Consider the following 274,299-nt stretch of genomic DNA (forward strand, 5'->3'; position numbering starts at 1 on the left):
TCAGTGTTGGGTCAAATGTAGACAAATCCAGCACTGGGTTAATGTTTTAAACGAGATTGTAGTGTTTGTGGGTCTGCCCACATTTGACCCAGCATTGTGTTACAACAACCCAACATGTTTAAGAGTGCACTCTGGGTTTCAGGAGCGCTGCATGATTTACACTGACAGTGATTGTAATTATCACAGACCCAGAGCTCCATGGCGAACCTGACATGTTTAATGTGAACTTCATTCAGTAACACTGAAACATCAGAAACACTGATGATTAATCTGCTCAATAACCCTGTAAATACTGAACACATCTATATCCAACACATTGAATTGAATTTATTGAATGGGATAGCCCCTTGAAATGAATCATCTCATTTTCGAGGGGGTCCCTAAAAAGTTCATAAATCAAACAGAGTACAACATAACGTTTTCAAAATGTTACGGGAACCAACTTAGAATGTTATTTTTTGTTCTAAATGTTAGAGACAGAGAGAGCTTAATCAATAAAATGTTATTAAAATTGGCTTTATTGGCAGAAAACAAAGCATTTGTCAAACAATTTAATTTTTATATGCTGTTTCTGTTTGTGTGCATCTCTTAGTCACTTTCTCTATCGTCCAGTTGTCTTTCTGCTTCCTGAAACAAAGCACAAATAACAATATTTTACAAATAAGTTCACTTTGTATTTAAGTTTTTTTGATTTGCTATTTAAACAAAGTGATGCAAAACGGGAAAATTATGGTTGCACTGGTCTGGAAATAGCAACACATTGCGGCTAACACGTCTTGCGCCTTATTGCGCCAGGTGTATGTTAGGGCCCTCAGTGTCACTTGATCGAGACCTGCTTGAAGAGGTGGTCTCAGTACGGTTTCAAACAAACCCTGGAGGTTAGTGGTGAGAATATGATTCGTACTAAAACAGGCCCAACCGCAAAAAGGATTGCGTCTTTTGGACTAATCCAGCTGCCGTAGGCCGATGCGCTGTGCATTATTTGATATGGAGGAAAAATATTTGTTGACAGCGCTTTACCAACAGAGAGAGAAGGAGAGAGAGAGACAGAGAGGGGAAAACCCTAAAAAACATGTATAATTTGTCTAAAGCAGGCATATAATCAGCCAGTGCAGTCGTCCCTTCATAGTAAAAAGTGGCATTTTGTGTCTGCCGGTTTGTTTACTTGCGGGAGTTCATTGGCATTTTTCCACATGTGAATTCTGACCAATCAAAAAGCAGTTTAGGAAATATGTTCAACAACATCTGGCCAATGAGAGATGTGGATTTTGTCAGATGATTGCATTTCGGTTCTTTTTAACTGGTTCGGACTAAAGCCAACAATGTGGTAAGAAAACGACCCAAAGATGGAATTAAATGCAACAATGTATCATTTATTGCCCTTGGTCCAGACCAAATGAAGCAAACTACAGATAAAGCACCCTAAATCTCTTCTATTCTGTTGTGGGGGTAATTGTGTCAGTCCTGAAATCACAAAGCACTTTTTAAAATCAATATTTAACTTTACTGTGAAAGTATGTTCTAACGTTCCTGCTGGAAAAACAGCTTAAAACAGTCAAAGTTTTGTTAACTGGTTTAAGCTGTTTTTTCACAAGGGGTTTTAATTTATTTTTGACAGTACAGTGGATATTTTAGGCTAAATATACTAGACTACCTCCAATTAAACATTGACGAAAAACTTTCATCTACACATAAAGATGCAATTAAAAGCCAAAACTTTTATAAACACGAGCTCACTACGTTAGCCTAACGCTAGCGTTACCTATGCTAAGGTGCTAACCATCTGTATAAAATAAATATTTGACAGAAATATGTAAATTACCAGTAAGAAAAGAGTCAGGAACATTTGTATGTAATATTTCAGTGCTTTTAGGGACTAAACTTACCTGAAATTGGTGAAAACAGCCACATGACCAGTTCTGTTGACAGCCAGAATGAGTGCCGTTTCTTAGGGTTCTTCAAATGAGTTCGCGAATCAGATTAGAATGTCTGGATGAGCTGATCTGAGATCTGTGTGTGTTGTGAAGGACAGATCTATCCATCCTCGAAATCATGATCAGCAATGCAGCGATTGGCTGACGGCACAGCAGCATGATGACATCATCTGATTAATATTCAATTATCCATGTGAGTAAAATTACATCAAACTAGCAGTAAACCGTTTGTTAAATATGACACACGATAACCTTCCACATTTGTTGTGAGCTGCAGGCTTTACACTTTCATGTGTCGAGAGTATTCATCATGTATTTCAATGCATATCAGTGTATTTAGTTCTACATATAGAAAAGATTTTCTTTATTATAGTAGCCGGTTTTTAATCGGTGTAAAGAATAACTGGTTGTTAAAAAAAAAGCGTTTTCATATTGGTAAAGGCGTCTGCAACTTTTGTGAAGCATCAAATCACCGTCATATTAACTGTCAAAACATGTTTATGACTGCATAAATGCATTATTGCTTTAAAAAAGTCACATATTCTGCATTTCTATTATACACAATTTGCACTAAAGCTATCTAAAAAGTTCATTTCAATAAGTTTTCTCTTTGCACCACCAGGTGGCAGTCTTTGTACTTTCATTTCGAGGGTGCAGATTGCATACGTTTTATTAATATATATATTACTTTATTAATTTTATTAATAACTATAACTTTATATATATAGTTAAAAAATATTTACTATTTTCCCAAGTGTATATAACTACTACTGTAGGAAAATATCAGAATTCAGCACATACTTTCAGTATTTTCTTTGCTTGAACTGAGCTGATCTAATCCTGTTTATATGAATTGAACCTGCTCCCGACCAGGTTTGACCTAGCAGAACTGTTGCTATGACAACAACTCTCGGATCAGCTTTGAAGAACGAAACGATCCTGGATCGTGTCAAATCGTCAACATCCAAATCCAGCTAACTGAGTAATCCACGTACGAAGAACAGACCCCAGATCAATGCTTTGAATCACTTTAATCACGTGACCAGGTGTTTTGAAACACTTTGGTCACGTGACCTGGGTGTTTCGGGTCATGCTTCGGTGCAGTTTAGAAACACTTGCGCTTCGAGATCTCGACACTGTGTCGAAACGTCAGTTTCACGTTAGCCATCCCTAGCTATTAGAATACGCTTATTTCACGCGGCCGCCATTTTAAAAAAGCCAAAGCTAGGCTGCGGTGGGAAGAAACCCGGAAGTATAGGACCAGCACTGTAAACACTGCAGTAACATGCTGTACACTACAAACCTCCGGCTGTTGCCGAGATTTCAAAATGCAGAAATGGTGTAAACATCACTTTAATATTATTCAGTAAGGTTATTATAAACAATTAAAAACTATTTAGCATTAAACAACATCACAATCTCTGTAAGAGTAATACGATTAAGTTTCCTCCTAGATTTTAGTTCATGGCACCAGTTAAACACCGTGGGGATGCTTTTGACGGTTTTTCTTTAAATTCAGTATCGTGACAAGTCTAATATAGTGAAAGAATCAGTTCATTAACTCGAGTTTGATAAATGGCATCTAAAACGTGTGTTTGGGAAAGAAAACGTTAGCTAACTAATGCCATTTCCCTTAACTTAGCTGAAAATGAGCTCTGATATCCCTTTTTATTTTTACCATTCATTCAGAACGGACCTTCGGGTAACTCGGAAGGCGATGAAATGATAAATTTGTGTCATTTTCTCTTCGCTGATAAGATATACAGCCAGGTACACAATGTTGCTATGTAACTCCCAACGATACTTCCGGGTTTCTTCCCACTGCAACCTCGATTTTGCTTTTAATAATGGCGGCCGCGTGAAATCAGTCTATTAGTGCTGCGGTACGAAGTTTGCTTTCACTTTCAAATGGCCATAAAAACACACCTTTTTTGCATTTTAGTCTGCGATGTCAGAAAGGTTCTCTTTGTACCGTTATTATGTTTCCATAGAATGACCAAAACAGAACATCCTCTTAAAGTCATATTCAAAACGTTATTATATGACTAAAGGAGAACCATGTGAAAACGTTCTGTTAATGTTAGAAAAGTTCTCTTTGTAATGTTATTATGCGACCATAGAATGACCAAAACAGAACATCCTCTTAAAGTCATATTCAAAACGTTGTTTTATGATTAAAAGAGAACGTTTTAAGAACATCCCTAATGTTTTGTAAAGGTTCTGGACTTTTGTTACCTTTAGGGAACTTTTAGGGAACGTTGCGCAAAGTCGCGACTACGCCTACTACCTGGGATATTCTCTAAATATTCTACATGTTTGTTAATAACATTGTTTGTTTTCTTTTTTGTTTCCAAAAATAAAACACTCTCTATAACCATTTAACATATTCAATTTTACAGTAGCAATGTGGAAAAAAGTTTAAAGCATTGCATTTTCTTATATTCTAGTGCTCATTGTATAACGTGTAACAAATTAAACAAAAAAAAAAGAAAACAATTTTAAAAATCTGGTATATTAAACAGGAATAATATTGCTGACACATAATACTTATTTTTATAATTGTATGAAATGCTAATTAATTGTCACTTTAAATCTGTGCTTTTCCACTATTTTTTAAACCATTAGGTTTTACTTATTTGCCTGCAATAAGTATTTGAACATGGCATTTTGTATATTTTAATAAGTACAGGTTAAAATTAGTATGTTAATTGTCTTTCTGTCTTGATATTGAAAGAAATCATGTTCTTATAACATTTCTGTAATGTGACTGTGAGAATGTTCTTACTTTGGTTTTATGAAACATTGTGAAAATGTTTTCTAAGAGAACATTGTTTCATCTGATGCCATTGCAATACTCTTTAAATGTTTTAAAAATGTTGCAGATAAAATGTGCTAGCTTTGTTCAGATGTTTTATTGCTAGAATATTCTTCAAAGCACATTCCACATCTCACATCTCAATGATGTTCTTAAGACATTTCTCTAATGTGACTGTGAGAATGTTCTTTCTTGGTTTTATAAAACATTGTGAAAACGTTTTCTAAGAGAACGTTGTTTAATCTGTTCCCTTACAAATATTTTTAAAACATTGCTAGAATGCTCTTTTTCATTGTTTTGGGAAAAACATTTTTTGAATATTCATTGGATATTACATTGAAATGTTTTTTTTAAACATTAACACAACCTGTAGGGAATGTTAGCCAAAGTTGAGAGAACGTTCCCTTCTAGCTGGGTATATGATCTTATTATCTGAGCTTTAATCTTGTTAAAGCCCTCATGAACAGATATGTGTCTAAACAAAGTGCTGCGGCTCATAGAAAGAGGATCTGAGACAGAGCGATTCCATCATCAGCTAAACTGGTCTACAGTCGATGGACCACTCCTGAATGTGTTAAACCAGTGTGGTCAAACTAGCTGAGTTCCCAGCAGAACAACAGATCCAAACCACAAGAGCGAGATCACAGCTCTGAAAACAGCAGATCAGCAGGATCAGCTACACTGTAGGATCTGTGTGTGTGTGTGCGTGATTCACTTTGCCAAACGGCCCCCCAAGTTCACGGGTGTGTATTACACCAGGGTCAGCCCTGTGTCCGTGCCTGTCTTGCTTGAGGAGATTGCTGTACTCCTGGCAAAGGATGTCATGAAGGATCATGGAGACGTCTTTCAGGAATCAGTCTTGTGTTCTTGAGTCATTAATGTCCTCTCTGACCGTGTTGATCTGTGCTGAGTTCATCCTTACCGCTCCACAACCCTCTGCTCATACAGTCCAGATCTAAGATTATGTGATCCTCTGGATAAGGAGAAGCAGACAGACATGAGTGTAGACATGTGGGGCAGTTGTGGTTTGATGATTGGGGAGTTGGACATGTAATCGTAAGAGTGCAGGTTCAATTCCTGGTCCCAGCTGGAATTAAAGATGGTGGGAGTGAATGAACCACACTCTCTCCATCTTGGAGATGCAGCTGAGTAAAGCACTGAACCCCTGATTGCTCCTGGGCCAAACAAGTTTCTTTTAGATGCTATTTAACAGGTTTTTTTTTTTTTTTGAAGTGTTTCCAGCTTCCTGATTAATGCAGTTGTGTTTTAGTGTGGTTTATTTATAAACTAATTTCGAGAGGATCGTGTGCTTATGATCAACAGGGCTGGCTCCTCATTAGCTCTGTAATCTGCTCTATTAGATGATTATGGAAGCATTATAAATGACCAGAGTTTTCACTGCAGTTATCTTCATCTTGAAGCTTCCCCCCTTCCACCCCTACTTCACCCCTTTTTTCCGATAGGGCACACGGTGGCCCAGTGGCTACCCCTGCTGTCTCACAGCAAGAACACCGCTGGTCCAACCTCCTATCAGGCCGGTTGGTGTTTCTGTGTGGAGTTTACATGTTCTCCCCGTGTTCGCGCGGGATTCCCCCGGAGTTTTCGAGACCTACCTGAGCTCGAACTCCCCTCTCACCCCTCTAAGGGAGGGAGCCCCGGGCTCGAGGATATTACGAGATTAGGGCTCTCTCCCAGGACAGCATGCCCATTATGCTTTATTGATTATCAGCTAAGTGTGAACTCTTGGTTGTGTATGCTAATGCAGAGAGATGTGTGTTTAGGCTAGTTTTACACTGACAGAAGCCGCTTTTCCACTGTGGTGCTGAAGCGTTCCACTCCGTGCCAAACCGGGCCAGACAGCACGGATACGGTTTCATTTTCCCCATTCGTTCTGCAACAAAACTCTTTGAATCATTACACAAAACGCACCAGTAGTTGCCTTGATAACGCAATGTAAACAGCTCCCTTTGTTCAATTAAACTGAAATAAAAGCCGAAACGAGTTTCTCCATGTTCATACCTGCATGACTAAACACTGTTATGCTGCTCTCTCACATAGGGTTGCTAAATATAGGTACAAGTCACAGCACCCATATTTATTTAGAGGTCATATGTTGAGCAGCTCTGGGCAAATTTTATTAGGAGGGAAAATGACTGAAATGTAACGTGATGATTGGAAATTACTGGAGGGGAAATAAATAATTTATTTAAAATCTCTGAACATAACAGAAAAATAAACAACGAAAAGGCAACAATAATAGTGTATTTGTATTATAGTGGCAGAAATATATTTTTGGACAGGCCTTGTGAAAAGTGAGCGGGCACATTTTATATCACTAATATAAAATACAGCACTTCAATTATTTCATAACAATCTATTAAATTGCACAGCGCTTTTACATCAAAAGTTGATAATGATATTAAATACACTACATTTGATGGTAAAATATATTCCTTTAAGCGATGGCTGTTATTTGTTTTAGCATTCAAACATTAAATAACAAATGCAGCAAGTGAAATAAAAACTGAATATGAAACAACACATAGGCCTAGCATATCCTGATATAACGCATATAAAGGACTATTTAGCTAAATGCTGCTCTTTTATCTTTGTATTTTTATCATTTTATATGTCATTCATTCATTTTCTTTTCGGCTTAGTCTCTTTATTAATCCAGGGTCGCCACAGCGGAATGAACCAACTTATCCCTCAACTCTCCCTCAGGAGGCCAATACGGAAGTAACTGAAACTGAAATTTCACTAGTCCTGGCTCCATTTTAGAGCAAATGTCAATTGAGCCCACTGTTAGAATGGCCAACTTTACAGCAGAAAAAAGGTGTTTACAGCCTGCTACAAAGAACCATTTTGGTTCATACAGCTAACATTACCCTTCGTGACAATATATTTAGTTTGCATAATTAAAGGCGTGGCCACTTGATTGACAGCTAGGTCTCGCTGGTCGCTGTCACTTCACCTTAGCTGACTCTGGCAGATTAGCCACTGAACTCGGCATATTCATTCTATTTTTGTGATGTTTTATGTGGCTTTCCCATGTGAGTAAAGTTACAGTATATACTTGCAACCATCTCTATTAATGCATTTGTTTTGTTTAAGATCATTTATCATTTATAATGTTCTTTAGAGCTGTAAAGCACTCCAGAATCTGACAGATTGATTAGCTGTAGGCTCTTGATCAGTCGTCTGAAGTGTTTTCACACGGTGTTGCTAGATTTCATCAATAGTCCTGCATTTACTACATTTTATATTTGTTACTTAATTAACTAACGAGCTATAGACAAATTCCTACTTGACGTTCTAGAAAATATTCTGTGCAGCTCCCCATTACATATTAAAGATCACCGAGAACAAACAGAAACATGCTACATGCCCACATACATGTTCAACTTATATTTAACTGAATCATATGCTCAACAGCCAAATGTGGAAAACTGCTCATTTTATTTTTATAAAACATTTGTCAACAAGTATATTTGTATGAGTAAAAGCTAATTTATTTATTTATAAATGTGTTTATTTATTTATTCATTCACTTGACTTGTTTATTGGTGCATATATAGGCTATAATTTAACTCATACAACAGTGCCTTGGACCGCTACAGTGCCTCTCCGTAAAGCTTTCAAACTAAAGTACAAAGAATTAAAGAAAGATTGGACTTTCTCCGGTGACGCCCGACATCACAGCACGACATTACCGTGCTTCAGATGGTATAGCTGGCATTAAATTACAAAAACAAGCCGTCTGGGCTTTGAATTAAAAAGTGCATTGATTTCCTCGTTGTTCAAAGAGTCTGCAAGTTCGTGTTCCATGGATATATCAATGTTGTCGTGGATTGTGGACATCAATGATGTTAAGCGCGTCTTTATTCGATAAGCAGCAGAAATTTCAGTCTTTCAGCAGCGCATGTAGTTGCTGGTAAAGTTCTCTCCTGGATCAGAGCCACTTTTTGTACAGTGCTGCATGCAAAAAACTCACGCTCAGTCAGGTGAAATAAAGGTCTCATTGCCTAGGATGTCAATCAGAATAATCGAGCTTCAGTGACAAATAAAACAATAGGCTATTGTATTATTGTAAGATTTTAGATGATGGGTTGTAATCATATTATACACAGTTAAATATATTCAAATCAATGAAATAATAACTTTAGTAAAATATGTTGGTCTGAATGTGATGAGCCAGTGATTGCCTTCTCTGCCAGACACTGCTCTGTGGTTTTAAAACCCTTTTCAAAATGGTATGGTTTAGATCAGTATCTTTTTTCTATTAAATGTAGTGGTGTTTACTTGTGGATGTTTTACTAGCGATGTTCCACTGAGCCAGCTGTGGTAGCTTGGCAACAAAGCCGCGACGTCAACACACAGAATCTGTCAGCACAGTTTAGCACAGTTGTCTAACCATTCCAGGCTGAGATCATTTTGTAATCATGTCGCACCGTTCCAGACTCAATGGAGAAACAAGCAAAACCATAACAAAGTGTTTTTAGAACGGTTCTCCACAATAGTGGAAAAGTGTCTAGAGTGTGTCTGCTTCCAGAACTGAGCTAGGGTCACCGGGTCACTCGGATCCAGAGTTTAGTTGCTGATATAAGAAAGATCTACCGCCTACAGTCGATGTTGATATTCCAGCTATCAGAAGCAGTGTTGGGTCTAAATTACAGTAACAGGGTCAGACAGGAGCTCTAGACAGAATGAAGGCTGATTTATACTTCTGCGTCAAACACCGGCGTATGCTAAGGTGCTGACACATAGCCCTTCGCCGTGGCCGTCGGCGTGGCTGACATGCACCTCTCAAAAATTGTAACTACACGTCGCAACGACACGTAGCGCAAGCTCTGTGATTGGTCGGCTTGGTAGCGCTGATAATCTGGGCGGGACCGAGAGCCGCGCGAATGGCGCGAGCCTGATGGAGCGATTGTTTACAAGTGTGGAGTCCCGTGAAGGAGCTCCGGATGGAAAGTTTTGTTCTGTGTTTACCTCATAGTTAAAGTTGTTGCACGTCTGCCAGTTCCTGCCTCAAAATGAGCGAGTTTGAGCCACAAGTTTGAGCCACATCCCGGAAGTGTTCAGGAAAAGCAAAACAGCAGAGAAAAAACTTGACACAGAGGAACATTTACACCTCACTGCCAACTAGCGTTTTGGAAGTGTTAATGCAGACCAACATTGACAGCGCGCACAAGTATAAATGCACAGCTACGTGTGTTGCATGCGCCGTGGGTCACGCCAGTCACTTGACGCAGAAGTATAAACCAGGCTTAAGGTTCCACTGTGCCTCCGTGACGCCCTTCCTTCAGTTAATATTCTATGAAAAACTAATGCATCAAACTAGTGTTAAGCTGTGGTTTACTGTAAAGACGGCCCGCAGACGTGAAACAGAAACCCAGAGGGGCTGTGACAGAAACATTCACACCAGCAGCTAAACTGGTTGACGGACCAATCCTGAATGTGTTAAACCAGTGTGGTCAAACTAACTGAGTTCCCAGCAGAACAACAGATCCAAACCACAAGAGCGAGATCACAGCTCTGAGAACAGCAGAACTGATGCAGGGTCAGCTACACTGTAGGATCTGTGTGTGTGTGTGTGTGTGTGTGTGTGTGTGTGTGTGTGTGTGTGTGTGTGTGTGTGTGTGTGTGTGTGTGTGTGTGTTTGTGTGTGTGTATGTGTGTGTGTGTGTGTGTGTGTTTGTGTGTGTGTGTGCGTGTGTGTGTGCGTGTGTGTGTGTGTGTGTGTGTGTGTGTGTGTGTGTGTGTGTCAGTATATCATGAGTCTGGAATAACTGCAAGAATATTTCACTGTTAAACTTGATAAAAACAGAGTGCTGCAGCTTAAAGACGCCTCTCATATGGAGACTGATCCCTCATGCAGTGTTCAGGTGTGAGTTTCTCAGACTTCAACAGAGCGTCCAAATCTTGATGCTTCTGTGGGTCTCGTCTATCAAATCAGAGATTTGTTCTGTATTCTCTATTGGATTCGGATCAGGGGATTGGCTGGGCCATTCTACAGCTTGATTTTCTTTCTCTGAAAGCATCTGAGAGTCTTCTTGGCTGTGATTTGAATCATTATTTTGCTGAAATAGGTTCATCTTCATCCTCCTGCTGATGCAGAGGCTTGCTGAAGAACTACTGAAAGATTTCAGCTGCTGTCTGGGCTTTCACTGCTCAACTACACCTCCCTTTCTTCATGTGTTCAACACTTTTTCATTTCATTTTATTACACAGAACTTTATTTGTAAACTAGTTGGATTTATTGTATTTGCATATATGGATTTCTTTAGTTGCTATCAATATTCGGTGAAAGTTTCAAGTCAGCAGCACCTTTAGAAATGTTTTCTGAGAGAAATGGTGACGTGAATGGATACTTATATTCCCCACTGTAAGTGTAGCACGATGAACTTGACATGTTAAAACCACACACTCTCCAACCTAGAAGAACTGTGTCATGATTATCTAAATGCTACTGTTATATAAACATAAAGCTGAACAAACAAGAGGAATCCATCCAGATATCAGAAATATTACACTTTTATATGACTGTGTATTAGCACTGATAATCACAGCAGTGTCGTCTTTATTGTGTATTTCTGACACACTGAATGGAGATGAAACATCGGCGGTCATGGCTGTGTTTAATCATCTGTTTCTGTTTTCCTAAAGAGAGCAGCGGACTAGAGACAAACATCGAACATTCTGTGAAACATCACCCTGAAGATGAATCCTAATGTTTATTGGGCACCTCTGTCTGACAGCTTCATTTATAACTATAAATGTACCACAGCAGTATCTTTACTGTTATGAACACACAGCATTATCAACACTGTCCTACAGGAGGTGCTGTGATCAAGATTAACAGAGTTTGGCTTTTTTACATGAGATTTCATTAGTGCTGGGCATGCGGCACGGTGGCTCAGTGGTTAGCACTGTGGCCTCACAGCAAGAAGATCACTGGTTTGAGTCTCGGCTGGGTCAATTGATGTTTCTGTGTGGAGTTTGCATGTTCTCCCTGTGTTGGTGTGGGTTTTCTTCAGGGGTCTGTTCTTCGTACGTGGATTACTCAGTTAGCTGGATTTGGATATTGACGATTTTACATGATCCAGGATCGTTTCGTTCTTCAAAACTGATCTGAGAGTTGTTGTCATAGCAACAGTTCTGCTGGCTTAAACCTGATCGGGAGCAGGTTCAATTCATATAAACAGGATTAGATCAGCTCAGTTCAAGCAAAGAAAATACAGAAAGTATGTGCTGAATTCTGATATTTTCCTACAGTAGTAGTTATATACACTTGGGAAAAGAGTAAATATTTTTAAACTATGTATATAAAGTTATAGTCATTAATAAAATAAATAAAGTTATACATATTAATAAAACTTATCCAATCTGCACTCTCGAAATGAGAGTACAAAGACTGCCACCTGGTGGTGCAAAGAGAAAACTTATTAATATGAACTTTTTAGATCACTTTAGTACAATTTGTTAATAATAGAAATGCACAATATGTGACTTTTTTTTAAAGCAATAATACATTTATGCAGTCATAAACATGTTTTGATAGTTAATATGACGGTGATTTGATGCTTCACAATAGTTGCAGACGCCTTTACCAATATCAAAATGCTTTTGTAAACAACCAGTTATTCTTTACACCGATTAAAAAACGGCTACTATAATAAAGAAAATCTTCTCTAAATGTAGAACTAAATACACTGATATGCATTGAAAATAGGGTTGGGCATCTAAGCTATAATGCCGATCTGATACGCATCTCGATACAAAGAATACGATCCGATATATTAGCGATACATTTGTGATATTGCGATGCAACACGATACGATTCACACCCATATCACGATACGATGCAATATTTCAGCACTAACTAATTAGATCAAGTTTATGAGATGATGTGAAAGAGGATGCTGTGCCATTGAATGAGTTTGATTATTTATTAACCAAGTAAAACCAAGACTTTTTTTACAAACTGGCTCTTCTCTCAGAGCCAGAGTGTCAGTTTACAGTAGAGGGCCATTTTAGAACATATAGCACATATTATTTAAGTATTTTCAAGATAAACAGAATGTATAAGTGCAATATATATTATAAATGTATATATTTGCACTCTTTCAACATAAATAAATTTAGCATTGCACAACAAGAATTGTGATTTAACTTTTCAACTATGAAAACAAGTTTTACAAAGATATATTTTGCCACTGATTATTCAAAACTTAAGGTGGTGAACTAGCAGTGTTATGCTGCTTTGAAACATCACTGTCACTGTAAACAACAGGCTAATATAAATATAACAAACCAGCAATCTTCTTGCTGTGAGGTGGTCAAACTACCCACTGTGCCACCGTGACACCCAATTATTTTTATCATTATTATTATTAATATTATTATTATTATAATTAAATAAAAATTAACAGGAGGAGGTGTTTAAAACATTCGTTCTCCGTGACACTAGGCTGAATATCTTTGCAGATGAACAATGCAGTAGCATTCGTTATTGGCGTAGAGCGCACAAAACTGTTGCGCATGGAAAAAAAAACTTTCAATGCTTTTCTCACCACTTTTGGAGCTGGTAGCTTCAGTTGAAGCAGAGCAGGAAGCCGGGGATGCAGGAACACTGGAAGATGCTTTCACAACAACACCGTGGCGCCGCTTCAAGTGAGATATCAGATTAGTCGTACTGCCCGCGTATTTTACAGATGCGCGACACATTTTGCAAATTGCATCTGTCCTGTCATGTCGTCCATCCTTAAATCCATAATGTTGCCATACTTTAGATTTAAAACTCAGTGGGGAATAAAATGTTTGTTTTGCTTCTCGCGCTTTCTGAGGGCGCTCCACTAGCTTCATCCGCACACCTGATACACTGAGTTGTAGTGTGTGCACATCCGCAAATCCGTTGCTAAGGCTTACTTTATGTAGGTCGATTAAATTATGCGCCAAAAACAGGTTGACAACACTTGCTAATAAATAAAAAATACATTCTATATTAAAAATATAAGCTGTATCTCGGAAAAATCGATGCATCTCGAAAAAACCGATGCATCTCGATTTGCTTCCAAAATTTCATTCATCCTCTGCTGCTCAACCGATGCACTCGCATCGTGCACGCGCATGACCGCGTATCGATACATATCGGTTAATCTTCCCATCCCTAATTGAAAAACATGATGAATAATCGACACATGAAAGTGTAAAGCCTGCAGTTCACAACAAATGTGGAAAGTTATTGCATTTACTGCTAATTTGATGTAATTTTGCTCACATGGATAATTGAACATTAATCAGATGATGTCATTACGCTGCTGTGCCGTCAGCCAATCGTTGCATTGCTGATCATGATTTCGAGGATGGATAGATCTGTCCTTCACAACACACACAGCGATCTCAGATCAGTTCATCCAGACATTCTAATCTGATTAACGAACTTGTTTAGAGAACCAAATTAGCGAGAGATCAGTTATCAAGATTAAAAGATCCAGGATCTGCCAAATCATCTTAGATCATTTAAGCGAGGTACGAAGAACGGACCCCAGGTGCTCCGGTTTCCTTATAATGGATTTCAATGGGGAGGAAACACTAAGCATGCTGATTGCACTCACTGAGCTCACAAGAGCTCACTCTGAAACTATTATGAGTAAATCCTGATAGAAATTTGGTTTTCCCTGGTTATTGTTTAGGTGCATTAAACCATGTTAAGCGTTTTCCTTATAGACTTCAGTGGGGGAGAAACAGCTTAATAATGCTCGCTCTTTACAGTGTTTACTGTTAATTACAGGTAAAGTGTGACAGAAATGTGGGTTTCTCTGCTTGTTTAGGGACATTAAGACACATGAAGTGTTTTATAATGTCTCCTTTAAATGAGTTAAATGATTGAGCTTGGGTTTGTGTCTTGATTTCAGTTGTGTTTATTGGTTTATAGTAATATGTTGTGTGATTTGTGTTTGTGTATTGGTTATTAAGCTGGACTTCTGATATAAACACTGATGTGAAGCAAATAAATCCTCAATAAAGTGCTTCAGTGACCCTACATTACATCTCTAGATTGTCTTTCATTTCATTTCAGCGCTTTGTGTTTTTCTTTCTGATCATTATGCTGTGACTATTTGAGGGACTTTTATTTTGACACTTCCTGTAGGCCCCATATAAAGAGGAAGGCCTGTGTGATTGTGGAGGGAAACACTGTTTGGACTGGAGCACTAGCTGTGTTTGTGAGCTGTTTCTGGACTTCTTTGACTCTTTCTCTTAGACTCTATTGATGGACAATAGACCTTTTACGCAAAAACTGGAAGTACGTCAACAACGTGTAAACCCAGTTCCGGTATGAGTTTTTTTGGCGGAGAAATGGCAGCTAGAGTGTTTTCGGCGAGCCTGAGTTGTCTTCCGAAGTTAATTAAATAAGTAATTAAATACATACAATTAACATAGGGGAGAGCAGGGCAGAACCTAACACAGGGCCAGTTGTAACACACTTGTTTTAAATACTTCCACACATGCATGATAAAGCTTAGTGTATTTACTACATGTCACAGCAATAATTTGTTTCATTGTTAAAAAAATTAATTTTATTTTTTTAGTTGAGTTTCGTGAACAGCTTATATTATTAACATTAATTTGTTCAGGTAGAAATGCATAACGGTACACATTGACTAGCATTAACTAAATACACTATGAACAATCTTACCTGCAGGTGGGATAGAGGTAAAGCTGGTTTTATATTTGCACATTCAGACTTTCCCCTTAACAAAATAATTTCTTTAAAGTATTATTTGCAAACTCTAACGAGCGAAATCATATTAGCAGCCAATGACTATCAAAGTACAGCATTATTCACAGTCAAATAACCAGCGTTAATGTTGTTTTCAAGTCATATTTGCATGCTAATTTCGATCGAATATTCAAAGTAACATGGTAAATAATAAAGAGACTTCTAAATGAACGAATGTGTGAATATAAAACCAACTTTACCTCAATGCAGGTGGGTGTGTCACGTAGTCGTGATCCATCCTTACTGCACCATGTCGCTATCTTCACACTGTTTAGACTGACGTTCTGTCATATACTGACTCCCTTCTCAAAGGAGCTGTAAAGTTGTTCCAAGGGAATAGGCTCGGGACAACACCACTCTTCAGGAGACGAATGATGCAGCCACCACTGTAATCATCCGGAGCGAAGTGCCGTGTGAAGTGTGTGTGTGTGTGTGTGTGTGTGTGTGTGTGTGTGTGTGTGTGTGTGTGTGTGTGTGTGTGTGTGTGTGTGTGTGTGTGTGTGTGTGTGTGTGTGTGTGTGTGTTTCTCAGTCTGACCGCTAGATGTCAGTGAAGCCGCGCTGAAGTCTCGATGAGGACTGAGATTAAACAGCAAACTCAGCATTTCCTCCCTCATTTAGACAATCCTGCAGAAATAAACACATTTCAGCCTTTACTCTTGCTTTATTGTTGGACTGGTGAATTTACAGCACTTTTATACTGGTTTCACGGCTCAATTTCTGCAATATCAGAGAGTTTTTAAAGCTATCGGCCTATTGGAGACAGTGAAAGTCAGGGAATTTCAGTCATGGAGAATAGTTTATTGTTTATTTGTCAGTTTCAGTTTGCATTTAAAAGACATTTATAGCTTTATTGTTGAGCAAATCTGCTGTGTCGAGGGTATTTTCAGCTCCATTATTGATTTGATGCTCATCAACTGGCAGTCACTGGAGTCAAATGCAGACACTGAACCTGTTAACTAAGGCTAAATATTCACTAAACCAGAGTTAATGTGTGTTTACCATGCTCAGCTGTGCTAACCCCTGATTAACTGTGCTTTTACAACACCAAACATAGTTTTACCATGGTATTTGTAGTAAAACTGTGCTGATAAAATGAGTCAATGTGGCAGAAAAACCTGCTTAGTGAAATGGACTATTAATAAAAGCTGGTGAATTGTTGTTATCAGTGAGTCTCAAACACACTCAGAAGAGCTGAAGAGTCTTAATGGAGCCTTTGTTATTATCGAGTGTCTCATCGTCATGTCTGCTCTTGAATCAGTGTTTTCAGCCTCTCATATCTTGGAGGAAATTTGCAGATAGAACCACGCCCCCTTTGATACGCTAGAGTCACTAGACACGCCCCTCTCTGCTGATTGGCTGAAGTGTGTTTTGGGACACTGTGGTCAAAAGTGTTTGGTGAAAGTCGCTCAGAGCATCTTTAAAGATCAACAGAAACACACAGTTGTCCACTATAAACTGGTGTAGTGTCAGGAAGACAAAGAGTGAGGCTGATCTGAGAGGAAGCTGCAGAAGCACAGGAAGAGCTGCTGCTGTTTAAACAAGAGCTCAACATATATATATATATATATATATATATATATATATAAAGCAGAAGACGAGTGTCAGACACACAGAATGGCTGATAGGAGTCCTCTGTTTCTGCTGCTCATCTTCTGGACACTCAGCACAGGTAAACACTGCTGCATTTACTCTGATGGACATTTACATTCACTCTTAGTCTGGACACTGCACACTGCCTTTCTTTAGTACAGACTTTAATCTGCTTTATTGATTAAGAGCAAGTGTTTGATCTGTATTGATCAAGTCCTTTATTATTGATAGTGTACAGCACATCCTTTATTATTCCTGACTGCACTCAAACTAAACAGTGTGCCTCAATATAATGCAGAACAGGTTCATGTCGTGTGTGTGTGTGTGTGTGTGTGTGTGTGTGTGTGTGTGTGTGTGTGTGTGTGTGTGTGTGTGTGTGTGTGTGTGTGTGTGTGTGTGTGAACAGATCTCTGATGGAGAAGCTTCATTCTGCTGCATTAGTACAAGAGAAACTTTGGATTCAGTCTGATGCTTTCTGCTCTCCAATGCTTGATCATTTCAGTTATTACAGGCTTCATATGTGCTGGAAATTTTTGAAAAGGCAGGAATTTATTTAGATAAAGTGCTTGAAAATGTAATTGATGTGTTTTCATAATGTTTCTTTCTAAATGTTTATTAGTTAACTAAAATAAAATAAATATTTTTGCTTTGTATAAAGTGTAAACTCTGGAGTCTTCATGTGTCTGTAGTGTGATCTGTCTGTCTGTTTTACTTGCATCCTTTAAATGAAAATAAAGATAAATGTAAGATGAGGGATTCATGAACTCTTGTGTGCTGTTGGGTCATTTTCATCCACTCTGGGCTGATTTTGAGTCTTAACTTGGCCACATAATTCTCTCTGTTTCAGCAAATTTGATGATTTTTTAGTGACATCTTATTTTAATACATATTTTGGGAAAATGCTTTAACAATCTTCAACAATACACTCTTGGTGCTGTTTTCTCCCCATTGACTTCCATTCTAATCACATGTGTTGATTGTAAAGCTTTGACAGCTATACTCCACTGTTTTACTTCACTGAACTCCATATAAAAGCCTGAAACTCTTCAGCACAGACATGTCTAAAGGGTTAATGCTGATAAACTGATGATCAACAATATAAATAAGTAATCTTCCTCTTCCCAATCAAGTGTGCCGCAAGCCTGCGTTTGAGTGAAGGTTTCGGTCGTTAGATCGCCCCCTGGGGGTTGGCTGCAGTACAAGTCATAAAGCCCGCCTCCTCCGTGTTAATGAAGGAGACTTGAGCCCAAATAAAAAATGATTACACTTGCAATAAAATGTCCTGAAAGATGGTTCTGGTGGATTAAGGCACTGGTTATTGTGCTGAAATAGGTGCAGATCTTCATTTTTGTAAACAGTTTGTTTTTAGCAGTAATTTAATGCTGGGCGTGTCATCGTGATTGACAGCTGTGATTGACAGTTTCTCAAAGCAGCGCCTCTGAGCTTCGGCAGGAGACTGAAGTGTTATTATTGGATTTCTGTGTTATTTTACCATGACAAAATGAGTTCAGCAGTAAACTACAGTTTCTGACATACATGATCTGGTGGAACACTGTTTATTCGCTAAGGTCAGGGCTTTTTTCGGGCTTTATTAGTTTGCTGATACACGCCTAACCACCCAGATAGCAAAACACACTCGGGCCAGTTCGGCTAGATTCTCGCCTGCCGGAGACTTACCCCTCAGAGCTCAGACTGACTACCTCTGCTGGACCTACTCCAGATGCCTGGACTCACTGCCCGATTCCAGCCCGAGTCAATCGAGCCAGATGCGGCGGCCGAGCGAGCCGGCGCTGCCGCATGCGAGCCAGAATCAGCCCGCGACGCCGCGAGTAGGTTATGCGCTGCGGCACGGAGCTGGCGCGATTGAATATATAAAACCCTCATATTTGTTAACGTTATTACATCCATTTGTGTTGATATGACAGCAAACGCATGCTGAGCAGTTCGGGGGGCGTGGTTGATTTTACATAAAGCGTTTGGTTGGAAGCTCGACTCCGCTAATTTTCGCGGCTCCTCCTCTGGATCCATCAGACAGTACTTCTGCGCATGTCTGGCTCCAATTTCAGCAGTCTTTTGCGACAGTTTGTGCCCGTCAAGCAGGCGTTTTGCCCTCAAGGCGTTCAATGGGAAAAGGGGCTGTCGCGTCGTCCATATTTTTTACAGTCATTGTTCCCAACAGGGAAAACCAGCAACAGTCACGAATGGATGGTTTTCTGCTGTCATGGACTTACAATCAACAAATGACATTATAATGGAAGATAAGGGGGAGAACAGCACCAACATAAGTGGGAGTAATTCTGAACAATACACAAGGGTCAAAGACACATTTAAGATGAGTAAATTACATCTAACAAAAGCAAATGACAGTAATTCAGTGTTGGGCTCGAGGCCAACATGACATCAAATGTTTCCTTAAAATACTATAATAAATAGCATCTGCTATAATGTGATGAAGTATAGACATGTAAATGTGTCATTTAGCACATTTGAAGTGCTGGAAAAGGGACCTGGAAAGTGCTTAAATTTGACTTTGTAAAAGGTGTATAGATTTGTTGATAAAATTAAGTTATTAATTAATCAGTTAATAATATATAGAACAGTGATCTCTCAGGTGTTGTGTGTTTCAGGTGTGTTTGGAGCAGGAGAGACTCATGTGTTCAGCAGATCTGGAGAAACTGTTCATCTGCCCTGTAGAAACACTGATCAACACTGCAGCACATCAGGAACTACATGGCTCTACAACAGTGGCAGACAGACCGTTGTGCTGATTATTTTAGGAGTAAAACAGACAAACTCAGAGAGACTGAATCTGGGCTCTGACTGCTCTCTGACCATCAGTAGAGTCACAACAGGAGATGCTGGACTTTACATCTGCACACAGCGTAGAGGAGACCAGAAACAAGGACCTGATTCAGTTGTGTTTCTGCATGTTGTTGCTGGTAATTTCCTCCTCATGTGTTCAGTTTAATCAGGGCTGAATTCTGTGTTTCAGCTCATGATTAGTGATTTGTGTCTTCTGTTCAGTTTCAGTCTCTCCATCATCATCATCATCATCATCATCTTCATCTGATATTGGTCCGGGTCTCTCTCTGACTCTCTCCTGTCGGCTGTTCATATATTCTGGATTCTCCTGTGGTGATTTGTTCAGATTAGTGGATCTTCATCTGTCCTGGGTGAATGAGGCTGGTGTTGATCTGAACACAGACTCCAGATATCAGATCTCTTCTACAGGCTGTATCATCAGTCTGTCTACAACACTCATCAGTGAAGATGAAGATAAACAGTGGAGATGTGGAGTCTATCAGAGAAATCAACTGAAGACCTCAGACACGTTTACTGTCCACTATTCAGGTCAGAGAATCATCCTTTATTCCTCATATCTTTTGCCAAAATGGTCAGAGTGTGAGTTTAGTGGAGTGTGATTGAGCTGAATGATCATCTCCATCATCTCTTACAGCTCCAGATCTCACAGCTAAAGCAGAGCCGACACCACAGACTGAAACAGCAGCAGACACAACTGAAGGTGGAGCAGTGTTCATCTCACATCACTGATTTACAGAGTTCAATACTGGAGATAACTAGTTCAGCTGTGATGTTCTGCAGTGTTTAATCTGATCTTCATCTTTTACAGCTGGAGCTCAAACAGCAGCAGCAGAGACTCCAGACCACAGCACAAACTCCACTTCTATAACAGGTACATGATGATGATGATGATGATGATGATGATGATGATGAGTGTGTGTGCTGTTCATGCTTGTCTTTTATTTTCTATTTGCATTTCTAAGGGTTTGACCACATGGTTGTTGGTGACTAGCAGGAATGCTACATTTCTGTTAACAATTATATCTCATTCTAGATCAGGGGTGCCCAAACTCAGTACTGGAGGGCCGGTGTCCAGCAAAGTTTAGCTTCATTTTAGGAACTATAATATGCAGGACACCGACCCTCCAGGACCGAGTTTGGACACTCCTGGTCTAGATAGTGTTGGGCAGAGCGAGGCGTTGTGAAACCCCGAGGTGTTTGGAGACCTGTCTCTACAGGGACATTCAGTGCTCATTTTCAGGGATTACTCTAAAACACTTGAAGAAGCAGTGAAGTGAGCGATCATGACCCATGTTGACTGAGGATATCAAGAGATTGATTGCAGTGGTTAATGCTCCTGACTGACATGCAGACACATCTGAGTCAAATCCACGGTGGAGCAACTATAGTCTATATTGAAGATCTATAATGTCTGTAATCTGACATGTGAATGAACTCTTAGTGACTAAATATGTGTTATATTGATCATCAAAGCATAAAGACATTAAGTCAACATTTCTGAATATCTGCACAAGCCTGCATTCACACTCGGGACACTGGACATACAAATGTCTTATTAAAAATCCACTAAATGAGTAAATCTGAGATCAGAAACACAAACTGTGAAGATCCACAAAGTCCAAACCCAGCAGGATCTTCTACAGCAGGTCTGATCTGTGTGTTGATCACTTCTGTGCTTTATAGTGGGCAATACTGGAGTTGTCTTGTGTGTTGACTAGTTCTACTGTGATTGTCATGTTGTCCAGTGTGATTTATCAGAGCTAATGTTGATGTTTTACAGCTAAAGCTGAAGCAGAGACATTCTGTGTGATTAAACAGCAGTGACTCCAGCGCTCTTCACAACACCAGCAGCAGCTTCAGCTCAGTCTACACACTCCTCTGCTCTTCTCTCCTGCACTGTACACAGATATCACACACATGGGGAATGTAGCCCTTTATTTGTTTTAAATATTTTCTTTGTTTTAGCTTAGATCCCTGTCAATTTTACACTGTTGTTTTATTTTGCACTGTCTGGAGTCAGCACCTGCGCTTTTCACTCATCATATACACGTGCTGCTGATGATGTGACAATACAAGTGATTTGATTTGTAGAGTTGGAGAATCATTGATCCATTAAAGATCATTAAAGATCATCACTGATTTTAGACCCTTTTTAAGTCCACCAGAGAAGAAGAATACTTGTGTTGCTGATCGCTTCAGCTCAGTGTAGTTTGATGAATCTGCTGTAAAATGGCAGATGAAGAGCTTTGTGGTGATTATTAAAGCACTGACAGTGGTCCACACTCAGTGCTCTACTTAGGGCCCCTAGAAGTCTAGCATCAGCTCTGAGACACAGTGTTAGTTTAATGCTGTTTGTTCTTCCTCTTTCTGTGTTTCTGCTTTGTTCTCAGAAAACCCCACGCCAGGAGTTTATATTGAGACACATATGTAGTCTGGTTTGCTGGAGCGTGTGAGTAAGTGTGTGGGTGAAACCAGTGTGGTAATAACTGATTTCAACACCCAAGAACAACAGGAGTAAACCACAAGAGTGAGATCACAGCTCTGAAAATCTAATGCAAATTTAATGCACAATATCAGGATAATGTGCTTAATAATCACAAAATATGTATAAAACTATAAAACAGCAAAGAATAAACATGTTTAAATCAGATTAAGTGCATGAAAAGAGTTTTAAAAGACTGTAAAAGCACATATAAACAGTGTCAGTCAGCTCACTCGTCATCATTTACTCTAAACACAGAGCTGAAACTACCATAGAGAAGGAGCACACTGTGCTTTAATGAGCTTTATGGGTTCATTCTTCAGATAATATTAGTGAAGGTTACAGAAGAACAAGCACTGAAAACCCTCATGTGTTAAACAATTAGGTAAAGTTGACTGAACATTACTTACAATTTAGCAGTTTGGTCCAATCAACTTAAAAAATGAGTTAATTTAATTTATGTACCATGAAAATGTATAAACTTAAGATTTCAAGTGTAGTGAACTCAAAATCATGATTAATCAGTGATCTTTTTTGATGTTTATCTTAAGGAAAAGCGCGTCATCCAACAGCTCAGACATTTTGTGTTTTGTTTTGAGAAAAGTTTTAAAGACATTGGGGGTTTCTTAACTTTATTTTGGGACATTATTCTCTAATTCAACATATTTTCCATCAAAGAAATAAACTGTATATATGCATAATCAACTAAAATAATAAACTGTCAGTGATTTGGAGTAAAATAAACATTGAGTGTGTTGAAATGTGTTGATCTGCTTTTGTGCTGATTTAAGGACTTGCAGATAATGGAGGAATGAATCTTCATAATGATGGTGTCCAAAACATCCACTCTTATTCAGACAGCACCAATACACTTTCCAACACTCAGTTATCTGGACAATAAGGAAGTGCTCAGCCTGAGCTTAAACCACAAGATTTCCCAACCAGGACTTCACAATACAAACAGTGTGAAGTAGCTCCAAGAAACCAAGCTCTCAACCACAACTGAGTCTATTCTTCATTCACCCATATATAGACACACACACACACACACACACACACACACACACACACTGAAAACCCCAATGAGTTGACTGAACTAAATTAACTGAGTAAACTCATTGCCTCAATTTAATTGAGTAATGGAGTCTCCCAAAACTTGCATATTAAAGTTTATTTAACTTGCCGGTTGTGTCGACTATACCTAAACTGTTCAGTTCACCAAACTTGTCCACTATAAACTGGTGTAGTGTCAGGAAGACAAAGAGTGAGGCTGATCTGAGAGGAAGCTGCAGAAGCACAGGAAGAGCTGCTGCTGTTTAAACAAGAGCTCAACATATATATATATATATATATAAAGCAGAAGACGAGTGTCAGACACACAGAATGGCTGATAGGAGTCCTCTGTTTCTGCTGCTCATCTTCTGGACACTCAGCACAGGTAAACACTGCTGTTCATCATCTACAAGATTATAAACTCAGCACTTCAGCTCATTATTCTGGCTGTTTTAGGAGGCTGTGATGTTTGCAGTAATGGATTGTGAGTCAGTGTGTGACTCTGGACCTCAGTGTTTTATAATGTAGCGGCAGGTTTTGGGCAACATTTAGAGAGTCATTGATTGGGTCAAAATGATTGAGTTTATGTCATGAAGATATTTAAAATCTAGTTCTAATCTTATATTTTTGTGAGTAATTTGCATTTCTACACATTTTATTTTGACACTGTAAAGGTGATTTCCTCAATATTTAGATGTTTGGATCTCTCAGACTCCAGATTTTGAATCAGTTGTTTCTTGGGCAAATGTCCTATTATAACTAAGAACACATCAATGTAAAGTTGAATGAAGAAATGATTCAGCTTTCAGATGACGTATAAATCTCATTTTAATCAATTAGACTGATATGACTGGTGTTGTGGTCCAGCAGCACAAATGTCTTTAAACTCTGCTGCAGTGTTCTGTATATTTTAAAAGATTTAGAAAGTGAACAAAACCCCTGTATTTAACATTTACAGTGTTCATATTTACAATATTTACAATAGTTTATATGATGGTGTATTTCTAAAAGTATTTTCATTTTGGAGAAAAATGATAAGCACTAAAATGTCTACTGAATGTAATTAAAGGTTAAATAACATCTTTATTTGCTGTTTTTATTTGTTATCATGCAGTGAATTATGACATTTAATATTATGTGTTTCAGGTGTGTTTATAGCAGGAGAGACTCGTGTGTTCAGCAGATCTGGAGAAACTGTTCATCTGCCCTGTAGAAACACTGATCAACACTGCAACACATCAGAAACTACATGGCTCAACAGCAGTTACAGACAGACAGCAGCAGTGGCAATGTTTACTTTAGGGGTGAAGCAGACAAACTCAGAGAGACTGAATCTGGGCTCTGACTGCTCTCTGATCATCAGTAGAGTCACAACAGAAGATGCTGGACTTTACACCTGTCAACAGTGGAGTGGAAACCAACAACAAGGACCTGATTCACGTGTGTTTCTGCATGTTGTTGCTGGTAATTTCCTGCTCATGTGTTCAGTTTAATCAGGGCTGAATTCTGTGTTTCAGCTCATGATTAGTGATTTGTGTCTTCTGTTCACTTTCAGTCTCTTCATCATCTTCATCATCATCTTCATCTGATATTGGTCCGGGTCTCTCTCTGACTCTCTCCTGTCGGCTGTATTCAGATGCTGGACTCTCCTGTGATGATTTGTTCAGATCTCAGCATTTTCGTCTGTCCTGGGTGAATGAGGCTGGTGTTGATCTGAACACAGACTCCAGATATCAGATCTCTTCTACAGGCTGTATCATCAGTCTGTCTACAACACTCATCAGTGAAGATGAAGATAAACAGTGGAGATGTGGAGTCTATCAGAGAAATCAACTGAAGACCTCAGACACGTTTACTGTCCACTATTCAGGTCAGAACATCAGACACTTTAACACTCACATTAACATCACTGAACCACAGTAAACCTGACAGAAGAGTCACTCTACCCTAGTAGCAAAGAATTCTGGTCCAGATTTTGCAAGAAGCTGGCACAGTAGGCATTCATCCGGCACTGGTATACAGCATGTGGGCCAAACATGGCCCGGGTTTGGCAGAGGCGGCACCGTCTTTAAGGCGGCACACAAGATCTGGGTCAGATGAAAAACGTAGTATTTGGCCCAGAATTAAAAATTTGAAAGTGGGCCATGTGAGTTTGGCCAGTCTTGACCCACATTTAAAAAACACTAAACTCATTTTTGAGTAAAAAATAATTCTATCAATCAGGTCACTTTGAGAAAAAGCGTGCCCATAGTGTGCCTAAAGCGCATCACTCCATGGGTTTATCAATTTCATTGCAATCGTGACACACCAACCTATCTGGCCCAGTTCAGACCCAGTTATGAGTTATTAACTTGGCTGAGACTTGGCCCAGATATGGTCCGTGTTTGGCCCTTGTCTGGAAGCCAGATTTGGTCCAGTCATGTACCGTAATTCACTGCGGCATGTGGGCCAAGCAAAACCTGATTGTGTGGGCCAGAGCTGGGCCAGAGAAATTTTGCTATGTGGGTAAGTGTTAATGAAAATACCTTATTTAAGTAATTTTTTTTAGTTAAAATCTAAAGTAATAGTTTAGTTTAAATGTATTAGTTATGGGGTGGGATGGGGGGGGGGGGGGGTAATAATAGAGAAGGGTCTGTCTCTGGCACATGCACTCTCAGATAAGCACACATTTAATACATTCTGTCCCGAGCATCTGTCACTCTGACCCGTGTCATTGATACATATTTCCAGCCCTGAGTCTGTTTATAACAGCTGATATTCTATCTTTAATTTAATGATAAAATCTGAATACTCTATATTAGCCTTCATATTGATCTTGATATTCAGTAAAAGTGTTTTTATGTATTCAGATTAAACTCTGTACATTACAGTTGTAAACTGAAGCTGCTGTTGTTGTGAATATATATACGCTCTGTTTATATCAGCTTACATTTACACATTTACTCTAACTAAAGAACACTGGCAGCATGTGTTTCTCATTACCCATACTGTAAAACCTGGTCAAAAGACTGAAGGCCACAACACATCTCTGCTGGTCTCTTTTGTTGAGTTTAATTATAGTTTAGCCTAGATTATATACAGTATAGGTTACTCTGGTCACTTTTTTTAACGAGACATTTACTCAGTTTGTTTTGTTTTACAGCCGCAGATCTGCCAAATACAGCAGAGCCAAAACACGAGAATCCACAAGCAGAAACAGCAGCAGCAGACACAACTGAAGGTGGAGCAGTGTTTCTCTCACATCACTGCACAATACTAGAGTTATAGTGTGTGTTGATGAGTTATTAAACTGATGTTCTGCTGCTGTATGATTCATATTCACCTTCATCTTCTACATCTGAAGCTAAAACAACACCAGCAGTGACTCCTGACCACAACACAAACACAACAATGAAAAAACCCATGAACAGTGTCTCACATCAGAGCTGTATTTATGAGTTTATTATGCATTATAATGAGTTATTATGAATGTTTATGAGTTATCTCAATTGTTTTTGACTAAATAAACTATGACTGACCTATATTCATTAGCCTTATTTGGTAACGTTCATCTTTTACAGCTAAAAGAACAGCAGCAGCAGCAGCAGCAGTGACTCCACTTCACAACACAAACCCTAAAACAAACAAACCCAGAGCTGCTTCACCTGGGCTCCGTTCTTCGTACCTCGCTTAAATGATCTAAGATGATTTGGCAGATCTTGATAACTGATCTCTCGCTAATTTGGTTCTTCAAGCAAGTTCGTGAATCAGATTAGAATGTCTGGATGAACTGATCTGAGATCTGTGTGTGTTGTGAAGGACAGATCTATCCATCCTCGAAATCATGATCAGCAATGCAGCGATTGGCTGACGGCACAGCAGCGTAATGACATCATCTAATTAATATTCAATTATCCATGTCAGCAAAATTACATCAAATAAGCAGTAAACGGTTTGTTAAATATGAGATGCAATAACTTTACACCTTGTTGTGGGCTGCATGCTTGGCTCTTTCATGTGTCGAGAGCAATTTAGTTTTACAGTTAGAGCGGATTTTCCTTACTAAAGTAGTATTATAGTAGCCGTTTTTTTAATCGGTGTAAATAATAACTGGATACAAAAGCATTTTGATGTTGGTAAAGGTGTCTGCAACCTTTGTGAAGCATCAAATCACCGACATATTAACTGTCAAAACATGTTCATGACTGCATAAATGTATTATTGCTTTTAAAGTCACATATTGTGCATTTCTATTATACACAAATTGTACTAAAGCGATCTAAAAAGTTCATATTAATAAGTTTTCTCTAAGTCTTTGTCCTTTCATTTCGAGGGTGGAGATTGCATAAGTTTATTAATATATAAGTTAAAAGTTAATGCATAAGTAATAATATATATATATATATATATATATATATATATATATATATATATATATATATATATATATATATAACTTTATTTATTTTATTAATAACTATAACTTTATATATATAGTTAAAAATATTTACCATTTTCCCAACTGTATATAACTAGTAATGTAGAAAATATCAGAATTCAGCACATACTTTCTGTGTTATCTGTGCTGGAACTGACCCGATCTAATCCTGTTTATGTGAATTGAGCCTGCTCCCGACCAGGAATGAGCAAGAAGAACTGTTGCTATGACAACAACTCTAGGATCAGCTTTGAAGAACGAAACGATCCTGGATCTTGTCAAATCGTCAATATCCAAATCCAGCTAACTGAGTAATCCACGTACGAAGAACAGACCCCAGGTCTGAACACTGTCTGACAGACATCAGTGCTTTATTATGAGTTTATTATAAGTATTTATGAGTTATCTGGAGTGTTTTTGATTAATTAAAGTATGAAAGACTAATCTGAATCAATAATGTTCATCTTTTACAGCTGCAGCTAAAACAGCAGCCCTGACTCCAACAAACACAACTATACAACCAGCAGGAGCCTCAATAACAACAGTTCCCCTTCGGGGGGAACTCCAGCACTATAAGTGGATTTGATGTTAAAAGGTGTGCGGCATATGCAATCAACTGAGTATATAAGCACGCCTGGCGCCAGCAGACGCTATCCTTTTCGCTTCAGAGCCTTTTCTGATCGAGCTTATGAGGGTTCCTCCTGCTGATCTACAGCCATTTCGAGAGAACGATTTCATCCCGGTCCAGAGCGAGTCCACGCAGCGGCAGACGGTCGAGCTGGGTATCTCCCTTGCCTGGCGTCCCTTTGGGTCCGGTCCTCCAAGAGCGGTGCGTATTGTTGCAAATCCTAAAAGAGCAACACAGTCGTGCAGCACGTCCTTTTCAGGATGGCGCTCCGACTGTGCGTTTCTGGTTGCGGGGGTTTCCTGGCTCCGGATGATGGACACGATCACTTCATTACATGTTTGGGGGTCCAGCATGTTAATGTGGTGCTCGGGGGCGGTTCATGTCGTCACTGCGATGCCATGACCGTTGCGCAGTTGAGATCGCGGTTAGCTTTCGTAAGAGAGCGAGCCACCCCAGTTGCCTCCTGCTCTGCAGCGGGCGCTCGGGCAGATCTGAGGGCTTCAGCGAGAGACAATCCGCCGCCCAAGGGCTCGCGGACCTCTCGCTCCTCCAAGCGCTCCATCCAAGCTTCAGGTACTGGGAGTGATCCGTCTAATCAGATGGTAGCTCTCACGCTCGCTGACACCGGAGATCAGATGTCCTTCGCGGCATCGGAGGGTGGGCTTTCATTGTCCGACGATGATCCGGACCCGCTCGCCCCCTCTGGGCAAGCGAGCGCCGTCAAAATGGATCCTGAAGCGGACATGTTGGCTGTGCTTTCTTGGGCTGCTTCGGCCGTCGGGTTGGAGATGGTTCATCCCCCAGCCCCGCGGCCGGACCGACTAGATGGGTGTTACGTAGAGGATCAGAAGGCGAAGCCTTCGAAGCCTCTCGTCCCCTTCTTCCCGGAAGTGCACAGTAGGCTCACGCAGTCCTGGAGGGCACCTTTCTCTGCCCGCGCTGCATCCGCCTCCGCCCTCACCACCCTGGATGGTGGAGCTGCCAGGGGGTATGAGGCGATCCCGCAGGTGGACCGCGCCATTGCGGTCAATCTTTGTCCGCGTGGTGCCCCCGCTTTGCGTGGTCCGCCCCGTCTCCCGTCCAAAGCCTGTAAGTTTTCTGCCTCCCTCGGAGCTAGAGCTTACAAGGCTGCGGGCCAGGCAGCTTCCGCCTTGCATGCGATGGCCACCTACCAGCGCTACCAAGCGCAGGCGCTGGCCGAGCTGCACGAGGGTGGGTCTAACCCAGGCTTGTTACACGAGCTGCGTACGGCGACCGACTATGCTCTCCGGACCACTAAGTCCGCCGCCTGCGCACTGGGGAGGACGATGTCCACACTTGTGGTACAGGAACGCCACCTCTGGCTAAACCTGGCAGACATGCGCGATGTCGACAAAGTTCGCTTTCTTGACGCGCCCATATTCCAGGCTGGCCTGTTCAGCGACACCGTCGGTGAATTCACCCAGGAGTTCAAGGCGGTGAAGAAGCAGTCGGATGCGATGGACAAAGTCATCTATCGGCGGGGCGGTAAGCCCGCTCCATCCCCGGCCGAGCCATCCACCTCCGCTGCTCCTCGCCGAGGGTGCCCGCCAACGGCCGATGCCCCGCCCCCACCTCCGCCTCCGGCGAAGCGGGCGCGTCGAGCATGCCGGAAGCCGGTAGCCCCTCCTGCCCAGGGCGCCGCTAAGTCCGGTAAACGGACCGCGAAGGGTCCCTGAGACAGGCCATGCGGAGAAGAGGAGTCTTGCTCTTTCCCCGCTGGAGGACGGGGCCCAAATTCCAACGGTACTTTTCAGTTCCACCAAAGTTTCGATCAAAGAGCATTTTCTCCCTTCCCCGGATGTGACAGCTCAAGCCCCGCCAGTCTGGGACGCGCTGCCTCTTAGCTCGCAGGGCTTGCATGCTCCGCCAGCAGCTCTCGGGCGCTGGGGGGATGGTCTCCCTTCTCTCAGCCCCCAAGCCCCCTCTCAGGAGTCAGGGTGCGGAGCCAGAGTGAAACGCTCTCCTCCAGCTCCTCTATGGGACCCTCGCGCTCCCCGGATCAGCACACCCGCTCCTCGCTGCCCCTCCGCGGGTACGTCAACGATTGCTGCGATGACGTCATTAGCGAGGGCTCTGCCTGCCTGGTTAGCGTGGGCCAGCCCCTCGCGATGGCTCATACGCACGAGCAGACTCGGCTACGAACTACAGTTCTCCAAACGGCCTCCCAGGTTCACGGGCGTGTATTTCAGCAGGGTCAATCCCCTGTCCGCCCCTGTCTTGCGAGAGGAGATTGCTGCCCTCCTGGCGAAGGGTGCAATCGAGCCGGTACCTCAAGCCGAGATGGAGAGCGGGTTTTACAGCCCGTACTTCATCGTACCCAAAAAGAGCGGTGGGTCACGGCCAATCCTAGATCTGCGCGTTTTGAATCGCTGCCTTCACAAGCTGTCGTTCAGAATGCTTACGCAGAGGCGCATCCTCCGATGCGTTCGTCCTCAGCATTGGTTTGCAGCCATAGACCTGAAGGACGCGTATTTTCATGTATCCATTCTTCCACGCCACCGTCAGTTTCTGCGGTTTGCGTTCGAAGGTCGAGCATGGCAGTACAAGGTCCTCCCCTTCGGGCTCTCTCTGTCTCCGTGTGTCTTCACCAAACTCTGCGGCTTGCGGGCATCCACGTACTCAATTATCTCGACGACTGGCTGATTTTAGCCCACTCTCGGGAGCAATTGACTGCGCACAGAGATGAGGTGCTCCAGCATCTCCGCCTACTGGGGTTGCAGGTCAACTGGGAAAAGAGCAAACTCGCCCCGGTGCAGAGGATCTCTTTTCTTGGGATGGAGCTGGACTCGGTCACCATGGTAGCGCGCCTCTCCGGAGAGCGCGCTCGCCTGCTGCTGAACTGTCTGAGGGAGCTCGACAGCAAGTTGGTGGTCCCACTGAAATATTTTCAGAGGTTCCTGGGGCATATGGCTTCCGCTGCGGCTGTCACGCCGCTCGGATTGCTCCATATGAGACCACTTCAGCACTGGCTTCAAGATCGAGTTCCGAGACGCGCATGGCATGCGGGTACACACCGAGTCTCTGTTACTGCGCTGTGTCGCCGCACCCTCAGCCCCTGGAACGACCCCTCGTTCCTGCAGGCCGGTGTGCCTCTGGGACAGGCGTCCAGTCATGTTGTTGTTTCGACAGATGCTTCCAGCACAGGCTGGGGAGCCGTGTGTCGCGAGCATGCAGCTGCGGGCCTGTGGGTAGGTGCCCAGCTGCATTGGCACATCAATCGCCTAGAGCTGTTGGCAGTGTTCCTTGCTCTCCGCTGTTTTTTTCCGGCGCTGGAGCAGCAACACGTGCTGGTCAGGATGGACAGTACGGCGGCGGCGGCGTATATCAACCGCATGGGGGGTATGCGCTCTCGCCGCATGTCTCAGCTCGCCCGCCGTCTGCTCCTCTGGAGTCATCCGCGGCTGAAGTCGCTGCGCGCCATTCACATCCCAGGTATGCTCAACCGTGCAGCCGATGTGCTCTCACGGCAGCAGATTCACTCTGGAGAATGGAGACTCCACCCCGAGTCTGTCCAGCTGATATGGGCGCGATTCGGGAAGGCCCAGATCGATCTGTTTGCTTCCCCCGAGAACGCTCATTGCCACTTGTTTTATTCCCTGACCGAGGGCTCTCTCGGCACGTATGCACTGGCCCACAGCTGGCCTCGGGGCATACGCAAGTATGCGTTTCCCCCAGTGAGCCTGATCGCGCAGTTAATGTGCAAGGTCAGGGAGGACGAGGAGCAGGTTTTGTTAGTTGCGCCCCTCTGGCCCTACCGGACCTGGATATCAGAGCTCTCCCTCCTCGCGACGGCCCTCCCTTGGCAGATCCCTTTGAGAGAGGACCTACTTTCTCAGGGACAAGGCACCGTCTGGCACCCTCGTCCCGATCTCTGGAACCTCCACGTGTGGTTCATAGACGCGAGGAAGACTTAGGTAACCTGCCGCCCGCGGTGGTTGATACCATCACTCAGGCTAGAGCCCCCTCTACGAGGCGCGCCTAAGCCCTGAAGTGGAGTCTATTCACTGAGTGGTGTGTCTCTCGCAGAGAAGACCCCCGATCTTGCCAGATCAGTGTTGTGCTCTCTTTCCTTCAAGAGAAGCTGGACAGTAGGCTGTCACCCTACACTCTCAGGGTTTACGTTGCTGCTATCTCCGCTCACCATGACGCGGTGGCTGGCGGCACCGTAAGAAAGCATAACCTCATCATCCGGTTCCTCAGAGGCGCTAGGCGAATTAATCCAACTCGCCCCTCTCTCACGCCCTCTTGGGATCTCGCCCTCGTTCTCACAAGCCTGCGATTTGATCCCTTCGAGCCACTCGATACAGTATCTTTAAGATTTCTGTCCCTGAAGACAGCTCTGCTGGTCGCGTTGGCCTCCATTAAGAGGGTCCGGGACCTGGAGGCATTTTCGGTCAGTGACTCGTGCCTGGAATTCGGGCCTGGATTTTCTCACGTTATCCTGAGACCCCGCCCGGGTTATGTGCCCAAAGTTCCTACCACTCCCTTTAGAGATCAGGTAGTAACTCTGCAAGCGCTGCCCCCGGAGGAGGCAGACCCAGCCCTGTCCTTACTTTGTCCAGTTCGCGCTCTGCGCATTTATGTGGACCGTACTCAGAACTTTAGATCTTCTGAGCAGCTCTTTGTCTGTTATGGCGGACGGCAGCAGGGAAGTGCCGTGTCTAAACAACGTTTATCCCACTGGATTGTGGAGGCCATTACATGTGCTTATTTGAGCAGAGGTCAGCCGCGCCCCCCGGGAGTGCATGCGCACTCCACTCGGAGCGTTGCATCCTCTTGGGCGTGTGTGCGTGGCGCTTCTTTAACAGACATTGTAGAGCTGCGGGCTGGGCGACACCCAACACATTTGCAAGATTTTATAATCTGCGAGTGGAGCCGGTTTCCTCAAGGGTGTTAGGTACCTTTGGTGATTGAGGAAACAACTCGGTAGGTGTTGTACACGCTTGCAGTGCCTTTTTTCCCTAACACGGAGACATGTGCACCCTCCTGTCTGTCAGTAAGTTCCCCATACGGTGAGCCCTGCAGATTCCTCCGAGGCCCCCAGCACTGACTCAGCGGAGGAGTCACTTGCTGGCCCATTACGTAGTAGGTCTGCCCGCTGGTCAGCCCGAGTTTTGGGTATAGGTGCCTGCTATGGCCGATCCCCGCTGGTGATCCCCATATGCTTTTCCGCCACGGTTAAGTTCCCCCCCTGGGCGGACCCGTGCTTTCCCTATCCGCTAACCACCTTCTTATGCGCACTCCCCCTTCTCAGGGTTAGTCCATATGTAATTCCATATGTTCCCTCTATTGGGTGCGGATGGTCTCCGCAGCGTCCTCCCTACTGGGATGGCACGCTTCCCAACGTACTGACGTATTTCCTAGAATTATCTAGACGCTAGCGACTCCCAAAAAAGATACCTATTCCGTAAAACTTCTTTTGAAGTGGGATAAGTAAGGGCCAAGGGCATGTTGGAGGACCTCGCCTCTCATGATCTGGGTGTGTCACGCTTGCCTGACCGCTCTCTCATGGTGGGTGTTGGTAAGGTGCAGTCATTATGGCGCTTTTTAATGGGCTCCCATACGTGGATTTAGAACATCAAATCCACTTATAGTGCTGGAGTTCCCCCCGAAGGGGAACGTTCGAGGTTACTAAAGTAACCCTTCGTTCCCCGAGGAGGGGAACGGAAGCACTATACTCCGTCGCCATAATGACTGTCCCTTAGCTGTTAAAAGTCTCTTCAGCTTAAAAAGGATAGCGTCTGCTGGCGCCAGGTGTGCTTATATACTCAGTTGATTGCATATGCCGCACACCTGCGCAGGCTTGCGCTGCCAATTCATTCTTAATTGTTCAATACTCTTACAGATGAGTAGCTTCTGAACCGAACCTCCCATACGTGGATTTAGAACATCAAATCCACTTATAGTGCTTCCGTTCCCCTCCTCGGGGAACGAAGGGTTACTTTAGTAACCTCGAACGGTACATGATGATGATGATGATGATGATGATGATGATGATGTAATTGAGGATGTTACTCCCATAATTAAACAAAATCTGCATTAGGAGTCATTTACCTCAAGGATATTAACAATATAGATGAAGATGCTGATAATGTTTACATTCAGAACGAGATTAACAGAGAGAGAGAGAGAGAGAGAGAGAGAGAGAGAGTGTGTGTTGCCTATATATGCATGACTGAGGACATCTGCTGGCCATGCGGGAGACTCAGTCTTCAGTGTTGAGTTAGTGTGTTGTAGTCCTGAATGGTCTTTATCTGACTGAGTGCTTCTGTTGTTCAGTGCTTTCAGTTCTGCTTTCTGCTGCTGCTTTGGCTGTTTTCATCGCTGCTGTTCTGTGTTTGATCCAGCGCAGAAGAAGAGCTGGTGAGTCTCACATTTACTCCAATAGGCCTTTTTCACACTTCCTGGTTCCGGTAAGCGAAGCAGTGTACCACAACATCCGGTTTCAATGCGACGGACCAAGAAAGAATGGCAGGTTCATCTCATCGCTGTGATTGCTGCGTTCCCAGCTGATCCAACTCAAAAACGACACTCTTACTTTAATGACCACGATCTCCCGAAAGACGAAGGACAGGGAAAATCATGGATGACAATATTAAAAGGGGTTGAATGCCGTTTCAAGTTATATGTGTATGGGAGTACACTCGTATGCTGTATGCACTTCAAAGCGGAGATTATTATGTTTCAATAAAGATTGGTGGTCTGTGGTTTATTTTGATGAGTAACTATAATATAGACAAAACTCCAGTTAAGCTATCTGCCTTCCACAAACAACTGCTCATCATGGTCATTAATCTATAAGCATGATTTATCCCTACATTGTTGTTATTTTGGAATAGACAGTTCATACAAATGCAAATCTCTTTTTTTTAATTGGTTTGACAGCAAAATTATTTGTTTAGTCAGTTATATAATAAAGATAGTATACTTTTCTTACAATGAAGTCCTTTATTACAAAATCTCAATAACCCAGCAAGTTTTCAACAGTTATTGGTTCAATTCCTTCATAGACATGTTATTCATATATGTTATTTAGAGGTATTAATAAGACCATCCTTCTGATGCATCGTCTTTTGATATTACTAAATCTTATGTCGGCAAATTTTGTTTTACTAAATACCAAGAGTAATGATAGAGCTATTCATACTCTTTTCCAAAAAGAAATCATTACTGTACCTTATATTCAATTTTATTATATGTCTTTATTAAAGGGTGAATTGAAGAAAAGTGTGGCTGTTACCACAGAAATATCATGTTAGAAATAGAATTAAAGAAATATCCTATAAACTCATCCACAGGTTTTATCCAGCAAACGTTTGCAAAAATTTAAAAGTGGGATTGATGTAAATTGTATTTTTGTAACGAATATAAGGAGACAGTTTTACACTTATTTTGGCATTGTACATAGTCAGCTTATGGGGTGAGTTGCAAAATGTATTAATAACGATTCTTTTGTGTTCAAAACCTCTTTCATTATGGATAAATGTACATTTGGGCTTTACTTGATTATCCTAATCTAGAGGAAAATAGTTTTATTTATTTTATTTGCTTATGTTGTTAACAAAATTGTACATTCATAAATGTAAATTTACTAATATGAAACCAGATTTTAAGGTATTGATGACTGAAATATGCTTGTATAATGCTAGTATCAACTCTCTAAACAAGAAAGCCCGACCCACTTTAAAATGTGTGAACTCTACAATGTATTTCATTATTACATATGTTATATTACATTTTGTATATTTGTATTTTATTTATTATTACCCCCTGGTATGTACATTTTTGTATTGTAAAATGTTATTTTCTGTTCTTTAAATAAATAATAAAAATGAATATTATCCACGAGTAGGAGCTAACGTGTTTCCAGACTTGAGAAAACCTTACGAGGATTAAACAACCTGTAATGTATTAACCGATAGCAACTCGCCTGTACAGCTAACTTACCTCGCCATTCACTATATCTGACTCTGATTAAAAGGAAGGAAGGGGTTAGCACAGTTTACAGACGGGACTACTGACAAAACTCATCCTGCTGGATGTTAAATAGCCAGGTTAATCTAGTTTTGAATGGCTTGAATGAGCAGAATTTATGCTGTTGGCTGTGCACCTTACTGGAACCTGACGTGGCAAACGCTGTGTAAGACACATTTTCTGCACAAACTCTGCAAATCGGTATCATCTTTTAAATGCTGTTTTATTAAGGCAGTTTTACACATTCACCGAACAACATCTTCCTGTCCAAATTATGGCAAAGTTGACCGTGAGAAAGTCATCCGCTGTCCCGAGGCTGTCATGTCTCTGCGACTCCTAGCGAACCCGGAAATATCGATACACTGCTTCGAAGGGCGCTTCCGGTGTTCAATTCCGCTGTGAAAAAGGTCTATTACAAACACTTGACTTTAATGAGCAGAAAACAAGAGCAACATTCCTGATCCCTGAGCAAACAACAAAACACCACTGAAGAAGAGCTCATGGCAAACTACTGCTCACAATGCGCACAATGGAGATTCCATTGCTTTTAATGGAGACTCTATTGCTCATGTGCCTCATTTTCTGCCTTCTATTGGTGGCCTGTTAAAAGCAGTCGATCCTAATGGAGAATGTGGCCAAACACAGCACAAACCAGGACAATGTGCTGCTTTTAATGCCTCAAATCTGATGCTCTGGGATCTTTTAATGCTGTCTGTAATGGAAACCAGTAGACTTTCTGTTGTGTTTTCTCCTCAATCCTCAGCAGCTCATCAAAGAGCGAGCGGTGAATCAGCGGTGAGTTCAGTAACGCCAGTCATTTAGATGGACTGATTGATTTAGTGTGTTTAAAGCTCAGTAAAGTGTCCCTCATGCAGTGTTTGTTGTGTAAAGGTCAAAGATGAGAATCAAGTCCACTATCAAACAATCCACATGTCCATTAATCCTGCTGCCAGAGCCCATGTGAGTGGCCCAAATCAGTGATTTCTCCACATCTTCAGGCGGATTGAGTGGATTCAGCTTGATTCTGCTCTTCTGCATTGTGTTTAGGAGCAGACGGAGGATTCAGTCACTTATTCTGAGGTCACTTGTGCTGGGAAAAAGCCGGAGAAATCAGCCAGTGTGAGTAGATTCAGCACAATCAGTGTGTGTGGTGTGTGTGTGTGTGTGTGTGTGTGTGATGATGATGATGATGAGCTGAATCTGTTTCTCAGGATGATGATGGTAATGACTCAGTGACTTACGCCGCCGTCAGCAGAAGAGCTTAATGTGTGCAGAAGAAGAAAAAGAGCCTTCAGGAATAAAGATCAACACAAACAGGCAGAAATCACAGCAGCATCACTGCAGCATTTCAGGAGCACAAGTTTCCCTCAAATGCGCAGATTCAGGACTTTAGTGTGGAGAATTGGAGAGATTTAGAGCAGAACAAACACAGCTGGAATATTACTGCACTGGAAAGAGGACAAAGCAGCTGTTCTGAAGGAGAGAGAGAAAGAAAGAAAGAAAGAAAGAAAGAAAGAAAGAAAGAAAGAAAGAAAGAAAGAAAGAGAGAAAGAAAGAAAGAAAGAAAGAGAGAAAGAAAGAAAGAAAGACAGAAAGAAAGAAAGAAAGAAAGAAAGAAAGAAAGAAAGAAAGAAAGAAAGAGAGAAAGAAAGAAAGAAAGAAAGAGAGAAAGAAAGAAAGAAAGACAGAAAGAAAGAAAGAAAGAAAGAAAGAAAGAAAGAAAGAAAGAAAGAAAGAGAGAAAGAAAGAAAGAAAGACAGAAAGAAAGAAAGAAAGAAAGAAAGAAAGAAAGAAAGAAAGAAAGAAAGAAAGAAAGAGAGAAAGAAAGAAAGAAAGAAAGAGAGAAAGAAAGAAAGAAAGAAAGAAAGAAAGAAAGAAAGAAAGAAAGAAAGAAAGAAAGAAAGAAAGAAAGAGAGAGAGAAAGAAAGAAAGAGAGCAGGAAAATAGGCTGTGTTTGTGGAGGAAAGAGAAGACTGCAGTGGGAGAATTACAGCACTGTCTGTTTGTGTTACAACTTACAATCATCATCTTCATTTGTCTCTTCAACTCATTTGAGGCCCAGTTTTGTCATGTCTTGCTTTATAGAAATGTCTTTTTCATTTGGCACATGATCTCCAACATCATCTCCATGTTTCTAGACTGTATTTGAGCTCCATTCCTTCATGTTGAATCTGCTTTATTTGTGTGCAGGCAGAGATATAAAGCCCTACTTTGCTTTCTACATCACATTAAAAGTACTAAAGTGATCTGATGCTTCTGGAGCAATATTTGACTTCATGTTTGGGGGAATCAAATGTCAAACTAAGAGTCCAATAATGCTTAATTAAAGCTTAATGTGGTGTTGTTCACTTCATCTGTGGATTGAGGCTCGCTCTTTACAGTGTTTACTGTTAATTACAGGTAAAGTGTGACAGAAATGTGGGTTTCTCTGCTTGTTTAGGGACATTAAGACACATGAAGTGTTTTATAATGTCTCCTTTAAATGAGTTAAATGATTGAGCTTGGGTTTGTGTCTTGATTTCAGTTGTGTTTATTGGTTTATAGTAATATGTTGTGTGATTTGTGTTTGTGTATTGGTTATTAAGCTGGACTTCTGATATAAACACTGATGTGAAGCAAATAAATCCTCAATAAAGTGCTTCAGTGACCCTACATTACATCTCTAGATTGTCTTTCATTTCATTTCAGCGCTTTGTGCTTTTCTTTCTGATCATTATGTTGTGACTATTTGAGGGACTTTTATTTTGACACTTCCTGTAGGCCCCATATAAAGAGGAAGGCCTGTGTGATTGTGGAGGGAAACACTGTTTGGACTGGAGCACTAGCTGTGTTTGTGAGCTGTTTCTGGACATCTTTGACTCTTTCTCTTAGACTCTATTGATGGACGATTCTGTCATGGATTTGAATGGGAATATTGGGGCTTTTGATCATGTTTGGGAGGATTTTTGGACACATTCTTCATTGGTGTTTGAGTAAACTAATCTCCTCAGGCTCTTCACTGGACGTCTTGATGAAGGATTATTGATCAACTCAACTGGACAATCAGGGGCCTGTTTCAGTAAGGAGGTTGAAACAACTCAGAGTTTAAACTTGAACTCTGAGTTGATTTACTGAGAGATTAAAAACTCTGAGTTTTCGGTTTCAGAACAGCTGATCTGAGTTGGGTCAATCAACTTCAAGTAGACCAACTCAGAGTTAAGCGCACACACCGTGACTTTAAAAAGGCATTATCAATAGAGCGCAGACATTACGAGTGACTATGGCAACATCTTATAAAAGAGATCAGCATTTCTTTCTCCAGCTGAACTTGATCTGCTCATGCAAAGTTACAGCAAATATGAGTGTATATATTTGAAAAGAAGCAACCATCAGTGAAGAAGAGACAGTTAGCGTGGGAAAACAGCTGCTCAAGTTAATGCCTAATTTCACTTTTTAAGTATTTAAATATTTAAGTATAATAAAATAAGTAATGTAATTTGTGACGTTTATATATTTTTCTAAACTTTTTCACACATTTATTAGTTTTAAATGATTTAACAGTGCACTTGTGTGTCTGCCTTTTTTATTGATCAAGTGATAGAAGTTAATATAACATTTAGAAGGTAAGCAGTACTAAAAATAATTTTTAGAAAGAATAATAATCCCATTAATCTAGTTACAGTGCATGTCGAAGGTTAATTTAATTTAATTATTTATTAAAAAAGGATAAGCCATTCTAGTACAGTTCTTCTGTGTGTGACTAAAATGTAGGCAATATCTATGTTTCCATCCAAATATATTACATAAATTTATGTGCAAAACTGGAATAACGCATAAAAGATGCGAATAAAATTCCATCCAACGAGTCAAAGAGAAAAAAATCGTCACTTCCTGATTAAACTGGCACCAAATATCAACAGTAAAAGCAGAATTTACTGTGGTAGAAGAAGCTGCATCAATTAATTCTTTATTTAGCCTAATTAATGTACTTGTGCCTCGATGTCAGAAGACAATGCTGAAACACAATGAACACGTGGGGGCGTCTGAAGCCATGAGACGTGGAGACTCTTGACTCGCACCAGACGCTCGGAGGTAATTAATAATATACACTAATACTGAAACAGTTCAGGCATTTTAGAATGACTAAAACAATATTTAAGACGTGTTACGCCCTATTCACACGGGGCTTCAGCGTCAACGCTTGACAGAGGGCGTGTCTGAAGTTGGAGCTGAAACGATCGTCATAGAAGCGTCAGCCAATGAAATTCAGTCAGCAATAGGCTACTGTCTGAGCTGGTGTATTTGCATACAGCGATCTGATTGGCTGACGCTTCCGTCGGCGCTTGAAAAGTTGAGCTGGTCCCAACTTCTGCAGCGAGGAACGCTTCTGAAGCGGCGCCGACGGATCCACAATGCAGTTCGGCAACGCCTGACGTCACCCATTCAAAGTGAATGGGAAGCGTTGACGCTGACGCCCCGTGTGAATAGGGCGTTACAGTGTGCTCAGCCTGCTGGTTTGTTCATTTACACACATTTTTATTATCATATGATCATGATCTTTTTTTTAATGTACATACTGTAATTTGTTCAGTAAAAGTCTTTCCATCATAGTTTATGCGCACATTTTCTATCGAATAAAAGTTTATCCTACTCAGTTATGCGCGTTTTTTTATGCATATTTTCAAAAGTTATGTGCATCATGACGTTTCTATCAATCGTTTTTATGCACGTATCCAAAATAAGCATTAAAATAGGTGTGTGGAGACGCAAGGCTATGGTGAGAAATACCGCTTCATCTTTAAAAAAGGGGAGGAGACAGACAGAAACTCTGAGTTTAGAGAATAAAACCTGCTCCTGACCAGGTTAGATTCACAGAGTAAGTTACCACAGTAACTAGCCCCTTTCACACAGTGATACCGGTAAATATCTGGAAAATTTCCGGAACGACTTTACCGGTATATTGAAAAAAGCGCTGTTCACACAGGCGAGGACGTTACGGAAATTTTCCGGAAAAGAGCATTCACACATCCATTCCAAAATACCGGTAAATTCTGACATCATTCACCACAAATGAGCTTTAAACGGCTGCGCTTGTATTTGTAAACATTTGACTAAAATACAAACTCTGTGGATGATCAATATTGTGAACAACTTTCGCAGGATCACTTTCGCATGTCGAGATGTTCATAATATGTGCGTGCAGGCGCTCACAGGCTGTTTCACAGGCACACGCAAAGCTTGAAGGTAAACAAACAACGGCTTATCATAAGCATCTTATCGATAATTATTTACACAGTTGGCATTAAGAAGAACATATAAACATGATCTGACTAACTTCTAGCAGCTAAATGTGTCTGGAAAAATATTCAAAGGCTTTTATTCTCATAAACCGCGCGGACGTAAATGCGTCTGACTGTTGTGATTGGCTAAAGCAGACGTCTCACGTCAGCACGTTCTAGACGTGCACGCGCTTATTACGGGAATCTTCCTTCTGCATTCACACAGCGCAGCATTCCGGCAAATTGCCGGTAATGTTACAACTTCTCTTTCCGGAAAATAGCCAGAACGAATTTACCGGTATTTTCAAAAAGGACCTGTTCACACATACAACCCTTCCGGAAAATTGCCGGCAATTTTCCGGAAAGGTCTGTATGTGTGAAAGGGGCTAATGACTCTGAGTTAAAGTTACCTTTCTTTCAGAAACAGGCTTGACTTACCCTGCTTTCTCGAGTTTAACAAACCTGCCATTCTGAAACTGAAAACCCAGAGTTTCTCTCATTTCAGGTTAAAATACTCTGAGTTTTCACTTAACCTCCTTTCTGAAACAGGCCCCAGGTCAGTTCTGTTGCTTTAGTTAATGACTGTAATATATTGATGTGTGTGTGTGTGTGTGTGTGTGTGTGTGTGTGTGTGTGTGTGTGTGTGTGTTTCTCAGTCTGACCGCTAGATGTCAGTGAAGCCGCGCTGAAGTCTCGATGAGGACTGAGATTAAACAGCAAACTCAGCATTTCCTCCCTCATTTAGACAATCCTGCAGAAATAAACACATTTCAGCCTTTACTCTTGCTTTATTGTTGGACTGGTGAATTTACAGCACTTTTATACTGGTTTCACGGCTCAATTTCTGCAATATCAGAGAGTTTTTAAAGCTATCGGCCTATTGGAGACAGTGAAAGTCAGGGAATTTCAGTCATGGAGAATAGTTTATTGTTTATTTGTCAGTTTCAGTTTGCATTTAAAAGACATTTATAGCTTTATTGTTGAGCAAATCTGCTGTGTCGAGGGTATTTTCAGCTCCATTATTGATTTGATGCTCATCAACTGGCAGTCACTGGAGTCAAATGCAGACACTGAACCTGTTAACTAAGGCTAAATATTCACTAAACCAGAGTTAATGTGTGTTTACCATGCTCAGCTGTGCTAACCCCTGATTAACTGTGCTTTTACAACACCAAACATAGTTTTACCATGGTATTTGTAGTAAAACTGTGCTGATAAAATGAGTCAATGTGGCAGAAAAACCTGCTTAGTGAAATGGACTATTAATAAAAGCTGGTGAATTGTTGTTATCAGTGAGTCTCAAACACACTCAGAAGAGCTGAAGAGTCTTAATGGAGCCTTTGTTATTATCGAGTGTCTCATCGTCATGTCTGCTCTTGAATCAGTGTTTTCAGCCTCTCATATCTTGGAGGAAATTTGCAGATAGAACCACGCCCCCTTTGATACGCTAGAGTCACTAGACACGCCCCTCTCTGCTGATTGGCTGAAGTGTGTTTTGGGACACTGTGGTCAAAAGTGTTTGGTGAAAGTCGCTCAGAGCATCTTTAATGATCAACAGAAACACACAGTTGTCCACTATAAACTGGTGTAGTGTCAGGAAGACAAAGAGTGAGGCTGATCTGAGAGGAAGCTGCAGAAGCACAGGAAGAGCTGCTGCTGTTTAAACAAGAGCTCAACATATATATATATATATATAAAGCAGAAGACGAGTGTCAGACACACAGAATGGCTGATAGGAGTCCTCTGTTTCTGCTGCTCATCTTCTTTTTTTTTTTTATTAGAATATGCAAAAATCATACAAATACAAGAAAATGTCAACATATAACAAATACAAAGCAACGAAACAAAAACAAAACAAAGACAACAACAATATAGTCAGGTACTGGTATGTGCGTGAGTGTGTGTGTGTGAGTGTGTGTATGCATGTAAAGGTAACTTGGTGGACAGGTCAGAGTACATACATAAGGAACAATAACAGTCAATAAATGAAGCAAGTGTCACAGATATAGATAAAACATATAGAAAGAAACCAGTCAGAGGTAGGGAGTAACAACAATGCTAATTAATGTATGATAGTAAAAATTAGAGTAAAAAGAAAGAAAGGACAACAGTAATAACTAACAACAATAATAATAAATCACAAGTGCTACACAAACTACTACTACAAAAAAATTACTTATATTACAACTACTACTGCTTCTACTACAGCCACAACCACGACTACTACTACTAGTACTACAATGTCTACTAATACTGATACTACTACAACGACTAATACTACTGATACTACTATAGCGTTTGCTACAACTAATACAACAACGTCTACTGCTGCTACTACTACTACTACTACTACTACTATTACCACTACTACTACTACTACAATCACTTCTACTACATCTACATCAACAACATCTACTACTGATATTACTACACCAACAACAACTACTACTACTACTACTGTAACTACCACACCATTACTACTTCTGCTACTACTTACATGAACTACTACTTCAAAAATCTCCGTAACAATTACTCAATAACAATCTATACTATTACACTGTCTACTACTTCAACTACAACTACTACTACAACTACTACCGCTACAACTACAACAACTGCAACCTTAATAATGATAATGGTATAAATACTTGTAATAATGATAATGGAAAGATAACAGGACAAGTCAGAACAGTAATAATAATAATAATAATAATGATTTCAAAAAATAAAAGTAATACCATTTATGACAAAGGTGTCGAGGAGAGGGGAGGATGGGAAAATCAGGGAGAGGACAAGTAATAATAATAATAATAATAATAATAATAATAACAAATAATAATAGTAGTAAGTAGTAAGTTTGAAGGGGAGATAGAGGAAAAGAGAAAATAAACTAATGATAATAAACAAAAATTAATAAAATACTACTAATGAAAATAAATAAATAAAATAAAATAAAAAATAAAACAGAAAAGGAAGGGGAGGAGTAGAAGAAAAAGAAAAGAAACAATAAGAGAGAAGAAAAATAAAGTTCAGCAAACAAAGCAACGAGAATAAGCCAAAAAAATAATAAAAAAATAAAAATAAAAATAAAAATAATAATAATAATAATAAAAACTGAATAAATAAAAAAGAAAACACTATATCAATGCTAATTATGAATTATACAATTCCTCATGGAAGAATAATATTAAAATATATGTATGATAGATTATTACTGTAATTTGATAACTATAATATACTCATGCTGGTAATAATACTAATAATAATGATAATAATAAAAATAACAACCGCTGTAACAATAAATTGAGGAGGTTGTAGTTGTGTGATGGGCATTGAGGTATATAGTGTTTGTCAGTTGCTTTGTGATGCATTAAAAAAAGTGTAACGTGTGGCATGGATCAGTCCAGTGCAGTGCCCAGGCTGCCATGCCTACGTTACACTTTACCCTGTGAATTTAGTACATGTAAGTAGATTTTTTTTCTTTCCTTTTTTTTTATTTTATCTGTTGTTGGTCAGGAGAGGCACTGGTATATAAATAATAATAATAATAATAATAATAATTTATGTAATGTAATAATAATAATAAATGGAAAACAAATATTATATATAATAATAATAAAATGAATAAATAACATTGATAGGGACAGGAAAGGGGAACAAATAGAACAAAAGGGAAAGTAAAAAAGTATATAAAGACCGAATTATGATTCTTTTATTTTATTTGTTTACATTATACTTTTTTTCCAATTGATTTATTTATTTTAAATTAGATTAAATATTAGATTTTTTTTTTTTTTTTTTTTCCTCATCTCTACCTGACCCCCTCTCTCCCCTCCCCTCTTGTTTATGTACTGATGAAGGTGTTGTTAGGGAATGGCTTCAGGCAAAGAGGATCTTCAATGGAGATGTATTCTGTTAATAAGTTTTTCCAGTATGATATGTGAATGGTATTTCTTGATTTCCAGTTCATGAGGATAGTTTTCTTTGCGATAGTTAGAGCCACCAGCAGAAACTGACCATTTGTATTATTTATATTGATTGTGGATATGTCACCTAATATGCAGAGGGAGGGACACAGTGGGATGTGACAACCCATTAAGTTGGTGAGTGAGTCAGTAACCTTTTCCCAAAATGATTTAATTGAAGTGCAATGCCATAAGGCATGAAGATATGTGTCTGGAGTGTTTTGTGTGCAATGTGAACATATTTCTGACGTGAAACCCATTTTAAATAATTTCTGCCCAGTTAAATGTGATCTGTGAAGTACTTTGTACTGTATAAGTTGTAAGTTAGCATTTTTAGTCATGGAAAATGTGTTTTTGCAAATTTGAGTCCAGAATGCAGCATTGGGATTAATAGATAAGTCTGTTTGCCATTTAGTGGTTGGTAGAACTAATGCAATGTCTGATTTTGATATCATTTTGTATATTTGGGAGAGCAATTTTTTGGAGGGCGATATATTAATAAACTCTGAGATTTGAGGTGGAAGGTCTAGATTGATTGATTGGTTAGGTAATTTTGACTTAATTGATGATTTGATTTGTAAATATTCCAAAAAGCAATTACTCCCAATGCTGTATGTCTGGGCTATATGGGGAAATGGTGCCAGATTATCATTAATAAAGATATGTTGAAGTTGTGTGATTCCTTTGGCTGCCCATGTGTGAAAGTTAAGTGGCTTCTTGTTGGCTAGGAAATCAAGGTTATTCCAAATTGGGGTGTATTTAGATGGTGTGAGTGGGGAATTTGTGACCTGATGGAATTTCCACCAGGCTGTCAGAGTTGCTTCTATTGTCGGCATTTTAAAACAGTGATGTCTCTTGATTGATTGACTGTGAAAGGGTAATTCTGAAATGTTAATGTCTTTGCATATTGACTGTTCAATGTCTTGCCATGTGTATTCTGATGAGTTAGGTTTAATCCAATTGTGTATGTTTTGAAGCTGATTTGCCAAAAAATAGTTGTAAAAATGTGGTGCTTCTAATCCTCCTTGTGATTTTGGTCTCTGTAGGGTTGTCAATTTTATTCTTGGGGTTTTATTTTTCCAGTAGAATTTTGTTATAATTGAGTCTAGGGATTTGAACCAGGTATGTGTGGGTTGTGTTGGAATCATTGAAAATAAATAGTTTATTTTTGGGAGAATGGACATTTTGGTAACTGATATTCTGCCCATGATGGATAATGGTAAGTTCATCCAGCGTTGCAGATCGTCATCTATTTTTTTAAGTATCGGAGTATAGTTAAGTGCAAACAACTCTGACAGCCTGGCGGAAACATTGATACCCAAATATGTGATATAGTTAGTGCACAGAGGGATTTGTGATGTTTGGGATGTCACATCCACACTGGTGGAATTTAATGGGAGTATAGCAGATTTATTCCAATTGATTGAATATTCCGAAATATTTGAAAAGGTATCAATAAGTTTTATTGTTTCCTGTAATGATGTTTGGGGATTTTGTAAGTATAATAATATGTCATCGGCATAAAGACTTATTTTATGGTGTATGTTTAATGTTTGAATTCCTTTAATATAAATGTTTTGACGGATTGCTGCTGCAAGTGGTTCAATGAATATGGTGAATAAAGAGGGAGAGAGTGGACATCCTTGTCTAGTTCCCCGGTGTAGAGTGAAGCTGCGTGATGTTAGTCCGTTAGTAATGACAGTAGCTGAGGGTGATGTGTAGAGAATTTTGATCCAATTAATAAATGACTCCCCAAAACCAAACCTCTCTAATGTGGAAAACAGGAATTTCCAGTTTACTTTATCGAAAGCCTTTTCAGCGTCGAGGGTGACTATGATAGATTTGTTTTTGTTTATTGATGAGTGGTGTATTAGGTTTATGAGTCTGCGTGTATTGTTTGATGATTGTCTACCTTTAATAAAACCGGTTTGATCTGGATGGATTATGGATGGCATGATTTTTTCTATTCTATGTGAAAGTGCTTTAGCAATTATTTTAGTGTCTACGTTAATTAGTGAGATTGGACGATAGCTTGACGGTAATGTTGGGTCTTTATTGGGTTTGAGGAGAAGTGTAATTGTGGCTGTGTTCATGGTATCTGGAAGCTTTGAATTTTGTTTTGATTCGTTAATCAACCGGATGAAAAGTGGTGATAAAATTGACCAAAAGTGTTTGTAGAACTCAGCAGGGAACCCATCAGGTCCTGGTGATTTATTATTAGGCATGAGTTTAAGAGCATTAGAAATTTCTAGGTGTGATAAGGGGGATTCAAGATTATTTATTTGCTGTTCATTTAGTTGAGGTAAGTTGATATTGCTGAGAAATGAGTGAATGTCATCCTGGGATGGGTTTTTTTCAGGGGAATATAAATTACTGTAAAATTTTTGAAAGATCTGATTTATTTCTTCTGGTGAGTTGGTGGGTTTCCCTGCTGAGTCCTTAATGACTGATATTGTTGTTTTTTCTTTATTGTGTTTGATTTGATTAGCCAGATATTTACCAGATTTGTTACTATGATGGAAGTGTTCTTGTCGTAATCTGTGAATAAGGAATTGAGTGTGTGTATTAATTAATTTATTTAGTTGTGATTTATATTTTCTTAGCAAATCTTGTGTTTCTTCTGTTGGCTTATTTATGTTAATGTCTTCTAGATCTTTAATTTTCTGTTCCAGTTCAGCTTGATGTTCTTTCTCTTTCTTTTTTTTGTAAACGGAATATGAAATTATTTTTCCTCTTAATACTGCCTTTCCTGTTTCCCACAGAAGAGATGGGGATGTTTCAGGGGAGTCATTTATCTCTAGAAAGCATGCCCACTCTCTTTTAAAATTACTGTCAAAATCCTGATCTTGAAGAAGAGAGGTGTTGAATCGCCATCTAGGAATGGGCTTATGTCTGGTGATTATATTCAGTTTTATTGTTACAGGAGCGTGATCACTAATGATTATTGGGTGGATCTTTGATTCAGAAATATTGGATATAATAGAATTACTAGTGAGAAAATAGTCAATGCGGGAGTATGAATGATGAACAGGTGAATAAAATGAGAATGCTTTAATGTCCGGATGTTGGAGGCGCCAACTATCGCCAAGACCCATGTCACTCATGAACTGTTTTATAGAGTCTGTAGATTTCCAGATGTGTTTTTTGCCGATATTATTACATCTGTCTGTAGTTGGGTCTAAAACTGTGTTGAAATCACCTGCTATTATGATGGGGCAATTAGAAAGATTTGAAATGGAGGAAAAAAAAATCTGAAAAAAAGATGGGTCATCTGTATTTGGGCCATATAAGTTTCCTATTGTAAGTGAGTAATTGTTAATTGTAATGTTAATTATGACAAAACGTCCCTCTGGGTCTGTAATGGTGGTGTTATGAACATATGATATTTTTTTATTTATTAGGATACACACTCCTCTCTGTTTTGTGTTGTAGTGGGCAGAATATGAATGATATTGTGATGATTTGATTTTGTTTTGATCAAGTTCTGATAAGTGAGTTTCTTGTAAAAGGCATATGTCTGCTTGTAGTTTACTTAAATGATTTAAAACTTTGATCCTCTTTGCCTGGGAGCCGAGTCCACGGACGTTCCAGGATAGAAATTTGATTGATGACATAATTTTAAAGGATTACAAAATAAGTAGGTAAATAATAGCAACTTATATTGATAAACAAGTCTGTTTTTACTGCAAATACATAAATGTTACTGTATGTATTTGAAAAAGTGTGAAATTGTACCTGTGTCTGTGTGTATGACATGACAAAATGTACACAATACAATAATGACCAAACAAAAATGACTTTAAATACCAACAAAGTTAAAGGTGGGAGGGGGGATGAGACCTAGGTGCGATAACAAAACTATAATCTAGTGATATGAGGGAGATGAATAGAGAGATGAGGTAACATTACGGGAGTGATGCGTTCAAAAAAGCCAGGGGGTAATGTCCTTGTCACGATATAACTGTCCATCTATGTATAATTTGTCCACTGTAATGATTGCTCGTTTTCCTTCGTTCATTTTTTGTTTTCTGATTGGAAAGAGTTTTTTTCGACGTTCGAGAATGACCTTTGGGTATTGTTCGTTGAGTCCGTAAGTTGTACCTTTAAGTTGTCTCCCTTGTTTTTGTACCAGTTCTTTGTGTTTGTAGTGTTCGAATTTTGCAACGATAGGACGCGGTCGGCTGTTGTTATGTTGGGAACGGATGCGGTGGACACGATGAAAGGTGATGTTCTGTACAGTTTCAGCTGGCAGTTTGAGTTGTTTTGTCATGAAATCCTTGGTTAATTTTTCGGGGTCGTCTGGAGTTTGGTCCGGGATGCCTGTGAAAACTAGATTGTCTCTCATGCTGCGTGCTTGTAAGTCCAATACATTTTCCTTTATTGATTTGTTTTCTGTGACAACGGAGGTGAGTTGAGCGGTAAGTGCGTGAACTGAGTCCTTTAAAAAATTGTTTTCTTTAGTGAGTGTGTCAATCTGTTCTTGGCTGAATTCTAAACTGTGACGGAGTTCTTGGAATTCTTTGTGAATGACTTCTATTAGTGCGATTCTTGTGTCGAGTCCGGAGAGTTTATTTTCAATTGAGCGTAATATTTCGCTTACCTCGGTACAGCAAGATGGTGAGGAGGGTGGTAAATTCATGCTTGAAGGAGAGTCGGGACGGGGTCTCTTGAAGTTTGGAGCGGGATTACCTTTTTTGTTGTGGTCTGTTGTGTCCATGTTGCAGCAGTATGTGTTGTAATGTACGTCGATGTATTCTTTAAGTTGATCCAGGATGAAAAAAAAGAAAAATTGTAGTCCAGTTGCAATGATGTAGTCAAATTTTTGATGGGCGAAACACACGGAGAAAAGTGAAAATACGGAGGAAAAAAGTTTTCGGAGTTGTTTGCTGTCTAGCAGACAGGCGCCGCCATTTTGGATCTCGCACTCAGGTCTCGCAGGCTCTCGCGTTACTCAGCCATCAGTCGAATCAGGTCCTTGTTGTCCTTGTTGTTGTTCTCCTCTCCACTGTTGGCAGAAATAAAGTCCAGCATCTTCTGTTGTGACTCTACTGATGGTCAGACAACAGTCAGAGCCCAGATTCAGTCTCTCTGAGTTAGTCTGCTTTACTCCTAAAATAATTAGTTCAACGGTCTGTCTGGGACTGCTGTAGGTCCATGTAGTTCCTGATGTTCTGCAGTGTTGATCAGTGTTTCTACAGGGCAGATGAACAGTTTCTCCAGATCTGCTGAACACATGAGTGTCTCTTGCTCCAAACACACCTGAAACACACAACACCTGAGAGATCACTGTTCTATATATTATTAACTGAATAATTAATAACTTAATTTTATCAACAAATCTATACACCTTTTACAAAGTCAAATTTAAGCACTTTCCAGGTCCCTTTTCCAGCACTTCAAATGTGCTAAATGACACATTTACATGTCTATACTTCATCACATTATAGCAGATGCTATTTATTATAGTATTTTAAGGAAACATTTGATGTCATGTTGGCCTCGAGCCCAACACTGAATTACTGTCATTTGCTTTTGTTAGATGTAATTTACTCATCTTAAATGTGTCTTTGACCCTTGTGTATTGTTCAGAATTACTCCCACTTATGTTGGTGCTGTTCCCCCCCTTATCTTCCATTATAATGTCATTTATTGATTGTAAGTCCATGACAGCAGATAATCATCCATTCGTGACTGTTGCTGGTTTTCCCTGTTGGGAACAATGACTGTAAAAAATATGGACGACGCGACAGCCCCATTTCCCATTGAACGCCTTGAGGGCAAAACGCCTGCTTGACGGGCACAAACTGTCGCAAAAGACTGCTGAAATTGGAGCCTTGACATGCGCAGAAGGACTGTCTGATGGAGCCAGAGGAGGAGCCGCGAAAATGAGCTTCCAACCAAACGCTTTATGTAAAATCAACCACGCCCCCCGAACTTCTCAGCATGCGTTTGCTGTCATATCAACACAAATGGATGTAATAACGTTAACAAATATGAGGGTTTTATATATTCAATCGCGCCAGCTCCGGGCCGCAGTGCATAACCTACTCGCGGCGTCGCGGGCTACTTCCGGCTCGCATGCGGCAGCGCCGGCTCGCTCGGCCGCCGCATCTGGCTCGATTGACTCGGGCTGGAATCGGGCAGTGAGTCCAGGCATCCGGAGTAGGTCCAGCAGAGGTAGTCAGTCTGAGGGGAAAGTCTCCGGCAGGCGAGAATCTAGCCGAAACTGGTCCGAGTGTATTTTGCTATCTGGGTGGTTAGGCGTGTATCAGCAAACTAATAAAGCCCGAAAAAAGCCCTGACCTTAGCGAATAAACAGTGTTCCACCAGATCATGTATGTCAGAAACTGTAGTTTACTGCTGAACTCATTTTGTCATGGTAAAATAACACAGAAATCCAATAATAACACTTCAGTCTCCTGCAGAAGCTCAGACGTGCTGCTTTGAGAAACTGTCAATCACAGCTGTCAATCACGATGACACGCCCAGCATTAAATTACTGCTAAAAACAAACTGTTTACAAAAATGAAGATCTGCACCTATTTCAGCACAATAACCAGTGCCTTAATCCACCAGAACCATCTTTCGGGACATTTTATTGCAAGTGTAATCATTTTTTTATTTGGGCTCAAGTCTCCTTCATTAACACGGAGGAGGCGGGCTTTATGACTTGTACTGCAGCCAGCCCCCAGGGGGCGATCTAACGGCCGAGACCTTCACTCAAACGCAGGCTTGCGGCACAATTGGTTGGGAAGAGGAAGATTACTCATTTATATTGTTGATCATCAGTTTATCAGCATTAACCCTTTAGACATGTCTCTGCTGAAGAGTTTCAGGCTTTTATATGGAGTTCAGTGAAGTAAAACAGTGGAGTATAGCTGTCAAAGCTTTACAATCAACACATGTGATTAGAATGGAAGTCAATGGGGAGAAAACAGCACCAAGATGTCACTAAAAATCATCAAATTTGCTGAAACAGAGAGAATTATGTGGCCAAGTTAAGACTCAAAATCAGCCCAGAGTGGATGAAAATGACCCAACAGCACACAAGAGTTCATGAAGCCCTCATCTTACATTTATCTTTATTTTCCATTTAAAGGATGCAAGTAAAACAGACAGACAGACAGATCACACTACAGACACATGAAGACTCCAGAGTTTACACTTTATACAAAAGCAAAAATATTTATTTTATTTTAGTTAACTAATAAATATTTAGAAAGAAACATTCTGAAAACACATCAATTAAATTTTCAAGCACTTTATCTAAATAAATTCCTGCCTTTTCAAAAATTTCCAGCACATATGAAGCCTGTAATAACTGAAATGATCAAGCATTGGAGAACAGAAAGCATCAGACTGAATCCAAAGTTTCTCTTGTACTAATTCAGCAGAATGAAGCTTCTCCATCAGAGATATGTTCACACACACACACACACACACACACACACACACACACACACACACACACACACACACACACTTGACACCTGTTCTGCATTATATTGAGCCACACTGTTTAGTTTTAGTGCAGTCAGGAATAATAAAGCCTGTGTTGTACACTATCAATAATAAAGGACTTGATCAATACAGATCAAACACTTGCTCTTAATCAATAAAGCAGATTAAAGTCTGTACTAAAGAAAGGCAGTGTGCAGTGTCCAGACTAAGAGTGAATGTAAATGTCCATCAGAGTAAATGCAGCAGTGTTTACCTGTGCTGAGTGTCCAGAAGATGAGCAGCAGAAACAGAGGACTCCTATCAGCCATTCTGTGTGTCTGACACTCGTCTTCTGCTTTATATATATATATATATGTTGAGCTCTTGTTTAAACAGCAGCAGCTCTTCCTGTGCTTCTGCAGCTTCCTCTCAGATCAGCCTCACTCTTTGTCTTCCTGACACTACACCAGTTTATAGTGGACAACTGTGTGTTTCTGTTGATCATTAAAGATGCTCTGAGCGACTTTCACCAAACACTTTTGACCACAGTGTCCCAAAACACACTTCAGCCAATCAGCAGAGAGGGGCGTGTCTAGTGACTCTGGCGTATCAAAGGGGGCGTGGTCTTGTCTGTCTTGGCTTTGTCCAATAGTCAGCATTGTTTGCTGAATAAACTAATCTGCTTGTGTTTCCTTCAGTCGCTCACTTCATCACTGATGTTGATCAGATATTGCTGATTCTGCTCAGGAGACCGATCACTCTGAGTCTGGCTGAAAATGAACATTGGAGAATCTGCAGAAGCTTTGAGCAGATATAAGATGAGCTTTCTGTCATCTTCTCTTGCTCAGGCACATGCAGATGATTATATTTGTGTTGAGTTACATTCAATAATGTGATGCTGTTTCTGTTGCTGACAAGCTCAAAACACAGCTAAAGGAACAAAAGTGTGTATAAGCATGGAGAAAACATCAGCAAAGTGGTTTTTCCCCTTTAGACATGAGCAATAAGGTATATGTGATCAAGCTGAATGGATATGGCTGTTCATAAGCACTAAACGGGAGAGATTTCTGATGTGAAAAGGAAATAATGGTGGAGAATCAGCTGATAAGAAATGAAAATGGCATCAATAATGTAGTTTGAGAGCAGAAAGCAGACTCCAGATAAAGCTGATGTCTCCTCTACTGATCCAGCAATCAAGTCTTTTGCTCCGGGACTCGTTGATTTGGCGTATTTGTGAAAACTGAAGAGATCATTTGTTCAATTTGATGACACACACACACAAATACAGTCGTATATTTCAGTCACTTTCACTTTCAGTTTGATCTTTTGTCTCAGAAATGAAGAAACACCAAGAGCTGATCAAAGCAAACGCTCAAAAATCCTTCTGTGAAGCGTTTCTCCTCATTCTGATGCTGATTTATGCTGGATTTTGTTCATCAGGAGACAGAAAAAGAGACAATCTTCCTGCTTAGCTTTGGAGGAGGGCAGAGCTGCTTCTTCTTCTTCAGGGTTTTACGGCAGATTTACGGCATTGTGTCTCATTACTGCCCCCTTCTGGACTATCTCTCCTTCATTATCTCGTCCAGTCCGGTTTCCTTCAACAATTCTAACAAACATTTCCTTCAGTTTAGTGTTTCTGCACTGTCTAATATACTTCTGCCTCTTCTTTCTGCTCTTCAGAAACTCATCAGCTCAACAACATTTCTCCTCTTTCTTCTGCAAATTTCCTCCAAGATATGAGAGGCTGAAAACACTGATTCAAGAGCAGACATGACGATGAGACACTCGATAATAACAAAGGCTCCATTAAGACTCTTCAGCTCTTCTGAGTGTGTTTGAGACTCACTGATAACAACAATTCACCAGCTTTTATTAATAGTCCATTTCACTAAGCAGGTTTTTCTGCCACATTGACTCATTTTATCAGCACAGTTTTACTACAAATACCATGGTAAAACTATGTTTGGTGTTGTAAAAGCACAGTTAATCAGGGGTTAGCACAGCTGAGCATGGTAAACACACATTAACTCTGGTTTAGTGAATATTTAGCCTTAGTTAACAGGTTCAGTGTCTGCATTTGACTCCAGTGACTGCCAGTTGATGAGCATCAAATCAATAATGGAGCTGAAAATACCCTCGACACAGCAGATTTGCTCAAAAATAAAGCTATAAATGTCTTTTAAATGCAAACTGAAACTGACAAATAAACAATAAACTATTCTCCATGACTGAAATTCCCTGACTTTCACTGTCTCCAATAGGCCGATAGCTTTAAAAACTCTCTGATATTGCAGAAATTGAGCCGTGAAACCAGTATAAAAGTGCTGTAAATTCACCAGTCCAACAATAAAGCAAGAGTAAAGGCTGAAATGTGTTTATTTCTGCAGGATTGTCTAAATGAGGGAGGAAATGCTGAGTTTGCTGTTTAATCTCAGTCCTCATCGAGACTTCAGCGCGGCTTCACTGACATCTAGCGGTCAGACTGAGAAACACACACACACACACACACACACACACACACACACACACACACATCAATATATTACAGTCATCAACTAAAGCAACAGAACTGACCTGATTGTCCAGTTGAGTTGATCAATAATCCTTCATCAAGACGTCCAGTGAAGAGCCTGAGGAGATTAGTTTACTCAAACACCAATGAAGAATGTGTCCAAAAATCCTCCCAAACATGATCAAAAGCCCCAATATTCCCATTCAAATCCATGACAGAATCGTCCATCAATAGAGTCTAAGAGAAAGAGTCAAAGATGTCCAGAAACAGCTCACAAACACAGCTAGTGCTCCAGTCCAAACAGTGTTTCCCTCCACAATCACACAGGCCTTCCTCTTTATATGGGGCCTACAGGAAGTGTCAAAATAAAAGTCCCTCAAATAGTCACAACATAATGATCAGAAAGAAAAACACAAAGCGCTGAAATGAAATGAAAGACAATCTAGAGATGTAATGTAGGGTCACTGAAGCACTTTATTGAGGATTTATTTGCTTCACATCAGTGTTTATATCAGAAGTCCAGCTTAATAACCAATACACAAACACAAATCACACAACATATTACTATAAACCAATAAACACAACTGAAATCAAGACACAAACCCAAGCTCAATCATTTAACTCATTTAAAGGAGACATTATAAAACACTTCATGTGTCTTAATGTCCCTAAACAAGCAGAGAAACCCACATTTCTGTCACACTTTACCTGTAATTAACAGTAAACACAGTAAAGAGCGAGCCTCAATCCACAGATGAAGTGAACAACACCACATTAAGCTTTAATTAAGCATTATTGGACTCTTAGTTTGACATTTGATTCCCCCAAACATGAAGTCAAATATTGCTCCAGAAGCATCAGATCACTTTAGTACTTTTAATGTGATGTAGAAAGCAAAGTAGGGCTTTATATCTCTGCCTGCACACAAATAAAGCAGATTCAACATGAAGGAATGGAGCTCAAATACAGTCTAGAAACATGGAGATGATGTTGGAGATCATGTGCCAAATGAAAAAGACATTTCTATAAAGCAAGACATGACAAAACTGGGCCTCAAATGAGTTGAAGAGACAAATGAAGATGATGATTGTAAGTTGTAACACAAACAGACAGTGCTGTAATTCTCCCACTGCAGTCTTCTCTTTCCTCCACAAACACAGCCTATTTTCCTGCTCTCTTTCTTTCTTTCTTTCTTTCTCTCTTTCTCTCTTTCTTTCTCTCTTTCTTTCTTTCTTTCTCTCTTTCTTTCTTTATTTCTCTCTTTCTTTCTTTCTTTCTTTCTTTCTTTCTTTCTTTCTTTCTTTCTTTCTTTCTTTCTTTCTTTCTCTCTTTCTTTCTTCCTTCCTTTCTTTCTTTCTTTCTTTCTCTCTTTCTTTCTTTCTTTCTTTCTCTCTTTCTTTCTCTCTTTCTTTCTTTCTTTCTTTCTTTCTTTCTTTCTTTCTTTCTGTCTTTCTCTCTTTCTTTCTTTCTTTCTTTCTTTCTCTCTTTCTTTCTTTCTTTCTTTCTTTCTTTCTTTCTTTCTTTCTTTCTTTCTTTCTTTCTTTCTTTCTTTCTCTCCTTCAGAACAGCTGCTTTGTCCTCTTTCCAGTGCAGTAATATTCCAGCTGTGTTTGTTCTGCTCTAAATCTCTCCAATTCTCCACACTAAAGTCCTGAATCTGCGCATTTGAGGGAAACTTGTGCTCCTGAAATGCTGCAGTGATGCTGCTGTGATTTCTGCCTGTTTGTGTTGATCTTTATTCCTGAAGGCTCTTTTTCTTCTTCTGCACACATTAAGCTCTTCTGCTGACGGCGGCGTAAGTCACTGAGTCATTACCATCATCATCCTGAGAAACAGATTCAGCTCATCATCATCATCATCATCATCATCATCACCATCACACACACACACACACACACACTGATTGTGCTGAATCTACTCACACTGGCTGATTTCTCCAGCTTTTTCCCAGCACAAGTGACCTCAGAATAAGTGACTGAATCCTCCGTCTGCTCCTAAACACAATGCAGAAGAGCAGAATCAAGCTGAATCCACTCAATCCGCCTGAAGATGTGGAGAAATCACTGATTTGGGCCACTCACATGGGCTCTGGCAGCAGGATTAATGGACATGTGGATTGTTTGATAGTGGACTTGATTCTCATCTTTGACCTTTACACAACAAACACTGCATGAGGGACACTTTACTGAGCTTTAAACACACTAAATCAATCAGTCCATCTAAATGACTGGCGTTACTGAACTCACCGCTGATTCACCGCTCGCTCTTTGATGAGCTGCTGAGGATTGAGGAGAAAACACAACAGAAAGTCTACTGGTTTCCATTACAGACAGCATTAAAAGATCCCAGAGCATCAGATTTGAGGCATTAAAAGCAGCACATTGTCCTGGTTTGTGCTGTGTTTGGCCACATTCTCCATTAGGATTGACTGCTTTTAACAGGCCACCAATAGAAGGCAGAAAATGAGGCACATGAGCAATAGAGTCTCCATTAAAAGCAATGGAATCTCCATTGTGCGCATTGTGAGCAGTAGTTTGCCATGAGCTCTTCTTCAGTGGTGTTTTGTTGTTTGCTCAGGGATCAGGAATGTTGCTCTTGTTTTCTGCTCATTAAAGTCAAGTGTTTGTAATTGGAGTAAATGTGAGACTCACCAGCTCTTCTTCTGCGCTGGATCAAACACAGAACAGCAGCGATGAAAACAGCCAAAGCAGCAGCAGAAAGCAGAACTGAAAGCACTGAACAACAGAAGCACTCAGTCAGATAAAGAGCATTCAGGACTACAACACACTAACTCAACACTGAACACTGAAGATGATGATGATGATGATGAAGATGATGTTGAAGATGATGATGGGGATTTGGACTAGACCTGCCTCTGACTCTAAACTTAGTTATTCTTCACACTGGGAGGAGGAGAAGGATGATGATGATGATAAAGAACGCTGCATTCTGATTGGCTGATCAGTAGCAGCAAAGATTCTTATCGATAGATTATGCCACTTGTGGCCAGCAGATGTCCTCAGTTATGCATTTATAGTAAACACACACACACACACACACACACACACACACACACACACACACACACACACACACACACACACACACACACACACACTCTCTCTCTCTCTCTCTCTCACTCTCTCTCTCTCTGTGTTAATCTTGTTCTGAATGTAAACAGTATCAGTATCTTCATCTATATTGTTAATATCCTGTCTGTGAAAGACTCTTAATGCACACATTTTGTTAAAAAGAAGACAAAACTGTAAAGAGAGTGACGTCATCAATTTTATCATCGATGACACGATCATCATCATCATGTACCTGTTATATGACCTGGTTGTATAGTTGTGTTTGTGTTGTTTGTTGGAGTCAGGGCTGGTGTTTTAGCTCCAGCTGTAAAAGATGAACATTATTGATTCAGATTATGACCGTCATTGAAAGTTTAATTAGTCAAAAACACTCCAGATAACTCATAAATACTCATAAAAACAAAAAGCAGTGATGTCTGTCAGACAGTGTTCAGACCTGGTGAAGCAGCTCTGGGGTTTTCTGTTTTCGGGTTTTTGTTGTGGTCTTGAGTCACTGCTGCTGCTGCTGCTGTGAAAGATGAAGGTGAATATGAATCATACAGCAGCCGAACATCAGTTTAATAACTCATCAACACTATAACTCTAGTATTGTGCAGTGATGTGAGATGAACACTGCTCTACCTTTAGTTGATTCTGCTGCTGCTGTTTCTGCTTGTGGATTCAGCTCTGCTTTACCTGTAAGAGATGATGGAGATGTTCATTCAGCTCAATCACACTCCACTAAATCACAATCATCTTTCAACTTTCACAAATTTTCTGACTTTAATCAGCTTTTCTGATTGTTTCAAATAGAACTATCGATAAATTAAATAAAAAAAAATGTACCTGGACAAATATCAGATGATGAAGATGATGATGATGATGATGATGATGATGGAGAGACTGAAAGTGAACAGAAGACACAAATCACTAATCATGAGCTGAAACACAGAATTCAGCCCTGATTAAACTGAACATGAGCAGGAAATTACCAGCAACAACATGCAGAAACACAGCTGAATCATTGCTTTGTTTCTGATTTCCTCCTCTCCACTGTTGGCAGATGTAATATCCAGCATCTTCTGTTGTGACTCTACTGATGATCAGAGAGCAGTCAGAGCCCAGATTCAGTCTCTCTGAGTTTCTCCCATTTACTCCTAAATTAAACAGTGTGTCTGTCTGGCTGCCTTTGCTGTAGAGCCATGTAGTTTCTGATGTGCTGCAGTGCTGAACAGTATTATTACAGGGCAGATGAACAGTTTGTCCAGAACTGCAGGACACCTGACGCCATTCTGCTCCAAACACACCTGAAACATTTAGTGTCATATTTTACTGCACTCTCATGTTTTCTTGCAGGCAGAATACATACAATATAAATTAATATTTTTCCTAAATTTTTGTTTCAAAGTATTCCAATCTGTGTTTTACAGTATATTGAAGCCAGTCACACTACAGACTCTGCCACTGGGTTCCAGTATGGGTTGAAATGAAATGTACTTTTTGTACCCAAGTATTTTTGCATTACTATTCTCTTTATTACTATTAAAGACATCAAACTACTCTAACCCTATAATACTTAATAGTCTTAACATTTGGTTACAATTCAGAAAATATTTTGGTTTTCAGACAATGTCAAGCCTGTCTCCTATATATAAAAAACTGTCTTTCCTGCCCTCTACCTCAGACCAATACTTTAGTACTTTAGTAAAATATATTTAGTAAAAAAGTTTAACTTTTCCTTTTTTTCTTAACATCTACAGAATTTTGAATTTAGAAGAAATATTTTTTTTTTCTTCCCTCATGTGCCTCCTAAACAAAAAATTGCTAATTTTACAAGTCTCCTGGAGCTAAGCAGTTGACTTGAATTATTTCTGAAACCTTTCAGTTCATTTCTTGTTCTGGTGTGGTCACTATTTGCATAGCTACAATGATTATTAGCATTTCACTCCAAAATTAAAAAAGGTGCTTTTTGATAATTTTCCTATTTAAATTGTGAGCCATTTGTAGTTACATTGTGCTATAAGACCAAGGAAAAATAACAATTTTCTAGGCCATTATTTATAGGACTTATTGTCTTATTCTGCTGCCCGTAAAATGTCTGCAGCAGGCAGAGTGATTATACACAGTGCAGGAGAATGGGCTTTTCAGAGGACACCCTACAAACCACCAAGACACCATAGAAGTACTGTTGAACTCCATCAGAAAACACAAGATTTACAAACCAACCTTTTCTGCTTGGATATGCTAAACTAAGTTAGTGACCCCACCAGGACAATACACTGAATTGTTTAATAGGAAGCTTATAAATAAAATAATTAAATCATTTTCAAAAAACATTGGAATGTTTCTTCATAATGGCTTTTGGGTCTAACCATCTATACGATGCATGAAAATCTCTTTTTTAGAAATGTTTTCTATTTCCACGACCTCGCAGCAGAACAACAGTATAAACTACTATGACGATTATCTCCTCAGGTACAGAATACCTGTCACTCTGCTAATGTGAGTTTAAATACTAATTTTAGTGACTATTATTGCCATACTGACAGCAGCAGCAATTTAATAAAAATTAAATAACCAGCAGACAGTTTGGAAATGAAAGTCAGAACTGTGACCAGGAACATCAGTCACTCAGTAGACTATTAGCAATGTTTAAGAGCTTATGTATTAATTAGAATAAAAGCCTTTACCATTTCATTGGGAGTGCAGTGCAGACAGACAAACTGCTTGTTGCTGGAATCTTGTCACATCGTGTGTTGTTAGGACACGGTGTAAAGTCTAATATAATTACACACACTGCTAGAAAGACGCAGCTTTAAGTTTTGAGTTTTAAAAGTCAATACAGCACACATTAAACAAATATCAGAGCGTTCAGGAATAAAACAGCCGGTCATGACTCTGACTGATTCTCCAGTTTAGTCAAACTCTGGTCCAGAATAAGGAGCTGAAGTGCTGAGTTTATAATCTTGTAGATGATGAACAGCAGTGTTTACCTGTGCTGAGTGTCCAGAAGATGAGCAGCAGAAACAGAGGACTCCTATCAGCCATTCTGTGTGTCTGACACTCGTCTTCTGCTTTATATATATATATATATATATATGTTGAGCTCTTGTTTAAACAGCAGCAGCTCTTCCTGTGCTTCTGCAGCTTCCTCACAGTGATACGTCTCAGTTTTAACTCTATAATGGACACTGAACACTGTGATAGCGCTGTATTTTAATGAGGAAATGACAGAATAATTGTCAGTAATACTCGAGCTTGTTTTTCTCTAACAATATCAGGAACTACATTAGGACCATCTGATGTGAATATTTAATCTTTATGCAGAATCGTCTTCTTTCATGTCGTCCTCATTCATAGTCTAAATTTGAATGATTTTAATGTGATTCATTTTTATTTAATCAAGCACACTCTTAAACTCAAGCTTTACAGTGGAGTGTAGTTTCAGTTACTGCAGACTCAAGACTTTCCTGCAATACTGTGATGTCTGATATACTGACACACACACACACAGATCCTACAGTGGAGCTGATCCTGTATCAGTTCTGCTGTTTTCAGAGCTGTGGTCTCGCTCTTCTGGTTTGGATCTGTTGTTCTATTGACTCTCTGGAACTCTACACAAGTTAACCCACATTCAGCAGTGTCTGATCTACCAGTTTAGCTGATGGTGTGAATCTTTCTCTCACAGCTCCTCTGGGTTCCTCTTTCTGTGTGCTTCTACAGGCTGCCTTTGCTGTTAACCACAGCTCAACACTTGTTTGATGGATCAGTTTTCCACACAATATTATCTGAAGGCCTGATAACTCAGTGCTCACGCTATCTGACCAGTGTTAGTTCTGGAGTGTCCTGTCAACCCTGTTACTGCAGTCTAGACCAAACACTGCTTCTGAAACCTAAAATATCAACATACACTGTAGGCGGTAGATTCCTCTCACATCTTCTAATAACTCCTGCTGGGACCAGGAATTGAAGTTCAAATGCCAAAACATTACACCACAACTGCCCCACATGTCTGCACTCATGTCAGGAGAGATGGGATGAGATCGGGAAAGGTCCATGAGCTGTGACTCAGTCTCAGGACTCAGCTGAAGTGCAGGGATGTGTTTTGTGTTCTCTGGTCAATTTGAGTTTGATTTTGGAGTTAAGAAACAGTCTGTGACAGCGGTCTCCAAAGTTTGTCATAGCATGGACTTTGTCGTAATGTTTTGATGTTGATTATATCCTTGTGAACAGAGATGTGGTCAATAGAGAACATTATTTTAGAAAATAATCAACATGCTGTATTTTCAGTTTAAGAAGACTCAGAGAGGAATACCTAAAGTGGAAAAATCCCTGAGATTAGAGACTTCATTTAGAGCACTGCAACAAAATCCCCTAACTTACTGTTTTCATTATCAGACATTTCACTGTATTTTCTGGCAACACAAGGGCATGAGGCACAACTCATTTATTATAGAAGGGAAAAGGCCAACAGTGTCTCTACCACCATAGCCAACTACATTTCCCTGTCTGATATTTGGTTCCAGTTTATCAAGATGTGAGGATTTTGTTCTCTTTGACTGGATGGAAACATTGCTTTCCTGTTTGTGTTTGCAAATATTTTGTGCCACATTCAGTTCTGCAAGTTCCTCAACCTTTGGTAAATCTAAAGTTTTAATGATGTATTTTACTACAAACATCACAGAAATCAAAAACACACACCAACGTGGACAGAGTCGACAGAGACGAGGCTTTCAAAGAATACAGGAACTGTTGAGTTTAGACCTGTTGTTGGCGTTATTTTGACCACACTGGTTTAACACATAGTCAGCAGTGGGCTTTAACTATAGACCAGTTTAGACTGATGGTGTGAATCTTTAGGGCCGGTTCCTTTTTCTATGAGCTGCAACACTTTGTTTGGCACAACACCTCATGTCAGAGTCACTTGAAGCACAGTCATCTGGCCATATAGAGTCATGATCCTGCACTCGACAGCTCACACACACACACACACTGCATTTTCACCTTCTGATCACGAGGACACTTACATCACTCATTTCTATTTCTATAGCACTTTTTTGTAGACTGTGTCAAAGCAGCTCAACACAGATGAAGATCCAGTAAACTGAACTGAACATCATTGATGACTGAAGCATTCAAAGGAAGAGAAGCGCTCTCTCTCAGTATAATATATATATAGCTTTAGTTATAATGTTGTGTATTATTCTGAGTTGTTTGAGACACAGTAACACACGGCCGGATATTTTCCTGAACAGATTCACCACTATTGATGCTCATATTCTTCATCAAGCTGAAGCTGTAGTGAGGGGTTTGTGTCTTTGCTAAACTATGACAGGTCACGTTCATTAACAAGTAAGAATGGGATTTTGTGTCTTCAGTTTCATGCTGGTTCAATCAAAACACACCCAGACACAGACAGCCCAGTGAGGACACACTAAAGGTCAGACATGATCATATGGTCAGGGGTTTGGTTAGGGAAAAGAGCAAGGACTGAAGTGCATGACAAAATCATGTGTTTATTAATAATGAATAAAACAAAAATCACACAGTGGAGAAACCATGATTACAAGACAAACTAGACTGAGCTGGGCTGGCAAGACTAGACAGGATCAGGACATGACTCTCAGGAATAATGATGACAAACTGGTTCAGGACAGCAGACAAGAGGAAGCGATAAGGAGAACAAATGAACAAACAAACAGGTGAACAGAAAAGACTAATAATGGGATAACAAGATATGCAGGACTAGACAATAGACAGGAGAGCACATGACAACACAAGCCATGTGATCATGTCAAACAGGATTGAACACGCAGCCAATGAGAACAGTCATTAACCACGTCTTCACATGAAACAACTAAAGCATGTGGGCCAGATGACATCCTGAAGCCATGAGCTTCACACAACACCAACACAAAACCAAATGCAGGACACAAGTACACAAGTATCCCAGTGCCAACCGAAACAGAAACCAACTTAACTGAGCCCGTCTGGACCATAAGCGCAGCCAAGACTGGCTTACACAAAGAGGAAGACACAGACAAAGACAGGAGATACGAGCGCATGACCTGAGAAAACTCAGAGCACAACATACAAAAAAGAATAGGACTAGCGTCCAGAACAAGAATGAACAAGAAATGAACGAGACAGGATCAGCAGAGTGCTGGCTGTCAGACAGTGCAGTAGGAACTGAAAATAATGAGTGAGTTTCACAGTTTCACACTGTTATTAGCGGTGCAGCTTCTCATATACAGATGCAGGTGCCAGATCTCAATGCGCTTTCTTTCTTGCTATATGTTGTGTGTTCATGCACCAAATGTGAGTAATAATGTGACAATCACTGAGTGAACATTTACACCATCATTATATAAAACAGACAGTCTCTTATATGAAAGATCGAGGAAGAATATTCATTGTGCTAGCCATGAGAGAATACAGTGTGCAATATATGCTGCGTCATTCTGCCTATTGCTCTTTACTGCTAGTTTAACTCATTAGTTTGTTTATTATAACATTTATATTTGTTTGTTTTTTGTAATCACTGTTCAATCATTGTTTATATGGTGTGATTCTCATTGATGTAAATATGCAAAATCATCTTATATTTATACTGTATTCCTGATCTGGGGTGTGTTTCCCAAACAACAACGTTACTCGTGGCTGAACTATCATAGTGTGATGCATCATTTAGGAAAAGAACAATGGAGTGACGATGTAGTTGACAGAGGGTCAGTTTATCCTTATACGATGATGGTACAAGTCATTCTTTGGCTATAGATCCATACTGACTGTTATATACTCTGTGCTGTGATTCAGCAGATCAGCATCTTAGCATGCATGACTTCATTAAATGAGGAGCATATCAACATGTTAATATTAGTATTATTTATTCAACAGTCAGTTCAGTTGATATTACATTTACATTGAGGCTTTAGTCCAAACTTACAATTCAGGAGGCATTCAGAGATTCAACAAGAAGAGGCAATACACACATTCATTCTTACTTTCATTCTCTTTTTGGCTTAGGGGAAACCAGAGTACCTGGAGGAAACCCACGCCAGCACGGGGAGAACATGCAAACTCCACACAGAAACGTCAACTGACCCAGCCGGGACTCAAACCAGTGACCTTCTTGCTGTGAGGCGATCATGCTACCCACTGCATCACTGTGAAGCTCACAATACACACACATGAAAGTAAACATGATCAAACAAAAGAAATAGATCAGGACAGCAGACACTGGGATTCTGCCAAACTATCAAACTAACTCAGCGTATTCTCTGATCACACAATGACAATATGAATGATGTAAAGAACAGTGAACAAACCTAAAGACACAATTAAACATGAATAAAACCTCTGAAAGCTGCAAACATCTCCACTTCAGCTGCTGAGTTTGTCCATGATCTCTGAACTCTAGACTGAATATCTGCAAATGAAGATATGAACAGTTACTGTCCTGTATTTCTGTGCTGCTGTGATGATGACACTCATATATACAGTATACACACATGCAGCTGAAGCCTGAATTATTCACCCTCCTGTGACGATTTCTCTTTTTCACATATTTCCCAAATGATGTTGAACAGATTCAGGAATTGTTCACAGTATCTCATCTAATATGTTTTCTACTGGTGAAAGTCTTGTTTGTTTTATTAGGCGAGAATAAAAGCAGTTTTTAATAATAATAAAAAAAAAATTATATTATATTGAGATTTTAAGGTCAATATTAGTGTTGGATTGTCTCCAGAACAAACCACTGTTACACAATGACTTTCCTAATTACCCTAACTTTACCCTAATTACCCTAGTGAAGCCTTTACATGTCACTTTAAGCTGAACACTAGTGTCTTGAAGAATATCTAGTCTAATATGTGCTTTCATCATGGAGAAGAGGAAATAAATCAGTTATTAGAGATGAGTTATTAACACTATTAGGGGTGTAACGGTACATGTATTCATCCCAAACCATCACAGTATGAGGATCACGCTTTGATTCACGCTCTCTCATGATGAGTTCAGTCAGTCCAGAGACAGTTAGACAAACACAGCAGTGCAACACAGCAGCGCTCAGGACTAGAACAGAATTCGGCCTGAGCCTAACAGTACATTTTAACTGAATGCTTTTTAAAAGCCTGAACCGGTTTACAGCCTGACATTATTTAAATGTGCAGATGCACACAGCTCTCTTGCTTTTTTTTTAATGAATGAGTCATTTATATGCGTTTTAACATTATTCATTAATTTATCGTAACATCTCAGCACTCTAAACAGGCCTGGGTACATACACTTAGCCTTTAAATTAGCCAACACAACAAGTTAAATTAAGGGTGTTTGGCAATAATGAAATTAAGATAAAGGCTCTGTGGGATGTGTTTCACCACTTCTCTTCACAACCCGACCTTAAGGCGACAGTAAAGCTGAATAATAAAACAATAATATTAGCCTGTATACTCGGTCTACATTATGCGTTATAATTTAATTATTATTTTGTTAATAGCTTGTTCATTTTCCATTACAGCAGTGTCAGTGTAGTGAGTGACCTCGTCATCTTCTCTGTCAGCTCGCTGGACATTTTCCCTCTCCCAACATTCGCTCTTTTTGAGTTCTCCGTTACGTTTCACATATGTTTTGTGGTATTCTGTGTTTGTTTTGCGTTCTGCTCTCTCTTCCGTTGTGTATTTGGTCCTGTTTTAAGTGTGCAACCATTGGTCGAGAAGGCTGTCAATCACTATTATGATGCACTCAGAGCACCAATTAGGAGCTGGTCCACCACGTATAAAAGACGTTCACTTGTGCTGTTCAGCAGGAGCGCTTGGCTCACCGCCAAACTCCTCACTTCAGTCGGCCAGCCTGTTCATTTGTGTTTGTACAGTTTTGTTGTTGTTGTTGTTGTTGTTTACTCGCTCTCGTTTAAGTGATCTATTTATTAGATAAGCTTGTTCAGCTCAATTTAGTATTTATTGAAAAGTCGAACAATCTGTAAGACATTTGGATTATCAGATAAGCTCTTGTTTTAAAGGTTAACAGTGTGTACTTGATGAGAACTCTAGTCATTTAGAGCAGCATGCTTTATTTGTGTGTGTTAGTTTATGGAGGAGTTTCCTCATTTGTAATTATGTTTTGGAACAGTTATGAAGTTTAGCTAAGCGTCGCGCTGAAGATTACGGTTTCGTTCTGCTCTGTTGCTGTTGTCATGCCAACTTAATACTCGATAAAAAGAAGTGTGCATCAATAACCCCGCCTCTAAGTTCTTCTGATTGGTCCACTGCTCTAGAACTGACAGTAATGAGCGCTGCTGTGGGTGAATGTTAAATTAATTTTATTTTCACACAGCGACTGAAGAGATGCTGCAGAAATGTGAATAACAGTCACACACATCCATCAAACAATGGAAATAGAGGAAAACTACAGGGGAAACACTTTTACTGAATAACTACAGAATAAAATCCAGTATGCGCATGTAAAAATATGTGTGATAGTATGCAATAATGGACAAACCAGCGGCTGAGCACACTGTAAAACATCTGAAATGTTGTTTTGGTCATATTGAAACGCCTTAACCATTTCAGTATTATTATTATATTATTATTAAATATAATATAATCTTGAGTATCTGCGTTCTGTGTCTCATGTTCACACGCCATACACATTCACTGTGTGTCAGCATTTTCTTTTCTGGCTTTTTGACTCATTAGATGGAAACGCTGCTTTTATTAAATTCTAGAAAAAATCTCAAATTTACAGAATTATAATACAGAGTTATTGTATTTCTGTTGTTTGAGGACAGCGCTGAGCTTCATTTTTTTTAATACTCAGTTTCCTAATTATGACGTTTATTTTTCATTATTGTGTTGATTTTGTATGTTTGCATCATGAGAAGCTCTTCAGTTCTGCAGCTGATTGTGATGAAGCACTTCTGTCTGTTCAGAATACACAGAAATAAAGCCAGCACTGGAGACTTGTTATTATTCCTGTTGGACTGTATACCCATACCAATATACACCATGAAAAAAAAATATGGAGGACGTGACATCGCCTTTTCACACTAAATGCAAAAGGCCTCAAGACAGGCACAAAGTATTGCAAAAAACTGCTGAAAAAGACGTGAGCATGTGCAGAAGGACTGACTGATGGAGCCGGAGGCGGAGCATCAAACTTCCAACCAAATGCTTGTACATCAAATCAACCACGCCCCCCAAACTTCACATTTTAAATGGTGTATACAAATATTAAATAACATTTGAAGCTTTATTTGATATATAAGATTCAGCTTCTAGAACATTCATATTTTATAACAGCAAATTCAGTAGATGAACTTAATAACATGCCGAAACTCAAAATGCAGAGACGTCTTTAAACCAAGTTCAAATAACCTTACAGGAGACTGATCTGGACATTAGCTTTGTCTTCCTAATTATTATTTCAGACCCATAAAGAGAATTACTGGATAAAGATCAGCTGTATTTTCCCTGTCATGGCTATATGTATATGTATGGCTATGTATCAGCAAACTAATAAAGCCCAAGAAAGCTCAAACTTTACTGAATAAACAGTGATCCACCAGATCCTGTAGGTCAGACAGTAGAGTTTATCATGGTAAAATAACCCAGAAATCAAACATTGACACTTCACCTCCCGAAGCTCAGACGGTCCACTCAGAAAAGCTGTCAATCACAACTGTCAATCATGATGACACGCCCTGTTTATATAGCATTAAATAACTGGCTAAAAACACTGTTTACAGAAATGAAGATCTGAACCTAGATCAAAACCATCTTTGGGACATTATATTGATAGTGTAAGTTATTATTTTTTTATTTCTGGTCAAGTCTCTTTCGTTAACATGGAGTAGGTGGGTTTTATGACTTGTACTGCAGCCAGCCCCCAGGGGGCGATCTAACAGCCGGGAGCGACACTCAAAAGCAGGCGTGAGGCACACTTGGTACTGAAGTGTGAGCCCAATACTGAGATACAGACTGAACGGTGACTCCAGTGTACCGTTACACCCCTAATATTTTTCTGTAGATGTAAAAATGAGCTTAATTCACACTCTTGATCTGCATCTAAAATCACCTACTACTGGAGTATGTACTTACTACATTTCAATAAGAGTTTACTACATGACTGTTAGAAAAGTGTGCTCTATATATATTGTGAATATGAATATAATGTTCTTTATGCCATTAGTCATGATCACATGACCTGACCGCGTCAGTTACGTCGCTTCACTCACATTCATGAACTCTCTGGAATTCTCTTGCATTATGGGATATCGGAGTGTTCATCAGATGTGCACTTCAGAATGTTGTTGTAAATAGTAGATCATCTGAGAGCTTCTCGCATACTGCTTTTACAATACTGTCAATTCAGACACACTAACTCACGTACTGCTTTTAGCATAGGCACACTACTGTATATAGCAGGACTATTCATTTAGTTTGTCATGGGGGCCGGTTCATGAAAAGCATCTCAAACGAAGGGCTGGAGAGATGTGACTTGCTATATGAGTGATGACACAACAGCATATAAGAGCCCATACGCTGTATTTGTGCTCATAAAGACACCCACGTTGGCTTCTTCTACATTAAAATGTTCATATATTGTATTTTAAAGCTACATATCATTGCTGCGTTGCACAATTTACTTTTTTTACAAACATTCATAATGTTGTATTTTAGAGCACAACAAAAGCAGTGCATTGCTGAGTAGGGATGTAATGGTATTGTAAATACCGTCATACCGCAATATAAATTTTTTTTGATATTAGCGTAGTCGCATGACTCGGTAAAACTATAGGTCTTCTGAGAAAATTTGCTCAGGCGAATGAAGCGAACGGGAGATAGCAAAAACTACAATTCCCATCAGCCCAGTGGTGGCCATCATCCCTTGCGGTCTGTTGTTGCTCCAGATACAGTAATGCGGAAATGGAGTGTGCTGCTAGAAGCGGGCATCAAAAAGAGCTGGAAATGATCGAACCTGAAGCGGGTGTTGTCGCTGCACGCGTTCTGATCAGCTGTGTTGTCGCGCGCGCGTTCTGAATAGCGGTGTTGTTGCGCGCGTTCTGATCAGCTGTGTTGTCGCGCGCACACTGTAAAGCGGGGAGGGGGGGGTTGAGCGCACATACTCAAGAGCGGTGTTGTCGCGCGCCTACTGAAGGGCAGGACGGAGGGTGTGACACAGCACACTGTTCAGATTGATGCAGACATGAGACCTCTATCTCACTCTTGGTTTGTCCTCTCAAGTGGGGGAAAGACAATGCACAACGTTACCCACTGCTGTCAACCTGGGCCAAGTCATATATCTCTTGTCCCAGAAACCTCAGTCCCAAATGAGAGGGTTTTTTTCTGTTGCAGGGGACATTGTAAATGCCCAGAGATACCAGCTTTGACCAGATTATATTTATATGATAATTTTCCTTTAAACCCATCTCTATCTAAGTGAGTGAGTGATTAAATGTTGAATGTGATGAGTTTTCAACAATACTAAATTGAAACTTTATTTTTTTTACAAGGTTTAATATTTTTTTGTTATAAAAATTGAAGTTCCTGTTTCAAAGCTTACAGATAGATGACTAATTTGTATGTCATTGGCACTTTTGGCACTTTTTTGGAGAATTTTCATAAGTTTTGTTTCTTCCTGTAAATGATTCAATAAATACCGTACCGTGACATTCATACAGAGGTATTACCGTACCGTGACATTCTGATACCGTTACATCCCTATTGCTGAGGCTTCTTCTACATTCAGACACATTCAGATGTTGTTTTCAACTGCATAACAGTTAGTGATGCAACATTACAGATTTTGGTAGTTTGGTTATAGTCTGAAGAATAATCATGGGTTCACAGTTTTCACGTCTAATGTAAATTCAAGCTTTATATTAGGTCAGTAGCTATTTAGATTAACTGCTGTTATCACCTGTGTTCATGCATACATAATCATTTTAATAATAACTCGTCTAACATATCTTTTGTTGACACTGAACTGAAAGGCACGCACAACTTTCACCGTGAGTTATTTTCTACTGTGTGCGCCCGGAAAGATGCAAAGATGCTCAGCTTGCATGCTCAAAAGGTCATATATATTCTTACATTAGAAATAACAAACTTGCAAGCGGAAAATACGTGATATGGGAACGGGCGCTGCTGTAGTTAATCCGGTGTGTGTGCGAATTAGCCTTGGTGTACTTACTTGGAACTTTAAATTATCGCACAGGTGGTCATAACTTTTCCGTGCAACTGAAATGCGGATTAGAGAAGCCTTTACAATTCATTAACTGTGATGATTAAAAGCGCAGTTAATAGGGAAATCGGCTAATTGTTGCATCACGATTAACGATATCAGTGCATTGTACAAAAGATCTTTTCTACAAAACATGTCCAAATGTTTTCAGCTATCCGCACCACTCGCTAATGGTGACTCGCGCTCTGTGCAGCAGCTCGCCCTGTAATGAACAGAAGCGTGTCACTTCATAACTATAGCGGCCGTTTTTCGACTGAACAAAATTTATTTTTGATGTCTTGGTCACACTATTTGGAGGACCGGAACAAACTGCCTCTGGGGCCGGGTTTGGCCCACGGGCCGCCAATTGAATAACCCTGCCATACAGTAAGGAAGTGTGTGGATCTAGACGCAGTGTTGGTGAAGTGTGTGATTCTGGATGCAGTGTTGGTGGAGTGTGTGATTCTGACGCAGTGTTGGTGAAGTGTGTGATTCTGGACGCAGTGTTGGTGGAGTGTGTGATTCTGACGCAGTGTTGGTGGAGTGTGTGATTCTGGACGCAGTGTTGGTGGAGTGTGTGATTCTGGACGCAGTGTTGGTGGAGTGTGTGATTCTGGACGCAGTGTTGGTGGAGTGTGTGGTTCTGGACGCAGTGTTGGTGAAGTGTGTGATTCTGGACGCAGTGTTGGTGGAGTGTGTGATTCTGGACGCAGTGTTGGTGAAGTGTGTGATTTGAGGGTAAAGATGTCTAAATCTCCTTCAGTCGGTGGACACTGATGAACAGACAGTGAAGGAGATCAGATCTACTCACTTCATTCTCTTCCACATGTGTTCTGCTGGAGTCTCTGAAAACACCACAGACGTCAGCAGCTAAACAGAGGAACAACACACGAGACACGATATGAGACCTGATCAACAACTGTGAACAACTTGAGAAACATAACAAAACTGCACAAACATAAACTAAAACATTCTAGCAATGGGCCAACAAATAGATGTCATGTCGACCACATGCTGAAACACTGGAAACATGTTAAATAGTGTTGACAATAAGCTAAAATATCACATAAAACACAGAAGAAACACACTACTAACATAGATCATACTAACAATATTAATCATGCTAGTAATGTGCTTAAAATATCTCTCTGTTCATCACAGAGTATTGAAGACTATTTAATAATCCTCAATCTGATATGATCATACTCACAGAAGAGTCACAGTCCTCTTCTTCATCATCTGAAAAACAGACATTGATGAGGAAACATTAATAACACACTGACATAAACACAATACACTTCACTATAACACAGTTCTAAATCATTATAACATATTAAACTCTATACAGAACACTATAGTAAACAGCACAATTACTATAATGCAGCTCTAGAAAACAGATTTTTATCTTTCAGAAATAAGTGAAGTGTCTGGAGAGCATTTCTGCTGAATATGAGGATCATCTCAAACTGTAGTCTTTAGTTTCAGGCCTTTGTTGACGTCACATTTCTCTGCTATAAGGAGAGTTTGTGTAGTTTAATATTATTAATGCTGAAACTCACCAGCTAATCTGTTGTGAATCAGCCAGACAATAAGAGCAGAAAACAGAAGAGCAAACACAGCGACGACAGCAACAATCACACTCACTGCTGAGAGAAAGAGGAGTTAAACACACACACACACACACACACACACACACACACACTTATACTGTAACTGACTATACAGCACACACACACACGTTCATATTTTGATGACAAAACAACCGACACACATGATCATGAACAACTGACACACATATGATGAGAGCTCTGAGGATTTACATTCACAAATCTTCCATATTTGTATCATCATCAGATCTGCTGTGTCATTATTAAAGAAAGCTGTATTAGAAAGACACAAAAAACACTGATGATGAACCTGCTGATGAAGATTGTGGACTGGTTGTGTTGTAAACTAGAGTCACTGCTGCTGGTATTTGAGCTCCAGCTGTAACAGATGAAGGATAGTTCAGATGAATAACACTGCAGAACATCACAGCTGAACTAGTTATGTCCAGTATTGAACACTGTAATGCAGTGAAGCGAGATGAACACTGCTCAGGGTTCAGACCTGGTGAAGCAGCTCTGGGTTTTTCTGTTTTGGGGTTTTTGTTGTGAACTGGAGTCACTGCTGCTGCTGTTGTTGTTTTAGCTTCAGCTGTGAAAGATGAAGATGAATATGAATCATACTGCAGCAGAACAGTTTAATAACTCGGTTCTGCTTTAGCTGTGAGATCTGGAGCTGTAAGAGATGATGGAGATGTTCATTCAGCTCAGTCACACTCCACTAAATCACCATCATCTTTCAACTTTTTTTAATTTTCTGACTTTAATCAGCTTTTCTTGTTTCAAATAGAACTATCGATAAATTAAATAAATAAAAAATGTACCTGGACAAATATCAGATGATGATGATGATGATGATGATGATGGAGAGACTGAAAGTGAACAGAAGACACAAATCACTAATCATGATCTGAAACACAGAATTCAGCCCTGATTAAACTGAACACATGAGAAGGAAATTACCAGCAACAACATGCAGCAACACACGTGCATAAGTTCCATACTGGTGTCCTCCTTCTCCACTCCACTGTTGACAGGTGTAATATCCAGCATCTTCTGTTGTGACTCTACTGATGTTCAGAGAGCAGTCAGAGCCCAGATTCAGTCTCTCTGAGTTTCTTTTCTTTAACCCAAAATTAATCAGCTCAACTGCCTGGTTGTCTTTGCTGTAGAGCCATGTAGTTTCTGATGGTCTGCAGTGCTGAACAGTATTAATACAGGGCAGATGAACAGTTTGTCCAGAACTGCAGGACAGGGGACGCCATTCTGCTCCAAACACACCTGAAACATTTAGTGTCATATTTTACTGCACTCTCATGTTTTCGTGCAGGCAGAATACATACAATATAAATGAATATTTTTCCTAAATTTGTTTCAAAGTATTCCAATCTTTATACAAAATATATGTTAAGTCCTTTGATCAGGTAATTCCTGATTTTATTTGAAGCAGTGGCTCAATAAGAGTACAGAAATCATTTATGTTTTGCACTTATTTCTGAGTCTACAATTGGGGGATGAACATTCCCAGTGTTTTACAGTACCGGACATCAAACTACTCTAACCCTATAATACTTAATAGTCTTAACATTTGGTTACAATTCAGAAAATATTTTGCATAACTCCAGGAGACTTGTAAAATTAACCATTTCTTGTTTAGGAGGCACATGAGGGAAGAGAAAAACATGTATTTCTTTCTAAATTCACAATTCTGTAGATGTTAAGAAAAAAGGAAAAGTTAAACTTTTCTGATAAATAAGAAAATGTAGAAAATGTCTTATCACAAGAAAACCATTAATACTTACAAAGCCCCTTCTAAATTATAATACAAGTATTGGTCTGAGGTAGAGGGCAGGAAAGACAGTTTTTTATATATAGGAGACAGGCTTGACATTGTCTGAAAACCAAAATATTTTCTGAATTGTAACCAAATGTTTATTCTCCAGTTTAGTCAAACTCTGGTCCAGAATAATGAGCTGAAGTGCTGAGTTTATAATCTTGTAGATGATGAACAGCAGTGTTTACCTGTGCTGAGTGTCCAGAAGATGAGCAGCAGAAACAGAGGACTCCTATCAGCCATTCTGTGTGTCTGACACTCGTCTTCTGCTTTATATATATATATATATATATATGTTGAGCTCTTGTTTAAACAGCAGCAGCTCTTCCTGTGCTTCTGCAGCTTCCTCTCAGTGATACGTCACTGTTTAACTCTATAATGGACACTGAACACTGTGATAGCGCTGTATTTTAATGAAGAAATGACAGAATAATTGTCAGTAATACTCGAGCTTGTTTTTCTCTAACAATATCAGGAACTACATTAGGACCAGCTGATGTGAATATTTCATCTTTATGCAGAATCGTCTTCTTTCATGTCGTCCTCATTCATAGTCTAAATTTAAATGATTTTAATGTGGTTAATTCCTGTTTAATCAAGCACACTCTTAAACTCAAGCTTTACAGTGGAGTGTAATTGCAGTTACTGCAGAATCAAGACTTTCCTGCAATACTGTGATGTCTGATATACTAAAACACACACAGATCCTACAGTGAGCTGATCCTGCATCAGTTCTGCTGTGTTCAGAGCTGTGGTCTCGCTCTTCTGGTTTGGATCTGTTGTTCTGCTGACTCTGTGGAACTCAGTTAGTTTGACCACACTGGTTTAACCCACATTCAGCAGTGTCTGGTCAACCAGTTTAGCTGATGGTGTGAATCTTTCTCTCACAGCTCCTCTGGGTTCCTCTTTCCGTGTGCTTCTACAGGCTGCCTTTGCTGTTAACCACAGCTCAACACTTGTTTAATGGATCAGTTTTTCACACAATATTATCTGAAGGCCTGATAACTCAGTGCTCACGCTATCTGACCAGTGTTAGTTCTGGAGTGTCCTGTCAACCCTGTTACTGCAGTCTAGACCAAACACTGCTTCTGAAACCTAAAATATCAACATCAACTGTAGGTGGTAGATTCCTCTCACATCTTCTAATAACTTCTGCTGGGACCAGGAATTGAAGTTCAAATGCCAAAACATTACACCACAACTGCCCCACATGTCTGCACTCATGTCAGGAGAGATGGGATGGGATCGGGAAAGGTCCATGAGCTGCGACTCAGTCTCAGGACTCAGCTGAAGTGCAGGGATGTGTTTTGTGTTCTCTGGTCATTTTGAGTTTGATTTTGGAGTTAAGAAACAGTCTGTGACAGCGGTCTCCAAAGTTTGTCATAGCATGGACTTTGTCGTAATGTTTTGATGTTGATTATATCCTTGTGAACAGAGATGTGGTCAATAGAGAACATTATTTTAGAAAATAATCAACATGCTGTATTTTCAGTTTAAGAAGACTCAGAGAGGAATACCTAATGTGGAAAAATCCCTGAGATTAGAGACTTCATTTAGAGCACTGCAACAAAATCCCCTAATTTACTGTTTTTATTATCAGACATTTTACTGTATTTTCTGGCAACACAAGGGCATGAGGCACAACTCACTTATTATAGAAGGAAAAAGGCCAACAGTGTCTCTACCACCACAGCCAACTACATTTCCCTGTCTGATATTTGGTACCAGTTTATCAAGATGTGAGGATTTTGTTCTCTTTGACTGGATGGAAACATTGCTTTTCTGTTCGTGTTTGCAAATATTTTGTGCCACATTCAGTTCTGCAAGTTCCTCAACCTTTGGTAAATCTAAAGTTTTAATGATGTATTTTACTACAAACATCACAGAAATCAAAAACACACACCAACGTGGACAGAGTCGACAGAGACGAGGCTTTCAAAGAATACAGGAACTGTTGAGTTTAGACCTGTTGTTGGCGTTATTTTGACCACACTGGTTTAACACATAGTCAGCAGTGGGCTTCAACTATAGACCAGTTTAGACTGATGGTGTGAATCTTTAGGGCTGGTTCCTTTTTCTATGAGCTGCAACACTTTGTTTGGCACGACACCTCATGTCAGAGTCACTTGAAGCACAGTCATCTGGCCATATAGAGTCATGATCCTGCACTCGACAGCTCACACACACACACACACACTGCATTTTCACCTTCTGATCACGAGGACACTTACATCATTCATCTCTATATGTACAGCACTTTTATAATGTAGACTGTGTCAAAGCAGCTCAACACAGATGAAGATCCAGTAAACTGAAGGCTTCAGTCATCAATGATGTTCAGTTTAGAGGAAGAGAAGAGCTCTCACTCTGTACAATACAGATCACTTTATTATAATGTTGTGTTTTATTCTGAGTTGTTTGAGACACAGTAACACACGGCCGGATATTTTCCTGAACAGATTCACCACTATTGATGCTCATATTCTTCATCAAGCTGAAGCTGTAGTGAGGGGTTTGTGTCTTTGCTAAACTATGACAGGTCACGTTCATTAACAAGTAAGAATGGGATTTTGTGTCTTCAGTTTCATGCTGGTTCAATCAAAACACACCCAGACACAGACAGCCCAGTGAGGACACACTAAACGTCAGACATGATCATATGGTCAGGGGTTTGGATAGGGAAAAAGAGCAAGGACTGAAGTGCATGACAAAATCATGTGTTTATTAATAATGAACAAAACAAAAATCACCCAGAGGAGAAAACATGATTACAAGACAAACTAGACTAAGCTGGGCTGGCAAGACTAGACAGGATCAGGACATGACTCTCAGGAATAATGATGACAAACTGGCTCAGGGCAGCAGACAAGAGGAAGCGATAAGGAGAACAAATGAACAAACAAACAGGTGAACAGAAAAGACTAATAATGGGATAACAAGATATGCAGGACTAGACAATAGACAGAAGAGCACATGACAACACAAGCCATGTGATCATGTCAAACAGGATTGAACACGCAGCCAATGAGAACAGTCATTAACCACGTCTTCACATGAAACAACTAAAGCATGTGGGCCAGATGACATCCTGAAGCCATGAGCTTCACACAACACCAACACAAAACCAAATGCAGGACACAAGTACACAAGTATCCCAGTGCCAACCGAAACAGAAACCAACTTAACTGAGCCCGTCTGGACCATAAGCGCAGCCAAGACTGGCTTACACAAAGAGGAAGACACAGACAAAGACAGGAGATACGAGCGCATGACCTGAGAAAACTCAGAGCACAACATACAAAAAAGAATAGGACTAGCGTCCAGACTGTTATTAGCGGTGCAGCTTCTCATATACAGATGCAGGTGCCAGATCTCAATGCGCTTTCTTTCTTGCTATATGTTGTGTGTTCATGCACCAAATGTGAGTAATAATGTGACAATCACTGAGTGAACATTTACACCGTCATTATATAAAACAGACAGTCTCTTATATGAAAGATCGAGGAAGAATATTCATTGTGCTAGCCATGAGAGAATACAGTGTGCAATATATGCTGCGTCATTCTGCCTATTGCTCTTTACTGCTAGTTTAACTCATTAGTTTGTTTATTATAACATTTATATTTGTTTGTTTTTTGTAATCACTGTTCAATCATTGTTTATATGGTGTGATTCTCATTGATGTGAATGTGCAAATACATCTTATATTTATACTGTATTCCTGATCTGGCGTGTTTTTCCCAAACAACAACGTTACTCGTGGCTGAACTATCATAGTGTGATGCATCATTTAGGAAAAGAACAATGGAGTGACGATGTAGTTGACAGAGGGTCAGTTTATCCTTATACGATGATGGTACAAGTCATTCTTTGGCTATAGATCCATACTGACTGTTATATACTCTGTGCTGTGATTCAGCAGATCAGCATCTTAGCATGCATGACATCATTAAATGAGGAGCATATCAACATGTTAATATTAGTATTATTTATTCAACAGTCAGTTCAGTTGATATTACATTTACATTGAGGCTTTAGTCCAAACTTACAATTCAGGAGGCATTCAGAGATTCAACAAGAAGAGGCAATACACACATTCATTCTTACTTTCATTCTCTTTTTGGCTTAGGGGAAACCAGAGTACCTGGAGGAAACCCACGCCAGCACGGGGAGAACATGCAAACTCCACACAGAAACGTCAACTGACCCAGCCGGGACTCAAACCAGTGACCTTCTTGCTGTGAGGCGATCATGCTACCCACTGCATCACTGTGAAGCTCACAATACACACACATGAAAGTAAACATGATCAAACAAAAGAAATAGATCAGGACAGCAGACACTGGGATTCTGCCAAACTATCAAACTAACTCAGCGTATTCTCTGATCACACAATGACAATATGAATGATGTAAAGAACAGTGAACAAACCTAAAGACACAATTAAACATGAATAAAACCTCTGAAAGCTGCAAACATCTCCACTTCAGCTGCTGAGTTTGTCCATGAGCTCTGAACTCTAGACTGAATATCTGCAAATGAAGATATGAACAGTTACTGTCCTGTATTTCTGTGCTGCTGTGATGATGACACTCATATATACAGTATACACACATGCAGCTGAAGCCTGAATTATTCACCCTCCTGTGACTGTTTCTCTTTTTCACATATTTCCCAAATGATGTTGAACAGATTCAGGGATTGTTCACAGTATCTCATCTAATATTTTTTTCTTCTGGAGAAAGTCTTGTTTGTTTTATTTGGCTAGAATAAAAGCAGTTTTTAATATAAAAAAATTATATTATATTGAGATTTTAAGGTCAATATTAGTGTTGGATTGTCTCCAGAACAAACCACTGTTACACAATGACTTTCCTAATTACCCTAACTTTACCCTAATTACCCTAGTGAAGCCTTTACATGTCACTGTAAGCTGAATAGAAGTGTCTTGAAGAATATCTAGTCTAATATTATTTACTGTCATCATGATGAAGAGGAAATAAATCAGTGAGAGATGAGTTATTAACACTATTAGGGGTGTAACGGTACATGTACTCATCCCAAACCATCACAGTATGAGGATCACGGTTGGATTCACGCTCTCCCATGATGAATACAGTCAGTCCAGATGTGCAGAGACTGTTAGACAGAAACAACACAGCAGCGCTCAGGACTACAGCTGTAATCGGGCCTTAAAAGTTAGGCCCGACAGAATTCGGCCCGAGCCTGACAGAACATTTTGATTGACAGCTTTTTAAAAGCCCGAACCCGTGTACAGCCCGACATTATTTAAATGTGCAGATGCACACAGCTCTCTTGCCTTTTTTATAAATGAGTTGTTTACACGTGTTTTAACATTATTCATTCATTTATCGTAACATTTCAGCACTCTAAGTAGGCCTGGGTACATACACTTAGCTTTTAAATTGGAAAACACATCAATAAAAATAAGTCTTTCTTAAGAAGTTAAATTAAGGGTGTTTGGCAATAGCGAAATTAAGATAAAGGCTCTGCAGGATTTGTTTCACTACTTCTTCTCACAATCCGGCCTTAAGGCGGCGGTGAAGCTGAATATTCATTCATTCATTTTCTTGTTGGCTTAGTTCCTTTATTGATCCGGGGTCACTCAGTGGAATGAACCGCCAACTTATCCAGCAGGTTTTTACGCAGCGGATGCCCTTCCAGCTGCAACCCATGTCTGGAAAACATACACACACACACACACACACGGACATTTAGCTTACCCAATTCACCTGTACCACATATATTTGGACTGTGGGGGAAACCAGAGCACCCGGAGGAAACCAACACGAACGCAGGGAGAACATGCAAACTCCACACAGAAACACCAACTGAGCCGAGGCTTGAACTAGCGACCTTCTTGCTGTGAGGCGACAGCACTACCTACTGCGCCATGAAGCTGAATAATAAAACAATAACATTAGCCTGTATACTCGGTCTACATTATGCGTTTATGATTTAATTAATATTTTGTTAATAGCTTGTTCATTTTTCATGACAGCAGTTTCAGTGTAGTGAGTGACCTCGTCATCTTCTCTGTCAGCTCGCTGGACATTTTCCCACACCCAACATTCACTCTTTTTGAGTTCTCTGTTACGGTTCACGTATGTTTTGTGGTATTCTGTGTTTGTTTTGAGTTCTGCTCTCTCTTCCATTGTGTATTTGGTCCTGTTTTAGGTGTGCAACCATTGGTCGAGAAGGCTGTCAATCACTATTATGACGCACTAGGCACACCAATCAGGAGCTGGTCCACCACGTATAAAAGGCGTTAGCTTGCGTCATTCAGCAGGAGCACTTAGCTCTCCGCCAAACTCCTCACTTGTGTCGGCCTGTTCATTTGTGTTTGTACAGTTTTGTTGCTGTTGTTGTTGTTGTTTACTCGCTCTCGTTTAAGTGATCTATTTATTAGATAAGCTTGTGCAGCTCAATTTAGTATTTATTGAGAAGTTGAACGATCTTTATGAGAATTGGATTATGAGAGCTCTTGTTTTGCTAATGGCTAACAGTGTGTACTTGATGAGAACTCTAGTCATTTTGAGCAGCATGCTTTATTTGTGTGTTAGTTTATGGAGGAGTTTCCTCATTTGTAATTATGTTTTGGAATAGTTATGAAGTTTAGCTAAAAGTCGCGCTGAAGATAACTGTTTTGTTCTGCTCTGTTGCGGCTGTCATGCCAACTTATTACCCCATAAACAGAAGTGTGCAACACTAGTCCCGCCTCTAAGTTCTTCTGATTGGTCCACTGCTCTGGTGCTGCTGTGGGTGAACATCGATTCATTTTATCTTCACACAGCGACAGAAGAACTGCTGCAGAAATGTAAGTGTGCAATGGTCACACACATCCATCAAACAATGGAAATATAAGATAGTGGCTGTGATTCCATCCACCTATTTTCATGTGCATTTTGGATTATCACATAAAACTGCTTGATGGAAATGTCAGGATATACAGAGATTTAGAAAATGTGCATAAAACCGTATGTGCATAACTGAGTAGCAGAAACCTTTTATTTGATAAGTAAAAGTGTGCATAAACTACAGGGGAAACACGTTTACTGAATAACTACAGAATAAAATCTAGTATGCGCATGTAAAAATATGTGTGATAGTATGCAATAATGGACAAACCAGCAGCTGAGCACACTGTAAAACATCTGAAATGTTGTTTTGGTCATATTGAAACGCCTTAACCATTTCAGTATTATTATTATTATTATTATTAAATATAATATAATCTTGAGTATCTGCGTTCTGTGTCTCATGTTCACACGCCAGTACACATTCACTGTGTGTCAGCATTTTCTTTTCTGGCTTTTTGACTCATTAGATGGAAGCATTGCTTTTATTAAATCTTAGATTAAATCTCAAATTTACAGAATTATAATACAGAATTATTGTTTTTCTGTTGTTTGAGGACAGCGCTGAGCTTCATCTTTTTTTAATCAGTTTCCTAATTATGACGTTTATTTTTCATTATTGTGTTGATTTTGTATGTTTGCATCATGAGAATCTCTTCAGTTCTGCAGCTGATTGATGAAGCACTTCTGCCTGTTCAGAATACACAGAAATAAAGCCAGCACTGAGACTTGTTGTTATTCCTGTTGGACTGTATACCCATACCAACATACACCATGAAAAAAAAATATGGAAGACGTGACAGCGCCTTTTCACACTAAATGCAAAATGTCTCAAGACAGACACAATGTATTGCAAAAAACTGCTGAAAAAGACCTGAGCATGTGCAGAAGGACTGACTGATGGAGGCGGAGCCACGGCATCAAACATCCAACTTCTAAATGCTTGTACATCAAATCAACCACGCCCCCCAAACTTCACATTTTAAATGGTGTATACAAATAATAAATAACATTTACAGCTTTTTTTGATATATAAGATTCAGCTTCTAGAACATTCATATTTTATAACAGCAAATTCAGTAGATGAACTCAATAACATGCTGAAACTCAAAATGCAGAGACGTCTTTAAACCAAGTTCAAATACCTTACAGGAGATTGATCTGGACATTAGCTTTGTCTTCCTAATTATTATTTCAGACCCATAAAGAGAATTACTGGATAAAGATCAGCTGTGTTTTCCCTGTCATGGCTAGGCGTGTATCAGCAAACTAATAAAGCCCAAGAAAGCTCAAACTTTACTGAATAAACAGTGATCCACCAGATCCTGTAGGTCAGACAGTAGAGTTTATCATGGTAAAATAACCCAGAAATCAAACATTGACACTTCACCTCCCGAAGCTCAGACTATACCCTCAGAGAAGCTGTCAATCACAACTGTCAATCATGATGACACGCCCTGTTTATATAGCATTAAATCACTGGCTAAAAACACTGTTTACAGAAATGAAGATCTGAACCTAGATCAAAGCCTTTTTTGGGACATTTTATTGAATGTGTAGGTAATTAATTATTATTTGGGCTCAAGTCTCTTTCGTTAACATGGAGGAGGCGGGGTACTTGGTACTGAACCGTGACCCCAATACTGAGATACAGACTGAACGGTGACTCCAGTGTACCGTTACACCCATAATATTTATCTGTGGATGTGAAAATGAGCTTAATTCACACTCTTGATCTGAGTCTAAAATCACCTACTACTGGAGTATGTACTTACTACATTTGAATAAGAGTTTACTACATGACTGTTGGAAAAGTGTGCTCTATATATAGTGTGTATACGAGTATAATGTTCTTTATCCGCCATTAGTCATGATCACATGACCTGACCGCGTCAGTTACGTCGCTTCACTCACATTCATGAACTCTCTGGAATTCTCTTGCATTATGGGATATCGGAGTGTTCATCAGATGTGCACTTCAGAATGTTGTTGTAAATAGTAGATCATCTGAGAGCTTCTCGCATACTGCTTTTACAATACTGTCAATTCAGACACACTAACTCACGTACTGTTTTTAGCATAGGCACACTACTGTATATAGCAGGGCTATTCAATTAGTTTGTCATGGGGGCCGGTTCATGAAAAGCATCCCAAACGAAGGGCCAGAGAGATGTGACTTGCTATATGAGTGACACAACAGCATATAAGAGCCCATACGCTGTATTTGTGATCATAAAGACACCCACGTTGGCTTCTTCTACATTAAAATGTTCATATATTGTAATTTAAAGCTACATATCATCACTGCATTGTACAATTTACTTTTTTTTTTTTTACAAACATTTATAATGTCGTATTTTAGAGCACAACAAAAGCAGTGCATTGCTGAAATAGACTTCTTCTACATTCAGACACATTCAGATGTTATGTTTTAAACTGCATAACAGTTAGTGATGCAACATTACAGATTTTGTTAGTTTGGTTATAGTCTGAAGAATAATCATGGGTTCACAGTTTTCACGTTTAATGTAAATTCAAGCTTTATATTAGGTCAGTAGCTATTTAGATTAACTGCTGTTGTCATCTGCGTTCATGCATACATAATCATTTTAATAATAACTCGTCTAACATATCTTTTGTTGACACTGAACTGAAAGGCACGCACAACTTTCACCGTGAGTTATTTTCTACTGTGTGCGCCCGGAAAGATGCAAAGATGCTCCGCTTGCATGCTCAAAAGGTCATATATATTCTTACATTAGAAATAACAAACTTGCAAGCGGAAAAGGCGTGATATGGGAACGGGCGCTGCTGTAGTTAATCCGGTGTGTGTGCGTATTAGCCTCGGTGTACTTACTTGGAACTTTAAATTAGCGCACAGGTGGGAACTTATCATAACTTTTCCGTGCAACTGAAATGCGGATTAGAGAAGCCTTTACAATTCATTAACTGTGATGATTTAAAGCGCAGTTAATAGTGAAATCGGCTAATTGTTGCATCTCGATAAACGATATCAGTGCATTGTACAAAAGGTCTTTTCTACAAAACATGTCCAAATGTTTTCAGCTGTCCGCACCACTCGCTAATGGTGACTCACGCTCTGTGCAGCAGCTCGCCCTGTAATGAACAGAAGCGTGTCACTTCATAACTATAGCGGCCGTTTTTCGACTGAACTAAATTAATTTTTGATGTCTTGGTCACACTATTTGGAGGACCGGAACAAACTGCCTCTGGGGCCGGGTTTGGCCCACGGGCCGCCAATTGAATAACCCTGCCATACAGTAAGGAAGTGTGTGGATCTAGACACAGTGTTGGTGAAGTGTGTGATTCTGGATGCAGTGTTGGTGGAGTGTGTGATTCTGACGCAGTGTTGGTGAAGTGTGTGATTATGGACGCAGTGTTGGTGAAGTGTGTGATTCTGGATGCAGTGTTGGTGAAGTGTGTGATTCTGACGCAGTGTTGGTGAAGTGTGTGATTCTGGACGCAGTGTTGGTGGAGTGTGTGATTCTGGACGCAGTGTTGGTGAAGTGTGTGATTCTGGATGCAGTGTTGGTGGAGTGTGTGATTCTGGACGCAGTGTTGGTGGAGTGTGTGATTCTGGACGCAGTGTTGGTGAAGTGTGTGATTCTGGACGCAGTGTTGGTGGAGTGTGTGATTCTGGACGCAGTGTTGGTGAAGTGTGTGATTCTGACGCAGTGTTGGTGGAGTGTGTGATTCTGGACGCAGTGTTGGTGGAGTGTGTGATTCTGGATGCAGTGTTGGTGGAGTGTGTGATTCTGGACGCAGTGTTGGTGAAGTGTGTGATTCTGGACGCAGTGTTGGTGAAGTGTGTGATTCTGGACGCAGTGTTGGTGGAGTGTGTGATTCTGGATGCAGTGTTGGTGGAGTGTGTGATTCTGGACGCAGTGTTGGTGAAGTGTGTGATTCTGGACGCAGTGTTGGTGAAGTGTGTGATTCTGGACGCAGTGTTGGTGGAGTGTGTGATTCTGGACGCAGTGTTGGTGGAGTGTGTGATTCTGGACGCAGTGTTGGTGAAGTGTGTGATTCTGACGCAGTGTTGGTGGAGTGTGTGATTCTGGACGCAGTGTTGGTGAAGTGTGTGATTCTGGACGCAGTGTTGGTGGAGTGTGTGATTCTGACGCAGTGTTGGTGAAGTGTGTGATTATGGACGCAGTGTTGGTGAAGTGTGTGATTCTGGACGCAGTGTTGGTGAAGTGTGTGATTCTGACGCAGTGTTGGTGGAGTGTGTGATTCTGGACGCAGTGTTGGTGAAGTGTGTGATTCTGGACGCAGTGTTGGTGGAGTGTGTGATTCTGGACGCAGTGTCAGTGAAGTGTGTGATTCTGGACGCAGTGTTGGTGAAGTGTGTGATTCTGACGCAGTGTTGGTGGAGTGTGTGATTCTGGACGCAGTGTTGGTGAAGTGTGTGATTCTGACGCAGTGTTGGTGGAGTGTGTGATTCTGGACGCAGTGTTGGTGAAGTGTGTGATTCTGACGCAGTGTTGGTGAAGTGTGTGATTCTGACGCAGTGTTGGTGAAGTGTGTGATTCTGGACGCAGTGTTGGTGGAGTGTGTGATTCTGGACGCAGTGTTGGTGGAGTGTGTGATTCTGGATGCAGTGTTGGTGAAGTGTGTGATTCTGGACGCAGTGTTGGTGGAGTGTGTGATTCTGACGCAGTGTTGGTGAAGTGTGTGATTCTGGACGCAGTGTTGGTGAAGTGTGTGATTCTGACGCAGTGTTGGTGGAGTGTGTGATTCTGGATGCAGTGTTGGTGAAGTGTGTGATTCTGACGCAGTGTTGGTGAAGTGTGTGATTCTGACGCAGTGTTGGTGGAGTGTGTGATTCTGGACGCAGTGTTGGTGGAGTGTGTGATTCTGGATGCAGTGTTGGTGGAGTGTGTGATTCTGGACGCAGTGTTGGTGAAGTGTGTGATTCTGGACGCAGTGTTGGTGGAGTGTGTGATTCTGGACGCAGTGTTGGTGGAGTGTGTGATTCTGGACGCAGTGTTGGTGGAGTGTGTGATTCTGACGCAGTGTTGGTGAAGTGTGTGATTCTGGACGCAGTGTTGGTGAAGTGTGTGATTCTGGACGCAGTGTTGGTGAAGTGTGTGATTCTGGACGCAGTGTTGGTGGAGTGTGTGGATCTAGACACAGTGTTGGTGGAGTGTGTGATTATGGACGAAGTGTTGGTGGAGTGTGTGATTCTGGACGCAGTGTTGGTGAAGTGTGTGATTCTGGACGCAGTGTTGGTGGAGTGTGTGATTCTGGACGCAGTGTTGGTGGAGTGTGTGATTCTGGACGCAGTGTTGGTGGAGTGTGTGGTTCTGGACGCAGTGTTGGTGAAGTGTGTGATTCTGGACGCAGTGTTGGTGGAGTGTGTGATTCTGGACGCAGTGTTGGTGAAGTGTGTGATTCTGGACGCAGTGTTGGTGGAGTGTGTGATTCTGGACGCAGTGTTGGTGAAGTGTGTGATTTGAGGGTAAAGATGTCTAAATCTCCTTCAGTCGGTGGACACTGATGAACAGACAGTGAAGGAGATCAGATCTACTCACTTCATTCTCTTCCACATGTGTTCTGCTGGAGTCTCTGAAAACACCACAGACGTCAGCAGCTAAACAGAGGAACAACACACGAGACACGATATGAGACCTGATCAACAACTGTGAACAACTTGAGAAACATAACAAAACTGCACAAACATAAACTAAAACATTCTAGCAATGGGCCAACAAATAGATGTCATGTCGACCACATGCTGAAACACTGGAAACATGTTAAATAGTGTTGACAATAAGCTAAAATATCACATAAAACACAGAAGAAACACACTACTAACATAGATCATACTAACAATATTAATCATGCTAGTAATGTGCTTAAAATATCTCTCTGTTCATCACAGAGTATTGAAGACTATTTAATAATCCTCAATCTGATATGATCATACTCACAGAAGAGTCACAGTCCTCTTCTTCATCATCTGAAAAAACAGACATTGATGAGGAAACATTAATAACACACTGACATAAACACAATACACTTCACTATAACACAGTTCTAAATCATTATAACATATTAAACTCTATACAGAACACTATAGTAAACCGCACAATTATTATAATGCAGCTCTAGAAAACAGATGTTTAGCTTTCAGAAATAAGTGAAGTGTCTGGAGAGCATTTCTGCTGAATATGAGGATCATCTCAAACTGTAGTCTTTAGTTTCAGGGCTTTGTTGACGTCACATTTCTCTGCTATAAGGAGAGTTTGTGTTGTGTAATATTAATAATGCTGAAACTCACCAGCTAATCTGTTGTGAATCAGCCAGACAATAAGAGCAGAAAACAGAAGAGCAAACACAGCGACGACAGCAACAATCACACTCACTGCTGAGAGAAAGAGGAGTTAAACACACACACACACACACACACACACACACACACACACACACACACACACACACTTATACTGTAACTGACTATACAGCACACACACACACGTTCATATTTTGACGACAAAACAACCGACACACATGATCATGAACAACTGACACACATATGATGAGAGCTCTGAGGATTTACATTCACAAATCTTCCATATTTGTATCATCATCAGATCTGCTGTGTCATTATTAAAGAAAGCTGTATTAGAAAGACACAAAATACACTGATGATGAACCTGCTGATGAAGATTGTGGACTGGTTGTGTTGTAAACTAGAGTCACTGCTGCTGGTATTTGAGCTTCAGCTGTAACAGATGAAGGATAGTTCAGATGAATAACACTGCAGAACATCACAGCTGAACTAGTTATGTCCAGTATTGAACACTGTAATGCAGTGATGCGAGATGAACATTGCTCAGGGTTCAGACCTGGTGAAGCCGCTCTGGGTTTTTCTGTTTTGGGGTTTTTGTTGTGAACTGGAGTCACTGCTGCTGCTGTTGTTGTTTTAGCTTCAGCTGTGAAAGATGAAGATGAATATGAATCATACTGCAGCAGAACAGTTTAATAACTCGGCTCTGCTTTAGCTGTGAGATCTGGAGCTGTAAGAGATGATGGAGATGTTCATTCAGCTCAATCACACTCCACTAAATCACCATCATCTTTCAACTTTTTTTAATTTTCTGACTTTAATCAGCTTTTCTTGTTTCAAATAGAACTATCGATAAATTAAATAAATAAAAAATGTACCTGGACAAATATCAGATGATGATGATGATGATGATGATGATGGAGAGACTGAAAGTGAACAGAAGACACAAATCACTAATCATGATCTGAAACACAGAATTCAGCCCTGATTAAACTGAACACATGAGAAGGAAATTACCAGCAACAACATGCAGCAACACACGTGCATAAGTTCCATACTGGTGTCCTCCTTCTCCACTCCACTGTTGACAGGTGTAATATCCAGCATCTTCTGTTGTGACTCTACTGATGTTCAGAGAGCAGTCAGAGCCCAGATTCAGTCTCTCTGAGTTTCTCTTCTTTACCCCAAAACTAATCAGCTCAACTGCCTGGTTGTCTTTGCTGTAGAGCCATGTAGTTTCTGATGGTCTGCAGTGCTGAACAGTATTAATACAGGGCAGATGAACAGTTTGTCCAGAACTGCAGGACACCTGACGCCATTCTGCTCCAAACACACCTGAAACATTTAGTGTCATATTTTACTGCACTCTCATGTTTTCTTGCAGGCAGAATACATACAATATAAATGAATATTTTTCCTAAATTTTAGTTTTAAAGTATTCCAATCTTTATACAAAATATATGTTAAGTCCTTTGATCAGGTAATTCCTGATTTTATTTGAAGCAGTGGCTCAATAAGAGTACAGAAATCATTTTTGTTTTGCACCTATTTCTTAGTCTACAATTGGGGGATGAACATTCCCAGTGTTTTACAGTACCGGACATCAAACTACTCTAACCCTATAACACTTAATAGTCTTAACATTTGGTTACAATTCAGAAAATATTTTGCATAACTCCAGGAGACTTGTAAAATTAACCATTTCTTGTTTAGGAGGCACATGAGGGAAGAGAAAAACATGTATTTCTTTCTAAATTCACAATTCTGTAGATGTTAAGAAAAAAGGAAAAGTTAAACTTTTCTGATAAATAAGAAAATGTAGAAAATGTCTTATCACAAGAAAACCATTAATACTTACAAAGCCCCTTCTAAATTATAATACAAGTATTGGTCTGAGGTAGAGGGCAGGAAAGACAGTTTTTTATATATAGGAGACAGGCTTGACATTGTCTGAAAACCAAAATAGTTTTCTGAATTGTAACCAAATGTTTATTCTCCAGTTAAGTCAAACTCTGGTCCAGAATAATGAGCTGAAGTGCTGAGTTTATAATCTTGTAGATGATGAACAGCAGTGTTTACCTGTGCTGAGTGTCCAGAAGATGAGCAGCAGAAACAGAGGACTCCTATCAGCCATTCTGTGTGTCTGACACTCGTCTTCTGCTTTATATATATATATATATATATATGTTGAGCTCTTGTTTAAACAGCAGCAGCTCTTCCTGTGCTTCTGCAGCTTCCTCACAGTGATACGTCTCAGTTTTAACTCTATAATGGACACTGAACACTGTGATAGCGCTGTATTTTAATGAGGAAATGACAGAATAATTGTCAGTAATACTCGAGCTTGTTTTTCTCTAACAATATCAGGAACTACATTAGGACCAGCTGATGTGAATATTTCATCTTTATGCAGAATCGTCTTCTTTCATGTCGTCTTCATTCATAGTCTAAATTTGAATGATTTTAATGTGGTTAATTCCTGTTTAATCAAGCACACTCTTAAACTCAAGCTTTACAGTGGAGGGTAGTTTCAGTTACTGCAGACTCAAGACTTTCCTGCAATACTGTGATGTCTGATATACTGAAACACACACAGATCCTACAGTGAGCTGATCCTGCATCAGTTCTGCTGTGTTCAGAGCTGTGGTCTCGCTCTTCTGGTTTGGATCTGTTGTTCTGCTGACTCTGTGGAACTCAGTTAGTTTGACCACACTGGTTTAACCCACATTCAGCAGTGCCTGGTCAACCAGTTTAGCTGATGGTGTGAATCTTTCTCTCACAGCTCCTCTGGGTTCCTCTTTCCGTGTGCTTCTACAGGCTGCCTTTGCTGTTAACCACAGCTCAACACTTGTTTGATGGATCAGTTTTTCACACAATATTATCTGAAGGCCTGATAACTCAGTGCTCACGCTATCTGACCAGTGTTAGTTCTGGAGTGTCCTGTCAACCCTGTTACTGCAGTCTAGACCAAACACTGCTTCTGAAACCTAAAATATCAACATCAACTGTAGGCGGTAGATTCCTCTCACATCTTCTAATAACTCCTGCTGGGACCAGGAATTGAAGTTCAAATGCCAAAACATTAGACCACAACTGCCCCATATGTCTGCACTCATGTCAGGAGAGATGGGATGAGATCGGGAAAGGTCCATGAGCTGCGACTCAGTCTCAGGACTCAGCTGAAGTGCAGGGATGTGTTTTGTGTTCTCTGGTCATTTTGAGTTTGATTTTGGAGTTAAGAAACAGTCTGTGACAGCGGTCTCCAATGTTTGTCATAGCATGGACTTTGTCTTAATGTTTTGATGTTGATTATATCCTTGTGAACAGAAATGTGGTCAATAGAGAACTTTTTTTTAGAAAATAATCAACATGCTGTATTTTCTGTTTAAGAAGACTCTGTCAGGGTAGAAAGGGAACAGATTCAATAGCAGGTGAAACAAATTTATTCTTCTCAAAAAAAAAAAACACAAAATATCCTCAAAAGGCAGTTCAAAACTCAAAAAACTGGACTCAGAAATCGGCGCAGTTCCGGGCGCTACCACCAGATGGCAGGAGAGCGCTCCCAAGGCTTCACTGGGCAACAGAAGGAGAGATGAAAGGAATCAGGTGAGTTCCGGATAATACCGCCAGGGGGCGATAGAGCGATACCAGACGCTCGGCCAGCACCGGAGAAGAAGAGCGTTATGGGGTACTGCTGGGCGTTCTCCCTTGGTGGAGATTCAGTAGCGAGAATGGGACAGCCAGACAGGCCCGGCGCTACGGGGGGGCAAAGGTGGGCATTGCCCCCTCAGAAAGATTTTGTGCCCCCCCAGTTTTCATAAGGGATTGTTCACTCAAACTGAAAATTCTTTCTGTCATTAATTATTAACACTCCCGTCATTCCAACCTTCAGAACACGCATTTAAATATCTTAAAATATATGACATATCAATTGAATTATGAAAATGGTGAGATTAAAGCTAGTCTTATAGTCCAGAGATCCGGTCCCCGCGTCAGGTCTGGTGCGCCCGTAAATAGCCTTTAAAACGCGCACACGGCGATGGAGGCGCACTCAACTCACAAGGGAGAAAAGTGGATGACATGATAGGAGCAGCTTAATTCATTACATGCTTTGGTTAACTAATTATTTAAACACAACTCTCTTGAGTGCTAAAAGGAAAAAACACATAAGAAATTTGCTGTTAAATTATTTTAGCAGAGACGCAACTGCCAGTCATTTATTAGTTTGGGAAGATGTAGCCTAATAAAAATGTTTTAATAAAAACAAATAGTTTACTGCACAGTCCCATAGTAGGCTACACTATAAATAATATTTTAATTTATTTATTAATATTATTTTTAATATTATTACAATTAAACTAAAATTGACAATGCAGAACTCTCTGAATGTTTGCTTTCATTTTGCTGAAAAGCGCACTTTTACAGTTGTGTAGAGAAACATCCCATTATGCAGCTGCAGTCAAGATATAACACTTAATAAATGCCTTTTGCGTTTATTAAGTCAAGTTTGCAGTGCTATAAATGGAATATAGTGCTTAAGTGGATTTACCGCGGATCAACCGAGAAACCTCACGTGCTGCAGGTAGGCAGAATGATAATCTTTTAAAAATGTAATTTAGGCTATACTGCTTTTTGCTCATGCAAAATTAAACAACATAAAATATATTGTAGATCTATTTTAAGAGCAAGAATACAACATATCGAGTTTGTTTTGACTTGTAACTCATGGCACTAAAATGAAAATAACCTGAAAACAAGCTATTAAAAAAGGCCTAATAAAATAATTAATAAATAAAATTACGGGTAGGCTTAGTAACCTAATGGTTTATGATGGTTTACAATATCAGGAAAAAAAACACACTTACTATAGCCTAAGATAAATCTTTGTTTTTACATTTAAAATGATGAAAAAAAGTTATATAGCATGTTGAGTTGCGTGTTATCCGTGCCAAAATTTACCCAGTTTTCACGGTAATAACATGTGAATTTTGGTATCTTTTTTAGGTATTTTTCTGGCTACACTAATGCATTAAAATGAAACCAAGTAATTGTTTTAAATGACATTAGATTGTAGCATTTAGCTTTTCCCTAACACTGATGTTGGTTGTATAATAGGCTACGTGAAGCGTGATGACTCGGTTAAGCTGATTTCACTATATTTATTTACCGGTTAAATGTAGTCTGATCGTGGGTCAGCTTGCATGTGTGGGCATAATTTGACGTCTTTACCTAAAACTTTAAACATTCATAGGCCTGTTATTTAAAATAAAACGGAAATAAGGAGAATAACATATGATTTAAAGCACTTGTTTGGCACTGAAGCCATGATCCGTCTGAATTAATAAGCGGTAAGCATTACTATCGTTAATAAAATTCGTAATAGCGAAACTGCATATTGTTATTACTATTAAAACCTTGCCTTAGGTCAGTAACTTAGGCAGTAATGCAAAGTAATAATAAATGTGAATAAATAGCCTAAATGAAAGAAACAAGAGTCCAAAATCAGTCACCAGGTCTAGTGCCCCCCTATGGATTTAAAGTGCCCTCTCAGTTTTGACTTCCTGGCGCCAGGCCTGCAGCCAGACCAAACCACAGCGAGCCGGATGACAGGACAAAGTATCAAAATAAAGGAGGAAGAGAAAAAACGAAACCAAAACGAGCAGGAGCTTGGAGTCTGGGGAAACAGGACACGACAAGACAGATTACTCACAGTAGATATTAGCTTACAAGCCTCACGAGCATGCAAAACGGACTGACGAAAGACAAGAGACGAGAGGAGACTAAATAGGGGAGAAATCAAGCAGCAACAGGTGAAGGAGAGGATCGCAAACTGATTACCAGGTCTCTAGGGCGGGGAAACAAAAAGCACGCGGACAAGAAGCGCGTGGCCAGCTGTCAAAACAAACCCATGTGCTCCAAACACACAAAGACAACGCAAACAGGTAAGTCATTCCATACTCTTAACAGACTCAGAGAGGAATACCTAAAGTGGAAAAATCCCTGAGATTAGAGACTTCATTTAGAGCACTGCAACACAATCCCCTAACTTACTGTTTTTATTATCAGACATTTTACTGTATTTTCTGGCAACACAAGGGCATGAGGCACAACTCATTTATTATAGAAGGAAAAAGGCCAACAGTGGCCTCTACTACCATAACAAACTACATTTCCCTGTCTGATATTTGGTTCCAGTTTATCAAGATGTGAGGATTTTGTTCTCTTTGACTGGATGGAAACATTGCTTTTCTGTTTGTGTTTGCAAATATTTTGTGCCACATTAAGTTCTGCAAGTTCCTCAACCTTTGGTAAATCTAAAGTTTTAATGATGTATTTTACTACAAACATCACAGAAATCAAAAACACACACCAACGTGGACAGAGTCGACAGAGACGAGGCTTTCAAAGAATACAGGAACTGTTGAGTTTAGACCTGTTGTTGGTGTTAGTTTGACCACACTGGTTTAACACATAGTCAGCAGTGGGCTTTAACTATAGACCAGTTTAGACTGATGGTGTGAATCTTTAGGGCCGGTTCCTTTTTCTATGAGCTGCAACACTTGGTTTGGCACGACACCTCATGTCAGAGTCACTTGAAGTACAGTCATCTGGCCATATAGAGTCATGATCCTGCACTCGACAGCTCACACACACACACACACTGCATTTTCACCTTCTGATCACGAGGACACTTACATCATTCATCTTTATATGTACAGCACTTTTATAATGTAGACTGTGTCAAAGCAGCTCAACACAGATGAAGATCCAGTAAACTGAAGGCTTCAGTCATCAATGGTGTTCAGTTTAGAGTAAGAGAAGAGCTCTCACTCTGTACAATATACATTGATGTAGTTATAATGTTGTGTATTATTCTGAGTTGTTTGAGACACAGTAACACACGGCCGGATATTTTCCTGAACAGATTCACCACTATTGATGCTCATAATCTTCATCAAGCTGAAGCTGTAGTGAGGGGTTTGTGTCTTTGCTAAACTATGACAGGTCACGTTCATTAACAAGTAAGAATGGGATTTTGTGTCTTCAGTTTCATGCTGGTTCAATCAAAACACACCCAGACACAGACAGCCCAGTGAGGACACACTAAAGGTCAGACTTGATCATATGGTCAGGGGTTTGGATAGGGAAAAAGAGCAAGGACTGAAGTGCATGACAAAATCATGTGTTTATTAATAATGAACAAAACAAAAATCACCCAGAGGAGAAAACATGATTACAAGACAAACTAGACTAAGCTGGGCTGGCAAGACTAGACAGGATCAGGACATGACTCTCAGGAATAATGATGACAAACTGGCTCAGGGCAGCAGACAAGAGGAAGCGATAAGGAGAACAAATGAACAAACAAACAGGTGAACAGAAAAGACTAATAATGGGATAACAAGATATGCAGGACTAGACAATAGACAGAAGAGCACATGACAACACAAGCCATGTGATCATGTCAAACAGGATTGAACACGCAGCCAATGAGAACAGTCATTAACCACGTCTTCACATGAAACAACTAAAGCATGTGGGCCAGATGACATCCTGAAGCCATGAGCTTCACACAACACCAACACAAAACCAAATGCAGGACACAAGTACACAAGTATCCCAGTGCCAACCGAAACAGAAACCAACTTAACTGAGCCCGTCTGGACCATAAGCTCAGCCAAGACTGGCTTACACAAAGAGGAAGACACAGACAAAGACAGGAGATACGAGCGCATGACCTGAGAAAACTCAATCAGAGCACAACATACAAGACAGAACAGGACTAGTGTCCAGAGCAAGAATTAATAAGAAATGAACGAGACAGGATTAGCAGAGTGCTGGCTGTCAGACAGTGCAGTAGGAACTGAAAATAATGAGTGAGTTTCACAGTTTCACACTGTTATTAGCGGTGCAGCTTCTCATATACAGATGCAGGTGCCAGATCTCAATACGCTTTCTTACTTGCTATATGTTGTGTGTTCATGCACCAAATGTGAGTAATAATGTGACAATCACTGAGTGAACATTTACACCGTCATTATATAAAACAGACAGTCTCTTATATGAAAGATCGCGGAAGAATATTGATCGCGCTAGCCATGAGGGAATACAGTGTGCAATATATGCTGCATCATTCAGCCTATTGCCCTTTACTGCTAGTTTAACTCATTAGTTTGTTTATTCTAACATTTATATTTGTTTGTTTTTGTTATCACTGTTCAATCATTGTTTATATGGTGTGATTCTCATTGATGTGAATGTGCAAAATCATCTTATATTTATACTGTATTCCTGATCTGGCGTGTTTTTCCCAAACAACAACGTTATTCGTGGCTGAACTATCATATATGATGCGTCATTTTAGGAAAAGAACAATGGAGTGACGATGTAGTTGACAGAGGGTCAGTTTATACTTATACGATGATGGTACAAGTCATTCTTTGGCTATAGATCCATACTGACTGTTATATACTCTGTGCTGTGATTCAGCAGATCAGCATCTTAGCATGCATGACTTCATAAAATGAGGAGCATATCAACAAGTTAATATTAATATTATTTATTCAACAGTCAATTCAGTTGATATCACAATTACATGGAGGCTTTAGTCCAAACTCACAATTCAGGAGGCATTCAGAGATTCAACAAGAAGAGGCAATACACACATTTATTCATTTTTATCTTAGTCCCTTTATTAATCTGTGGGGTCGCCACAGTGGAATGAACCACCAACTTATCCAGCATATGTTTTACACAATGGATGCCATTCCAACTGCAACCAAGTACTGGGAAATACCCATACACACTCATTCACACTACAAACAATTTAGCCTACCCAATTCCCCTATAGTGCATGTGTTTGTACTGTGGAGGAAACCGGAGCACCCGGAGGAAACCCACACCAACACAGAGAGAACATGCAAACTCCACAAACTGACCCAGCAGAGACTCAATAAAGTGACCTTCTTGCTGTGAGACAATCATGCTACCCACTGCGCCACTATGACACCCACAATACACATATATTAAAGTAAACATGATCAAACAAAAGAAACACAATCAGCACAGCAGACAGTGGGATTCTGCCAAACTATTAATATTCACATCAAAAATCTAAAAACACAATAAAACATGAATAAAACCTCTGAAAGCTGCAAACATCTCCACTTCAGCTGCTGAGTTTGTCCATGATCTCTGAACTCTAGACTGAATATCTGCAAATGAAGATATGAACAGTTACTGTCCTGTATTTCTGTGCTGCTGTGATGATGACACTCATATATACAGTATACACACATGCAGTTTCTCTTTTTCAGATATTTCCTGAATGATGTTGAACAGATTCAGGGATTTTTCACAGTATCTCCTCCAATATTTTTTCTTCAGGAGAAAGTCTTGTTTGTTTTATTAGGCGAGAATAAAAGCAGTTTTTAATAATAATTAAAAAAATATATATATATTATATTGAGATTTTAAGGTCAATATTAGTGTTGGATTGTCTCCAGAACAAACCACTGTTACACAATGACTTTCCTAATTACCCTAACTTTACCCTAATTACCCTAGTGAAGCCTTTACATGTCACTGTAAGCTGAACACTAGTGTCTTGAAGAATATCTAGTCTAATATTATTTACTGTCATCATGACAAAGAGGAAATAAATCAGTGATTAGAGGTGAGTTATTAACACTATTAGGGGTGTAACGGTACATGTATTCATCCCAAACCATCACAGTATGAGGATCACGCTTTGATTCACGCTCTCCCATAATGAGTTCAGTCAGTCCAGAGACAGTTAGACAAACACAGCAGTGCAACACAGCAGCGCTCAGGACTAGAGCAGAATTCGGCCTGAGCATGACAGTATGTTGACTGAATGCTTTTTAAAAGCCCGGACCTGTTTACAGCCTGACATTATTTAAATGTGCTGATGCACACAGCTCTCTTGCTTTTTTTTTTAATGAATAAGTCATTTATATGCGTTTTAACATTATTCATTAATTTATCGTAACATCTCAGCACTCTAAACAGGCCTGGGTACATACACTTAGCCTTTAAATTAGCCAACACAACAAGTTAAATTAAGGGTGTTTGGCAATAATGAAATTAAGATAAAGGCTCTGTGGGATGTGTTTCACCACTTCTCTTCACAATCCGGCCTTAAGGCGACGGTAAAGCTGAATAATAAAACAATAATATTAGCCTGTATACTCAGTCTACATTATTCATTAATTATTTAATTAATATTTTGTTAATAGCTTGTTCATTTTCCATTACAGCAGTGTCAGTGTAGTGAGTGACCTCGTCATCTTCTCTGTCAGCTCACTGGACATTTTCCCACTCCCAACATTCGCTCTTTTTGAGTTCTCCGTTACATTTCACGTATTTTCTGTGGCGTTTTGTGTTTGTTTTGCGTTCTGCTCTCTCTTCCGTTGTGTATTTGGTCCTGTTCTAGGTGTGCAACCATTGGTCGAGAAGGCTGTCAATCACTATTATGATGTACTCAGAGCACCAATCAGGAGCTGGTCCACCACGTATAAAAGGCGTTAGCTTGCGTCGTTCAGCAGGAGCGCTTAGCTCACCGCCAAACTCCTCACTTCAGTCGGCCTGTTCATTTGTGTTTGTACAGTTTTGTTGTTGTTGTTGTTTACTCGCTCTCGTTTAAGTGATCTATTTATTAGATAAGCTTCCGCAGCTCAATTTAGTATTTATTGAGAAGTTGAACGATCTTTATGAGAATTGGAAATGAAATGAGAAATGAAGTGTTATAAATGAAAATAGCAGTTATATAATCAAATATAGAAACAAACATGTAAAGCATATGAGAGTTTCTTACACAGTGTCTGTTGTATTAAGGAGCAGTGTGTCCTACAGGTGGTTGTCAAGCCAGCTCACCTGTGTGGCGCACACTCATGCTTCATACTGTTAGGTGATGCACTGAGTGTATGCTTTACTAAACAGATCGGTCTTTAATCTAGTGTTGAACTGAGAGAGTGTGTCTGAGCCTCGGACATTATCAGGAAGGCTATTCCAGAGTTTAGGAGCCATAAAGGAGAAGGGTCGACCTCCTTTACTGGACTTTGCTTTTCTAGGCACTACCAGAAGCCCTGAGTTTTGAGATCTTAAAGAGCGAGTTGGATTGTAGTGAGACAGAAGGTTGGTTAGATAAACAGGATTATTTAGAGCTTTATAGGTGAGGAGTAATATTTTTAATTCAATATGAAACTGAACAGGCAGCCAGTGTAAGGAGGAGAACATTGGGCTGATATGATCATATTTTCTAGACCTGGTCAGAACTCTGGCTGCTGCATTTTGTACTAGCTGAAGTTTATTAATAGAGGATGCTGGGCAGCCAGCAAATAGCAACCCAAGCTCATTCTGGAAACGTAGCCCCGAGGACGTTTCTGGAGACCGCAATTTACGTGGCCGGAGGTACGTAAAGGCCGCGTTTGGTTTTTTTCGAGCAAACGCTGCGGGGCGGTGTGGCGCCGCTCCGCCCCTCCTCTTCGCGCTCGCTGGCCGATGGCTCGCCTCCGAGTGGAGGGCTTTCCCGATGCAATCCGTTTGTCCGCTTAGCTCACAGTGTTGCGTCGGCAGAGTGGAGGCCCCGGAGGAGGAGCCGGAGCCGGCCGCGGTGGACGACAACCAGGATCGAGTCCGGGGAACAGCAGGTTCCAGAAATCAGGTAAGGCAAAAAACGGAATCCGAAAAATAAGGGCGAGAACGTGGCGGGATCCGAAAACACAGTCGAAATCTAAGACGAGGGCTTTTGCTTTTTTTTTTTTTCCCATTCCGGCGGCTTTTCGCGTGAGAACGGCGTGGGCGCGAACGCCGCACGCTCCCGAGAGGCGCCCGAGACGCAAAAAAGTGCGCATAGCGGCCTCTCGCGGATCCGCGAAAAAAAAAAAACGCTCGAATACGTACCTCCCGGGACGTAAATCGCGGTCCGCAGAAACGTCCGCGGGGCTACGTTTCAACAATGAGCTCGGGTTGGCAAATAGAGCATTACAGTAATCCAACCTAGAGCTCATAAAAGCATGGCCTAGCTTTTCTGCATCTGAGATGGATAGCATACTTCATAACTCAGCGATATTTCTCAGATGAAAGAAGGCAGTTTTTGTGACATGGGATATATGATTATCAACAGTTAAACTGCTGTCTAATATGACACCCAGATCTTTTATAGTAGAGCTAACGCTAACTCTGTATCCCTCTAATTGTAGATTGAGTTGTGAGATCTGCTGTGTGCAGGATTTAGGCCCAATAAGTAATAATTCTGTTTTGTCGGAGTTTAAGAGAAGGAAATTGTTGGTCATCCAGTCTTGAACATCTCTAATACACTCAGTTAGTTTAGACAGTTCAGACGTCTCGTCAGGTTTAGTTGAAATATATAATTGAGTATCATCTGCATAGCAGTGAAAGCTGATCCCATGTCTTCTAATAATGTCTCAGTGGCAGCATGTAGATTGTAAACAGCAAAGGGCCTGAAACTGATCCTTGAGGCACCCCATACTGCACTGGGCTGACTTGTGAAGGCGTCCATTAATATTCACACACTGGTAACGGTCAGTTAAGTATGACTTAAACCATTGTAGAGCCTGTCCCTGGACACCTGTAGACTTTAAGTGATTTATGAGGATATTGTGGTCAATGGTGTCAGATGCTGCACTAAGATCGAGCAGAACTAATAGCGAGACGCACCCTCGGTCAGCAGCTAAGAGTAAATCATTGGTTATTTTCACTAATGCGGTTTCTGTACTGTGATGAGCTCTGAAACCTGACTGAAACACTTCATGAATATTGTTCATCTGCAGAAAGAAGCTTAATTGAGTAGAAACAACTTTTTCTAGTATTTTAGACAGAAATGGAGGATTTATAATAGGCCTGTATTTAGCTAGATTGCTGGTTTCCAGGTTTGTTAATAATAGGCTTAATAAAAGCCATTGAAAGGGTTTAGAACAAGGCCTAGAGATAGAGAAGAGTTGATAACGTTAAGAAGAGGTTCTCCTATAACAGTCACAATTCTTTCAGTAATTTTGTTGGATCTGGGCAGAGCCAGTGGCCTTTAACAAAACTCTTCAACAACACATGTGGCATAGATACCTGTGCTCAGAAGACGCTCTCTGCATTTAAGTCTCGGTCAGTTTAAAATTCATTTACAATAACAAATAAAGGTTATCTGTTTGTCCGTCCTCTCTCTGTGTTCCTGCTTCACATCTGTGTTCTCAGAAAACCTACATCAAGAGAAGACTTTAACACATGTGTAGTCTGGTTAGCTGGAGTGTGTGGGGAAATGTGTGTGTGAAACCAGTGTGGTAAAAATAACTCGGTTTTGACACCTAAGAACAACAGGAGTAAACCACAAGAGTGAGATCACAGCTCTGAAAACACCAGGTCTCTATATCAGCACATCTAATGCACAATATCAGTTTACATAAGAGAATGTGTTTAATAATCACAAAATATGTATAAAACAATTAAAACAGCAAAGAATAAAACTAATTAAAGAAATTAAGTGTATGAAAAGAGTTTTAAAAGACTATAAAGCACATATAAACAGTGTGATCAGCACAGAGCTCATGCAGTAAATGCACAGACACACAGAAACAGTGTCTTCAGTCTTGATTCCTCATGTTGGAGCACATCTGATCATCTCTGAAGCAGATTCACCTGCTGTGAGGAAACTATGATCTGACTGATCTGTTTATTCATTCATTCATTCTTTTTTCGTCTCAGTCCCTTTATTAATCTGGGGTTGACACAGCGGTGTGAACCGCCAACTTATCCAGTGCGTTTTTTACGCAGCGGATGCCCTTCCAGTTGCAACCCATCTTTGGGAAATGATCTGTTTATATCTGTGAGCAGAATACTGAGCTTTTAGGATATTTATGTACAAGTGAAAACACTTACAATCTGTCTCAGGGGAGATCCAGCAGATCTGAATTCAGTGAGACGTGTTATTGGACAGATGGAGCAGAACCTCTCAGCTAATAATCCTCATGCTGGATTCACTCACACTGACCCTGAAGTGAACATGAGCATCACGTCACACACACTAGATTACTCACAGGATGTTCATCACCTCACACACATTTTCCACTCCAGTTTAATGTTAATATATATATAATAAACTGTGCTTTAAATAAAGTGTCCTGTCGTTAATTTCGTAGTCTAATAACTCTCCATTCTCTTCAGTGGATGAAGTGTTGAAACTCTTCTAAATGAATCTGATGATTGTGTTTGTGTCTCTGTACATGTTGAGTCCGATCAGAAGAGCTCAAAACAGTCAAGAGTTGATTTCTGCATTCTTCATGTCAAGATTAATCCTGGACTTGAACTCAAACACTGCTGCTGAGCTGATTGGCTGAAGTGTGTTGAGTTGTCCACTATAAACTGGTGTAGTGTCAGGAAGACAAAGAGTGAGGCTGATCTGAGAGGAAGCTGCAGAAGCACAGGAAGAGCTGCTGCTGTTTAAACAAGAGCTCAACATATATATATATATATAAAGCAGAAGACGAGTGTCAGACACACAGAATGGCTGATAGGAGTCCTCTGTTTCTGCTGCTCATCTTCTGGACACTCAGCACAGGTAAACACTGCTGTTCATCATCTACAAGATTATAAACTCAGCACTTCAGCTCATTATTCTGGCTGTTTTAGGAGGCTGTGATGTTTGCAGTAATGGATTGTGAGTCAGTGTGTGACTCTGGACTTCAGTGTCTTATGATAAGTTTATGCAATATTTAGGAATGCTATTTAAAAAGATGATTTAATTTCAATGTTTTTTATTTATTTTTTTATTAATTTTCTACTGTAAATATTTAAAATTATATTTTTGTGAGTAATTTGCATCGCTAATTTGCTTTTTATTTTGAAAACTTAACAAAATATTTAGATTGTTTGGAAGCTTTTAATTAGTTCCAGATTATAATTAGTTGTTTCTTGGGCAAATGTTGTCTTATAATAAGGTGTAGATCAATGGAAAGTTAAAATCAAAATATTATTCTGCTTTCAAAAGACGAACAAATCTCCTTTTAAACAATTAGACTGATATGACTGGTGTTGTGGTCCAGCGTCACAAATATCTTCTAAAACTCTGATGCAGTGTTGGGGCGAAGCAGTGGCGCAGTAGGTAGTGCTGTCGCCTCACTGCAAGAAGGTCGCTGGTTTGAGTCTCGGCTGGGTCAGTTGGCGTTTCTGTGTGGAGTTTGCATGTTCTCCTTGCGTTCGTGTGGGTTTCCTCCGGGTGCTCCGGTTTCCCCCACAGTCCAAACACATGCGGTACAGAATTGGGTGGGCTAAATTGTTCATAGTGCATTAATGTGTGTGGATGTTTCCCAAAGATGGGTTGCGGCTGGAAGGGCATCCACTGTGTAAAAATGTGCTGGATAAGTTGGCGGTTCATTCTGCTGCGGCGACTCTGGATTAATAAAGGGACTAAGCCGACAAGAAAATAAATGAATGATGCAGTGTTCTGCTCTTTATAAAAGATTTGGAAAGTAAACCAAACTACTATATTTACTATATATTTCTAACAGCAAATAATTTTGGGGGAAAAATTAAAAGCAGTAAAATGTCTACTGTGTGCAATTGAGTGTTAAATAACATCATTATTTGCTGTTTTAATTAATTATTTTTGAGCAGTTAAATATGACATTAAATGTGTTTCAGGTGTGTTTGGAGAAGAGGACACTCATGTGTTCAGCAGATCTGGAGAAACTGTTCATCTGCCCTGTAGAAACACTGATCAGTACTGCAGAACATCAGGAACTACATGGACCTACAGCAGTTACAGACAGACAGCAGCAGTTCAGCTGATTGGTTTAGGGGTAAAGAAGAGAAACTCAGAGAGACTGAATCTGGGCTCTGACTGCTCTCTGATCATCAGTAGAGTCACAACAGAAGATGCTGGACGTTACACCTGCCAACAGTGGAGTGGACGAGGAGGACACCAGTATGGACCTGATTCAGCTGTGTATCTGCATGTTGTTGCTGGTAATTTCCTCCTCATGTGTTCAGTTTAATCAGGGCTGAATTCTGTGTTTCAGCTCATGGTTAGTGATTTGTGTCTTCTGTTCACTTTCAGTCTCTCCATCATCATCATCATCATCATCATCATCTTCATCATCATCATCTTCATCTGATATTGGTCCGGGTCTCTCTCTGACTCTCTCATGTCGGCTGTTCTCATATTATGAAGTCTCCTGTGATTATTTGTTCAGTTCTGAGGATCTTCATCTGTCCTGGGTGGATGAGGCTGGTGTTGATCTGAACACAGACTCCAGATATCAGATCTCTTCTACAGGCTGTATCATCAGTCTGTCTACAACACTCATCAGTGAAGATGAAGATAAACAGTGGAGATGTGGAGTCTATCAGAGAAATCAACTGAAGACCTCAGACACGTTTACTGTCCACTATTCAGGTCAGAGAATCATCAGACACTTTAACACTCACATTAACATCACTGAACCACAGTAAACCTGACAGAAGAGTCACTCTACAGTATTGTCTTAATTCATCATGTTAATGTATTAGTTATGGGGTATAATAATAGAGAAGGGTCTGTCTCTGGCACATGCACACTCAGATATGCACACGTGTAATGTGAACACCTGACACTAACTGTAACCCTCACAGTGACGTCACACATCACATGATCATCCTCTCATTCTCACTCTCTGTATGTTTTCATCTGCTTCCTTTTCCTCACTCAAACACTGTTATCTGTGTCAGTCGTGCTGCTTCTTGATTGTAAGATCTCATTTACACACATACTGATAAATGTTCAGGTCAAACTATAACCTGTAGTGATGATCCAGCACTGACAATCCTTTCTGCTGTCTGAGCATCTCTCACACTGACCCGGCTCATCCAGACATACTTACTGTCCAGCGCTGAGTCTGTTCATAACTGCTGATATTCTACACATTTAATATAAATACAGAATATATATTGATCTTGATTTTCAGTAACGTGTATTTATTTATTTAGAGTAAACTTTATGACATTGTACATTACAGTTGTAAACTGAAGCTGCTATTATGATGAATATATATCTGTTTATATCAGCTTACATTTACACATTAACTCTAACTAAAGAACTCTGGCAGCATGTGTTTCTCATCATCCATACTGTAAAACATGGTTAAATGTTTACAGACACTAGAGCAGTGGTTCACAACCCTTTTTAAAAAAATTTTTTTTATGCCTGAGACCCCTTTTCCCCAGGAAAATATTGTGAGGCCCCCTCTACATTTAATGATATTATCACTCATATAAGTTTGCAGTAATGATGACAAAAATGTTGTTTTCAAACAAACTGTTATGTTTACTGACATATCTAGATATCTTTATGCAACAATATAATACAACAATATAATATATATATATGCAACAATATAATACAATTTATGAAACAATAGCCTAATGTACAATATAAAGGCAAAACATCAGTAGATCATTTGTAACTGAGAAGTGTAAGCCTTTGGCCTTCGTTCGTGGGTTGTAGAGAATGACAAGCTGACAAAACATTGCTGTCACTCTGATATAAGTTTAATCTATCAGAAAAATGACAAAGCTCTGCAGTGTTTGGGTGTTCTGTGTTTGAACTTACTGAAATGTGAATATTCCATACAAGCTGAAGCTGATGGGTCAATTCTTGTCACGCTACTCGCGGTGAGCTCATGGGAGTCATTGGCGCGAGCGCGTCACATCGCTTGTGTGCGCATGCCACGCACCTCCAATGGAAAAAGCAAACTTTAATAATAATGGTGTTTACTGCTGAATCATGTGTTTCATCTTTCAAAAATAAACCAAACAGTACATTTTCTTTTGTTAGAGCATTTAAACCTATAACCAATAACAAAGAAAAGACGATCTGTAGTTTCAATTTGATGTAATGTAATGTAATGTGTATTTATATAGCACATTTATTGTGTATGGCCATACACCCAAAGCGCTTCACAATCATGAGGGGGGGTCTCTCCACACCACCACCAGTGTGCAGCATCCACTTGGATGATGCGACGGCTGCCACAGGACAACGGCGCCAGTGCGCTCACCACACACCAGCTATTGGTGGAGTGGAGAGACAGTGATAGAGCCAATTCGGTGGAGAGGGGATGATTGGGAGGCCATGATCGTATGGGCCGATAGAGGGACTTTGGCCAGGACACCGGGGTTACACCCCTACTCTTTCACGAGAAGTGCCATGGGATTTTTAATGACCACAGAGAGTCAGGACCTCGGTTCAACGTCTCATCCGAAAGACGGCGCCCACTGACAGTGTAGTGTCCCCTTCACTTTTTACTGGGGCATTAGGACTCACACAGACCACAGGTTGAGCGCCCCCTGCTGGCCTCACTAACACCACTTCCAACAGCAACCTAGTGTTCCCTAGTGGTCTCCCATCCAGGTACTGACCAGGCTCAGCCCTGCTTAGCTTTAGTGAGTAACCGGTCTTGGGCTGCAGGGTGATATGGCTGTGGCATCACAGATCATCACAGAATGAACAATTGTTTTCATCAAAACTAAATCGACATCTGAAAATTCTATAGAAGGATAGCCTGCATTTAGAATCCTAAAATGGACTTCGCAAACGGCGAGTGTTAAATAACATCATTATTTGCTGTTTTAGTTAATTATTTTTGAGCAGTTAAATATGACATTAAATGTGTTTCAGGTGTGTTTGGCGAAGAGGACACTCATGTGTTCAGCAGATCTGGAGAAACTGTTCAGCTGCCCTGTAGAAACACTGTTCAGTACTGCAGAACAACAGGAACAACATGGACCTACAGCAGATACAGACAGACAGCAGCAGTTCAGCTGATTGGTTTAGGGGTAAAGAAGAGAAACTCAGAGAGACTGAATCTGGGCTCTGACTGCTCTCTGATCATCAGTAGAGTCACAACAGAAGATGCTGGACGTTACACCTGCCAACAGTGGAGTGGACGAGGAGGACACCAGTATGGACCTGATTCAGTTGTGTATCTGCATGTTGTTGCTGGTAATTTCCTCCTCATGTGTTCAGTTTAATCAGGGCTGAATTCTGTGTTTCAGCTCATGATTAGTGATTTGTGTCTTCTGTTCACTTTCAGTCTCTCCATCATCATCATCATCATCATCATCTTCATCATCATCATCTTCATCTGATATTGGTCCGGGTCTCTCTCTGACTCTCTCATGTCGGCTGTTCTCATATTCTGGACTCTCCTGTGATGAATTGTTCAGTTCTGAGGATCTTCATCTGTCCTGGGTGAATGAGGCTGGTGTTGATCTGAACACAGACTCCAGATATCAGATCTCTTCTACAGGCTGTATCATCAGTCTGTCTACAACACTCATCAGTGAAGATGAAGATAAACAGTGGAGATGTGGAGTCTATCAGAGAAATCAACTGAAGACCTCAGACACGTTTACTGTCCACTATTCAGGTCAGAGAATCATCCTTTATTCCTCAAATCTTTTATCAAAATGGTCAGAGTGTGAGTTTAGTGGAGTGTGATTGAGCTGAATGATCATCTCCATCATCTCTTACAGCTCCAGATCTCACAGCTAAAGCAGAGCCGACACCACAGACTGAACCAGCAGCAGACACAACTGAAGGTGGAGCAGTGTTCATCTCACATCACTGATTTACAGAGTTCAATACTGGAGATAACTAGTTCAGCTGTGATGTTCTGCAGTGTTTAATCTGATCTTCATCTTTTACAGCTGGAGCTCAAACAGCAGCAGCAGAGACTCCAGACCACAGCACAAACTGCACTTCTATAACAGGTACATGATGATGATGATGATGATGATGATGATGATGATGATGATGATGATGATGATGATGATGATGATGACGACGATGATGATGATGATGATGATGATGATGATGAGTGTGTGTGCTGTTCATGCTTGTCTTTCATTTTCTATTTGCATTTCTGGGTGTTTGACCACATGGAGGCAGGTGGATGTATACCACCTGTGTGTGTGTGTGTGTTTTCTGTCTGGTTTGTGTGTGTGTTTTCTGTCTGGTGTGTGTGTGTGTGTGTGTGTGTGTTTTCTGTCTGGTGTGTGTGTGTGTGTGTGTGTGTGTGTGTTTTCTGTCTGGTGTGTGTGTGGGGTGATTAGCAACTTTCTGTTAACAATTATATCTCATTCTAGTTCAGGGGTGTCCAAACTCAGTACTGGAGGGTCGGTGTCCAGCAAAGTTTAGCTTCATTTTAGGAACTAAGATATGCAGGACACCGACCCTCCAGGACCGAGTTTGGACACTCCTGGTCTAGATAGTGTTGGGCAGAGCGAGGCGTTGTGAAACCCCGAGGTGTTTGGAGACCTGTCTCTACAGGGACATTCAGTGCTCATTTTCAGGGATTACTCTAAAACACTTGAAGAAGCAGTGAAGTGAGCGATCATGACCCATGTTGACTGAGGATATCAAGAGATTGATTGCAGTGGTTAATGCTCCTGACTGACATGCAGACACATCTGAGTCAAATCCACGGTGGAGCAACTATAGTCTATATTGAAGATCTATAATGTCTGTAATCTGACATGTGAATGAACTCTTAGTGACTAAATATGTGTTATATTGATCATCAAAGCATAAAGACATTAAGTCAACATTTCTGAATATCTGCACAAGCCTGCATTCACACTCGGGACACCCGCAGCACATTGGACTGTATGTTACTGTATATCAGGGGTTCCCAATTCCAGTGGTCAGGACCCCCACCCTGCACATCTTATATGACTCCTCAACACACCTGATTCAGATCATCAGCTCATTAACAGAGAGATCCATGAACTGATCCTCATGTCAAATAAGAGACACATACACATGTGCAGGTGGGGGTCCTGAGGACTGGAATAAGGGTCCACTGCTGTATATACTGGCAATCACATGCAGATACGCCAGGTCTCAAAACGCTTGTGAAATACTCTGAGCCTTTGAATTGCTTTAGTCACATGACCTGTGTGTTTCATAACGCTTCAGATCAGTGTTTCCAAACATCTGCGCTGGTGTCGAAGCCTCAGAGCCCGATCATATACTCGACACAATAAGACGCAAGACGTGTTTCTATGACGTGTTGCTCTTTTCAGACACTAATCTCCCATATTTCGCCGTGTTGTTTTAATATAGCAAATCTATTTGCACCACTTTGTGGACTCATGGTCTTTCAGTCCAGGTAAGAGGTGTGTTAAGGCGCATCGCTGGAGCTTTGCTATTTTGAGGAACTATAACAGACTGTTCAATAGACCAGCTGAGAGGAGGTGTAAAGTCCAGTGCAGAGCGTGTTAGTTGTGCTAAAACACACAGGATGTGCAGCATTACAGAAATATCTGTACAAATGAAAAATAATTAAAGGATTAAAACATTACAAAACATGTTATTTTCTAGCCTACATCAATATAAACACCACCGCCTCCATGCCTTCGGCTTTTTCAGTTTATTCATGACAATTTGCTTTTGTATAATGTTATTATTATTAGCTGTATTATTTATTATATTCATATTTATATTTGTTTTATTAAAAACAAGCTTAGATTTGTCCACCTGTCAGGTTTTACACCATATAGGGCAGAATGTGTTTTAGGATATAACTCAGTATTTTGACCACACTTTATTACTATTGTTCATTTATTCGTTTGCTGGAGATTAGAACTGAATTTAGAAATAGTTTTGACACAAATCTTTGCGCTTAACAAACTAAATTAATTATATATAGACTAATGGATGTCTGTGTACAACACGTTTCCCTATCCACGAGAGTGAAAGTGAAAGTAAATAATGAGGAGGCTCATCTCTCATTCTCGCGCTGCAGATGCTCTGTTTAAAAATCCACTAAATGAGTAAATCTGAGATCAGAAACACAAACTGTGAAGATCCACAAAGTCCAAACCCAGCAGGATCTTCTACAGCAGGTCTGATCTGTGTGTTGATCACTTCTGTGCTTTATAGTGGGCAATACTGGAGTTGTCTTGTGTGTTGACTAGTTCTACTGTGATTGTCATGTTGTCCAGTGTGATTTATCAGAGCTAATGTTGATGTTTTACAGCTAAAGCTGAAGCAGAGACATTCTGTGTGATTAAACAGCAGTGACTCCAGCGCTCTTCACAACACCAGCAGCAGCTTCAGCTCAGTCTACACACTCCTCTGCTCTTCTCATCTACACAGTTTTGATAAACGGACAGATCATTTACAGGGATATGAGATTTTAAACCAGTATAATGATGGCCATCGCCAGGATTTGCTTTTAAGTAGGAAAACAGCAACATTTAGCTTGAATCATTTTCTTAAATGAGATTTCTTGTATGAATGATGAATGCCTGTATATGAATGCTTGATGAACTTCTGCTATTCTCCTGATTAGTTGTTGAACACTGAGCTGTCATGATGCAGTTTTGATGGTCTTTGACAGTGTTGTACATACATTATCATGATGGTTATTCTTGTTTTGCTGGTTGTGTTCTCCTCGCGCTTCTGTTTTGATTATTGTTCATTTTTAAGCACAGATGGTGCAGTGTTGCCAGATATTGCTCAGACAAACAAACAAAGAAATCCTCTGCCAAAAAAAATATTATAATAATAATTCCAAATATTGTATTTTGTTTTTATTAACAGCCAAATTACTCAATGCTGTCAGTAAAAAACAACATGAAATGATGCACAGCATGAACTGCGATTACACTCATAGAGAACTGAGCTGCCCTGTGCTGTTTATTTGTTTGCTAATGTTTACTTTATCATTAACTGTGTAATACAATTCATTTATTTTGTGTTTATATGTATTTCCTCATCATTCTGGTCTTTATATTATTAGAGTTTAACATTATGACAGATTCTCTAGACACTTAAGTGACTGTTTGTCAGTGTCTGTAATTATTTCTGTAGATTAAAGATGAATTTGACAGTGACTGTTCCAATGTTTTTCTAATATATTTCTGTAAATAAATAAAATTCTGTAAGGACCCTATTTGAGTCTGTTTACATCATCTTTTGTGCTGATGAAGCATAAATTATGGGTATAAGTGGTTTGGGGAGGCTTGCATGTTTTTGCACAATTTAATCCCTAGAAATCCTATAATGTTCTGCTGAAAGAGGAACATTATGCTTAAAGAATAGATGTTCAGAAGTAGAATTAGGACAATCGGTGAGCAGGCATTTATCTAAATGATGAAGAATGAGGGGGAGATTATAGAGAAGTGGTCACCAAAGTTGTTCCTGGAGGGCCGGAGTCCTGCAGATTTTAGCTCCAACCCTAATCAAACACACCTGAACAAGCTAATCAAGGTCTTACTGGGTATACTTGAAACATCCAGGCAGGTGTGTTGAGGCAAGATGGAACTAAACCCTGCAGAGACACCGGCCTTCCAGGACCAGGATTGGTGACCCCTGTTATAAAGGATAAGGAGGATCCAGCAAAGTGATTCAGGTTGAAACATTTGAGCAGTCTCTAAGGGGCCACAAGATCATAGTCTTTGGATGGCTTTGGCGAGCGATGATGCTGGTTGTAGAAGCAATGCCATCACCTGAAATCAAACATTAAAAGCAGGTTCAAGATTAAGATAGAGTTACATCACTGAACTTTACAGTGTCTTTAGGTGTAGGGATATGGTGTTAAGCTTGTGCTCAAGTGGCTGCTCAGGAATATCCGCAATCAGCTTTGTTGGATTTGTGTCCATCTGTGATGGTATTCAGTCCATAGGAAGACAAAGTCCAGTGCATTGATCAAACATGTTGCACGTCTCATTGCACTTTGGGAAATGTTCATGTGCATTAGATCCTCTCTAAGTATTTTATCTGCTCCACTGAAAAGACCTCTGTTAGCTTCAGACATAAGGTGAGGTTCACAAGGCAGATCATATGTCCACAGCTTAGAGAATACTGTCACTGATGATGCTCCACTGTATGTGAGACACTTGAATAACACTTGAATGACCACGCAATAATTGAATATCAATGAGCTTTGCATCACTGTAGAATGGGTAAACACAAAACATATTAATCATGTTCAAAGTTTGAGAGGGTCTTAATAAGTCCTAAATTCAGTGCTAGTAAATCACCAGATGCTTCACTCTCATGTGAAACCAGGCTCTGTTGGGCACGACCATTATTCTTCTGGCCAAACTTCCTGTGTGGAGCTGCAGTCTAGACGTCGGAAGCTGGAGAAGATGGACATCCATCATGAGAACCACAGGTGTGAGTCGGTCACTGGCGGGAGGTCAGGCTGGCCCACAGAAACAATGCGGGACTCGTTTGTCACTGTGGTCTTTCAGGAATCAGTCTCATGCTCTCCATTCCTCCATGACACCACAGCATCACCGCAGGATACGGCCTGGTCCAGGATTATGGATAGCTTGGCATCATTTCTCCACAGGTATTGGATCCCATCAATGGTGCTGCATAGCCTCTAGGTGCCTCAGGATGAGTATCCTCAGGTGGAAATAGAGAATAAAGAAAATAATGAGCGTAGCTGCTGTTGATAGTGTATTGAATCAAGATGCAGAAATGAAGTGTTATAAATGAAAATAGCAGTTATATAATCAAATATAGAAACAAACATGTAAAGCATATGAGAGTTTCTAACACAATGCCTGTTGTATTAAGGAGCAGTGTGTCCTACAGGTGGTTGTCAAGCCAGCTCACCTGTGTGGCGCACACTCATGCTTCATACTGTTAGGTGATGCACCACGTGTATGCTTTACTAAACAGATCGGTCTTTAATCTAGTGTTGAACTGAGAGAGTGTGTCTGAGCCTCGGGCATTATCAGGAAGGCTATTCCAGAGTTTAGGAGCCATAAAGGAGAAGGCTCGACCTCCTTTAGTGGACTTTGCTGTTCTAGGTACTACCAGAAGCCCTGAGTTTTGAGATCTTAAAGAGCGAGTTAGCGAGACAGAAGGTTGGTTAGATAAACAGGATTATTTAGAGCTTTATAGGTGAGAAGTAATATTTTAAATTCAATATGAAACTGAACAGGCAGCCAGTGTAAGGAGGAGAACATTGGGGTGATATGATCATATTTTCTAGAGCTGGTCAGAACTCTGGCTGCTGCATGTTGTAGTAGCTGAAGTTTATTAATAGAGGATGCTGGGCAGCCAGCAAATAGAGCATTACAGTAATCCAGCCTAGAGCTCATAAAAGCATGGACTAGCTTTCTGCATCAGAGATGGATAGCATACTTCGTAATTTAGCGATATTTCTCAGATGAAAGAAGGCAGTTTTTGTGACATGGGATATATGATTATCAACAGTTAAACTGCTGTCTAATATGACACCCAGATCTTTTATAGTAGAGCTAACGCTAACTCTGTATCCTCTAATTGTAGATTGAGTTGTGAGATCTGCTGTGTGCAGGATTTAGGCCCAATAAGTAATAATTCTGTTTTGTCGGAGTTTAAGAGAAGGAAATTGTTGGTCATCCAGTCTTGAACATCTCTAATACACTCAGTTAGTTTAGACAGTTCAGACGTCTCGTCAGGTTTAGTTGAAATATATAATTGAGTATCATCTGCATAGCAGTGAAAGCTGATCCCATGTCTTCTAATAATGTCTCCCAGTGGCAGCATGTAGATTGTAAACAGCAAAGGGCCTGAAACTGATCCTTGAGGCACCCCATACTGCACTGGGCTGACTTGTGAAGGCGTCCATTAATATTCACACACTGGTAACGGTCAGTTAAGAATGACTTAAACCATTGTAGAGCCAGTCCCTGGACACCTGTAGACTTTAAGTGATTTATGAGGATATTGTGGTCGATGGTGTCAGATGCTGCACTAAGATCGAGCAGAACTAATAGCGAGATGCACCCTCGGTCAGCAGCTAAGAGTAAATCATTGGTTATTTTCACTAATGCGGTTTCTGTACTGTGATGAGCTCTGAAACCTGACTGAAACACTTCATGAATATTGTTCATCTGCAGAAAGAAGCTTAATTGAGTAGAAACAACTTTTTCTAGTATTTTAGACAGAAATGGAGGATTTGAAGTAGGCCTGTATTTAGCTAGATTGCTGGTTTTCAGGTTTGTTAATAATAGGCTTAATAAAAGCCCTTGAAAGGGTTTAGAACAAGGCCTAGAGATAGAGAAGAGTTGATAACGTTAAGAAGAGGTTCTCCTATAACAGTCACAATTCTTTCAGTAATTTTGTTGGATCTGGGCAGAGCCAGTGGCCTTTAACAAAACTCTTCAACAACACATGTGGCATAGATACCTGTGCTCAGAAGACGCTCTCTGCATTTAAGTCTCGGTCAGTTTAAAATTCATTTACAATAACAAATAAAGGTTATCTGTTTGTCCGTCCTCTCTCTGTGTTCCTGCTTCACATCTGTGTTCTCAGAAAACCTACATCAAGAGAAGACTTTAACACATGTGTAGTCTGGTTAGCTGGAGTGTGTGGGGAAATGTGTGTGTGAAACCAGTGTGGTAAAAATAACTCGGTTTTGACACCTAAGAACAACAGGAGTAAACCACAAGAGTGAGATCACAGCTCTGAAAACACCAGGTCTCTATATCAGCACATCTACTGCACAATATCAGTTTACATAAGAGAATGTGTTTAATAATCACAAAATATGTATAAAACAATTAAAACAGCAAAGAATAAAACTAATTAAAGAAATTAAGTGTATGAAAAGAGTTTTAAAAGACTATAAAGCACATATAAACAGTGTGATCAGCACAGAGCTCATGCATTAAATGCACAGACACACAGAAACAGTGTCTTCAGTCTTGATTCCTCATGTTGGAGCACATCTGATCATCTCTGAAGCAGATTCACCTGCTGTGAGGAAACTATGATCTGACTGATCTGTTTATTCATTCTCTTTTCGGCTCAGTCCCTTTATTAATCTGGGGTCGACACAGCGGTGTGAACCGCCAACTTATCCAGCGTGTTTTTTACGCAGCGGATGCCCTTCCAGTTGCAACCCATCTTTGGGAAATGATCTGTTTATATCTGTGAGCAGAATACTGAGCTTTTAGGATATTTATGTACAAGTGAAAACACTTACAATCTGTCTCAGGGGAGATCCAGCAGATCTGAATTCAGTGAGACGTGTTATTGGACAGATGGAGCAGAACCTCTCAGCTAATAATCCTCATGCTGGATTCACTCACACTGACCCTGAAGTGAACATGAGCATCACGTCACACACACTAGATTACTCACAGGATGTTCATCACCTCACACACATTTTCCACTCCAGTTTAATGTTAATATATATATATATATATATATATATAATAAACTGTGCTGTAAATAAAGTGTCCTGTCTTTAATTTTGTAGTCTAATAACTCTCCATTCTCTTCAGTGGATGAAGTGTTGAAACTCTTCTAAATGAATCTGATGATTGTGTTTGTGTCTCTGTACATGTTGAGTCCCATCAGAAGAGTTCAAAACAGTCAAGAGTTGATTTCTGCATTCTTCATGTCAAGATTAATCCTGGACTTGAACTCAAACACTGCTGCTGAGCTGATTGGCTGAAGTGTGTTGAGTTGTCCACTATAAACTGGTGTAGTGTCAGGAAGACAAAGAGTGAGGCTGATCTGAGAGGAAGCTGCAGAAGCACAGGAAGAGCTGCTGCTGTTTAAACAAGAGCTCAACATATATATATATATATATATATATATATATATATATATATATATATATATATATATATATATATATATAAAGCAGAAGACGAGTGTCAGACACACAGAATGGCTGATAGGAGTCCTCTGTTTCTGCTGCTCATCTTCTGGACACTCAGCACAGGTAAACACTGCTGTTCATCATCTACAAGATTATAAACTCAGCACTTCAGCTCATTATTCTGGCTGTTTTAGGAGGCTGTGATGTTTGCAGTAATGGATTGTCAGTCAGTGTGTGACTCTGGACTTCAGTGTCTTACGATAAGTTTATGCAACATTTAGGAATGCTATTTAAAAAGATGATTTAATTTCAATGTTTTTTATTTATTTTTTTATTGATTTTCTACTGTAAATATTTCAAATTATATTTTTGTGAGTAATTTGCATCACTAATTTGCTTTTTATTTTGAAAACTTAACAAAATATTTATATTGTTTGGAAGCTTTTAATTAGTTCCAGATTATAATTAGTTGTTTCTTGGGCAAATGTTGTCTTATAATAAGGTGTAGATCAATGGAAAGTTAAAATCAAAATATTATTCAGCTTTCAAAAGACGTACAAATCTCCTTTTAAACAATTAGACTGATATGACTGGTGTTGTGGTCCAGCGTCACAAATATCTTCTAAAACTCTGATGCAGTGTTGGGGCGAAGCAGTGGCGCAGTAGGTAGTGCTGTCGCCTCACTGCAAGAAGGTCGCTGGTTTGAGTCTCGGCTGGGTCAGTTGGCGTTTCTGTGTGGAGTTTGCATGTTCTCCTTGCGTTCGTGTGGGTTTTCTCCGGGTGCTCCGGTTTCCCCCACAGTCCAAACACATGCGGTACAGAATTGGGTGGGCTAAATTGTTCATAGTGCATTAATGTGTGTGGATGTTTCCCAAAGATGGGTTGCGGCTGGAAGGGCATCCACTGTGTAAAAATGTGCTGGATAAGTTGGCGGTTCATTCTGCTGCGGCGACTCTGGATTAATAAAGGGACTAAGCCGACAAGAAAATAAATAAATGATGCAGTGTTCTGCTCTTTATAAAAGATTTGGAAAGTGAACCAAACTACTATATTTACTATATATTTCTAACAGCAAATAATTTTTGGGGAAAAATTAAAAGCAGTAAAATGTCTACTGTGTGCAATTGAGTGTTAAATAACATCATTATTTGCTGTTTTAGTTAATTAATTATTTTTGAGCAGTTAAATATGACATTAAATGTGTTTCAGGTGTGTTTGGAGCAGGAGAGACTCATGTGTTCAGCAGATCTGGAGAAACTGTTCATCTGCCCTGTAGAAACACTGATCAGTACTGCAGAACATCAGGAACTACATGGACCTACAGCAGTTACAGACAGACAGCAGCAGTTCAGCTGATTGGTTTAGGGGTAAAGAAGAGAAACTCAGAGAGACTGAATCTGGGCTCTGACTGCTCTCTGATCATCAGTAGAGTCACAACAGAAGATGCTGGACGTTACACCTGCCAACAGTGGAGTGGACGAGGAGGACACCAGTATGGACCTGATTCAGTTGTGTATCTGAATGTTGTTGCTGGTAATTTCCTCCTCATGTGTTCAGTTTAATCAGGGCTGAATTCTGTGTTTCAGCTCATGATTAGTGATTTGTGTCTTCTGTTCACTTTCAGTCTCTCCATCATCATCATCATCATCATCATCATCTTCATCATCATCATCTTCATCTGATATTGGTCCGGGTCTCTCTCTGACTCTCTCCTGTCGGCTGTTCTCATATTTTGGACTCTCCTGTGATGAATTGTTCAGTTCTGAGGATCTTCATCTGTCCTGGGTGAATGAGGCTGGTGTTGATCTGAACACAGACTCCAGATATCAGATCTCTTCTACAGGCTGTATCATCAGTCTGTCTACAACACTCATCAGTGAAGATGAAGATAAACAGTGGAGATGTGGAGTCTATCAGAGAAATCAACTGAAGACCTCAGACACGTTTACTGTCCACTATTCAGGTCAGAGACACATCAGACACTTTAAAGGGGTGGTCCAGAATGTTATTTTTAAGGCTTGGTTGTGTTAATAAGATGCAAAGCAATGTGTGCTCATGTTTAACTTGAAGGAAATCGTGTTATTTTTTCATAAATCTCACTTTGATTATACACAGCTACTCAGCTAACATGAAAACGACTGTCATATTTCCTAGTTCCTCTAAAAGGCCCACCCTCAAGTGACTCTGATTGGTCATCATCATAATATGCTGTGATACGCCGATCGGCTTCACGTCACGCCCTGACAAGCACGCGCGTTTTGTGTAAACAGTCAGTCAGTCAGTCAACACGTGTCTGTAACGAGTGAAAATGGGATGCGGCTCCTTTAACTGTTTCTGTGCCTTTTAGTGTGTTTATGCGTGTATACGATGAAGTATTTGTAACACGAGAAGCGCATGTGCGCGGGAGAGATTTTTATTGTTCTTTTTCTCTCATGCTCGGATTAAGTTATTTTCTGTGGTGACAGAATAAAGCACAAGATGTGAGATGAGACCTTTGTGAGCCTGGATTGATTTGTTTTTGATGTTACACTCCAGTTGGGAAATCATTGCTGTATTTTTTTTAAATCAATGCGTTACAGGACGTCTTTCATGCATATGCGGAATATGCCTGTGTAAGTAACATGAATCGTTCACATATCTTTTGCGACTTTATTGTCCGAGTTGTAAAACGCATAGCATAGCTGCCTATAGAGAGAAACTCTGCCGTCTCACACAGAGAGACGCAGGTGCTGGCCAAGAGTGCGTGTATGTGTATGTGTGTGTGTGCGTTTACAGCCGTTTGATAAATATGGATTTGTAACGTTAGCTAAGTCGTTAGCGGTTACCATAATTTCCCGTTGTTTACATCTTTGCTACAACACACCGTTAAAGTTAGACACTGTACATGTCATGATCAATTTTAACAAATAAAAACACTTACAGGTCATGACTCAGTTCACAGCGTCTCCTTGCTCCATCTTTGAGGAGATTTTAACTGAATCCAGCACTGAACTGGGAGAGATTCTGGAAGCTGTGTTTTGTCAAATCATGCTTGCTATGTATTTTATAGTTCTCTGGAACATAATTAATATTGAACTGTAAGCACTTCTGTGTTTGGGTCGTGTCATTTGGAAGCCAAACAACAGAAACAGAACAGCTCTGTGGAAACAGCAGGATGGCATTTCTCTCTCTGCAGTAACGTTACAGCGCCTCTGGCCACGGCCTTTACCTGCGCAGTGTGGGATGCGCAATAACGAACTTTTGTGATCTCACAGGGGGCGGAAGTATTTTTTGTAGTCCCCAAAATTCGTTAATTGTAGGCGTTGCTAAGCTAACTCTGTACAAATCAAGGTCTCCCTTTGCATTAAACTTTGAATATTTTACATTCAGAGATGCTGTTTATGTTCACACAGCTACATTACACATCAACTGAAGTTTAAAATATAATATCGTAGTGGACCACCCCTTTAACACTCACATTAACATCACTGAACCACAGTAAACCTGACAGAAGAGTCACTCTACAGTATTGTCTTAATTCATCATGTTAATGTATTAGTTATGGGGGATAATAATAGAGAAGGGTCTGTCTCTGGCACATGCACACTCAGATATGCACACGTGTAATGTGAACACCTGACACTAACTCTAACCCTCACGTTCTCATGATGAAGATGATGATGATGATGATGATGATGATGTCGTGCTGCTTCTTGATTGTAAGATCTCATTTACACACATACTGATAAATGTTCAGGTCAAACTATAACCTGTAGTGATGATCCAGCACTGACAATCCTTTCTGCTGTCTGAGCATCTCTCACACTGACCCGGCTCATCCAGACATACTTACTGTCCAGCGCTGAGTCTGTTCATAACTGCTGATATTCTACACATTTAATATAAATACAGAATATATATTGATCTTGATTTTCAGTAACGTGTATTTATTTATTTAGAGTAAACTTTATGACATTGTACATTACAGTTGTAAACTGAAGCTGCTATTATGATGAATATATATCTGTTTATATCAGCTTACATTTACACATTAACTCTAACTAAAGAACTCTGGCAGCATGTGTTTCTCATCATCCATACTGTAAAACATGGTTAAATGTTTACAGACACTAGAGCAGTGGTTCACAACCCTTTTTAAAAAAATTTTTTTTATGCCTGAGACCCCTTTTCCCCAGGAAAATATTGTGAGGCCCCCTCTACATTTAATGATATTATCACTCATATAAGTTTGCAGTAATGATGACAAAAATGTTGTTTTCAAACAAACTGTTATGTTTACTGACATATCTAGATATCTTTATGCAACAATATAATACAACAATATAATATATATATATGCAACAATATAATACAATTTATGAAACAATAGCCTAATGTACAATATAAAGGCAAAACATCAGTAGATCATTTGTAACTGAGAAGTGTAAGCCTTTGGCCTTCGTTCGTGGGTTGTAGAGAATGACAAGCTGACAAAACATTGCTGTCACTCTGATATAAGTTTAATCTATCAGAAAAATGACAAAGCTCTGCAGTGTTTGGGTGTTCTGTGTTAGAACTTACTGAAATGTGAATATTCCATACAAGCTGAAGCTGATGGGTCAATTCTTGTCACGTTACTCGCGGTGAGCTCATGGGAGTCATTGGCGCGAGCGCGTCACATCGCTTGTGTGCGCATGCCACGCACCTCCAATGGAAAAAGCAAACTTTAATAATAATGGTGTTTACTGCTGAATCATGTGTTTCATCTTTCCAAAATAAACCAAACAGTACATTTTCTTTTGTTAGAGCATTTAAACCTATAACCAATAACAAAGAAAAGACGATCTGTAGTTTCAATTTGATGTAATGTAATGTAATGTGTATTTATATAGCACATTTATTGTGTATGGCCATACACCCAAAGCGCTTCACAATCATGAGGGGGGGTCTCTCCACACCACCACCAGTGTGCAGCATCCACTTGGATGATGCGACGGCAGCCACAGGACAACGGCGCCAGTGCGCTCACCACACACCAGCTATAGGTGGAGTGGAGAGACAGTGATAGAACCAATTCGGTGGAGAGGGGATGATTGGGAGGCCATGATCGTATGGGCCGATAGAGGGACTTTGGCCAGGACACCGGGGTTACACCCCTACTCTTTCACGAGAAGTGCCATGGGATTTTTAATGACCACAGAGAGTCAGGACCTCGGTTCAACGTCTCATCCGAAAGACGGCACCCACTGACAGTGTAGTGTCCCCTTCACTTTTTACTGGGGCATTAGGACTCACTTAGACCTCAGGTTGAGCGCCCCCTGCTGGCCTCACTAACACCACTTCCAACAGCAACCTAGTGTTCCCTAGTGGTCTCCCATCCAGGTACTAACCAGGCTCAGCCCTGCTTAGCTTTAGTGAGTAACCGGTCTTGGGCTGCAGGGTGATATGGCTGTGGCATCACAGATCATCACAGAATGAACAATTGTTTTCATCAAAACTAAATCGACATCTGAAAATTCTATAGAAGGATAGCCTGCATTTAGAATCCTAAAATGGACTTCGCAAACGGCGAGTGTTAAATAACATCATTATTTGCTGTTTTAGTTAATTATTTTTGAGCAGTTAAATATGACATTAAATGTGTTTCAGGTGTGTTTGGCGAAGAGGACACTCATGTGTTCAGCAGATCTGGAGAAACTGTTCAGCTGCCCTGTAGAAACACTGATCAGCACTGCAGCAGATCAGGAACTACATGGACCTACAGCAGATACAGACAGACAGCAGCAGTTCAGCTGATTGGTTTAGGGGTAAAGAAGAGAAACTCAGAGAGACTGAATCTGGGCTCTGACTGCTCTCTGACCATCAGTAGAGTCACAACAGAAGATGCTGGACGTTACACCTGCCAACAGTGGAGTGGACGAGGAGGACACCAGTATGGAGCTGATTCACATGTGTTTCTGCATGTTGTTGCTGGTAATTTCCTCCTCATGTGTTCAGTTTAATCAGGGCTGAATTCTGTGTTTCAGCTCATGATTAGTGATTTGTGTCTTGTGTTCACTTTCAGTCTCTCCATCATCATCATCATCATCATCATCATCTTCATCATCATCATCTTCATCTGATATTGGTCCGGGTCTCTCTCTGACTCTCTCATGTCGGCTGTTCTCATATTCTGGACTCTCCTGTGATGGTTTGTTCAGTTCTGAGGATCTTCATCTGTCCTGGGTGAATGAGGCTGGTGTTGATCTGAACACAGACTCCAGATATCAGATCTCTTCTACAGGCTGTATCATCAGTCTGTCTACAACACTCATCAGTGAAGATGAAGATAAACAGTGGAGATGTGGAGTCTATCAGAGAAATCAACTGAAGACCTCAGACACGTTTACTGTCCACTATTCAGGTCAGAGACACATCCTTTATTACTCAAATCTTTTACCAAAATGGTCAGAGTGTGAGTTTAGTGGAGTGTGATTGAGCTGAATGATCATCTCCATCATCTCTTACAGCTCCAGATCTCACAGCTAAAGCAGAGCCAACACCACAGACTGAACCAGCAGCAGACACAACTGAAGGTGGAGCAGTGTTCATCTCACATCACTGATTTACAGAGTTCAATACTGGAGATAACTAGTTCAGCTGTGATGTTCTGCAGTGTTTAATCTGATCTTCATCTTTTACAGCTGGAGCTCAAACAGCAGCAGCAGAGACTCCAGACCACAGCACAAACTGCACTTCTATAACAGGTACATGATGATGATGATGATGATGATGATGATGATGATGATGATGACGACGATGATGATGATGATGATGATGATGATGATGATGATGATGATGATGATGAGTGTGTGTGCTGTTCATGCTTGTCTTTCATTTTCTATTTGCATTTCTGGGTGTTTGACCACATGGAGGCAGGTGGATGTATACCACCTGTGTGTGTGTGTGTGTTTTCTGTCTGGTGTGTGTGTGTGTTTTCTGTCTGGTGTGTGTGTGTGTGTGTGTGTGTGTTTTCTGTCTGGTGTGTGTGTGGGGTGATTAGCAACTTTCTGTTAACAATTATATCTCATTCTAGTTCAGGGGTGTCCAAACTCAGTACTGGAGGGTCGGTGTCCAGCAAAGTTTAGCTTCATTTTAGGAACTATAATATGCACACCGACCCTCCAGGACCGAGTTTGGACACTCCTGGTCTAGATAGTGTTGGGCAGAGCGAGGCGTTGTGAAACCCCGAGGTGTTTGGAGACCTGTCTCTACAGGGACATTCAGTGCTCATTTTCAGGGATTACTCTAAAACACTTGAAGAAGCAGTGAAGTGAGCGATCATGACCCATGTTGACTGAGGATATCAAGAGACTGATTGCAGTGGTTAATGCTCCTGACTGACATGCAGACACATCTGAGTCAAATCCACGGTGGAGCAACTATAGTCTATATTGAAGATCTATAATGTCTGTAATCTGACATGTGAATGAACTCTTAGTGACTAAATATGTGTTATATTGATCATAAAAGCATAAAGACATTAAGTCAACATTTCTGAATATCTGCACAAGCCTGCATTCACACTCGGGACACCCGCAGCACATTGGACTGTATGTTACTGTATATCAGGGGTTCCCAATTCCAGTGGTCAGGACCCCCACCCTGCACATCTTATATGACTCCTCAACACACCTGATTCAGATCATCAGCTCATTAACAGAGAGATCCATGAACTGATCCTCATGTCAAATAAGAGACACATACAAATGTGCAGGTGGGGGTCCTGAGGACTGGAATAAGGGTCCACTGCTGTATATACTGGCAATCACATGCAGATACAGCAGGTCTCAAAACGCTTGTGAAATACTCTGAGCCTTTGAATTGCTTTAGTCACATGACCTGTGTGTTTCATAACGCTTCAGATCAGTGTTTCCAAACATCTGCGCTGGTGTTGAAGCCTCAGAGCCCGATCATATACTCGACACAATAAGACGCAAGACGTGTTTCTATGACGTGTTGCTCTTTTCAGACACTAATCTCCCATATTTCGCCGTGTTGTTTTAATATAGCAAATCTATTTGCACCACTTTGTGGACTCATGGTCTTTCAGTCCAGGTAAGAGGTGTGTTAAGGCGCATCGCTGGAGCTTTGCTATTTTGAGGAACTATAACAGACTGTTCAATAGACCAGCTGAGAGGAGGTGTAAAGTCCAGTGCAGAGCGTGTTAGTTGTGCTAAAACACACAGGATGTACAGCATTACAGAAATATCTGTGCAAATGAAGAATAATTAAAGGATTAAAACATTACAAAACATGTTATTTTCTAGCCTACATCAATATAAACACCACCGCCTCCATGCCTTCGGCTTTTTCAGTTTATTCATGACAATTTGCTTTTGTATAATGTTATTATTATTAGCTGTATTATTTATTATATTCATATTTATATTTGTTTTATTAAAAACAAGCCTAGATTTGTCCACCTGTCAGGTTTTAGACCATATAGGGCACAGCATGTATTTTAGGATATAACTCAGTATTCTGACCACACTTTATTATTATTGTTCATTTATTCGTTTGCTGGAAATTAGAACTGAATTTAGAAATAGTTTTGACACAAATCTTTGCGCTTAACAAACTAAATTAATTATATATAGGCTAATGGATGTCTGTGTACAACACGTTTCCCTATCCACGAGAGTGAAAGTGAAAGTAAATAATGAGGAGGCTCATCTCTCATTCTCGCGCTGCAGATGCTCTGTTTAAAAATCCACTAAATGAGTAAATCTGAGATCAGAAACACAAACTGTGAAGATCCACAAAGTTCAAACCCAGCAGGATCTTCTACAGCAGGTCTGATCTGTGTGTTGAGCACTTCTGTGCTTTATAGTGGGCAATACTGGAGTTGTCTTGTGTGTTGACTAGTTCTACTGTGATTGTCATGTTGTCCAGTGTGATTTATCAGAGCTAATGTTGATGTTTTACAGCTAAAGCTGAAGCAGAGACATTCTGTGTGATTAAACAGCAGTGACTCCAGCGCTCTTCACAACACCAGCAGCAGCTTCAGCTCAGTCTACACACTCCTCTGCTCTTCTCATCTACACAGTTTTGAAAAACGGACAGATCATTTACAGGGATATGAGATTTTAAACCAGTATAATGATGGCCATCGCCAGGATTTGCTTTTAAGTAGGAAAACAGCAACATTTAGCTTGAATCATTTTCTTAAATGAGATTTCTTGTATGAATGATGAATGCCTGTATATGAATGCTTGATGAACTTCTGCTATTCTCCTGATTAGTTGTTGAACACTGAGCTGTCATGATGCAGTTTTGATGGTCTTTGACAGTGTTGTACATACATTATCATGATGGTTATTCTTGTTTTGCTGGTTGTGTTCTCCTCGCGCTTCTGTTTTGATTATTGTTCATTTTTAAGCACAGATGATGCAGTGTTGCCAGATATTGCTCAGAGAAACAAACAAAGAAATCCTCTGCCAAAAAAAATATTATAATAATAATTCCAAATATTGTATTTTGTTTTTATTAACAGCCAAATTACTCAATGCTGTCAGTAAAAAACAACATGAAATGATGCACAGCATGAACTGCGATTACACTCATAGAGAACTGAGCTGCCCTGTGCTGTTTATTTGTTTGCTAATGTTTACTTTATCATTAACTGCGTAATACAATTCATTTACTTTGTGTTTTTATGTGTTTCCTCATCATTCTGGTCTTTATATTATTAGAGTTTAACATTATGACAGATTCTCTAGACCCTTAAGTGACTGTTTGTCAGTGTCTGTAATTATTTCTGTAGATTAAAGATGAATTTGACAGTGACTGTTCCAACGTATATATATCTATATTATATTTCTGTAAATAAATTAAATTCTGTAAGGACCCTATTTGAGTCTGTTTACATCATCTTTTGTGCTGATGAAACATAAATTATGGGTGAAAGTATGGTTTGGGGAGGCTTGCATGTTTTTGCACAATTTAATCCCTAGAAATCCTATAATGTTCTGCTGAAAGGGGAACATTATGCTTGAAGAATAGATGTTCAGAAGTAGAATTAGGACAAGCGATGAGCAGGCAATTATCTAAAAGATGAAGAATGAGGGGGAGATTATAGAGAAGTGGTCACCAAACTTGTTCCTGGAGGGCCGGTGTCCTGCAGATTTTAGCTCCAACCCTAATCAAACACACCTGAACAAGCTAATCAAGGTCTTACTGGGTATACTTGAAACATCCAGGCAGGTGTGTTGAGGCAAGATGGAACTAAACCCTGCAGGGACACCGGCCCTCCAGGACCAGAATTGGTGACCCCTGTTATAAAGGATAAGGAGGATCCAGCAAAGTGATTCAGGTTGAAACATTTGAGCAGTCTCTAAGGGGCCACAAGATCATAGTCTTTGGATGGCTTTGGCGAGCGATGATGCTGGTTGTAGAAGCAATGCCATCACCTGAAATCAAACATTAAAAGCAGGTTCAAGATTAAGATAGAGTTACATCACTGAACTTTACAGTGTCTTTAGGTGTAGGGATATGGTGTTAAGCTTGTGCTCAAGTGGCTGCTCAGGAATATCCGCAATCAGCTTTGTTGGATTTGTGTCCATCTGTGATGGTATTCAGTCCATAGGAAGACAAAGTCCAGTGCATTGATCAAACATGTTGCACGTCTCATTGCACTTTGGGAAATGTTCATGTGCATTAGATCCTCTCTAAGTCTTTTATCTGCTCCACTGAAAAGACCTCTGTTAGCTTCAGACATAAGATGAGGTTCACAAGGCAGATCATATGTCCACAGCTTAGAGAATACTGTCACTGATGATGCTCCACTGTATGTGAGACACTTGAATAACACTTGAATGATCACGCAATAATTGAATATCAATGAGCTTTGCATCACTGTAGAATGGGTAAACACAAAACATATTAATCATGTTCAAAGTGTGAGAGGGTCTTAATAAGTCCTAAATTCAGTGCTAGTAAATCACCAGATGCTTCACTCTCATGTGAAACCAGGCTCTGTTGGGCACGACCATTATTCTTCTGGCCAAACTTCCTGTGTGGAGCTGCAGTCTAGACGTGGAAAGCTGGAGAAGATGGACATCCATCATGAGAACCACAGGTGTGAGTCGGTCACTGGCGGGAGGTCAGGCTGGCCCACAGAAACAATGCGGGACTCGTTTGTCACTGTGGTCTTTCAGGAATCAGTCTCATGCACTCCATTTCTCCATGACACCACAGCATCACCACAGGATACGGCCTGCTCCAGGATTATGGATAGCTTGGCATCATTTCTCCACAGGTATTGGATCCCATCAATGGTGCTGCATAGCCTCTAGGTGCCTCAGGATGAGTATCCTCAGGTGGAAATAGAGAATAAAGAAAATAATGAACGTAGCTGCTGTTGATAGTGTATTGAAACAAGATGCAGAAATGAAGTGTTATAAATGAAAATAGCAGTTATATAATCAAATATAGAAACAAACATGTAAAGCATATGAGAGTTTCTAACACAATGTCTGTTGTATTAAGGAGCAGTGTGTCCTACAGGTGGATGTCAAGCCAGCTCACCTGTGTGGTGCACACTCATGCTTCATACTGTTGGGTGATGCACTGAGTGTATGCTTTACTAAACAGATCGGTCTTTAATCTAGTGTTGAACTGAGAGAGTGTGTCTGAGCCTCGGACATTATCAGGAAGGCTATTCCAGAGTTTAGGAGCCATAAAGTAGAAGGGTCGACCTCCTTTAGTAGACTTTGCTATTCTAGGCACTACCAGAAGCCCTGAGTTTTGAGATCTTGAAGAGTGAGTTTGATTGTAGCGGGACAGAAGTTTGGTTAGATAAACAGTATTATTTAGAGCTTTATAGGTGAGAAGTAATATTTTAAATTCAATATGAAACTGAACAGGCAGCCAGTGTAAGGAGGAGAACATTGGGCTGATATGATCATATTTTCTAGAGCTGGTCAGAACTCTGGCTGCAGCATGTTGTACTAGCTGAAGTTTTTTAATAGAGGATGCTGGGCAGCCAGCAAATAGAGCATTACAGTAATCCAGCCTAGAGCTCATAAAAGCATGGACTAGCTTTTCTGCATCTGAGATGGATAGCATACTTTGTAATTTAGCTATATTTCTCAGATGAAAGTGACATGGGATATATGATCTTCAAAAGTTAAACTGCTGTCTAATATAACACCCAGATCTTTTATAGTAGAGCTAACGCTAACTCTGTATCCTCTAATTGTAGATTGAGTTGTGAGATCTGCTGTGTGCAGGATTTAGGCCCAATAAGTAATAATTCTGTTTTGTCTGAGTTTAAGAGAAGGAAATTGTTGGTCATCCAGTCTTGAACATCTCTAATACACTCAGTTAGTTTAGACAGTTCAGACGGTCGTCAGGTTTAGTTGAAATATATAATTGAGTATCATCTGCATAGCAGTGAAAGCTGATCCCATGTCTTCTAATAATGTCTCCCAGTGGCAGCATGTAGATTGTAAACAGTAAAGGGCCTAAAACTGATCCTTGAGGCACCCCATACTGCACTGGGCTGACTTGTGAAGGCGTCCATTTATATTCACACACTGGTAACGGTCAGTTAAGTATGATTTAAACCATCAAATGTTGTGATCGAGCAGAACTAATAGCGAGACGCACCCTCGGTCAGCAGCTAAGAGTAAATCATTGGTTATTTTCACTAATGCGGTTTCTGTACTGTGATGAGCCCTGAAACCTGACTGAAACACTTCAAAAACATTGTTCATCTGCAGAAAGAAGCATAATTGAGTAGAAACAACTTTTACTAGTATTTTAGACATAAATGGAGGATTTATAATAGGCCTGTATTTAGCTAGGTTGCTGGTTTTCCAGGTTTGTTAATAATAAGCTTAATAAAAGCCCTTGAAAGGGTTTAGAACAAGGCCTAGAGATAGAGAAGAGTTGATAACGTTAAGAAGAGGTTCTCCTATAACAGTCACAATTCTTTCAGTAATTTTGTTGGATCTGGGCAGAGCCAGTGGCCTTTAACAAAACTCTTCAACAACACATGTGGCATAGATACCTGTGCTCAGAAGACGCTCTCTGCATTTAAGTCTCGGTCAGTTTAAAATTCATTTACAATAACAAATAAAGGTTATCTGTTTGTCCGTCCTCTCTCTGTGTTCCTGCTTCACATCTGTGTTCTCAGAAAACCTACATCAAGAGAAGACTTTAACACATGTGTAGTCTGGTTAGCTGGAGTGTGTGGGGAAATGTGTGTGTGAAACCAGTGTGGTAAAAATAACTCGGTTTTGACACCTAAGAACAACAGGAGTAAACCACAAGAGTGAGATCACAGCTCTGAAAACACCAGGTCTCTATATCAGCACATCTAATGCACAATATCAGTTTACATAAGAGAATGTGTTTAATAATCACAAAATATGTATAAAACAATTAAAACAGCAAAGAATCAAACTAATTAAAGAAATTAAGTGTATGAAAAGAGTTTTAAAAGACTATAAAGCACATATAAACAGTGTGATCAGCACAGAGCTCATGCATTAAATGCACAGACACACAGAAACAGTGTCTTCAGTCTTGATTCCTCATGTTGGAGCACATCTGATCATCTCTGAAGCAGATTCACCTGCTGTGAGGAAACTATGATCTGACTGATCTGTTTATTCATTCTTATTTCGGCTTAGTCCCTTTATTAATCTGGGGTCGACACAGCGGTGTGAACCGCCAACTTATCCAGCGCGTTTTTTACGCAGCGGATGCCCTTCCAGTTGCAACCCATCTTTGGGAAATGATCTGTTTATATCTGTGAGCAGAATACTGAGCTTTTAGGATATTTATGTACAAGTGAAAACACTTACAATCTGTCTCAGGGGAGATCCAGCAGATCTGAATTCAGTGAGACGTGTTATTGGACAGATGGAGCAGAACCTCTCAGCTAATAATCCTCATGCTGGATTCACTCACACTGACCCTGAAGTGAACATGAGCATCACGTCACACACACTAGATTACTCACAGGATGTTCATCACCTCACACACATTTTCCACTCCAGTTTAATGTTAATATATATATAATAAACTGTGCTGTAAATAAAGTGTCCTGTCTTTAATTTTGTAGTCTAATAACTCTCCATTCTCTTCAGTGGATGAAGTGTTGAAACTCTTCTAAATGAATCTGATGATTGTGTTTGTGTCTCTGTACATGTTGAGTCCGATCAGAAGAGTTCAAAACAGTCAAGAGTTGATTTCTGCATTCTTCATGTCAAGATTAATCCTGGACTTGAACTCAAACACTGCTGCTGAGCTGATTGGCTGAAGTGTGTTGAGTTGTCCACTATAAACTGGTGTAGTGTCAGGAAGACAAAGAGTGAGGCTGATCTGAGAGGAAGCTGCAGAAGCACAGGAAGAGCTGCTGCTGTTTAAACAAGAGCTCAACATATATATATATATATATATAAAGCAGAAGACGAGTGTCAGACACACAGAATGGCTGATAGGAGTCCTCTGTTTCTGCTGCTCATCTTCTGGACACTCAGCACAGGTAAACACTGCTGTTCATCATCTACAAGATTATAAACTCAGCACTTCAGCTCATTATTCTGGCTGTTTTAGGAGGCTGTGAGGTTTGCAGTAATGGATTGTCAGTCAGTGTGTGACTCTGGACTTCAGTGTCTTGCGATAAGTTTATGCAACATTTAAGAATGCTATTTAAAAAGATTTTCTACTGTAAATATTTCAAATTATATTTTTGTGAGTAATTTGCATTGCTGATTTGCTTTTTATTTTCTCAATATTTATATTGTTTGGAAGCTTTTAATTAGTTCCAGATTATAATTAGTTGTTTCTTGGGCAAATGTTGTCTTATAATAAGGTGTAGATCAATGGAAAGTTAAAATCAAAATATTATTCAGCTTTCAAAAGACGTACAAATCTCCTTTTAAACAGTTAGACTGATATGACTGGTGTTGTGGTCCAGCGTCACAAATATCTTCTAAAACTCTGATGCAGTGTTGGGGCGAAGCAGTGGTGCAGTAGGTAGTGCTGTCGCCTCACTGCAAGAAGGTCGCTGGTTTGAGTCTCGGCTGGGTCAGTTGGTGTTTCTGTGTGGAGTTTGCATGTTCTCCTTGCGTTCGTGTGGGTTTTCTCCGGGTGCTCCGGTTTCCCCCACAGTCCAAACACATGCGGTACAGAATTGGGTGGGCTAAATTGTTCATAGTGCATTAATGTATGTGGATGTTTCCCAAAGATGGGTTGCGGCTGGAAGGGCATCCACTGTGTAAAAATGTGCTGGATAAGTTGGCGGTTCATTCTGCTGCGGCGACTCTGGATTAATAAAGGGACTAAGCCGACAAGAAAATAAATGAATGATGCAGTGTTCTGCTCTTTATAAAAGATTTGGAAAGTGAACCAAACTACTATATTTACTATATATTTCTAACAGCAAATAATTTTGGGGGAAAAATTAAAAGCAGTAAAATGTCTACTGTGTGCAATTGAGTGTTAAATAACATCATTATTTGCTGTTTTAATTAATTAATTATTTTTGAGCAGTTAAATATGACATTAAATGTGTTTCAGGTGTGTTTGGCGAAGAGGACACTCATGTGTTCAGCAGATCTGGAGAAACTGTTCATCTGCCCTGTAGAAACACTGATCAGTACTGCAGAACATCAGGAACTACATGGCTCTACAGCAAATACACACAGTCATGGACAGACACACTGATTAATTTAGGAGTAAAACGGACAACCCCAGAGAGACTGAATCTGGGCTCTGACTGCTCTCTGATCATCAGTAGAGTCACAACAGAAGATGCTGAACGTTACACCTGCCAACAGTGGAGTGGAGAAGGAGGACACCAGTATGGAGCTGATTCAGTTGTGTATCTGCATGTTGTTGCTGGTAATTTCCTCCTCACGTGTTGAGTTTAATCAGGGCTGAATTCTGTGTTTCAGCTCATGATTAGTGATTTGTGTCTTCTGTTCACTTTCAGTCTCTCCATCATCATCATCATCATCATCATCATCATCATCATCATCATCTTCATCATCTTCATCTTCATCTGATATTGGTCCGGGTCTCTCTCTGACTCTCTCCTGTCGGCTGTTCTCATATTATGAAGTCTCCTGTGGTGACTTGTTCAGTTCTGAGGATCTTCATCTGTCCTGGGTGAATGGGGCTGGTGTTGATCTGAACACAGACTCCAGATATCAGATCTCTTCTACAGGCTGTATCATCAGTCTGTCTACAACACTCATCAGTGAAGATGAAGATAAACAGTGGAGATGTGGAGTCTATCAGAGAAATCAACTGAAGACCTCAGACACGTTTACTGTCCACTATTCAGGTCAGAGAATCATCAGACACTTTAACACTCACATTAACATCACTGAACCACAGTAAACCTGACAGAAGAGTCACTCTACAGTATTGTCTTAATTCATCATGTTAATGTATTAGTTATGGGGGATAATAATAGAGAAGGCTCTGTCTCTGGCACATGCACACTCAGATATGCACACGTGTAATGTGAACACCTGACACTAACTCTAACCCTCACAGTGACGTCACACATCACATGATCATCCTCTCATTCTCACTCTCTGTATGTTTTCATCTGCTTCCTTTTCCTCACTCAAACACTGTTATCTGTGTCAGTCGTGCTGCTTCTTGATTGTAAGATCTCATTTACACACATACTGATAAATGTTCAGGTCAAACTATAACCTGTAGTGATGATCCAGCACTGACAATCCTTTCTGCTGTCTGAGCATCTCTCACACTGACCCGGCTCATCCAGACATACTGACTGTCCAGCGCTGAGTCTGTTCATAACTGCTGATATTCTACATGTTTAATATAAATACAGAATATATATTGATCTTGATTTTCAGTAAAAGTGTATTTATTTATTCAGATGAAACTTTATGACATTGTACATTACAGTTGTGAACTGAAGCTGCTATTGTGATGAATATATATCTGTTTATATCAGCTTACATTTACACATTAACTCTAACTAAAGAACACTGGCAGCATGTGTTTCTCATTATCCATCCTATAAAACATGGTTAAATGTTTACAGACACTAGAGCAGTGGTTCACAACCCTTTTTTTTTTTTTTTGCCTGAGACCCCTTTTCCCCAGGAAAATATTGTGAGGCCCCCTCTACATTTAATGATATTATCACTCATATAAGTTTGCTGTAATGATGACAAAAATTTTGTTTTCAAACAAACTGTTATGTTTACTGACATATCTAGATATCTTTATGCAACAATATAATACAACTATATATATATATATATATATATATATATATATATATATATATATATATATATATATATATATATATATATATGCAACAATATAATACAATTTATGAAACAATAACCTAATGTACAATATAAAGGCAAATCAGTAGATCATTTGTAACTGAGAAGTGTAAGCCTTTGGCCTTCGTTCGTGGGTTGTAGAGAATGACAAGCTGACAAAACATTGCTGTCACTCTGATATAAGTTTAATCTATCAGAAAAATGACAAAGCTCTGCAGTGTTTGGGTGTTCTGTGTTAGAACTTACTGAAATGTGAATATCCCATACAAGCTGGAGCTGATGGGTCAATTCTTGTCACGTTACTCGCGGTGAGCTCATGGGAGTCATTGGCGCGAGCGCATCACATCGCTTGAGTGCGCATGCCACGCACCTCCAATGGAAAAAGCAAACTTTAATAATAATGGTGTTTACTGCTGAATCATGTGTTTCATCTTTCCAAAATAAACCAAACAGTACATTTTCCTTTGTTAGAGCATTTAAACCTATAACCAATAACAAAGAAAAGACGATCTGTAGTTTCAATTTGATCATCACAGAATGAACAATTGTTTTCATCAAAACTAAATCGACATCTGAAAAATCTTTAGAAGGATAGCCTGCATTTAGAATCCTAAAATGGACTTCGCAATCGGCTCTAGCCCCCAACTTTCTTCAGGCCCCGACGCAAGTTCCAGTGTGAGGCCGCCTCCGCTGATGTCACTAGCGCCGGTAGCTTTTGATCCTAGAGTCATCAGTAGCGCGAGCATGCCTCCGCAAACGGCTCTAGTCCCCAACTTTCTGTCAGGCCCCGACGTAAGTGCCAGCGCGAGGCTGCCTCCGCTGACATCACTAACGCTGGCAGCCCGTCTTCTCTTTTCCTCCCACCTGTGATCCTAGGGCCATCAGTAGCGCGAGCACGCCTCCACAAACGGTTCTAGTCCCCAACTTTCTTTCAGGCCCCGACGCAAGTTCCAGCATGAGGCCGCCTCCACTAACGCCTGTTAGTACAGTGACCGCTCCTACGGGAGACGCACACCTTATAATTATGCACCACTGCAAGCGCAGTGACTGCTCCTACAGGAGACGAACACCTCATAATAATGCACCACTGCAAGTGCAGTTACCGCTCCTACAGGAGACGAACACCTCATAATAATGCACCACTGCAAGCGCAGTGACTGCTCCTACAGGAGACGAACACCTCATAATTATGCACCACTGCAAGTGCAGTGACCGCTCCTACGGGAGACGCACACCTTATAATTATGCACCACGGCAAGCGCAGTGACCACTCCTACAGGAGACGTACACCTCATAATAATGCACCACTGCAAGTGCAGTAACCGCTCCTACAGGAGACGTACACATTATTATGCACCACTGCAAGCGCAGTGACCGCTCCTACGGGAGACGTACACCTCATAATTATGCACCACTGCAAGCGCAGTGACCGCTCCTACGGGAGACGTATACCTTATTATTATACACCACTGCAAGCGCAGTGACCACTCCTATGAGAGACACATACCTCATCATACACCGCTGTCAGCACAGTGACAGCTATTACGGGGATGCATACTTTAACACACACCATTGCTAATACAGTGACCACTCCTACGGAAGACGCCCGTCTCCAGTGGGAGCGGACACTCTTGCTGAAGATTTTCATCATGCACCACTATCAACACAGCAAATGCTTCCTCCCGAAACACATACCTTATAACTCAACAGCACCCCTCCAAATTTTTAAGATCAGCAAATTTTGGGGGGCTTGCACATTGTCTGGCTGCTGTCCTGTAACCAAATAGCATTTTTTTGGGGAGCGTTCTGGGGCCGGGCTAAATACTTCACTCGAATCCCAACTCCTCTTTGTTTCCTGATAAAGGGAATAACTCGAGTTGGGGTGTCTCCTCGGGCTCAGAGCCCTCCCCCCGGACAGCACGCCAAATATGCTTTATACTTAAACGAATGCAAGTGTGAACTCGTGAAACATCATCTGTTCATGCAGAGGTGGATATTAACCCCTGACTGTGTTTACATTTACATTATAGCTTCAGAATACACACAACACATCTCTGCTGGTCTCTATTGTTAATTATAGTTTAGCCTAGATTATATATGGGTTACTCTGGTGATTTATATTAGACAGCTCACTCACCTGTAGGTAAAGTAAACCTCCATCACTTTAGTTAATTGTTTTGCAAACATCTACTCTGTGTGTTTTGTTTTCTCTTACAGCTCGAGATCCTAAAGCAGAGTCGCAACCAAAAACAGAAAAACCAGCAGAGACAACTAAAGGTTATAGTGTGTGTTGATGAGTTATTAAACTGATGTTCTGATACAGTATGATTCATATTTACCTTCATCTCCTACAGCTGAAGACAAAACAACAACAACAGCAATAACAACAACAACAACAACAGCAGCAGCAACAACAACAACAACAACAACAACAACAACAACAGCAATAACAACAACAACAACAACAACAGCAGCAACAACAACAACAACAACAACAACAACAGCAACAACAACAACAGCAGCAGCAGCAGCAGCGACTCCAGAACACAACACAAACAAGAAAACAAAAAACCCCAGAGCTGCTTCACCAGGTCTGAACACTGTCTGACAGACATCAGTGCTGTATTATAAGTTTATTAGTATTATGAGTATTTGTGAATTGTTGAGTATTTATGAGTTATCTGGAGTGTTTTTGACTATTTAAACTATGAATGACGGTCATATCTGATTCAATAATGTTCATCTTTTACAGCTGCAGCTAAAACACCAGCCCTGACTCCAACAAACACAAACACAACTATACAACCAGCAGGAGCCTCAATAACAACAGGTACATGATGATGATGATGATGATGATGATGTAATTGAGGATGTTACCCCCTTAATAGATTTGTCTGTTTTTTTTTTAAACAAAATGTGCATTAAGAGTCATTTACCTCAAGGAAATATACAATATAGATAAAGATGCTGATACTGTTTACAATCAGAACGAAATTAACATGACAGTTCAGAGAGAGAGAGAGAGAGAGTGTGTGTGTGTTGCCTATATATGCATGACTGTGGACATCTGCTGGTCATGCGGGAGACTCAGTCTTCATTGTTGAGTTAGTGTGTTGTAGTCCTGAATGCTCTTTATCTGACTGAGTGCTTCTGTTGTTCAGTGCTTTCAGTTCTGCTTTCTGCTGCTGCTTTGGCTGTTTTCATCGCTGCTGTTCTGTGTTTGATCCAGCGCAGAAGAAGAGCTGGTGAGTCTCACATTTACTCCAATTACAAACACTTGACTTTAATGAGCAGAAAACAAGAGCAACATTCCTGATCCCTGAGCAAACAACAAAACACCACTGAAGAAGAGCTCATGGCAAACTACTGCTCACAATGCGCACAATGGAGATTCCATTGCTTTTAATGGAGACTCTATTGCTCATGTGCCTCATTTTCTGCCTTCTATTGGTGGCCTGTTAAAAGCAGTCGATCCTAATGGAGAATGTGGCCAAACACAGCACAAACCAGGACAATGTGCTGCTTTTAATGCCTCAAATCTGATGCTCTGGGATCTTTTAATGCTGTCTGTAATGGAAACCAGTAGACTTTCTGTTGTGTTTTCTCCTCAATCCTCAGCAGCTCATCAAAGAGCGAGCGGTGAATCAGCGGTGAGTTCAGTAACGCCAGTCATTTAGATGGACTGATTGATTTAGTGTGTTTAAAGCTCAGTAAAGTGTCCCTCATGCAGTGTTTGTTGTGTAAAGGTCAAAGATGAGAATCAAGTCCACTATCAAACAATCCACATGTCCATTAATCCTGCTGCCAGAGCCCATGTGAGTGGCCCAAATCAGTGATTTCTCCACATCTTCAGGCGGATTGAGTGGATTCAGCTTGATTCTGCTCTTCTGCATTGTGTTTAGGAGCAGACGGAGGATTCAGTCACTTATTCTGAGGTCACTTGTGCTGGGAAAAAGCCGGAGAAATCAGCCAGTGTGAGTAGATTCAGCACAATCAGTGTGTGTGTGTGTGTGTGATGATGATGATGATGATGATGATGATGATGATGATGATGAGCTGAATCTGTTTCTCAGGATGATGATGGTAATGACTCAGTGACTTACGCCGCCGTCAGCAGAAGAGCTTAATGTGTGCAGAAGAAGAAAAAGAGCCTTCAGGAATAAAGATCAACACAAACAGGCAGAAATCACAGCAGCATCACTGCAGCATTTCAGGAGCACAAGTTTCCCTCAAATGCGCAGATTCAGGACTTTAGTGTGGAGAATTGGAGAGATTTAGAGCAGAACAAACACAGCTGGAATATTACTGCACTGGAAAGAGGACAAAGCAGCTGTTCTGAAGGAGAGAAAGAAAGAAAGAAAGAAAGAAAGAAAGAAAGAAAGAAAGAAAGAAAGAAAGAGAGAAAGAGAGAAAGAAAGAAAGAAAGACAGAAAGAAAGAAAGAAAGAAAGAAAGAAAGAAAGAAAGAAAGAAAGAGAGAGAGAAAGAAAGAAAGAAAGAAAGAAAGAAAGAAAGAAAGAAAGAAAGAAAGAAAGAAAGAAAGAAAGAAAGAAAGAAAGAAAGAGAGAAAGAAAGAAAGAAGGAAAGAAAGAAAGAAAGAAAGAGAGAAAGAAAGAAAGAAGGAAAGAAAGAAAGAAAGAAAGAAAGAAAGAAAGAAAGAAAGAAAGAAAGAAAGAAAGAAAGAAAGAGAGAAAGAAAGAAAGAAGGAAAGAAAGAAAGAAAGAAAGAGAGAAAGAGAGAAAGAAAGAAAGAAAGAAAGAGAGAAAGAAAGAAAGAAAGAAAGAAAGAAAGAAAGAAAGAAAGAGAGAAAGAGAGAAAGAAAGAAAGAAAGAAAGAGAAAGAAAGAAAGAAAGAAAGAAAGAAAGAAAGAAAGAGAAAGAAAGAAAGAAAGAAAGAGAGAAAGAAAGAAAGAAAGAAAGAAAGAGAGAAAGAAAGAAAGAAAGAAAGAAAGAAAGAAAGACAGAAAGAAAGAAAGACAGAAAGAAAGAAAGAAAGAAAGAAAGAAAGAAAGAAAGAAAGAAAGAAAGAAAGAAAGAAAGAGAGAAAGAAAGAAAGAAAGAAAGAAAGAAAGAAAGAAAGAAAGAAAGAAAGAAAGAGAGAAAGAAAGAAAGAAGGAAAGAAAGAAAGAAAGAAAGAAAGAGAGAAAGAAAGAAAGAAGGAAAGAAAGAAAGAAAGAAAGAAAGAAAGAAAGAAAGAAAGAAAGAAAGAGAGAAAGAAAGAAAGAAGGAAAGAAAGAAAGAAAGAAAGAGAGAAAGAGAGAAAGAAAGAAAGAAAGAAAGAAAGAAAGAAAGAAAGAAAGAAAGAGAGAAAGAAAGAAAGAGAGAAAGAAAGAGAGAAAGAGAGAAAGAAAGAAAGAAAGAAAGAGAGCAGGAAAATAGGCTGTGTTTGTGGAGGAAAGAGAAGACTGCAGTGGGAGAATTACAGCACTGTCTGTTTGTGTTACAACTTACAATCATCATCTTCATTTGTCTCTTCAACTCATTTGAGGCCCAGTTTTGTCATGTCTTGCTTTATAGAAATGTCTTTTTCATTTGGCACATGATCTCCAACATCATCTCCATGTTTCTAGACTGTATTTGAGCTCCATTCCTTCATGTTGAATCTGCTTTATTTGTGTGCAGGTAGTGTTATCATTATTATTTTTTTTTTATATAATCATCACTATTATTAGTATATATATATATATATATATATATATATATATATATATATATATATATATATATATATATATATATATATATATCATTATTATTAATAATATTATGGTTGTTATTATTATTAGTAATATTATTGGTATTATTATCATCGTTATTATCATCATCATCATTATTATCACTATTACTTTATTATTATTATTATTATTATTATTATTATTATTATTATTATTATTATATTATCATCGTTATTCTGATCTGCTGTCTCCTGTAATGCAGATGTTTTCCTCAGTTCCTCCACTAGATGTCAGTGTCAGACTGACCTGTTGAATTATTAGTTAATAATGCTACCTGAGCTGCTGATGTGGACATGATGAGGAGATTCAAGCATATGGACATCCAGAACTGTGTTTAAATACAAATTAAATGATTAAAAGTAAAATAAATAAGAAGTAGGCTCAAACAAACAATACCGACACATTAGTTTAAAATGAGAAGATTTTAAGTCCTTAACTGAATAAACACAGAAACACAGTGAGCATAACTCAATAATAATGCTCATAATTGTCATATATCTAGTTGTGTAGCGCCAGTAATCAGCACACAAACTCCCGCTTGTCTTTCAGCTTTTGCTCTCCTCCTTTTATTCGCATACGGCGCCCTCTCCTGGACAGAAACAGCACAGCCATTCCCACTGTCACTCATTAATATGCAGCTCCACTACACTGATCATCCCACATCTGCCTCTGGTCAACAGAGAGAACAGCAGAGGAGATCTGGACATTTGGCCTGTATTTCTTATCAGACATCTCTTAGAACACAAGTCAACAATGAGGAGAAGCAACATCTTCAGTACGAATGAACACTGCTTGAAGACTCTTCACTGAGGATTACTGTAAGTGTTGGAGAACACAGCAGTACTGAACACACTCTTCTCTTCAACATGACAGCGTCTGTTTTACACATGTAATCCTCCATTGTTCACCAGCTCTATCTCTCTTCTCCTTTATTTGCTATGGGGTCACTGACTAACGTGTAAACTGTCCCTGAAGATCGCAGATCAACTATAAATCCAGCCTTCATGTTGGACTACCGGCCTGCAGATCTGCTTCTGCTAACTGAAGCTGGGAATCAGCTGTGGTTTCACACTCATTCAAAAAGTACTTTAAAGCCATCCTTGAGTAAAAGTACAGTTTAACAGGGCACAGATCAACATCCCATAATGCAATTCACAACCGCAAATAGGCTGAAAACACAAAATGCGAAAACTGTTAATAACAGATCATTTTACAGCGTATCTAAAGTATTTTTCATTATTTAATGTACTTACTGTAAGTAATATAATTAGAAATAAATGCTGTAAATAAAAGCTTAATCTTTTAAAAAATATTAGCCTTTGTAAGAAAACAACAAAGTTCACGGCCACTAAAAAAAAAAAATCACAAGATTGTGTTTAGTTTTAACTCTGTTTCACACATTTTGTTTTCTTTGAATTAAAAAATGCTAAATGTTTAAGTTTAATAATAATAACAATAAAACTGAACTTTATTTTAGATGCAAATATTTTAACACTGTTGGCTGCTGAATCTCAGCCTAGATGTGTGTTTTTTTTTTTTTTTTAATGTTGGTCAATGAGTTTTTAAACAGCAGTATTTCTCTGGTGAGCATAAGAGGCACGTTTTCTGTTTCATTCAGTCATGGTGTTCCTCTTCATCACAGCAGTTGTCCATCAAAGGAGCAACAGTAACAGGTGCCACTGCTGTCAGTGTAATTGTCTAGAATAGGGTACACTGCGCAGCTAGTCTTTTCACCCCCCGCTAAACCTCCTGTGAAAGGTTCATGTGACTATTTTTCATTAGATATGGTTCAGTAGGAATAAAAATTATGATATGTATTTGTTTAGATGGCAAAACACGTCTTTTTCACCAAGAAGCTCCACACCGACTTCAAAGGCAGATGCTGATAAGATCAGGGCCTGGCTAAGATGTATGTTTGTCACATGTTGGTTGGTCAGTTGAATGTCTCAGTAGTTGTGCTTTAGTCACATGGTCAAGAGAGATACAAAATAGGTGGTAAACCTGTTTCTCTTTTCCTTTTCACTCCTGCTCTGGAGTTCATCTTCTCTGACTCTGCTGCTATCAAGCTCTGTTTGAGGCCTACTCACTGTTCTTTGTCTCCCCCCCCCCCCCCCCCCCCTCTCTCTCTCTCAGGTAACTTTTAATTTTAGTAAAGTTAGGTTCAATTATCATATGTTTTTATCATTTCATATTTAATCGTTTTATACAGTTATTTTGTAATTAATTCAGTTGTGACCATAGAGAATTATTGTCATTAAATCATCTCATTTTCAAGTGTTTGTGAATTACTTTTGATTTAACATCAACGCTTAATTGCTCCATATTGCAATACAATACAATCACATAATATCAGCGCTCTCCCACATTTATAGCTATTAATACTGCCCTTATTTCTGTTTTTGGTATAAGACTCCAGAAGAATGGTTTGACTAGAAATGTACAGTTTTTCACCGTCATGCTGATTTAGGTCCGGCAGAACTACAGTTCGAACCGCTGTGGTTAAATCACATTCTTACCAGGTAATGATGATATAATTAGCAGAGTTTATTAAATATTTCGATAACCAGCTCAAATTCAGCTAATGATCATATATTAAACAAATAATTACTGCATCATAGCATGTTCAACTGTGAATAAAAGCTTGAGATGGAGACATTCACTAATTTAAAAAAAAATCCTGCTGGGCTGTTCAATTGGCGGCCCGCGGGCCGAACCCGGCCCCCAAACAGTGCGACCAAGACATCAAAAATAAATTTAGTTCAGTCGAAAAACGGCCGCTATAGTTATGAAGTGACGTGCGTCTGTTCAATAACAGCACGAGCTGCAGAAGCTGCACAGAGCGCGAGTCACCATAGGCGAGTGGCACGGGCAGCCGAAAAACATTTGGATGTGTTTGTAGAAAAGGACTTTTGTACAGTGCTCTGATAACGTTAATAGGGATGCAACAATTAGCTGATTTCACTATTAACTGCGATTTAATTCATCACAGTTAATGAATCGTAAAGTCTTCTTTAAACCGCACGAAACAATGTCAAGTAGCCAACTGTGCACTACTTTAAAGTTCCCTTAGTACACCGAGGCTAATTCACACGCACAAGGATGAACTACAGCAGCGGCCGTTCTCATATCACGTCTTTTCCACTTGTAAGTTTGTTATTTCTAAAGTAAGAATATATGACAATATGCGAGCACAAGCGGCGCGATGCTTTTACGTCTTTCTGGGCGCACGCAGTAGAAAACAACTCACAGTGAGAGTTGTGCGTGCCTTTCAGTGCAATGCAAAGAAAAGATATGTTAGACTAATTATTATTAAAATGATTATGTAATGTTTGTATGAATGCAGATGGGGACAACAGGTTATCTAAATAGCTACTTACCTAATATAAAGCTTGAATTTCCATTAGATGTGATAATCGTGAAACCATGATTATTCTTCAGACTATATAATCCTACAACCAAAATCTATAATTGTTGCATCCCTAATTATGCTGTTCAAAACATCACACATGTGGCTATTGTACAATGCACTGATTTTTATGTAGTTTCAAAATACAATATATTTACATTTTAATGTAGAAAAAGCCAACGTAGGTGTCTTAAGGAAATATACAGCATATGGTCTCTTATATGCAGTTGTGTCACTCATATAGCAAATCATATCTCTGCGGCCTTTTTTTTAGGATGCTTTTCATGAACCGGCCCCCATGACAAACTAATTGAATAGCCCTGTCCTACTGCATCATTTTGGTAAAACAACCAGATTTAATGCATTTTTCAACCCTGCTTATTCCTCAGATCACACACACACACACACACACACACACAACACTGTATGCACAGATATTTTATTGAGCCCTGCACAAAATATTTTTTTTTAAATATCCATCTGTCCATTAAACACAAAACGTACTTGTGCTGTAAGCTATTGTGCATCAAGATATACCATTGTGTAAGCAAATACAATGACTGAGCAAACATTTAGGTGAAACGCACACACACACACACACTAAGAAAATACCATCCTCACACAATACCTCCCTTAGTCACTTAAGAGTGAATTCCCCCATTTTCCAGCTGCTGCAAAATCGCTTGAATATTGAATCCACATTTCTGCATTTAATCCAAACACTACTCAGCTCAAGTAAATCTGGTATGATATGGTGGGGAATTTCCTCATCTTACAGCAAACTTTAAGGAATTAGCTTTTTTTCCCCACATTCAACACTTGTGAAACCCTCCTCCACCCCAGCTCCACCTGTGTCTGATCTGCTACGGGGGTTGCATATGTTTGCAGCAGCAGCGTGTAACATTCTCAGACAGCGTGTCTGTGTATATTCTGGCAGTAGCAGGTCTTGATACTTGCTCTGCCATTTTAATCAAAGCAGCAGCACAGCGGATCTACACCGCCAACACCAAATACATCAACATTGCATATAAATGTTCATTACCATACTAAATCCAGAGTGTTCATGATAGAAATACTTTTGTGTTGTTCAATGAAATAATTAAAGTTACACTTACAATAAAATCAGTCAAATGTCTATTTTAAAAATGTATTAGTTTGAGTGATTAGTATCAGCAAAATGGTTATAGATAAGTTATAAAATCCTCTAAATTTCCAAGTGATTTGAATAACTTTCCATACATTTCCATATTATTTTCAAAATTCCTAAGTCGAAGTTTCCATGTTTCCAAGATTTCCGCCTCTCAGCAACCCTATTACAATTCAGCTGAAAGGTTGAACAAATATGTAACAGAACAACTGTGCTAAAAGCATAAATCATTATATCAAAAGTATTCATATTAATATTCTGGTAAATGTGTTGGCTGATTGGTTAAGACAAGCCTGCAGTGAATATGGAAGTAACATGAGCTGTCTTCTAATTATCAACCCAGCAGAGTTCTCAGCATTCCAGGAGCTGATGTTGCCATTGAGCTATAGACTTTCAATTTATTTATTTATTATTATTTTTTTTTTTTGTGTTGTTGATCTCTGGAACCAACTGTTTCTAAACAGAATCAAAGTCCTCTCTCAGCTCACTTTGTTTTTCTTTGATTTCTTATTTCATAACTGTAGATACAGTACATTTGTTAATCCTCCATGTAAAGGTTTCTGTTAATGTCAAAGTGTGCTACACATCTAAGCTTTTAATTGCATCTGCTTTTCTACATTTTCGCCAGTTTTCTGGTATTTTACCTTTCCTCTCAAATGTTTTACCATAATGTTTCTCCAGATCTTTCTGGAATCTGCACACAAACCACTTCCAGTAGGGCAGTTCAGAGAGATCAGGGGTGATGCTCCAGTCTGCATAAACTCCTCCTGCTGATCTGTAGTCTTTAAATGGAATCCACTGACCAGACGATGATTTAAATGAATTAGAGCTCGTCACCACAGTTGAGCAAAACTCTGTGCACAGATTCTGAGTTTCATCATAATAAAGCCCATTGAGTCCTTGCATGCGGTGGACAGGAACACTGTGGTCTCCATTATGGTCCTCTATGGTGTTTGTGCAGGTGGCTCCACAGAACGGACACTGAACCCAACAGCACAGACAGAATTGATCAGTCAGAAGCTCATCTGGTCTGTCTTTAAATTCTAACTTCCAAAGAAAATCACTGAAATGAGTGCTTATATCATGCATTACAGCAGGAAGCTCTTTATTTATCACTTCTTCTTGGAGTTTGCAATCATCAACATCATCATGTTTGACTCCACTGAGGTCTTTTTCAGAGAAGATCAGCTGATCTGAGAGCTGCTGTGAGAAACTCTTCAACCACAAAGCAACATCTCCACTGTTAGCTTGAACATGTTCAGTAGATGCATGAGCTGCATTCAGGATCTTCTGCTGCAGGAGTTCAGCGTTCTCCTTCATCTTGGGTAAAACACTGTCATTGAACTGATCACTGATGTACCGACTGACCTCATCTCTGATGAAATACTTGACGTAATCTCTGGGATGATGAATGTAGTCCATGTATTTGTCAAAGTCCTCCTCTTCTGCCAGTGTCTTCAGGATGTGTTTCTCCAGGTTTGATCTGTTTCCCTTCAGTGATTCACAGTTTTTCATGATTTCACCTGCAAGATCTCTGGCAGTTTTCCTGCAGACGTTCTGCTCAATGGGCTCTTTCAGTTTCTGACAGATGATCTCTCCAAAAATGGCAGCAGAAGTTGCTCCATGACAGTATTTCTGGAAAATACTATAGTATTCCTCTCTCTTCTTCTCCAAATAGAGAAGAGGATCATTGGCTTTTCTGAACAGTTTGTGTTGGTCATTGATCATCTTCTCTGATCTTTTAAATATGGAATAAACCAAATCAATGAAGAATTCATTCCTAAACACATATCTCACAGTTTTTTTCTCATGTTCTGTTACTCTTTCCTTAATTTTGCTTGTGAGTTGTTGAATGCAGCTGATGTTGTAGCCCATCTTTGAAATGTTAAATGACTGAATCATTCTATCTGTCTGCAAAATAACATCTTGGGCAAATGACATTATTTGGTTTTCTTCTTGTTTAGACAGACCATGACCAATCACGCCTGGTTTGTAATTAAAAAATACCAATGCATGGGATTTCTTCAATTTAACATAATTCAGGTAACTCAGAACAGTGAAAACATCCCTGCTTTTCTTCCAGTGGTCTACAGAAGCACTTTCATAGATGTCACTGAGGATCTGTCTCATGTCTCTCATTATGTCAATGTCTTTGGTTGCTGGACTGTCTGTGATGATCTTCACACTCTGTTCCCAGAACATGTCAAACTCTTTCTTCAGTGTTTCTTCATCGTTTGCTTTGTTTTTGAGTTTTGAGGCCAGCTCTTTGCTCTTTTCATAGAGAGTGTTTTCATGATCAGTTCTCTGATCATCAAGCTTTCTCTTCATGTTTCGCTGCTGAAGAATATTGCATAATTTCTTCTTTGTTTCCTTCACTATGTTTTCCTGAAGCTCTTTGATTTTAATGTCAAATGTTGTTTTCCACTGAATCAGTGTGTCTTTATCTTTGTCTTTCTCAAAGAACTCTGACATTGATTTTTTCACATCTTCACTGGTCTTCTTCAGCTCTCCCTGTAGATCAGTTTCCTCAACCTCATGAACTGCACAATTTTCTATTTTATTGTATATTTCATTTTCAGTTTCCAGCATGGCTCTGCGGAGACTCCAGGACCACTTGCTGTATTCAGTCTCCAGTTTCCTGTAGAGTGAAATTTCCAGAGAGTTTCTGAAGCTGAAGACAAATCGTTCATTCAGTAGAGCCTCCCAGAGATCTTTAATACGGTTCTTTAAGTGTATCAGTGCCACACTATCTGATTTTGCAGCATGAGAAATGATTATTTCCCTTAGTTCTTGATTATTTTTACAGTAATCTGGGTTTGGTGGGGCCATTGGTGGACTGCCCTCCCACAGCTGTGCAAAATACTTCACGTCCTTCTGAACATCAAATCTAATGACATCACTGAAGCGTTCAGCATCACAGACTTCCTCTTTAGCGGTGAGTTTCGTCATCTCATCCAGTGTCTCCTGCAATCGTCTTCTTCCTTCCGAGTTTTTCTCCTCAGCTGTGACGTCTGAAACATTCTGATGCACAAACACACATCTGGGATTCAGTGTGACCCTCTTCATCCTCAGGAAGGCCTGAACAACAATCTGAAGGATGTCTTTCATCTCAGATGGGTTTTCTCCAAAGATGTTGATCAGGGTCATACTACCAAGCCCAACAACAAATGTGGCCAGTTCATTGTCATGATGTCGTGTTGATGTACCACCCAGTTCTAGAGCACAGAGACCCTCAGTGTCAACAACCAGAATATAGTCAAATTTTATCTGTGTTTTCATCTCCTCTGACACTTTGACCAGCTGCATGAAAGCTCCTCTGGTGCACCTGCCTGCACTGACAGCAAACTGGAGACCAAACATGGCGTTCAGCATGGTGGATTTCCCAGAGCTCTGAAGCCCTAATACTGACAGCACAAAGACTCTGGTCATGAATCCCAGTTTCTGGACCAGTTGATCAAGAACAGCAGAGATCCAGAGCAGAGGAACATGAGCAGCATCTCCATCCATCAGCTCCAGTGGAAACCCAGAGATCATCATCTGTGCCACAAAACTTGGGAGAGAAGAGAAGTGAACCGGCAGGTCTTTCTTAGTTTCCCTCACAGATAAACATGATTCATAGATCTGACCGATCTCCCTCATGATGTGCTCCAAACCAAAATTCACAGCTTCAAAGTCATCAATCTTGTGACGTGGATTAGAAATTTGAGCTAAAATAAATTCATCAAGGAGAATGCCAAGCCATTTAAGGAAATATATCTTGTTTGCTGCATTTGAGTAAATTTCCTTAATAAAGAGCTTCATAAACTCACTCAAGTCCGCCTCATGCTGCTGTTCACGGATTTTGTCCATTTCTGTTTGTTTCTGACTGATTTCCATTTCTATGTCATGTGTTTGGGGTCGATGAAGCTCTTTGTTCTTCTGACTCCACTGATGCCACAGTTTCCCCTGATGAGGCAGAAATGATTCTTTAATCTCTGTCAGATCTTTCTTCTCCAGTAAACTGATCATCTGCTGTGCTGCTGCTCTTCCTCTCCTGCAGTCTTTATCATCTTCCTCATCCACTCTGATGTCTGAGTGTTTGGACAAATCTTCAAGACTGAAAATGGAAGATGATTCTGAAAGACAATTGTTTATAACTTTTCTGATTTCCTCCGATATTTCTGACTGATTTCTGTCTTTTAGACCAATTTTGAATTTCCCTTTCTTTATTTGAGTTACTGTAGATACATCCTCAGTAAAAACACAAATCAGTGGCTTTGAGTCTTTGTACAGGTTTTGTATCTTTTCTGCATGTTTGGCACTTTTGTCCAGTCGTGGCAGAAGAACCACATTGACTGAGGCCATTTCAGTAAGGATCTTCCACTGTTTCTCATGGTCTCCTGCGTCTCCATGTAGATTACAGAAGGCCACACAGTCAGTGAATTTACCAGTGTTTTTCTCAGAAGGGCAGAACCAGGTGATCTCCACCACTCCGTCCATCAGGACTCTGGATCTGCTGCTGCCTGGACAGTTCCTGTGGAAGAACGTGTTGTGTTTCTCATTGATCAGACTGTTCATCAGATGAGACTTGGATGAAGACACTGAACCAAACCTGAAGAAGAACACCATAGGAGTTTGTGCCTTGCAGATCAATTTGGTTTGACTGATGGTTTCATTGTTGGTGGTTTTCCTTTTCCAGCTCTTGGTGATTTGTCTAAATGTCCAGAGGGGAAACTCAATCTGTTGTGTGAATAGATCAGGAACAAGCATAGGCAGAGCGAACTGACACTGGGAGAGTTTAGTGACCATCAGCTGCTTCAGAAAGCCATCAGCACAATGAAACACAGCCATCTGAACATCCATTGGGTGGATTCCCTCACACTGACTTTCTGCTTCGTTAGTAAAAGACATTTCTTCAAATATATCACCTTCATCTTCAGCTGAGTCTTTATACCTTTGTTCTCTGTTATTCTGTGCATTAGTCTCTTTAACATGAATGTATCTTGCTCTGTAGTTCATCATCAGCAGTTTTTGCAGGAAACACTGAACCAGCTCTTTTTCAGCACAGGAGTCATGAGACTGTAATGAATGTTTGGTTATCTGATGAACTTCTGCAACACTCAGTTTAAGATGCTTGCCTTCAAGATGAAGTCTGTGAAATATGTTATTCATTTTCTGTCTTTTCCAGTTGCTGTATTGCTTTGTAAAAAAAAACTTTCTTTCACCCTGTTGAATAAACAAATAATTAGGTATTAATTTATTATTAGTGTCATGATTATCAGCTGGAGTGCCCACAAAAGAGCATTCCAACTGTCCATACACTCCACCAGCCACCCAACCTACACCCCCACAACTGCCTGCACTAATAAAGCTCACAGCTGAGAGCCACTCATGATGATTAAAAAACTTCTTCCTTCAAGCACAACGGAGCATATAATCATTAAGCTCAATGACCTGTCTGACCAGATACATGAACTGGCAACAATGCCTGCTCATCGTCCAATGAGTATTAATGTCATGGGTGGGAATTGTATGAATTTGAACAAATTAGCCACTTTTCTGGCATTATGTAAAATAGTTCCCCAGCAGGAGGATAATTTTAATGTGTCAGAAGCCAATCATCTAAAAGAGTAATAAAACAGGCCAATGAATTGGCAGCGTCAGCGTACACAGCTGGCAGCAATTACAATCATTTGTGTTTAAAGATGCCAGTCATGCATTGCAGAGATACCTTTTTTACTTTCAGAGCCTTAAACTATGGGTGAGTTGTCAGGTACCTCCTTTGAGAAAGCAGTAGGTGTTTGACAGCCTGTTTCTCCTGGTTCCAGAGTGTGTGACACGCAGTGTCAAATGGTTAAGCTGGGTCTATTCTCCCTTGCCTGGGTGTTCTCTGTGTCCGGTCCTTGCATAGGCGGGTATAAGATTCTGACGGTATGATCCCCTTGGATAAAAATATCCCGATTATACGTTATGACTGTATTGTGATCACTGCTCTAAAATATATTCTTTTTAAATGTCTGAGTAAAAAACAAGACCTTTTGTCCCATTGTACACAATACATTTTAATTTGAGAAACATTTAAAACATTTTGGAGTACTAAACATGTCAGACTGAACAATTCAAATGAATGAATGACTTCTGCTGTCTTCATTAGTTTAAAAAACGCTGATTTTTTTTTACAATTTTAAATGGCAACTTTGGACATCTTTTCTGCTGGAGATGCCTATATAGTAAAAGGAGCATGTTACCTAAAAGAGCAACATAGTCTTGCAGCTTGTCTTTTTCAAGATGTTGTTCTGACTGCGTTGCTAAATGTGGCGGTTCCCTGTCCTCGGATGATAGGCATGAGCGCTGTGTTGTGTGTCTGAGGGTCTAGCATGTTAATGCGGTGCTTGCGAGCAGTGCATGCCATCTACTGCAATGGCATATCTGTTGCTCAGCTAAGATCGTGGCTAGTTCTTGCAAAAATGCGACCCACCCCTGTTTCCCCCCGCAAATCGGCTGGCACTCGGGCAGATCTGTGGGTTACAGTGGGGGTCAATCCTCCGCCCGGGCTCACAGACCTCGCACTCTTCAGCGCGCTGCATCCAAGCTTCATGTGAGAGAAGCACACCTGATAGTCGCTCGCTCACTCTGACAACGAAGACCAGATGTCCATCGCTGCATCAAAGGGTGGGCTGTCATTATCCAGACCCGCTTCCTTCCTTAGTGGTTGTGAACGAGGCGTTGGATCTAGGGGCAGGTATGATGATTATGCTTTCGTGGGATGCTTCAGCTGTGGGTTTGGAGAGCCTCTAGCACTGTCCGGACCGACTAGATGGGCGTTGTGGGGAGGCTAAGAGGAAGACAAAGCCTTTTAAGCTTCTCGTCCCCTTCTTCCTGGAAGTGCACAGTGAGCTAAAGCAGTCCTGGAGTGTACGTGGCGATTCCCCAGGTTGAGCTTGCTATTGCAGTCAACTTATGCCTGCATGGTGTCTCTTGCTGGCATGGTCAGCCATGTCGCGGGACCAGAACCTATACAGCCATGGGCCAGGCTGCTGAGGGGCTGTCTATTGACGGGTTTGTAAGACCAATTCCCCCAAACCATCCACCTTGGCTGCTCCTTGCTGAGGGCGCCCGCCTATGGCTTTAAGATCTTTCTCCGCCACCTCCACCCACTCCTCCAGCTAAGCGGCAGCATCAAGCACCCTGCAGGCTTTCAGCACCCCTGCGCCAGGGCACCATTAAGTCTGACAAATGGGCCACGAATCGTCCCTGAGATGAGCCATATAGAAAAGAGGAAACTTGCTCTTTCTGTGGTGGACAGCTGGGCTTTACAACATCAGACAGCGTTTTCTACCACAAGGTTGCTGGCCTTACAGCCAGCGGCCACCTAATTCTCAATGAAAGAGCATTTTTCACCTTTCCTGGATGTGTCAGCCCAAATATTGCCAGTCTGGGACACTATGCTTTCCTGCTCGCAGGATCGGTGCACCTTGCAAGCAAATCTGAGTGTGTTGAAGGACTGTCTCTTCTCGCACACTCTCATCCCCCTCTCAGGACCCTGGGATTAAGGTGAGAGTGAATCTCTTGCCTTCTGCTTTCCCGTTAACCCCAGCTCTCCCTGGTTGACTCTCCTACTCTCCCTCCTACTCTGAGCTAACCCACGTCTGTTACGTCAATGATCGTGCTGATGATGCCACTTGCGTGAGCTCTTCGCATCAATCAGACTCAACCGAGATCAACTGAGAAAAGAGCATGCTTGCCTCTTTTCAGAGCATCTCTTTTCTTAGTTTGGAGCTGGACTTTATTATGATGATGGCGCGCTTTTCTCGAGAGCATGCTGAGCTGATGCTGACCTGTCTGAGGGAATTCCACTGGAAAACTGTGGTCTCTCTGAAATTATTTTAGAGGCTCCTGGGGCATATGTCATCCACAGCAGCTGTCACTTCGCTCGGATTGCTCCACATCAGACCGCTTCGGCATTGGCTTCACGATCAGGTCCCCAAACACACATGGCACTTGGGCACGCATCAAGTGACTGTCCCCTAGTGAAAGACCCTGCTAGGACAAATGCTTGAGCATATCATCGCCTCAAAGGATGTTTCCAGCATGGGCTTGGGGCCTGTGTGTTGCAGGCATGCTGCAGGTCTGTGGAAAGGAACCCGGTTTGCATATCAATTGCCTGGAGCTGTTGGTAGTACATTTCGCTCTGCGCCATTTTTTACCGTTGCTGGAGCAGAAACACGTGCTGGTCAGGACAGATAGCATGGCAATCTTTGTCTGTTATGGTGGTCAGCAAAAGAAAAGTGCCATATCCCAACAGAGGTTGGCCCACTTGATAGTGGATGCCATCCCCCTTGCTTATCAGAGACAGGGTGAGCCGTGTCCCCCGGGAGTGAGAGCACACTACATTTGGAGTGTCGCTTCTTCTTAGACGTTAGCACACAGTGCCTCTAACAGAGATCTATAGAGCTAATGGCTGGGCAACACCTAATACATTTGCGAGATTTTGATAATCTTTAAGTAGAGCCGTTTTCCTCATGTGTGGGTGAACTCCGGTGAATGAGGAAATTCAGTTTGGTGTTGTAACACACTTGCTGAACCTTTCTCTATAACATAGGGGTAGGTGCACATGTTTTTTTTTTTTTTTTTAACACTGTTTAGTTGAGTTCTTCATTTGGCGAACCCTACAGAGTTCCTCTGAGGTCCCCAGCACCTGACTCAGTGGAGAAGTCAGGTGCCTGGCTCATTACATTATTGGCATGCCCACTTGGTCAGCCCGCATTCTGGGTCTAGGTGCCTGCTGTGTGCGATTCCATATGAGTCACTCAGCCATGGTATAGTTCCCCCCTCTTAGGCGGGCCTGTGTCTTCCCTCCACGCTTACTATCCTTCATATTTGTACTCCCATTTATTATGCCGAGTTCAGACTGCATGATTTTCAGAGTAGTTGTGTCACAGATGTTTTTACACTGCATGACTATCTGGGCTAGCGTTTCGTCGCTGCTTTGTTAACACTGCAAGATGGATCGGCGACAGGGACTTTCACATTTTATGACTTCACAATAGGAAGAATCGCCGACTACTTCGTCCAAACTACGTCTCACAGCCAAAAACATATAGTATATCTTTTGTTATTAACTACATAATGAGAAAGAAGCCTTTAATGGGGTAGAAAATGTATATATTTGCTCACCTGGGTTAAAAAGAATTGGCCCTTTCTCCTCAACTTAAGTTGATAATACACTAATTTATTTCTGTAATTTTCTTTTAACTTCCCCCCAGCCTCCTGCTGGCCTGCAGCAGGTATACACACACACACACACACACACACACACACACACACACAAGTGAAAGCTGCTCTCTCATTGGCTGTAGGGATCGCTGATGTTATTTTCAGTCAAAACTCAATTCACACGGCATGATTTGAATCGCCGACAGCTCCAGATATTCAGCACACCAAATATCTCACAGGCATCAGCGACTCATCGGCGATTCTCTCAGATGGCGCCTTTGATAGTTCATACGGTGGGATTGTCACTCACGTGCACGAGCAGCGATTTGCCTGTGATTTCAGGCATTTGTCTGCGATTTCTCAAAACTTGCCGGTGAGCCAAAATCGGGGCTAAAATCATGCAGTCTGAACTAAGCATTAATCCATATATCTTCTTGTCAAGAGGTCTCCCTATAGAACCAAACTAGGTCTATTTTCATGACTCCCCAAAAAATATAAATAGGCCTTTAAATGCTTCATAGGTTAGTTAGGGCCAGGGGGCACATTGGAGGGCTGCATCTAGGTTTAATCACAGTGGCGTTTCCATACATTTCCCCATAGTAATAAAATAAAAGTTTTCCACATAGCATTCAAGTTCTTCTCCCTCTGGAGAACAAAATGGTTACTATGTAACCTTTGTTCCCCAAGTAGGGGAACGGAAATGCTATTTTCCTTCACCACAGCGGTTGCACCTTAGCTGACTGCTATAGTTTGGCTCCTTAGCTAGAAAAGTTGTCACTGCGATGCATGGCTGGCATCTTAATACACAAATGATTGTAATTGCTGCCAGCTGGGCATGCTGATGCCACCATTTTATTGGCTTATTTTATTACACTTTCAGATGATTGGCCTCTATTGAAATTCCCATAGTGGAAGTTTTCCACATAGCATTTCCGATTTCCCCCTCGAGGAATGAGTGTTATGTAGTAACCGTTTTGTTATGTTTCCTCAAGTGATTGGGCATGTCCCAGATGGATTAATTTTAGAGTACAAGGGATTATCAATGAATTCCTAAATTAATTTAAATAAAGATAAAAGTGCAGGTGTTGTGGGCTATATGACCATCAGCTATACAACCACAAATGCAAAGGCAGCAGAAGGCCACAGGTAAACATTTGAGATGTTTGTTTTATTTAATTTTTTATTATTATTTTTTTTTATTTTTGATTATGAAATTAAGTTGTTAAACTAATGTCAGATGGCACCAAAAACAAGAGATGCAGCACTGTAGCCAAACTCTGTGCTATATTCATTTACAAAAGCAGTTTTATGAGTGTATTTTATATACAAATTTAAACCCTGTTTAGTTCTAAATGAAGTCTTCAATATCTCTGTATGACAAAAATAGATGTTTAATTTAGCCTATAATTAAAGTAATCACAAATAAGATCAGGGCTTAATTTGTGCCGAAACACGCCGGATCCGGATCCTCTGAAATATGATCCGGTTCCTCATTTTACTAATCCTTCATCTCAACCGCTCAGCTCCACATCCGCTGTTCACTTTCAGTTTCTTCTGCGACTCCCCAACCCTCTTCACTTTCGTCCGCGACACCCCTCCGCCATCGCAACCCAATCCCCCCTCCTTTCCACTTTCATGCGTGACACTTCTACATCCTCAGGTAACATACCGGATCCGTTACCCCGATTTGTTATATGACCTTGCAATTCACAAATTAAGCACTGAATGAGATGAATAGCTTACGTTTCTGTAATAAATTAAATTACATAAAATGTGGTGTAACTGACACTTTAGTCTACATAACCTTGTTAAATTTGCATATATTGCAGGATTTGAAGATTGGAATCATATTCATTTAGGGGAGACACATTCATGTGGTGAAATATAAACGGATTAGTTTCAGAAATCAGACCAATATCTGATCAGAAAAAAAAACAAAAAAAACACATGAAGTTACCACATGTAAACAGCCTCTTAATGCATTATAGTAATAATAGTTCAATAATAATTAAACAATATAAGTTTTCTAACCTCAAAACTGTAGAATATTTTAGTCAGTTTTTAATCAGATCAGGGGAAACTTTCCCCCTATGCCATACTGCAAAATGACGATTTTCAAGAGACACTGGACCAGAGATTCACATTTCTGTCCCTCAAACCCTTTTACATAAGAACCCAATCAAACATTCCTGAAGCAGTTATTCAAAGTGTTCAGGATAACAAGAAAGCTAGAAGCAAATGAGTTTGGTGAGGCTATGTTATTTTGAAACAGGCTATACAATATTATGTTTTTGGGCTGTATACTTGCACTGACAATGAAGGCAAACTCTCTATAGCTGGCACAGCAAATGAATACTGTGTGATTCTGGTTTCAAACCTTAAAACGTTCAAAATGACTGAATAATTTAAAACAGGGTTGTCCAATGCTGCTCCTAGAGGGCTACATACTCGAATGGGAATATCTTGTATAATCTTGATTAGCTGCCTCCACTGTTTTTAACTGGGGTGAGAGCTAAAAGAAACATGACTTTGACACTCCAAGAGAAATAATGGACAACCCCAATTTCAAACAAATTAAGTGTGACATTGTTGATATTAATTGTGGCCCATTAATATTTTAAGAATAAATGTAATAAATGATAAATGCAAACCTGTAAATAGAAGGCTGTCTGTGTGTGTAGTTTGTTGCTCTCATGAGTGAAAGTAGCAAGTGAAAATTCTCTGATGGCCTTCATGTAGACATGCAAACACAACCCCCATGTTCTTATAAATCACACCTCATAGTTTGAATTGAGTGGTTTTCAAACCTGATTTAGGACATTCTTTTACATTGTACAAGATACACCCATTTCAGGTCTTGCAGCATTATTGACAATTATTTCCTATTTATACACGAACACACAAAATGTTGTTGAGCAGTTCTTTGGCTCTTAATCAAACTGAAGGATAGATGTCATCAACCCTGCTCTTGTGATCTGCCTTCCTTCAGGTTTCAACTCAACCCTGATAAAACCAGTGTGTAATTTGCAAATTGCAAGGTCCTGAAACAGATCGGGGTAGTGGCAGAGAGAGAGGGGTTGCGGAGAGAAGAAAGGGGGGAGAGTCGCAGCCGAAAGTGAAGAGGGTTGGGGAGCTGCAGAAGAAAGTTATAAGCCGTGTGAGGAGGGGAGAATGAGGCGCCGGATCAGATTTCAAAGGTGCCAGATCCAGATCTGGCTTGTTCCCGCACACATCAAGCCCTGGATAAAACACACCTTAATTAAAATTAAAAAATATTGATAGATAATTACTGCACAGTTGTAGTTATGACTTCATGAATATTTTCAGTGATAAAATAGAAGGTGTCAGACAAAAAAAAATAGAAGGTGTTAAATATTTGCTGGGTTCTGCCTTCACCTTAATTTTAATTATGAAGTTTGAACCTTATAACAGTACAAAAATACTAACAAATGTAGATATTTTAGGTGCTAAACTGTATTTTTATCCTTTATAAGAGTTATAGTGTGATCTATATCTTTGATCTTGTCAAAAGGTGTCTGGCTTTTTCAGAACTGTTATATCCTCACAACAAAGATTTCATAATAACTCTGCTGTAGCTTCCCAGAAATTAGGCCAATTGTGATCATTATTAATATAGAGATAAACAGTGTAGGCATTCTCTCTTTTCTCTCTCTCTGTGAACTGCTTTTAGAAACACGTCAGTAAAATTCGCTAAAACTCCGCGAAAACAAAACACATAGACATAAGACACAAATCTTTAGAAAGCTTGAAGTGTTTACTTTTAAATGCAGCACGTGCATGTTGTATAAACGTTTTGTGATGAAGTAATCAGTATGAAAACCAACACTATGTCTATGCCAACGCTATGTTTCTCAGTCTGAGCTCTTTAGAGTTAATGCTACCCTGCCCATGAGGCTTTGATATTACAATCGCCTGAATGAGACACGCACGCAACATATAGACCGTGTCGGATAAAACACATCATTAAAATGAACTGTAACTCGGCAAATATTCAACAAAAAGACACAAGAGAGATATCTAAAGAAAGCTTGATATGTCTACTTTTGCATTAGCCAATTCAAGTTGAAAACAAATGATCTATTTTTTATGTTATACATTTAAAAGTAAGGACTTATTACAGCGAACGTGATCCCGCCCTCAGTGAGCGCACTGTTCATATGGAAATGAACAAGCGCATGTTGAGCCGTCGCAGAGATCCATCGTTTGAACCATGTAAGGTAATACATTAATTTTCACAATCATTTTTATGTGCAAATTATATTGTCTTAAACGCACACACATTTAGAAATAATCCAATATTAGTTTTAGTAAAAACCTGCACTCGTTTTCTATATTAACTGAAAAATATGTAAACGGCACATATAGAGCCCTGTGTTTCCTTTATAAATATCATTGAGAAGACTCCAAATTATATTCTTAAACATAAAACCACTTAGCTAACACGTATTTTAATCTCATATATAAATCATTTAAATCATGGTTGTATTTGCAGTAGGCTATTTATTAGAGATGAAAAAAATCCTACTTAATAATAATATTATTTATATATGTTATAATTATTATTAAGGGGTTTTATTAATTTTGTATTTATTGTAAAAGTCTACTTTTACAATTTGACATTCAAACCACTGCAGCAATGTTCAAACCACCAGTCATATACAGCTGCCACGGCACACTGAGGCCTGGACACAGGTGAAATTCAAAACAAGGATTTATTAAACAGGCAATAATTGAAGCTTAACTGAGTTCATAGAGAGTTCATTGTAAACAAGGAAGTTCATTGCAGACACACAGCACACGTCGCAGGAATTCAGGAAGACGAGGAACACTGTAAACACTGGGATGCTGGAGCAGGAGAAATGCTGGGATGGGGTTGGGTAAATCCCAGGCTGTGATTTTCAAGACCGGCAATGGTGGAGTAAGCAGAGGTGCCTTATAAACTGCTTGGGTTTGTCTGTGCGCAGTTGATGGCAATTAGTTATCTGGTGATTGTTAATCAGTGTAAGTGGGTCCAGGTGAGTTGGGTGATTACAGCGACTGCCTGACATTATCCCCTGCTCCAGAGGCAGCTCCTGATGCCCTAACATGACGCCAGGGTCTCCCATAACTTCTAGGAGCCGGCCGGTTTGGATGGGTTTGAAGGAAGTCAGACCGCCATGATGGATCAAGCACATCAACTCTGGGGACCCAGGATCTTTCCTCCGGGCCGTAACCCTTCCAGTCGATTAGGTATTTGATTAGGTTACCCTGGTGTCAGGAATCCAGGATCTACTTTACCTTGTACACAGGATTTAGTTCCAGGACATCAGGAGGAGGGAGCACTGTATCAGCTCCAGGAGTTTCTGTGGTGGGAGAGGAACAGGGTTTTAGCAGTGATATGTGAAATGTGGGGTGATTTTTGTACCTGTCTGGAAGTTGAAAATTCATACGTGACTTCATTGATCTGCCTCAGAATCCTAAAAGGACGAATTCTAAAATGTAGCGGGGACTCAGCTTTCGACAGGGGAGATGGATTTGCAGTTCTCTGGTCGATAACAAGATCCAGTCTCCAGGTTGGTAAAGAGGGGCGTTGGATCTCCTGGAATCTGTGAATCTCTTATTCCATCTCACCGCTCTCTGTAGTTGGATGTAAGCTGTGTCCCACACACTCTCTCTCACCCAGAACCAGCAATCCACAGCTGGAACTTCTGATGGTTCCTCTGTCCACAGAAATAGGGGTGGCTGGTAACCAAGCATGCACTGGAATCGTGTAAATCCTGTAGACTCCTGGTGGAGGGAGTTATGTGCATACTTGGCCCAGGGGAGGTACTGACTCCAGCTGTACTGGTCCTACTGGCAGTTTGACCACAGAAAACATCCAAGCTCCTGGATCTACCACTCAGTTTGGCCATTAGTCTGGGGTTGGTAACCTGAGGAGAGACTGACAGTAACACCAAGGAGTTTAACAGTCCTTAATACTGGCTCAGTAGTTTTTGCCTGTAAGTTGGTATAAGATGAACCAGGCAGTGGTCGGAAAGTCCCAGAGCTGCTCTGGCAACGAAGCGATAAGCATCCACAATGTGATGTGCTTTTTAGGCAGCTCATGTGTGAGTTTTGCCGGATTAAAGTCCCCAAGTATGATAGAAACCGTCTGGGTGTTGTTGTTCTGTGACAAGACTGATTGAGAGAAACTCCCGTGGTGAATAAAAAGGCTTACGGTTAATGAAAAGCACTTCCACATCAGGACAGCACATCTTCTTTAACACAGTTACATCTGTTCACCACCTTCTGTTGATGTAAAAGCATGTCCCACCGCCGCGCGATGCGCGGTTTGCCCGTTGACTCGGTATCGCGGTCTGCTCTGTACAGCTGAAAGTCCTGTAGGTGTAGTGCGCTGTCCGGAATGGCTTCGTTTAGCCAGGTTTCTGTGAAACACAGCGCAGTGGAGTTGTTAAAGTTCTTGTTTTTGCATGTAAGCAGAAGTAGTTCATCCATTTTGTTAGGAAGAGAGCGTAGATTCGCCAGATGGATGCTGATCAGCGCCGTTCTGAAGCCACCCTGTCTCAGCCTGACGAGCGCGCCGGCTCGTTTTCCACCCCTGTGCGTCTTGTAGTGTTTCCACAGTGCAGCTGCTCCGCCGACTACAATGTTCCGCAAATCCCAGAGAAATCAACATGCGGTTCTTGATTAGTTGGTGTGCACTGCCGAATGTTCCACAGTGCCATCTTGATTATGTAAAGAGTATACTTGTACTGTAAGACAGAGCGGTCTAGGAACTCATTGCGAGTGTTAAATCTGGCTTCTGCTGATGAAACGGCACACTATATTCAGTAAACTTCATTTATTTATTTGAATCTCTGACTCTGGCTCATTTTCATCTGACAGACTGCTCATTTTTTGGGTTAAAACTGTACATAATTGCTACACACTACATGACTGGGTTTGGCTCTGCCTCTTATTAAAGCCTGGACGCTCTATCAACAGGAACAGATCTGACTTGCTCTGATTGGAAGCAGGTGCGGCTGGTTTGGAGCACTGCTCAATAAAAGAGAGAGACAGAGAGAGAGAGAGAGAGAGAAAGAGAGAGACAGAGAGAGAGAGAGAGAGAGAGAGAAAGAGAGAGAGAGAGAGAGAGAGAGAGAGAAAGCGATAGAGAGATAAATAAAACAAAAGGGAAGAACAATAAAGTGCCACTCACAGCAACAACTTTAAAGGGCCATGAAAGCCCCTCGTTTCAGCAGGGTGTTTTCACACCTCTACTTTGGAAAAAGTCAGAAAAGTGGGCGTGTCCAGCTCTGTTTAGGGGGAGTGTCGGAGGAAGAAAAGAGGCTTGGTGTGGGAGTGTCTATTTGTGCACGCGCGAGTTTCAGAGTCAAAATACACACACACACAGACAGGAGAAAGTGATGGTGTTTAACCTACATGGACATCTGTAGTCAAATTATTTGCCAAATTATTAAATGTTGGACTTTAACTGCAGTTTGGCTCTTTCATTCAGAGAAATCATTCATGCCTCTCGCGACAAACGAGATATTTGATTCGAGGAACTGCTCTAAGCGTGTATTTTTCATGCAATGTTTGATTCCGCACGGCGAATGAGAGAAAAAAACCCTCCGCATTTCCCGGAAACTTAGATGCACACGGCAGGTAGTGTCAGAAAGCCGCGTGTGTTATTCCGGTCACTAAATGCGGTGCTAACATGTTTGCACTCAGTGCAATAGTTAACTTAATTCGATACGAGCAAACTGAATAAACAAAGAGCACTGGTCACTCACTTACCAAATCTGTAGAGACAGGACAATCACCAGCAACTAGAGCCGCGTCTTTATTAAGAGGCAGGCCCGGCGCCAGGAAGTCAAAACTGAGGGGGCACTTTAAATCCATAGGGGGGCACTAGACCTGGTGACTGATTTTGGTCTCTTGTTTCTTTCATTTAGGCTATTTATTCGCATTTATTATTACTTTGCATTACTGCCTAAGTTACTGACCTAAGGCAGTAATATAGGCTACGTTTTAATAGTAATAACAATACGCAGTTTCGCTATTACGAATTTTATTAACGATGGTAATGCATACCGCTTATTAATGCAGACGGATGATGGCTTCAGTGCCAAACGAGTGCTTTAAATCATATGTTATTCTCCTTATTTCCGTTTTATTTCAAATAACAGCCCTATGAATGTTTAAAGTTTTAGGTAAAGACGTCAAATTATGCCCACACATGCAAGCTGACCCACGATCAGACAATTCACTTAACCGGTAAATAAATATAGTGAAATCAGCTTAACCGAGTCATCACGCTTCACAACCAACATCAGTGTTGGGGAAAAGCTAAATGTGACAATCTAATGTCATTCAAAACAATTACTTAGTTACATTTTAAGGCATTAGTGTAGCCAGAAAAATACCTAAAAAAGATACAAAAATTCACAGTTATTACCGTGAAAATTGGTTAAATTTTTATATGCTATATAACTTTTTTTTCATCATTTTAAATGTAAAAACAAAGATTTGTCTAAGGCTATTATAAATGTGCTTTTTTCGTGATATTGTAAACCATCATAAACCATATGTACCATAGTTTCTAGGCCTACCCGTCATTTTATTTATTAATTATTTTATTTATTAGGCCTTTTTTAATAGCTTGTTTTCAGGTTATTTTCATTTTAGGGCCATGAGCTAAGTCAAAACAAACTCGATATGTTGTATTTTAGCTCTTAAAACAGATCTACAATATATTTTATGTTGTTTAATTTTGCATGAGCAAATAGCAGTATAGCCTAAGTTACATACTTTTAAAAGATTATCATTCTGCCTACCTGCAGCGCACGAGATTTCTCGGTTGATCCGCGGTAAATCCACTTAAGCACTACCTATTCCATTTATAACACTGCAAACTTGACTTCGCAGGCCGATCATCTTTAAACGCAAAATGCATTTATTATGTGTTATACCTTGACTGCAGTTGCATAATGGGATGTTTCTCTACGCAACTGTAAAAGTGCACTTTTCAGCAAAATGAAAGCAAACATTCAAAGGGTTCCGCGTTTTGTCAATTTTAGCTTAATTGTAATAATATTAATAATAATATTAATAAATAAATTAAAATATTATTTATAGTGTAGCCTACTGTGGGACTGTGCAGTAAACTATTTATTTTTATTAAAACATTTTTATTAGGCTACATCTTCCCGAATAACTAATAAATGACTGGCAGTTGCGTCTCTGCTAAAATTAATTTAACAGCAAATTTCTTATGTGTTTTTTCCTTTTAGAGCTCAAGAGAGTTGTGTTTAAATAATTAGTTAACCAAAACATGTAATGAATTAAGCTGCTCCTATCATGTCACCCATTTTCTCCCTTGTGAGTTGAGTGCGCCTCCATCGCCGTGTGCGCGTTTTAAAGGCTATTTACGGGCGCACCAGACCTGACGCGGGGACCGGATCTCTGGACTATAGGACTAGCTTTAACCTCACCATTTTCATAATTTAATTCCTATGTCATATATTTTAAAATATTTAAATGTGTGTTCTGAAGGTTGGAAGGACGGGAGTGTTAATAATTAATGACAGAAAGAATTTTCAGTTTGAGTGAACAATCCTTTATAAAAACTGGGGGGGCACAAACTCTGTCTGAGGGGGCAATGCCACCCTTTGCCCCCCCGTAGCGCCGGGCCTGTTAAGAGGAGACTACAAGCGAATCCGGATCTCAGCGTTTGCAGATGAGAACAGCTCTCAGGTAAACAATAATCCTCCTTAGACACGTAAGTTATTGTTGTCGAGCGTCGCGTACACTGTTAATCCACACGTGACTCCAGCTGAGCTCTCACAGAGAGAAAATGAAAACAAAACTTCACTGCAGCAAACTATAAAAGCAACACTGTGACAGTAATGAATATTAATGAGGTTGCACAATAGAGCGTGCTGATTGGTTTGAACCAAGCTTTACTCATGCATTAATGCAGCACACTGTAAGACGTAATAAGACTCACTCTGGCACAGACGTCCAGTCTGCACGCTGGAATACACGCTATTATGTCATGACCGTGACGCAGCTTCAAAAATTCGTTTCAAACAGGAAGTACGAATTTGCTTGAAATAACGCAAAAACAACCAATTTACACTTTTTAGTGAAATGTAGGTGTCCTAATAGTGTTTTTAGCAGTGTGGGACACAAATACCACTGTCAACAGCTCAACACATGTGTTCTGGTGTTTCGTGACCCTTTAAAATCACCCAAATACATCATAAGAACAGTATCTATATCTAAAGACTCTCCTACACCATCATCATATATGATCATGTCTGATCTTTAGGGATGTACACACTAGGCTGTCTGAACCACTGGGCTGTCAATGTCCGAATGTGGTACAATTAATCCAGCATGAAACTGAAGACACAAAATCACATTTAAGAGAGTTTCATATGAATTTATATCTCATTCTTACTTGTTAATAAATGTGACCTATCATAGTTTAGCAAAGATGTAAACCCCTCGCTACACCTTCAGCTAACCTCATCATACCTGCAGCTCAATGACTTTATCAACTTTTATGAGCATCAATAGTGGTGAATCTGTTGAGCAAAATATCCTCCCGTGTGTTACTGTGTCTCAAACAACTCAAAATAACACACAATATTATACCTAAAGCATTCTCTATTGTACTCAACAAGAGTGCTTCTCTTCCTCTAAACCAAGGGTCTCAAACTCAATTCCTGGAGGGCCGCAGCTCTGCAGAGTTTTACTCTAACCCTGATCAAACACAGCTGGTCTTAATAATAGAGGTGTTTAAGAGTCATGAACACATTCATTATTTGGATCAGCTGTGTTTGATCAGGGTTAGAGTAAAACTCTGCAGAGCTGCAGCCATCCAGGAATTGAGTTTGAGACCCATGCTCTAAACTGAACATCATCGATGACTGAAGCAGTTCAGTTTACTGGATCTTCATCTGTGTTGAGCTGCTTTGACACAGTCTACATTATAAAAGTGCTGTACATATAGAGATGAATGATGTAAGTGTCCTCGTGATCAGAAGGGGAAAATGCAGTGTGTGTGTGAGCCGTTGAGCGCATGAACATGACTCTATATGGCCAGATGATTAAACTTAGTGACTTTGACATGATGTGTGTGGCAAGGGGCTAAACAAAGTGTTGCAGCTCATAGAAAGAGGAACTGGCACTAAAAGTTTCACACCATCAGTCTAAACTGGTATAGTTGAAGCCCACTGCTGACAGTGTGTTAAACCAAACTAACACCAACAACAGGTCTAAACTCAGTTTCTGCAGTGTGTGTTAACGCCTCGTCTCTGTGCTCTTCATCTGCTGTCAGCGGCGTAAAGCAACATTAGGGAGTTTTAAATATTTTTAATTTTCTGTTAAGTTTTGTTCTCTGCAGTGTTGTGCTCATTTATACTCATGAAACATAAAGTTCACATTCATAGTCTGTTACTTCAGTTCTGAACTAGTTCAAAGTTCAGTCCATTTTCATACTATCATAGACAACGTGTTTTTAAAGAGGACCATTACCTACACACTACCCATTACATTCAATTACAATCTGAATGTAGCGGAGTGCGGAACAATGCTGCGGTTAGGGTGCTTACACTAAGCGATGGTTACGGTTGCTAAAGGGTTAGCTCCTTTTGAACCACCAAACCCAACGCCTTATCTCAATTTAAATTTTTATACAGACTACACCACCTGGGATTCAAACCCAGGACAAATATTAAAAGGTCACACAGATTCGTCTCTTTTTAGTTTAAGGAGCAGACAGGAGACATGAGTAAATACAAAAACTTTATTCACAATTCTTTAAAAAAGGCTAACACTAAAATAGGTCCTGATAACCAGTCCACTCTGGAGGGCTTACTCACAAAAGGCACTGAAAGTGGTTATCATTCAACCCGCACACAGAAAATACTCAATATCATACTCTCCAAATCAATGTTCCCAAATAGAGCCATCACTCACAGGACTGGGGCTACCCACAGGAGTGATCACCCGTGAACAAGTTATACGCCACCCACTTTCACCACAGCACACTCCAGTCACACACCCTGATGCATCAGAAGAGTCCCACAGCACACACTGGCACAGCACCACCACCAAAAAGGTTCCTTCACCCGTGGGCCCCCAGCTCCTGCAAGAAACAGAAAGAAAATAATACCAAGAACCACTAATGGGAAAATGGCTTCTCTCAAACAGGTTAAATTTTACACAAAGCACAGACACAAATTAGTCACTCAGACAAGTCAGTCATTCAGAACTCAATACAGAGTAATAATGAGGGCCTCTTGAAATGGATTAATGAACTAGACAGTCACAGGAAAGGAAGATTCACAGAATACACTTTGGTGCAATTGAACATGGACACAATTTCATCACATTGATGACAGATTGATCAACTTTGACGGCCCCAGGTCTGCCAACGCAACTGAGCCTTCTATTTTCTTTAAAATACAGTAAAAAGAGGTTTTGACAGAGCTCAGTCAGTACTCAGACAGTAGCATCACCCAGAAGATAGCATTAAATGCTTCTGGATTGTAGCATGAATGTTCTTTAACAGCAGCGACACATGTGAGCACATTTATGATCCGAACGAGAATCCTATAACAAAAACACACCCACACACGGTTACAAATTATTGCATTGGATAACACTCCTACTTACAACCACCTGCAAACACTTACCAATCATGAATGAGGTGCTCTTATACCAAATTCACAGATTGATATAAAAAGTCTTCAACCACACAAACTGACAGTGGGGCAGTCAGTCGTCCAATCAGTCCAAACACTGATGGAAACACACATACACCAGGCAGGCTGGAATGCAACACAGGGTCAGCATTAACCCCCAGCCACTAAACAATTAGCAAACCGCTAAGCTAACAGCACCTTACCTAAAAGCCATTGCCAGCACACACCCACACAGGAAGTGGAATTCAGAACATGCCTCCTGACAGGCTACAGCCCCCAGCAATAAATAGGGGAGTACTCTGCACTGATTGGTCATTGCAGACGTCAATCACCATCACTTACCTCATGTACCCTGTCACATAATATAACAAAATAAATTTGGTAAACTGATGGATCATTGTATTCAGTTAATATGTGCTTATAACCAAGCATACATCTATCTACATTAATCTGAACTATGGAGAAAAATCAGTTGCTGGCAGGAATTAAAACTTAACGAATCGTGGCGTACGGTGTAGTAAATCATCATACTGTGCATGCATGGGTGTAGAATTGGTATGAGCAAAGGGGACGTGTCGTGAAAAAACTTGCCATGGTTGCATCTCACAAAGCACTTCCTCTGTTGGTCACTTTTCTAGACCATGTACTTTTCAACTGACAGCACAGCTCATCTGTGCAGACATACAGCAAGACATAAGAGCAGAAGATGGAGTCAGAGACCTTTAATGAACACAGGAACATGAATAATCCATCTGGAGCTCAGAGACAGAGCGAGGGTGAAGGAAGAGCTGAAAAACACAGTGAGTAGAAGTTTAATAAGTCCACATGATGCTGATCATGAGAAACTCTGCATACTAGTTCACAATATTATAATAAGTGAAAAATGTGTCTACAGATTTACTTTGTCTGAAGTGCTTTATGAAGTGCTTCACACATGTTCCAGATTACATCCAGAATCTTTATATTATTTTAGTTTTCAGAACAATTGATGTTTTGAAAGTATTTTAATGTATTTGATCAGGATACCAAACACTGTTGTTCTACTGGGAGACTTAAATGCCCACATGGGTAAGACAAAATCAGTCTGAGCACCTTCCAGCCCCCTACCAAAGACTCCAAGAAGGCCGGGTACTCCTGTAGGCACAAACTACAGTTAGGAACCGATCCCTGACATTCGCCCTAAAAACTAAGAGAATATAGGAGTGTTTTAACTCTCGTCTACATCAAATGTAAAAAGCTCTTTCAGTGTCATATGAAGATTGATGTGTTGAATACAGTGTATTGATACGTGTCTGATATTGGTGTGTTTGTCAGGAAGCAGATGTTTGCTGATAATGACGGTGAGTCTCGGGCTCCTCTGTGTTCTTCTGCTGGTCATTATAGTACTGACGTACATCGTACCAGAGAGAAACATGAAGAAGAAGAACACAGATGAAGATCTGTACCGCACACAATTCTGCTTACCTGGACATCACACTCCACCACTGAGACGGGAACCCACTACTAAAACTACTGAAGAACCCACAACGAATGCTTCTGAAGAACCCTCCACTATATCCACTGCAGAACCCACAACTAAAGCTTGGATAGGAGGTAAGCTCATCATCTGGGGTTTTCTTGAGCTTTTCTTGTGTAGCTTTTTTTTCTGTCAACGTTTGAGTGCATTATTATGTGATGGCCATAAAAGGAGCTTAAATTTCTGTAAATTTTCATCATATTGATGAGTTTTTAAATCTGTCTTTGTCTTAAGGACTCTATTATTATTTGTGCATAATATTTATAATCATAAATGCTTTCTCTTTCTGTGCCTTCTGTCAACATGATTGATATAAACTAGAGAATAGAGCAGACGTGTCACTCATATAGTTTAGAATGGAGAAAAGTGTATCAGTGTGGCTACATTAGCGATGGAAGCCCCGACTTCTAGTAAAGGAGCCAATCATTGATCACTATGGACTGAGGATTCTCAGGGGGGCGGGCTCAGTGCACATGTATGTTTTTAAGACTGTTTCTGCAGCTTCATTGTTTTAAACACTGAGGGGTCATACAATGAAGCTGGATTAACTGTCCAGACCAGGGTGCCCAAACTCCAACTTCCTTCAACACACATTCTTAGAAGTTTCTAGTATACCTATATAGAGCTTCATGAGCTGGTTCAGATATGTTTAATTGGAGTTGAAGCTAAAATCTGCAGGACACCGGCCTTCCAGGACAGAGTTTGTGCACCTCTGGTCTAGACAGTAAAATTTCAGTTTAGTTTGCACCGATTCTGGGTTTTATGTATAATGAAGGTAGCTCAGCTTAATTTGTTCTTTGCTTCAATGATATTTTACATTATCCAGCTAACTTTTGTTGTTATTTATACATAGACTATATCAGTTTAATAACTATTTTTGTTTAATTATTTACATATTTACAGATGTGCAGCTGTAATTTAAATCTTTATTTTTAATCAAGAAATTAAAATTTATTAAAAAAAGGATTACATATTAGCTCATGTAACGGTTAGTGCTCTGTTTCCTTTGCGTTGTGTACAGTAATGATCAGATCTGACACCATTCACATCTTGGACAGATCGCTTTATTCTGGTAAACAGATTAAAAACACAGTTAGCAGTTCCACCAGTCTAACATGGTGTCCTGTAGTGATAGGTGGATATTAACCATTAACAATCTGCAGTCAAAAATAAAAAGAATTTATTGTGAAAAATACAAACAAAAAGGTTAACAAAACTACACATATTACAAGAACACCACTCATGTAAGTCTTCTTTTATGTACAGCTCTTTTCATCTTGCTGTATAAACGCTTTCAGATTATTTGTATTTGTAAGTCATTTAATTTTTGTCTGTAAACTGCAAGAAGTCAATCGGCTCGTTTGAGGTGCGCCTCGCCTTGGCTGCATTGTAAACGAGAGCAGGCGTGCGCAGTAAGAGGAGGGCTCAAAAATGACATCAGAAGTCGGACACTTGCCGAATCTCGCTGTTTAGCCACCTGGAAACGTCACCAGTGGCGGAGATCTCGTTCGCGTTTTTTATCGCTGACGAATGACCTCATGAAAAAATACTATGGTGATTTATAGTAAATATTATGGCGTTTTTAAAAATTTCTATTTAGTATTGGGTTGTGTTTATAGTTGTTGTGATACCAGAGCAACTATACAATTTAAATAGGCTATTTTATAACATGGTTCAAAAGCACTACAGTATACATTACTATAGTATTTTAATATGGGAGTGGATGCAATAGAAATATCACTGTTTTTACAAAAAGATGGTCAGAATTACAGAAGATGAACAGCTCATTAACTAAAAGGATGTATTTAAAATATAATTCTGTATATTCAACAAACGTTAAAAGAATAACAAAATAAACAACTCATACAGCAAGAAAGCTTTCAAGAAACCTAATTTGGCTACATTATAAATGAAGTAGCCATAGCAAGATGCTTTTGAGTGACGGGTCATGACAAATGTTTGTTTGACATAAAGTAAGTCTTAGGGGGTTAATTATATTGACATGCTTATTAGGCCTACATAAACTGCTTTTACTCCAGCCAGACTAAAATAAACAGCCCAAGACTTTTCCAGAATAAAAACTATTAGACTGTAGGAAAAACTGTGGAAATGTTCTTGGTCTAATAAACATGACTTTTAACATATACATATACATATGTGTGTGTGTGTGTGTGTGTGTGTGTGTGTGTGTGTGTGTGTGTGTGTGTGTGTGTGTGTGTGTCTTGTTTACTACACCCCTTTAACTTCTCAAATGAACTCACACAAAGATGAGGCATAATGACAAAAAAGTCTGATTACTTTTGTATGTATGCATATATGTGTGTATTAGATTGACTTTCATGGAATAACGCTGCATAAAAATTACAATACAAAATTCACACAAACATACAAAAAGTGAAAATGACAACTGTAACCCTTTTTTCACTTTACCTCTGGACTCCAGATAAAAAGAACCTGATATAAGGGCCTGAGTTAACAAGATGGCTTTCATATATCCCCTGATCGTCGGACTAACCTGAAAACGTTTAACCTAGACTAATATTAGTTATATGTAATACACACATTAATCACTCAAATACCAACAAAAGAGACAAAATAAAGACCCAAAAACACAATGATTAACTATAAAAGTGTATTCAATGTATTTTAAATAAATAAAAAACAACTTCAATCAGTATTGGAAAAAAATAAAATAAAAGTGTATTATTTACATCAAATATGTATATTCTATGCTCAGATGCAGCACAGAAAGACAAAAATCACTTAAGGAATACAAAAATACTCAGAATATGAGACAATAAACCGATGCGTTTCTCCAATTATTAAACTAAACACAGTAATTCGTATATGCTTGTCCCCTTTTGCTATTATAAATCCAAATCTCTTCCTAAAGCTATCTCTCTATGTATTGAATAGTAAATTTGCTACTCTAAAACAAAAAACCCAAAATAAACAATAGATTCTAACTGGACTTTAACAATGCTAATTAAATACTGTTATAACAGAGAATTTGAAAGAAAAACCTTTTGACAAGTCTCTTTAGGGCTATGTGAATCCACACACACACTCTCATACACACACACACACCAATCCCACCCCGTTGCAGGTGTGATGTGCAGCTTGAGATCGTTTTGGCTCAGAAACAAACAAATGGCCCCTTCGCTCAACCGAGCAAACAAAATAAAGGTACCTTACTTATCAGATGGGAAAACGAGGCTCACGACACTCACAGCTGTTAGGTGTGCTTCCTTTCACCGTGATGCTTTCCGCAAGTTCGTTTCCTCTGTGTATTTATTGCAACTAATGATTACATGTTCTACTGTCTCTCTCTCTCCGCATCCATCACACAACCCTGTTGGATGTTTTCCTAACATGTGTAATGTAGCGTTCAGCCCTGTATGTCCTATCCTTATTCTTGAAAGAATACAATCCTCCTTCCTGATATACCGCCTTCATGTGCAGTAGATGATTATAGTTTAACTCAACACAGTAATGCAAAATATAGAGTGAAATTGAAGTTTGTCTTTGTAATGATTTGTTTATGAGTAGTCATTTAAAATCTCTGAGGAAATAATTTACTTCCTTGAAGACTGAAAAGCAGATTATTATTTTACGCTCTCTGTCGACATCTTGTGGCAGAAGAATGTAGTGTCAACTGGTCATCTGCCAATCACACTTAATACTGTATAAAAGTATATCAGCAGTGCTGGGAGCCGTGTGTTAACATGAGGTCACAGACTGTGCTAATATCACAGCCATATCTAATTTTGCATTTAATAAACCCTTTGGTATGATGATCTACTTTCTTTTGCCCTGCATTCACATCTGCAACTGAAAGACAGATCAAGATTATAAGGTTGAATGATAAATAACATCAATTTCAGAGTTTCTCTTATATCTCTCTGTGTTAGCTGAGTTTTCACTAATATTAAAACACAAACACCAAAGCAAACAATAAATCTGTAATACTAAATACAGAAATAGAATATACACAAAATACTGTTCGACTGTGTGTGTCATTTACCTCAGTGTCTGTAGAGCAGGAGTGTAAAATATCCACTGAGCAACAGTGGATATTTTAAAGTGTTTGGTTGATGAAACCCTGTAGAACTGATATTATACAGTCTCTGATGCCATCTTATGGCAAAACAATGCAACATTAACATCATCTGTGTTTAAACACCACAAACCCAATAGTGTCTATCTGCAGTTTCAAATACAAAGAGTTTTTATTAAATACCACTGCTATCAAATAAAAATTATTAAACATAACAGTTACCAAACAACAGAATAAAGATGGTCAATAAATCAGTAAAGAAAATTAAAGCACATAATATATCTTAAGCTGTTAAGCTTATCATTGCAGTCAAATCTATTAGCTCAGGAGCAAATGACAGATGATTGTAACAAAATATTGCTGCTAGATACATCCGAAATGAGTTATATTTCACATTAAAACACTGTGGAGACATGTATCCGACTGCTGAATAAGGGTCCGTCAGAGGAGAGCTCTTTCTGGGCAAAGAGACACTGAACAGCCGACACTGTGCTGGAAGTCCCATCTCCAAAATCATTGAGAAAGTTTTTTTTAAATGGGCATTATTCTTATAAACAAACCACATATTTGAAATTAAAGCGACTGTTACTCCCCTCGAGATGAAACAAAGACTCAAGCCATTCTTGATTTTTAACTGACATTTATTTGGACATGAGTCTGTAGTATGTCTTGTACATTCTAGCCTTGCACTACTTTATGTCCCAATTATGCCATCAGAACTACGAAAATAAATATATATACTAAACTTAAGTTAACCCTTTAAAGGTGATGTTGCATGTAATGAACAAAATACATACAACCAATAGATAAAGTGCACATTCAACATGTAAAGAAATAAACTTAATTGGCTTATTATGCATTAACATACGGACACATAGTCATACATGTTCACATACGTTAACACTATTACGTTTACACTATATGTTAACAAACTGTAACTTCTCTGTACTTCTTAATCCTGCAAACGTGTTATTAGCACTGCACCTTGTGGCTGTACTACTTGTAGTGCATCGGAAGAATATCTTGATTGCAACAATGAAATAATTCCCAAGCTAAACATAAAGAGAAATAACCCCCCCATAGTTCCATAGTTTTAATTTATTAATTTGAAATAAATAGACATATATTAACGACAAATATAAATTACTATTTTATTCTAATGATTACTCTGAACATTTTAACTATTTATTGACTTTTTAACTGTAAAGCGTATGTTTATAGAGTGTAATATATGACAATTGCTTCTGACGGCAGCTACAGCAACTGCATTCTCACTTGAAAGTCAACAATACATGATGTGGTCCAGCATCTGCAGTATTCCTCAAACTGTAGTGAGTTTAGTGCTCTACTTGACACTTGCTATGGGTGGAGTGATACACACATGAGTGACAAGGCTGGAGCAGTGCTGATATTACTGCAATATCTCACCACTATCATCCAATCAGATTCCACTTCCAGAACCAGACAGAGCTGCTGTATATGAACTAGGGGTGTAAGGATACATCCCAAACATCACGGTATGAGGCTCACGGTTTGGTTCACGCTCCCTCATGATGAATGCAGTCAGTCCAGTGACTGCAGTGCAGTGACTGTTAGACAGAAAACGGCTCAGCTTAGAGTTTAGATTCTCTGCCCAAGCCCAAACTTGACTCAACCCAACCTGCAGGCTGGGTCAGGTCAATGTTTACTGCCACTATCTTTGGGCCGGGCTGTGATCAAGCATTTGTTTTTTTTTTTGTTTTTTTTGTACTTAAATAAACAAATTGGATGGAAAGTTATGCCATAATTAGAAATATCACAGGAAAATCTTTAGCAAAGTCAGCCTAAGCAACACTGGCGCAGCTATGCTCTAACTCCTGCACCAGCGTGTCCTTCACTGGCACACATTCACACCACATACACAAGCAAAGCTGAAGCAGCTCGAGCACAGCACATATGTAGAGCACAAACAGTGCATACAAATCTGTGGTGATGCATTTAATAGGTAAAATGAAATGCATATGAAAGCTCTAACCTAAACATAGACAGCCAAAAAACAGGCTCTGCTCATGCGCTGCTCACGGGTGCGGTGTGAAAGAAGTGATGGCAAAAAACAAAATAATTAGGTGAACAGATGATGAACAGACACATGGAGTAGGCTTCACATGGCAGAAAGGTGCAGTGCAGTTTACATGCTTCATCCTTGTTGTGTTATTCATTAAGATGAATCTAAACACATTTCTGTTGATCCAACAACTCAGATCTGTGGCTGAGAACGTCTGATGATAGTGTTTTTATTGTCAGTGTGTTATGATTGGCTGAATGTTTCAGTTGGAAGAGAACATGTGTTAGGGTTTTGAACAATTATTTCATTTTGAAACATGTTTGCAGTGTTTTGTTAAACATGTTAGTTTATTATTGTATTTTGAAAAGTAGTTTAGAAGTTTAGTTTACAATGTGTGATTTTGAGCATGAAATTAATAGTTTTGCCAATTGTGTGTTTTAGGTGTGTTGCTGCGTTAGAGTTTAGCAAACTTGTTAAATGTATTGAAAAAAACTGTCATAGCCATTGTAAAAACTGTAATATGTAAACAACACTCTATTATGATCTAATGATGAGTTAAGGTATGCACTAATCATGAATTAACTTTAACTACAACATGAGTCACATGAGTTCATATGTAAATGATGGCTACCTTAATTACTTGTTAATAAATGTTTTTAATTAATGTATTAATCAACATTTAAGTTTAAGCTAAATGTAACTAACATGAACTCATGAAGTGTTAAATGTATAGTTATTTTATGACTTTACTTGGAGGGGCACATCACTATTAACTCATCCTTAACTACTCATGAGCTCCTGTTCATGTTGATGTTGACAGAACACGTATCATTCGAGGTTACAGAAGTAACCCTTTGTTCCCCGAGGAGGGGAACGGAAGTGCTATAAGTGGATTTGATGTTCTAAATCCACGTATGGGAGATTTGGTTCAGAAGCCGCTTGTCTGAAAGAGTATTGAACGGGCCAATGAAAGCAATGAATTGGCAGCGTAAGCTTGCGCAGGTGTGCTGCATTGCCAAATAACTGAGCATATAAGCACACCTGGCGCCAGCAAACACTATCCTTTTTAAGCTGAAGAGATCCTTTTTAAGCTAAGGGACAGTCATTATGGCGATGGAGTATAGCACATCCGTTCCCCTCCTCGGGGAACGAAGGGTTACTTCTTTAACCTCGAACGTTCCCCTTCAGTTGGGGAGCTTCAGTGCTATAAGTGGATTTGTCCTTGGAAAATCCATGTATGGAAGAACTATGGAAAGCGCCATAATGACTGCACCTTACCAACGCCTCCGATGAGAGGGCAGTCAGGCAAGCGTGACGCACCCAAATCATGGAAGGCGCGGCCCTCCAAAGTGCCCTTGGCCCTAACTTATCTCCACTTCAAAAGAAGCTTTACGAAATAGGTATATTTTTTTGGGAGTCGCTAGCGTCTAGATAATTCTAGGAATACGACAGTACATTGGGAAGCGTGCAATCCCGGTAGGGAGGACGCTGCGGAGACCATCCGCACCCAGTTGGGAGACAAATGGAATTACATATGGACTAACCCTAAGGAGGGGGAGTGCGCATAAGAAGGTGGTTAGCGGATAGGGAAGGCACGGGTCCACCCAGTGGGGGGAACTTAACCGTGGCGGAAAAGCCTATGGGGATCACCAGCGGGGATCGCACATAGCAGGCACCTATACCCAAAAACGCGGGCTGACCAGCGGGCAGACCTAACGTAGTGGGCCAGCAAGTGACTCCTCCGCTGAGTCAGTGCTGGGGGCCTCGGAGGAATCTGCAGGGCTCACCGAATGGGGAACTTTACTGACAGACAGGAAGGTGCACGTACCTCCGTGTTAGGGAAAAAGGCACCGCAAGCCTGACACAACACCCCACCGAGTTGTTTCCTCAATCACCAAGGGTTACCTAATACCCTTGAGGAAACCGGCTCCACTCGCAGATTGTAAAACCTTGCAAATGTGTTGGGTGTCGCCCAGCCCGCAGCTCTACAAATGTCTGTTAAAGAGGCGCCGCGCACTCCCGGGGGACGCGGCTGACCTCTGCTCAAATAAGCACATGAAATGGCCTCCACAATCCAGTGGGATAATCTTTGTTTGGATACGGCACGTCCCTGCTGCCGACCGCCATAACAGACAAAGAGCTGCTCAGAAGATCTAAAGTTCTGAGTACGGTCCACATAGATGCGCAGAGCGCAAACTGGACAAAGTAAGGAAAGGGCTGGGTCTGCCTCCTCCGGGGGCAGCGCTTGCAGGTTCACTACCTGATCTCTAAAGGGGGTGGTAGGAACTTTGGGCACATAACCCGGGCGGGGTCTCAGGATAACGTGAGAAAATCCGGCCTGAATTCCAGGCACGAGTCACTGACTGAAAATGCCTCCAGGTCCCCGAACCTCTTAATAGAGGCCAACACGACCAGCAGAGCTGTCTTCATGGACAGAAATCTTAAGGATACTGATTGAGTGGCTCGAAGGGATCTGAACGCAGGCTCGTGAGAACGAGGTCGAGATCCCAAGAGGGCATGAGAGGGGGGCGAGTTGGATTAATTCGCCTAGCACCTCTGAGGAACCGGATGATGAGGTTATGCTTTCCCAAGGTGCCGCCAGCCACCGCGTCATGGTGAGCGGAGATGGCAGCCACGAAAACCTTGAGAGTGCAGGGCGACAGCCTGCTGTCCAGCTTCTCTAAAGGAAAAAGAGCACAACACTTATCTGGCAGTTTCGGGGGTCTTCTCTGCGAGTGAATAGACTCCACTTCAGGGCGTAGGCACGCCTCGTGGAGGGGCTCTAGCCTGAGTGATGGTATCAACCACCGTGGACGGCAGGTTACCTAAGTCTGGACCCCATGTGGAGGTTCCAGAGATCGGGGCGAGGGTGCCAGATGGTGCCTTGTCCCTGAGAAAGTAGGTTCTCTCTCAAAGGGATCTGCCAGGGGAGGGCCGTCGCGAGGAGGGAGAGCTCTGATATCCAGGTCCGGTTGGGCCAGAGGGGCGCAACTAACAGAACATGTTCCTCGTCCTCCCTGACCTTGCACATTAACTGCGCGATCAGGCTCACTGGGGGAAACGCATACTTGCGTATGCCCCGAGGCCAGCTGTGGGCCAGTGCATCCGTGCCGAGAGTGGTCAGGGAATAAAACATTCCCCGAGGTCAGGGAATAAAACAACTGGCAATGAGTGTTCTCGGGGGAGACAAACAGATCGATCTGGGCCTCCCCGAATCGCGCCCATATCAGCTGAACAGACTCGAGGTGGAGTCTCCATTCTCCAGAGTGAATCTGCTGCCGTGAGAGCACATCGGCTGCACGGTTGAGCATACCTGGGATGTGAATGGCGCGCAGCGACTTCAGCCGCGGGTGACTCCAGAGGAGCAGACGGCGGGCGAGCTGAGACATGCGGCGAGAGCGCATACCCCCCATGCGGTTGATATACGCTGCCACCGCCGTACTGTCCGTCCTGACCAGCAGGTGTTGCTGCCCCAGCACCGGAGAAAAACGGCGGAGAGCAAGGAACACTGCCAACAGCTCTAGGCGATTAATCTGCCAACGCAGCTGGGCACCTACCCACAGGGCCGCATCTTCATGCCTGCAACACACGGCTCCCCAGCCTGTGCTGGAAGCATCTGATTAGACAACAACATGACTGGACGCCTGTCCCAGAGGCACACCGGCCTGCAGGAACGAGGGGTCGTTCCAGGGGCTGAGGGTGCGGCGACACAGCGCAGTAACACAGACTCGGTGTGTGCCCGCATGCCATGCGCGTCTCGGAACTCGATCTTGAAGCCAGTGCTGAAGTGGTCTCATATGGAGCAGTCCGAGTGGTGTGACAGCCGCAGCGGAAGCCATATGCCCCAGGAGCCTCTGAAAGTATTTCAGTGGGACCACTAACTTGCTGTCGAGCTCCCTCAGACAGTTCAGCAGCAGACGAGCGCAATCCCTGGAGAGGCGCGCTACCATGGTGACCGAGTCCAGCTCCATCCCGAGATGGAGATGGAGATCCTCTGCACCGAGGCGAGAGTACATAAGGAGTTCATGAGTAGCTAAGAATGGGTTAGTGATGATGTGGCCCTACAGTCACAATATAATTATACATTAACATATCATGAGTTCATCATGGTTAAATTAAGCATAACTAATGTGGTAGTTAATACATTAATAGGCCTTTTTCACACTTCCTGGTTCCAGTAAGCGAAACAGCGTACCACAACATCCGGTTTCACTGCGACGGAGTTGGAAAGAATGGCAGGGTCATCTCATTGCTGTAATTGCCGCGTTCCCGGCTGCTCCAACTCAAGAAAATGACACCCTTACTTTAATTACCACGATTTCCCGAAAGACAAAGGCCAGAGAAAATCATGGATGAAATTATTAGAGGGGTTAAATGTTGTTTCAAGTTATATGTGGGAGTATGTTCCTATGCTCTTCAAAGCGGAGATTATCATGTTTTATCAAAGACTGGTGGTCTTAGTTTTATTTTGATGAGTAATTATAATATGGACAAAACTCCAGTTGAGCTATCTGCCTTCCACAAACAAGTGCTCATCATGGTCATTCATCTTTAAGCATGATTTCTCCCCACCTTTGATTTGGTTTATTTTGGCATAATAGACAGTTCATACAAACACAAATCTCTTTTTTTAATTGGTTTGACAACAAACTTATTTGTTTAGTCAGTTATATAATAAAGATGGTATACTTTTCTTACAATAAAGTCCTTTCTTATTAAAAAATCTCATTAACGCAGCAAGTTTTCGACTATTATTGGTTCAATTCCTGCAGAGACATGTTATTCATTCATGTTATTTAGAGGTATTAATAACACCATCCTTCTGATGCATCATCTTTTGATATTGCTAAATTTGGCAAATTTTGTTTTACAGTAAATACCAAGACTAATTATAGAGCTACTCTTTTCCAAAAAGAAATCATTACTGTACCTTATATGCAATTTTATTGGATGTCTTTATTAAAGGGTGAACTGAAAAAAAATGTGGCTGTTACCACAGAGATATCATGTTAGCAATAGAATTAAAGAAATATCCTATAAACTTATCCACATGTTTTATCCAGCAAAACATTGTTTGCAAAAATTTAAAAGTGGGATCGATGTAAATTGTATTTTTGTAACAAATATGAGGAGACGGTTTTACATTTATTTTGGCATTGAACATAGTCAGCTTATGGAGTGAGGTGCAAAAATGTATTAATAACAATTTTTTTGTGTTCAAAACCTCTTTCATCATCGAGCGGATTTGTTACAAACCCCTGATGTTTGTCTTGGGGATGGTGGGGTTTGACATTTGATTAATTAAAATATATTTATATAAACAGTGAATGAGTGGAAAGACAACCAAAGTAATGCCAAAAGTATATGCTTTTATTTACAATTCCCAAAAGTGAACAACAACCACAAATTAATCAAAAAAAGACAGAAAAAGTAAGGCAAAAATATTTACAATATATATATATATATATATATATATATATATATATATATATATATATATATATATATATATATATACATATATATGTATACATATATATATATATTTACAATATGTACAACACTGAGACAAATAAAGACGGGAAAAACAAGAGAGCTGGCAGAAGGGACGCGGGCGGCGCTAAAGAAATGAAAAGAACAAAACCCAAACTAAATCTAACTTCCCAGAAGCATCTAGCTTACTAACTATGTGAAAACAGTATAATTAACACGCAAAGATCTTCCGAGTCCTAACTATCTACTCTATCTATCTATCCAAAAAGTACAAGGAGTGGCGCTCGCCCCTAACCTAGTGTCCTAGACAGCAGAGCAGTCCTAAGTGTTGCAATGTATGTCACGTGACCTTCTTACCTGTTCGCTTCTTCCAAGCCTTGTAAAAAACGATAAACTAAGAATGATGTACGAATAACGGACGGATAACGTGCACACAGAAACGAGCAACAACAAAATACACACTTTAACAGGGTTTTCTAAACGCATGTGATAAATACAAACAAGCGGAAAAGCAGAGACAGAGAAAAAGTGCAAGGGCCTCGCGAGTGGTCTGACGCAGGCTTTTATGATGGGTAGTCTTAGCTTATTGGATGTGACGTAAGAGTGACGTTACTGCGGAGGAATGACTAACAACTGAATGGACCAATGAACGGAACCTGAGAATACATGAAAGCAGATATGGGAGAACAGAGCGAGAGTGAGAGAGAGAGAGAGAGAGAGAGAGAGGGAGGGGGGGGGGGGGGGGTCAGAGAAACAGAGCACAAATAACACAAATACATAACAGCGGGTCAAATCTGCTTTATTTGCGCGACAAATTCACTTCAGAAAAGACATGGATTCGCGTGATGGGCAGGGTTTTTGTCTGCTCGGTAACTCCAGCTTCATAGCTAAATGGCTAACATGGATTTTATGAAGAAAATAACTGTGTTTATGTGCTTTATGAAGACTGAAAAACAGCGTTGATACGTTTAGGGCCATGTCTGAGTCCACTAGATCCTTTCAGAGGTGCATCCAGAGCCGGCCCAAGGCATAAGCGAACTAAGCGGCTGCTTAGGCCCCCGTGGCCACCAGGGAGCCCGCAAGAGTGCTTGAAATTATTGTGACTTTCGTTTTACTTTGTTGTGGATTTGTGGTGGGACAAAATATATGCCCATTTATAGTGTTATTTCTGACCACGATACATACTCAGGCGCCAAAATATTTACCTAAATTTAAAAAAGATCTGATTTAATTAATCAGTTTTCCACACTGAGTGCAGCAGATAACCGCCTTAGCTACAGTACACCCAGCCGCCACCAGGTGGCTTCCCGTAATGGCGGATCATTAGACATACACCAGTGTCATGTAAACCACTGAGTTTGACAGATGAGCTATTGCAATGGTGAATATCTCAGGCATACAGACACTTTCTTCTGTCCAAGCTGGGCCAATGTATTTGTGTGTTTCAGACATCCAGCTCCCCAGAATTTGTCTCTAGTTTCTTTCTAACAGACGCGCTTTCATTTCGCTATATCGCTCGCGCGTGCCCGCGGCTAGTGCAACTTCTTATGTGCTCAAACTTTTATTTTTAAATTTTTATGAAAAATAAACCAGGGCTAAGCTTAAAATGTTTCCATGTTTACATAAAATTAGTTGGTCAAGTTGTAATAAGTGTTTACAGAAAATTAGAAAGCAATAAATTACTTTTTGGCAGTTTTTTTCTTAAATGCATATTCCACTAAATTGAGATTTTGCTGCTGTGATAGAGATGTGCTCTCTTCAGTCATAAACTGCTCTCTGCACATCAGCATTTTAAGCTTGTTTTACATTACTGCAATTCTGTAAATGCGTGTTTATAAAAGAAATTCATCATACATTTTTGATGCATTTTCCCCCTTCATTTACCATAATTGTGATAAATTGTGGCTGGTTTTCTTGTGATCTATCAATATATTGCAGAATCACTGATATCGTGATTGAAGCAGCAGTGCCCGGAACAGCAGCAAAATGCTTTTTCATGAACTTGGTGATAAAAATTAAGCTTCTGATTTATACAATTGACAGTTGGTAAATACACTGCAAAAGTGATTTTCTTTCTTATAGTTTTTGTGTAATTTTTAGTCCAAATATCTAAAACTTCTTAAACCAATAAACAATTTCTAGAAGGATTTTTAGTCAAAATGATGTGAATTTTTCATTAAAAAAGCTCAATAATCTGCCAATTAGGGTAAATAAAAAATATTGTTTTAGGTTTTAAATAAGATTATTTTAGTGATCTCATTGGCAGATTAATTTGTTTTACAAAAAAAAATCACTTAATTTAGAATTATTTCTGAAAACTGAACAATTTTTGAACAATTTTGAACAATTTTTGTTATTGGCTACTTTCAGCTGTTTTTGTTTCTGTCAGCCCATTTTAATGTTTTGTGTCTAATTATTTAGATTTGTGGTAAGTAGTCATATAAAAGTTGGATCAATAGGAAGTTGTTTCTGCAGAATAATATTTAGAATTGTCTTAAAACATATATTTTATGATGTAAGCAACACAGCTACAGCAAAAAAAAATCGATAATGTGTGTTTTAAATTTTTAGTGTGCGCAGGGCCGGCATGTCCATAGAGGCGACCTAGGCGGCTGCCTAGGGCGCCAGTATAGAGAGGGCGGCGTCCGCAACACCCCCCTACCACCCGCGTCCTCAGTTATGTCCGCGACACCTCCCTCACCACCCGCGTCCTCAAACATATTCGCGCATAGACGACAGAATAGAGGGGGTGGCATCAGCGACACCTCCCTCTCTCCATCAGCACCCTTGTGTCCTCAGTTATATCCGCGCATAGAGCGGCAGAATAGAGAGAGCAGCGTCAGCGACACCACCCTACCTCCCTCCCTCAGCACTCGCGCGTCCTCAGTTATATCCGCGCATAGGGCGGCAGAATAAAGGTCCGCGACACCTCATTTCATTTTCATAACCGGTCACTTTCGTTTTCACATTAGGGTTGAGGGCTGCGTGATCGTCCTCTGCCTAGAGCGCCAGTTCAGCTTGCTCCGGCCCTGAGTGTGCGAAGGATTATCAAGGATTGGCGATAATTTGTCATATTGTTTGCACCAAGGGGGCCCCAAATAAAATCCTGCTTAGGGTCCCCTGAAGGCTTGGGCTTGGGAAATGTGCAAAACGCTAAAATCGCGCCACGCCGTTCGCACAATTCACGACATTCACGCCGCGCCATTCGCACGTATCGGGCCGCAGGATGTCTACACATGCGTTTGCATTGTACTACTCATTGTACTACTCATACTTAACATGTAAATCACTCGCGCTTCACGCACGTTCCACATCTGGTGTGAACGCAGCATTAGACTGTGGGAAGTGTTTCAGGTGAAGTTTGTTTGTTTGTTTGTTTTGTTAGTCATGTGTTTATGACGTGTTGTACATGTGTTTGATTTATGTACTTCTTACATACCCTATCGAAAATGAGATTGTTCATGTCAAGGGGTTATCTCATTCAATATATACATTCAGATTTCCTTTGATCATGAGCAGCACATTAGTTAAAAAAATATTACCCCACTCTCCCCTTTGTGTACTTTAGATGAGTTTTTCTCCCCCATGGACTTGAAAAACTGGTCTGAAAGCAGACAGTATTGCAGAGACCGCGGTGAGGATCTGCTCATCATTAAGAGTGAAGAGAAGCAGGTGAGTTTGTAAGAAAAATAAACATCATATTGTCGTGTTTCTATACCACCTGAATAGACAGATCTCCTATACTATATATTACCACATTTACCAGGCTAATATAATGTGTTTTCATTGTCAGGGGTTTGCCCTTTGTTAGTTTAGCTTTTCCTGCCACAAAACATAAAAACTACAGTCACAAAATTTTTCTAAACCAGTGGTCCCCAACCTTTTTTTAACTGCAGACCGTTCAACGCTTGACAATTTTACTGCGGACTGGGGGGTTGAAATAATAATAATAATAATAATAATAATAATAATAATAAACCTGAATCCACTGTGTACTCATATGGATCTTTATTAGCACATTGCTCCAACATTACAATGCTATTATAACATTAAGAAGTAGTTAATGTCATTAACCCATTGCTCCAACAATATAACATATTATAACATCAAAAACTGTCCGTAACTCTAAATCAGTGGAAGCCCTGAGCTTGTTTCTTTGCAACGAGATGGTCCCATCTGGGGGTAATGGCAGTCAAAAGCCCCTTTCACACATACAGACCTTTCCGGAAAATGACCGGCAATTATCCGGAAAGGTGTGTATGTGTGAACAGGGCCTTTTTAAAAATACCGGTAAATTCGTTCTGGCTATTTATTTTCCGGAAAGAGAAGTTGTAACATTACCGAAAATTTGCGGGAATGCTGCGCTGTGTGAACACAGAAGGAAGATTGCCAGAAAGAGCGCGTGCACGTCAAGAACATGCTGACGTGAGACGTCTACTTTAGCCAATCAGAACAGTCAGATGCATTCACGCCCGCGCGGTTTATGAGAATAAAAGCCTTAGAATATTTCCCAGACACATTTAGCAGCTAGAAATTAGTCAAATCACGTTTATATGTTCATCTTAATGCCAACCATGTAAATAATAATCGATAAGATGCTTATTGTAGCATTTCCAGCTGAACAGATTCACTTTACTCTCAGGGACTGATGTTTATAAAGTTTTGATCTTCAAAATAAATCATCGTAAGAGCTGAATAAAAGAAACAAAGAAACAAATAATATTCATTACACATATCATTGAAATGGCGTAGCATATAAATGTAATTAACTTTATAGGGATAAGTCTAAATAATTTGAATTGCTATAACACTAACAATGGCAATATTTAATGCAGATAAAGCATTTATGACCTTATAAATTACAACAATTAGACTCTAATATAAACAGCTTTAACAATTATTAGTTTTAGCTCAATTAGTGATGTTATTTTTAGAAAGATAAATCTAAAACACATAAAATTACCAAAATAAAGACCTTAATTGCTGTTAATGTCCCATTTGTAGTGCAAATTATAAGTAAATAGTAATAAAAAAATAAATGACATGCCTTTTCTACAAAACTAACAAATAATATCGATAACACTGAAACATAAAATCCTTATATATGTGCTAACAACAATTAAATGCTAACCAAAAGACCGTTAACAACTATAAACTTTTAAAATAAACAGTCTTTTTAAATTTCACTGATTAACATATCAACAATACCTTGTGCCCTTCATCAGACAGGAGCTAAAACTCAGAAAAACCTTTTTGACTGCCTTTACGGTAGTCTTAACAGAGAGCACTCCAAAGTCCTTTCCTTTTTTAGCGCTAAACATTTCACCCATAACTTCTTCAATGTGCACACTATGGTCTGATTTAAAACAACATCCACCCTCTACTGGATGGAGACAGAAGTGTCCGTGATTGAACAATTTAAAGGTCATCTACACTTATGATAAGCCGTTGTTCGTTTACCTTCAAGCTTTGTGTGTGCCCGTGAAACAGCTCGTGAGCGCCTGCACACACACATCATGCAAGTCCAATATGCCTCTGATCACATGCCGTCCCCACAAATCCAGCTTTGCTTTAAATGCAGCTACCTTTTATGTCATCTTAAAGATAATTAATTCTTGTGCGGCCTGGTTCTAATTGATCCACGAGCCGATACCGGTCCACAGCCCGGGGGTTGGGGACCACTGTTCTAAACTGTAGTAGTCTTTTAAGTCTTTAATTAAAGACAAAAGTGGCAGTAATGAAAACAGCTGATGTACTACACACTAAACTGCGCATTATTCAGACAAGAGATGTAGACAAACAGTCTAAAACACAACAGACACTAAAACAGCTGATGGAGTATACACTAACCTGTGCATTATTCAGACACTAGATAGAGGCAAACAGTCTAAAACACAACAGAAACTAAAACAGCTGATGGAGTATACACTAACCTGTGCATTATTCAGACACTAGATAGAGGCAAACAGTCTAAAACACAACAGAAACTAAAACAGCTGATGGAGTATACACTAACCTGTGCATTATTCAGACACTAGATAGAGGCAAACAGTCTAAAACACAACAGAAACTAAAACAGCTGATGGAGTATACACTAACCTGTGCATTATTCAGACACTAGATAGAGGCAAACAGTCTAAAACACAACAGAAACTAAAACAGCTGATGGAGTATACACTAACCTGTGCATTATTCAGACACTAGATAGAGGCAAACAGTCTAAAACACAACAGAAACTAAAACAGCTGATGGAGTATACACTAACCTGTGCATTATTCAGACACTAGATAGAGGCAAACAGTCTAAAACACAACAGAAACTAAAACAGCTGATGGAGTATACACTAACCTGTGCATTATTCAGTCACTAGATAGAGGCAAACAGTCTAAAACACAACAGAAACTAAAACAGCTGATGGAGTATACACTAACCTGTGCATTATTCAGTCACTAGATAGAGGCAAACAGTCTAAAACACAACAGAAACTAAAACAGCTGATGGAGTATACACTAACCTGTACATTATTCAGACACTAGATGGAGACAAACAGTCAAAAACACAACAGAAACTAAAACAGCTGGTGGAGTATACACTAACCTGCGCATTATTCAGACACTAGATGGAGACAAACAGTCAAAAACACAACAGAAACTAAAACAGCTGATGGAGTATACACTAACCTGGGCATTATTCAGACACTAGATGAAGGCAAACAGACAAAAACACAACAGAAACTAAAACAGCTGATGGAGTATACACTAACCTGCACATTATTCACACACTAGATGAAGGCAAACAGTCAAAAACACAACAGAAACTAAAACAGCTGATGGAGTATACACTAACCTGCGAATTATTCACAGACTAGATGAAGGCAAACAGTCAAAAACACAACAGAAACTAAAACAGCTGGTGGAGTATACACTAACCTGCGCATTATTCAGACACTAGATGAACACAAACAGTCAAAAACACAACAGAAACTAAAACAGCTGATGGAGTATACACTAACCTGCACATTATTCACACACTAGATGAAGGCAAACAGTCAAAAACTCAACAGAAACTAAAACAGCTGATGGAGTATACACTAACCTGCACATTATTCAGACACTAGATGGAGACAAACAGTCAAAAACACAACAGAAACTAAAACAGCTGATGGAGTATACACTAACCTGCGCATTATTCAGACACTAGATGAAGGCAAACAGTCAAAAACTCAACAGAAATTAAAACAGCTGATGGAGTATAAACTAACCTGCGCATTATTCAGACACTAGATGAAGGCAAACAGTCAAAAACTCAACAGAAACTAAAACAGCTGATGGAGTATACACTAACCTGTGCATTATTCACACACTAGATGAAGACAAACAGTCAAAAACACAACAGAAACTAAAACAGCTGATGGAGTATACACTAACCTGAGCATTATTCAGACACTAGATGAAGGCAAACAGTCAAAAACTCAACAGAAACTAAAGCAGCTGATGGAGTATACACTAACCTGCGCATTATTCAGACACAAGATGGAGACAGTCAAAAACACAACAGAAACTAAAACAGCTGATGGAGTATACACTAACCTGTGCATTATTCAGACACAAGATGGAGACAGTCAAAAACACAACAGAAACTAAAGCAGCTGATGGAGTATACACTAACCTGCGCATTATTCAGACACAAGATGGTGACAGTCAAAAACACAACAGAAACTAAAACAGCTGATGGAGTATACACTAACCTGCGCATTATTCAGACACAAGATGGAGACAGTCAAAAACACAACAGAAACTAAAGCAGCTGATGGAGTATACACTAACCTGCGCATTATTCAGACACAAGATGGAGACAGTCAAAAACACAACAGAAACTAAAACAGCTGATGGAGTATACACTAGCCTGCTCATTATTCAGACACTAGATGAAGGCAAACAGTCAAAAACACAACAGAAACTAAAACAGCTGATGGAGTATACACTAACCTGCACATTATTCAGACACTAGATGAACACAAACAGTCAAAAACACAACAGAAACTAAAACAGCTGATGGAGTATACACTAACCTGCACATTATTCACACACTAGATGGAGACAAACAGTCAAAAACTCAACAGAAACTAAAACAGCTGATGGAGTATACACTAACCTGCACATTATTCACACACTAGATGAACACAAACAGTCAAAAACACAACAGAAACTAAAACAGCTGATGGAGTATACACTAACCTGCACATTATTCACACACTAGATGAAGGCAAACAGTCAAAAACACAACAGAAACTAAAACAGCTGATGGAGTATACACTAACCTGCGCATTATTCAGACACTAGATGAAGGCAAACAGTCAAAAACACAACAGAAACTAAAAAAGCTGATGGAGTATACACTAACCTGCGCATTATTCAGACACAAGATGGAGACAGTCAAAAACACAACAGAAACTAAAACAGCTGATGGAGTATACACTAGCCTGCTCATTATTCAGACACTAGATGAAGGCAAACAGTCAAAAACACAACAGAAACTAAAACAGCTGATGGAGTATACACTAACCTGTGCATTATTCAGACACTAGATAGAGGCAAACAGTCAAAAACACAACAGAAACTAAAACAGCTGATGGAGTATACACTAACCTGTGCATTATTCAGACACTAGATAGAGGCAAACAGTCTAAAACACAACAGAAACTAAAACAGCTGATGGAGTATACACTAACCTGTGCATTATTCACACACTAGATGGAGACAAACAGTCAAAAACACAACAGAAACTAAAACAGCTGATGGAGTATACACTAACCTGTGCATTATTCACACACTAGATGAAGGCAAACAGTCAAAAACACAACAGAAACTAAAACAGCTGATGGAGTATACACTAACCTGCACATTATTCACACACTAGATGAAGGCAAACAGTCAAAAACACAACAGAAACTAAAACAGCTGATGGAGTATACACTAACCTGCACATTATTCAGACACTAGATGGAGACAAACAGTCAAAAACACAACAGTAACTAAAACAGCTGATGGAGTATACACTAACCTGCGCATTATTCAGACACTAGATGAACACAAACAGTCAAAAACACAACAGAAACTAAAACAGCTGATGGAGTATACACTAACCTGCACATTATTCACACACTAGATGAAGGCAAACAGTCAAAAACTCAACAGAAACTAAAACAGCTGATGGAGTATACACTAACCTGCACATTATTCAGACACTAGATGGAGACAAACAGTCAAAAACACAACAGAAACTAAAACAGCTGATGGAGTATACACTAACCTGCGCATTATTCAGACACTAGATGGAGACAAACAGTCAAAAACTCAACAGAAATTAAAACAGCTGATGGAGTATACACTAACCTGCGCATTATTCAGACACTAGATGAAGGCAAACAGTCAAAAACTCAACAGAAACTAAAACAGCTGATGGAGTATACACTAACCTGCACATTATTCAGACACTAGATGAAGGCAAACAGTCAAAAACTCAACAGAAACTAAAACAGCTGATGGAGTATACACTAACCTGCACATTATTCACACACTAGATGAAGGCAAACAGTCAAAAACACAACAGAAACTAAAACAGCTGATGGAGTATACACTAACCTGCGCATTATTCAGACACTAGATGAAGGCAAACAGTCAAAAACTCAACAGAAACTAAAGCAGCTGATGGAGTATACACTAACCTGCGCATTATTCAGACACTAGATGAACACAAACAGTCAAAAACACAACAGAAACTAAAACAGCTGATGGAGTATAAACTAACCTGCGCATTATTCAGACACAAGATGGAGACAGTCAAAAACTCAACAGAAACTAAAACAGCTGATGGAGTATAAACTAACCTGCGCATTATTCAGACACAAGATGGAGACAGTCAAAAACACAACAGAAACTAAAACAGCTGATGGAGTATACACTAGCCTGCTCATTATTCAGACACTAGATGAAGGCAAACAGTCAAAAACACAACAGAAACTAAAACAGCTGATGGAGTATACACTAACCTGCACATTATTCACACACTAGATGAACACAAACAGTCAAAAACACAACAGAAACTAAAACAGCTGATGGAGTATACACTAACCTGCACATTATTCAGACACTAGATGAACACAAACAGTCAAAAACACAACAGAAACTAAAACAGCTGATGGATGATACACTAACCTGCACATTATTCACACACTAGATGGAGACAAACAGTCAAAAACTCAACAGAAACTAAAACAGCTGATGGAGTATACACTAACCTGCACATTATTCACACACTAGATGAACACAAACAGTCAAAAACACAACAGAAACTAAAACAGCTGATGGAGTATACACTAACCTGCGCATTATTCACACACTAGATGAAGGCAAACAGTCAAAAACTCAACAGAAACTAAAACAGCTGATGGAGTATACACTAACCTGCACATTATTCACACACTAGATGAAGGCAAACAGTCAAAAACACAACAGAAACTAAAACAGCTGATGGAGTATACACTAACCTGCACATTATTCAGACACTAGATGAAGGCAAACAGTCAAAAACTCAACAGAAACTAAAGCAGCTGATGGAGTATACACTAACCTGCGCATTATTCAGACACAAGATGGAGACAGTCAAAAACACAACAGAAACTAAAACAGCTGATGGAGTATACACTAGCCTGCTCATTATTCAGACACTAGATGAAGGCAAACAGTCAAAAACACAACAGAAACTAAAACAGCTGATGGAGTATACACTAACCTGAGCATTATTCAGACACTAGATAGAGGCAAACAGTCTAAAACACAACAGAAACTAAAACAGCTGATGGAGTATACACTAACCTGCACATTATTCAGACACTAGATGGAGACAAACAGTCAAAAACACAACAGAAACTAAAACAGCTGATGGAGTATACACTAACCTGCACATTATTCACACACTAGATGAAGGCAAACAGTCAAAAACACAACAGAAACTAAAACAGCTGATGGAGTATACACTAACCTGCACATTATTCACACACTAGATGAAGGCAAACAGTCAAAAACACAACAGAAACTAAAACAGCTGATGGAGTATACACTAACCTGCACATTACTCAGACACTAGATGGAGACAAACAGTCACAAACAAAAAGCAGACAGAAGTCTCTGGTGCATGAAAGACAATAATAGTACTCCTGATTTTACTCACACAGAGACGTGTAACCTCATTCATCACAGAGAAGGTGAAAATGCCTGTGTGGCTGGGGTTGACTGATGCCGAGATCGAGGGCAACATGACATGGGTGGATAATTCACCACTGAATGAAGGGTAAGTGCTGGTAGGACATTTTATTCCACGTTAATAAGTAAAATAATTGTTTGAAAGATTCAGTATTTTAGCTGCATTTACTGTTTATATGTGCTATAGAGATGAAGCACATCTGCTGGTACAATAGTGCAACTGCAACAAGTATAACAGACAGTGAAACCTGATATATTCATTACCTCATTCATTACAAATAATTAAGCGTGGTGTTAGATTAAATCAGTATCACTGGTTATGAATTTATATATTGAGCTCATGTGTGTTGCTACCACCTGCACTCTAAACTGCGAAAAACATCCAGAAATTAGCAGTTTTCCTTATATATGATATATGTTTATTCCTGCTTTTAAACTACATTATAGGATCTTGATCTTTTCTCCAACAACTTTTAACCTTGAAAAGTGTGAAAAAGTGACTTTTCTGAACATGTGTAAGTTTGCAATGCTATATTGTCTGGGTAGGTGTTGTACTCTCCCCGGCCACTTTATTAGGCACACCTCACTAGCACCGGGTCGGACCGCCTTTTTGTCTTCAGAACTGCCTTAATCCTTGGTGGCAGAGATTCAACAAGCTACTGGAAATATTCCTCAGAGATTTTGCTCCATATTGTCATGATAGCATCACACAGTTGCTGCAGATTTGTCGGCTGTACATCCATGATGCCAATCTCCCGTTCCACCCCATCCCAAAGCTGCTCTATTGGATCGAGCTCTGGTGACTGTGGAGGCCATTTGAGTACAGTGAACTCATTGTCATGTTCACCAGTCTGAGATGATTGAGCTTTATGACATGCTGCGTTATCCTGCTGGAAGTAATAATAATAATAATAATAATTGCTTACATTTATATAGCACTTTTCTGGGCACTCAAAGCGCTTTACACAATGGGGGGAATCTCCTCATCCACCACCAGTGTGCAGCATCCTTCTGGATGACGCGACGGCAGCCATTTTGCGCCAGACCGCACACCACACACCAGCTGATTGGTGGAGAGGAGACAGAGATGAAGCCAATTGGAATAAGGGGATGGTTAGGAGGCCATGATGGACAGAGGCCAGTGGGCAGATTTGGCCAGGATGTAGGAGTAGCAGGAGTAGGCATCAGAAGATGGAGACACTGTGCTCATAAAGGGATGGACATGGTCAGCAGCAATACTCAGGTAGGCTGTGGCGTTGATGCTCAATTGGTACTAATGGACCCAAAGAAAATCTCCCCCACACCATTATGCCACCACCACCAGCCTGAACCGCTGATACAAGGCAGGATGATCCATGCTTTCATGCTGTTGAGCCGATCATCCGAATCAGCAGAAATGGAGACTCATCAGAGCAGCAACGTTTCTCCAATCTTCTATTGTCCAGTTTTGGTGAGCCTGTGTGAATTGTAGCCTCAGTTTCCTGTTCTTAGCTGACAGGAGCGGCACCCGGTGTGCTCTTCTGCTGCTGTAGCCCATCCGCCTCAAGGTTGGACGTGTTGTGTGTTCAGAGATGCTCTTCTGCAGAGCTCGGTTGTAACGAGTGCTTATTTGAGTTACTGTTGCCTTTCTATCAGCTGAAACCAGTTTGGCCATTCTCCTCTGACCTCTGGCCTCATCAACAAGGCATTTGCGCCCACAGAACTGCCGCTCACTGGATATTTCCTCTTTGTCTTTGTGCGTGAAAATCTGCCATATCGCACTGCTACAAGTGTGATATTGTGTTTAAACAACAGTTGGACAACATAATTGTGTGTATAAAAAAGACAATCAAAGATAGAGAGTCTAAAATCCTTCAGTATGAGGAACTACTTTCTTCTGCCATTCATTCACATCTGCAGCTGACGTCAGAAAAGCAGAAGCTGCTGCTCATTCACCCACCAATGTCACTGTAGAACTAGTGTTGGAATGATTCTCTAGCATAAAGTGACAACGAAACAACTGATTTTGCTCACATTTTAAAATTATAAGACTGAACATTATGATAAGCCATCAGTCTACAGAGATTTAGCAGTATTTCTCTATTGCAATCAAGAGATCACAATAATTAAACCCTGAAAATGCCAAAGCAAATACTACTAAAATCACAACCAGACTAGGGTACAACATGAATATGGCATATACAGCACTACACCATACAAAAGAGAGAGATTGACTTAGAATGCCACTCACCTGTTCATTAATGATTTGATCAGCTGTCGTTTTCTCCCCTTATGACTTATTATGTGGTCTCTGTCGCCATCTTGTGGTGGAATGTCAACTGTCTTTGCCCTGCTCAGTGTGACAGGCTGATGGCCAATCAGATTCTGCTCATATCAAGCATTGATCTCCCAGTATGTATATCTTTGCTGAGTAAACATGTGGTATAGTCATCATTTTTCCATGACACTTTTGTTTTATTTGACAGTTTTACACATTTTACTCTACGACTTCCTGGTGTCAAGTCGATGTGTAGAATAGAAGTGTTCATCTTGATGGAAATAATTTTTATTTTTTATTTTCAGGTTTTGGATGAGAGGTGAGCCGACTAACAATGATGGAATTGAGGATTGTGTATTTATGAATGCAATATCTTCTCCGAACTGGAATGATGTCCCCTGCTCAATACTAGCACGCTTCATTTGTGAATGAAAGAGTTGTTCTTCATTCATTCATTCAATGTTGTCAGCTCAGTTCATCATATATACGCTGCTGTCTTGTCATTTATTTTGTAAGCTAATGCTAATAAAAAGGAGGCATGTCTATCCACATTCACTCTCTGGACTATTATTCCCTGAATCATTAATCCCTGATTTTATGAGCATTACTCCACATACTAGCGGTAGATCACGTTTAGTCTGTTTTAGGCTGTATTAGTGTGCACAGAGATAGTTTTTTACAGCAAAGATGTCATATGCCATTAGTAAAATAAAAATAAAAACAACAATACATGAGATGCTCTTACACCAGACTCAATGTTATCTGGATGCAGACTTGCACATGCAATCTTAGACATGCAGTCTCAGACACATGATCTCAATAGAGTTAGTGATGTCACTCTGAGGGGCTGGGTTATGCGTACTCATTAAAATCATTGCATGAAGTCTCAGCTTTCATCTGCGGTCTGCAGCCAGTGGCTCTATTCTCAATATAAGACGACTGACACAACATCAAGATGACACGCCTCTTCCTCACATCATACAGTAAGTACAGTGATTTCTGCTTCTTCATCATTGTTTTATTGTTCTTGAATAGAGCATTACTGCCATAATGGATCAGAGACTCACAACCTTACTCCCCAGACCTTTCTGCACTCACACATTAAGAAATAATTGATAATAATACGAACCTTTGGATATCGTATAAATTAAACCACATTCTGTCGTCTCCTCCTGGATTCTAAAGCTCTTTTAATGTTTACTGATGATCACCATTCATTAGCTTGGAAAGTGATTTGATGAGACGCCTTTCTTAAACAGCACCTATTATGCAGAGATTACTTTGATGCAGGTTTTAAACCCAGTAGTGTGTGTGTGTGTGTGTGTGTGTGTGTGTGTGTGTGTGTGTGTGTGTGTCAGGAGTGTGTGAGTATCTCCAGCAGCCTCTAATAGTAAAGATGAGTGAATTGTGTTTGTTATAATCAGACTTGATGCAGAAACACTTTGATTGGCATTCTCCCTTTGTACGAGTCATCAGAGAAGGAAAGCCCCGCCCACCAGTGTCCATCTCTCCATCTCATTAGCTTCTCCAGCAGCCCTGAGTGAGAAGCAGCTGTCTGTCCATTAGCCATTAGAGTGTTTGAGCTGCTGAAGATAATGTCAGCACAGACTAAGAGGATTATAGATGTGGAGGTTTAGATGAACAGTGACAGGAGCGACATAGACTGACAGAAGCATCAAGCACAAACTGACCAACAACATGCACAACTGACCTGCACTCACAACACACACACTGCTGTTTTACATCTGTCCCTATGGTGAAGCACAGGCGTTTGAAGCTCCGCCCTCTTCTGAAAAGAGCACAATCTCATTTGCATTTAAAGTGAGAGTCACAATTAGGATCAAAACCTGAAAGGGTCAGTTTGAGAGAGCTGGAGAACATTATCTGTAAGATAATCTCAGCACAAACACACTACATACTCATCAGACGCTCATTTTACCTCCTCTAAAAAAAACTTTTTAAAAAAAGTATAAGTATAATAGGTCTCCTTTAATATACATATATTTTGTGAGTGTAACTGCATCTGCTCATTGTGGTGTTTTTTGTGTTGCATGTTGTGTTGTGGCATGAAGTGGACACAATAAAGAGTGCAGTAGGAGACCGTGTGACTCTAAACACTGATCTCACTGAACTGGAGGCAGATGCTAAGGTATTGTGGACTCATGGAGAAAACCACACGTGCATCGCTAAAATCAACAGATGCACCAGTAAGATGTCGGTGTATGAAGGGAACGACGTGAGATTCAGAGACCGACTGCAGCTGGATCCTCAGACTGGATCTCTGAGCATCTTTAACATCAGTACGGCTCATTCTGATGTTTATACGCTGCAGATCAGCAGCAGCAGCAAAGGGACCAAATCCAAGAGATTCGCCATTATTGCTGACGGTGAGCAGCGCATGTTTCCTGTCATCATCATAATGAATGGTTAGATCTGCAGATGTACAGTTTAGATGCTGTGACATTCACTCACCTGAAAGACAAACAGCAACTGCTAGTCTAATAGTGCTGTCAACAGCGTATTTACACAGTGTGTGTTAGACATTAGCCAGTGTATACTTCTTACTGTGAAATATTTTTAGTATAGTTTTTTTTTTACTTTTTAGAATGGAAACTGAGGAAAGTAGAAGGTATGAAGTCTGTTTAAAGCTGTTCAGTTAATGTGTTTTACATTTGACATCCCTTTACACTTGACTAGATAAATACAGTTAAATGTACATTCATTTATGTATAACATACTCTCCCCAAAACAGAACAGTGTATTTGTGAAAAGAGGGAAAAAAATAATGGATAAATATACTATTTTGGGTTTTTTTACAGAGATATGCTACAGATGCATAATCATCTCTGATATTTATCATTTTAATTTGATAATCTTACAATACAAACTAAAGCAAAACGAAACAATAAAAGGCATCTTGTGGTCATTGTCTGTTGATTACTGAATTAGCTCTGTTAAATCTGACGGTCATATCTTTCACACGTTTGTTTTATTTTATTATTTTATTGTGGATGGAGTAAAGTGTACATATGTGGTTTTAAAAAAACTACACTCCTTTAGACCTGTGCAGTTTCATCTCTAGTGCATCCTAGACCAGCTTCTGAAGGGGTCTGAGTGATCAGATATATATATATATATATATATATATATATATATATATATATATATATATATATATATATATATATATATATATATATATATCCATCTCTAATGTGTTTCAGAGGGCATTTACAGCTCTGCTTTTCCCAATATGTGTATGTATCCCATCAGAAAAACTGCAGCTAATGTTGTTGAAATATCATCAACCCCTTATGAAGAGGCTATACATAAGCTGAAATGAAGCATGACGTGATCTTCTTCAGCTTTCACTCATCATCTTATTCTCTCTTGCATGTGTCGCTGTGACTTGAAGAAAACAAGGTGTGTGTGGCGGAGGGCGATCGAGCCATACTCAACCCTGATGTTGGTGAACTACCGACAGACGCTGTGATCCTGTGGCTGTTCGGCCCTGAGAATACTCTAATAGCTAAAGCTGATTTAGAAAGCGCTATTACATCTACATATGATGATGCTGATGGCAGATTCACTGACAGACTGGAGCTGGACCTTCACACTGCAGCTCTGAGCATCACCAACACCACAAACACACACTCTGGACTCTATAAACTCAAGATCATGAGCAGCAGAGAGACCCGATATCAGCAGTTCATAGTCAAAGTCTCTGGTGAGTGTGTTATTATTTGTTGTAGTATTATAAATAGTAGTATTTAGCAAAAGCATATTTTCTGATACATCCATGAGTCTTTTTGGGAAAGATGCAAGTATTTTACTCCTGAATTTGAGGATCCTTTGCCGTTCCTCTTTGCAGATCCTCTCCACTTCTGTCAGGTTGGATGGTAAATGTTGGTGGACAGCCATTTTAGGTCTTTCCAGAGATACTCAACTGTGTTTAAGTCAGGGCTTTGGCTGGGCCATTTAAGAACAGTCACAGAGTTGTTCTGAAGACACTCTTTATTTTAGCTGTTTGCTTAAGATCATTGTTTTGTTGGAAGGTTTTTATCCGGCATCCTTTACCTGGCCACATTAATCTTTCCCTTGATTTCAACCAGTTGTCCTGTCCCTGCAGCTGAAAAACACCTCCACATTATGATGCTGCCTCCACCATGCTTCAATCTTGGGCCTGTATTGGATAGTTGATGAGCAGTGCCTGCTTTTCTCCATACATACCACTTAGAATTAAGGCCAGAAAATTCTATCTTGGTCTCATCAGACCACAGAATCTTATTTCTCACCATCTTGGTGTCCTTCATGTGTTTTTTTTAGCCAAATCCACTGACAAGAGGCTTCCATCTGGCCATAAAGCCTAGGTTCCAGTGATGGTTGACTTTCTACAACTTTCTCCCATCTCCCGACTGTATCTCTGGAGCTTAGCCACAGTGATCTTTGGGTTCTTCTTTACCCCTCTCACCATGGCTCTTCTCCCCCAATAGCTCAGTTTGTCCAGACGGCCAGATCCAGGAAGGGTTCTGGTCCACATTTAAATCAAGTCATCTTTATTTCTGTAGAGCTTTATACAGTGTAGATTGTGTCAAAGCCACTTTACATGGATTAATACCCAATATAAGCTGAACTGAGCCAAAAAAAAAAAAACTTAAAGAATATTAATCTCAGATCAGATCATTTTGACTCTGTTTATATCAGTGTCGTCTTTATTGTGTATTTCGGATATACTGAATGTAGATGCAGCATCAGCGGTCATGTGTTTTAATCATCTGTTTGTTTTCCTAAAGGGAGCAGCGGAAAAGAGACAAACAACAGACATTCTGTGAATCATCACTCTGAAGATGAATCCTTGCTTTTATTGGCCACCACTGTCTGACAGCTTCATTTATAACTATAGATGATTCACAGCTGTATCTTATGTGACAATCCCAAGACTTCAGACTTCATTGGAGAATGTGTCAGATCCTGATTGAACGCCTGCATTTCAAACCATTAATTGGTTCAATGTTTAAATATGAGAATTGTTGTTGTTGTTGTTGTTGTTGTTATAGGAGCTAGGTTGGGTCACTGTGTGATTACTTAGGAGTTCTTATGTCAAAATGTGGTTGGAGTCAACTTTTGAGTTTGTTTTGCATTTAGATCATGTAGTTTTTTTTATGTGATTATATTGTAAGTTCTTCAATTCAGCTTTATTTGTATAGCGCTTTTACAATGTGGATTGTGTCAAAGCAGCTTCACATAAATGGTCATAGTAACTGGATCAGTGTGGTTCAGGTTTTAGTGTTTAAGTTCAGTTCAGTTTAGCTCAGTTCAGTGTGATTTAATCATTACTGAGAGTTCAAACACTGAAGAGCAAATTCATCGATGCGTAGCTCTACCAATCCTGAACCATGCGAGGCAGTGGCGACAGTGGAGGGGGAAAAAAAACTTCACCTGATGGGAGTGAAGAAAAAAACCTTGAGAGAACCAGACTCAGTTGGGCACGGCCATTTTAATTTCTCCGCTGGCCAAAAGTCTTGTGCAGAACTTCATTCGCCGTGGTTTAGGCTGGAAGATGGCCTCAATGAAGACTCGTCTGTCCCTGGAGCGTCGCTGGAATCAGACTCATGTTCTCCACTCCCCACGACCATCAGCGCAGCAGCAGCTCAGGATATGGCCTGGCCATGGATATGGAAACCTTGGGATCATCTCGTCGCTGGTCTTGGATCCAATCAGTGACTCTGCATAATCTGAGGACCTCGGGATGAGTATCCCCAGGTGAAAATAGAGAATAAAGAGAATAATTAGCGTAGCTGCTGTTCATAGTGTATATAAGCAAGATGCAGAAGCCTGTGTGGAACCCGCTAGGTGATGCATTGAGTGTATGCTTTACTAAACAGATCGGTCTTTAATCTAGTGTTGAACTGGGAGAGTGTGTCTGAGCCTCGGACATTATCAGGAAGGCTATTCCAGAGTGTAGGAGCCATGAAAGAGAAGGCTCAACCTCCCTTACTCGACTTTGCTTTTCTGGGCACTACCAGAAGCCCTGAGTTTTGAGATCTTAAAGAGCGAGTTGGTTCGTAGCGAGACAGAAGGTTGGTTAGATAAACAGGATTATTTAGAGCTTTATAGGTGAGAAGTAATATTTTAAATTCAATACGAAACTAGTTGTCTATTTTCTTTATTATTACTAGCCATTTTATTTGTTGCTTTGACTGATTATTGTTCTATTGGTTTTGTTTATAATATTAATAATAATTGCCATGAATATATATTTGTGTTTGATCTCTCTTTTACGTTGCAACACATTGTGTGTTCTCACCAGTGTACATGAGCAGACCTCAGATTGTAAGAGTGGAGTGAATCTAGGGCCATATAAACTTGCAATATAAGATAAAACTTTGCAAACAACAAATAGAGCAAAAAAATGAAAAGAAAAAAAATCACAAAGAGACTTTTGCAAACAAAAATATACAGTGTTTCCTCTAGGATATTTTTCAGCAGGGGTTATTTCAATGGCAAATGTCGAGATCACATTTATGTAATAGCCAACAAGTATGTGAATCTCTTTGCTTGCGCTCCGATTTCCTCTGCTCATGCAAAAAAACTTCTTGCACACCCCCTCAAATATACGATGCTCAAGCACAGATCTTGTGCGCTCTGAAATAAACGCTGCTGAAGTGTGATTTTGTGCATTTATGTAGTGAGTATATATCCAGCATTTATTAGATTGGCTAGGAATATTTATGAATGTCTCCAGTAGACCTACAGAGCATAATTAATGCACCCTGAAGTAAAGTGAAACGGCTATATGTCGTGTTTGCTGGCCTCACGAATCACGCACCTGTCAGTCAGCGAGTCAGTTAACCGGCCTTAAAGGGTTAAACAAATAATGCCCAGCACTACTACGGTTACAGAATGTTTGTGGTGTTATAATTCACTTTTGGTGCGATTATCACCCGCTATTAAAATAACAGGACTGAATGTTTTGAATAAAAAGCTGTAATGTAGCCGTGGCGGGAAAAATTTTGCCGTGGCGCCCCACCATGGAAAAATTAATGTAGCGGAAACCATGTGTGTGTGTATATATGTATATATATATATATATATATATATATATATATATATATATATATATATATATATATATATATATATATACAGGGCTCGAAATTGCAACCATTTTGGTCGCATATGCGCCCGAAATTTTATCTATGCGACCTTAAAATATATTTGGGAGCATTTCTGCGAGTGCTTAAAATTGTTGTGTGCGACCAGTTTTTACTGCAAAATGTTCACCACATGCACAGATTCGGGAGACATTCACTCAGAATGCATCTCTAAGCTCTTTGTCTGCACGTGGAACTCGAAACGCAGCGCTCAGGAGTGGTTTAAAACAGTTGTCATGTCGACTTGCTGCAGTAAAAGCCGTAATGCTTGCCCCGCCTTCGTGCTCTTCTCATTGGCCCATCACTGCTGTAGCACTGAACGCGAATGATTGGTTAATGTCAGCTGTCAATCACTCAGTCAGTGCCTTCTGGCTTGGGATAACAGAGAGAGCTACTGCCGCGAAACATTGTAAAGCGCTGAAGATGAGAATGAAGATAACAGACAGATTTAGTTTTAGAAACCATGGCATCTAAAGTTATAAATAATGACACATCTTACTAGTGATCATGTGCTGAATGTTAATCCACCATCTACACTTTTTTAAGAGTAGAAGACTTCCATTGGTTTCTAGTCTGCTATGAAAAGTCTGTGGGATGAGGTTTTCAGGTAACTGTTGGCCACATCTAGCACGAGAGCTTCTGTTTAATCCTTCATATAATCACCAGATGCTGTCCGCCGTGCAAGTGGCAGCTATATGTCAAATTGAACACCATGTACACCATCGCGAACGGGCTTGCACTGAGTAAACTAATATCGCTAATCGTGAAAAGACCGGTATTGCTATTAACATGTATGCATATAATAAGGTACAGTATGTGTCAAAAGCATCAGTGCAATATCAGACAGCACTTGTGAGAACAGCACAGTTATACCGTTAACAGATTCATTCAAGCAGTGTGTGCAGGGCCGGTGAGCGCTCCGTGTATGCTTTGGTCACTCAGTTCTGTCATAAAAATCTATTTTCTTGTGATGACGGGATTTCGTTGAGACATTTTCCTCACGCTTGCATATATATAATTTTTTTTTTGCTTGTTAGTTTGATTACTGTTGATTTCAAATACAATAAATCTGTTTATATAAAACTTGTAGTAACAGTGCTCATAAATGATGGGTGGGACTAAATTTTGGCTGATGCGCCAACATTTTTAAAGTTTGGAGCACCGGTGCCACCAAGCAAAAAGGTTAATTTCGAGCCCTGTATATATAAAGGGTGTAATGATACACGTATTCATATAGAACCGTTCGATATGAGATTTTTGGTTTGGTACACATTACAAACCGAAAGACTTCAGACTTCTACTTCCTGCTTTGCTACTGTTCGGACGTCTTTGCCCACTGCTCCGCTCTTCGCACTCTTGCTTTTATATCTTATACTCTAATTTTAACTTGAGCCTATCAGCACAGTGCTCAAACAACACGGCTTGAAGATCAGCATCGACTCTACAAACTTTCTGGAATACAACTTTACTAACAAGAGCGGAATTATCGACCAAGCAATCCTCCCGCTACCAGCTATCAGCTGCTTACATTCCGGAGACGGGAAGACACGGCTGTGAAAATGCCTCTGGATCAAATTAATTCAGATTCTCACTGCTGTACAAACTGCCACAAACTTCTACAAAGGATAGCAGTTCTTGAAACAAAGTTACTTGTGATCCGGCCAGAACTTCAGCTTCATTGTGGATCCTCTCAGCACACAGCCGGTGAGTCCCATAAATCTGTTCCTGCTACTGTTTTGAGCACAGAAAAACAGAAAAGAACTGTTGAAAATGAGCATTGGCATAAACAAGGTGCGAGACCAAAGGGTACTCGCGGGGTCAGATCATACGCTGCCGCATTAGCGTCTTCTACCCCAAATACAGCTCGGACTCAAATACAGCTTCAGAACAGATATGAAGTTTTGAGTAATACGGGTGAAGAATCCCCAAATGCAGTTAGACAGAGATCGCATGATCCAGCAACTAATTCTGCACTGAACAGAGGCTCAAGGCATATCTGCAGACTGTTGATTCTCTCCTTGATTTGTTTAACTTTTAATGTGGAACTAAACATTGCTAGGCAGACTTTCTTTTCAAACCTTATAAACAGCAACCTAAATAACACCCGCACTCGGTAGAATGGTAGAAAATGGTAGAAAAATGGTAGAAAAAGAGACTCTGATTTCATAGCACATCACAGTACAGAGAGCGCTCTTATAAAGATAATCAATGATATACGCCTAAATACAGATTCAGGTAAAATAACAGTGCTGGTATTGTTGGATCTCAGTGCTGCATTTGACACTGTCCATCACAGCATACTTCTGGATAGGCGGGAAAACTGGGTTGGGCTGTCTGGCACGGTCCTCAAATGGTTTAGATCTTACCTTGAAGGGAGAGGTTACCATGTCAGTATAGGTGACCATAGGTCGAGGTGGACACCCATGACATGTGGAGTCCCACAAGGCTCGATTCTGGCACCTCTCCTGTTCAACCTTTACATGCTCCGTCTATGCCAAATAATGACCAAATCTCCTACTACAGCTATGCTGATGACACTCAAATCTACCTAGCCTTACTGCCTAATGACTACAGCCCCATTGACACCCTCTGCCAATGCATTGATGAAATGAGCAATTGGATGTGCCAAAACTTTCTTCAGTTAAACCAGGGGTCACCAATCTCAGTCCTGGAGGGCCGGTGTCCCTGCAGGGTTTAGCTCCAACTTGCTTCAACACACCTGCCTGGATGTTTCAAGTATACCTAGTAAGACCTTGATTAGCTTGTTCAGGTGTGTTTGATTAGGGTTGGAGCTAAAATCTGCTGGACACCGGCCCTCCAGGAACAAGTTTGGTGACCACTGAGTTAAACAAAGAGAAAACTGAAGTCATTGCATTTGGGAACAGAGATGAGGTTCTCAAGATAAATGCGTACCTTGGCTTTAAGGGTCAAACAACAAAAATAAGGTCAAGAATCTTGGTGTGACTCTGGAGTCAGATCTGAGTTTCAACAGTCATGTCAAAGCAGTCAGTAAATCAGCATACTATCATCTCAAAAACATAGCAAGAATCAGATGCTTTGTTTCTAGTGAAGACTTAGAGAAACTTGTTGATGCTTTTATCAGCAGCAGGGTGGATTACTGTAATGGACTCCTCACCGGTCTTCCCAAAAAGACAGTCAGACAGTTTTAGCTCATCCAGAACGCTGCAGCCAGAATTCTAACCAGAACCAGAAAATCAGAGCACATCACACCGGTCCTCAGGTACACTGGCTCCCAGTTACATTCAGAATAGAGTTTAAAGTATTATTACTGGTCTATAAATCACTAAATAGCCTAGAACCTCAATACATCACAGATACATTACAATATCACTCAGATCTTTAGGATCATATAAACTAGAAGTTACAAGAGTTCAGTCAAAGCAGGGTGAATCAGCTTTCAGCCACTATGCCCCTCGCTGCTGGAGTCAGCTTCCAGAAATGATCAGATGTGCTCCAACATTAGGCACATTCACATCAAGACTGAACACACATCTGTTTAGCTGTGCCTTTACTGAATGAGCACTGTGCTGCGTCCCACAGATCGCACTATTGTGTCTTTCTCTTATTTTTTCATTGTTTTATAACCTGTTTTCTGTGTTTAATCATTTTATTTTTTGTATTTATTTTATTTATACTTGTCTTTTATTCCTGTTTATGTATGTATTTTTCACCAAAGAAAGTCCTTACTGACTCCAATTGCAGACACTGATTAGATCAGGGCCTAGTGTGTGGACTTTGGGGATTTTACGATATGGTCACATCTCTACTGCGAGCCGGAGAAGATAGCCGCTAAAGCTGGAGAGGAAAAGAGCAGGAGAGAAGCAGACCAGGGAAAGAACAGACCAGGAAAAGAGAAAGTGCAAAGTTTACCACCTAATTTGTCTCTTTCTTAACCATGTGACTAAAGTCCAAATGCTGAGACATTCTAACTGACCAATCAACATGTGACCACATCATAAAACCCAAAAAGTCCACACTCCAGGCCTGATCGTATCAGTATCTGCCTTTGGAGTCAGTATGGTAAAACTATGTTTGGTGTTGTAAAAGCACAGTTAATCAGGGGTTAGCACAGCTGAGCATGGTAAACACACATTAACTCTGGTTTAGTGAATATTTAGCCTTAGTTAACAGGTTCAGTGTCTGCATTTGACTCCAGTGACTGCCAGTTGATGAGCATCAAATCAATAATGGAGCTGAAAATACCCTCGACACAGCAGATTTGCTCAACAATAAAGCTATAAATGTCTTTTAAATGCAAACTGAAACTGACAAATAAACAATAAACTATTCTCCATGACTGAAATTCCCTGACTTTCACTGTCTCCAATAGGCCGATAGCTTTAAAAACTCTCTGATATTGCAGAAATTGAGCCGTGAAACCAGTATAAAAGTGCTGTAAATTCACCAGTCCAACAATAAAGCAAGAGTAAAGGCTGAAATGTGTTTATTTCTGCAGGATTGTCGGTAACGCTTTCTTTTACAACCTGCAAAGTACCGCGTAAGTACAGTGAAATTACAGTGTACTTTTCTGTACGTATATTTATTTTCACCTCAAAGATAAAAAGACCAACAGACAGATTACGCTAAAGCATGGGTGTTGCTAGGCTTATTTTAGAGTGGCTGTAGCCCCTTTATATTTTTACTCAGCCCCCCTAAAACTTTTACAATTAGCTCATAAACTGTACACTAAATTATCTCCTCAGTCCCCTTCAAATTTTGTATGAAAACGGCGGCAGAATTCGGCTCTTTTATATTTTGTCTTTTGTTTTACATTTGATCAGCAAACCACAGCTGTGGAAAGCGAGAGAACAAGTGTGTGTTTATTGATAAATTGTTATAATATCTGCTTTTCTGCATAGACAATATAGACAACCTTGTATCACCTGTATCTCAATGTCAGGGAGGAGCAGTGGGGTTTTCTGGGCGTTCACCTCATCAGCACAGCTTGGCTTATTCAGAACCAATGACTGTAAAAAATATGGACGACGCGACAGCCCCTTTTCCCATTGAACGCCTTGAGGGCAAAACGCCTGCTTGACGGGCACAAACTGTCGCAAAAGACTGCTGAAATTGGAGCCTTGACATGTGCAGAAGGACTGTCTGATGGAGCCAGAGGAGGAGCCGCGATAATGAGCGGAGTCGAGCTTCCAACCAAACGCTTTATGTAAAATCAACCACGCCCCCCGAACTTCTCACTCGACTGCCGGTGTCTGCACTATAACAAACGCTCGCTGATGTAAATAGAAGCACTTACATTAAAAAACACAATAATATACGGTTTAAAAACGGTGTGGTGTAAGCTGTTAAACTTTAATAAAAGCAATAAATGCTGGACTGCAGAAATAAACCATCTTTTACACACTCTAGCCTGAACATGAGGACAAATAATATATTCTCTTATTGTTATATTTGTTGTTGGTATTTGTTATCTTCATAGGGGTAGAAATAACACTTGTAAAATATGAACAATAACATATAAACAACACATACATTTTTAGAAAGGTTTTTATTTTTAATTAGCCATCAACAGAACCCAAAATATAGCCTACACACCATAACGATTTACCATGCGGGAACAATCGTGCGTTTAGAAGATAAACACAGCAAGATTACTAAATATCAACAGGATATTTACACATCCCAACCCTGCAATTTGTCAATGTGTGCAAAAAAACTTTGCACTATTAATACAATGTCCATCTGCTGCAACATCATAGTATATTGTTTATTCATTTTCGCTTGAATTGTTTATTTAATTTTTTTGCCTCCGTTTTCATTTGGTTTATTCGATGCCTTCATTATTTCTGGCAACGAGGAATTTACATTCTTTTTAATGTTAGCTGGAGTGTTCAAATAAAACGCCAACAGTAAATGATGTAAATAAATAATATCTAACATTTACAGCTCTATTAGGTTATATAAGATTCGATTTCAAGAACCTTATAATGATTTATAACAGCAAATTCAGTAGATTACTTAATAACATGCCAAAACTTAAAATGCAGAAACGTCCTGTAAAGCAAGTTCAAATAACCTTACAGGAGATCAACGTGGAGATTATTATTTAGACACAAAGAGAATTACTGCTAACGATCTCCTGTATTTTCCCCGTACTTAAATGGGTTTATTTTATTGTGCAGTTTTATTGTCATTTTTGTATTTCTTAATTCTTGTGCACTACAAAATGTATTCAATTGTATTATTATTTAATACTTGTGCAATCGATACAGGTTTATTGTTATTTATTTTGTCCTTTATTTAAATAATTGCTATGCTGTTTGCATCTTTATTCAAAGGTTAAACTCAGTGATACACTTTGCGTTCACATAGTAGCATGCGTTTGTTGTCATATCCACAAAAATGGTTGTAATAACGTTAACAAATGTGAGGGTTTTAAATAATGAAGATTCAATCGCGCCAGCTCCGGGCAGCAGCGCACATAACCTACTCGCGGCGTCGCGGCCTGATGATTCCGGCTCGCATGCGGCAGCGCCGGCTCGCTCGGCCGCCACATCTGGCTCAATTGACTCGGGCTGGAATCGGACAGTGAGTCCAGGCATCCGGAGTAGGTCCAGCAGAGGTAGTCAGTCTGAGGGGTAAGTCTCCGGCAGGCAAGAACTGGCCCCAGTGTATTTTGCTAACTGGGTGGCTAGGCGTGTATTAGCAAACTAATAAAGCCCGAAAAAAGCTCTTAGCGAATAAACAGTGTTCCACCAGATCATGTATGTCAGAAACTGTAGTCTACTGCTGAACTCATTTTGTCATGGTAAAATAACACAGAAATCGAATAATAACACTTCAGTCTCCTGCCGAAGCTCAGACGCGCTGCTTTGAGAAACTGTCAATCACAGCTGTCAATCACGATGACACGCCCAGCATTAAATTACTGCTAAAAACAAACTGTTTACAAAAATGAAGATCTGCACCTATTTCAGCACAATAACCAGCACCTTAATCCACCAGAACCATCTTTCAGGACATTTTATTGCAAGTGTAATAATTTTTTTATTTGGGCTCAAGTCTCCTTCATTAACACGGAGGAGGCGGGCTTTATGACTTGTACTGCTGCCAGCCCCCAGGGGGCGATCTAACGGCCGAGACCTTCACTCAAACGCAGGCTTGCGGCACACTTGTTCAGAACTCATGGCTATGCCTTTCTATTTAATACAGTGGAATACTACTTACAAATGTAAGATTAGGATTTATTTATATATGTGCTTATTCTCCTGCCCAAAAAAAGAGTCGCAGCCCTAGAACGACAAGTTGAGTCACTTGTTTGTCGGCGAGGCAGTGGTGCAGTAGGTAGTGCTGTCGCCTCACAGCAAGAAGGTTGCTGGTTCGAACCTTGGCTCAGTTGGCGTTTTGGCGAGTTTGCATGTTCTCCCTGCCTTCGCGCTGGTTTACTCCGGGTGCTCCGGTTTCCCCCACAGTCCAAACACATGTGGTACAGGTGAATTGGGTAGACAAAATTGTCTGTAGTGTTTAAATGTGTGTGTGGATGTTTCCCAGAGATGGGTTGTGGCTAGAAGGGCATTCGCTTGCTAAAAAACTTGCTGGATAAGTTGGCAAGTTTATTACGCTGTGGTGACCCCGGATTAATAAAGGGACTAAGCCGACAAGAAAATGAATGAATATATATATGTATATATATACTTTTTTTATCTTATAAGGAGCTGAGCCCCCCTAAAATGAAAATCCTAAAATTGCCCCTGCGCTATGTAGACTGCACAGATTACATTTTATGCAAAGGCAAAAAGATTTATTTTATTTTGTTTAAATAGTCAACTATTACCCATTTAGTAAGAAAAAAATCAAGAAATTCCAAGCACTTTATCTAAATGTGAGCACTTCTCAAACCTTGAAAACACTAGATAAAATTTTCTGCATTTTCATGAATTTCCAGCACACATGAAGCCTGTAATGAATGAAATGATCAAGCATTGAAGAACAGAAAGCATCAGACAGAAACACACACACACACACACTTGACATGAACCTGTTCTGCATTATATTGAGGCACACGGTACACTATCAATAATAAAGGACTTGATCAATACAGATCAAACACTTGCTCTTAATCAATAAAGCAGATTAAAGTCTGTACTAAAGAAAGGCAGTGTGCAGTGTCCAGACTAAGAGTGAATGTAAATGTCCATCAGAGTAAATGCAGCAGTGTTTACCTGTGCTGAGTGTCCAGAAGATGAGCAGCAGAAACAGAGGACTCCTATCAGCCATTCTGTGTGTCTGACACTCGTCTTCTGCTTTATATATATATATATGTTGAGCTCTTGTTTAAACAGCAGCAGCTCTTCCTGTGCTTCTGCAGCTTCCTCTCAGATCAGCCTCACTCTTTGTCTTCCTGACACTACACCAGTTTATAGTGGACAACTGTGTGTTTCTGTTGATCATTAAAGATGCTCTGAGCGACTTTCACCAAACACTTTTGACCACAGTGTCCCAAAACACACTTCAGCCAATCAGCAGAGAGGGGCGTGTCTAGTGACTCTAGCGTATCAAAGGGGGCGTGGTCTTGTTTGTTTCGGCTCTGTCCAATAGTCAGCATTGTTTGCTGAATAAGTGAAGTTTATTCATAAACTAATTTCGAGAGGATCACGTGCTTATGATTTATCACGTCCAGTCTCGTATTTGCTAATCACTAATCTTCCAATCATATGAGCCCTAAGGCACCATAAATAGTCTAAGTTTTCAGTTCACTTTATCTTCGTTTGGAAGAAAACCCCCCTCCTCCCCTATTCTCCTCCTTTACCTGCAATTGGGCGGCACGGCGGTCCAGTGGTTAGCACTGTGAACCACACAGCAAGAATACTGCTGGTCCTAGTTCGATAGGACCGGTGAGTGTTTCTGTGGGGAGTTTGTATGTCCTTCCCGTGTCCGCGTGGGTTTTCCCCGGGCTCTCCGGTTTCCTCCCACCATCCAAAGACATTCAACATACTTAACAATCAAGCTTGTCTAATTCCTTACGTTCCCTTAGCTACAGCGGCAGGGGAGTTCTGAGATCCACCGAGCTCAGGCTCCCTTCTTGCTCTGCCAACGGGAGGAAGCCCCGGGCTCGAGGAGCCCTTGAGCTCGGGGCTCTCTCCCGGGACAGCATGCCAAATAAGCTTTGTAAATCATCAGCTAAGTGTGAACTCTTGAAACTGATCTGCTTGTGTTTCCTTCAGTCGCTCACTTCATCACTGATGTTGATCAGATATTGCTGATTCTGCTCAGGAGACCGATCAAACACAAAACACACGTTCTTTACTGGACAAAATAATTTGTTTAATTTGGGCCACAATAACCAAGCAAAGTTCATTAATTCATTCATTTTCTTTTCAGCTTATTTCCTTTATTAATTCGTGGTCACCATATATAGCGGAACAAATTGCCAACTTATTCAGCATATGTTTTTATGCAGCGGATGCCCTTCTAGCCGCAACCCATCACTGGGAAACATCCACACACACCCATTCACACACACTCATACACTATAGTCAATTTTAGCATACAAAATTCACCTGTACCGCATGTGTTTGGACTGTGGGGAAAAGAGAGCACCTGGAGGAAACCCTTGCAATAAACTTATCAATTAACTTATGTAATCCCGCTGGTCCTACACCACCCAACCCAATTCAGGCTGGGATCGAACCGGTGACCTTCCGCATAGGAGTTGGTTCCTCTAACAAGGAGGCTAAAGACCATGGCCTCTAGCATCTGTCACAAGAGCACCTTTAGAGGTCAGAGGAGTGAGGTTTACCTGCACAGCACTTACTAGCTGGCCTCTGTTACACTCACCCCGCTTAACCTCACTGCCATCCGAGTCACAGCACCAATGTAACCCCGCCGGTCCTACACCAACCAACCCACTTTGGGCTGGGATCAAACCGGCGACCTTCAACATGGGAATTGGTTGCTCTCTTAAATATGTTTGTCTAAATAATGGAAATGGTTCTTGGTTTGATGTAACAAGAAACACGATGTCTTGTATAGATTTTATCTTAGTATCTGGTAACATAAGCAATTTATGTAAATGGAAAGTATTAAATAACATCGACACTCAGAGTGATCACTATATGATTTTATGCACAAATAAATTTGAGTTACAATAGATAGAATAAAAGTTTTAAATTTTTTAAACACCATTTTATAGTCAATATTATTAGCCCCTTTAAGTTATATATTTTTTTTCGATAATCTACAGAGCAAACCATCATTATACAATAACTTGCCTAATTACCCTAACCTGCCTAGTTACCCTAATTACCCTAGTGAAGCCTTTAAATGTCACTTTAAGCTGTATAGAAGTGTCTTGAAGAATATTATTAGAAATGAGTTATTAAAACTTTTTTTTTTTTTGCTGGATTGCCTTTAATTTACCTAATTAAACAAAGATAAACCAGGATCCTCCCTTAGTTATATTTCTTAGCTAGAGTTTAGTTAAAGGATCGTCTTTAGAGAATATATGTTGCAAAACAATAAATTAGATTCATACTTCACCACAGAGGGTAACTTGATGGGTTCAGGGAAATTAAGTCAATGTCCACTCCAGGGAAGATAAGTTATAAAATACACTTTTATTAATAAAATAAATCCAGTGGAAAGGTAGAATAAACAAAAGACAAATAACAGAAACAAAATCCTGACCTTATCCTCCATTGAGAATAAAGGGCAACCAACCTCAGTATACAGAAGTCAGAAAGTGCAAAGCTGGTCAGTAAAGGCTCAGATTTTATACTCTCAAAGTCAAGTCATGCCTTAACTGCACCTCATATATCAGTGAGGACTTGACATATTCAATACAAGTACACTTACACCATTTGGGTTTTACCTACTACATCAAAGCGCTAATTAAAAATCACTAAAGAAAAACTGTATAATATGGTCTGACCACTCAGTCAAGAATTCTAATAGTAAGCAAAACATATAGGTCATGCCTTATGTGAACAAATGTATAGTAGTCCCATAGGTAGGCCCACACAGAATCTGCGTGCGCAGAAATCCGCAGACTTTTTGCCCATTATTAACTCTGTTTATTTACTTGAGTACATGTGTAAATCTGAATTTATTCACTTTTTATTCAGTGGTTCATTACTTTTTATTTAATATATTAAGGTTCTAGTTATGATACTCCGCTAGATACTCCCAAAATAATTTTGCAGAAATCCGCAGATTTTTACCAAAATTCTCCGCAGAAATAGCAAAAAACGTCCACAGATATTGTCTGGCCCTGCCCATAGGTACATCTAAAAACATGAATCAACATACAAGCATGATCCTGCACATTGTTTAGACAGTTTTAAGCCATTAACGCGCTACCCGAGGTATCCCCGACCCGAGATATCCGTGCCTACGGTTTCATGACCAGAGAGTCTCAGGCCTTCAGGGTCAGCTGCGCTAGCCGTATGCAATCAGAGGAAAGGAGGTCAAAGGGAAGGTAAGAGCAGGTGAGGGTCAGAGAGAGGTAACAGCTCTCTCCCTCTCCGTTCATTAGTATTGCGCGCCCTCTTCTGGTCACATCGTGCTCTTCGCTTACACTTGACTGTTTCAGATCTGAAGTATTGGAATGTCAGAGTACAGGAGAGGTTTGTGTTTGTATGTTATTCCGCTTACATTAAAAATGGCACCATTCACCACAGTTTAGAAATGTGTTGAGAAAATCTGCTCTCCGCTTAACAGAAATTGGAGAAAGAAATAAACAAGGGGGCTAACAGTTCTGACCACTGTATATATAATGTAAAATATAGTAATATATATTTTAATATATTTTTTTTAAAAGGGCACAGACTGGTTCAAAGCTTCTGCATTCTTTATTTCAGTTATTCTTTACAACTGCAGGGTATTTGGGCCTTTTCTTTAGTAAATGAAGCTGACAGGACAACAGGAGATGGCAAAAAACTGCTGCTGCTGTGAATTAGACTGACTATTATTCATCTATTGATCTACTAATTGTATCCATTAAAAAAGTAAATGTAAACATAGTAAAAACACGCTTTAATCTGTCGAAACACATCGATCTGAAGGCGGTTGGGTTTGTAGCTGGACATTATTGCAGTTCGCTGACAGTGAACAAACAGAGTCTCGCTGAATCTTACTGTACGGCTGCACGTCTGTTATAAAACAATAGCAGAATGTTTATTTGGACAACTATGCAGATATTTTAAAGTGTTCACACAAAGAGAACACTCATAGTTTTGTGATGAGTGTAATATAATATAATAATCTGATATTGCAGTGTACGTCCTCCTTATGAAATGTAATATAAAACAAAAATCTTGGAAAAGGAAAAGAAAATCTTGAAGGGAAAAAATGTATAAATTAGAACAAGAATGGAGCTTGAAATGATTATTGGGATAGAGATACATGACTGGAGTATATGGAATATAGATGATGTTGTGTGTTTTTTTTTTTTAACAGCACACAGTAGGTGGCGGTATGAACCTTAACAAGTTGGTTGCGATCCGCCATTAAATCAAGAAAGAATAAAGAAAGACGCCAGTGCGCACCATATGGTTCGGGAAGCACCGCTTACATCCTCTATTGATCCAGCAATCAAGTCTTTTGCTCCGGGACTCGTTGATTTGGCGTATTTGTGAAAACTGAAGAGATCATTTGTTCAATTTGATGACACACACACACAAATACAGTCGTATATTTCAGTCACTTTCACTTTCAGTTTGATCTTTTGTCTCAGAAATGAAGAAACACCAAGAGCTGATCAAAGCAAACGCTCAAAAATCCTTCTGTGAAGCGTTTCTCCTCATTCTGATGCTGATTTATGCTGGATTTTGTTCATCAGGAGACAGAAAAAGAGACAATCTTCCTGCTTAGCTTTGGAGGAGGGCAGAGCTGCTTCTTCTTCTTCAGGGTTTTACGGCAGATTTACGGCATTGTGTCTCATTACTGCCTCCTTCTGAATGAAACTAGTGTTTGAGGTAAAAGTCATTTTTAATATTAATAAATATTCTCATACTTTGTTTAACGTAATTTAAACATATTTAAGTCTTTATCTAGCTTCTAACAGGCACATCTTTCAAGTGTTAAAGCAACTATATCTAGCTAGTATAGCCAGTTTAGTGGCTACAGTTGCAGCAGCGCATATATATATATATATATATATATATATATATATATATATATATATATATATATATAATTATTAACATTTATTAAAGGGACTAAGCCGAAAAAAAACTGTTGAACGAATTCTTATTTATGTAAAATTTATATAAATATTTTTGTTAAAATTGTTAAAAGTGAAATAATTGACCCAAATGCTGTTCTTATTAGTTCTTTTACTAGTTTGTCTTTATAAGGCCAATCCAATATATTTGATAATTTAACCAATCTACATGTACTCTGTTAACAAATAATAAAAAGGAAATCCAGCATAATGTTTTACAATGTTGTTTATTATCACATTAAATTGAGTGCTGCAATGTTCTCCCCTTTTTCTTAGATCGCCCTCCAGTGGAAAACCACTGCATTTACAAAATATTCTGAAATAGTAAAGACATGAAGCTCTTTACTGAAATCACCTTACCTTACCAATGTAATATTCACCCTAATCTCCTGATCCAAAACAAAAGAGTAAAAGTTTCAAAGCTCTTCAAAGCAGTTTATAATGTGTAATGACCTTGTCTAGGGACAAGCATGCAACATAAAAGATCACCAGACAAATGAAATTCCCTTTTGTAACCCTTTGGTGTCGGGTTTCTTTATTTGTCTTTTTCTTTTTTTATCACCCACAGACGGGAAGTTAACTACCTCAGAGTGAACCCACAGGAAAATAATAAACAGAAAGCACACTCTAACCACACCTAATAAAATAACAGAAATAAAAACACAAACTCTGCCCCTACCTCCCTGCCTAGAACAAAACCAGGAGAAAATATTTACATAAAGAAAAGTGTGGCGTCCAGCCCCGACTGCCTCTTACCATGTACAAAATTCAATATTTACAATATTAACAAACAAACCAAAAACAAAATAATAGGAGGGGAAAACATGGATGGATATACAAGGAGTCAAAACTTACACACTAACAGGGGAAGCATGATCAACAATAACACTCAGCAACAAGAATAGATTATTTATAGCACACCAAACGCACAACAACACGCCAACAAAACTCGCTCTCCTACCCCACACCCATGCTCCCCCTTTTAAAGGATGCCCTGGGTCACTCCATCCAATCCCAGGGCACGTCATCTGCATACTAGGGCAGGGCCTGCAGATGTAAAGAGCGGGAGAGACACACACACACACACCTGCCAATGCAGCAATAGATACACATTGATAAGCTGAATGTTTAATATTAACTGTTTATTAGCACTTATAAAGTGTTATATACAGAACGTTTGAATGCTTTTCATGTTCAGCATCATGTTTAATTCAATTCATCTATATATTTATACAATATAAACTGTCAAATCAGCTACACAGATGAAGAAAGAGCCCTGATGCTGCAGATTGATGATTATTCCAGCTCATCTGGCAGCTGGAGAAAGCTGCTGTAGCTCTAGATAAACTGAAACTGATTCAGTTCAGTCTAGTATACTGTAAATATCACTGTTGACGTTCATTAAATGTAAACGTCACTCCTGAAGCAGATCATTATAGCTGTTATACATTATATACTGTAGCAGAGATCACAGGCTGCATATTATCCTCCTTCTCTAAAGAGCTGATCTACTGTGAGGATAGATGGTTTGAAACAGGCAGAAACAGAGGCTGTGGATGTGACAGAAATCCACCATCCAGATCAACACCCACCCTGACAGCTTCATGTTGAGACTCGACTGCCGTCACGTCTGCATTTCTGCAATGATTTGTTTACACTCTGTCATCCAAATCCTCTTAACTGTGCTTTATACAAGCTGTCACACAATCCAGCAGTGTTGATGACTGAGACCAGTTTTCTGTTCCTCACTATAGTTTCTGACTGACACTGAGAAACTGAACTGATGAAGAACTGAATGCAGTTTCTGCTGCTGATGGTGTTTACACTGACAATTCCCCCCACTCCTGTCAGTCCCAGCAGAAGCAGCCTGATCTGATCTTTCCTCTGAGGAATCTCATCAGTCATAGCTGGAGTCTCTCCTGAAACTACAGCAGAAAGACAGCATCACTACAATATCCTCATGATGCTGAATTACATCTGAAAACAGCTCAGTCCACCTCAGTACTCCATCACTGACTGCCACATGTTGGTGTTAATCTCTCCTCTTCTGGAGTTACTCATGAGTAAAGTGTGAGCTACTGATGTTCTGTGTGCTGCATTAAACTGAAGCTGGTCAACACACCTAGAGGATCTTTAATTAGTTACATCACTTCTATTGTCCTCCTATGCAAATCACTTATATACATTTATATTTTATTTATTATGCCTTTATATCGATAAGAGCATCAGCTAACTGACTAAATGTGCAAGTAATTGCAGTTCTGTACTAATTACTTTCTAATTCCCATGTCAAACGTATACACCAGACATGAAACCGACTATTCTTTCAGATAAATATACACAAATGTTTATGATAATTGCATTTAATGGCCAAAGTATTTAAAGATTGAATTATTTTTTATTTTTTTTACATTTTGATGTTAAATCCACTATTGGTGCATAATATAGAGTTATTCCATACAGTAATACATGTAATTAAACATGAATAACTCAGTGATTTAAGTCATTCAGATATTCTAAAGTAACTGAAATAAAGAAAAACATTAGGAGTATTCTCCACTCTTTAAGCTCTATAAGTGTTTAAATGACACCCTGTGTAGATACAGGCAGAAATGCTTACAGTTGACAAGATTGTCCATACTGCTTTTCCTTTTGATGCATTTCCCTCTGTTCTCCAGCACATCATCCTGTCTGTGTCTGATCTGTGTTTGACCCTCGATAACTCCACTCTCCTGATCTATAAACCTGTTTTCTCCCAGTCTAGTATTTGCAGATGAGCTTTTTCTAGCACCTTCCCTGCCCATCACTGCATCATCTGGACTGGAGCTGCTCACAGACATCTCTGGAAAAGGCAGAACATATGAAGTCAGTGAAATCTGCAAAATAAAGCAAGCTAAACATATGTCTGCACAGTGCAAATAATAATAAATAAATAAACAGAGTATTCCACGTTTTGCAAAAATGCATGAGCACAAATTATTTCGATCTTTATTCTAATTCGTCTAGATCGGCTTACATTATATATCCAGTCAGACAAAATAGAACAAACTATACTCTAAACTCAAACTATAATACAAATAATTTCACTCAGCTCACAGCAATTGTGTAATGAACATGGATATCTAATAATACCTTTAAAACCTACAGTTGATACTGCAGGGACTGTTCGCGTGGGCGCGCCTAGTGCACCCTGTGGTTTGAATTCTGAAGTAAACAACTTCACAGCGCATGCGCGGCTGGAAACCATGAATGTAAACAAAGAAAGCTTTGTAAACAAAACCCATGTCTGCAGGTTACAATCATTACTAAAGTGCAAACGTCGAGGGAATTATTAAATCTTAAGACTTGAACACATACAAATATGCATGTAGGTTATTTAAATATATCTGCTGCTGTGTGATTCATGAACAGTCTATAAAACTTTTTTTCGTTTTCAAACAATAACTAAAATACACTTTGCATAACAGACATGGCCGCATTTTGCAGGTTAGTGTTTGCAGATCCACTATGCTTATATTGTAACTTCAACTTAATTTGATTTTAATGGTATAATGTGCACCTTTTGCAAAGCTGCTTTGAAACAGTAATTATTATAAAAAAGCAAAATACAAATAAACTTGAATTGAATTGTTCATATATTGTGCAAAACTACATGCACACAAAAAAATCAAGCGAAAAACATTAAACAATAAACAACATTATAGTACATCGAGCATATGTCATACCTTGAGCAAAATACATGACGAGAAGCAGCTTAATTTCTCCCAAAACTAAGAACGCGACTGTGTGCTCTGTTTGTTTACTTCTCGAAGCTGCGCAGAGGAGACACTTATATAAGTCTAAGGGGCGTGGCTTTGAAGGGGTCGTGTGTTTGTCTCACAGTTGTCGAGGTTACATTGCAGCCGACGAGGCTAATCATGATGAGGAGATGCTAAAAACACAGAATACGGTTAAATAAAGTTTGTGAATACTATTTCAAAATTAATCCGCTGCAAATGTTTCTATGGTTTTTACTTCACTAAAATCTGCAATATTTAAAAACGTGCAGATGAATGGGATAAATTTGTACTGTGTGTGCCGTCTCTTCGTGTCTTGTTTCTCTTTAAATTAGCAGGATTTGAACGCGGGTAACATAAGGCAGTCTAGTGATGTCGTTTCAAACATGTTTAATAACAGCTTAACTGATATTACACGGTCAAAAAACTGTCTCGCTTCCATCTTCATGACACAACTTCTTCCTTCCCGGAAGTGACATCAGCATATACTTTGTATTAAAAATTAAATTACTTTTAGTAAAATATTTTCAAGTTTGCTTTTTACATTATTATTAATTTAACAAAAAAAAAAATGAACTTATAGCTCTTATATGTACATTCAGAAAATACAAATATGAACTGTTGTTAAATATGTGACTTGCATTGCAGTTTTACACTTTAATGTATATTATAAATTGTAATTATATTTTACCCTTGTGTGTGTGTGTGTATATATATATATATATATATATATATATATATATATATATATATATATATATATATATATATATATATATATATATATCAGAATAATTACATAGTCTCATTTATGAATAAACAATGCATCCGTTAGTGATAACATTATTTCACTCTTAGTTTGACATTTTATTTTCACAAAAGTTTCATCTGAAACATTTATAAAGACACATAATATCAATCACTTTAGTACTTTTAATTTGATGTGAAAGCTACAAAAGGTTCTTTCTACATCACATAAACATGAATATGATGTTAGTAATAAGACATTAATAATACATTTCTATAAAGCAAACCATTACAAAACTATTAATACAATGAGCTGAACAGAGAGATTAAGATTGCAGATTTACTCAGTGTGTTAGTAATTCTCTGTCAAATATAAACACAGTTTAGTTTATTGTAAGCTGGTATAAAAGGTGTAAAGATTTTCCAGTTTTAGAGCGAGTTGTTTTCAATGAAGACTCAAGAGCTTTAGTCTGAAACCCAGAACTGCTCCACCTGCTGTGGAAAAACTAATACAAAAACTTCTAATACAAACACAAACAGACAGTGCTGTAATTCTCCACACTAAAGTCCTGAATCTGCGCATTTGAGGGAAACTTGTGCTCCTGAAATGCTGCAGTGATGCTGCTGTGATTTCTGCCTGTTTGTGTTGATCTTTATTCCTGAAGGCTCTTTTTCTTCTTCTGCACACATTAAGCTCTTCTGCTGACGGCGGCGTAAGTCACTGAGTCATTACCATCATCATCCTGAGAAACAGATTCAGCTCATCATCATCATCATCATCATCATCATCATCATCATCACACACACACACACACACACACACACACACTGGTTGTGCTGAATCTACTCACACTGGCTGATTTCTCCGGCTTTTTCCCAGCACAAGTGACCTCAGAATAAGTGACTGAATCCTCCGTCTGCTCCTAAACACAATGCAGAAGAGCAGAATCAAGCTGAATCCACTCAATCCGCCTGAAGATGTGGAGAAATCACTGAACTTACAAAACGTGCAAGACGTACAAGAAGTTACTGAACTCACCGCTGATTCACCGCTCGCTCTTTGATGAGCTGCTGAGGATTGAGGAGAAAACACAACAGAAAGTCTACTGGTTTCCATTACAGACAGCATTAAAAGATCCCAGAGCATCAGATTTGAGGCATTAAAAGCAGCACATTGTCCTGGTTTGTGCTGTGTTTGGCCACATTCTCCATTAGGATTGACTGCTTTTAACAGGCCACCAATAGAAGGCAGAAAATGAGGCACATGAGCAATAGAGTCTCCATTAAAAGCAATGGAATCTCCATTGTGCGCATTGTGAGCAGTAGTTTGCCATGAGCTCTTCTTCAGTGGTGTTTTGTTGTTTGCTCAGGGATCAGGAATGTTGCTCTTGTTTTCTGCTCATTAAAGTCAAGTGTTTGTAATTGGAGTAAATGTGAGACTCACCAGCTCTTCTTCTGCGCTGGATCAAACACAGAACAGCAGCGATGAAAACAGCCAAAGCAGCAGCAGAAAGCAGAACTGAAAGCACTGAACAACAGAAGCACTCAGTCAGATAAAGAGCATTCAGGACCAGAACACACTAACTCAACACTGAACACTGAAGATGATGATGATGATGATGATGATGATGATGATGCTCTGACTATAAACTTAGTTATTATTCACACTGGGAGGAGGATGATGATGGTGATGATGATGATGATGATGGTATGATGATGATGATAATGGTGATGATGATGATGAACGCCGCATTCAGCAGCAAAGTGGGCCTTATTGGTGAGTTTTTCTGCTTGTGGCCAGCAGATGTCCTCAGTGCAGCATTTATAGTCAACTCACAAACACTCTCTCTCTGTCTCTCTCTCTCTCTCTCTCTCTCTCTCTGTCTCTCTCTCTCTCTCTCTCTCTCTCTCTGTTCATCTCATTCTGAATGTTAAGCAGTATCTTCATCTATATTGTTATATGCTTCTTGTGATCGACAAAATATCTTGAATGATCTTAATGCACATATTTTGGTTAAAAGCAGACAAAACTATTATGGGAGTGACATCATCAATTACATCAATGACATCATCTTCATCATCATTATCATCATCTTCATTATCATCATCATCCTGTATCTGTTATATGATCTGGTTTTGTAGTTGTCAATAATGTTACAGAATCAGGTTATGAGAGTCGTTCATAGTTTAATTAGTAAAAATATTTCTGATATCTCATGAATACTCAATAAATAATAACTCATAGTAAAGCACTGGTGTCTGTGAGAGTGTTCAGACCTGCTGATGAAGATCCTGCTGCTTGTGTTGTTGTGTTTGTGTTGTGGTCTGGAGTCGCTGCTGCTGCTGCTGCTGTTTGAGCTTCAGCTGTAAAAGATGAACGTTAATATGAATCATAGCAGAACAGTAAGTTAATAACTCGTCAACACACACTATAACCTTTAGGCGTTTCATCTGTTTTTTCGGCTTGTGGTTTCGGCTCTGCTTTAGTTTTAGGATCTGGAGCTGTAAGAGAAAACAAAACACACAGAGTAGAGATGTCCTGCTAAATAATAATAAGTGATGGAGGTTTATAAATATAGGTCAATCATAGATTAATCAGTCAGAAACACTCCAGATAACTCTATAATACTCATAATAAAGCTTAATAACTCATAATACAGCACTGATGTCTGTCAGACAGTGTTCAGACCTGGTGAAGCAGCTTTTGGGTTTTCTATTTTAGGGTTTGTGTTGTGAAGTGGAGTCACTGTTGTTGTTGTTTTAGCTGTAAAAGATGAACGCTATCAAATCAGGTTTATGGATATAGGTCAATCAAAGTTTATTTAGTCAAAAACACTTCAGGTAACTCACAAATACTCATAATAACTCATAATAAAGTGATAATACAGCATTGATGTGAGGCAGTGTTCATACCTGCTTTTATTGTGTTTGTGTTGTGTTCTGGAGTCACTGCAGCTGCTGCTCCTGTTCTTGTTGTTGCTGATGTTGCTGTTGTTGTTGTTGTTGTTGTTGTTGTTGTTGTTGGTGTTGTTTTAGCTTCAGCTGTAAAAGATGAAGGTGAATATGAATCACACAGTAGCAGAACGTCAGTTTAATAACGGGTCAACACACACTATAACTCTAGTATTGTGCAGTGATGTGAGAGAAACACTGCTCCATTTTTAGTTGTTTTTGTTTGTGGTTTCGGCTCTGCTTTAGCTGTAAGTTCTGTAGCTGTAAGAGATGATGGAGATGATCATTCAGCTCAATCACACTCCACTAAATCACCATCACGTTTCAACTTTCACCAATTTTTGTCCTTTATTTTTTGTTGTTTACTTTATCAGCTTTACTGCTTGTTTGAAATAGAGCTGTTGATAAATTCAAATTATGTTTAAAAAAGGATGGACCTGGATAAATATTGGATTAAGATGATGAGGGAGAGACTGAAAGTGAACAGAAGACACAAATCACTGATCATGAGCTGAAACACAGAATTCAGCCCTGATTAAACTGAACACATGAGGAGGAAATTACCAGCAACAACTTGCAGAAACACATGTGAATCAGCTCCATACTGGTGTCCTCCTGGTCCACTCCACTGTTGGCAGGTGTAATATCCAGCATCTTCTGTTGTGACTCTACTAATGGTCAGAGAGCAGTCAGAGCCCAGATTCAGTCTCTCTGAGTTTGTCTTCTTTACCCCTAAAGTAATCAGTTCAACTGCTGCTGTCTGTGTGTCTCTGCTGTAGATCCATGTAGTTCCTGATGTGCTGCAGTACTGATCAGTGTTTCTACAGGGCAGATGAACAGTTTCTCCAGAACTGCTGGACACAGGAGTATGTTCTGCTCCAAACACACCTGAAACACACAGTATTTAGTGTTATACTGCACTCTTTCATGTTTTCTTGCAGGCAGAATAGAAAATAAATCTTGCAGGGGGTTGCACTAATTCTTTAGTCTACTATCGGGCGACAAATATTCCCAGCATTCATCACACTACAGCCAGTGGGTTCCAATATGGGTTGAAAGGGACTGTAATTCTTCAACCCAAGTATCTTAGCATGCATTACTGTGCTCTTCATTACCAGTAAATACATCAAACCAATAATAATACATTCATTTTCACATCTATGAACAACTACTACTATAGAACTTACAGGTTACAATTAAGAATACATTTTGGTTTTCAGACAATGTCAAGCCTGTCTCCTATAAGTAAAAATGTCTTTCTTGCTCTTTATCTCAGACCAATCCTTGATAATATTGTTTAGAAGAGGGATTGTAAGTAAAATGATCTTTTTGTGATAACACACTTTATATTTCACTTTATATTATTCATCCTAATTATCTGAAAAATTGAACCTTCCCAAAACTTCTTTTTTCAACATCTCCAGAATCAGGAATTCATCAGAAATACATTTTCTCTCTTCCCTCACGCACCTCTTAAACAAGAAAATGCTCATTTTACAAGTCTCCTAGAGTTAAGCAGATGACTCAAACCATTTTATAAACCATTCTGTCGATTTCTTGTTTTGGCCTGGTCACTATTAGCTTAGCTTAGCATTAAATATTAGCATTTCATTCAAAAAATTTGAAAAAAAAGTTTTGATAATGTTTTACTATTTAAAGCACAAGCCCTCTGTAGTTACATGTATGTCCCCCGCACTTTTAGGCCCCGTTTACACTGTCAGGTCTTGATGCCCAATTCCGATTTGTTGCCTATATCTGATTTGTTTGCCTGTCTGTTTACACGTGGTTTTATTGTGACACATATCCAGTTCATGTGTTTACACTTGCCATACAATTTACAATGTCGCGCATGCATAAAGGCAGATTCTAGCATCTGTGCCATGATGATATGTATAATCCATTAAGGAATAATATTGTTCTGTTTGCGTCTAAACATTGCGACCATCCACACAAAATATTCGTATTATTTTGTTGCTGTTGTGGATATTTTCTCAAGTTGTCATTAAACGTGGAGCTAACAAATGACTAGATAAAATAAGAATTTAATCGGTTGTCATCAGTAAAACAAGCCGAGTCCTTGCCAGAAGCGGCCCGGACTCTACACACAGACTCGGGCCAGATATGGTTAACAGGAATCATCACAAACGGATGTGCGTGAGCGAGCTGTGGGCCATACTCGGATAACACTCGCAGATGCTCGAGCTGGGGCCGATTACTACCTGCTATCTGGGACTAGCTACGATGGAAGAAACTGTCTTGTTTTTAGCTTTGCGAAATATGTGAAGTGTAGTGTAAGCAGTGAATGGATCAGTCCAGATTCACCCCTACGCAGTTTATGTAATGGTATGGCCCTGATGTGTGTGTGCGTGTAGTTGAAGATGTAGCCTTTGCCTGTGTGCGCACTGCTGTTGGAGAGAATAAAGTTGCTCTCTGTGTAGCCCGCAGTGCGTGTGTTATTACCGACAAAAAGCAAAAGTTACAACACGAAGTTCGCCCAACTTTAAAATGATTTTCAGGCGGAGGTGGGAAAGGGCCATCATCGGAGCTTGCGCTTATGGTTTTTGTGCTGTATGATGTCCTCCACCATTCAGAGGAATGAATGTAAGTATGAGAGAGATCTCAGGTCTGGTGGGAGCAAATTGTGGCGACTGACCACTTTCCTCCTCTGTGTTTCCTCTGATGTTGTTTACCGCGTCGGCATCTCCACACACGCTCTTCTCTCTGTCATTAAACCGTGGAAAAGCAGCACATTGTCGCAAGTTTAATGATGTACAGAACGAAACACCTCAGTAAATCCGATCTGCCTGTTTACATGACAGTCGCATTGTCACATATCCGATCTACATCTGATTTATTTCCACATATGAAGGAGGCCTGAAACCCATCTCTGAATATCCCAATGCATGTTTTTTTTCGTGTTTACACGGTCATTGAATAGATCCAATATGTGTCACATATGAGCAAAACATCGGAATTGGGTCACATTTAACTGGCAGTGTAAACAGGGCCTAAGAGATTGACCATTTAGAAACAGCTGATTAATAATTATATGAATGTAAACTTTTGGATCTTGATCAGCCGTACCTCCCACTTTTAAAATGTCCGCTAGGCCCCTAAAAACAACAGATTTACAAACCAAACTTTTCTGCTTGGTTGTCTTAAGCTTAGCTAATAGGGTATATGCCGAAGCATACTTATAGGACTTTTATTTGCCAGTAACCTGGGTTAATCGTTTCCGGTGAATTGTATGCCAATGAAAATCGGCACGTTTAAGGTCTGTTTTCTTTCAAAATCAGCGATCTCCACTGGGTGAGTGATATTTAATATAAAGTGGGTCTCAGATTGTACAAGAAGCACTGCATTACATTACATTTCCCCCGCCATGTCTTTATAAAATTATCATTTATTTTACCCCAGTATATTCAATGGAGCTTCTGCGCTAGCCTGCCGATTCTGACGGGCGCATGCGAGCAAACGACTTTTTGTCTCGTTTTACGCTTGAGCAACTAAATGAATGCCAAAGTCTATTTAACTGAATGTATTTTAATGACATTACAACATCGATGCTGTAAAAGGAACTGTATAAAATGGAAAAAAATTCACAATAACAGGTCACCGGAAGTTTATCAGTATGGGAAACACACTAGCTCGGCATATACCCCATAGTGAACCCACCAGGACAAGACCTTGGTTGAAAGGTTTAAAAAACTCTAGGAGACTTGTAAAAATAAAAAATGCTGCAGTGTTTCTTTAAAATGAGGTTTGCTTTCTTTTCTCGTGACGTTGCAGCAGAACAATAGCATAAACTACTATCTTCTCATATACAAATAGGTTTTCAGTGTTGAACTCTACCAATGTGAGTTTAAATAATAATTTACATGACATTTATTGCCATACTGAATGCAGCAGATAGTCCAGCTTAGATCTAGAAAATTAAATAACCAGCAGATAGTTTGGAAATGAAAGTCAGAACTGTGACCAACAACATCACTCAGAGCTTATTAATAATGTTAAAGAGCTTTAATATGTATTAATGAGATTAATAGCCTTCACCATTTCATTGGGAGTTCAGTGCAGACAAACAAACTGCCTGTAGCTGAAATCATCACTTTGCGTGTTGATAGGACTTGTGTAAAGTCTTACAATTACACACACTGCTAGAAAGACGCAGTTTTTAAGTTTTGAGTTTTAAAAGTCAATACAGCACACATTAAACAAATATCAGAGCGTTCAGGAATAAAACAGCCGGTCATGATTCTGACTGATTCTCCAGTTTAGTCAAACTCTCGTGCAGAATAATGAGCTGAAGTGCTGAGTTTATAATCTTGTAGATGATGAACAGCAGTGTTTACCTGTGCTGAGTGTCCAGAAGATGAGCAGCAGAAACAGAGGACTCCTATCAGCCATTCTGTGTGTCTGACACTCGTCTTCTGCTTTATATATATATATTTATTCAGCTCTTCCTGTGTGTCTGCAGCTTCCTCTCAGTGACACGTCCCTGTTTTAACTCTATAATGGACACTGAACACTTTCATACCGCTGTATTTTAATGACGAAGAAGTTACAGAAGAAAAGTCAGTAACACTCAAGCTTGTGTTTCTCTGATAATATCAGGAACTACATTAGTATCATATGATGTGAATATTTCATCTTTACGCTGAGTCGTCTTCTTACATGTTTTCCTCATTCATAGTCTAAATTTGAACTATTTTAATATGATTATTTTTTGTTTAATCAAGCACACTCTTAAACTCAAGCTTTACAGTGGAGTGTAATTGCAGTTACAGCAGACTCAAGACTTTCCTGCAATACTGTGATGTCTGATATACTGACACACACACAGATCCTACAGTGAGCTGATCCTGCATCAGTTCTGCTGATTTCAGAGCTGTGGTCTCGCTCTTCTGGTTTGGATCTGTTGTTCTGCTGACTGTGGGAACTCAGTTAGTTTGACCACACTGGTTTAACCCACATTCAGCAGTGTCTGGTCAACCAGTTTAGCTGATGGTGTGAATCTTTCTCTCACAGCTCCTCTGGGTTCCTCTTTCCATGTGCTACTACAGGCCATCTTTACAGTTAACCACAGCTCAACACTTGTTTGATGGATCAGTTTTTCACACAATATTATCTGAAGGCCTGATAACTCAGTGCTCACGCTATCTGACCAGTGTTAGTTCTGGAGTGTCCTGTCCAGAGCCCCTCTCTAAACCCTGTTACTGTAGTCTAGACAAAACACTGCTTCTGATATCTGGAATATCAACAGTGACTCAAGGTGGTCGATCATTCTCACATCATTAGCTAAACTCTGGATCAGCCTTCCTAGCTCAGTTCTGGAGTCAGACACACTCTGTCAGTGTAAAACTAGACTAAACACACATCTCTCTGCATTAGCATACACATTTAACACAAACACAGAACTTTTGAAATCCAAATCTTCTAAAGGATTGTTAGGCTGCATTAATTAGGGCAACCAGAGACGGGAACACTTTCCTTAAGACACTCTACACCAAATAGCATCTTGATCCTTGTCAACTATGGTTTTACTCATATTTAAATGGGTCTTCTCCATTTACCCCTTTAAATGTACACACACGTTTTTGATGAAGTTTTTACATTTACATTTAGTCAATTAGCAGACACTTTTATCCAAAGCGACTTACAAATGAGGACAAGGAAGCAATTTACACAACTATAAGAGCAACAATGAAGAAGTGCTATAGGCAAGTTTCAGGTCTGTAAAGTCTAAGAAGGAAAGTATTAGTACATTTTTTAGTAACTAAGTAATTTTTTTGTAATTTCTTTGTAAAGTTTTATTAATTTTATTTATTTATTTTTTTTGGGTACAGTTAGTGGTATATCCAGAGAGGCAATTGCAGATTAGGAAGTGAAGTGGAGACTAAATAGTTGAGTTTTTAGTGGTTTCTTGAAGACAGCGAGTGACTCTGCTGTTCTGATGCAGTTAGGGAGTTCATTCCACCAACTGGGCAGATTGAGCGCGAGGGTTCGGGAAAGTGATTTCTTCCCTCTTTGGGATGGAACCACGAGGCGACGTTCATTCACAGAACGCAAGTTTCTGGAGGCACATACATCTGCAGAAGTGAGAGCAGATAAGAAGGAGCAAAGCCAGAAGTCGCTTTGTAAGCAAACATCAGAGCTTTGAATTTGATGCGAGCAGCAACTGGCAGCCAGTGCAAACGGATGAGCAGTGGAGTGACATGTGCTCTTTTAGGTTCAGCTAGTAGAGAGTTGCAGTAATCCAGTTTGGAGAGAACAAGAGCTTGAACAAGGAGTTGAGCTGCATGTTCAGATAAGAAGGGTCGGATCTTTCTGATGTTGTAGAGTGTGAATCTGCACTATCGAGCAGTTCAAGAGATGTGGTCAGAGAAGTTTAGTTGGTCATCAACTGTTACTCCAAGGCTTTTCACCATTTTGGATGCAGTAATGGTTGCCCCATCCATCTGGATTGAAAAGTTTTGGTGAAGAGTCGAGTTGACAGAAACTACAAGCATTTCTGTTTTTGCGAGGTTCAGCTGAAGATGATGATCTTTCATCCAGTGTGAAATGTCCAACAGGCAGGCTGAGATACGAGCTGGAACCGAGGGATCATCAGGATGAAAAGAGAGGTATAGCTGGGTATCATCAGCATAGCAGTGGTAGGAGAATCCATGTCTCTGGATGACTGGTCCTAGAGATGATGTGTAGATGGAGAAGAGAAGTGGCCCAAGAACAGAGCCTTGAGGTACCCCAGTGTTTAGATGCTGTAGGTTGGACACCTCTCCCCTCCAAGACACCCTGAATGACCTGTCAGAGAGGTAAGAAGAGCACACACACACAAACTGAGAATACACCCAGACCAGTGGGAGCAATTAAGGGTTCAGTGCATTGCTGGGTATTGAAGATGGAGAGAGTGTGATTAATTTACTTCCCCTATCGTTAAATCCTGCTTTGCCCAATAGTTTGAGCCAAACTGGCCCCTGATTGAGCATGGTTTCTCCAAAGATGTGTGTGTGAGCATAGTCATGTGTCTGAAAAAAGCCTACTGCAGTGTGTAGGGAGGGTCTGAGAACCGTGGAAGCAGAGTTTGGCTGAATATCAATAAGAATCACCTGTGCACCACACCTGTGTCTAGTGAGAGGACAAAGGACAAAGCCTGGGATGAAGGGGGAATGTGCTGTCTGAGATCTCTTGCCACTGGAGGATTGAGATTTTGCCATTATGTACTTTTAAGATCAACTCTGTATGACTGACATCGGTGCCAACAACCTACTGCCAGGATGTCAAACTCAATTCCTGGAGGGCCGCAGCTCTGCACAGTTTAGTTCCAACCCTGCTTTAACACTCTTACCTGTAGGTTTCAAACAAGCCTGAAGTACTCAATTAGTTTGGTCAGGTGTGTTTAATTAGGGTTGGCCCTCCAGGAATTGAGTTTGACATCCCTGGCCTAGAGGTTAAGTGCATTGACACTAACGGTGAGCTGAGTTTGATTACCATCTCTAAGTTCTTTGACGATTCTTCCCAATCAATACTCATCTCTTTCCTATCCACTAGAAGGTTTTATTTAAAAAGTCTAGGATGAAGAAATCACTACCGTTGTCCAGAGGCTGAGATAGAGCAAGGAAAACGGATAATTGATGCTTAGTGTGACCTGCCGACAGTGTGCTTTGGAGAATTTGATGTTGTTTTACTCTTCACTACTTTGGTTTATTGTTTTTCTTCTCTAATTTTTTCCCCCTCCTGTCTCTCCTCATTCTTCAATCTCCTTTTCTCTTGCCGCCTCTAATATTGTCCATGTCTTGTAGCCATTATGACTTCAACCTCTGGTTAGTGCAGAAGTAGGCACCATTTTGGGTATCAATAAGCATCACCTGTGCACCATACCAGTGTCTAATCCCACTGAGAAACACTGAGAGGATAAATAGAGGAGGGACGGCAGAGGACCAGGCCAGGTGTTGGAGTTATGTTTATGCAGCTGTTGTCCATGTATCATCCACAATTTAGTTTGGTTTTATATTGATATTAATATAATTATTAAAGTATGTTAAATGTTCATTGGTTCCCGCCTCCTCATTATGTTATAAGGGTTTTACTTCATTACATCTATGCAGAAATGTGGCCCAAATCCAGATTTAATCACAAAGGTGAACAGAAACCTCAGGCAGAACACTAGAAGATGCATTTGCAAGGGATTCTTGGGTCATTTGGAGTTTGTACTTTGAGTTAAGAAACTCCAGAAAGTCTTAAGACTTTTTCATAGCATTTTCATGACTATATCCTTGACAAAACACTATTTTAGGTTAGAATCTTTATATTTTCATTTTAAGAAGACTTGGAGGTATACCTAGGGTGGAAAAAAACTAAGGCAAGGGACTTCATTAAGATTTAACCCAGTGTTTTTATTATTAAGTGTTTTACTGTAGTTTCTGGCAACACATGGCAGTGAGTGCTGTGCTTTCTATAGTTACTGCATCTCAAGTTACAAATGTGCATGAGGTGCAGGTCATTTATTATAGAAGAAAAGGCCAACAGTAGCTTCTACTACAACAACCTACTACATTTTCCTGTCTGATATTTGGTGGCAGCTTATTAGGAAGTGAGATTATATTTTCCTTTAAACATCACAGAAATCAAAAACATAAACCAAAGAGAATGAAAGCATGTTGTTTTAGATAAATAAGCAGAAATAAATAACACTCTTCAAAATTGCTTTAAGCCTCTGACAGCAGATGAAGTGCAAAGAGGCAAGGCTTTCACACACACTGTAGGAGGAAAGGTTGAGTTTAGACCTGTTGTTGGTGTTAGTTTGACCACACTGGTTTAACACACATTTAGCGGTGGGGCGTCAACTATACGCCCGTTTAGACTGATGGTGTGAATCTTTCTGAGTCAGTTCCTCTTTCTATGAGCTGCAGCACGTTGGTTCGCCCCTCACCACACACATCATGTCAGAGTCACTTGAAGTCATCTGGCCATATAGAGTCATGTCTATTCCTGAGTGCTTTAACAAGACTAGGCCACATATGACTAAATATGATGATAGTATGAGTGATAACACTATCGCCACACTAACACATAACCCTGATGATTAATCTGCTGAACAGCAATATAAATACTAAACAGATCTTTATCTAAATGATCAATGTTAGTGTTGTCAGTGCATGCGTGACATTATAAAATAGGGTGCATATTATAATAAAGTGTGTCCATATTTACAACTGCTAAAACACAATATAAAAACATGACTGAGCACGAGAAAGTAGGTGCAATTTTAATTTCCTTCAATTTACTAAAATTTTGCATTGAATTTTTCCAGTTGTGGATAGGTGGCAGTAAAAAATGTTGTTACCACATTGTCCAGTCATTCATCCATCAATTGCCTGCCATTTATCCGGCGCTGGGTATATCTGAGAATTTGACCCAAAGCTCATGACCATAGGTGAGACTAGGAAAGTAGTTTGACTGGTAAATTGACAGCTTTGCCTATTGGGTCAGCTCCTTTACCACAATGGACCAATACATTGACCACATACACTGCCACTGCATCGATCTGCCTGTCAATCTCATGTTCCATCCCTCCCTCACTCCTAAAGAAAACCCCAAGATAATTGAACTCCTGTGGTAAAGATTCTCCTCCAATCTGGAGATGGAAGGCCACATTTTCTGGATGAGCACCATGGCCTCTGACTTGGAGGAGCTGATTCTCATTCCTGCCATGTCACGCTTGGCAGCAAACCGCCCCAGTGCATGCTGGAGGTCTATGTCCAATAAAGCCAACAAAACAGCATCATCTGTAAATTACAGAGATGAAATCCTGTGGTCCATCCAGACCCCCTGAGACTCATAGGCTGCTTCTAAAAATTGTGTTTGTAAAAATTATGAACAGAACTGGTGACAAAGTGCCGCCCTGCCAGAGCCCAACATGCACCAGGAAGTCTGACTTACTGCTGGCAATGCAAAACAAACTCCTGCTCTGTTTATCCCTTAACAGAGCGCTTCTGTTAATTCCCAGAGCACCCCCACAGAATCCCTTCACCAATTCCACAAAACACACATGGAGTGGTTGGGCACCCTTAAGCACCCTGGCGAGGGTATACAGATGGTCCAGTGTTCCACGGCCTGGACAAAATTAGCATTGTTTCTTTGGGACCAAAGGTTCAACCATTACAGATCCTCCTATCCAATACCCTGGCATAGACTTTTCCAGGAACCTGAAGAGTGACCCCCCCATAGCTGGAACACACCCTCTGGTGCTCTTTCTTAATAATGCGAACCACTCCAGTTGCCCAGTCCAGAGGTACTGTCACCGACCTCCACGCGATATTGTAGAGACGTGTCAGCCAAGACAATCTACAACATCCAGAGATCTGAGGTACATATGGTATCATCCTCCCCTGCTGCTTCGCCACTGTGGTGAACTAATCTCACTAATCTCCCTCAGTGAATTTAGCTTGGCTCCATCCCTGCATCTCCAAACTCTGCTTCCTCAATGTGAATGGGATTGAGAAGATCTTCAAAGTATTCCTTTCACCATTAGACAGTGTTCCCCTCTTCTGTGGTAAATAGTGTTGTTGTGGAACTGCTTCCCCTCATGAGGCGCTGGACAGTTTGCCAGAATCTCTTTGAGGCCGACCAGTAGTCTTCCTCCATGGTTTCTCTGAACTCTTCCCAGGCCTGAGTTTTTGCTTCGGCAATCACCGGAGCTGCAGCATGCTTGGCTTGTCAGTACCCATCAGCTGCCTCAGGAGTCCCGCAAGCCAACCAAGCCTGGTGAAGTCCTTCTGCAGCTTGACAACATCCCTTACTTCTGGTGTCCACCACCAGGTTGATGGATTGCCATCTCGACAGGCACCACAGGCTTTACAGCCACAACTCTTAATGGCTGCTTCATCGATGGATTCAGAGAAAATAGACTACTCTGTCTCAATATCTCCAGCCTCCCTCAGGATCTGGTCAAAGCTCTTCAGGAGGTGAAAGTTGAAAATCGCCATTTTTTTTACAATGCAGTAAGTTTTACAGTAAGTCTAACTTCACCCATTGTCCAGGCTCCGCCCCCTCAGGTCAGATCTACAGCTCTAACAAAGTCCAATAAAGCAAGTTATTTCACCCGCTGGCCATCTTTGAAAACATACATCAGGCATCTCCTACACCATTGGTCACCAAACTTGTTCCTGGAGGGCTGATGTCCTGCAGATTTTAGCTCCAACCCTAATCAAACACACCTGAACAAACTAATCAAGCTCTTACTAGGTATACTTGAAACATCCAGGCAGGTGTGTTGAGGCAAGTTTGAGCTAAACCCTGCAGGGACACCGGCCCTCCAGGACCGAGATATGTGACCCCTGTCCTACACTTTTGAATAAAGAAACACTAAATTCTCTAAAACTGTACAATAATCTCAAGATAAAATGTTATATGTTTGAAAACACCAATGAAAAAGTTTATGTAATGTGCTTTTTCATACTAGCAGCCAGTAAACATCGTAAATTTGAGTATATAGTTACCAGAGTTGTCAATACCTCAACGCCTTTCATTATCTCTACAGTGATGTGATGATGTCACTTCTCAGTGGTTGGATCTCGTATTGAGACGGCAGGGCTTATTCTCAGTTTGGGTTGTTACACTTTTTTTGTAAATGAAATGCCCCCTTATTTAACTATTCCCTACATTAGTCCACTAAGACAGTCCACTTGGAGGAGTGAATGAACCGAGTGAGTGAATTTGAGCACTCAGAGGACTGAAGGGACGCCGTTTGGTTTGTGTTTAATGATTTTAAACTTAAACTAATAGCATTGTGCTTTAGATGTCATCTTGTGGTCATGTGTGGAAATTCAGTTGGCATGTGAACTCAGTGCATTATGGGTAGTCTCTTGCTGTTGAATGTGCATCAGTCGCAGATTTGTTATTGCAGTGTATTGTGGGATTGATTGAGCACTTACAGACCATTCACTATGGTTTTGGACAACATTACAAATGGCTACTTTCTCAAATAGTGCACTATTAAGGATATGAAGCCTTTCTTTTCCATTCATAAGTAATAGAAGGGCATCATCTTCCTCCACAGTAAATACAGTTTTTAGTTCAACGCACACACACGCACATACATACATATACCCCAGTCTAACCAGCAGGGCATTTAAACCTCTGCTCACACTATGGGATTTCAGCCACGATTCGTTCATCGTTCATCAGACAAATTTGACAAACTTCCAAGGCTAAAATCTCTGATCTATGTTCGTTGGTTTGACATGTTTACTGACAGCCGATAATTGGCCATTGCGATCAGATTGACCCTCAGATGAAGTTCTAGCAGACTCCAGACTCTTTCCTGCAGTGTGATTCAGCTGTGATGAGTGTCAAACCAATTGGAATCTGATGACGCAGTACACACAACAACCTCAAACCACCAGGGGGAAGTCAAACGTTTTTTCTTTCTGGTTTAGTTATTGAGGCACACTGTATGCACAATTGCCACTGCAGATTGTTTATCGCCACTGCAGATTGTTTATTGCCACTGCAGATTGTTTGCTGTGAGGAATCATTTTAAAAAGTGGAATAGTGAAAGCATTACACGGGGCGTCAGCGCTTCTTTTTCACTTTAAATAGGTCATGTCAGACGTTGCAGAACTGCATTGTGGATCTGTCGGCACCGCTTTAGTGGCGTTGCTCGCTGCAGAAGTTGGGACTTTCTCAACTTTCCTAGTGTAAGCCAATCAGATCGCTGTATGCAGATACACCAGCTCAGACAGTAGCCGATTGCTGATTAATTTCATTGAGGCGGCAGCTAACTCTCTGCAACTCTCACATGGCACACTGAAGCTACACCCGCTCAGTACCTGGATGGGAGACCACATGGGAAAACTAGGTTGCTGCCGGAAGTGGTGTTAATGAGACCAGCAGGGGGCGCCCAATCTGTGATCTGTGTGGGTCCTAATGCCCCAGTATAGTGATAGGGACGTTTAACCGAGATCCTGACTCTCTGTGCTCATTAATAATCGCAGGATGTCCTTGGTAAAAGAATAGGGGTTTCACCCCGGCATTCTGACCAAATCTGCCTACTGGCCTCCGTCCCTACTATAATTGGCTTCATCACTGTCTCCTCTCCACCAATCAGCTGGTGTGTGGTGTGCGGTCGGGCGCAATGTGGCTGCCATTGCGTCATAAAGATATACACTCGTGGTGGATGAGATTTCTCCCAATGTGTAAAGCGCTTTGAGTATCTAGAAATGCGCTATAGAAATGTAAGGAGTTGTCTAATTGTTATTATTATTATTTTGATTGGCTGACGCTGCTATGACGATCGTGTCAGCCATAACTTCAGACACCCCCTATGTCATGCACTCTGACCCCGTGTGAATCAGGTGTAATGGATGAGTTTTCCTCCATGATTGTAGCGTCTTCATTGTTGTTCAGTCTGGCATTATAACAGCTGATATCTTACTAAGTGATATAGGAGTCAGGATCACGCAGTTTAAGATTATTAAAAATCACACAGTATGAGCTGGTGTTCTTTAGATTTGTCCTACCTTTTCAGATTGTCCTACCTCCCATTCAAAAAGTAGGTAGCACATTTTGATGACGCAACATGCAGACTTCCCAAGTCTCCCGGAAGTTGTGGGAGTATCTCGCAAATGCATAGACACTCCCGGAGGCCCGCAAATAAACCATAATCTCCCGGAAATCGCGCGTCTCCCGCCCGGTCCTTAAACACGTTGCACACCCCTCTCTCCACTGCATCCCTCCTAGCTCTTCAGGAACATCACGCGCAACTCACCCCCACCGCTCTTCAGGTATGTCGCGTTACGCGTATCTCCCGCAAATCAACTCTGTATCCCCCGGAAATGACTTTTTCCAACTTGGGATGTCTGCAACATGCTTCCCATCAGATTTTGCTACTAGTGTAAATTGTAATGTGGAGTAGTGTGATATGAAGCTTTAATATCGCCCTAACCTGCCTAATTCATCACCCCAACCTCAGAACCATTCAGATACAGTGCTGTAGCACAATCTGAAGGGTACGATAAAATGTCACAGTTAAAGACAGAAGAGATTTAGGTGTTGGGGATGCAAGACTGTGTGTGTGAGTGTGTGTGTGTGTGTGTGTAAGATGTGCTGAAGATGTGTGATCTCACTGATGATTGACACCTGAAGCACATGTGCTCCTCTACTGCCGTCTGCTGGCTCCTCATGCACACTGCAGTCTGGCATTTAGCAAACCGGCTCTGGAAGAGGAATTTAGTCCTCTAAACCCCATTTAGGTCCACTATGAAGAGAAAAAGAAACATTTCCTTTCGACTGAGGAAAGAAAACAAATTACTAACACAGAAAAGCTAAGAAACAAACTCATCAACACAATAAAGCCAATACCAAAACATCATTCAGCACCATAAAGTACATTTATTCAGTTTCCCAATGTTTAAAATCTCTTACATGCTTACATATTCCAATGAATTTATTTATACATATGTTCATTTAGCAGATGATTTTATCTAAAATTAATTATGAATGAGGACAACAGAATTTATCAAATCGATATACAAACAACATGTAGGCTGTGACGAGTCTCTGATAGTCCAGTGTAGTGTGCAGAGCAGGGGGTTATAATAATACAAAGTGCTAAAACTGTTAGTGTTAGATTTAAGTCTTGAAAAGACTTCACCATATTTGACCATATTTGGCTTTTTCTTCAAATGAACCTTCTTGTTTCTTGTATTTTACATCAGCATTTTTGTCTCTGCTTTGCTTTAATTAAATCGTGTCTGATTAGATTGTGTAGTCCAAATAAAAAACATCACAATAATGTGTCATAAGTGAAAAAAAAAACAAAGCAAACAACAAAATATCACATCTGTGACGGAGTGAGAATAACATAATCAGTCCTGCGTATATATAAATCTTACAGCTGATTATATCACAAGCAGTTTAAGTGTTTAAGTCAATGTAAGTGTAATGCAGAGACTACTGTAAAATATGATCACAGTATACAGACTGAGACACAGAAGCTCCCATAAGCAGCAGATAGCAGTAAAGATGCCTCCAGCTTTGACTTGATCATATTAGGCTTCAATATTATCATTAGCATGAAAACCTGAAGGAAGGCTCATTTGTCTGATCATGACTGAATCCCTCACATAACTTTACACTTCTGTTTGGCTAGTTTCTGTGTAGCTATAATTGCAAGTTTAACAGCATTTCCATGACTGACTCCCATCCTCTTAGCCTCTGCAATGGCAGCCTCTTTCTCCTCACTGGTCACTTTTAACATCGCCTCATGTTTTGCTACAGATGTGGCATAATGTTTTAAAAACATATCAATATTGGTTTCCTTAGCTTCATGCTTGGACTCCTGCACTAAACTCCAGTATATCTTCTGCCATTCTGTCTGAGTGACCTTCTTGCCCTCCTGCTTGAACTGCTTCACTTTCTCCTGCAATTTCTGCTTCTGGATCTCCTCAATGCGTTTCTGTATTTCTTCAAAAATCTCACTGGAGAAGTGTGCTCCTTCATTTTCCTCCACCATCTCCTCTACTTTACTGATCAGGTCTTTAAACTGGGGGAAACTGGCAGACTTATTGTCCAAACAGAGGAATCGCTTCCCACAACTCTCCACAAGTTCTTTAAGACCTGGATCGCTGTCCTGTAGGAACTGCTCGATGGTTTTTTTTTCCTCTAACTGATCTTTGTGAGTGAAGATGATCATGGAGTATTTCTCCATCTGTTCTCCAAACACCTCTTTCAGCTGCTGTATTGTGTTTTTCTCTTCTTCAGTGAATCTGCCCACTTTAATCACAATAATGAAAGCGTGTGGACCAGGAGAAGCGTAAGTTATGCATTTGGCTATTTCTGTAATGATCTCCTTTTCACTCAGTTCAGTGTCATACAGTCCAGGAGTGTCGATGACGGAGATCTGCTTACTGCTCCTCAGTCTAGTTTCTGTCTGGCACAGTTTGGTCTGAGAGCGTGAACTGCTGGTAGATTTGAAGCGGTTTTTGCCGATGATGGTGTTGGCGGTGGCACTTTTCCCCACTCCAGTTTTTCCCAGCAGAACCAGTCTGACCTCTTTTTCACCTTCAGGAACCTGAAGCTCATCTGACTGTTCTCCAGCTGAACTTGCTCCTAAAACTACAAAAATACCACCAATGTCAAATTATCAGCAGTGATGGTTCCATGAAAAAGCTTTAACAATCATGCATTTTAGTGCACAAATGAGTCTTAATAACTGAAAAAAGGCTCTTAAGCACTGCAAGGTTCTTTAAAGAAAGAAGATTGGTTCCTTGGCATCACTGCAAAATCCATTTGAAACCTTTATGTTGAAAACAGTGCTGTCAATTGATTAAAAAAAAATAACTAATTAATCGCACTTTTTTTAAAAGACTTTATCTTGATTAATCGCATTTAAAATACTGAAAATTTTGGCTATTCAAATGTAAAATCTATGTAAACGCAAGAAAAAAATATTTAAATTCAAAATATAATTGTTTATTAGAATTAAAATTCAAAATATTATTGTTTAATAGAATTTTTGTTTAACTTGTAACACAGATTTCTTCATGTAAACAACATACCCACAATAAACCATCAAGATCCTGCTTGACAGCCATATTTATTACAGAAATAAAAACACAGGCATGTTAATGTCATTTAAATTTCAAAACAATCAATGCCAATAAAGAAAACATTGATTTCCATGTTGGATTCTTAGTGGACTGCAAAAAAATGCCAAAATACAGGAATTGCAGATATGGAAAATGAAAAATTATAATAATAAACTATAGAATACAAACTGTTGCACTCATTGTAAAGTTTTATTGCTGTGAGTTGAGAACATTAGTTATAGAGTAAAAACAATTTAGCTTAATCTTTCGTTGCATTAAATGTGGAAACACGCTAAACTTGGAGGGCTCATGCTGAAAGGCAGAGTAATGCCCTGTCTTTGACAGCTCGCGACTTCACCAGAGACGTTTTGAGCACATCCATATAAAACACCAAAACTCCGATTTTAATATGATTAAGAAAATACTCTTATTAAAATTCTACCGTGTAGCCTAAGCAGTGATTTTATTACCTTAAAGGAACACCGAGTCACGAAATGCGGAGGATTTCTTTCTGTTCGCCATGCGGTATCAACTTTCAACAGAAGTCGAAAGTTAAAAATGAAACACCCGAAATTGCTTGAAACTCTGAAGAGCCTGGTGATGCGACATTAATTGTTTAATACTAAAACTTGCCTTCAAAGAGTGCTTCCTTGGTTGGTCTTATCCAACATTTCTTGCACATTTCTTGAACACACGTCCACCACAACAGGAAGTAAAAAAAAAACCTGCAACTGCGTTTATTGCGTAAATTTTTTTTAACGCGTTAATTATTTAAAATTAATCGCATGCGTTAACGCACTAATTTTGACAGCGCTAGTTTAAAAGTTTAATAAGAGTGGTAGTGAGACAGTAACTACTGAAATAAAGACAAAATTAAATGATCTTGATTTAGAGTTTGAACACTTGTGCCCCAACTCTCCATGTGCTTCCAGAAGAGGGTTTCACAGTGATGCCACAGAACTTATACTTTTGGTTACTCAATCATTTTTAGAAAAAACGGTTAATAAACATGAGGAACTTCCATCTTAAAGAACATCGTGTGGGATAAAAAGGATTCTTAAATGTTCTTTAAGTAAACATCAATGTCTTCACATCAATAACTTTTATTTTTAGAGTTTGTATTAAAGGCACAGTATCTAATTTTGGCCACTAGAGGGTGTGTATTGACAACAAACAAAGGCTTATTTTAATGACTGTGTGGCTGAGTGTGGTATCATGCGAGTTGTGATCATCTACAAACATTCTTTTCTCCATATGCACTGCATACTTAAACGCCATCCTACAAGGACAAATGTTTACATGTGAATGCACCACAAATCATGTTGAGCTACTTGTTTTCATCAACATTAAATGCCTCTTATGCACAATATCTGGCACAATATTGTTCTGTCTCAAGGCAGTTTTATACTTCTGCAGCAAGCACATGCATATGATCCATACCTGTCAACATCTATGCTCCCCCCCTCTCTTAAAAATCCTATTGTAAATAAACAGTTAAATAGTCAGTAATATGTTTTTTTGTTATTTACAAAAAAATATAGTATACATAAGTAGCAAATACATTAGCATACAGTTCAGCTTATCAAAATGTATAGCTATTATAATGAAATAGAACCAAGTTATCAAATCTAATTAGCCGTTTCGTCACTGTATAATGTACACATTCTGATTAAAGAGCCAAGAAAGAATCTCTTATTTATTTAGATTTTTTTAGTTTGATTGCATTAAATAACAGGTGTCACTTTACTCATGCACACATCCAGGGCTGGAGCAAGCTGAACTGCCGTTCCAGGCAAAGGACGGTAACGCCGCCCTCAAGTGAAAGTCTCCCTCTCTATTCTGCCACCCTAAACGCGGCTATAACTGAGGGCACGGGTGGTGAGGGTAGTTTCGTGGATGCCGCCCTCTATATTCTGCCGCCCTAGACGCGGATATAACAGGGTGCGGGTGGTGAGGGTAGTGTCGCTGACGCCGCCCTCTCTATTCTGCCACCCTAGATGCGGATATAACTGAGCGCGGGTGGTGAGGGTAGTGTTGCGGACGCTGCCCTCTCTATTCTGCCGTCCGAGACACGCTCTCTATTCTGCCGTCTTAGATGCCCTCTCTATTCTGCTGTCCTAGACGCGGATATAACTGAAGGCGCGGGTGGTGAGGGTAATGTCGCAGACGCCTCCTAGACGCGGATATAACTGAGGGCGCGGGTGGTGAGGGTAATGTCGCGGACGCCCCCTAGATGCGGATATAACTGAGGGCGCGAGAGGTGAGGGTAGTGTCAGGGACACCCCCTAGACGCGGATATAACTGAGGGCGCGAGAGGTGAGGGTAGTGTCAGGGACGCCCCCTAGACGCGGATATAACTGAGGGCGCGGGTGGTGAGGGTAATGTCGCAGACGCCCCCTAGATGCGGATATAACTGAGGGCGCGAGAGGTGAGGGTAGTGTCAGGGACGCCCCCTAGACGGGGATATAACTGTGGGCGCAAGAGGTGAGGGTAGTGTTGCAGACGCCCCCTAGACGCGGATATAACTGAGGGCGCAAGAGGTGAGGGTAATGTCGCGGACGCCCCCTAGACGCGGATATAACTGAGGGCGCAAGAGGTGAGGGTAGTTTCGCGGACGCCCCCTAGATGCGGATATAACTGAGGGCGCGAGAGGTGAGGGTAGTGTCGGTGGACGCCGCCCTCTCTAGACGCGGATATAACTGGGGGCGCAAGAGGTGAGGGTAGTGTCGCGGACGCCCCCTAGACGCGGATATAACTGAGGGCACGGGTGGTGAGGGAAATGTCGCGGACGCCCCCTAGACGCGGATATAACTGAGGGCACGGGTGGTGAGGGAAATGTCGCAGACGCCCCCTAGACGCGGATATAACTGAGGGCGCAAGAGGTGAGGGTAGTTTCGCGGACGGCCCCTAGATGCGGATATAACTGAGGGCGCGAGAGGTGAGGGTAGTGTCGGTGGACGCCGCCCTCTCTAGACGCGGATATAACTGGGGGCGCAAGAGGTGAGGGTAGTGTCGCGGACGCCCCCTAGACGCGGATATAACTGAGGGCACGGGTGGTGAGGGAAATGTCGCAGACGCCCCCTAGACGCGGATATAACTGAGGGCGCAAGAGGTGAGGGTAGTGTCGCGGACGCCCCCTAGACGCGGATATAACTGAGGGCACGGGTGGTGAGGGTAATGTCTTGGACGCCCCCTAGATGCGGATATAACTGAGGGCGCAAGAGGTGAGGGTAGTGTCGGTGGACGCCGCCCTCTCTAGACGCGGATATAACTGAGAGTGCGAGATGTGAGGGTAGTGTCGGGGACGCCGCCCTCTCTATTCTGCCACCTTAGGCGGCTGCCTAGGTCGCCTCTATAGACGCGCCGGCCCTGCACACATCTAACATTATAATGCAAGCATTCGACTGCTTTCCTAATTTATAATGCTTATTTAGAACAAAATTAGCTGTGTTTGAAAAAAAAAACAACTAGATCAACATCTTTAGATATTATTATTATTAATTATGTGTATATGTCTGTTTAAACACGAATTCAAAACCTAGACTTTCACTCCGCTTCAAATCGCGTGTACAGAATCAGTTTGTTAAACAGCGTTTGTTTATCACTATGGAGAGCGTCAGCTGACAGTCATGCACCATTATATGACTGTTTTGAGGATTGTATATAAAGGGGCGATGGCACCTGTAATCAAAAGGAAGGGAATCCTGCCGTTTTTATATTTATTTCAAAGTGTTTTCAGGCCTAAACAAAGCGAAAGCACAGAACAGACTAAAATTTAAGAGCAAGGGGCGGCCCCTGGTGGTTCGGCGGTATGGGTTGTGCACAGGGAGGATTGGCTCTTTAATGTTTATCGCCACCCTTCAGTGAAAAACTGAAAAAACAGGAGAACTACGGGAAAATACTTTCACGAGATGATAGTGGGATAGAACTGTAAAATACGGGAGATTCCTATTACTTGATTTGCTCAACGATGACTTCTGAATTGTGCTCTATCCGTTGAGCAACAGTATGTTTATTAAAAAGTTATTTTAAAAATCTGAAAAATTAACATTACATACCTTTTAATTAATACATTTAATAGATATTTGCTTTTTTGTAGCTCATGAATACATCTTATGATATTTGTAATATTAGGGCTGCAGTCAATAATTTAAAATATTGTCGCAATTTTACAGCTAAAGACCAAACCGTTACAATTGTAATGGAAATTCATTTTTAGATGAGCTTTATATGTTAGAAACTTGTCTAAGACTCATTATTACATTTGTGTGTATCTGTGTTCTCCATATGTTCATCATAAAACCTATGTGTGTACATTTTTATAGATAACTATATTACTTTAGGTGAAAGCTTTTTCATTATCCTAAGAAGGATGTGTGGTTGTTATGAGTATATCGCACGAACAGCAGAAAACGCCTGACGTAATTGTAGATGAGGCCTTATTGGGAGTTGACCTCGTAAGCAGTACAAACCAGATAAAAGGGTGAACACACTTGGCTTTAGTATCTCACTCTGCAGAAACTGTTGTTGCTGTATGACTGTGATCTTCTTTATAAAGAATAAAACTTGTAAAAGACATCCCGGGTAAGACTTTGTTTCTTGACCACTGAGAGAGCCTCCTTAGAGAAAATAGCCACTACAATTTCATGGGTGGAGTTTACGGATTGTACCACAACACAAGCATGAGGTGACTGCGTCTAGATTGCGAGTGTTTTTTTTGAGGAATACAATGTTGATCAGGTAGCCTTTCAGGTGCTGTCATCAGTGGGTTAATGAGCTCAGGAGAATTCTGCTTTGCATCTTTCTATGCATTACTAACATTACTAAACCAGACAACCTGTCTACAACCCAGCCATGTAGACAGAAGACACTGCAACCAATTGTTTCAATGTAAAAAAAAAAAAAAGTTATTATGGTCCTGCTCATGCGGGTATTCATGTTCATTTTCATCAATCTAACGCAACTTTTATTATTTACAAGAACAGAATATTAATTAAAAGTTTCAGTTCAATTAAACTCAAATTATAAAAAGACTAGCCTATTTTATGCATTAAAAAATAACATATAGGCTATAACTAATTTCCTTTATTTCCTTTATTAGACCATGCACTTTAGTCTGTTTTACAGTTTTAATATGTATATATGCTTTTTTAAATAACATTCGTTTAATACATATTTTAGCACATCGAAAGTAATTAAATTACCTGTCTTTATGCAAAGGATCAGGAATTGGTTGCCACATTTGAGGATAAATTCACGTCTGAGTGCTGCTTTTGATGGAATAAATTGACTAAAAACACATTAAAAACTATACACATAAAATAAAACATTCATAAAGGTGTATCTTTCTACCAATTGACGGACTCTGCTTTCGGTTTTAAAAGAATCAAGCAAATTTTAAAAAATCTAATTTGCTGAAGAGAAATGACAGGAAAAAAGAAAAAAGATTAAACATATCAGGACTGTTTAAAGAACACTCTACTTTAATATATTCTTCTGACTCCAATACAACAGCTCAGATTATGCATGACAGAGTGTACAGCTGTCTATCCTGCATGCTTCAGCAGCGTGTCGCACTGTTTATGAATGAAGAGGTGGAGAGAATGGGCTGTTTCACCTCAAGATATTTAAATAAAAAACTAATACTAAACTGCTCATCACGCTCAAAAGGTTAAACTAAATTGCACAACTCTTGTTGGCTGCACCCGCGGGATGCACAATGAACCTAACGCGCCATTTTAATTTGATATATTCATATGTGAACCAACCGCAGATGCTGTGTCTTCAATGAAACTTATTTGACAAAAAAAATGCTTTTTTAATGGAAATTCAGACAATCTGACAGCTGGGACAGAACACTGGAAATGGAGTGTGTTTATTAGCATGAACACACAAACTCCATCCACCAGTTCTCTGCATCAGAATAATCTCACATATTTGGCGTAATTTAAGCACGCAAGTCAGCAAAATATATACCACTGTTCTAGCATTTTCTGGAGGATTTAAGTAAATAATCTTACAAATGTGATTGTGAAATGTGAATTTAAAGTAACAAAAATAAAAATACTTACAACTAATAATTTTGTCCTTGCTGTTGGTCCTTCTCATGTGCTTGATAAAGTTCCCTCCGTTCCCCTCCACTAATCTCTCAATCTTCTGCAGCAGATCATTTACCTGATCTCCTGATTTACAGTTGTTGTCAAAACAGTGAAATCTTCCTTCACATTCAGTCACCAGCCGCTGGAGATCTGCGTGATTTTGGAGATATTGCTCATTGCTCAGTGGTTCATCCAGATTCTCAAGCTCATCCTCATGTGTGAACAGGATCATGATGTACTTCTGCACTTCAGGATCAAACAGACGCTTAATATAGTCCAGCATCTCCTCTTCATTCTGCAGTGGTTCCTCCAGAGGAACGGTGAGCAGAACTGAACTGAGACCTGCTGAACATGCAGACAGCAGCTGCTCCTCCAGTTTCTGCAGTTTATCTTTATCCACATCTGGATCCAGCAGATCTGGACAGTCCAGCACATCAACCTGCATTCCTCTGATCTTAGTGTCAGACTTACACACTTCAGACTCATGTTTCTTATTTTGTTTGTAGACTTTAAACTTCTTGTTTCCCAGGATGGTGTTTCCAGATGAGCTTTTCCCAGAACCCTTCCTGCCCACCAGGAGAATCCTCATCACTGGATCATCTGGACGAGCTGATACATATGAAAAAGACAGATAATATGGAGAATTCTGTATAAATGTCAATTATTTAATTACACAATCATGTATTAAAGGACAAATTTTTTAACGATGTTAAGCGGTAAATACCCACAAAACATACTTGTTAACCCTCCCGTTTTTCCCGGGATTCTCTCGTATTTTACAGTTCTATCCCACTATTATCCCGTAAAGGTATTTTCCCGTACTTCTCCCGTGTTTTCAGTCTTTCTCTGAAGGGTGGCAAATAAAAATTAAAGAGCCGATCCTCCCTATACACGACTTATACTGCGGGTGCAAATTCTGATCAGCGGTCTTGTCGCGCGCATACTTGAGAGCGCTGTTGTCGCGTGCCTAACGTAACGAAGGGCGGGAGGGGATGTCGCGGGGGCACTTTTGATCATTTTGGAAGGGCACTTTCTATCCAAGACTGAAAAGGGCATGTGCACTGCACAGGTTTAGCCCTATGTGTGCATGTGCCTGAGTGGGAGACATGAGGGAGAAGTTAAAAGCGCTCATTTGGACCCAAGAAATGGAGAGAAAACTCATGGAGGTTTGAAATTAGTTTATTATCAACTTAAGTTGAGGAAAAATTGCTAATTCCCTTCCAACCCAGGTGAGCAAATATGTACATTTTCTACCCCATTAAAGGCTTTTTTCTCATTATGTAGTTAATAACAAAAGATATACGTCGTGTTTTTGGCTGTGAGACGTAGTTTGAATGAAGTTGTCGGCGATTCTTCCTATTGTACAGTCATGCAATGTTAAATCCCTGTCGCCAATCCATCTTGCAGTGTAAACAATACAGCAACGAAACGCAAGCAGTCTGAACTCGGCATTAGGCAGGAAAACACTTTAAAATGACCATAAAAACTGCTCGATTCCCCTTCATTTTCATTACAAGTGTCATCTCCCCTTCATATGCAATCCTCAAAACAGTCATATTGCGGTGCGTGACTGTCAGCTGACGTGCTCCATAGTGATAAACAGATGCTGTTTCCCAAACGGATTCTGCACTCGTGATTTGAAGCGGAGCAAATGTCTGGGTTTTGGGTGCGTGTTAAACAGACATATACACATAATTAATAATAATAATAATATCTAAAGATAACGATGACATCGATGAGATTTTGCTGTTTTTTTTTGTTTTTTTTTTTCAAAAATTAAATTTCATACTAAATGAGCATAAAAAGTTAGGAAAGCAGTCGAATGCTTTAATTATAATGCTAGATGTGTACATTTTTAAAGTGCACTATTATTTAATGTAATCAAACGAAAAAAGTCTGAATAAATAAATTCATTTTTTGCTCTTTATTCAGAATGTGCATGTTACACAGTGAAGAAACAGCTAATGAGATTTGATTCTATTTCATTATAATAGCTGTTAATTTTAATAAGCTGAACTGTTTGCTAATGTATTTGCAGCTAATGTATACTATTTATTTTTTATTTTATTATTTATATTTTTATTTTATGTAAATAATAATTTTAAAACATATTACGGACCATTTATTTACAATGAAACAGCTCCAACTGAGCATATTTAGTAATTTGGGGATTTTTTAAAAGGGGGTCGGGGGAATCCCTTATTATGGTGGGCATATCCCTTATTTTCACATACCAATGTTGATAGGTATGACACCAGCTATTATGATTCACTAATGTAATTATTGTTAATGACATAGCCTAAAAATATTTCTGTGTATAATTACTGAAACTCTTTATTTAATAAATGTGTATATCCAGTAAAATAATGTGCCTATTTAAATGTGAAGGCATTTTGTGGAAGACTCCCTCCTCCTCCAACATTGATTACTTGCAGCATTTCATGCAGCAGATTACTGTGATTATCTATATATATATATATATATATATATATATATATATATATATATATATATATATATATATATATATATATATATATATATATATATATATATAAGCTAAATAAACAAATTAATAAATAAAGTGTCTGGTTCATCTTTGCAATCACTTAAATGTTTGGATTAAAACTTTAACAGTACTCAATGTTGCTGATACACGCGAGGGTTTATATTTCTCTTTTAAAGGCGTAGCCGGCTATAAAACCTGATCGAGGCTAAGTCCAGAAGTCCATTATATCTGCTCGTTTTATAAGAGAAGTGTTTGAAAGTATTAGTAAACATATATTTTTTAGCAAATATATATATATTTACCAAATAATTAATAAATAATTGGCCAAAATAGCGGGGAAAAACAAAAATGTAATCAGTAAATAATGCGGTAATTGGGGGAATGTGTTTTGTATTGCACATAACGTGTACTAATTTGTTTAAAACATATAGTTTAACAATTTTAAATGGAAATTTGATGTGCGTTTGCACACTTGGCGAATAGAGGAGCTCATTCTGAATTTTTACCGTCAAACAGCGTTTTGTGAGTGGAATTTAAAAAAAAAATCCTGTCATGTCGCCATTCTTACCTGGCTTTCTTTTTGTCCACGTTGCCATTTTCTCCACACATGAGCGCGGGAAATGCTTCCTAAAACCAAATATAGGCTATTCAAAACACGACCACAACATTGACACAAGTCCGACTGTCATTGTTTAGAAATAAATAAAATACCTTTTGCATAAAAATGATAGCAAGAAATCAAATGTAAACTCACCACAAGTCGATCTGCTGTTCAAAGTTTACTTCAGATTACTCACTGCAGTGACGTCGCGTTTATTACTGATTAACCTGAATAACATTTCAAGGTCTTTCAGAAAAAAGAACGAGCGGGAGTTCAGAGCAAACAAATCACTCACATGACAAAACATTATAGTAACGAACATCTACAGTGCACATTTGACAATACACTAGTTTACCATAGTAAAAAGTATACTACAGTAGGCTATTTATTAGTTTATCAGTTCCGTATAGTAAATACTAGGCGGCAGTGGAGCCATTAATATCAAAGTGTTGCAAGTACTATAATATATAGTGCAGTACACTTTAGTACTGTTCAAAAACACCAGTATTTTCTATAAATGACTACAGTATTATTCTATATGACCTTGAAGAGCTAAACACACAACCTCAATAAACTGAACAGAACCGCAGAGTTTGCTCAATAAACTTTATTCATTTGATCAATATTAATTTCTCCAGCTGATGATGAACAGATATAATAACAGTCGCGTGATCAGATGATGATGAATGAAAGCGCCTCGGGCTCTGAATAAAGCAGTTTGATTCTCTCCTACACACACTTTATTTGATCAGAGCAGAAGATGAAGAAGCAAAGCGGAAACACACACTGATCTCACATCCATTCACACTCATTGTCAGAGATTCCCTCATGGCAGTGCAGATCTGATCTCAAGACAGATCATCAACATTCATCTCATACTCAAACACACGCTGATTGATTCTCTCTCAAACACACACATACACTAAATGTTCTATACTATAATGGCTGTAAAGAAAGCACAGAGATGTGAATCGCCCACAGTTCTCCTCTTATTATTCTATAAAGTACCCTGGAATAAAGCCTCTCTTCAATCTAAATACTCTGAATATCTTGTAGAGGAACTTCATCAATGTTTGAAATCACATTATCAAAACAGATTAAGTGTTGAACATATCCAAATAGCAGTGTCCAAAACACCTTAGCCATGGTGACCACGCCCACTGATCTAACCACACCCACCCAGACTCCTCCCACACACACATAACCCTCTCTAAAAGGGATAGTTCACACAAAAATGAAAATAGCATCACTTACTCAGCCTTTACTTGTGTGAGACCTGTTTGAAATAATTGAATTACTTGTTGAATACTAAACACACTACTTAAAGAATGCTGAAAACCTGTAACCATTGACTTCCATAGTATTTGTTTTTCCAACAATGGAAGTTAATGGTTACGGGTTTATTAGCTTACTTTAAAATAGTAGTGTTCAACAGAAGGTTTGAAACCCCTTGAGGACGAGTAAATAGTGAGTAAATTTGTATTTTTGTATGAACTATCCCTTTACCTCCCCTATTGACAAAAACATTGTGACCCCACCCACCCAAACTCCTCCTATACATTAGCCACACCCTCTTTTAACTCATGTATAGTAAAGAACCTCATGACCAGACCCACAGACTCCTCCCACTTATCTAAAAACACCTACCCTTCAAAGACACCTCCCACTGGCTTAACCACACCCACATTTAACTTATATGACCAAACAGCAAACCCCGCCTACAGACTCCTCCCTCCAGTGAATCTGGTCATGCGCCCGCCCACAAACAGACTCCTCCCCCATCCCTGGCTTCCTTTCCTAAATCCAACAGGCTCCAGCAAAGCCCTTGTGACCCCGCCCACACTCAGACTCCTCCCCTGAATCCACACAGACTGAAATAATCCCCCTCCCCGATACAGGCTCCTCCCTCTCACTCCCACAGACTCCAGTAATGCCCTCATGACCCCGCCCCTACAGACTCTGAAAACCTCCTTGTGACCCTGCCCACATCAGACTCCTCCCCCTGTAGCCCAGACTACAGTAATCCCCCGTGACCCTGCCCACACAGACTTCTCCCCCTTCCATGACTCTTCCCCCTGAAGCTCACACACTCCAGTAAACAGCTTATGACCCCATCCCTGACTCCACACAAACTTCAGTAAACCCCCGCCCCCACACAGACTCCTCCCACTAAAGCCCAAACAAACTAGCATACCTCTCGTTACACTACTCCCCCATCCCAGACTCCTCCTCAGGTGGCCCAGACTCCAGCAAACCCCCCTCGTGACCCCGCCCCCATACAGACTCCTCCCCTAAAGGCTAAACAAAGTAGTATACTCCTTGTGACCCCGCCCCATACAGACTCCTCCCCTAAAGGCTAAACAAAGTAGTATACTCCTTGTGACCCTGTCCCCCCACCTAGACTACTCCTGCTGTAGCCCACACAGACTCCAGTTAACCCCCTCGTGACCCCACCCCCACCCTGACTCCTCCCCCTGCAGCCTGCCCAGATCTCCAACACACACACACACACAGCAGTGGTGGGTGACTCTGCAGCGTGTGTGTGGATGGAGGACTCAGTGTAAACGCTGCGGCGGCCCGTGTCGGACTCTCCCTGATAGTGTGTGAAGGTCTGGAGCTCGTCATCACAGCTCGTTGCGCGAGCGAGAGATGCGCGGCCCTTTGCGGATCTCTTTCCTCTTCTCCTCCTTCCTCCTCCTCTTCTCCTCCTCACGCAGAATCTTCTGGAAGGCCTCGGCCGTCTGCAGCACCTGATGCACAGAGGGAAGGAGTCTGCTTAAAACACTACTGAAGGTCAGAGCAGAAGTATGAGGCGCCAGAGTGGACAAAAGCCAAGTGAAAGCACAGAGGCCGAGTGTGCGCGAGGTAGACCCATGTGCGCACGAGAGAGACCAAATGTGTGCGGTAGGCCAAGCGTGCGCGAGGTAGAGGCCGAGTGTGTGTAAGGTAGACCCATGTGCGCATGAAAGAGACAGAGTGTGCATGCAAGACCGATTGTGCGCGAGAGAGACCAAATGTGCGCGGTAGGCCGAGTGTGCGCAAGGTAGACCCATGTGCGCGCGAGATAGATCAAGTGTGCGAGCGGTAGACCGGAGTGCACGCTAGAGAGACCAAATGTGCGCAGTGGGCCAAGTGTGTGTGAGGTCGACCCATGTGCATGCGAGAGAGACCGAGTTTGCGAATGAGACCGATTGTGCGCGAGAGAGACCAAATGTGCGCGGTGGGCCGAGTGTGCGAATGGTAGACCGGAGTGCGCACGAGACAGACCAAATGTGCGTGGTGGGCCAAGTGTGTGCGAGGTAGACCCATGTGCCCGCGAGAGGGAACGATTGTGCACGCGAGAGTGACCAAATGTTCGCAGTAGACAGAGTGTGCACACTGTAGATCGAGTGTGTGCGCCAGAGACCGAGTGTGCGCGAGAGACTGTGTGTGTGCACAGTAGAGAGAGTGTGCACGAGGTAGACCGATGTGTGCACGGTAGACTGAGTGTGCACGCTGGGAAGGCCGAATGTGTGCAAAGTAAACCAAGTGTTTGCGCATATGTTTGAGTGTGTATGCTTGTGTACACGTACTGGCCACTTTATTAGGTACACCTCACCAGTACCGGGTCGGACTGCCTTTTTGCCTTCAGAACTGCCTTAATCCTTTATGGCAGAGATTCAGCAAGCTGCTGGAAATATTCCTCAGAGATTTTGCTCCATATTGTCATGATAGCATCACACAGTTGCTGCAGATTTGTCGGCTGCACATCCATGATGCCAATCTCCCGTTCCACCACATCCCAAAGCTGCTCTATTGGATTGAGCTCTGGTGACTGTGGAGGCCATTTGAGTACAGTGAACTCATCGTCATGTTCACCAGTCTGAGATGATTGAGCTTTATGACATGCTGCGTTATCCTGCTGGAAGTAGCCATCAGAAGATGGAGACACTGTGCTCATAAAGGGATGGACATGGTCAGCAGCAATACTCAGGTAGGCTGTGGCGTTGATGCTCAATTGGTACTAATGGAGCCAAAGAAAATCTCCCCCACACCATTACACCACCACCACCAGCCTGAACCACTGATACAAGGCAGGATGATCCATGCTTTCATGTTGTTGAGGCCAAATTGTGAGCCGAGCATCTGAATGTAGCAGCAGAAATGGAGACTCATCAGAGCAGCAACGTTTCTCCAATCTTCTATTGTCCAGTTTTGGTGAGTCTGTGTGAATTGTAGCCTCAGTTTCCTGTTCTTAGCTGACAGGAGCGGCACCCGGTGTGCTCTTCTGCTGCTGTAGCCCATCCGCCTCAAGGTTGGACGTGTTGTGTGTTCAGAGATGCTCTTCTGCAGAGCTCGGTTGTAGCGAGTGCTTATTTGAGTTACTGTTGCCTTTCTATCAGCTGGAGCCAGTCTGGCCATTCTCCTCTGGCCTCATCAACAAGGCATTTGCGCCCACAGAACTGCCGCTCACTGGATATTTCCTCTTTGTCGGAGCATTCTCTGTAAAGCCTAGAGATGGTTGTGCGTGAAAATCCCAGTAGATCAGCAGTTTCTGAAATACTCAGAGCAGCCCGTCTGGCAGCAAGAACCATGCCACAGTCAAAGTCTCTTAAATCCCCTTTCTTCCCCATTTTGATGCTCGCTTTGAACTGCAGCAGATTGTCTTGACCATGTCTACATGCCTAAATGCAGTGAGCTGGTGCCATGTGATTGGCTGATTAGACATTTGCTTTAACGAGCAGTAGGACAGGTGTACCTAATAAAGTGCCCTGTGAGTGTGTGTTTATGGAGTGTAAATCCATGCATGAGGGTTTATGCATTTGTGCAGGTGTTTGTGTATTTATGTCTGTGTGTGTTTGTTTGTTTGTTTGTTTGTTTGTGCGCGTGTATGTCCAAGTGTGTGTGTGTATGTGTTTTAAGTGTGTCCATTCATGCGTGTGAAACTCACATCGTCTCGTTCTGTCCTGTATGGATTGACGAAGTCTGCAGATTTCTCTGTGATCCCCAGCTCCTGTGACATCTGAACACACACACACACACATATACACACACACACACACACACACACACACACAGGTCAGTAATCCAGACTGTATATGATGCTGATGCTGACAGTGTAATCCCCCATGATGCCCTGCTCTGACCAGTGTGAGCACGTGCTGGTGTGCTCCTCCGCTGAAGACCCCGGTGTGGTTGCAGAAGCTCAGACCCCAGCGCAGCAACACACTCCAGTCTGCGTTACGCTCGTAATAATGGTGCACGATGCGCGGGAAACGCAGAGCCACGTCACCGAAGAACGCCGTGTTCTCCACCACGTGAGAGTACGCTGCACACACACACACACACACACATTAAAATGCACAGAAAATGATTAAAGTGACACAAAATCTTACACACACACACACACACACACACACACACACACACACACACACAGTTTCTCACCTTCTTTGAGTTTGTCGTCGAGTGGGAACGGGTCGTCAGGCCGCATGTTAGCAGCTATAAGCACAGCTCTGGAGTCCTCCAGCACCTGAACACACACACACACTGATGTTTGTACTGTACAGACTGTACACAGCAAACACATTTACATCTTCACACTCCTGCAGTCTGGCTGATTTATGGGCTGTTTTCCTCATGATGAGCACACAGTGTGATGAAAATCTCTCACTCACACACACACACACACACACACACACACACACACACACAGACCTTGAAGAGGCCCTTGAGCATGATGTCGATGATCTTGTACTGCTGGTTGACGTCGTTGAGCTCCACCAGATTCTTCAGAGCGTTCAGCTGATCTTTCCTCTTTGTCTCGAACAGACGCTTATCTGACGGAGGAGACCATCAGGAGAACAACACACACTGACTCACACACACACACACACACACACACATGGATATATCACTCAGACACACACACACATCTATCAGAGAAACATGCAAAAACACATCAGTTAAAAACACACTAGTCAGACATCATCACACACACACACACATCAGTCACACACACACAGAGAGAGAGGATACAGATCTCCAGGTTGGAGTCATGTCGGTGTCTGTCGGAGTCGGAACCAAGGGCTGCTGGAGCTGCCAGTAGCAGCAGAGCGCAAACACTCAACATGACCACTAGAGGGAGACACACACATTCAGTATTCACCACACAGAGAGAGAACTGAAGTTATTTCCTCAAACAATACAGTTACTCATATTCCTCATGTTCAAGCTACTTTGGATAAAAACAATAATGAATGTGATCACACATGAAGATTAAGACAGATTACAACCAGGCTTAAACCTTACATTAAAAACCTTAATGCCTAAAACACACACACACAGAACTCCTGATTAAGACTCTGTGCATTGAACACCAGAGGCTAATGACAATCTGAAGATTTACTGCAGGCTTATTAGGTCACAAAATTAGGAAAGGAGCATCTCTGTGTAATTATTATTAAAGTGCTTTAGTAATGAGCTCATAAAAACACCTCTGAGATCATTAATATGCACACTTCAGCCTGCGTTTGATAGGACAAATGTTTTCTAGTAATACAACAGTGACCATTTTCCTCCCTCAGTTAATATAAGCTTATATTTCACATACTATGCAGGGGGGACTTTTATTTTGAAAACATGAGCAATCAAATTGTTAACCATGCGCTACTGGGCAGCACAAGACACGTTCAAACTGGCCTCAGGATGCAAAATGCAGGAAATACAGATTACACATGTATTGATCTCCACTCTGAAGAGGCGCAAGACATGTTTAGCTGCATCTTCAGTTCACTTATGGGGTTTACTGTGAAATTTGAAGAGTATGCTTCATCAAACACATGTAGATGCAGAATCATGACAAATCACTCAGCTCAATCTGATCATGCACAGGTTGACTAAAAGTCCTTGCTGTGTTTTCTTTGACTGTAGCTTCACAATGCAACACAACACATGTTCATCAAGTTTAATTATAAACTTTTTCAGCCTTTATCCACAACAGATGATGAGCAAAAGAGGTTAACATTACTCTGATGGGGTCTATATTTGGCCCTGGTCAGTATACTATGCTTTGTGTGTGTGTGTAAGAGCAGCACATCAGAGCGGAGCTCATTAATATTCGAAACACGACCCAAATATGGTCAATTGTGGATCTTCTGATTTAATGGAGTAATAAATTAACTTTTAAATGTGTTTCTGAAGATTTTCTAACTTGCAGAATCCATAAACCTGCTATGTAGATATCAGAGAACAGTTTAACTTATTAAAAAACAATGCAGTGTATGTCTGCTTTAAACCAGAGAAAAACGAGAGAGAGAGAGAGAGAGAGAGAGCTGTGTGTGTTTCTGAAACACTACAAGTCAATGAGTCTGAACACGGTTTGATCCAGAAATATCTTCAGTTGCGTTTCTCAGAAGACAGAACTCTTAAACCCAGAGAAATTGCCCATTTTTGAGTGAACTGACCCTCATTTTCATCTGTTTTCAGAGGCAATCCATTACTCATGAATAGATTTGATCAATCAGTCATTAAACACACACTGCGGACACAACTGCTGGTGAAGATGTGCTAAATGAACAATAAAATTGGGTTGTAGATGATTCTTCAGCTTCACACACACACACACACACACACACACACACACACACACACACACACACACACACACACACACACACACACACACACACACACACACACCTAGAGGATCAGACAGATTTCTCTTCAATATTTCATGTTCATTCATAGCCACACACACACACACACACACACACACACACACACACACACACACACACACACACACACACACACACACACAGAGGAATGTTCTACTTCCTGTGCTGAAACAGATAAAAACCAGTCCAGATCAGACCAATCATGACTATCACAAATGAAAACCATCAAATCCAGATCAGACCAGATCAGACTGAACTAAACCAAACAAGACCAGACCAGACCCAGGGCTGGGCCGATAAAGTCTGTATCAGTATTTGTTGACTGAACACCATCGTCAATGATGATAAAAAATAAAAAGTTCGGTATGAAGTGACAAGATTATAATAGTTCTGGATTCTTCATTAGTTTCTATTTCGTTTTGACTTTTTGTTTTCAAATTGAGTCTGTTGTAATCAGTTTTGGAGGCAGATTTACTTGTTTTTATTAGTTTCTATATTTTGAAACTGCTTAGTTTTAGTAAACTTTTATTAGTTTCAGTTTTATTCTAAATGAGGATATTTGTCAGGTGCACGATTTAACATCAACAGAATAAATATTGTATAATAAAAACTCTTTTTTTGTAACAGGCTTAAGTGCAATAAGTGTGCAGGGCTGCTTCAGAGGTTAGACACACAGTAGTGATGGGAAGCTCAGATCTTATCAGTATCAGTATCAGGTTTCATGCTCACGTTTGGATTTACTCACGATGAAATTAACGCAAGAATGCGTGTTGGTCCACACCAACTTTACGTCTGGTGTACATGCATTTCTTGTGTGTGTGTGTGTTATATTTCCACTGGCGACTCCTAGAGGCTATGATGTTCAATTGCACACTACAAAGTATCGCGCCAACACAAGTGAAAAACACTGCTGTTCATTTATAATTGATTAAATGGTTTCATTGACACAATATTTTGTGATTTAGAACATATAACAGCATTTGCAAATGTACACAAGCCTTAGTCTATGGCAATAGCAGTGTTGGCTTTATTAGTGGACATTGTCAATGGGCGAATCCGAAGGGAACGTGTTTTTAGGGATCACAGTGATTTTCTAAGCCCGGAGGACAAACTTGCAAATAACAGTTTTTCTCCGGTCTACCTCTGATAGCGGCACCTCGCATTCACATGCTGTCAAGTTTCTCTTCTTGCTTGCTTTTTCCTTTCGTTTTGCCAAAGTGAAGTCATTACCATATTTATACGGAGGAGGAGGCAGGGAGGAGTTTGCGCTCAATTTCACGTTAATTCAGATGTACAAAGAGGAATATGTGTGGGATTTTTTACTGTGTACGCACATTATCAGCTTTATGCATACGCAATGTTTTAGTCTTAATTCAACGCAAGTCTTTGTACATGAGGGCCCTGATCTGTTGTGTCAATCCTCCCATGTTAGGACTCAACCTACGCAGCCACTATGCCCCCCTGCTGCTGGAATCAGCTTCCAGAAATGATCAGATGTGCTCCAATATTAGGCACATTCACATCAAGACTGAACACACATCTGTTTAGCTGTGCCTTTACTGAATGAGCACTGTGCTGCGTCCGACAGATTGCACTATCATGTTTTTCTCTTCTTCTTCATTCTTTTATATCACATTTTACCTGTTTTTATGTTTTTTTTACTAATTTTTATTATTTGTTTTTATTACTTTTATTCTTGTTTATGTAAAGCACTTTGAATTGCCACTGTGTATGAAATGTGCTATATAAATAAACTTGCCTTGCCAAAATGATGTAGTCAGTAGGCATGTGCCGGTATATAAGACTCTCTGTATGATAACATGGATAAAAATATCACAGGTTCACAGTATTGAGCTCACTGCTCTAATATATATTCTTTTTAAATGCCTGGGTAAAAACTAAACCTTTTTCCCCTTTAAACACGATATATATTTTATTTTTGAAAGATTTACGATATTTTGGAGCAGTGAACATGTCAGGCTGAGTAATTAAAATAAATCACTCACTCGACTATTCTGCTGTCTTCATTAGCTTCAAACACACTGATTTCTTTACAATTTAAAGCAGCATCTTGAGATATTTTTCTGCTGGAGATACTGCTGTCCTAAAAAACAAAACAAGTAAAATTAAAAATCGTACTCATACCTCAGGAGCAGTATAGCAGAACATGTTGGCGTTTTTAAAACCTTGACTTTTCCAAATACAGTATTGACCGTATTCTCCGCAGACGAGCGGGCGCTGCCATTTAAATCTTTTTGGCTCGAGACTTCCGGTCTCATTCACTTCCATTCATTTTTAGACGTTAAACACTGCTCATTACGCTGTTTGATGTTGCAATTTGATATTTTCTTTTTATATTATTCTGCTGGGTCTGTGTAGTCATGCAAACATTTGTTTGTAGAGCAAGGAGTTTGGCCATTTTCTGCCGTTTATTATTCCTAGTCATTTCTCCCATAGGCGACTGAATCAGAAGTTCTAAGACAATCGTGAAAACAGGCGCACTTCTACATTTTAGAATAAGGTCAATACCTTGAACACGGCTATTGTCGCATGCCTGGTTGATATGCGTACTTAATGTTGTTTTGTGTTTAAAGTTTATTTAAGCTCCAATGCCATAATCTTTTTGTTGTGTTTATCATGTTTACCTCTCTCTGTGTGGAGTGATTTTAACATCTGTTTCATCAGCAGCACTCTTAATTAATGATATGGACGCTTCGTAACTGATCTATGCATTATCATGGGAGGAGTGCCACCAAAGCAGGACCATCTTTTAGCAGTGTGGACGTGGTTAAACTGTATTGTACACTGTGGACACTGAGTGAAGCCTGATTAGTTAGGTTTGTAATCCAAACTTTGATGATTAACAGCTCAATGCATTGGGTTAAAATAACCCATAGTTGGGAAGATGCTATAATAATATATAGTTGGGTTATATGACGGGGTATTTTTAACCCAACTATTTTTACAGAATAAACAGTGCATATGTTTGGCTTTTGACACATTATTTAACATACGTGGCTAAGAAATCGCTGTTAACTCTTTTTTGTTGTTGTTGTTGAGGACAGTGAAAATGTTGTCAGTCGCAGTAATAATCCTGATCGGCCCAGTAGAACTCTGACAGGCATTATTATGTTGATATAGAAGTGAAAACCACCTAAACCCAGATCAATCCACAGGTCAACATCTCTATACAGGGATAAAACCAGCTGAATTCTTGACCAATAGGAAAACCAGTGCCAGTAAACCACAGCAGAACATCTCCAGCGCAGTCCCAGACCCACATCAACACACACAGACTGCTCTACAGTTCACTGAAGTCACTGTATATCCACTGTTAAAGCAGTCAGACAGCGGGACTGTAGCGCAGGTGTGCTGATAAACCAGGTCAGAGCTCGGGTCCTCCACACATCAGCATACTAATATCCAGAGCAGAAGGGTTCCGGAGAGATGATGCAGGCATCAGGAAACCACATCATTAGCATATTTATCACCAGCAGCTGTGTGCTCTACTATAGTACATTAATTAATCATCATTACTAACGCTAGCACTGCTCTGAGATTATCGGTGACCGGAAGTACCCCTCACTCACGACACCGGATTATTATGATGATCAGTATAATCTCGAGCAGTGCAGATGTTGCAGCGGTGTGTGTGTGTGTATGTGTGTGATGCGGATCTAAATCCTCGGTTGCTCACCTTCACCGTGCAGTGCTCGCGGTCATCGGTAAACGCGTCGAGGGTTTATTTATTCATTCAACACACCGGAGCGCAGCGGCGCGTCTGATCTGTGTCTGTTCCTCCGGTCGCTCGTGCCACGCGCGCGCCGCCAGTTTCCGCACGGAGCGATTTGAGGGGAGGACGCACGCGAGCTGACGTCATCAGCGCGTCATAAACACCGCGCTAGTTTTAGGCTTTTTGAAATAGATTTAATATTAACGAGAGGAATTAAACGCTCGAAAGATTTAGCTTTATATGAAAGAAAATCAAGTAAATAATACATTTACTTGAATTTGAATGCTGTTTGTGCACTACCATAGATATTTACATTAGATGTCGCCTACCCTGTTGTTGTCTATAGGAAGGAATGCGTCAATAGAGCCGCCATTTTGGTACAGGGTAGCGCTCCTTTGAAATGAATGTGGGACCAAGCTGCAGTGCAGGACTGTGGCCATCCAAAGCCAGAAAGATATACACATATATACATCTGGTCATTATGCAAATAAAAAAATAAATATAATTACGAAAATTATAATTGTACATCACTTTTCTACATTGATGGATCAGTGACCGCACGGGCATTGCTGACAACAAGTGTGTTTGTGTGTACAGAAATGTACTATCCACCCTCCCTGTTAATTTTGATCTAATCATGTCCTGAAACACAGCTCCTCTCCTGCTTTCACTGCTCATACTGACGGAGGGAGCAATCGTTTGTGAATGAATCTCCGTTATGAACGACTCCTTCGCTAGCTGACAATAATAAGTTTCTGGCACCGCAGCATCTCGTTGTCACATTTCTTTTACATTGTTTGCTGATTTTATTCAACAAAACTGGCATAAGCCGAGTGTTTAGTGTGAGTTGGTATTGCTTTGCCTTATGGTCAGTGCAGTGCAGTAGAGACTGTATCATTAACGCTTCTTGTTTTGCACAAAAGTGCGTATCACAGCTACAAAAACCTATGAAATGTTCTGCCTTTGTGCTTTGTTTTCTTTGTTTGCTCGTTACTACACCGTATACAGCGCTAAAAGCCAGCATCTTCATGTTGGCACTGTCTTGTCTAGTGCGGTTGAATGACATTTGTCCTGGGAGCACTGTACCAATATGGCGGCACATTGTTCAGGGTCCGTATGCGATATCTAGTGGACTCAGTCACGGCTTCAAATGAATCAACGCTGTTTTTCAGCCTTCTTAAACTTTTCTTTGACGCGTGAATAAAGCGAGTAAACTCAAAATGTTCACGCATCTAATAACACGCAAATAGCGCAATTTTAACCACTCTAAATTAACACACTTGCATAAAGTAAATCTTATCTCAAAGCTTTTACTGGGGCTTGTTTTTATTCTCCCAGTCACGTCTCCCCATGCCACCCCCAGCAAGATGCCAACCTGGGAGATCGCCCGTATTGCCAAACCTTAAATCCACTGCATTCTATTAACTGATTTATTTTCTCTTTGCCATGATGACAGTAATTAATATTAGACTAGATATTCTTCAAGACACTAGTGTTCAGCTTACAGTGACATGTAAAGGCTTCACTAGGGTAATTAGGGTAAGGTTAGGGTAATTAGACAAGTCATTGTATAACAGGGGTTTCTAACAGTGGTTCTAATCCAACACGAAGGGGGCTAACAAAATGTGTAACAATGGTGCTTAAAAAATTAAAAACTGCTTTTATTCTGTGTGAGTGTGTGTGTGTGTGTGTGTGTGTGTGTGTGTGTGTGTGTGTGTGTGTGTGTGTGTGTGTGTGTGTGTGTGAATGAGTGTGGGTGTTTCCCAGAAGGCTGGAAAAAAAAAAAACACTGAGAGGTCACCGATCATTTACCGATACAGTTTTTTGCGGGTTTTATTAGCAAAAACAGCCAACTGTTTTACTGTAAACAAAAAGGTCTTGGGGCTTTTGTACTTCCATGGTAAACCACAAAATAATAATAATAATAATGGTTGTGGTACTTTAGATTAATCGTGTTTTTGTTGTTTAAAATATGGTAATCAGTCCTGTTTAAGCAATTAAATACCACATTTTTCTGTAATAAACTGTGGTTAATTTTTCTTTCTCGATCTTAGTTAATTAACATAACTTATATATATAATAATTAGTAATATATAATAATAAATAATATATATAATTTATTTTCTATTTTTATTTAAAGTCATCATACACAAAACAACTTAGATCAGGACAGGTATCTGATGTTAACTAATATAAAGTGATCAGACAGGTATCTGATGGTAACTAATATAAAGTGATCAGACAGGTATCTGATGTTAACTAATATAAAGTGATCAGACAGGTATCTGATGTTAACTAATATAAAGTGATCGGACAGGTATCTGATGTTAACTAAACACCTGGACCAGGACAGGTATCTGATGTTAACTAATATAAAGTGATCAGATAGGTATCTGATGTTAACTAAACACCTGAGACCAGGACAGGTATCTGATGTTAACTAATATAAAGTGATCAGACAGGTATCTGATGTTAACTAAACACCTGGACCAGGACAGGTATCTGATGTTAACTAATATAAAGTGATCAGACAGGTATCTGATGTTAACTAATATAAAGTGATCAGACAGGTATCTGATGTTAACTAATATAAAGTGATCAGACAGGTATCTGATGTTAACTAAACACCTGAGATCAGGACAGGTATCTGATGTTAACTAATAAAAATTGATCAGACAGGTATCTGATGTTAACTAATATAAAGTGATCAGACAGGTATCTGATGTTAACTAATATAAAGTGATCAGACAGGTATCTGATGTTAACTAAACACCTGAGATCAGGACAGATATCTGATGTTAACTAATATAAAGTGATCAGACAGGTATCTGATGTTAACTAAACACCTGAGACCAGGACAGGTATCTGATGTTAACTAATATAAAGTGATCAGACAGGTATCTGATGTTAACTAATATAAAGTGATCAGACAGGTATCAGATGTTAACTAAACACCTGAGATCAGGACAGGTATCTGATGTTAACTAATAAAAATTGATCAGACAGGTATCTGATGTTAACTAATATAAAGTGATCGGACAGGTATCTGATGTTAACTAAACACCTGAGATCAGGACAGGTATCTGATGTTAACTAATATAAAGTGATCAGACAGGTATCTGATGTTAACTAAACACCTGAGACCAGGACAGGTATCTGATGTTAACTAATATAAAGTGATCAGACAGGTATCTGATGTTAACTAATATAAATTGATCAGACAGGTATCTGATGTTAACTAATATAAAGTGATCAGACAGGTATCTGATGTTAACTAATATAAAGTGATCAGACAGGTATCTGATGTTAACTAAACACCTGAGATCAGGACAGGTATCTGATGTTAACTAATATAAATTGATCAGACAGGTATCTGATGTTAACTAATAAAGTGATCAGACAGGTATCTGATGTTAACTAAACACCTGAGATCAGGACAGGTATCTGATGGTAACTAATATAAAGTGATCAGACAGGTATCTGATGTTAACTAATATAAATTGATCAGACAGGTATCTGATGTTAACTAATATAAATTGATCAGACAGGTATCTGATGTTAACTAATATAAAGTGATCAGACAGGTATCGGATGTTAACTAATATAAAGTGATCAGACAGGTATCTGATGTTAACTAAACACCTGAGACCAGGACAGGTATCTGATGTTAACTAATATAAAGTGATCAGACAGGTATCTGATGTTAACTAATATAAAGTGATCAGACAGGTATCTGATGTTAACTAATATAAAGTGATCAGACAGGTATCTGATGTTAACTAATATAAAGTGATCAGACAGGTATCTGATGTTAACTAAACACCTGAGATCAGGACAGATATCTGATGTTAACTAATATAAAGTGATCAGACAGGTATCTGATGTTAACTAAACACCTGAGACCAGGACAGGTATCTGATGTTAACTAATATAAAGTGATCAGACAGGTATCTGATGTTAACTAATATAAAGTGATCAGACAGGTATCAGATGTTAACTAAACACCTGAGATCAGGACAGGTATCTGATGTTAACTAATAAAAATTGATCAGACAGGTATCTGATGTTAACTAATATAAAGTGATCGGACAGGTATCTGATGTTAACTAAACACCTGAGATCAGGACAGGTATCTGATGTTAACTAATATAAAGTGATCAGACAGGTATCTGATGTTAACTAAACACCTGAGACCAGGACAGGTATCTGATGTTAACTAATATAAAGTGATCAGACAGGTATCTGATGTTAACTAATATAAATTGATCAGACAGGTATCTGATGTTAACTAATATAAAGTGATCAGACAGGTATCTGATGTTAACTAATATAAAGTGATCAGACAGGTATCTGATGTTAACTAAACACCTGAGATCAGGACAGGTATCTGATGTTAACTAATATAAATTGATCAGACAGGTATCTGATGTTAACTAATAAAGTGATCAGACAGGTATCTGATGTTAACTAAACACCTGAGATCAGGACAGGTATCTGATGGTAACTAATATAAAGTGATCAGACAGGTATCTGATGTTAACTAATATAAATTGATCAGACAGGTATCTGATGTTAACTAATATAAATTGATCAGACAGGTATCTGATGTTAACTAATATAAAGTGATCAGACAGGTATCGGATGTTAACTAATATAAAGTGATCAGACAGGTATCTGATGTTAACTAAACACCTGAGACCAGGACAGGTATCTGATGTTAACTAATATAAAGTGATCAGACAGGTATCTGATGTTAACTAATATAAAGTGATCAGACAGGTATCTGATGTTAACTAATATAAAGTGATCAGACAGGTATCTGATTTTAACTAATATAAAGTGATCAGACAGGTATCTGATGTTAACTAATATAAAGTGATCAGACAGGTATCTGATGTTAACTAATATAAAGTGATCAGACAGGTATTTGATGTTAACTAATATAAAGTGATCAGGCAGGTATCTGATGTTAACTAAACACCTGAGACCAGGACAGGTATCTGATGTTAACTAATATAAAGTGATCAGACAGGTATCTGATGTTAACTAAACACCTGAGATCAGGACAGGTATCTGATGGTAACTAATATAAAGTGATCAGACAGGTATCTGATGTTAACTAATATAAATTGATCAGACAGGTATCTGATGTTAACTAATATAAATTGATCAGACAGGTATCTGATGTTAACTAATATAAAGTGATCAGACAGGTATCTGATGTTAACTAATATAAAGTGATCAGACAGGTATCTGATGTTAACTAAACACCTGAGACCAGGACAGGTATCTGATGTTAACTAATATAAAGTGATCAGACAGGTATCTGATGTTAACTAATATAAAGTGATCAGACAGGTATCTGATGTTAACTAATATAAAGTGATCAGACAGGTATCTGATTTTAACTAATATAAAGTGATCAGACAGGTATCTGATGTTAACTAATATAAAGTGATCAGACAGGTATCTGATGTTAACTAATATAAAGTGATCAGACAGGTATTTGATGTTAACTAATATAAAGTGATCAGGCAGGTATCTGATGTTAACTAAACACCTGAGATCAGGACAGGTATCTGATGGTAACTAATATAAAGTGATCAGACAGGTATCTGATGTTAACTAATATAAATTGATCAGACAGGTATCTGATGTTAACTAATATAAAGTGATCAGACAGGTATCTGATGTTAACTAAACACCTGAGATCAGGACAGGTATCTGATGGTAACTAATATAAAGTGATCAGACAGGTATCTGATGTTAACTTATATAAATTGATCAGACAGGTATCTGATGTTAACTAATATAAAGTGATCAGACAGGTATCTGATGTTAACTAATATAAAGTGATCAGGCAGGTATCTGATGTTAACTAAACACCTGAGATCAGGACAGGTATCTGATGGTAACTAATATAAAGTGATCAGACAGGTATCTGATGTTAACTTATATAAATTGATCAGACAGGTATCTGATGTTAACTAATATAAAGTGATCAGACAGGTATCTGATGTTAACTAATATAAAGTGATCAGACAGGTATCTGATGTTAACTAATATAAAGTGATCAGACAGGTATCTGATTTTAACTAATATAAAGTGATCAGACAGGTATCTGATGTTAACTAATATAAAGTGATCAGACAGGTATCTGATGTTAACTAATATAAAGTGATCAGACAGGTATTTGATGTTAACTAATATAAAGTGATCAGGCAGGTATCTGATGTTAACTAAACACCTGAGATCAGGACAGGTATCTGATGGTAACTAATATAAAGTGATCAGACAGGTATCTGATGTTAACTAATATAAATTGATCAGACAGGTATCTGATGTTAACTAATATAAAGTGATCAGACAGGTATCTGATGTTAACTAAACACCTGAGATCAGGACAGGTATCTGATGGTAACTAATATAAAGTGATCAGACAGGTATCTGATGTTAACTTATATAAATTGATCAGACAGGTATCTGATGTTAACTAATATAAAGTGATCAGACAGGTATCTGATGTTAACTAATATAAAGTGATCAGGCAGGTATCTGATGTTAACTAAACACCTGAGATCAGGACAGGTATCTGATGGTAACTAATATAAAGTGATCAGACAGGTATCTGATGTTAACTTATATAAATTGATCAGACAGGTATCTGATGTTAACTAATATAAAGTGATCAGACAGGTATCTGATGTTAACTAAACACCTGAGATCAGGACAGGTATCTGATGTTAACTATAAAGTGATCAGACATGAAACACCTGAGATCAGGACAGCTATTTTGAAGTACTGCATATAAAAGGCATTGGACACGAAACCCCTGTAGTTGCATACAGGTATCTGAAACAAACGGCTGTTTTCACAATCTGCGCATGATCCGTGACCTATGCAACTTCTTAGACAGGCCACGCCCACCCGATGACGCAGTAGCGGTTACGCTGTACCAAAGAGCATAGAATGACCAAGAAGCAACACTGTAGTGTAATTTGTTAAACAGCCACTAGATGGTGCGGCAGCCATTTTGGAATGAAAACTCCAAAAGAAAAAAAATAAGTCTGGAATTCTAAAATTCTGGAATTTTATAACAGGGTGTGGGAAGAAGGGAATTTGCCTCTAGAATGGAAGGAGTCATTAATTATACCCATAAAAAATCAGGTAAAGACCCTAGTAATCCTTTAAGCTATAGACCAATAGCACTAACATCGCACATGTGTAAATTAATGGAAAAAATGATTACTGCCCTGCTGAAAAAACCAGCATAGACCAGCATTGCTGGTCACTAGCAAGACCAGCATATGTTGTGTTTTGGTGCTGGTATGCTGGTGACCAGCATGGGATGCTGGTGCTGGTATGCTGATAACCAGCATGGGATGCTGGTGTTGTGATGCTGGTGTTATGCTGTGGTGACCAGCATGGGATGCTGGTGCTATGCTGGTGACCAGCATGGGATGCTGGTGTTATGCTGTGGTGACCATGGGATGCTGGTGCTGTGATGCTGGTATTATGCTGGTGACCAGCATGGGATGCTGGTGCTGTGATGCTGGTGACCAGCATAGGATGCTGCTGCTATGCTGGTGGCCAGCATACAAGCACCAGCATCCCATGCTGGTCACCAGCACCAAAACACAACATATGCTGGTCTTGCTGGGATTTGGGTGCTATGCTGGTGACCAGCATGAAATGCTGGTGCTGGGATGCTGGTCACCAGTATGAGATGCTGCTGGGATGCTGGCGCTGGTATGCTAGTGACCAGCAATCCCATGCTGGTCACCAGCATCCCATGCTGGTCACCAGCACCAAAACACAACATATGCTGGTCTTGCTGGGATTTGGGTGCTATGCTGGTGACCAGCATGGAATGCTGGTGCTGGGATGCTGGTCACCCGCATGAGATGCAGCTGGGATGCTGGCGCTGATAGTGACCAGCAATCCCATGCTGGTCACTGATAGCAAATTACATCTGGCCCAGATATGGCCCACATCCCCCACTTTCTTCTGGCCCACATACAGCGCGGAATGACGGCGATGTCTCAACCTTGTGGCTGTCATAAGGATCCAAAAGTCAGCCACAACTGAACCAGATCTGGGCCATATCTCAGAAAAAGCTTGGTCCATATCTGGGCCAGATGTGGCCCATACATTTTCTTAGATCTGGCCCAGCTGCGGCCCATGCAGTTTCTCAGATCTGGCCCAGATGCGGCTCATGCAATTTCACAGATCTGGCCCAGATCTTGTTCAGTTGCGGCTGACTTTTGTATTAGATGTGGCTGACATCTACATTTGGTAGCTATATAAATCACATTAAAAGGAATGCTTAGTTTAAATTGCTTTATTTAAAAATTGCTTTAAAGGAAGCATATAAATTGATAAATACAAATATATAATTTATATAAATTATATAAATAGATGCATACAAAAAAACAACAACAGATTGACCAATGCAATACATATAAATATATGAATTAGATAAATAAATGCATACAGAATTATCGCAAATTAAATGCAAATAAATATATATAAAAGTTAAAATTAGGTAAGTGGATATACAGAATAAGAAGAACATACAAACACAAATGTATATACAAATTAGATAAATAGATACAGAAAAAAAACACAGAAAATATATATATATATTTTTTTTATAAAATGCATATTAATTAAATTAACAAATATTTTATAACCATATAACTAGAACCAATAATTAAAAAGATATATAAAGGGCAATCCAAAAACAAGATCAGAGGCGAGGCAAGGGTCAAATAAACAAATGATAATTACAGAAACAAGATAAACAAGTACGAGTAGACAGAACAAACACAGAAATCGCATATTTAACAAAAACATATTAAAAAAATTACAACGAAAAATAATTTGTCTGATGAAGAGCCGGCGGCTCGAAACGTTTCACGCTCTGTGTCAGCCTTTTTAATTTAATAAATTTGTATTTTTGGAGCCTTGGTGTTGCCGCCTTTGATTTACATTAAATAATTACAATTAAATATTTATTAGCATCTACCCAGAACCAAAAAATTTTTTTTAAATTAAATAAACTGAAAATCCAACAGGGCGGTCCAAGAGTGAGGTCAGGGGCAAGCAAGGGTCAAAGCCAAAAAAAACAGTCCAATGCAAAACATCCTGAAAATCGGAGAATACAACAATTAAAAGGTGCTGTTTGCAGAGTACATACAGGCACAACTCGATTAAAATTAAGGACTTTTAAGCACTTTTTTAAGCACCTATTTTTATTTTTAAGACTGACAAGCAACATATTGAACACCTGAAATGTATTCTCAGCAATACATAAAAACATTCCATAGGAACTACCTATCAATTTATAAAAAATAATATGAATATAATATTTCATAGTATTAAACCTATTTTAAATGTGCTTGTGAAATAATTTTTTTAATGTTTTTGTAGATGGAAAGAGAACTGAAAAATAAATTACATTAAATTAAAGGACTAGAAATACTATTATATTGCTAAAATAAAACAAATTTTAGTAAATAATACAAATACAGAGTAAAAGTACATGGTACTATTTTAGCTAGTTACATTTGAAAAAAAAATCGGATTTTCATTACGGACCTTTTTTTAAGTGTAAACTTGTTTGAATGGTTTAATTGTTTAATTACAAGACTGCATAAAAAGGAATTTGCACTAACAAAGGAAGTTTATTTCCTTTAAGGAAGTTTAGTATATTTTCAAGCTTATGAAGGTTTTATACTTCCTTATAATATTATTAATATTATAAAATAATTGAAATATTTTTTTACATTTTCTACATTTTTCAAAGCAGTGTTTTAAGAGCCTTATTGTTTATTTTGATAAATGTAACAACAGATTGCTTTGACCTGTACAATTTAGTGACGCTTTAAGACAGACTATGTATAAATCATACAAATACCTCATTCAAAAACGTTTCTAGCATACCAACCCCGTGACGTCAGACACAGCAATATTCCAAGATGGGGGTGCCTTTGTGCTAAAAGCTCTAGTAAAACATGCCCTTTTCATCAAAATTGTTACATTAATCAAGTTTGGTTAATATATTTTTTTATTAAATCAGAAAGTAATTTACGAAATAATGTAAACTCAATTGACTGCATCACTTCTACTACAAGACACTGGGAAGAATTTTTGCTAGGCGATGTAGGAAGATCTGACACTCAAAGTTTTCTCCATCAATTCATAGTCTGAAATCTTGGTAATTAGTGAAAGTACCTTTGAACTGACCGCAGATCTTGATGTAGTCTTTCTTGATCTGGTCTTCTCCACTTTCGATCCTTCCCTGGGTTAATCTTTACAAGGAACCTGCTGAATGGAAAAAAAAAATACTTAGTGATAAAAACCTGGACTATATCATGCTCTAAAATATTTGAAATAAAAGCAACATAAAAGGACAAGCTTGTGGTGGAGGTTTGCTAGAAAAATCTGTGGGAGAGGATGTTGTGTGTGAGTCAGACTGAGACAGACTGTTGTATGAATGTGTGTTTTTGAGTGTATGAATGTGAGAATGCATTCACAAGAGTGTGTGTTGTTTGAAAATTTTGCTAGGGTCCAACAGAGTAATTTGTTTAGTTAAGTTGTTTAAAATTATTTTCATTGATTAAATACTTGCCCATATATAGATGTAAAGAATAACCAAAAGAAATAATGCATTAAAATGTCATTATATTTTATATTCAATCTGCAAATCATTTGTTGTGAAATTTGAATGACTTCCATTCAGTATATGAATAAAATAAAATTAGAATAAGAATAAAACAATAGAACTCTATAAAAAATACTTCCTATTAAAATAAAGCAGGTGCTTTTACCTCAAGGAACTTCATTAGTATGGTTCCCTGCTTCCAGTTAGTTCAACTTCAGATACCCCCATAATCTGTACTCTGGTGCTTCATTTGGTTCTTGACTTAAGGCTGATTTATACTTCTGCGTCAAACGCCGGCGTATGCTATGGCTCTGACGCATAGCCCTTCGCCGTGGCCGTCACCGTCACTGACGTGCACCTCTCAAAAAATGTAACTACACGTCACAAAGACGCCTAGCGTAAGCTCTGTGATTGGTCGGCTTGGTAGCGCTGACGAGTCTGGGCGGGACTGATAGCAGCGCGAATGTGAGCGAGCGATTGTTTACAAGTGTGGAGTACCGTGAAGGAGCTCCGGATGGAAAGTTTTGTTTTGTGTTTACCTCATAGTTAAAGTTGTTGCACGTCCGCCGGTTCCTGCCTCAAAATGAGCGAGTTTGAGCCACTTGTACATCCCGGAAGTGTTCAGGAAAAGCAAAAAAGTAGCGAAGAAACTCGACACAGAGGAACATTTAAACCTCACTGCCAACTAGCGTTTCGGAAGTGTTAATGCAGACCAACAGAGACAGCGCGCACAGGTATAAATGCACAGCCACACGTGTTGCATGCGCCGTTGGTTACGCCGGTCCCCTGACGCAGAAGTATAAATCAGGCTTTAAGAGTAACTGGTGTCGCATTCCAGGTCCATCACAATCTGAGCTAAAAGGACAATATGACAAAAGACAAGACAAATATGAATACACATAACTTACAGAATAAAACATTTAAAGATATAGTTTACTATTCTGCCACCATTTATTCATCCTCTACTTGTTTCAAAGCAGTTTGAATCTGTTAAACACTAAAGCAGATATTTTGAAGAATGTTAGAAACCTGTAACTATTGATTAACATAGTAGGAAAAACTGGGTTTGTGTTCATTCATTTTTTTCAGCTTCATCCCTTTATTAATCTGGGGTCACCAAAGTGGAATGAACAGTCAACTTATCCAGCATGTTTTACGCAGCAGATACTCTTCCAGCTGCAACACATCACTGGGAAAAACCCATACACTCTCATTTACACACATTCACTAAGGACAATTTAGCTTACCCAATTCACCTGTACCGCATGTCTTGTGGGGGAAACAGGAGCACCCGGAGGAAACCCACGCCAACACGGGGAGAACATACAAACTTCACACAGAAATGCCAACTGACCCAGCCGAGGCTCGAACCAGAAACATTTTTGCTGGGAGGCAACAGAGCTATCCACTGTGCACCGCACCACCTGAGTTTATGTTCAACAGAACAAAAAAAATATTTTGAAACAAGTGGAGGATAAAAGATGTCATTATTTTTGGGTGAACTATCCCTTTAAAATTTAAGTGTCAAGCATTAGTCTTAAAAACGTATGTATCACTACAGGAAAAATAAATCAAGTACCTCTTGTGAACAAGCAAAATCATTATGCCATTGTTTTCAATGGTTTTCTTTTACATTTTTCACTCTGAAATTATAACTTAAACATGCGATCCAAGGTAAATTAATCTACTTTTAACATAAAATAAAAAGTTAAGATAAAAATAAAAGTTACGTCAACAGACTGTGTTTTTCCAGCTCACCAATACTTTCAAATTTTACATTTTCAGAAAACAATTCAATAAATTACCTTATGGAAACATTTAGACTTTCTTTCAAATTTGATTTTTTTAATAATAGATATTTTAAATAAGCTATGACCTCACACAGTGATAAAATAGCAGCAATAAATCTTGTAATATTTTAATAATAAATAAAACATAAAATATATTATTTCAGTTCCCAACAACCAGTCTGACATATACAAGTTTACAAAATATGTACAATATTGTACCTGGTGTGCTTGATGATGAAGTCAAACAATTAGTAATGCACTGATGTGAGAGTTGTCCTTTCCTTCAGCTTGCATCCTTGCATGATTCCTTTCTTTTCTGTAACAAATTAATACAATACAATCTATTTATAAAAATATTATTTTTACTTGCCACAAAACCATTTGTTTGGACTTGATACATATGTACAAGATTAATGGTGCAATTCAGTTTCCAGGCTGTTTTAAAGTAATATAAAACATAAGATATGGATTTTAAGCTTATTTAACACAATTGATTTTATTTTTTAACAAGGTTTAATATTTCATAACACACTTAGCCTTCTTTTTTAGCTAATTAATTTCCTTCATAAGTCATTTAACACATCACGTTTCAACTGTGGATTTTTTTTTTCAAACGTTTTGGCTTTAAAAATTTTTTAATGCAGACCAGTCTCAACAGTGGCCAACATGAACCACATAATGTTACTCTGCAAACTTTTGCTGAAACTTGATAAAACACACATTAACAAGCAAATCAAGATCATTAGGATTAACGTTACCAAAAACAGACTGTTCGTTCAGTGTTTGAGCTAAAACCAGTACAAAAGCAGAATTCGGCACCAATTACAACTGTATAAAACGGACAGCATATGATTCATTCATTCAAGCTCCCGTTTCGACGCTGTTCTTCATATAACACGTCTTATTGATCATTTAATTGGGAATGACGAGCGTAAAAGGACAATTGTAACTTAAAATGAATTTGTTAAAACCCCGAGCACAATCAACTTAACAGATTAACGTTACTGAACTGACGGCTGCCATCATTCTTAGCCGTTTTTAGCCATATTATCCACATATAAGTTACAGTTTTATCACTATTCAAAACAGGGGCTTTTCTAACTAATAAAAACATTACCTGACGACAAATATCTCACAAATATGATTTTAAAACTAGATAGTAAAGTTTGAGGACAAACTTTATGGTGGCTTGAAAAGCCGAATCTGAAAGTTTGAAGTGGTTTTAAAGTGTAAATAGCATGTTAGTATGATTTTAGCTTGAGGTAACATATTACTAGCATGAATTAGCATGTTAGTAGTATGATTCTTACATGAATTAGCATGTTGTTAGCATGATTCTAGCATGAATTAGCAAGTTACTAGCATGTTTCTAACATGAATTAGCATGTTGTTAGCGTGATTCTAGCATGAATTAGCATGTTACTAGCATGATTCTAGCATGAATTAGCATGCTACTTGGATAATTCTAGCATGAATTAGCATGTTAGTAGCATGATTCTTACATGAATTAGCATGTTAGCATGATTCTAGCATGAATTAGCATGTTACTAGCATGATTCTAGCATGAATTAGCATGTTGTTAGCATAAATCTAGCATAAATTAGCATGTTACTAGTATGATTCTAGCATGAATTAGCATGTTGTTAGCATAATTCTAGCATGAATTAGCATTTTACTAGGCGGTTGCTTGGGTGTTTTAAGTGGTTGCTAAGGTGGTGCCAGGCAGTTGCTAAGGTGGTCTGACTAGTTGCTAGGTGGTTGCTAAGGTGTTGCTAGACGGTTGCTAGGGTGTTTTGAGTGGTTGCTAGGTGGTTGCTAAGGTGGTGCTAGGCAGTTGCTAAGGTGTTCTGACTAGTTGCTTAGTGGTTACTAAGGTGTTGCAAGGTGGTCGCTAGGGTATTCTGAGTGGTTGCTAGGTTGTTGCTAAGGTGTTGCTAGGCGGTTGCTAGGGTGTTCTGAGTGGTTGCTAAGGTGTTGCTAGGTGGTTGCTAGGGTGTCCTGAGTGGTTGCTAGGTGGTTGCTAAGGTGTTGCTAGGTGGTTGCTAGGGTGTCCTGAGTGGTTGCTAGGTGGTTGCTAAGGCGTTGCTAAGCAGTTGCTAGGGTGTTCTGAGTGGTTGCTAGGTGGTTGCTAAGGTGTTGCTAGGTGGTTGCTAAGGTGTCCTAAGTGGTTGCTAGGTGGTTGCTAAGGTGTTGCTAGGTGGTTGCTAAGGTGTTGCTAGGCGGTTGCTAGGGTGTCCTAAGTGGTTCCTAGGTGGTTGCTAAGGTGTTGCTAGGCGGTTGCTAAGGTGTCCCAAGTGGTTGCTAGGTGGTTGCTAAGGTGTTGCTAGGTGGTTGCTAAGGTATTCTGAGTGGTTGCTAAGGCGTTGCTAGGCGGTTGCTAGGGTGTCCTTAGTGGTCGCTAGGCCCTTACTAAGGCATTACTAGGCCGTTGCTAGGCGGTTGCTAGGGTAGTTTGGGTGGTTGCTAGGCAGTTGCTAGGGTACCCTGGTTGGTTACTAGGCAAGCCTCACATACATGCTTGATAAAACATTTATACTTAGTAAGCATTTCTAGCAAGTTACAGTACTTGGCTGGTCAATATTAGCATGTAGCTAGTCACTGCTAGCATGTGTAGCATATAGGAAGTTCCGTATGCTAGCATGAGTCAAACGAGCCAATCTCCAAGTCTCTACGATGTTCTGATGCTGAGATATAGCTGTTGATGAATGGTTGCTAGGGTACTCTGTTTTGTTGCTATGGGCGAGGTTACAGAGTGAACTTGAATGTGGTTGGTTGTCTTAGTCAAATGAACCAACCCCCTTGTCTCTATGACACTGCTATGCAAAGATATGCATCTTGGCCTATTTTAATGAAAGTCTATGGAATCAATTTGGGGGCGTGGCTTGTGAGCTTTATTATCATATTGAGATGCTCATTGGTTGTCTGAGTCAGATGAGCCATCCCCCAAGTCAATAGGACACTGCTATGCAAAGATATGCATGTAGGCCAGTTATTAACATGAGTCTAGTATGAATTAGCATGTTACTAGCATGATTCTAGTTCAAATTAGCATGTCATTAGCATGTTTCCAGTATGAGTTAGCATGTCATTAGCATGATTAGCATATGAGTAGTATGTTGCTAGCATGATTGGCATGTCATTAGTATGTTAGATTTATAAGCATTTGATAGCACAGCTAATTACATTATATAGGACAGTTGCTAGGGTGCAGTATGTGGTAGTTAGGGGTGTGGCTAGAAAGTTAAAAGGCCATCAGTGATTGGCTGCTGGCTAGACTGAGTTAAATGAGCTCAGCCATTAGTCTCTATGACAGTCTGATGCTGAGTTATGAGCTCACAAAGTTTGATCCCATGTTAAGTCAATGAGAGTCTTTTGTAATGGAAGTCTACGGGACAGTTGCTAGGGTGCAGTATGTGGTAGTTAGGGGTGTGGCTAGAAAGTTAAAAGCTCATCAGTTATTGGCAGTTTGGTAGTCTGAGTTAAATGAGCTCAGCCATTAGTCTGTATGACAGTCTGATGCAGAGTTATGAGCTCACAAAGTTTGATCCCATGTTAAGTCAATGAGAGTCTTTTGAATGGAAGTCTACGGGACAGTTGCTAGGGTGCCATAAGTGGTTGCTAGGGAGTGGCTAGTAAGTCTAAAGGCCATCAGTGATTGGCTACTGACTAGACTGAGTTGAATGAGGCCTGACTCTAGTCTGTAGGACAGTCTGATGCAGAGTTATGAGCTCACAAAGGTTGACTCAATGTTAAGTCAATGGCAGTCTTTTACAATGGAAGTCTATGGGACAGTTGCTAGGGTGCCAAAAGTGGTTGCTAGGGAGTGGCTAGTAAGTTTAAAGGTCATCAGTTATTGGCTGCTGGCTAGACTGAGTTAAATGAGCCCAGTTAGAAGTCTGTAGGACAGTCTGATGCAGAGTTATGAGGTGACAAAGTTTGACCCAATGTTAAGTCAATGGGAATTTTGGGAATTTTCCGGGTCGTTTTTCGGAAAACCGAAAGTCGGATCAGTCGGAAAAGATATAGCAACCCGAGTCAGACCAGTTTGAAGGTTTGACGAAAGTTTGAGGTATGAAGCTTGAAAGGGTTAGGAGGAGATAGACTTTAAAATTAGTCTCAGAAGAAAGAAGAAGAAGAAGCAGAACTAGATTCTTAAAGTTTGAGAACAAACTTTGAGGCTGGCTTGTGAAAGCCTGACGGTAATAGTTTATTTAGTTTAAACAGTTTTTAAAACTATGAAAAGATAGATAGATAGATAGATAGATAGATAGATAGATAGATAGATAGATAGATAGATAGATAGATAGATAGATTAGCATGTTATTAGCATGATTCTAGCATGAATTAGCATGTTGTTAGCATGATTCTAGCATGAATTGGCATGTTACTAGCATGATTCTAGCATGAATTAGCATGTTGTTAGCATGATTCTAACATGAATTAGCATGTTACTAAC

General features: G+C 39.9%; 13 protein-coding genes and 4 long non-coding RNA genes across 32 annotated transcripts in view; 6 read left to right on the plus strand and 11 right to left on the minus strand.

Annotated features, from left to right (window-relative positions):
- The first annotated feature begins 17,016 nt into the window (after positions 1-17,016).
- On the plus strand, positions 17,017-23,193 carry im:7142016. Its single transcript, XM_087243834.1, has 6 exons — positions 17,017-17,206; positions 19,755-20,066; positions 20,152-20,478; positions 20,585-20,650; positions 20,759-20,821; positions 21,731-23,193. Exons 1-6 carry the CDS (start codon positions 17,152-17,154, stop codon positions 21,772-21,774), a joined length of 867 nt encoding a protein of 288 aa, XP_087099960.1. The 5' UTR covers positions 17,017-17,151; the 3' UTR covers positions 21,775-23,193.
- A 501-nt stretch (positions 23,194-23,694) lies between these two features.
- Positions 23,695-39,182, plus strand: LOC147845350 (uncharacterized). Of its 2 annotated transcripts, none has more exons than XM_087243706.1 (9): positions 23,695-23,870; positions 24,632-24,949; positions 25,041-25,355; positions 26,628-26,705; positions 34,831-34,914; positions 37,136-37,320; positions 37,417-37,485; positions 37,573-37,644; positions 37,737-39,182. In XM_087243706.1, the coding sequence occupies exons 1-9, from the start codon at positions 23,816-23,818 to the stop codon at positions 37,788-37,790; spliced, it is 1,230 nt and encodes a 409-aa protein (XP_087099832.1). In that variant the 5' UTR covers positions 23,695-23,815; the 3' UTR covers positions 37,791-39,182. The 2 variants fall into 2 exon arrangements, with proteins under 2 accessions (XP_087099832.1, XP_087099833.1); XM_087243707.1 differs by having other exon boundaries at positions 37,289-37,320.
- A 4,136-nt stretch (positions 39,183-43,318) lies between these two features.
- On the plus strand, positions 43,319-111,586 carry LOC147845351 (uncharacterized). Of its 3 annotated transcripts, none has more exons than XM_087243610.1 (8): positions 94,185-94,563; positions 104,294-104,617; positions 104,709-105,047; positions 107,307-107,630; positions 107,722-108,057; positions 108,164-108,229; positions 108,338-108,400; positions 110,671-111,586. In XM_087243610.1, the coding sequence occupies exons 1-8, from the start codon at positions 94,530-94,532 to the stop codon at positions 110,712-110,714; spliced, it is 1,530 nt and encodes a 509-aa protein (XP_087099736.1). In that variant the 5' UTR covers positions 94,185-94,529; the 3' UTR covers positions 110,715-111,586. The 3 variants fall into 3 exon arrangements, with proteins under 3 accessions (XP_087099737.1, XP_087099736.1, XP_087099735.1); XM_087243609.1 differs by lacking the exon at positions 94,185-94,563 and adding an exon at positions 103,040-103,211; XM_087243611.1 differs by lacking the exons at positions 94,185-94,563; positions 104,709-105,047; positions 107,307-107,630 and adding exons at positions 43,319-43,373; positions 103,025-103,211.
- Positions 56,152-61,927, minus strand: dicp1.9 (diverse immunoglobulin domain-containing protein 1.9). Of its 4 annotated transcripts, none has more exons than XM_087242025.1 (11): positions 61,765-61,927; positions 59,764-60,078; positions 59,618-59,674; positions 59,414-59,467; positions 59,229-59,297; positions 59,025-59,096; positions 58,352-58,435; positions 57,947-57,978; positions 57,782-57,850; positions 57,623-57,694; positions 56,152-57,525 (listed from the first exon to the last, which is right to left on the minus strand). In XM_087242025.1, the coding sequence occupies exons 1-11, from the start codon at positions 61,817-61,819 to the stop codon at positions 57,472-57,474; spliced, it is 933 nt and encodes a 310-aa protein (XP_087098151.1). In that variant the 5' UTR covers positions 61,820-61,927; the 3' UTR covers positions 56,152-57,471.
- On the minus strand, positions 65,644-75,780 carry LOC147845352 (uncharacterized). Its single transcript, XM_087243856.1, has 9 exons — positions 75,622-75,780; positions 74,563-74,880; positions 74,424-74,471; positions 74,105-74,191; positions 73,913-73,981; positions 73,555-73,638; positions 73,206-73,234; positions 72,807-72,865; positions 65,644-66,200 (listed from the first exon to the last, which is right to left on the minus strand). The coding sequence occupies exons 1-9, from the start codon at positions 75,674-75,676 to the stop codon at positions 66,188-66,190; spliced, it is 762 nt and encodes a 253-aa protein (XP_087099982.1). The 5' UTR covers positions 75,677-75,780; the 3' UTR covers positions 65,644-66,187.
- On the minus strand, positions 79,407-90,844 carry dicp1.7 (diverse immunoglobulin domain-containing protein 1.7). The gene is made up of 9 exons (NM_001258233.1): positions 90,701-90,844; positions 89,639-89,956; positions 89,500-89,547; positions 89,181-89,267; positions 88,989-89,057; positions 88,613-88,696; positions 88,263-88,291; positions 87,864-87,922; positions 79,407-79,965 (listed from the first exon to the last, which is right to left on the minus strand). Exons 1-9 carry the CDS (start codon positions 90,753-90,755, stop codon positions 79,953-79,955), a joined length of 762 nt encoding a protein of 253 aa, NP_001245162.1. The 5' UTR covers positions 90,756-90,844; the 3' UTR covers positions 79,407-79,952.
- Positions 111,587-116,260: 4,674 nt separating the features above from the next.
- dicp1.2 (diverse immunoglobulin domain-containing protein 1.2) lies at positions 116,261-139,111 on the plus strand. Its single transcript, XM_087245466.1, has 19 exons — positions 116,261-116,370; positions 117,457-117,780; positions 117,872-118,210; positions 121,876-122,199; positions 122,291-122,629; positions 122,736-122,801; positions 122,910-122,972; positions 125,196-125,237; positions 130,652-130,762; positions 131,800-132,123; positions 132,215-132,568; positions 135,777-135,836; positions 135,914-136,150; positions 136,312-136,389; positions 136,721-136,804; positions 137,178-137,209; positions 137,306-137,374; positions 137,462-137,533; positions 137,633-139,111. Exons 1-19 carry the CDS (start codon positions 116,316-116,318, stop codon positions 137,684-137,686), a joined length of 3,027 nt encoding a protein of 1,008 aa, XP_087101592.1. The 5' UTR covers positions 116,261-116,315; the 3' UTR covers positions 137,687-139,111.
- A 4,012-nt stretch (positions 139,112-143,123) lies between these two features.
- Positions 143,124-155,815, minus strand: LOC147845353 (interferon-induced very large GTPase 1-like). Of its 2 annotated transcripts, XM_087243492.1 has the most exons (3): positions 155,692-155,815; positions 149,602-149,765; positions 143,124-149,050 (listed from the first exon to the last, which is right to left on the minus strand). In XM_087243492.1, exon 3 carries the CDS (start codon positions 148,994-148,996, stop codon positions 144,425-144,427), a length of 4,572 nt encoding a protein of 1,523 aa, XP_087099618.1. In that variant the 5' UTR covers positions 148,997-149,050; positions 149,602-149,765; positions 155,692-155,815; the 3' UTR covers positions 143,124-144,424. The 2 variants fall into 2 exon arrangements, with proteins under 2 accessions (XP_087099618.1, XP_087099617.1); XM_087243491.1 differs by lacking the exon at positions 149,602-149,765 and having other exon boundaries at positions 155,692-155,809.
- A 9,008-nt stretch (positions 155,816-164,823) lies between these two features.
- LOC147845354 (uncharacterized) lies at positions 164,824-165,998 on the minus strand. The gene is made up of 3 exons (XR_015480322.1): positions 165,942-165,998; positions 165,730-165,864; positions 164,824-165,646 (listed from the first exon to the last, which is right to left on the minus strand). It is a non-coding gene; the product is annotated as an uncharacterized LOC147845354 (long non-coding RNA).
- Positions 165,999-166,052: 54 nt separating this feature from the next.
- On the plus strand, positions 166,053-192,811 carry LOC147845355 (uncharacterized). The gene is made up of 5 exons (XM_087243862.1): positions 166,053-166,538; positions 167,053-167,331; positions 182,417-182,520; positions 190,085-190,200; positions 192,675-192,811. Exons 1-5 carry the CDS (start codon positions 166,445-166,447, stop codon positions 192,799-192,801), a joined length of 720 nt encoding a protein of 239 aa, XP_087099988.1. The 5' UTR covers positions 166,053-166,444; the 3' UTR covers positions 192,802-192,811.
- Positions 192,675-199,386, plus strand: LOC147845356 (uncharacterized). Its single transcript, XM_087243878.1, has 3 exons — positions 192,675-194,756; positions 195,785-196,096; positions 197,163-199,386. The coding sequence occupies exons 1-3, from the start codon at positions 194,582-194,584 to the stop codon at positions 197,249-197,251; spliced, it is 576 nt and encodes a 191-aa protein (XP_087100004.1). The 5' UTR covers positions 192,675-194,581; the 3' UTR covers positions 197,252-199,386.
- A 14,348-nt stretch (positions 199,387-213,734) lies between these two features.
- zgc:194659 lies at positions 213,735-216,518 on the minus strand. The gene is made up of 3 exons (NR_024238.1): positions 216,450-216,518; positions 215,345-215,566; positions 213,735-214,649 (listed from the first exon to the last, which is right to left on the minus strand). It is a non-coding gene; the product is annotated as a zgc:194659 (long non-coding RNA).
- Positions 216,519-217,346: 828 nt separating this feature from the next.
- Positions 217,347-224,993, minus strand: dicp1.1 (diverse immunoglobulin domain-containing protein 1.1). Of its 4 annotated transcripts, none has more exons than NM_001361273.1 (10): positions 224,552-224,606; positions 220,764-221,087; positions 220,161-220,289; positions 219,937-220,011; positions 219,684-219,749; positions 219,525-219,611; positions 218,692-218,775; positions 218,287-218,318; positions 218,099-218,170; positions 217,347-217,990 (listed from the first exon to the last, which is right to left on the minus strand). In NM_001361273.1, the coding sequence occupies exons 1-10, from the start codon at positions 224,604-224,606 to the stop codon at positions 217,937-217,939; spliced, it is 978 nt and encodes a 325-aa protein (NP_001348202.1). In that variant the 3' UTR covers positions 217,347-217,936. The 4 variants fall into 4 exon arrangements, with proteins under 4 accessions (NP_001348202.1, XP_087097969.1, XP_087097971.1 ...); XM_087241843.1 differs by having other exon boundaries at positions 217,355-217,990; positions 218,287-218,315; positions 224,552-224,993; XM_087241845.1 differs by having other exon boundaries at positions 217,355-217,990; positions 218,099-218,164; positions 218,287-218,315; positions 224,552-224,941.
- Positions 224,994-234,570: 9,577 nt separating this feature from the next.
- si:ch73-308m11.1 lies at positions 234,571-246,195 on the minus strand. 2 transcript variants are annotated; one of them, XR_015480194.1, is made up of 5 exons: positions 246,150-246,195; positions 245,964-246,022; positions 242,860-243,495; positions 235,049-236,315; positions 234,571-234,952 (listed from the first exon to the last, which is right to left on the minus strand). XR_015480194.1 is itself a non-coding variant. In XM_087243606.1 (4 exons), exons 2-4 carry the CDS (start codon positions 245,989-245,991, stop codon positions 235,321-235,323), a joined length of 1,659 nt encoding a protein of 552 aa, XP_087099732.1. In that variant the 5' UTR covers positions 245,992-246,022; positions 246,150-246,195; the 3' UTR covers positions 234,571-235,320. The 2 variants fall into 2 exon arrangements, 1 of the variants encoding a protein (XP_087099732.1); XM_087243606.1 differs by having other exon boundaries at positions 234,571-236,315.
- Positions 246,196-246,588: 393 nt separating this feature from the next.
- On the minus strand, positions 246,589-257,477 carry ccdc134 (coiled-coil domain containing 134). 3 transcript variants are annotated; one of them, XR_015480274.1, is made up of 8 exons: positions 257,352-257,477; positions 252,015-252,113; positions 251,694-251,815; positions 251,424-251,508; positions 251,123-251,304; positions 250,927-250,998; positions 247,760-248,746; positions 246,589-247,714 (listed from the first exon to the last, which is right to left on the minus strand). XR_015480274.1 is itself a non-coding variant. In XM_087243864.1 (8 exons), coding segments are annotated over exons 2-8 (687 nt in total). In that variant the 5' UTR covers positions 255,662-255,758; positions 257,352-257,477; the 3' UTR covers positions 246,589-248,620. The 3 variants fall into 3 exon arrangements, 2 of the variants coding, with proteins under 2 accessions (XP_087099990.1, XP_087099991.1); XM_087243864.1 differs by adding an exon at positions 255,661-255,758 and having other exon boundaries at positions 246,589-248,746; XM_087243865.1 differs by having other exon boundaries at positions 246,589-248,746.
- An 8,918-nt stretch (positions 257,478-266,395) lies between these two features.
- LOC147845357 (uncharacterized) lies at positions 266,396-268,360 on the minus strand. 2 transcript variants are annotated; one of them, XR_015480303.1, is made up of 3 exons: positions 268,220-268,360; positions 267,624-267,716; positions 266,396-266,534 (listed from the first exon to the last, which is right to left on the minus strand). It is a non-coding gene; the product is annotated as an uncharacterized LOC147845357 (long non-coding RNA). The 2 variants fall into 2 exon arrangements; XR_015480304.1 differs by having other exon boundaries at positions 267,624-267,713; positions 268,220-268,358.
- Positions 268,361-268,774: 414 nt separating this feature from the next.
- Positions 268,775-274,299, minus strand: part of LOC147845358 (uncharacterized) — a 7,992-nt gene continuing 2,467 nt past the window's right edge. The window contains exons 2-3 of one of the 2 annotated variants that reach the window (XR_015480317.1): positions 270,063-270,159; positions 268,775-268,908 (exon numbers count right to left, since the gene is read on the minus strand). This is a non-coding gene — a long non-coding RNA (uncharacterized LOC147845358). Of the gene's footprint in view, positions 268,909-269,339; positions 269,478-270,062; positions 270,160-274,299 lie in introns of those variants that run through there. The other variant, XR_015480316.2, reaches the window with a different exon arrangement.

This window comes from Danio rerio, chromosome 3 (assembly GCF_052040795.2).
Source record: "Danio rerio strain M-AB ecotype USA chromosome 3, GRCz13ab, whole genome shotgun sequence".
In the NCBI taxonomy this organism is placed as follows: Eukaryota; Metazoa; Chordata; class Actinopteri; order Cypriniformes; family Danionidae; genus Danio; species Danio rerio.

What these genes read in the sequence shown, in the direction of transcription:
- im:7142016 (XM_087243834.1), top strand. Translation starts at nt 17,152, where the DNA reads ATGGCTGATAGGAGTCCTCTGTTTCTGCTGCTCATCTTCTGGACACTC. An exon ending in CTTCTGGACACTCAGCACAG is followed by an intron (nt 17,207 to 19,754) that starts GTAAACACTGCT and finishes TGTGTGTTTCAG; the next exon opens with GTGTGTTTGGAGCAGGAGAG. An exon ending in GTTTCTGCATGTTGTTGCTG is followed by an intron (nt 20,067 to 20,151) that starts GTAATTTCCTCC and finishes TCTTCTGTTCAG; the next exon opens with TTTCAGTCTCTCCATCATCA.
- LOC147845350 (XM_087243706.1), top strand. Translation starts at nt 23,816, where the DNA reads ATGGCTGATAGGAGTCCTCTGTTTCTGCTGCTCATCTTCTGGACACTC. An exon ending in GTTTACTGTCCACTATTCAG is followed by an intron (nt 25,356 to 26,627) that starts GTCAGAACATCA and finishes TTTGTTTTACAG; the next exon opens with CCGCAGATCTGCCAAATACA. An exon ending in ATCCTGCTGCCAGAGCCCAT is followed by an intron (nt 37,486 to 37,572) that starts GTGAGTGGCCCA and finishes CATTGTGTTTAG; the next exon opens with GAGCAGACGGAGGATTCAGT.
- dicp1.9 (XM_087242025.1), bottom strand. Translation starts at nt 61,819, where the DNA reads ATGGCTGATAGGAGTCCTCTGTTTCTGCTGCTCATCTTCTGGACACTC. An exon ending in ATCATCTGATATTTGTCCAG is followed by an intron (nt 59,468 to 59,617) that starts GTACATTTTTTT and finishes CATCTCTTACAG; the next exon opens with GTAAAGCAGAGCTGAATCCA. An exon ending in ATCCTGCTGCCAGAGCCCAT is followed by an intron (nt 57,695 to 57,781) that starts GTGAGTGGCCCA and finishes CATTGTGTTTAG; the next exon opens with GAGCAGACGGAGGATTCAGT.
- LOC147845352 (XM_087243856.1), bottom strand. Translation starts at nt 75,676, where the DNA reads ATGGCTGATAGGAGTCCTCTGTTTCTGCTGCTCATCTTCTGGACACTC. An exon ending in ATCATCTGATATTTGTCCAG is followed by an intron (nt 74,192 to 74,423) that starts GTACATTTTTTA and finishes CATCTTTCACAG; the next exon opens with CTGAAGCTAAAACAACAACA. An exon ending in ACCCAGAGCTGCTTCACCAG is followed by an intron (nt 73,982 to 74,104) that starts GTCTGAACCCTG and finishes CATCTGTTACAG; the next exon opens with CTGGAGCTCAAATACCAGCA.
- dicp1.7 (NM_001258233.1), bottom strand. Translation starts at nt 90,755, where the DNA reads ATGGCTGATAGGAGTCCTCTGTTTCTGCTGCTCATCTTCTGGACACTC. An exon ending in CTTCTGGACACTCAGCACAG is followed by an intron (nt 89,957 to 90,700) that starts GTAAACACTGCT and finishes TAAATGTTTCAG; the next exon opens with GTGTGTTTGGAGCAGAATGG. An exon ending in AAGAGGACTGTGACTCTTCT is followed by an intron (nt 87,923 to 88,262) that starts GTGAGTATGATC and finishes TCCTCTGTTTAG; the next exon opens with CTGCTGACGTCTGTGGTGTT.
- LOC147845351 (XM_087243609.1), top strand. Translation starts at nt 103,157, where the DNA reads ATGGCTGATAGGAGTCCTCTGTTTCTGCTGCTCATCTTCTGGACACTC. An exon ending in CTTCTGGACACTCAGCACAG is followed by an intron (nt 103,212 to 104,293) that starts GTAAACACTGCT and finishes AATGTGTTTCAG; the next exon opens with GTGTGTTTGGAGAAGAGGAC. An exon ending in AAACTGCACTTCTATAACAG is followed by an intron (nt 108,401 to 110,670) that starts GTACATGATGAT and finishes GATGTTTTACAG; the next exon opens with CTAAAGCTGAAGCAGAGACA.
- dicp1.2 (XM_087245466.1), top strand. Translation starts at nt 116,316, where the DNA reads ATGGCTGATAGGAGTCCTCTGTTTCTGCTGCTCATCTTCTGGACACTC. An exon ending in AAACTGCACTTCTATAACAG is followed by an intron (nt 122,973 to 125,195) that starts GTACATGATGAT and finishes GATGTTTTACAG; the next exon opens with CTAAAGCTGAAGCAGAGACA. An exon ending in ATCCTGCTGCCAGAGCCCAT is followed by an intron (nt 137,375 to 137,461) that starts GTGAGTGGCCCA and finishes CATTGTGTTTAG; the next exon opens with GAGCAGACGGAGGATTCAGT.
- LOC147845353 (XM_087243491.1), bottom strand. Translation starts at nt 155,775, where the DNA reads ATGAAGGCCATCAGAGAATTTTCACTTGCTACTTTCACTCATGAGAGC. An exon ending in AGACAGCCTTCTATTTACAG is followed by an intron (nt 149,051 to 155,691) that starts GTTTGCATTTAT and finishes TTTATTCAACAG; the next exon opens with GGTGAAAGAAAGTTTTTTTT.
- LOC147845355 (XM_087243862.1), top strand. Translation starts at nt 166,445, where the DNA reads ATGGAGTCAGAGACCTTTAATGAACACAGGAACATGAATAATCCATCT. An exon ending in TTAAGAGTGAAGAGAAGCAG is followed by an intron (nt 182,521 to 190,084) that starts GTGAGTTTGTAA and finishes TTACTCACACAG; the next exon opens with AGACGTGTAACCTCATTCAT. An exon ending in AATTCACCACTGAATGAAGG is followed by an intron (nt 190,201 to 192,674) that starts GTAAGTGCTGGT and finishes TTTTATTTTCAG; the next exon opens with GTTTTGGATGAGAGGTGAGC.
- LOC147845356 (XM_087243878.1), top strand. Translation starts at nt 194,582, where the DNA reads ATGTCGGTGTATGAAGGGAACGACGTGAGATTCAGAGACCGACTGCAG. An exon ending in ATTCGCCATTATTGCTGACG is followed by an intron (nt 194,757 to 195,784) that starts GTGAGCAGCGCA and finishes TGTGACTTGAAG; the next exon opens with AAAACAAGGTGTGTGTGGCG. An exon ending in GTTCATAGTCAAAGTCTCTG is followed by an intron (nt 196,097 to 197,162) that starts GTGAGTGTGTTA and finishes GTTTTCCTAAAG; the next exon opens with GGAGCAGCGGAAAAGAGACA.
- dicp1.1 (NM_001361273.1), bottom strand. Translation starts at nt 224,606, where the DNA reads ATGGCTGATAGGAGTCCTCTGTTTCTGCTGCTCATCTTCTGGACACTC. An exon ending in GTTTCTGCAAGTTGTTGCTG is followed by an intron (nt 220,290 to 220,763) that starts GTAATTTCCTCC and finishes CATCTTTTACAG; the next exon opens with CTGAAGCTAAAACAACACCA. An exon ending in CCAGCGCAGAAGAAGAGCTG is followed by an intron (nt 218,319 to 218,691) that starts GTGAGTCTCACA and finishes CTCAATCCTCAG; the next exon opens with CAGCTCATCAAAGAGCGAGC.
- si:ch73-308m11.1 (XM_087243606.1), bottom strand. Translation starts at nt 245,991, where the DNA reads ATGGCAACGTGGACAAAAAGAAAGCCAG. An exon ending in GTGGACAAAAAGAAAGCCAG is followed by an intron (nt 243,496 to 245,963) that starts GTAAGAATGGCG and finishes CATATGTATCAG; the next exon opens with CTCGTCCAGATGATCCAGTG. An exon ending in CAAGGACAAAATTATTAGTT is followed by an intron (nt 236,316 to 242,859) that starts GTAAGTATTTTT and finishes GTATTTTTGTAG; the next exon opens with TTTTAGGAGCAAGTTCAGCT.
- ccdc134 (XM_087243864.1), bottom strand. An exon ending in TGACTCCAACCTGGAGATCT is followed by an intron (nt 251,816 to 252,014) that starts GTATCCTCTCTC and finishes CTCCTCCGTCAG; the next exon opens with ATAAGCGTCTGTTCGAGACA. An exon ending in TGCTCAAGGGCCTCTTCAAG is followed by an intron (nt 251,509 to 251,693) that starts GTCTGTGTGTGT and finishes GTGTGTGTTCAG; the next exon opens with GTGCTGGAGGACTCCAGAGC.